This window comes from Oncorhynchus mykiss, chromosome 20 (genome assembly GCF_013265735.2).
Source record: "Oncorhynchus mykiss isolate Arlee chromosome 20, USDA_OmykA_1.1, whole genome shotgun sequence".
NCBI classification, from domain to species: domain Eukaryota; kingdom Metazoa; phylum Chordata; class Actinopteri; order Salmoniformes; family Salmonidae; genus Oncorhynchus; species Oncorhynchus mykiss.
The window spans coordinates 7,809,301-8,089,300 of NC_048584.1; the positions used below are offsets into that span (position 1 = coordinate 7,809,301).

Here is a 280,000-nt window from a genome sequence, read left to right on the forward strand (position 1 = left end):
AGAGAGAGAGAGGGGGAGAGAGACGGAGAGAGAGAGAGAGAGAGAGAGAGAGAGAGAGAGAGAGAGAGAGAGAGAGAGAGAGAGAGAGAGAGAGAGAGAGAGAGAGAGAGAGAGAGAGAGAGAGAATGGACAACAGAACAGAGACATCAGAAATGGTTGGCGTTGGTCGCCCAGTGAGGCAGCCACGGTGTTTGGTTACTGCTCGTGTGTTTACTGTATTTGTTAGTTAACTTGTAGAACGCAGCAAAACATTTCATAAATTTTGTATATGATGTATGTAAACTGTGTGTAAATTCCTCTGTTTCTACATGTCTATTGCAAGCAGCACCATATCAGTAAGTCCAATTATGTATGTGTAAATGTACTTGGTGATTCTGATCAACATTCTGCATCACTCGAATGTCTATTTTCTGATGAATTTTCTATTTTCTGACAAACACACACACACTGGAAAATTCCCATGACATTGTCTATTGGCGTACAGAGATAAGTCAGACACGAGTAAATAGGTGGTGGCCACACCACTGTAAATGTCACTGTAAATTCACGCAACACATCTTGAAAGGCTGTATCATATAATTTGACCACATCAGTGCATTTGTTATTCTAATAATCCATATAAAGTGCAGTAATTTGTTAAATTGGAGGCACGTGTGAAATACTATATAAGATACTGGGAAATCAAACGAGAGATGGCTGATCTTGCTCTGTTGAATGATTTGGCATAAGCTGCATGTTGCAGAGAACATGTTTTTAGAGACAGGTGGGACTGTTTTGCAGAAAGTAGATTGCCTCATCAGATATCGTTTTACAAAACCAATCTTGTAGGATTTAATACCTACTTTAGAAAGGCACACACATGCTATTCCGGTACACATCCAAGTGCTGTCCACCCTCTTGTTTTTGGCAACAGGTACTTTTCAGTGGGCATCTCACAGGCCTCGATGAGTCAATGTTTTAGATGTAATCATTAGCAATGTGACCAGTTACATACAATTTCCATCACACAAAAGGTTGAAGTCTGTAGAGGTTTCTTTGGCATCAGGGTTCAAAATACGAATGGAGCAACAGACGGCACACACATCGCCATAAAAGGACCATCCCAAAACTAGTTCAACTATGTGAACAGAAAACGCTTCCATTCACTTAAAGTGGCAAATATAAGAATTGCTCCACCATTTCCTGGTTGATCAAATTATAATACTTTGCCTAATTTCAGGTTATGTGACAAAACAGGGACTCAGAGTGTAGAGATTCGATTCTGATGATTCTGTGCTTCCAAATTTGTAGCAACAGTTTGGGGAAGGACCTTTCCTGTTTCAGCATGACAATGGTCCATACAGAAATGGTTTGTCAAGATTGGTGCAGAAAAAATTGACTGGCCTGCACAGAGCCCTGACCTCAACCCAATCAACCCCACCTTTGGGATGAATTGGAAGGCCGACTGCGAGTCAGGCCTAATCACCCAACATCGGTGCCCAAAATCACTAATGCTCTTGTGGGTGAATGGAAGCAAGTCTCCTCAGCTATGTTCTAACATCTAATGGAAAGCCTTCCCAGAGGAGTGGAGGCTGTTATAGCAGCAAAGCGGGGACCAACTCCATATTAATGCCCATGATTTTGGAATGAGATGTTCGACGAGCAGGTGTCGCGAGCACTGAGGCTAAGAACAATTGGTATTTATCCATGGTTTTCTACTACCGTGTGTGTTTGACGCTCATAAGATTGTTTGATATATCACACTTTTCTATGCGTGCAAACATTCAAAGTTCCGTTCGTAAGTATTGTTTTAGAATCGTTTCTACGGAATATTGATAAATTGTTGGCCTGCTGTCATCTGGTATAAACATACTCTTTCCCATGTGATAAGAACTCCACTAAATAGTTTAGTGGGAAATTACGGCGAATTAGAGCAATGGCATTTTTCTCAACCATTCTGATGACAACATGTATTTGGATAGGAAAACCTGCCAATGAAAACAGGGACAGCCTTGGACATTTACTATCTCATAACACTCAGTCTTACAGAATATTATACTGTTCAAATTAATAAGAGCGCAGGGACTGAACATCAGGCAATAACAACACTCCCATTTGCATCTAATATTATAGCTAATAAACATCAGACAGACAGACTTCCACCTAAATATTACAGGAACTGAGAAAAGACATGAGATGAACAAGGTACTGAAAAGTGTCCATCTCAAGTGCTCCTTAAAATTCATGGCATTATCCATATCCCCTCATCCATCTCACAGTCTTAGAAAAAAATGTGCTACCTACAACCTAAAAGGGTTAGTCGGCTGTCTCTATAGGAGAACTGTTTGAGGAACCTTTTCTGTTCTAGGTAGAACCCTTTTGGTTCCAGGTAGAACCATTTTCGTTCCATAGAGGGATCTACATGGAACCCAAAAAAGTTCTACCTGGAACCAAAAAGGGTTATCCTATGGGGACATCCGCAGAACCCTTTTTGAACAATTTTTTTCGAAACTCAGCAAAAAAAGAAACGTCCTCTCACTGTCAACTGCGTTTATTTTCAGCAAACTTAGCGTGTAAATATTTGTATGAACATAACAAGATTCAACAACTGGGACATAAACTGAACAAGTTCCACAGACATGTGACTAACAGAAATGGAATAATGTGTCCCTGAACAAAGGGGGGGTAAAAAGTAACTGTCAGTATCTGGTGTGGCCACCAGCTGCATTAAGTACTGCAGTGCATCTCCTCCTCATGGATTGCACCAGATTTGCCCATTCTTGCTGTGAGATGTTACCCCACTAATCCACCAAGGCACCTGCAAGTTCCCGGATATTTCTGGGGGGAATGGCCCTAGACCTCACCCTCTGATCCAAACGGTTCCAGACGTGCTCAATGGGATTGAGATCCGGGCTCTTCGCTGGCCATGGCAGAACACTGACATTCCTGTCTTGCAGGAAATCACGCACAGAATTAGTAGTATGGCTGGTGGAATTGTCATGCTTGAGGGTCATGTCAGGATGAGCCTGCAGGAAGGGTACCACATGAGGGAGGAGGCTGTCTTCCCTGTAACGCACAGCATTGAGATTACCTGCAATGACAACAAGCTCAGTCCGATGGCACACCGCCCCAGACCATGACGGACCCTCCAACTCCGGACCCGTTACATCGAGTACAGGCCTTCGACAATAAACTAGAATCCGACCCTCACCCCTGTTGAGACAAAACCGTGACTCGTCAGTGAAGAACACTTTTTGTTTGTGCCCATAGGCGACATTGATGCCGGTGATGTCTGGTGAGGCCTACAGGCCTACAAGCCCTCAGTCCAGCCTCTCTCAGCCTATTGCGGAAAGTCTGAGCACTGATGGAGGGATTGTGCATTCCTGGTGTAACTTGGGCAGTTGTTGTTGCCATCCTGTACCTGTCCCGCAGGTGTGATGTTCGGATGTACCAATCCTGTGCAGGTGTTGTTACACGTGTTCTGCCACTGCGAGGACGATCAGCTCTCCATCCTGTCTCCCTGTAGCACTGTCTTAGGTGTCACACAGTACGGACATTGCAATTTATTGCCCTGGCCACATCTGCAGTCCTCATGCCTCCTTGCAGCATGCCTAAGGCACGTTCACGCAGATGAGCAGGGACTCTGGGCATCTTTCATTTGGTGTTTTTCAGAGTCAGTAGAAAGGCCTCTTTAGTGTCCTAAATGTTCATAACTGTGACCTTAATTGCCTACCGTCTGTAAGCTGTTAATGTCTTAACGACCGTTCCACAGGCGCATGTTCATTAATTGTTTATGGTTCATTGAACAACCATGGGAAACAGTGTTTAAACCCTTTACAATGAAGATCTGTGAGGTTATTTGGATTTTTGCAAATGATCTTTGAAAGACAGGGTCCTGAAAAGGGGACGTTTCTTTTTTTGCTGAGTTTATGAGTGCAGTACCCATTCCTGACAGCTTTCCTTTGGTCTTTTACAGGCTGCTTGTTCTGATATTTGCAAGTGTGTTGACCAGCCAGGGTGAGGTATTGTTACCCACACAGGAGGACTGTCAGGGAACCCATAAGCTCCTCTATTAAACATGAGTACAGTAGGAACACTCTGTACCCAAACACACCAGACATGGGTTTCTAACACTAACTGGATCTATAGGTTGTTGTTCCTGAAACAGCTCTGATGGAACTTAGAACTCTGTGCCAAGACCAGAGCAAGCCTTCACTACCCCTTGACTTTAACTAACCTAACACACAGAAAACACTGCCACCAAAAATAGTCCTCTGCTAACATTAAAGCAATGACGACACGAAGTTGGTAGGCTTGATCACCGATGACGATGAGACAGCCTATAGGGAGGTCAGAGACCTGGCAGTGTAGTGCCAGGACAACAACCTCTCCCTCAACAAGACAAAGGAGCTAGACTACAGGAAACAGAGGGCCGAGCATGCCCCCATTCACATCAACGGGCTCAAGTTCAAATTCCTCGGCGTCCAAATCACTAGGCATCTATCATGGTCCAAACATACCAACACAGTCGTGAAAAGGGCACAACAATGCCTCATCCTTCTAAAGGCTGAAAAGATTTGGCATGGTCCTCAACAAGTACTACAGCTGCACCATTGAGAGCATCTTGACTGGCTGCATCACCGCTTGGTATGGCAACTGCTCAGCATCCGAATGCAAGGCGCTACAGAGGGTAGTGAGTAAGGCCCAGTAACAGGCGGTGTCAGAGTAAAGCCCTAAAAATTGTCAAAAGACTTCAGCCACCCGAGTCATAGACCATTCTTTCTGCTACCGTACGGCAAGTGGTAACAATACACCGAGTATGGAACCAACAGGAACCTCAAGCCATAAGACTGCTAAATAGTTAAGCAAATAGTTACCCGGACTATCTGCATTGACCGATTTTGCAGTAACTTTGACTCATCACATACGCTGCTGCTACTGTTAACTATCTGTCACTCTCTTCCTACGTATATGTACATATCTACCTGAATTACCTCATAGCCCTGCACATCGACAAGGTACTGGTACCCCATGTACAGTGGGGCAAAAAAAGTATTTAGTCAGCCACTAATTGTGCAAGTTCTCCCACTTAAAAAGATGAGAGAGGCCTGTAATTTTCATCATAGGTACACTTCAACTATGACAGACAAAATGAGGGAAAAAAATCACATTGTAGGATTTTTAATGAATTTATTTGCAAATTATGGTGGAAAATAAGTATTTGGTCAATAACAAAAGTTTATCTCAATACTTTGTTATATACCCTTTGTTGGCAATGACAGAGGTCAAACGTTTTCTGTAAGTCTTCACAAGGTTTTCACACACTGTTGCTGGTATTTTGGCCCATTCCTACATGCAGATCTCTTCTAGAGCAGTGATGTTTTGGGGCTGTTGCTGGGCAACACAGACTTTCAACTCCCTCCAAAGATTGTCTATGGGGTTGAGATCTGGAGACTGGCTAGGCCACTCCAGGACCTTGAAATGCTTCTTACGAAGCCACTCCTTCGTTGCCCGTGCGGTGTGTTTGGGATCATTGTCATGCTGAAAGACCCAGCCACGTTTCATCTTCAATGCCCTTGCTGATGGAAGGAGGTTTTCACTCAAAATCTCACGATACATGGCCCCATTCATTCTTTCCTTTACACGGATCAGTCGTCCTGGTCCCTTTGCAGAAAAACAGCCCCAAAGCATGATGTTTCCACCCCCATGCTTCACAGTAGGTATGGTGTTCTTTGGACGCAACTCAGCATTCTTTGTCCTCTGTCCTTTGTTTTTACCAAAAAAGTTATATTTTGGTTTCATCTGACCATATGACATTCTCCCAATCTTCTTCTGGATCATCCAAATGCTCTCTAGCAAACTTCAGACGGGCCTGGACATGTACTGGCTTAAGCAGGGGGACACGTCTGGCACTGCAGGATTTGAGTCCCTGGCGGTGTAGTGTGTTACTGATGGTAGGCTTTGTTACTTTGGTCCCAGCTCTCTGCAGGTCATTCACTAGGTTCCCCCGTGTGGTTCTGGGATTTTTGCTCACCGTTTTTGTGATAATTTTGACCCCACGGGGTGAGATCTTGCGTGGAGCCCCAGATCGAGGGAGATTATCAGTGGTCTTGTATGTCTTCTATTTCCTAATAATTGCTCCCACAGTTGATTTCTTCAAACAAAGCTGCTTACCTATTGCAGATTCAGTCTTCCCAGCCTGGTGCAGGTCTACAATTTTGTTTCTGGTGTCCTTTGACAGCTCTTTGGTCTTGGCCATAGTGGAGTTTGGAGTGTGACTGTTTGAGGTTGTGGACAGGTGTCTTTTATACTGATAACAAGTTCAAACAGGTGCCATTAATACAGGTAGTGGAGGACAGAGGAGCCTCTTAAAGTAGAAGTTACAGGTCTGTGAGAGCCAGAAATATTGCTTGTTTGTAGGTGACCAAATACTTATTTTCCACCATAATTTGCAAATGAATTCATTAATAATCCTACAATGTGATTTTCTGGATTTCTTTTTCTCATAGTTGAAGTGTATCTATGATGAAAATTACAGGCCTCTCTCATCTTTTTAAGTGGGAGAACTTGCACAATTGGTGGCTGACTAAATACTTTTTTGCTCCACTGTATATAGGCAAGTTACTTGTTTTTTAACTTTTCTGTTATTTCGCTTTTTTTTCTCTGCATTGTTGGGAAGGGCCCGTAAGTAAGCACTGTTACTCCCCACCTGTTGTTTACGAAGCATGTGACTAATAACGTTTGATTTGATCTCAGGGTAAACGGTGCGTCAAGCTGTAACACTTCACGGCTGCCAAGGAAATCCTTTCACCTACCACAAACAGGAATACTGTATGCAGAGTTCTACGCCCCTTACTGTAGAAATGTACAAGTAAACCCTGATCTGGTCAATTCAGTTTCTCTAACTTTTTCAAGAAAGGATTATGCACTTCCAACACTAAAAAGCTGTCATTTCATTATCTTCCATTATCATTTTATCCAAATGACAGGCTGAGGTTCTTCCTCTAACTTCCCCACCACTGCACGGTTAAACGACTGCTCAATTACCAGCCTGAGCCTCGGCTGGAAGCGGCCAGCCATGACGCCGGCCACAATGGAACCAGGTAGCATTCAGCAGGAAACATCAGCTCAGCCAATTAGCCATGAGCTCATTTGTTGCCAAAACAGCCATTAATCCGAGTGGTCAGTGTTGGGATGGGGTACTAAAGCCCTCTGGGCTCCTACAGGGGTGAGATGGCTCAGAGGGAGAGAGGGAGGATGGTGTGAGAGAGAGAGAGAGAGAGAGAGGACAATTAAATCGATCTTGGTTCAACAACATTTGTTTTTTGCCTGAATCCTTAAGTCGGTTTTGAGATCGCCTAAACTGATCCAAGACAAGGATGATTCAGGTGTGAATGAAGGTTGTCAAGAAGAATGTCTGAAATGACAGTTTGAACATATAAAATGTATTTTTTAAGAGCTGCTCCCCAAGACTTGGCATTGAAATCAGCTTCTCCATTTTTCGAGGGGATAAATGAAGGATTTTAGCATTTTTCACTCATAAAAATGACACAACCAGACAACCAACTTATTGTAGAGAACAACTATTGCTTTATAATATCTTTGTCATTATATTGTTTCCAAACAGTTGTTGTTCTGATTTGATAGGTACGCCGTGAGACTTGTCCTGTGGCAATATGACCCATTCCATCCCTCTCTCTGTCCTGAGCAGATGGAGCATGTTCACCTTTCCTGGCTGACAGGGGCCTGGACCATGTCGAACTCTCAATTTCCATATCCATTCCCACCCCCCCCCCCGCAACTCCCCAACTCCTCTCTCTCTGTTTCTCTTGAAACTTCCATCACTCTCTCATCTACTTTCTCTTCACTCTCTCTCTTTTTGACTCTCCTCACTCTTTGTCTAAATCAATTTATATGAGGTGTTGTCAAACCTGCAGATAACAGTATACAAGTGCATATCGATAATGTAAAACATTTACTGTAAAAATGTGCAGTAACTTACTGATAGCTATTGGCCAGAAAGTTATTCTAATTTATTGTACAGTACAGCTACTGTAATCCATTTTACAGTAATCCATTTTACGGAAGCAACATTTTTACTGTAATCAAATGTACAGAATATTAATAGAATTACACATGCAGCAACATATTACCCAGTGCTCTTTGCAAGTTTACATTTTTATATGACATTTAGCAGGCGCGTAAGTAAGCATCTTAGTCAGTGCATTCAACCAAGGTTGATGAAAGAAAACACATATCACAGTCATAGCAAGTAAAACTTTTTTTGTAACCGTTACTTCAAATGTTGTTGTAGTTCAGGTCTTCAAAATATTTGTAATTACAACAAGATATCTTATGATATACGTATGTCTGAAGGTTTCTGGATAGTGCCAATACAATACTAAGATATTCACGGTAAATCCATGCCAGAGCAATGAAACACAGTGCAATACAGTAAAAGTGACTATAAACTGTAAGAATATTATTTCTACAGTATTTTACTGTAATTACAAGGGATTAGAGCAAGCAGGTATCTGTAGGCATTTGAAAATTACAGCATATTAAAAAATAATAGGTGTTTTATATCACTTGCACTTCTAGAGGCCTAAACAAAGGCTTCCAATACCCCTCTGATCTGTTCCCTATATACAGTTGAAGTCGGAAGTTTACATACTCCTTAGCCAAATACATTTAAACTCAGTTTCACATTTCCTGACATTTATTCCTCATAAAACTTCCCTGTTTTAGGTCAGTTAGGATTACCACCTTATATTAAGAATGTGAAATGAAAGAATAGCAGAGAGAATTATTTATTTCAGCTTTGATTTCTTTCATCACATTCCCAGTGGGTCTGTTAGGGCTCTCGTTTGTGGAATGACCGGACCAAGGTGCAGCGTGGTAGGCGTACATCGTTCTTTTTATTGATGATACCAAAAGCAAAATAACAATGACAAAAACGAAAGCGCACAGTTCTGTAAGGCAAAATAAACTTTACAGAAAACAAGATCCCACAAGACCCAAAAGGAAAATGACAACTTTTATATGATCCCCAATCAGAGACAACGATAGACAGCTGCCTCTGATTGGGAACCATACTCAGCCAAAAACACAAAGAAATAGAAAACATAGATTTTCCCACCCGAGTCACACCCTGACCTAACCAAACATAGAGAATAATAAGGATCTCTAAGGTCAGGGCGTGACAGGGTCAGAAGTTTATATACACTCAATTAGTATTTGGTAGCATTGCCTTAAAATTGTTTAACTTGGGACAAACATTTTGGGTAGCCTTCCACAAGCTTCGCACAATCAGTTGGGTGAATTTTGGCCCATTCCTCCTGACAGAGCTGGTGTAACTGAGTCAGGTTTGAAGGCCTCCTTGTAAATGCTTTTTCAGTTCTGCCCACACTTTTTCTATGGGATTGAGGTCAGGGCTTTGTGATGGCCACTCCAATAACTTGACTTTGTTGTCCTTAAGCCATTTTGCCACAACTTTGGAAGTATGCTTGGGGTCATTGTCCATTTGGAAGACCCATTTGGAAGACCAAGCATTAACTTCCTGACTGATGTTGTTGCTTCAATATATCCACATAATGTTCCCTGCCTCATGATGCCATCTCTTTTGTGAAGTGCACCAGTCCCTCCTGCAGCAAAGCACCCCCACAACATGATGCTGCCACCCCCGTGCTTCACGGATGAGATGGAGTTCCCTGTCTTGCAAGCTTCCCCCTTTTTCCTCCAAACATAACGATGGTCATTATGGCCAAACAGTTCTATTTTTGTTTCATCAGACCAGAGGACATTTCTCCAAAAAGTACGATCTTTGTCCCCATGTGCAGTTGCAAACCGTAGTGAGGCTTTTTTTATGGCAGTTTTAGAGCAGTGGCTTCTTCCTTGCTGAGCGGCCTTTCATGTTATGTCGATATAGGACTCGTTTTACTGTGGATATAGATACTTTTGTACCGGTTTCCTCCAGCATCTTCACAAGGTCCTTTACTGTTGTTCTGGGAATGATATGCACTTTTCGCACCAAAGTACGTTCATCTCTAGGAGACAGAATGTATCTCCTTCCTGAGTGGTATGACGGCTGATTTCTTTTGATTTTCCCATGATGTCAAGCAAAGAGGCACTGAGTTTGAAGGTAGGTCTTGAAATACATCCACAGGTACACCTCAATTTACTCAAATTATGTCAATTAGCCTAAAGCCATGACATAATTTTCTGGAATTGTCCAAGCTGTTTAAAGGCACAGTCAACTTGGTGCATGTAAACTTCTGTCCCACTGAAATAATCTGTCTGTAAACAATTGTTGGAAAAATTACTTGTGTCATGCACAAAGTAGATGTCCTAACCGACTTGGCAAAAGTATTGTTTGTTAACAAGACATTTGTGGAGTGGCTGAAAAACGAGTTTTAATGACTCCAACCTAAGTGTATGTAAACTTCTGACTTCAACTGTACAGTATAAGTCAAAAGTATGGACACACTTACTCATTCAAGGGTTTTTCTTTCTTTTTACTATTTTCTACATTGTAGAATAATAGTGAAGACATCAAAACTATGAAATAAAACATATGTAATCCTGTAATAATCAAAAAAGTGTTAAACAAATTTAAGATTCTTCAAAGTAGCCACCCTTTGCCTTGATGACAGCTTTGCACACTCTTGGCATTCTCTCGACCAGCTTCATGAGGGTGCAATAAATATAGCCACTTAAAATATGTTAATGTGCCAGCGATTCTTTTTCCTCCCACAATTATTCACCAAAATGCGCCATAATTTACAATATGTTGCAGTAAATACAGTATATAACAAAACAGCAATACAGTACTTTACTGTTAAATGGTATTGAAAATAAAAATCTGCAATTGCTAATAGGGAATATTTAATAACATATTACATCATACCAAATTATATTTGATGTTTTTTCACTTTCACTTTAGACCTTAATAAAGGCGTCTAAACAGACAATGACTACAGGGCAAAACAGATCAAAGAACATGGCTAACCATTCAACCATTAAAGGTTTGAGACTTGCTGCCACTCTGATCTGTCCCCTATATAAATGTCATTGTTTGGGAATTACTACCACATATCACTTAAATTGGTACAGCACTCTAACTAACTGATGCAACAAATATAGCTTCTTACAAGATATGCCTCAAAATATGTTAATGAATGAGAAACAACAATACCATGTACCCAATAGTGTTCAAAAGGTTTTTGGCGCTCCAAAAATGTGGAACGATACTGTATTCTGAATTACAGTAAATTACTGGTAGCAATTGGCCAGTTTGTTACTGTAGAGCTGGGATCATCAACTAGATTCAGTCACAGGCCAATTTTGTCTTGAGCGGATGGTTGGGGGTCCGGAACATAATTAAACATAATTTGTAGATGTCAAATTGACCGCGAGATGCTCAAACAGATATAATATTTGACTAAAACATAATAATGCTTACATTTGTATACAATCACGTCTCTTAATTATGCGCGGGAATACTTGTTAACAGATTTCCAACATTAAAATCTTTTGGAGCCGGTTTTGTGGGCCAAATTCATTTGGGGAACCCTGTTGTAGAGTTTCAGCACAAGGTTTGTAGAATTCCTAAAATACAGTATATTACCGTACTCTGCGCGGGTATAGCAGTCTCACTAACAGGTGCAACAAATATAGCCTCTTATAAGGTGCACCTTAAAATAGGTTAATGAGACAGAGACTCTTTCCCCACCCACAACATTTTCCCATAATGCATCATAACATACTGTAAAACACATTTACAGTATTTTACTGTGCATTCTATGGCAATCTACTGTATTCAGTTTATACAGTATCATACTGTCGATTAATACAGCAAGTTACTGATGAAATTACAAAAACGGCTAACTGTATTATAAAAAAAAAAGACAACTGGGAGACCACAATCTATATGAGATCGTTCGATGTGAGACAGCTAAAGATATTGACATTTAAAGACGGAATCTGCACCAGGGGGCAACAGCAGCACTGTCCGCCCCACGGCCGTTGTTATTGTTGTTGTTTTGTTGACAAGCACAGGTGGGGTGCATCACGCATCCAGGTAAAAATAGTTTTGCTATGCTCCTGTTCTATCGCGCGTGCAATGAAGCCAGAGGGGGGAAAAACTGTGTTCGTTGTTTGCAGTAACTTCTTTGCTGTTGTAATAGCGCAAACGGACGCGGAAGTTTCACCATTAAGGATTCCAGCTTTAAGCTGCTGTAATCCATGTAAACCAGTGTTTTTAATTACATAACATGGGGAGCTTTGTTACGAGTTCTTGTAAGGGAGCAAAATTGACTTCTGAGCAGAAAAAAATGCTTGCCATAAAACTGCCAAGCATTTGTCAAGCAAGCCTTTATTGATCTCTGTCAAGTAATTACACACTAACGCTGAAGTAAATAGCCAAGACACTAGTATTTCCTCCATGTAAACTGTTAGGAGGTTCAACGCTGGAAGGAGTAAACATGGGAAGCCCCCCATTCTGACATTGGAAATTCGTTCACATTCACTAGGCCAGTTCTATTGTTTGTTTACATGGGGCTGGGGTGTCCAACAAACAGATGATCCCCTTTCACCACAACTCGTACAGACAGACCAGATAGACTGTTTGTTTACTTCTGTTGAGCGCAAGTCATTGGTGGGGAATGCAGGCTGTTTAGGGCGGGATGCCGTTGATGTTTTCTGTGTGTGGCTGGTACTTAGGCCCCATAGTACTTATGTTCTACACATGTTTGTACTTCCAGGGCCACTGTATGTAAACTCGGTACGAAAACCAATTTAGAAAACATGCAAGGTAAATAAGAAAATCGCAAAATGTTTATGCAAATGTGATCAGTAAACTAATGGTGCTTTGTGTCAACAAATATTGATTGAAAACATCTGTGTGATGTGTGAGCTCACTGCATTCTTACAGAGGGAGAATGTTGCATTACAACACTCGTCCAATCAGTCAGAATCCATAACCTTCTGCCAAAGCGGAGAAAAAATAAAACAAATTTATCAGTTAGATTACAACATATGCCAATTCTGTAGTAGTTCATTACAACAAGCATAATAATTTTTAAAAAATAGTTCTAAAATATCTATCAGAGAATGTTAGAGTAGGTTGTGCGGACAGTGTATGTCTTATCTTCACGTAAACTAACTATCATATTTACAAGTCCGCTATAAACATGGAGTAATGTTGTTTTTAGAGCATTCTTTGATTAAAATATTTACAGCATATCTGATAGCGGTGATGTTGTCCATTTAACTGGGACCAGATGTTTAGGTACATTCCTCGGCCAATGATTTTAGAACACCCGGGCAGAACACTCACAACTCACACCTACAACTATGAGTGCGTCAGACTGAAAAAAAAAACGACATTCAACGGACAGTGCACATTAATCAACATTTCAGGTTCAACCTCAATGTAAACGTGCCGGAGTTAGCAACAAGGCTCATTTTCATCTGTAGATATCACATCCCTCTACTCAATCTTACATTGTGACATATTTTTAGACAAGAGCTATTTAATCATAACGCCAAGTATGCTTTTAGTCACCAGTTCAAATTGTCTGTTTAATTCTAAGGCATTAGAAAAGGCAAACATTCATTTTTATAAAGGAAACACTGTTTGATCAAAGAGATAAAACCATTTCAAATATTAATTCTTAAGAGATGCCATAAACATTTAACAGCTTAATAGTACCTTGTTGCTAATGTCAGTTGTTCATAAGTGTAACACACAGGTAACTGGCAAAATAAAGGGAACACCAACATAAAGTGTGTTAGGGTGTTGAGCCACCACGAGCTGCCAGAGCGGCCAGAACCACTTCAATGCACCCTGGCATAGACTCTACAAGTGTCTGGAACTCTATTGGAGGGATGTGGCACCATTCTTCCAAGAGAAATTCCATCATTTGGTGTTTTGTTGATGTTGGTGTCACTCCAGAATCTCACATATACGTTCAAGTGAGTTGAGATCTGGTGTCTGACTGACAGACACACACACACATGCACACGCACGCACACCCTGTAAACCCCCAATGCTCCTTTGACACCCCTCTTTCAACGTCACTGGGATCTGTTCCTCTAGCCATGGTAGCCAAATAAATGGGCAACTGGACATTTTTATCATTTAGCGAAAACTCTTAAACATGACAATAAGCATGATGGGATGTTTTAATTGCTTAATTAACTCAGGAACGACACCTGTGTGGAAGCATCTGCTTTCAATATACTTTGTATCCCTCATTTACTCAAATCTTTCCTTTATTTTGGTAGTTACCTGTTGCATTTCCCTTAAACACTTCTCTTGTGATTTGAAAGAGATATCAAGCATGAGTTTACTGTCCAATAATTGTCTGCAAGAGTAAAGGACAACATTCACCCAAAAGAGGAACTACCAAAACCAATAGAGCTTGGCTGAATGCACTTTCACAATTAGGCCACAATAAGGATGAAATCAAACAAATATTAAGAATCTCAATCTTCATACAGTTGAAGTTAGACGTTTACATACACCTCAGCCAAATAGATTTAAACTCTGTTTTTCACAATTCCTAACATTTAATCCCAGTAAAAATTCCCTGTCTTAGGTCAGTTAGGATCACCACTTTATTTTAAGAATGTGAAATGTCAGAATAATAGTAGAGAGAATGATTTATTTCAGATTTAATTTCTTTCATCACATTCCCAGTGGGTCAGAAGTTTACATACACTCAATTAGTATTTGGTAGCATTGCCTTTAAATTATTTAACTTGGGTCAAACGTTTTGGGTAGCCTTCCACAAGCTTCCCACAATAAGTTGGGTGAATTTTGGCCCATTCCTCCTGACAGAGCTGGTGTAACTGAGTCAGGTTTGTAGGCCTCCTTGTTCGCACACGCTTTTTCAGTTCTGCCCACATATTTTCTATAGGACTGAGGTCAGGGCTTTGTGATGGCCACTCCAATACCTTGACTTTGTTGTCCTTAAGCCATTTTGCCACAACTTTGGAAGTATGCTTGGGGTCATTGTCCATTCGGAAGACCCATTTGCCACCAAGCTTTACCTTCCCGACTTATGTCTTGAGATGTTGCTTCAATATATCCACATAATTTTCCTGCCTCATGATGCCATCTCTTTTGTGAAGTCCACCAGTCCCTCCTGCAGCAAAGCACCCCCACAACATGATGCTGCCACCCCCTGTGCTTCACGGTTGGGATGGTGTTCCCCGGCTTGCAAGCCTCCCCCTTTTCCTCCAAACATAACGATGGTCATTATGGCAAAACAGTTCTATTTTTCTTTCATTAGACCAGAGGACATTTCTCCAAAGAGTACAATCTTTGTCCCCATGTGCAATTGCAAACTGTAGTCTGGCTGTTTAATGGATGTTTTGTGGCGTCTTCCTTGCTATTCGTTTTTTTATGTTATGTCGATATAGGACTCGTTTTACTGTGGATATAGATACTTTTGTATCGGTTTCCTCCAGCATCTTCACAAGGTCTTTTGCTGTTGTTCTGGGATTGATATGCACTTTTTGCACCAAAGTATGTTCATCTCTAGGAGACAGAACGCGTCTCCTTCCTGAGAGGCATGATGGCTTCATGGTCCCCTGGTGTTTATACTTGTGTACTATTGTCTGTGCAGATTAATGTGGTACCATCCGGCGTTGGAAATTGCTTCCAAGGATGAACCAGACTTGTGGAGGTCTACAATTTCTTTCTGAGATCTTGGCTGATTTCTTTTGATTTTCCCATGATGTCAAGCAAAGAGACACTGAGTTTGAAGGTAGGCCTTGAAATATATCCACAGGTACACCTCCAATTGACTCAGATTATGTCAATTAGCCTATCAGAAGCTTCTAAAGCCATGACATAATTTTCTGGAATTGTCCAAGCTGTTTAAAGGCAGTCAACTTAGTGCATGTAAACTTCTGACCCACTGGAATACCCACTGTGATACAATGAATTATAAGTGAAATAATCTGTCTGTCAACAATTGTTGGAAAAATTACTTGTGTCATGCACAAAGTAGATGTCCTAACGGACTTGCCAAAACTATAGTGTGTTAACAAGAAATTTGTGGAGGGGTTGAAAAACGAGTTTTAATGACTCCAACCTAAGTGTATGTACTGTACACTTCCGACATCAACTGTATGTGCTTTACAAAACCAGGTGCATGATCTACTGTAGATGGCCCCATATATCTGGCTTTACGGCCCCTCTCCCTTTCCTGTCTTTTTCTAGGTCTTGATGATCAGTGACTAGATCTCGATAAGGCCAATAAAGCTGTATTTATTGCCACAGTTTCTTTATCAGGTTTTACTCCAGAGACCTTATCAGTGTTTGCCACTTTGTAGTTTAGTGGACGATTTTTACTGATGCTGAACATGACCTTATCAACACTGGTGTCAAACAGCTTAGGTGAAACGTGATCACATTGACATGAATGGCAGAATAATTCTAAATCAAATCGGTAAGATGTTTATGTCGAGTTTAAATACCATAAGTATCGGGCATTAGAGTCACTAAAGACAACCTAAGAGAATATTTTACACAATATAACCACATGAATCCATCTAGGATTTCTGATTGATATCATTTACATAATAACAGGTATAGCTGTAAATAGGGAAGCTGGTAGCCTAGCGGTTAAGAGCGTTGGACCAGTAACCGAACGGTCGCTGGGACGTAGCCGAGAGCCGACTAGGTCAATGTGCCATTGAGCAAGGCACTTAACCCTAATTATTCCTGTAAGTCGCTCTGGATAACAGCGTCTACTAAATGACTATAATGTAATCATGTAAATACAGCTAAAGTCATTATGAAGCAAAATATCATGTCATCATGTCACGCCTGACATTAGATCATATGTGCCGTGACTGCTTGGGATTACTATAGTTCAGCCAGAGGTGGTTGATCTAAGAAAAAAGTACACACAGAAAAAGAGACTCACGGCACAAGTAGAAGCCTTTGATGTCTTCGAAAACCCAGTAGAAAATATTTTGTGCAGGTATCAATGTGTAGGTCAAGAAACCTGGAACTAACCAAGGGAAGGGTAAAATACTCTTAAGCATCTCAGTCCGAATGTGGATTACTTCCCATGAACTCAATCCCTTTAAGCCTTGTCACAAACCCGCCAAAGTCTTAACCAGATTCAGCTGCAACAATCCATAATGACAACTTAAACCATGTTGCGCACAGTAGCAGAATAAACGTATTAAAGTTTGTAAAGGTGTTGCTGAATTTGGCAGGAGCCTATATCTCCACTTCGGGGGCTTTTGAAGCTTATTTCCAATGTTTTATCCCCCCTATCAAAATACCACCTTTTCAATGAATGTCAATGTCCATATTAGGTACTAAACCTCTTCTGTAAATACTGTAATATTACAAATGTTGATATAAAAAGTGTTAATTACATACCAAATAACTTTGCTGAACTTGCCTAGAGAATTATGAAAGACAAATACAGACACTAGACAATCTTCTTTGGTGTGTATTATGACTGGAAATAAACAGATCATAACCCTAAAACATAATTAAGACATACCTGTAACGTTGCAGCAGCGTCTTGCTCTACCCGGGGTCTCCATTGGAGGACAGCAGGGGCAGGCTCACTGTGTATGGGTGTCTTACCGCCAGACCAGAGTCTGGCTTCAATAGTGTCTCTGACGCTTATTCCTCACTCTCTATCTCAGATGATTGCAGTCTGTTATTTGTAAAGATATTTGAAGTTGAATTGAGTTTGAAAGCCAAAGGGCTGGGTCAGGCTGTAGTCTTCTGGTCGCTCTCTCTGTTTTAGCAAAGACTCCTGGAGTGCAGGGGCTCCATTCATGGGGAAGTCTCCCTCTGCCTGAGGTGTCCAGTGAGGTTTGTTCTGGACCGGAGCAATGGCAGTCTCATTCACAACTCCTTAGTACAAGAGAGACTTGCACACTTCAGTTGACCTCAGAGGTGGTTGCTGCGAGAAGGAGAGTATAAATATTTGAAGCTCTTTGAAACAGACAGTGAATTGTTTCATTGTATCAGTTCCTGTCTTGATCTACACTCAGTAATACAATTTAGATGTTTTCTACAGCCACAGCACCGTCCTGCTACTGTGAATGTGCATAACATAGACTAAGTGAACAAGTATACTAAGCAATTTACTTATTATTCTGGATAAGGGGAATACTCCTATGAGAGTTTATATCATGCTAATAAAAACACAAATATTCAACTGCACCCAGTCAACCTGACTAAAGTACTCCTATTTCTTAGGTGACAATATACCTATGTTCCCTTTAAATTTGCTACATGTTCTAGAGAAAGAGCAGTTCTATCATGTTGTAAATGTGCTGTATGTACTGCAGGTCCAGTATGTGCACATGAGATAGTGAATCAAATTGACAGTACCTCACACGATACAGATTAAAACTAAGCACAGATCACCAGTCAAAAGCAGATGTTTTACATTTGGCCCTGCTTCTGCATAACTGAAATACACACTTCTGTGTTAATCATTGTATTTAACCAATGATTACACCGTGATTACACGTCATATGACAAACATGATCACGGGAAAATGTATAGCTTAATCAATCGCCTTAACTTTTAAATCATAATTGGATACATGTGTCAATTATGTCTAAGATCACATTACACAAAATTGCTAGATTTTGATGTACGCTATGTTGTGTTAAACAAGTTGTGAACTAAAATATTCAATATATAATATTTGTATAATTCTACTAATTGAAGAATTATTACTATTTTCATCTTGATGGGCAGACGTTATTTCTATGCTCCCCATGATGTAGCCTATTGCTAGCGAGTTAGCCACCCACAGTTGTGTGCATTGGATGGAGAGTCAAGAGGAGGAAACATCAACACTTGAGGGTATTAAATGAATGAGAGTGTCAAAGATCTAATCGACACGTACATTACACAAAATTACCCCAAAAAGAAAATACCCCAAAAAGTAAGAGATAAAAGTAACAAATAATTAAAAAGCAGCAGTAAAATAACAATAGCGAGGCTATATACAGGGGGTACCGGTACAGAGTCAATGTGCGGGGGCACCGGTGTCGAGGTAATATGTACATGTAGGTAGAGTTATTAAAGTGACTATGCATAGATAATAACAGAGAGTAGCAGCAGCGTAGAGGGGGGGGGGGGGGGGGGGGGGGGGGCAATGCAAAATAGTCTGGGTAGCCATTTGATTAGGTGTTCAGGAGTCTTCTGGCTTGGGGATAGAAGCTGTTTAGAAGCCTCTTGGACCTAGACTTGGCCCTCCGGTACCGCTTGCCATGCGGTAGCAGAGGGAACAGTTTATGACAAGGGTGGCTGGAGTCTTTGACATGTAATATTCTTTGTATCCCTCATTTACTCAAGTCTTTCCTTTATTTTGGCAGTTACCTGTAGCATTTCCTTAAAACACTTAAGAGATATCAAGCCTGAGTTTACTGTCCAATAATTGTCTGCAAGAGTAAAGGACAACAGTCACCCAAAAGAGGAACTACCAAAACCATTAGCGCTTGGCTGAACGCACTTTCAACAATGAGGCCTCTAAAGTGATCGTAATCACACAAATATTAAGAATCTCAATCTTCATATGTGCTTTATAAAACCAGCTGCATGATCTACTGTAGATGGCTCCATCTACATGTATCTGGCTTTACGGCCTCCCTTTTCTGTGTTTTTCTGACAATATACCTACGTTCCCTTTAAATTTGCTACATGTTCTAGAGAAAGAGCAGTTCTATCATGTTGTAAATGTGCTGTATGTACTGCAGGTCCAGTATGTGCGCGTGAGATAGTGAATCAAATTGACAGTACCTCACACGATACAGATTAAAACTAAGCACAGATCACCAGTCAAAAACAGATGTTTTACATTTGGCCCTGCTTCTGCATAACTGAAATACACACTTCTGGGTTAATCATAGTATTTAACCAACAATTACAACGTGATTACACGTCATATGACAAACATGATCTCTGAAAAAATGGTATTAAATGAATGAGAGTGTCTCTGACAGAAGCCAAAGACAGACAGTTATCAGAGGTTGATCAAAACGGGCCGGTGCTTCTTTCATTGGAGGCATGGTAACCAGAGGGAAAACAGGCTTCCTCAGGAAAATAGCAACTTTTTGACTGACCAATAGTAACAGCCAAAGCCCTGTCTAGTGACTATGGTCACTGAAATGGATAAATGTAACTGTTATCTACCAGGTAAGTTAGGCCTATTGACAAATGAGTACGTACATTGATGGGATGTAGAGTGAAAATGCAAGGTGTGTTACTACTCATAGCAGGTCACTGTGTGCATAACTTTGCCTGCCAGTCACATTGCTGTTAAAACACACTTCTGTGCATTGTTCAGATCTTAGCTCATCCTCCACTAACAGAGACCTCCTGCAAGTTTGAATAAAATAGACTGCTACTGTCAGAGTCATTCTGGCAGGGTGGTTCTTGTTTAATAGTTTCTACCCAATAGTCAGCTATGTCTCCAATATGATGATAAACTGTGTGTGACAAGAAAGAGCCCTATGAAACATTAGTGAAGCACTCAGCCTAAGCCCCAAAGACTGAAATGGCATTCACTCCATTTAAATGATCTGTCTGCTAATAAAACTTCTGTGATGTGACTTCTCCTCCGTCCAAAGCTGCTTTTATCTGGGCCAGAGATAGGGAACATTGAAGTTAACAAAGCCATCTCCCGCTCCCAAATATATCCAATATAAAAACGACTCCAGGCCCTAATGGCTTACAGTACCTCTCAGTGATATTCAGCCTAAATCAAGCCTCTCTATGGCCTCTGCTGGATTTCAGAGGGGGAAACGTGAAGCGCAACAATATTGTTACTTCAACTGAGAGGAATTTGTGGGCACTAAATCAAAAACACAAACCCCAGGAGGGGGATTGGGCCACTGGAGACTGTCGAAATCAGACAGAGCAACAAACAAACATGCACACACACACAAACACCAACCTCTCCACTACAGCTCGGTTGTTACCAGCTGTCATCCGTGAAAGACAGAACCACCACTCGCCAGAGACCCGCCTCAATCTTTACACCCTGCTTTCTGTTTACATACAGAAGCCATGGACCATGGCTTTATCTGAAACACAACACATTGTCATGTCCGCTCATTTCCTCAGTGTACCACAGGGCCTCTTCAGTTATCACCCTGGCCAATGCTCCTCCGGACCGTTTCCCCCTTTCCTCATCGTCAATGGCAACTCCTGTCAAGTTACAGTAATGTGCATGAGCTGCTGTTGAATGGGACTTAATGGACTGAATGTGTCCAAAAGCAAGTTACTCTGACAGTCTGTAAGTTATTTTGTGATCAGGGCCCATTGTTGTTATAGACTGAAACATGTTTTGATACATAACAGCCCCATATCAAGGAATCATTGTCCCAAGCTCCAACTAGTCAGCTTTTTAAGGCCTACTTCGACAGCCAAGCGTCTCTTCATTGACAACATGTAATCCCAAAACTGGATCTGTATTTGATTACAGAACAATACCCAGAAGGCAGTTTGAACCAGAGCACTTTGGAAGCAAAAACAAACAAAAACTGTGTCATTGTTCTAAATCGTGTTTTGCCCATAATAGTAAGTCAACTAATTCTTAAGCTATGAAAATATCTGAATGCGCAGCGTTAGCTCATATTGCATGGTGCAATCACTTTATTAATAGGCAAAAGCAGTTTGTTTGGATATCATATCCCCATGATAATTGAATCCAAATGTTTTGAAAGGAAAGTTTATCCAGGACATGACTGTTAGCTATATTACAGATTAATTGATTTGGTCTATTCAGAGTCAATAAACAGGGGATAAGGGGGGGGGGGGGGGGGGGGGTTGGAAATGCCTATAAACACTGACCTTGGTCTCTGTGAACCTAGAGAGGCAAGATATCCTATATATTTCTGACATCACAGTACTTTCGTGGATCATGAGTCAACAAAAGAAAGATGCATTATGTTCTCTATGGCTACAGAACTAGTAATTATTTCCCAAATAGGCATCTTCTCTGTGTGTGTGTGTGTGTGTGTGTGTGTGTTGGTTCTTCTATCCTTGTGGGGACCTAAAATCCCCAAAAGATCCCCACAAGGATAGTAGAACTAGGAAAATTCTCCCTCGTGGGGACATTTCCCACATCCCCATAAGGACAAAGGCTATTTTAAGCTTAAGGGTTTGTTTTAGGGTTAGGGTTACAATTAGTGTTCGGGTAAGGGATTAATGGTTAAGGTTAGGAGTTAGCTTTAGGGTTTGGGTTAGGGTTATAGGTTAACGTTTAGGGAAAATAGGATTTTGAATGGAAATGAATTAGGTCCGCATGAGGATAGTGTATGTGTCCGCGTGTGTGTACATTTGTAATTATCGTTAACATCTAACATATACAATTCACACACTGACAGACGAATAGATACACATACTAGGCCTACATAACAAAAATGCACAGTACGACACACAAACATGTATACAATTATACATAAACATACCTATACAATATCCAGACTATAAAGTAGGCTTGTGCAAACAAATATACAGACAAAACAAACATCTAGACCTCTCAGTGTCCACTAGCTTCTAGCTCTGTCCTGGTCTGCATGTGTGGAATCAAGCAGCTGCTTTCGATTATCAGTAACCGGATTCACTTGTTTTAATTTAACTCACTACTGTAGCCTTGTTCCATAACACACATCAGAAACATGATTATCCACCAGCTTTATGTCCAATTTCCTTTTCAGTAAGGGCCTAAAGGGGAGAGATGAAAGCCTTCACACCCATTTGCCTACTTTAATAACTCACTACTATAAACCATGCAAACCACACGCACTGCCATCTCATCTCTTTGCATACTGTATATGAAGAGACATGACTTCAGTCCTCTATTCGTATCAAACACATCAAACACATTTCCATGTGTTTGATGCCATTGCATTAGCTCCATTCCAGACATTATTATGAGCCATCCTCCCCTCAGCAGACTCCTGTTGTAACCTGACCTGGTTATTTCACCGTCAACTCAGCTAACAATCCAATGTACTCTCTCATATCATCTGTTCTCCATGGATACTTTCAAAGGCATTTTCTACCATAATATTATTACCTCACACTACAACAACACAGGTCAGGCCCTAGGGGAGAATTGAGCCAAAGGGTTAGTTGGGCCACTTCTTGTTTCTAGGAAACCATACACAAAATGAATCATGTGACCAAATAAAATAAGTCCTAATTTCATGGAGTCTGTGAAGGAAGAAACAACATGGAAAAAGCAAGTTAGGTGGCCAAAAATTATTTTCACAAAGTTTTTCTTTATTATTATTTATTATTTTCTTTATTATAAATATCGCCAACAAAACAAGAAACAACAAAAACGAACGTGATGCTTACTAGGGCTATACAGGCCACTAACAAAGACAACTACTCACAAAATACTGTACTCAGCTGTAGATCTCTGCAGTTCATCCAGAGTGATTATGGGCCTCTTGGCTGCATCTCTGATCAGTCTTCTCCTTGTATGAGCTGAAAGTTTAGAGGGGCGGCCAGGTCTTGGTAGATTTGCAGTGGTCTGATACTCCTTCCATTTCAATATTATCGCTTGCACAGTGCTCCTTGGGATGTTTAAAGCTTGGGAAATCTTTTTGTATCCAAATCCGGCTTTAAACTTCTTCACAACAGTATCTCGGACCTGCCTGGTGTGTTCCTTGTTCTTCATGATGCTCTCTGCGCTTTTAACGGACCTCTGAGACTATCACAGTGCAGGTGCATTTATACGGAGACTTGATTACACACAGGTGGATTGTATTTATCCTCATTAGTCATTTAGGTCAACATTGGATCATTCATAGATCCTCACTGAACTTCTGGAGAGAGTTTGCTGCACTGAAAGTAAAGGGGCTGAATAATTTTGCACGCCCAATTTTTCAGTTTTTGATTTGTTAAAAAAGTTTGAAATATCCAATAAATGTCGTTCCACTTCATGATTGTGTCCCACTTGTTGTTGATTCTTCACAAAAAAATACAGTTTTATATCTTTATGTTTGAAGCCTGAAATGTGGCAAAAGGTCGCAAAGTTCAAGGGGGCCGAATACTTTCGCAAGGCACTGTATGTCATGCATTTGAACTCAAGAGAGGGCTGGGCGATATGGTCAAAATATCAGTATTTTATGTTTTGAATAGTAAAAGTTGTACATCTGCTTTATGAGTAAGTCATGTGTGACCCTAGTGGCAACATACATTCTAAGTGGTTTCAATGGGTTTTTCTCCATTCTGATTGTTCTATACTGTTCAATTCAACATCAACCTAAAATCATTTCCTGCATTTCCATTAATGTCTGCATTTCCTGCATTTCCATCAATGTCTGCATTTCCTGCACTTCCATCAATGTCTGCATTTCCTGCATTTCCATCAATGTCTGCATTTCCTGCACTCATTTGAGATCATTTCCACACTGCCACAATATGGGCAAAAAAACTAGGACTCATTTTTAATCAAATGTTGCAATTGTGATTTGACTTGCGATTTAGATCAAAACACTTGGGTGAGATTGTTGGAATCATGGAAATAGAATGTTTATTCTAATTCTATAGTGGACACTTTGTTGTTTGTTCTTCTTTGTTGACAAGACAATGAATGTAAATGCCAGGGAGGAGTTATTGTGACAGGCTAGGAACGAAGTGTTTCCTAGGGGACCTATAATCTTTGGCTACATTAAATGTTTCTTCATGTAGCCAACATATTCATGCATCGCCTATTCCTCTTTGATTTAGAAGATACTGTTGCACTAACAACATGCTGATTTAGGCCTACACCAGCACTGGTATCAGGCTGTTTTAGCTAGCCATGCTTGCTCTGACTCAGGACATTTATTAGCTAGCTTGCTAGCCAGCTAACTAGTGATTAGCATTAGCGGCTAATGCGATGTAGCTAAAACTTGATAAGAAAACACAAACCAGCTGTTTGCAATGTAAGAAAATAACTAATTGTGCAGTTATACACCACTTGTGGACTTATATTAAGAAGCAAAGTGGAAACATCGTTGTCATCGACATTGTTGCATGTGCTGAATTGAGCATGCAGACTGAAAACATTGTCTAGTGGTCAAGCAACAACAAATGTGCTCCTTGAGTGAGAGGTGGCAGGGCTAGGTCTATGTGGGAAGCGGCGTGGAGCGAGAGAGAACGGAGAGGGATGGCTCAAGTACTGGTGTAAACTTTAAAAATGGACATTACACACAGAATATCACAACTAACAAACCAAACATTAAAATACTGTTATAGAAGGTAAAGTAATAACCCAAAAATGGTGCATCAATACCGGTATATAGTAAAATATGGTATACCGCCCAGCCCTAACTCAAGATAGTGCATTTTTATTGTTACAGGGCAGACATCATCATGCCCCATGTATACAAACAAAACAAGCAGAGGTCTAGACCCCTTTCAGCCAAGGAAGTGAGAGAAGGGAAGAAGTCCATTTGAGCAGAAGCAAGGGATGAACAAATTGACTGAATGACACCGAAGAGGTACATTAACAAAAAAGAAAATGAACATGTACCTGTGCGAAAGAGAGGCTATGATAGAGTAGCAGAGGCACGCAAGGTCTTATCTGATGACAAGGAGTCGGACCTTGATAAACATATCAGAAATCTAACGGAACAGTTTACAGAACATCTCACAGAACAGTAGCCTCAAATGCAGAGAACTTGTCTATGAATTGGCACATCGAAACAACATCCCTGTCCCAAACAACTGGTCAAGAAATGGAAGGGTAAGACACCACTCCAGAATTCTCCATTAAGTGTTTAATTAGGTTGAGATCTGGTGACTGACTCTCTCTCTCACACACACACACACACACACACACACACACACACACACACACACTTTGAACCCCCTACGCTCTTCTGAGTCCCCTCTTTCAAAGTCCCTAAGATCTCTTCTTCTAGCCATGGTAGCAAAAATAATGCACAACTGGGCATTTGTATACATGACCCTAAGCATGATGGGATGTTAAATGCCTAATTAACTCAGAAACCACACCTGTGTGGAAGCACCTGCTTTCTATATATGTTATTTCCCTCAATTACTCAAGTGTTTCCGTTATTTTGACAGTTACTTGTCCAGTATACCACACCCTCATTCCATGAATTAAACTTTGACCTACCAGCACCATCACAGAACACCGTCAACCACCCAAGGTGGCTCAATTTACACTGTCCCTTAACTCAAATTACCCTGTAAATGGTGCCAAGAGACCACTTTTTTTGGACAACGTTTTCAAAACTGTCATGTTTACATGACTTCTGATTATTTCCAGGGATACACACCATCCTGAAATATATGTAGATATCTTTGTTAGAAAGAATACAATATTTCCCTTAACCTAATGATGTTGAAAGTAAAACAAAAAAAGAGTAAGTGTCATCATACCCCACTCTCCCCTCTCTATGGGTCAGGCACACTAACATAAAAATCGAATAGTCCTGCGCTTATGATTTGATGTATTTCTAAATTTATGTGTGACGTCAGAATTACGCACGCTTTTACTGTCATATTTAATATCCTAAAAGTGAAATAAAACGTTACACTAATAACCGAAATCCTAAACTGAGATCCCATTTCACTGATAATTTACTCCCAAAACACTGCTCATCACGCGCACAGATAGACGTTTGTTTCATTACGCATTCCATTGAATATTTATTATATAGCAGTAACTTTTGTATAAAAACAAAGAAATACCTGTGGGAACCTGATGGTAAGGGGGTACCTCTTTGTTGCATTCTAGTGGAGCTGTCGGGAGTGAAGCGACTAAGCGAGACTGCCATTTGCACTTAATTCAAAAGTCCATGAAGATGTTTCGAAGCAGTTCAACGGAGTGCTATTCTGAATCCTTGGGACGTCCCTACCCTAGAACCTTAACCCTTACCCTAAACATAACCTTAACCCTTACCTAACCGTAACCATTACCTTAACCAGTGTAAATGTCAACTTCAATGGGGGGTATGGACGTCCCAAGGATCCCAGATAGCACGGTCAGTTCGACTAAGCCGCGCTCGACGCTCACGGAAACAGCCGTGCCAAATGTCGGAGTCACTCAATCTTCAGACAGCGTTGAAAATAGGTTTGTGGCGGTAGCCAGCAGGGCAATCGTGAGAAATAGAGACGTCATTACTCTGTTTGGTATGTAGGCTTGGGGAGTGACGTCTTCTCTTTTAACATTAGGATGACCAATATGTGATGGAATGCAAAGAAGAAAGTGATGTGATTTGAGAATTAAAAATACCAATGTGAAATCAAACCAATTACTTAAATAGATGTGGACTACAGGTGCTACATACAGTATGCATCACTTAAAGAATTTGGTCAAGACATTGCATGTGAGGTAGGCATAGGGTCTATAATGTATTTTTATTCCATTTGAAATATATTTTAATTAATACGTGACATATATTTCTAAATGTATTTGTAATACATAGATTTGTATGGAAATATATTATTTGGCCAGTTCTTTACATTTCACTTTTTCTTTGGTATGGGCCAAGTCAAAAATAAAGAATAAACGTCCATAATGACATGAAAAGGTATAGACCTATACATAGGCCTATTTAGTAAGGCTACATTACACATGATAAACATCACCAAATCAATATCTGGTTGAATCATTATTTAGGCATAAATAACACAAGGATAGGCTGAGACTACAACATGTCCTACCCCCTGAAATTAGCTAATTAGCTTTACCTACAACCCATTATAAACCTTGTGCTCCTCAATTTACCTATGTGTTTGCCTCTCAAACTCGGTCATGTCTAGACCAGATACAGATTTTGTCAAATTAACTTCAGAAGTAGAAAATGTTTGCAGTTTAGCTAAACCTAACCATTTTCCTAACCTAATTATCTTTACCTGCTACGTTAATTATCCTAATATGCTGCTGTAGGTTAAGTTCTCCTAACCTGCTATGAAATGTCAAATCTGGCAAAAGCTGTATTTTAATCTAGCCAAAACCCTCAAACTCTGACCAGGAGTTATCTACATTTCTTTAGCTTAACCTTGGCGTTTCTATTGTGGGCCTATAACATAATCGCATTTTACCCTAGACATTGACTCGGTACTGGTACCCAATGTATATAGCCTCGTTATTATTATTTATTACATTTTTTACTTTAGTTTATTTAGTAAATATTTTCACAACTCTATTTCTTGAACTGCGTTGTTGGTTAAGGGCTTGTAAGTAAGCAATCAACCAATCAAATGTATTTATAAAGCCCTTCTTACATCAGCTGATGTCACAAAGTCCTGTACAGAAACCCAGCCTAAAACCCCAAACAGCATGCAATGCGGGTGTAGAAGCACGGTGGCTAGGAAAAACTCCCTAGAAAGGCCAAAACGCATTGTTGTATTAGGCGCAAGTGACAAATACAATTTGATTTCATTTGATTTGTAACTTTTAATCCACAAAACAGAGTAGTGTCACACCCTGATCTGTTTCACCTGTCTTTGTTCTTGTCTCCACCCCCCTCTAGGTGTCGCCCATCTTCCCCATTATCCCACGTGTATTTATACCTGTGTTCTTTGTTTGTCTGTCGCCAGTTTGTCTTGTCAAGCCTACCAGCGTCGTTTTCCGTGTCTCTGTTTTCTAGCCTTCCTGGTTCCGACCTGTTCTGCCTGCCCTGACTCTGAGCCTGCCTGCCTGACCATTCAGCCTGCCCTGACCTCGAACCTGCCTGCCCCCCTGTACCTTTTGGACTGGTTAAAGAACTTCTGCCTGTCCTCAACCTGCGTATTGCCTGCCCCTTATATTTTAATAAATATCTGTGACTCGAACCATCTGCATCTGGGTCTTTCCCTGTGCCGTTATAGTACGAACTGGCCATGACTGACCCAGCAGACTCAAATCGGTTCCGCAACGCTGACTCCATGCAGGGAGCCACCATTGTAAAAAAAATGGGGAGCTACTTTAGAGCCTTATGGAAGGTCTCCATATGCTGCCGGGACGCCATAACCAGGGTTTCAAGACATTACTAGAGCAATTCTGTGGACTATCTATAAGGCAGCATGCCACAACGGAGACCTCCCGGACACTCAGTAATTCCCCTGTCAGTGCTGATTTTGTACAGTCTACCCCGGCTTCCCGAGAACCCGGGTTACCTCCTCCTGAGCGCTATGTTGGAGACCCTGGGACCTGCCACCCGTTTCTTTCCCAGTACTCCCTCATCTTTGAGCTGCAGCCCTCTTCGTTCCCTTCCGACTATTCGAGAATAACGTATCTTATAAAGCTTACGTCTGGTAGGGCGGTCTCCTGGGCTATGAGGGTTTGGGAGCAACAATCCACCGTTTGCCTTCGCTTGAAGGATGTCATGGCGGAGGTATTCGATTCTCCGGCGTCCGGGAGAGAGGCAGCCGGCAGCTACTTCGATTACGACAAGAACCCCGTAGTGTGGAAGACCATGCAGTAGACATTTGCACATTGGCTGGCGAGAGTTCCTGGAACCCGCAGTCTCTGTTTGATACCTTTCTTCATGGACTATCTGAGGAGATTAAAGATGAGCTTGCAGCTCGGGAGTTACCCGTGGACCTCGAATCCCTCATAGCCTTAACAATAAGGATCAATGGATGTCTATAGGAGCGAAAGTCACCCAAGTCCTCTTGGGAATCATTGGGAACGAGCGACTCGTTTTCTACTGTGCCTAAGCAACAGGGCAGAGCTAGGTTGTCGCCTCAGGAACGATTACAGAGGTTTAACTCCAACAGTTGCCTGTATTGTGGTGCTACAGGGCACAACAAATCCACCTGTCCGGTAAAAGACCAGACTCATCAGCTAGGTAAGAGTACTATGGTGGGCCATACTGTGAGTTTTCTAACTCCCATACCTTGTACTCTCTTCCATGTTATCCTGCTGTGGGGTGGCTGGTCTAAATCTCTCTGAGTGCTCATTGACTCTGGAGCTGGTGAGAGTTTTATGGACACTACTCTGGTATCGGAGCTGTTTATCTCCACACAACTCCTCTTCATTCCCATGGACACCAGAGCACTGGATGGACGCACCATAGGCAGGGTCACTAATAGTACAGTTCCCATTAAACTGCGTGTGTCGGGCAATCACAGTGAGTCCATACAGCTTCTTCTTGTTGAATCTCCCCATGTTCCTGTTTTGGGATTCTCATGGCTCCAGAGGAACAAGCCCATTATTGACTGGACCACTGCTTCTATCCTGAGTTGGAGCTTGTTCTGCCACTCACCTTGCCTTAAGGCGGTGCAGCCTGCCCCGGAACGTCCTACTACGAGCTCTGGTAAAGTCTCTGATTTATCTGCCATTCCTACAGTATACCAGGACCTCCTGGGGGTGCTCAGCAAGGCTCGCGCCACCTCCCTCTGCATCGTCCCTAAGATGGCTCCTGAAAAGGTGAGAGTGTTGGTGGATTGCCCCCAACTTACATCCAGAGTGCAGCTGCAACGTTTCCTGGGATTTTCTCATTTCTACCGCCGCTTCATTCGGGGCTACAGCACCCCGGGGGCTCTCCTCTCTGCACTCACTTCTCCCAAGGTGCTGTTCACATGGTCTCCAGCTGTTGACAGGATGATTTTGGACCTCAAGCATCTTTTTACTACAGCTCCCATCCCTATCCGTCCTGTCAGTTTGTGGTTGAGGTTGATGTTTCTTACATTGGAGTGGGGGCCGTCCTGTCCCAGCGGTCTGCCCAGAACCAAAAGCAGCATCCCTGTCCAATCATCTCAACCCCGCTGAGAGAAACTACAACATAGGGAATTGGGAACTTCTGGCAGTCAAGATTGCGTTGGAGGAGTGGGGGCACTGGCTGGAAGGGGCAGACTATCCATTTCTGGTGTGGACCAGTCATATGAATTTAGAATATCTCCGCACCGCCAAGCACCTTAATTCTAGGCAGGCCCGTTGGGTCCTGTTATTCACCAGGTTCAACTTCACCATCTCCTACTCCCAGGGTCCAAGAATGTGAAGCCGGATGCTCTCTCTCGCCTGTATAGTTCTGCTGCCACACTGTCTGACTCTGAGACCATCCTCCCTACCTCATGTCTGGCAGCTACAGTTGTCTGGGGTATCAAGAGCCTGGTTCGCAAGGCACAACGTTCCGAGCCCGGACCCTGCATTCTGCACCCTCATTGGGTTGTCGTCCAGCCTGTCCTCCAGGTTTCATGCCCAGTCCAACAGCCAGTTGGAGTGTGCCAATCAAGACCTGGAGACTGCGCTTAGGTGCCTCGTCTAGACCAACCCCACCACCTGGAGCCTGCAACTTGTGTGGGTGGAGTACACCCGGAACACTCTTCACTGCTCGGCCACTGGGCTCTCGCCCGTGAGTCCTCCATGGGTCATCAGACCCCGCTCTTCCCAGAGCAAGAAGAAGTCAACATACCCTCGACCCAGATGTTTGTCCGCCACTGTCAGCGTACCTGGAAGAGAGTTCGGTCTGCTCTTCCCAAGGCCACCTCCAGGTATTATCGACAAGCAGACCGCCTCCGTACCCCGGCTCCCCGCTATCTTCTCGGGCAGAGGGTATGGTTGTCTACATGGGACCTGCCCCTCTGGGTGGAGTCCCATAAACTTTCTCCCTGTTTTATTGGTTCTTTCCTCATCTCTAAAGTCCTTAGTCCCACTGCTGTTCATCTTCTGTTGCCCCATACCCTTCGTAAACATCCCACTTTCCATGTGCCCAGGATTAAGCTCTTGTCTCGTCCTTTGTCTCCTGTTTCCAGGCCCACCCCTCCTCCACGTCTGGCGTACACGGTGAGACACCTCCTGAGGGTTTGACCTTGGGGCAGGGGTTTCCAGTACCTGGTTGACTGGGAGGGTTATGGCCCAGAGGAGAGGTGCTGGATCCGCGCTAAGGACATCCTGGACCTGGCCCTCATGGGTATGCACCCAGGTAGGACGCCAAGTGGCGCCTCTATGGGGGGGGGGGGGGGGGGTGCTGATCTGTTTCACCTGTCTTTGTGCTTATTTCCACTCCCCTCCAAGTGTCGCCCATTATCCCCAATGTATTTATACCTGTGTTCTCTGTTTGTCTGTTGTCAAGCCTAGCAGCGTGTTTCCATGCTGATGTTTTTCCTAGTCTCTGTTTTCTAGCCCTCCTGGTTCCGACCTGTTCTGCCTGCCCTGACCTCGAGCCTGCCTGCCCCCCTGTACCTTTCGGAGTCTGACCTGGTTAATGAACTTCTGCCTGTCCTCGACCTGCCTATCGCCTGCCCCTTGTATTTAAATACCTATCAGACTCGAACCATCTGCCTCTTGTGTGTGCATCTGGGTCTCGCCATGTGCCGTAAGTAGGCATAGGCTAGGCCTAGTTAGACTAATTATTGTAGAATGTTCCTTTTCCATACTCCCACTGCCCGCAACCGCAAGGGTCTCCAGAGGGTGGTGCGGTCTGCCAAACACATTACCAGGGGCAAACTACATGCCCTCCAGGTCACCTACAGCACCCGATGTCACAGGAAGGCCAAAAAGATCATCAAGTACATCAACCACCCGAGCCACTGCCTGTTCACCCCGCTATCATCCAGAAGGCGAGGTCAGTACAGGTGCATCAAAGCTGGGACCGAGAGACTGAAATCAGCTTCTATCTCAAGGCCATGAAAACTGTTAAACAGCGATCACTAACACAGAGGCTGCTGGCTATAAGCATAGACTAGAAATCACTTGTCACTTTAAGGAATGGAACAATAGTCACTTTAATCATGTTTACATATCTGGCATTACTCATCTCATATGTATATACTCTATTCTATACTATTCTACTGTATCTTTGTCTGTTCTGCTCTGACATCGCTCATCCATATGTATATAGTCTTATTTCATTCCTACTTAGATGTGTGTACTGGGTATATAGTGTGTAATTTGTGAGATATTACTTGTTAGATATTACTGCACTGTCGGAGCTAGAAGCACAAGCAATTCGCTACACCCAAAATAACCTCTGCTTATCACGTGTATATGACCAATACAATTTCATTTGTATGACTGTTGCAGTTTGCTTTCTTAATAACTGACCAGAGAGCAGTTTTGTTGTGTTGGGGAGAGCAATTCCCAAATGTATCCATGTTGGCAGTTAGAAAGAGTAGGATCACAGCCATCTCACCTTACAGTGTGTTTTTCCATGAATGATTACCTGGTGAACTGGTAGTCATGTAAGCATGTCTATGTGTGTGAATGATCTGGGGGGAGAGAGTTTCTGAGCCTTGTGCCAGAAGTTAAAGCTTTGAAGCTCATAGTTTGCATGTGTGTTATTGGCTATCCTCAGTCTTGCATATCATCACCACTATTACCTTGGTCGGTCTTGCGTGGCATTAAAAGGTTTGGACACACCTACTCATTCAAGGGTTTTTCTTTATTTTTACTATATTCTACATTGTATAATAATAGTGAAGACATCAAAACTATGAAATATCACATATGGAATAATTTAGTAACAAAACAAGTCTGGGGCGACAGGTAGCCTAGTGGTTAGTGGCGCCAGTAACCGAAAAGTTGCTAGTTTGAATCCCTGATCTGACAAGGTTAAAATCAGTCGTTCTGCCCCTGAACAAGGCAGTTAACCCACTGTTCCTAGGCCGTCATTGTAAATAAGAATTTGTTCATAACTGACTTGCCTAGTTAAATAAAGGTTAAATAAAGGTTCAATTTAAAAAATAAACAAATCTAAATATATTTTATATTTTGAGATTCTTCAAATAGCCACCCTTTGCCTTGATGACAGCTTTTCAAAGTCTTGGCATTCTCTCAACCAGCTTAAGAGGTAGTTTCCTGGAATGCATTTCAATTAACAGGTGTGCCTTCAGTTAATTTTTGGAATTTCTTTCCTCCTTAATGCTTTTGAGCCAGTTGTGCTGTGACAAGGTAGGGCTGGTATACAGAAGATAGCCCTATTTGGTAAAAGACCAAGTCCATATTATGTCAAGAACAGCTCAAGTTAGCAAAGAGAAATGACAGTCCATCATTACTTTAAGACATGAAGGTCACTCAATCTGGAAAATTTCAAGAACTTTTAAAGTTTATTCAAGTGCAGTCACAAAAACCATCAAGCGCTATGAAGAAATTGGCTATCTTGAGGTCTGCCACAGGAAAGGGCCAGAGTTACCTCTGCTGCAGAGGAAAAGTCCATTACAGTTAACTGCACCTCAGATTGCAACTCAAATAAATGCTTCACAGAGTTCAAGTAACAGACACATCTCAAAATCAACTGTTCAGAGGAGACTGCGTGAATCAGGCCTTCATGGTCAAATTGCTGCAAAGAAACCACTACTAAAGGACACCAAAAAAAAGAAGAGACTTCCTTGGGGCAAGAAACACGAGCAATGGACATTAGACCTGCGGAAATCTGATGAGTCCAAATTTGAGATGTTCGGTTCCAAATGCTGTGTCTATGTGAGATGCGGAGTAGGTGAACGGATGATCTCCGCATGTGTGATTCCCACCGTGAAGCATGGAGGATATGGTGTGGGGGTGCGTTGCTGGTGACACTGTATGTGATTTATTTAGAATTGAAGGCACACTTAACCAGCATGGCTACCACAGTATTCTGCAGCGATACACCATCCCATCTGGTCTGCACTTAGTGGGACTATAATTTGTTTTTCAACTGGACAATGACCCAAAACACACCTCAAGGCTGTGTATGGGCTACTTTTACCAAGAAGGCGAGTGATGAAATGCTGCATCAGATGACCTGGCCTCCACAATCACCCGACCTCAACCCAAATGAGATGGTTTGGGATGAGTTGGACCGCAGAGTGAAGGAAAAGCAGCCAACAAGTTGTCACGCCCTGATCTGTTTCACCAGTTCTTGAGAAGCTCTCCACCTCCTCTAGGTGTCACTTATTTTCCCCAGTGTCGTTTATTTATCCCTGTGTTTCCTGTCTCTCTGTGCCAGTTCGTCTTGTATGTTTTCAAGTCAACCAGCGTGATTATCCCGTGCTCCGGTTTTCTATTCTCTTTTTCTAGTCTTCCCGGTTTTGACCCTTGCCTGTTTTTTGTGGACTCCGTTCCAGCCTGCCTGACCCTTCTGCCTGCCCTGACATCGAGCCAGTCTGCCACTCTGTACCTCTTGGACTCAGAATCTGATTTCGACCTTTTGCCTTGTGCCTTTCTCTTGCCTACTCCTTTTGGATATAAATAAACAACTAAGACTCTAATCATCTGCCTCCTGTGTCTGCATCTGGGTCTCGCCTTGTGCCATTATACAAGTGCTCAGCATATGGGGGAATTCCTTCAAGGACTGTTGGAAAAGCATTTCTCATGAAGCTGTTTGAGAGAATGCCAAGAGTGTGCAAAGCTGTCATCAAGGCAAAGGGTGGCTACTTTGAAGAATATAAAATATATTTGTTTAGCACGTTTTGGTTACTACATGATTCCATAAGTGTTATTTCATAGTGTTGATGGCTTCACTATTATTCTACAATGTAGAAAATAGTAAAAAATAAAGAAAAACCCTTGATCGAGTAGGTATGTCCAAACTTGACTGGTACTGTATACAAATGTTATGATCCGTTTGAGCATATACAACCAATGTTCTGACTGATGCTGGTCCATCAAAGCTTTCTAACTCTAATCTTGCCTGAATGGACAACAGAAAACAGGTGTTACCAAACTAAACTTATTAACTGTAATTCTCATATTAAGATAATCGCTGTAGAGAATTACCTGTGGGACCGATATAATATATCAAACCATCTGCTCAAACCAGAAACAGGTTGGTATGTAGTCTAAGTGATGGTAAGTGAGTTACCCTCTTGATTGAATCAGGTCAATGAATGAGCTAGTTGAATATCAATGCTTCACCGGTACTAGAGGGGAGTAGTATGGGCTGACCTGGCGTCACTGCATACTTCCAATGAGTCATAGGCTGGAGGGTTGAAGGCAGAAATAAGAGTTCAGAAAGATCTTATGATGTTATAATTTAACGTACGGCATGCCACTTTTTTTATAAATAACAGCAGAGCCAGACAGAAATAGTGGCTTCTATTTTAGTTCGCTGTGTTTCTGTTGGATGCTTTCGTCTGGGGTGTGCATGCGAGCAGGCGAGAGAGTGGAGAATGTGTTTTGTTTCTCATTCTTTTCCTTGAAAAAGGAAAGAAAGAAGAGAGGAGCGCGCAGCCGGAACCCTTCGAAATAATTTTCAATCTGTAGAAAACTACCCACAATTGTCGAAATGATTAAACGTTCAGCAAACGATTGGAAAGAAGCTCTCCTCCAACCAACAGTCCAGAGTAAAGAAATGCTCATTTTGGTGTGATTGGAAATTGGTTGTTTTTTGTAGGTCTTGGTTCCTTGCCCTTCTCTCTGTCATTCCAGATATGAGTATCTCTTAAATAACAGAGAGTAAATTGATTTAGTCTCATTTTCAAAGCTCCCCACAATCCCTCAGACTGTAACAGTGGGTTTGGAGTTACTTCTAAGCCCTACTCTCATAGTTTGTGTTACGTGATCGTGACAAAGGTCAGAAGTTATGTCGTTTTTCATAGTGAATCTTAATTATACACTCCAATAGCAGTTACAGTACAATGAATCACCATTATGTGAAGACATTATGATGTGAAGACATTAGTCATTCCTCTCAAAGTGGACTGGTTCCCTCCTCTTGTTCTTTCTTTCTTTCTTTCTTTCTTTCTTTCTTTCTTTCTTTCTTTCTTTCTTTCTTTCTTTCTTTCTTTCTTTCTTTCTTTCTTTCTCTCTCTCTCTCTCTCTCTCTCTCTCTCTCTCTCTCTCTCACTCTCGCTCTCTCGCTCTCTCTCGCTCTCTCTCGCTCTCTCTCGCTCTCTCTCTCTCTCTCTCTTTCTCTCTTTGTCTTTCTAAATCCCTCTCTCTGACTTTCTTTCTGTATTTCTCTCTCTCTCACACTCTTTCTCTGGTTGAAGCTATATGGTGTCCAATTACACACACACACACACACACACACACACACACACACACACACACACACACACACACACACACACACACACACACACACACACACACACACACACACACACACACACGCACACACACAAATCACCCCAGAACAGTGTCTCACAGTGATATGTGGTATGGGATCCCTCAGATCAACATATTTCCTTTTATTCAAATGTCTCTCTGGTTTTATGGAATACATAAGAGTCAAAATCTGTTCAGTAATAATAAATAATTATTTAATCTACATTATGAGAAACCTCATCACCTGGTTCAAATATAACAACCTTGTGCCCCGGCCAGCAGACGTTCAGAGAAGTCCTGATGCCAAGTCAATGAAGAGCTCTTCCATGAGATGATTTGATGACAGAATTAGAGATGGACTTGAACGGTTGAATATTTTATGTCTGGGTCCCAGTGCCAAGAAGTTCTATTGCCTAACGGATGCAATCACTGTGTCGCTGAGGCATGGTTAGAGGGATATACTGCCATGTTCAGGTCAACTTCGCCTGGAGTGTAAAGCTCTAATGGCGTGGCAGTTTCAGCTCGTGTTTGCTTAGGAAGAAAGATTGATCATAATAACAACATTAGTAAATGATAAGTGACTCAACCGGAGTTGAGAGTAGAAACCAATAGGCACCTACAGTACTGCCTGAACAGACTCCCATATGATGTAATGTTTCTCGGAGGCAATAGCGCAAGCACTAACACATGAAAGACGTTGGAAATTGGAAACAGATTTACAGATTTGACCTGACAAGTGTGTTTGTATGTATCCTGTTGGGTGTGTGTGTGTGTGTGTGTGTGTGTGTGTGTGTGTGTGTGTGTGTGTTTGTGTGTGTGTGTGTGTGTGTGTGTGTGTGTGTGTGTGTGTGTGTGTGTGTGTGTGTGTGTGTGTGTGTGTGTGTGTGTGTGTGTGTCTGTGTCTGTGTCTGTGTCTGTGTCTGTGTGTCTGTGACTGTGTGTGTGTGCATCCCTGTGTGTGCTCCAGCTAGTCAGGTGGCCCTCCTGAATTACAATTCTGTTTTTGCCATCCGTGAAACACACACTAACACAGACAGGGCCAGGAAAGTCTTAATGCACAGACATGAGCCCCGAGGTGCATTCTGCCTGCCTGCCTGCCTCTGTCAGCCAGCCGAGCCACCAGCCAAGCTCTATAAGACTCAGATCTCTCTCAATCTGCAGCCACTGAAGTGAATTCTGCCCAGTTGTTTCTAATTAGGGCCCAGCTTCTGGGATCAGCCCAGCAGATACCTTCGTTCTGAACAGACACTGTGGACCTCCTTCTATAAACAACCAAACGCTCTGCTTTCTGATCTGACTGGGCCTCACCAGACCCACACACACACACACACACACACTGTTCACCCAGCTCGCCCCAGCCAAAATGTCTACAACGGCTTCGCCACTCGCTACACTTTTGACTTATAATCTTATTTTGAATATTGGTTGACGTCACAGAGCAAGCATCCCTGAAGTTAACTGTGTGTGCCAGGATAGATCTAAACACAATGTCTCACAGCAAGATCCCTGAAACGCAACAATGTCAGAACTAGTGCTATCAAACCATCTTTCTGGAGCAGCTCTCAAGTGCTTCCATTTCGATATTTACTCAACATGCCTGTAGTCTGTCTCGCTCTCTCGCCTTCTCTCTTGCTCTCCTCTCCTTCTTTCTCACTCTCCTCTCCTGTGCACATTCTCTCTCCCTCTCCCTCTCTCTCTATCACTTACTCAGTTGCTCCCTGAGTAAGTAAAAAAAAAAAACATTCCACACCTACCTGCAATATTCAAAAACAGTTCCAAGCTATTTCCCGTCTCTCTTTTTCTAAATCTGATAATCCGAGAGGGAGAATAATGTGATTCACCTTTGCATTATCACCCTAGCTTCTATGACGGCTATTATCATCTTCTTAGGTTACCCATCCAAAGCCTACAGTTATGAATCTTAATAGATCTGTCTTTGAAGCCTGTATCACACAGCATACTTTAGTGAAATATCTTCATCCTCTGTTGTCACACTTTGATTACTAAAGTAGGAGTGAATCGAGAAACTGTTACAAGCCCTTAATATTGAGCAAGTCAAGTAAAGGACAGCTAGGTTACGAGTCTTTCATCAATGACAGACGGTATTATTTCATGATATTTATGTTATAAACTGGGTTATTTCTATGCCAGTACTAATAACCTTTAGAAGCTCTACCTGATTTGTGCAATAGATACATCCTTATCAACCAGGTGAAAAGAGGTTTAGCATTCTCTCCATACCAGGGCTGCCTGGAGTCAATCCCATCTCAATTCAGGAGAACTAAATGTACTGAAACTGTCATTCAAGAACTGAAAAAAAAATGGCATGTTGGATTGTTCAACTCAATCCGCCAATTTATTTCAACAATATAGTGAATTGAATTGTGTTTCATTTTCAATTCGTAAACGTCAATGTATTTAAATTCATGACTTGACAAATTGACCCACACCCTGCTCCCTAGAAGCAGGGCTAGAAGAAAAGACAGCACAATACTCACTCTGATCATTCAACAGAAGACCTGTTGCTGTAGAGAAGGGGAATCCGGATCCACCTTAGGGATGTCCTCACCCGACCTCCCCCAGGTTCAGATAGTACTGTAGTGACTGAGGTGTGAGTTCTCACTAAGTATTCTCCCCTCCCTGTCGCCTTGCTAGAGCCCAGATCTGGTACTAACTCTAAGTCTATTTCTAATCAGCACTGCGTTGTTTGCCGACCGTGTCCGGGTTGTTACCAGTCTAGGGTCTTATCACAGAGCTCTATTTGAGAGCGTGGTGAGATCATCGGACAAAGAGTGATTTCTAGAAAATCATCTGAGACGATGGGTAATTAAGAGGTTCGGTGGTCACCTTGGTAACGATACAAGGCAGATGCGATACAACACAAAGACAAACTATTCAGATGTTCTGGATTTCATTCATACACAGTTATTGCTTGATCATCTCTCTTTCTTTACCGGCATGTCTACTATTAAAATCTCTAAAAGTCTATTCCTTTGGAAGATGGTCATTTAGCTATTTGATTTAGAATTTTTTGGACCCCTGTAGGTATAACAATTTTTCTATAAAAAAATGATTTGACATAATATTGAATTTGCCCTTTACTACTACAGCCCATAGAAATGCATTGAATAACACGTTCTAGGAGATATAAGAAAGCTAAGCAAATACTGCTGTTTTTTTCGACACCTACAGTTGAAGTTGGAAGTTTACATACACCCTAGCCAAATACATTTAAACTCAGTTTTTCACAATTCCTGATATTTAATACTGGTAAAAATCCCTGTCTTAGGTCAGTTAGGATCACCAATATATTTTAAGAATGTGAAATGTCAGAATAATATTAGAGAGAATGACTTATTTCAGCTTTTATTTCTTTCATCACATTCCCCGTGGGTCAGAAGTTTACATACACTCGATTTTGGCACATTACTCCTGACAGAGCTGTAGGCCTCCTTGCTCGCACACACTTTTTCAGTTCTGCCCACACATTTTCTATGGGATTGAGGTCAGGACTTTGTGATGGCCACTCCAATACCTTGACTTTGTTGTCCTTAAGCAATTTTGCCACAACTTTGGAAGTATGCTTGGGGTCATTGTCCATTTGGAAGACCCATTTGCGACAAAGCTTTAATTTCCTGACTAATGTCTAGAGATGTTGCTTCAATATATCCACATAATTTTCCTGCCTCATGATGCCATCTATTTTGTGAAGTGCACCAGGCCCTCCTGCAGCAAAGCACCCCCAGAACATGATGCTGCCAACCCCGTGCTTCACGGATGGGATGGTGTTCTTCGGCTTGCAAGCTTCCCCCTTTTTCCTCCAAACATAACAATAGTCATTAGGCCAAACAGTTCTATTTTTGTTTCATCAGACCAGAGAACATTTCTCCAACTAGTACAATCTTTGTCCCCATGTGCAGTTGCAAACCGTAGTCTGGCTTTTTTTATGGCGGTTTGGAGCAGTGGCTTCTTCCTTGCTGAGCGGCCTTTCAGGTTATGTCAATATTGGGCTCGTTTTTACTGTGGATATAGATACTTGTGTACCTGTTTCCTCCAGCATCTTCACAAGGTCCTTTACTGTTGATCTGGGATTGATTTGCACTTTTCGCACCAAAGTCCGTTCATCTCTAGGAGACAGAACAGGTCTCCTTCCTGAGTGGTATGACGGCTGCGTGGCCCCATGGTGTTTATACTTGCGTACTATTGTTTGTACAGATGAACATGGTACCTTCAGGTGTTTGGAAATTGCTCCCAAGGATGAACTAGACTTGTGGAGGTCTACATTTTCTTTTTTGAGGTCTTGCCTGATTTCTTTTGATTTTCCCATGATGTCAAGCAAAGATGCACTGAGTTTGAATGTAGGCCTTGAAATACATCCACAGCTACACCTCCAATTGACTCAAATGATGTCAATTAGCCTTTCAGAAGCTTCTAAAGCATAACATAATTTTCTGGAATTTTCCAAGCTGTTTAAAGGCACAGTCAACTTTAGTGTATGTAAACTTTTGACCCACTGAAATTGGGATTCAGTGAATTATGAGTGAAATTATCTGTCTGTAAACAATTGTTGGGAAAATTACTTGTGTCGTGCACAAAGTAGATGTCCTATCCGACTTGCCGAAACTATAGTTTGTTAACAAGAAATGTGTGGAGTGGTTGAAAAACGAGTTTTAACTTCCGACTTCAACCGTATATACTGTAACCCCAAAACTACCTCCATACTTACATAAAATGTGTTGAAACTGGTACCATTTACCATGTACGGAGAATGCCGTTGTGTTCGTGAGAGTCTCATCTTTCTATAGAGTGATCATATTAGTTTGTAGTCCAAACCGTTTTTTTGGACGCTACAGATGTTTTCGCGAGAAGACTGATTTTTGGGACATCTCATGGTCTGACAAGCACCGCTGTAGCTCTGCCACGTTTCACCGCAGATGCGGAAGGGCGACATCGGCGGATGCAGTGGATTGCGACCCAGATGCAATGCAAAAAAACAGACATCTCTAGTTCCAAGTCTATGTAAATGCAGCTGATAGACCCAAGTGGACCCGAATGGACCCGAAAACTACTCTGCATAGACTATAGCATATTTATTTTAATCTAATAAGGTGAATATATTGACTAGCCAACGTATAAATACCTATTCGTTAACCAGAGCAACCTGGCTGATTTTTTTTAATCAGTTGAGATTTTCGTAGTAGATTGCAACAAAAAAAAGCACGCACAAGCACGCGCACACACACGCACGCGCACACACACACACACACACACACACACACACACACACACACACACACACACACACACACACACACACACACACACACACACACACACACACACACACACACACACACACACAGACTCACTGATTCACTGACTGACTAGGGTTATGGGTGTTTATTGGAGTGTCAATCGTGTAATTTGAAAGTCTTGATGTACTGCTTCAGGAATGTGGTTTGGTTTTTAGTAAGCTATTACTGAAGCATGACACTTGATATGCATAAAAAAAGAGAGCGAATATTGCTTTATTGGTTAAAGTTATTATACTATTTATGGAAAAACATATACCATCTTCATAATGTAATAATCAACAGATAATGTAATAATTATTGTGTTTGTGTTCGGCATATATATTACATTATTGGAAATGTATTTCATTATTAGCATTTATTACATTATAAATGCAAACATTATTACAATATTAGAAGATATTACATTATTGGCATTGTATTACATTATCAGTTGCTACAGGGTGGTTTATTTTTGACAGAGGCTGGTCTCTGGGAAAAGTGGAGCTGGTTAGAATGATGGCAAGTTGGCAGGCATTAGGAGCTCTGTGGGATACTCACAGGCTAGCTCATCTGATATGCTGTAGAGGAGAGGAGTAATATATTCAAATCCGTCTGGTATGCATAGGAAGCTAGAGCAGTTAGCTCAACACTAAAGCTTCAAAACAGTCTGAGGATCAGAGATGTAAAGTAACTAATTACAGCTACTATACTTACTGTAATTGAGTAGCTTTTACAACTATAACTATTTTTTGTATTTTTTTGTCACTCATTTTTCTTCTACTTAAGTAAAATGTCATTGAAGTAACAGTACTTCTACTTGAGTAGGATATTTCAGTACTCTTTCCACCCCTGTTGATTGAGCGAAAGAGGGAATTTGTGAGTGAGTGAGTGAGGGAAAGATGATGAATAGGTGAGTGAGTAAATGTCAGCCGAATGTCACCCCTCTGTAAGTAACAGAGGGGTGAATGAGGGATTTTTTGGGTTATAGACATGTTTATCTGTAGAGTCTGAAGTACAGTATATTGACGTCTGCCAACTTTATTATTATTATTATTTTTTAAATGTTAATAATATACATTTCCAAAAAATGTGCAACTCGTAAAATAAATGAATTTGGTTCTTACTGTACATTAATTTACTCTCTGCCTTTCAATTTAATGCAAGGAAAAGAGTAACAACATTCAGATAACCTTAGTATAATTTGCTAACTATCCAGGTCAGTGTTTTTATTTTAAAAGTAACAAAAACTTTTACTCACTTTTTAAATGAACTACTTTTTACTTTTACTTGAGTAGTTATTTGACACCAGTAAATGTAATAAAAAATAGTATTAAAGTAACAGTACTTTTACTTGAGTAGGATATTTCAGTACTCTTTCCACCCCTGCTGAGGATGAACTGAGCTGAAGATTGCAACGATTTAGGATCCACAACAAATTTATGCGACGTCTTGCTCCGACCAAGACGTTGTTGGTCGCATAATGTGAGCGGTTGAAAAACGTGTGATTATGGGTCTTGCGCTCAACCCAATTTACATTTTAGGCCTGAAATGGGAAACATATTTGGTTGTATCTTGTGTAGTGAGGGGGATGCTACGATTCGATTTTGCAGCTTGTCGGCTACAACACATTTCGAAATCGCTGGGCGGAGGGGGGGGGGGGGGGGGGGGGGGGGTCTAGACAGGTCACAATGTGAGCAAACTCGTGTAGTGTGAGCACATGGGTCGCAGACTTCAGGATGACAAGATCATGCAGACTATTCGCATAATGTGAGTGCTGCCCAGATTTTTGTCGTCTGATTTTTGCCTAGCTTAATTCGGATCATTTTGATCGTGCATTTCAGCTTGAATGTAGCCTGAGTGGCAGTGTCTGTTTCTGATCATTCAGTTCACCTACACTACCGGTCAAAAGTTTAAGAACCTACTCATTCAAGGGTTTTTCTTTATTTTTACTATTTTCTACGTTGTAGAATAATAGTGAAGACATCAAAACTATGAAATAACACAAAAAAGTGTTAAGCAAATCAAAACTATTTTATATTTGAGATTCTTCAAATAGCCACCCTTTGCCTTGATGACAGCTTTGCACACTCTTGGCATTCTCTCAACCAGCTTCACCTGGAATGCTTTTACAACAGTCTTGAAGGAGTTCCCACATGTGCTGAGCACTTGTTGGCTGCTTTTCCTTCATTCTGCGGTCCGACTCACCCCAAACCATCTCAATTTGGTTCAGGTCGGGGGATTGTGGGGGCCAGGTCAACACTCCCATCACTCTCCTTCTTGGTAAAATAACCCTTACACAGCCTGGAGGTATGTTGTGTCATTATCCTGTTGAAAACCAAATGATAGTCCCACTAAGCCCAAACCAGACGGGATGGCGTATCGATGAGATGACCTGTATGCCTGAATGTTCCTCCTGCGTTCGTAAATGATAGCTGGCAACACCGATGCCCTGAAGATCGAGGTGATGACAAAGGAGTTGTGTAAAGCCAAAGCAGGAACAGACTGGTATTCCAAGCTACCTCACGTCATTGCTCCACTCTAATGATTCAGCTGTTACGAAGACAAATGCGTGACTCAGTGGTTTTTCTACCTCAATTATAACCATGAACTATATTCTCATTTATGAAAAAAAGGTTCTAAAATGTAAAAATGCTCTCTTGAAATGTGTGGAGAAGTCGGCACCACCACTGATTGATGGAACTGTTACAGGGTCTACCTAACAATCTAACAATTGTCTAAATTTAGATCTGATTCCGTATTGCTGTTCTCCCCCCTGTCGGTCTATGTGGCCCAGGACCCAGTTATTACATCAGTTTTAGCTGTTTTGAGTGAGTGCGCTCAAGGACTGGGCTGAGAACACAATGTCATCCAACCGTAACAGAAACTGTTGGTATGTTGAACCTGACCCAGCATGGGGTGTAATGACAAAACACGATTATTCACTTCCAGATATATTATACTCTACCCAGTGCAAACTGAAAACATGCTCATATTAGTCTCTTCACACATGGTGGTATGGAAGGCCTGAGAGCCCAGAGATCTGGATTGCCTCAAAGCCCCATTTAAAGTCCTAAAATCTTTATTAACAAATGATTATATACATTCCTAACACTCTGGATGAAATTTTTTTTTTTTGTGTACAGGTGGTATAGGTTGATTTCAGTAAAAAGATGAAAGCGTAAAATAATGGCATCTACTGACAAACTCCTTTACAAAGTCTTTGGCTTGCTAAATGATCCATGGGGAATTGTCACGTTCTGACCTTAGTTCTTTTGTCATGTCTTTGATTTAGTATGGTCAGGGCGTGAGTTGGGTGGGTAGTATATGTTATTTTTTCTATGTTGTAGTTTTGTCTTTGGCCTGGTATGGTTCTCAATCAGAGGCAGGTGTCGTTCGTTGTCTCTGATTGAGAATCATACTTAGGTAGCCTTTTCCCACCTGTGTGGTGTGTTTTGCTTCACCATTCAGGACTGTTCATTTTGTCGTTTTATTGTTTTTGTTCAGTGTTCAGTATTCTTATTAAAACAATATGGACACTTACCACGCTGCGCATTGGTCCTCCTCTCCTTCTCACGACGAATATCACTACAGGATCAAATTGTCAAACGTTGGAAAGTACTGTACTTCAGAAAACATTTTCATCTAAACACATATTTACATTTATCTGTAATCTGATATACTTGATTAAATAAGGCTTTCAACAGCAACCAGCAATGGTGGCCAAATGTCTGTTTTCTCCAAGCCTGGATGCTTAGGTGAAAGCCCTTAGATGTGCATTGATCAGACATGTCTTGGTGGGCTACAAGTAGGTAAGCTGAACTATACACGATTTGAGGAAAGGGAAAAGACGTATTGCAAAGCATGCTATTCAATATATTATTAGAACCATTCAGAGGGACTCTGTGGGTTTGGAACCCTGTAAGTATCACTTTACTCCAACTGTGACTGGACCACACTGCCTCCCACAGACTACAGGCCCAGTAACTACATACAGATGCTAGGATGTTGCTTCAATGAGTGGTGATACCTATCAGAGGGCTAAGACTATTCTAGAAATATTGGCACAAACAGTTTAGAAGATGCCGGAGAAGTCCCGTTCATTCCATATCAGCATGATAGACATCAAAGAATTTGAAGGGGGCCAGGCTAAATGATCTGTCCTGTTGGGTGCAGTCTTTTTTTCTGTGTCTGTCTCCCATTGAAATGCAATTGAACTTGTTCCCCCCTTAAGGAACAAGGCAATGGATCCACAATGCTGCCATGATCGTCGTTACTGAAGCTATATTAGGCCTGTATTGGATTACCCCAGTTAGAAACCACCTGACTCCCCCACAATGTGCATGTTTATAATGTGATGAAGGCACATAACAACTATCTCATGTCAGGGAGTAATGCATTCAAACTGTTCAATAGCAAATGCCTTTCATGCACACTGGATTTATGACTTGGTCGCACAGGCGGTTTATTTAATATATCAAAAGCGTGTATCAATGGTTTGGAAAGTGTTCACACGCCGAGCCACGAAATTAGATTTATGAACTTCATAATCAACATCCTTTCAGCGTCTCTAGTTGTTTAACATGTAAGCCGTTTGTTCTGCTACACGTTACTGTTGTTTTTCCCCCCCACAGTTCGTCAGTGCGGTGATTACCAGATTTCACACTGCAAATCGCATGTAGGAATACAACGTTAACATTTTTGCTGACATCATATTTGTATTGAACATATTTTTGTTCTATAATGTGTGCATGTTAGCTTTAAGGTGCATTGGTTGGGGAGGCTGAAAACAGATGGTTTCAGAGCAAAAGGGAATCATTTGAGAAATGTTGAACGGTACATTTTTATAACAAACAGTTTTTCATAACTTTTAAACTTTTGCCGCAACTAACTTTGAAAGCCTTGATAGAGTGAGTCTAAGGCCATAACTTAACAGGCGTGTGTATACATGTATTTAAAGGCTTATGACAAACAGTGACAAATAAAATTGACATTTTTCTCTCTGCTTTCTCCCGGGTGTCTAAACATCATGTAGTCAGTGACTTTAATATGTCAAAGGAGTATGAAACATATCCTTTCCTAGCCAACATAAACACTCCACTGTTGTTTCTAAATCTACTGGGACATCTCCACACAGTCAAGCTAGGTTGCACAGCTTACAGAAGAATCAATTTATGATTTGTCTTCAGTCCGCTACAAAGGTCTTCACTTTAGTAGTTTCATAGCTGTTGGACCATGGAAACAATGTGGCGGGAATAATGGATGTCTCTCTAACAGGATCCAGGGTTATAGGAGTTGTAACATAGCTAAGGCTTTTGACATTTGACATTGTGCTTGTTGGTGGAGTACGCATATAGAAGTTTACATTTTTTAAATTCACATTTTTCATACTTCTTTGAATAACATGTCTATTTTCTCAGACTTTTATGATATAATTTTACGATTAAGAGGAACACAATGTATTAGTCATACTAACAATACATTAATATTAGAATAAAATGTATTCTCGGTCACTTAACATGTTTAAATGATATAACATAACTCTTATCGAGCTATTTCTTCTCCATTTTAGATCATACAGACTTTATGACTGACTAAATATGTTTGATTGAGTGACTATTTGAGTCGATAGCCATGATGCGCATATACAGTACCTGCTGTATTGGTACTTAAAGGCCCAGTGTGGTCAAAATTCAGTTGATCTGTATTTTGTGTCATATTTGTACAACAGCTTATAAAACTAACATTGTAAAAGTGTGAACAAATGTGATCAGTGTTCTTTCCTGATAGTTGCTGGTTGAAAATACAATCGACACAGGAACTTCTAATCAGCAGGTTTTGCATAGGTGGAGTTATGGCCTGCCTAGTGACATCACCAGGCGATATGTTAATAGACCAATACACATGAGCGTTCCAAACCTCTCTGCCAATAACCGCTAGTCTTCAGGTTACATATCCCTCCCATTAGGGCCCTCTAATTAAGTACCTCACTCTGGGTGCTCCCAGACAGTCCTACAATGGTTCCTCCTTTAAAAGTTGCGAGCTTGCACTGCGGGACTTAGAGGTACCAAGCGTCACGGCTTCATTGCTCCAGACCACCACAAGGGGGAGTTAGAGCACTCATTATGCATTTGGGTCCCAAGGTTTTTATATGACCAATCATATCAAGTGGTTCCAATGACGAATTTTAACGCGAGCCACCCTTGCCTTGTGGAGTTCTTCAACAAAGATGGCTGACAAAACATTACGGTGGAACCAGATGTAAATTGTTATAACGTCATAACGAGTCAAGCAAAAAATGTACAATTGAGAGGAATATGTTAGTTATTGTAGAGACAAAAGTTTGTGCATATTTTTTGGTCATAAAGTTAATTTACAAAAATCGCTATTTAGCAAGTTATCTGACTAGCTAACATTAGCCAGTTAGCTAGTGTCAGGAGAATGAATTTGTAATTTGTGTTGTTTAATGTTTTAGGGACTCCTGGGAAAACCAACAAATGAGGCTGTTGTCTTGGGAAACAGTGGATGTAAAGAATTTTCTTGAAAAGTTATGTCATACTGCGTCACACCCTGCGTGCTGCTGCAGCATTCTGTGGCACGTCATTTAATTCTCAACCATTTCTTCTGTTACTGCAAGTTATTGCTAGTTGGACCACCAGAGGGCATCTTTGAGAAGCATTTGATAGTATTTTGTATTGGCATTACCAGAGAATTTAAAACCTGTTTTGTAATAACATAGTATATGGGATTGATTTTAGAATTCTTTTTTGGGAAATTTTTGTTTCTTTTTGACAATTTTAATAGAATCCTTAAGATTCTATTGACGCCCCAATGAATCAATCTAAGCAACATAAAAATAAAAAAAATATCAAAAGCTAGAGATTTCTGTGAATCCACCGCATCCGCGTATGTCGGCCTTCAACGTCAGTGGTAGAAGGTGGCACGAGCTTCAACCATGTTTGTCAAAACACAAAGACGTCTGTAGCGTCCGAATGGTTTGGCCTACAAGCTATTATGACCACTCAATGGAAAGATGAGACTCTCACAAACATGATGGTGTTCTCTTCAGACGAGCCCCATGCAACTCATCTGAAGTTGGTGCCGCTGATGTGCCAACTTCTGCCTGTAGTGTCCTGAACAGTTTGGGCTACAAATCAAATCAAATTTTAACTGCCACATGTTTTGTAAACAACAGGTGTAGACTGACAGTTTCCTAACAATACAGAATACAATAAAAAAATGTAATAATAATAATATATATTTTTAAATTGTAACATGAGGAATAAATACATAATGAGCAATGATGGCTTGGCTATATACACATGGTATCAGTACCTAGTCGTTGTGCAAGGGTACAAGGAAATTGAGGTAGATATGTACGTATAGGGGTAAAGTGACGAGGCAACAGGATAGCTCATAGACAGTAGCAGCAGTCAATGCAGATTGAGAGTCAATGCAGATTGTCCGAGTAGCTATTTAGCAGTCTTATGACTTGGGGGTACAAGCTGTTCAGGAGCCTTTTGGTCCCAGACTTAGGGCTCCGATACCATTTGCCGTGCGGTAGCAGAGAGAACAGTCTATGACTTGGGTGGCTGGAGTCTTTGACCATTTTTAGAGCCTTCCTCTGACACCATGTGGTATGGAGGTCCTGGATGGCAAGGAGTTCAACCCCAGTGATGAACTGGGCTGTACGCACTACCCTCTGTAGCGCCTTGCGGATGCTGAGCAGTTGCCATACCAAGCGGTGATGCAGCCAGTCAAGATGCTCTCAATGGTGCAGCTGTAGAACTTTTTGAGGATCTGAGGGCCCATGCCAACTCTTTTCACCCTCCTCGGGGGGAAGAGGCATTGTTGTGCCCTCTTCACGACTGTGTTGGTGTGTTTGGACCACGATAGGTCCTTAGCGATGTGGATACTTGAAGCTCTCGACCCACTCAACTACAGCCCCGTCAATGTGAATGGTGGCCCTCCATTTCCTGTGGTCCATAAGCTCCTTTGTATTGCCCATGTTAAGGGAGAGGTTGTTGTCCTGGCCTTCTCCCTAAAGGCTGTCACATCATTGTTGGTGATCAGGCCCACCACCGTCATGTCATCGACAAACTTGATGATTGTGTTGGAGTAGTGGGCTGCCACAAGTCATGGGTGAACAGAGATTACAGGAGGGGACAAAGCACGCATCCCCAAGGACCCCCGTGTTGATGGTCAGCATAGCGGTTGTGATGTTGCCCACCCTCACCACCTGGGGGTAGCCCATCAGGAAGTCCAGGATTCAGTTGCTTAGGGAGGTGTTCAGTCCCAGCGACCTTAGCGTAGTGATGAGCTTGGAGGGCACTATGGTGTTGAATGCTGAGCTGCAGTCAATGAACAGCATTCTCAGGTACGTAGTGTGGAGTGCAATAAAGGTGGTGTCATCTGTGGATCTGTTTGGGTGGTATGCAAATTGGAGTGGGTCCAGGGTTTCTGCGATCATGGTGTTGATATGAGCCATGACCAGCCTTTTTGTAGAATTTCATTGCTAAAGAAGTGAGTGCTTCGGCATGGTAGTCATTTGGACAGGCTACCTTGGCATTCTTGAGCACAGGGACAATGGTGGTCTGCTTGAAACATGTAGGTATTACAGACTGGGTCAGTGAGAGTTTGTAAAGTGAAGCCACTTGCCAGCTGGTCACCGCATGCTCTGAGTACGCGTCCTGGTAATTCGTCTGGCCCTACATCCTTGTGAATGTTTAAAGGTCTTACATTATGAACGGAGAGCGTGATCACACAGTTGTCCGGAACAGCTGGTGCTCTCACACATGGTTCAGTGTTGCTTGCCTTGAAGCGAGTAAAAAAGGCATTTAGCATCATTGGGTAGCTCTCAGCTGGGTTTCCCTTTGTAATCCGTGATAGTTTGCAAGCCATGCCACATCCGTCGAATGTCAGAACCGGTGTAGTAGGATTCAATCTTAGTCCTGTATTGACACTTTGCCTGTTTGATGGTTTGTCGGAGGGCGTAAGGGGATTTCTTATAAGCATCCAGATTACTGTCCCGCTCCCTGAAAGCAGCAGCTCTAGCCTTTAGCTCAGTGCAGATGGCATCTGGTTGGGGTATGTATGCACTGTCAATGTGGGCACGTCGTCAGCAATGCACTTATTAATTAAGCCGGTGACTGATTTGGTAAACTCCATAATGCCATCGGATGAATCCCGAAACATATTCCAGTCTGTGCTACTGAAACAGTCCTGTATTTTAGCATCCACTTTATCAGAAGTGAAAATCACCTGCCACTAGGAGTGCTTCCTTTGGATGAGTATTCTCATGTTTGCTTATGGCCCTATACAGCTCGTTGAGTGTGGTCTTAGTATGGTCATCATTTTGTGGTGGTAAATCCAGTAGACAGCTATATAGATGAAAACTCTCATGGTAAATAATATAGACGCTGTTGTTCTGTCCTGCCAATGCACAGAAAACCCAGCTAACTGTATATTATCCATGTCCTTGTTTAGACATGACTCTGAAAACAATAGTATATTACAGTTGTTAATGTCCCGTTGAGAGGATCGTCTCGAACGGAGCTCGTCCAGTCTGTTCTCCAGCGATTGCACTTTCGTCAACAGAACAGAGGGTAGGGGCGGTTCCGAATGTCAGGGATTAGGGCCTGGTCCGAAGTGAGTAGTATGTCCTGTGGCAAAAACTCATTGAAGTCTTCTACGTCAATCGGCTGAATTGGGACTTTAAACATAACAGACATGTTTGAATCTGACATGTTTTCCATATTCCACACACACCCCACACACGTTCTCGGTGAGCAGTGCGAGAGAGAGAGAGAGAGAGAGAGAGATAAGGAGAGAGAGAGATATAGAGAGAGATATAGAGAGAGAGAGATGGAGATGGAGAGAGAGGAAGATGGAGATGGAGAGAGAGGGAGATGAGAGAGAGGGAGATGGAGAGAGAGGGAGAGGGAGATGGAGAGAGATAGAGATAGAGAGAGAAGGGGTGAAGGAAATGATCCATCACCCGAGATAAACTGTAAACAGCGTAATGACACGTGGCAATATAAAATGGAAAATTCAAATAAACACCAGTGGGCCTGTTTGGAGGCTGCCCTGGTACAATAGCCCAAACAATTGGGCATTTGAGTAATCATTACCAACCATAACTCAGAGCAGTGGCCATGTTAAATAAACAGTACACTTCTGGAAGGCATATACAACTAGGCCCACATTTACTTTAGGCGGATTACAGGAATCTGTGTGGTATGGGACACTGGACAGCCCTGGGGTCCTTGGCATCCCTGAAATGTCATATCAGTATCTTATAAGTTTTAACCAAAGGAAGACCCACTACCGTTACAAAATAGGCAAGAGAAACTTACGGCTAGTTGAAGACCGTCTACTGCATGCTAACCTGGTCCAGCTCCTTACGTGCTTTAGCCAACTCTGACTATCATTATAGTGTATGAATACACATACTGTATTGCATACACAATTTATACACACAAAAGTTGATACACACACCACGTTTGCATAGCACAGCACTCGCACTTCCCATACAAACACCGCTGTATAAGTATAAGTCTATTTCACCTTAAATCTGGACCTTGTTGTAGACTAACTTGTGAGATGGTAAAAAGAGAGAACGCACCTCTCCCTCCCCCTTTCTCTCTCCTTTCTCTCCCTCTACCCCTCCCTTGCCTTTGCCTCCGCCTTTCAAGTCTGAAAGACTTTGTTATAGATCCAGAATTGATTTATAAAAGCGTAAACTGGTGTGTGTCCAGGAACATTCTCCACGCTGACCTCATGGGTGAATTCCTGAGCTCTAATTGACTCCTAATTGGGGCCTGATTACATGGCCATTAGACCGAGTTCAGCAGAAACAACATGGCCGACCCCTCGGCGGGCTTAACTCTAGCTCTCACTGCTGCCAATTACCTTTATACAGCCCAGGTACGGTGTCATTGTGAGGCTAAAGCCCGCTGCTATCTCTAATGGTCAGTGGAGAGGAAGAATAACGGCACGTACCGTACTGGAGTATGGATGGAGAACATGTTGAAAGGTGCTGGTCTCTTTTAGAGGACTCCAATAATATCTCAGTTTGATGTTGGCCATGTGTTGCTGTTGGGCGAGTTTTGTGTAATGTAGTGTTTTTGTGACTGGCTGAAATTGAAAAATTGGAAAGTCATACATTGAATTTAAGACTTAATTCACTTTTTAGTCAACTCAGTACCTCAACTATGTGTTTCAGTCTTCAGTAGCCGAACAATATGACAGATTTTTGAAAGGTGTTCTGTAGTCCATGGCCCTGGTTGTCAAACGAACTCTAACCCTCCCTAACTGGTTCCTCTTTCATACTTCACAACATTTGAAATGAAAGCCATCACGGCCATCAGGGATTTTTCCCTAGGTTTGAGTTGTCAGCCACATGTCCATTCAAACAGCAGGTCAAAGCCAAGTCGTTGTCTGAAGATCATAGGCCTGTCTATTTAACAGCAGGGTCTAACACGCATAACAACTGGACTGGCCTCTATGACGTTTCTGTGTACAACGTGTGAAAAAAAGTTTCATATTGATGTTATTCTGCAGGTCCCCGGGCGGCCATTACTAACCCAATATTCTGTTGCAGAGTGAGAGAGCCTCCAGTCTGTTGCTCTTGGCCACTTACCAAAACATGAAAGCATGAAAATGATCCATCCAGTCATGGAGCCCCACAGCACCATCAGTGTTCCCTACTTACACAGACGTGTGTGTGTGTGTGTGTGTGTGTGTGTGTGTGTGTGTGTGTGTGTGTGTGTGTGTGTGTGTGTGTGTGTGTGGACATGGTTGAAACTAGCCCCCTCCCACACCCACCACCACCTCTACCATATTTCCCCAGAAAAGTGTAACAGGGCTATTTGCAGCTATTTGTAATGCCACATATTTGAATGACCACAAGGTCCAGCGTTTATAGCTGTGCGGAGAGCATAGATAAACAGTGTTGACTTCCTCTAGGCTTGTTATCAGCTTTCTCATACACTCACTGCCCTGCTCTGTAACCCTGCGGCTCTCAATGTGTCATATCCCACTGGAGCACTGGAGGATGGGGCCCAGAAATAGCCTGTGTGTGTGTGTGTGTGTGTGTGTGTGTGTGTGTGTGTGTGTGTGTGTGTGTGTGTGTGTGTGTGTGTGTGTGTGTGTGTGTGTGTGTGTGTGTGTGTGTGTGTGTGACAGCCATGGGAGAAGCCTTCGCACTGCTCTGATGACATGTTGACCTTAGCATTGTTGTCAATAAAACTACGTTGAAACCTTAACTTCCAAATGGTGTATCAAAGATGGCTGCCAATCCACCCACCAGGGAATTTAGGCTTGAATGGGAATGTGATGAGGAATTGAGATGGTATGTGAGGGGAATAAGGTTTGGGTTGAGGGCTGGGTTTAGGAGTGTAAGGGAACAAGGCTTGGATGAGAGTTGGGATGAAGAGTTGAAATCAAGCTTGAGTTGACCCTGCACTGTTGGGTCTGTGTGGTCTGTGGGTTTGTGTTGCATGTATGCTTCACAGAAACAGATGTTTGTGCTGATGGAGAGTGGCATGTCTTCAGCAACGCTAGACTTTGCGTCATGTTGCTCGATTACACAACTTTGCCAAGAATGGCTTGGAACTATACAAATGTGAATCACTGTTTCGCTCACATATGTGTGCACGTTTTAGGTGTGCCGTGTACACGTCTCAATGCCAGTGTAGCACAGCCAGTGAATTGAAGGAAAATTGATTCTAGCAGAAAATAAATCAAACGGAGAGAGAGAGAGAGTGAGAGAGAGAGCGAGAGAGAGCGAGAGCGAGAGCAAGAGAGAGCGAGAGAGAGCGAGAGAGAGCGAGAGAGAGAGTGAGAGAGAGCGAGAGAGAGAGAGAGCGAGAGAGAGAGCAAGAGAGAGAGCGAGAGAGAGCGAGAGAGAGAGTGAGAGAGAGCGAGAGAGAGAGCGAGAGAGAGCGAGAGAGAGCGAGAGAGAGCGAGAGAGAGAGAGAGAGAGAGATAGAGCTAAAGTTTTCAGTGAGTTATACTTTAACCCCCTCCTATGGTTACTCATAGTACTGATTGGGCAGGAAACTGTCTCTGTGTGTACCACTTCTGTGTACAGCCAACCATGGAAGAAGGAAAAAAAATCATGCCAGAAACCTGTTGTGATGAGTATGTATGTTTGGTGATGTTGCTAACATTAAACATGACAGGTTGTTAGACAAACATTAAAGATATAATTTACCTGTTGAGAAGCAGCAGTCTGGGATGATTTATGTGAACATGGTCTCTACTGATTGATCTATTTAGAAACAAAAAACCATTACACTATAAAAACACACTGTGGATTCTTCAAAATGGTACCTGAATAAGGGAGCATGTCATGAGAAGGCTTGCCAGGTCACATGATAAACAAACCTACATCCTTGGGGAAGGCCCTTTCCTGTTTCAGCATGACAATGCCCCCGTGCACAAAGCGAGCCAGGCCTAATCGCCCAACATCCGTGCCCTCACTAATACTCTTGTGGATGAATGGAAGCAAGTCCCTGCAGCAATGTTCCAACATCTAGTGGAAAGCCTTCCCAGAAGAGTGGAGGCTGTTATTGTCACGTTCTGACGATAGTTCTTTTGTGTTTTCTTTGTTTTAGTGTTGGTCAGGACGTGAGCTGAGTGGGCATTCTATGTTTTGGGTTTCTATGTTGGGTTTGTTGTTTGGCCTGATATGGTTCTCAATCAGAGGCAGGTGTTTGTCATTGTCTCTGATTGGGAACCATATTTAGGTAGCCTGTTTTGTGTTGTGTTTTGTGGGTGGTTGTCTTCTGTCTTTGTGTCTATGCACCAGATAGGACTGTTTCGGTTTTCACATTTTGTCGTTTTGTATTTTGTAGTGTTCTCATTTATTGTCAACATTAAACATGTTGAACACGGAAGAAAACTGTTACAGCAGCAAACGGGGGACCAACTTCATATTAATGGCCATGGCTTTGGAATGAGATGTTCAACGAACAGGTAGTGTACAGTACAACTGTTTCAGCGGGAAACCAGGGCTATCGCTCAATGCAAGCCATTTAGATCTATGGTGTTTATCTGGTGTTATTCCAGGCTGATTACATGTACACTATAAACAGGGTCCAGAGTTTTCCTGGTCAGGCCACGCGATCAGGAAAACCTCAAGGACCTTTCACCCAAAAGTCACTGTGAAGTCTCCAAGGACTGCACACCGGTGGTTGACAATGGTGTATTCATGAATATAACAATAAATACACTGGAGATTATACTACTGATGAAGAACAGTGATATGACACACACAAAGGTTACACAAATGATCGACAGCACAAGCACATACACATCCGACTGATTGTATTCAAACAGTGCATAAAAAAAAAACCAATGTGCTTGTAATTTGGTAATTTAGGTTCTGTCGGTTTAATGAAAGATTGGTGTTACAGGATACTGTTATTATTGTTTTCTACCTGTTGTCTGTACAGTGCTCAGTGATTAGCCCAATAACCTATATGGAATAAAAATATAAACGCAACATGTAAAGTGTTGGTCAAATGTTTCATAAACTGAAATAAAAGATCCTAGAAATGTTCCATATGGACAAAAAGCTTATTTCTCAAAAATGCTTGGCACAAATTTGCGAGCATTTCACCTTTGCCAAGATAATCCATCCACCTGACAGGTGTGGCATATCAAGATGCTGATTAAACAGCATGATCATTACACAGGTGAACCTTGTGCTGAGGACAATAAAAGCCCCCTCTAAAATGTGCAGTTTTGTCACACAACACAATGCCACAGATGTCTCAAGTTTTGAGGGAGCGTGCAAATGGCATGCTGACTGCAGGAAAGTCCACCAAAGCGGTTGCCAGAATGTAATGTTATTTTCTCTACCACAAGCCACCTCCAACGTCGTTTTAGAGAATTTGGCAGTGCGTCCAACCAGCCTCACAACCGCCTACCATGTGTATGGCATCATGTGGGTGAGTGGTTTGCTGATATCAATGTTTTGAACAGAGTGCCGCATGGTGGAGGTGCGGTTATGGAATGGGCAGGCAGAAGCTACGGACAACGAACACAATTGCATTTTATCGACGGCAATTTGAATGCCCAAAAACACTGTGACAAGATCCTGAGGCCCATAGTGAGGCCCGTTTATTTTTAAAGGTATCTGTGACCAACCAATGTATATCTGTATTCCCAGTTGTGAAATCCATAGATTAGGGTCTAATGATTTTTTTTAAATTGACAGATTTTCCCATATAAACTGTAACTCTTTGAAATTGTTGCATCTTGCGTTTTATATTTTTGTTCAGTATAGATTGTTGCACCTGCATGGGTGAGAACAATGAAGTGTGCATGAATGTTATACAATGTGTTAGAGCTGAAGACCTCCCCTTCAAATACACAGGTGAGTTCATTTTGAGTGGTATGAAATCCCCTGGGACATATGTTTTAGTGACTTTTTTTTAGTTTTTAATGTTGCCAGAGCCCTCCAAAGATGGAAGAAATTACAACCTCAACGGGGGCTGTGCCTCAGCCGACACATGCCGCTTGTCTGCGAAACTCCCCTTTGCTACTAACTACAGCCGTTGTAAAGGGAGTCTCTGTAACAAAGCCATGGGGATGAGTCTGAGTTCTCTCCCTCTTCTGCTGGGTCTCCTCCTCATCTCACTGGTCTAGTTAGTGGGAGGATTCATGGTAATCCCAACCGTTAAGAGTGACGTGTCCACAAGATCAGGAAATGTTGGAGGTTAATTTGTTAGTAGAAATTAGGAAGGATGATGATTTCTATAATGATTTTAAAATTAAAAGTAAAAAATAGGCCGTTTTAATATTTTATTTTTTAATGGTGCTCTTTATATCGGGATATGATTTTTTACAATATTTTATTCTATAAATGCTCCTGGAAGACGAACAAAAACAATTTAACTTTAAACAGACACTGTGGTTTATTAATATTAGGGAGTGTGTACTGTGAGGGCTTGACTCAACAGGAGTGTATGTCTGGAGTGTGGAAAAGACATTCTGGATACAGCTCAAATCTGAGTAACATTTTTGTTAGTTGACCCTTGTGAAAATAATTTGACTGTGAATTATTTTTCTTTAAACAAAGGGAAGAATAAAATTGATCAAATAAAAAAATACTCAGCAATCTAAACAAAATCCTAAAAACCTGAAGACAGGTTTTGAGAAATGTTTGCAAATATATTCAACTAGAAAACTGAAATACCTCATTTATAATTACATCCTGATTCCATTGATCATCCTTGTGATGTTTCTAGAACTTGTGGTAACCTGTGGTAAATGAAATTGATTGGACATGATTTGGAAAGGCACACACGTGTCTATATAAGGTCCCACAGAACCATGCCATGAGGTCTCCGTATAGCTCCGAGACAGGATTGTATCGAGACACAGATCTAGAGAAGGGTACCAAAACATTTCTGCAGCTTTGAAGGTCCCCAAGAACACAGTGGCCTCCATCATTCTTAAATGGAAGAAGTTTGGAACCACCAAGACTCTTCCTGGAGCTGAACCCCAGGCCAAAATGAGCAATCACGGGGAGAACGGTCTTGGTCACGGAGGTTGAATAAGAACCTGACGGTCACTCTGACAGAGGTCTATAGCTCCTCTGTGGTGATGGGAGAACCCTCCAGAAGGACAGGGAGTTATGCTGAGATCAAGATATTTTTTTTTTTACAGATGTGCCCTGTAATTACAAAACTATACACATCAAACGCAAAATGCCAAACAGAACATAAAAAATAGAGCTAGAAAACAAACATTCATTAATAAGGTCATCAATCAGCAGTCTGAACTGCCCTGAACTTCCCTACTTCCCAAGCAAAGTAAAAACAAAATGACTCCACCATCAGTGGTGTAAAGTACTTAATTAAGTAACAATACTTTAAAGTACTACTTCAGTCATTTTTGGGGGGTATCTGTACTTGTAACGAACCTCGTCCTCCTCTTCTGAGGCGGAGTAGAGAGAAGGATCGGAGGACCAATCTGCAGCGTGGTAAGTGTCCATAATGTTTATTTTAATACATAAACTGAACACTACGACATACAAAACAATAAACGTGAAATGAACGAAACAGTCCCGTGCGGTACGAACACTAACACGGAAGACAAACACCCACAACTCAAAAGTGAAACACAGGCTACCTAAGTATGATTCTCAATCAGGGACAACGATTGACAGCTGCCTCTGATTGAGAACCATACTAGGCCAAACTCAAAAACCAACATAAAAAACAAACAGACTGCCCACCCAACTCATGTCCTGACCATACTAAAACAAAATAATAAAGGTCAGAACGTGACAGTACCCCCCCCCCCCCCCCCCCCCCCCCCCCCCCCCCAAAACCTAAACCTATAGGGGAGGGTCTGGGTGGGTGTCTGTCCGCGGTGGCAGCTCTGGCGCGGGATGTGGACCCCACTCCACCATAGTCCTTCTCTGCCTCTCTATTCGCGTCCGTGGCCTCTTAAGAGCGGCGACCCTCGCCGCCGACCTCGGACTGGGGACCCTCGCCACGGGTCCCGAATGGTCGGGAGATTCCGGCAGCGCCGGACGGACGGGAGACTCCGGCAGCGCCGGACGGACGGGAGACTCCGGCAGCGCCGGACAGGCGGGAGACTCCGGCAGCTCCGGAGTGAAGGGCGATTCTGGCATCGCCGGAGTGAAGGGCGATTCTGGCATCGCCGGCGTGACAGGCAGCTCTGGCAGCTCCTAGCTGACTGACGGCTCTGGCAGCTCCATGCTGACTGACGGCTCTGGCAGCTCCTAGCTGACTGACGGCTCTGGCAGCTCCATGCTGACTGACGGCTCTGGCAGCTCCTGGCTGACTGACGGCTCTGGCAGCTCCTGGCTGACTGACGGCTCTGGCAGCTCCTGGCTGACTGACGGCTCTGGCAGCTCCTGGCTGACTGACGGCTCTGGCAGCTCCTGGCTGACTGACGGCTCTGGCAGCTCCTGGCTGACTGACGGCTCTGGCAGCTCCTGGCTGACTGACGGCTCTGGCAGCTCCTGGCTGACTGACGGCTCTGGCAGCTCCTGGCTGACTGACGGCTCAGGACAGACTGGCGGCTCGGGCGGCTCAGGACAGATGGGAGGCTCTGGCGGCTCAGGACAGACGGGAGACTCTGGCGGCTCAGGACAGACGGGAGACTCTGGCGGCTCAGGACAGACGGGAGACTCTGGCGGCTCAGGACAGACGGGAGACTCTGGCGGCTCAGGACAGACGGGAGACTCTGGCAGCGCTGGAGAGGAGGCAGGCTCTGACAGCACTGGACAGGCGGAAGCACCTGTAGGGAGAAGACGGAGAGACAGCCTGGTGCGGGGGGCTGCCACCGGAGGGCTGGTACGTGGAGGTGGCACCGGATAGACCGGACCGTGAAGGCGCACAGGAGGTCTCGAGCACCGAGCCTGCCCAACCTTACCTGGTTGAATGCTCCCCGTAGCCAGGCCAGTGCGGCGAGGTGGAATAGCCCGCACTGGGCTGTGCTGGCGAACCGGGGACACCATGCGTAAGGCTGGTGCCATGTACACCGGCCCGAGGAGACGCACTGGAGACCAGATGCGCTGAGCCGGCTTCATGGCACCTGGCTCGATGCCCACTCTAGCCCGGTCAATACTAGGAGCTGGGATGTACCGCACCGGGCTATGCACACGCACCGGGGACAACATGCGCCTCACGGCAAATCATGGTGCCTGCCCGGTTCCTCTCTCTCTCCGGTAAGCACGGGAAGTTGGCGCAGGTCGCCACACTCCCCGTGTACCTCCCCCCAATACATTTTTGGGGCTGCCTCTCGGGCTTCCAGCCGTGCTGCCTCGCTGCCTCCTCATACCACCGCCTCTCGGCTTTCGCTGCCTCCAGCCCAGCCTTGGGGCGCCGATATTCTCCAGCCTGTGCCTATGGTCCCTTGCCGTCCAGAATCTCCTCCCAAGTCCAGGAGTCCTGCAATTGCTGCTGCGCCCCTTACCACGTTGCTTGGTCCTTTGGTGGCTGTTTCGGTAACGAACCTCGTCCTCCTCGTCTGAGGAGGAGTAGCGAGAACGATCGGAGGACCAATCTGCAGCGTGGTAAGTGTCCATAATGTTTATTTTAATACATAAACTGAACACTACGACATACAAAACAATAAACGTGAAATGAACGAAACAGTCCCGTGTGGTAGGAACACTAACATGGAAGACAAACACCCACAACCCAAAAGTGAAACCCAGGCTACCTAAGTATGATTCTCAATCAGGGACAACAATTGACAGCTGCCTCTGGTTGAGAACCATACTAGGCCGAACTCAAAAAGCAACATAGAAAAACAAACAGACTGCCCACCCAACTCACGCCCAGACCATACTAAAACAAAGATAAAATAACAGAACTAAGGTCAGAACGTGACAGTACTTTACTATTCATATTTTGGACAACTTTTACTTTTACTCCACTACATTCCTAAATAAAATGATGTACTTTTTACTCCATACATTTTCCCTGACACCCAAAAGTACTTGTCATATTTTGAATGCTTAGCAGGACAGAAAAATGGTCAAATTCACGCACTTATCAAGTTAACATCCCTGGTCATCCCTACTGCCTCTGATCTGGCGGACTCACTAAACACAAATGCTTGGTTTGTAAATGATGTTTGACTGTGCCCCTGGCTATCCGTAAATTTTAAAAACTAGAAAATCATGCTGTCTGGTTTGTTTAATACAAGGAATTTGAAATGATTTTTACTTTTACTTTTGACACTTAAGTATATTTTAGCAATTACATTTCCTTTTGGTACTTAAGTAGATTTAAAACCAAATATTTTCAGACTTTTACTCAAGTAGTATTTTACTGGGTGACTTTCACTTGTACTTGAGTCATTTTATTATCTTTACTTTTATTCAAGTATGACAACTGGGTACTTTTTCCACCACTGGCCACAATAGATGATGTCACCATAGTCTAAGACCGGTAGGAACTTTGACAGAAGGATCTGCTTTCTACTATTAAGCAATAGTATTTCTACACAAGAAGCCCATTTTTATTATCAGCTTCTTAGGTAACTCATCGACTGAATGTGCTTTTCTTTAAAGACAACTTGTCGTGTATCCAAATTCTGAGATATTTATGAGCAGGGGCACGATCAATTTGGCCACCATCCAAGCTATAAGATGCCGAAACATTTGAGTTGAACACTGGATTATTTACATGTTTTACTTGAAACTCAGGAATGGGAGTGCATTGCATAGGAAGATAGATGTAGGAATTGTACTGTATGTTCTTTATTTTATGATACATGTATTTTGACTTTGTAACCTTTACTGTGTATGACCTTTGAGTGTTGTTTAAAAACTGTTAGGAGGAGGGTGCAGAGATCGAGCTGCAAGATTTCATGCCCAAGGAAGTCACATTTCCTTTCTCTTGCTTGTTCAACAATAAGTGGACCTTTATCTTGAGAGGCCTGGAGTTTACATCAGTGAGAACAGTTTCACAAGGGTAAGCCTATAGTATTATAATGATTTGTAGTAGTTGATAAAAATATTTTATTAACATGGACATAGGGCCTAAGGACTGTAAGATAGATGGTAGAAAGTGAGTACATTTTTGTTTGAATTTCATACAGTACTCTGCGTGTTTGTCACTCACTTCTACTCACATTTGAGTTCTTGAACAGAACCACTTCCATCTTCCAGTTATTTTTTTACTGCATAGCTATCCAAGATGAAGCTAATCCTGAGAATCTCCTTCACCTTTACATTGTTCTACACAGGTAACCTTTCAAATGGTGTTGTTTGGTTCCAATCTGTTATTGGAGCCAAAATGTCAATATGTTCACCTTATTTCCACATACGGTAGCAGTTGGTATGCAAGTTTAGTCTGTTAATTATTAGTTAGTGCGTTTGATCAATGTTTAGATGTTTTGTGACTTTATTCCTGTGATCTGGTGTGTTCTTCAGTAGCAGACGCACTACAGTGCTACACTTGCGAGTCTGATGAGTGCAGCGAAGCAACGTTGGAGATGTGTTCTGGGGGAGAGGTGTGTTCCACTAGGACAACTGTATTTGGTGATTTAGGTAAGTCTGGTTTGGAGTTGAGTCTGTTCTTGTAATGAATGGTTGCAATAAATTCCAGGCTGATTACATAAATATGGTCCCGATTTTTTTTTTTTTTTTTTTTCTTCCCCCCCCTGGACAGAAGAAACTCGGGGCCCTTTCACTTTAAAGTCACTGTGAAGTCATTTTTACTCCCCGTCAGGGACCAGGGTCTCTAAGGATTGCACAACGAGAGAGGAAACCTGTGTATTCATGGACGCAACAACAAGAACATCAATCAGTGGTGGATACACACACACTTCCAACGCCGCGTACTGCTGCAGCACGGACGGCTGCAACAAGAATACTCTCCCAGGTAAGCTCATACATCATAACGTTTCTCATTTCTTCAGTTCTCTCAGAATCACACTGGTGACCTGGTTTCAGTATTTCATAGAAACACTACGGGCAACATTTTCTTAGTTTAACATTGTGCATAGTGAAAAACGTACCATGAACCTCATTATAACCTGGCAGCGTGATTTAATTGGATAATTTTCTTCAACAATGTGCATTATAAAGAGTTCACTAAACTCACCTCCTTATAACACACATTGAAGAAAGAAAAGTTTTCAGCAAGATCACACTGTGAGTTTACAGTGTGGTTGAAGGCTCTTTTGCATTAGGAAAATGCAATGCATTGTCAATGTCCCTATGCATTGTCAGTGCCTGATGAGTGGAGACTACTACTGATATAGAGCTGCAGGTAACCTAGGAGTGTTGGCAGGAAGTGGGCTGGCAACCGGAGGGTTGCTGGTATCAAAACCAAGCTCCACCACTGTGGCAGCCCCCCGCACCTCTCCAAAACATGTACGTGTATTTTCAGTATGTCTTTCGGAGGGGTTTGTTTATAAGTGGACGGCACATGTCGGTTGGACCACTTGATTTGACCAATAAAGTCATCTTATTTTAATAAAGGACAGAACAGTGACATGACATCTGAAGCATGTATAAGGCCACACATCTGAGAGACAACACAAGCACAGCCATTATGTCAAACACTCCAACCGATTCTAATCAAATAATTGATCAATCAAGTTCTTGATATTTAGTTTAAAATATGTAGGTTTAATTAAGGACTTGCTTTACAGGATACTGTCATTTTTTCTTTTTCACCTGTGGTACAGTGCTCAGTGACAAGCCCAATAAACTACAATGTTACACCTGCAAGAGTAAAGGGGATCAAGTCTGCAACACAGTTGTACAATGTGTTGGAGTTGAAGACCACTGCTTCAAATATACAGGTAGTTCATTTTCAGTGGCATGAAATCCCTCGGAAAGTATTTAACGTTTGCTCTAATGATTTTTGTTGTGTTTTTCATGTTGCCAGTGCTCGCTGGTGATGGAGGTAATGATGGACGACACCTGGGCTGTGCCTCCGTTGATGTATGCCGCTGGCCCGAGACATCCCCCTCTGCGCCCAACTTCAACTGTTGTAAAGGGAGTCTCTGTAACAAAGCCACGGGGATTGGACTGAGCTCTCTCCCTCTTCTGCTGGGTCTCCTCCTCATCTCACTGGTCTAGTTAGTGGGAGGATTCATGGTAATCCCAACCGTTAAGAGTGATGTGTGTCCACAAGATCAGGAAACGTTGGAGGTTAATTTGTTCGTAGGAGTTAGGAAGTTTGATGATTTGTATAAGGCTTTTAAAATAAATAGTAAAAAGTAGGCCGTTTTAATATCTTTAATTTGGCACTCTACTCTGTAGTGGGATATGATTTTAACATCACAGATCTGTTCTATGTGTACTATTTCTATGCTTCCCGTTCTGAAGTTCCATTTTTGCATCATTTATGTTTGGTTTTGTACACCACTTTCAAACTGCTGAATATGCAATATCTTTGATTCTGGAAAATATATTTCACAGCGGTTTAGATGGTACAATGATTATCTACACAATGACTGCTTGTTATGTCACATTAACTGAAATTCCGAGAACTATTTGATTTTTTGCAAACCAGCAAATGGCGGAGTGATTTCTGCACAGGGTGTCTTTATGGTGTACCTTTAAGTTGAATTTTGTGGACAGACTAGAGTACATTGAGAGAATGGGTTCAGAAAATAGGAATCAATGAGGGAAAGCCATCTAAATAGGTGCATATTCATTACAATTTCAACACCAACTGGTAAATGTAAAAATACTCTGATCTTGTAGATTATGAATCATAACAAAACAGGTTTTGGAGAGCCTTTATGCACAAAAGACACTGAATGTATAAAACATTAGGAATACCTGCTCTTTCCATGACAGACTGACCAGATGAATCCAGGGGAAAGCTATGATCCCTTATTGATGTCACCTGTTAAATCAATCCACTTCAATCAGTGTAGATGAAGTTTATGAAGATGAAGTTTATTAAGCTTATGTAGGTGTTATAACCAGCCACAAAATAACACATATCACAACAGGTGTAAACATATGGGTCATGATAGTGTTATGACCATATTATGGCAGGTTATGACACGTTAAATCAGCTGTTATGACATATTATGACATGGTTATGACTGTGTCATAAGATGTTATGACTCTGGGTGTCAAGTATAGGGTTACATGTCTTTTTTTTCACATTATCAACTGTTACAAATGATCCTCAGCAACAACCACATGTCCGTGACGATGTTTCCAGAGGAAGCAAATGAAGGTAAATGAAACAATCCAATGAAATGAAATGATAATGTAGACTATACAAACTGAAGGGAACCAACAGTAAACTGCCAGTTGAATATATATGGTTATTAGGCCTACTGATGGTCGATACTGATAGTGGTATTTAACATGATAGAAATAGGGAACAGAGAAAGTCGGGGTAGCCTATAATTAAGACATTTAAGAGTGTCCATCCTTGCAAGTTAAAAGGCTGTACAATTTAAATTCTGCATAATGGGTCCGCATTTCATAAACTACTGTGGGATATGTTGATATGCTTCAGTTTGCTGCCATATGGCTGGTTTCAGCGATTTATGAGGTCAAATACATCGATATCTAAAACACGTGTCATTTATATTTACAATTCCCTTATCCAAACGGATTACTCATTGAACTATCGCTTATCAATAGCTCTTATCAAGTTGCAAATCACTGTGCATAGAGAAAGGTATTACTTCTTTCGGAGAAGAATGAAGTAGATGTTTTTTTCTCACTTGGAACCGGCAGGATCGCTACACCTTATTCATGGTTTCCTTGTGCATAAAAGTGGTGGAAATATTGGGAAATGAAGTCTATTCTCATGCTTAAGTTCAAGGTCAGAATACATACTGTATAGAGAGAAAAGTGTATACAAAGGGAATTAGAGTTCCATTTATGCGCTTAACTCAGGTCGGAACTGGAACCATAGTGATGGGGGTAATCCACGCTATGTGCATTTAATAACAACGTGGGTCTCCAAAATATGTGTTTATGTTTGTTCGACATTTTCTGTACGATTTCTACTTTTTAAAGTACTCTCGGGAAGACTAGCCATTGGTGGGCTAAGAGAGGTCCTAATAATAAATAAACTATAAAAAAAATGTTTAAAAAACGTGTTTTATTCGTACCAGAATGAGGGAGTGTGTCCTGAGAGGGCTTGACTCCACAGGTGTGTCTGTCTGGAGTCTGGAGCAGCGTCCTGGGCAAACTGTACACTGAGTCTACAAAACATTACAAACACCTTCACCCTTTTTCCGTGACATAGACTGACCAGGTGAATCCAGGGAAAGCTGTGCTCCTTTACTGATGTCACTTTAATGAAGAGGAGGAGACAGGTTTAAAGGGAGGATTTTTAAGCCTTGAGAAAATTGAGATATCGATTGTGTATGTGTGTCATTCAGCGGGTGAATGGGCAAGGCAAAATATTGAAGTGCTCTTGAACCGGGGTATGGTAGTAGTCACGTTCAACCGTTTTCCGTGTTTATCAAGAATGGTCCACCACCCAAAGGACATCCAGGCAACTTGACACAACTGTGGGAAGAATTGGAGTCAACATGGGCCGGCATCCCTGTAGAATGCTTTCGACACCTTGTAGAGTCCATATCCGATGAATTTAGGCTTTTCTGAGGGAAAAAAGGGGTGCAACTTAATATTAGGAAGGTGTTCCTAATGTTTTGTACACTTAGTACACTCAGTGTGGATCAAGTAATTGACCATTGTGAAAATACAGTCTATATGAATGATAAAAAAACATGATTTGTTCCAGTTTGACCTTACTGTGAGCATGATTTGTTCCAGTTTGACCTTACTGTGATCATGATTTGTTCCAGTTTGACCTTACTGTGAGCATGATTTGTTCCAGTTTGACCTTACTGTGATCATGATTTGTTCCAGTTTGACCTTACTGTGAGCATGATTTGTTCCAGTTTGACCTTACTGTGAGCATGATTTGTTCCAGTTTGACCTTACTGTGAGCATGATTTGTTCCAGTTTGACCTTACTGTGAGCATGATCTGTTCCAGTTTGACCTTACTGTGAGCATGATTTGTTCCAGTTTGACCTTACTGTGAGCATGATCTGTTCCAGTTTGACCTTACTGTGAGCATGATTTGTTCCAGTTTGACCTTACTGTGAGCATGATCTGTTCCAGTTTGACCTTACTGTGAGCATGATTTGTTCCAGTTTGACCTTACTGTGAGCATGATTTGTTCCAGTTTGACCTTACTGTGAGCACATAAAGAAATGCAACGGTGACATTCACACAAAAAGGACGCAGTGTCAGCAGCAAATGTGTTGAGCAAATGTTGTATATTTTGTTTGGCAGACCTTTGTGTCTGCTATGATAAACCAACCATTCTACAGCCCTTGGAAATATGGAGATAAATGTCACATTATAACAATACTGTACCTGATACATTTGGGGGATTTGGGAAATGAATGATTAACTTATGTGGATAAGAAACGGTTTGAATAGGCTGAACTCTCAGTAAATGATGTGAAACGGTTGAAAGACTCTTGAAAGACAGCTGTACTTGTAAGGAGCTCAGTTCATTTGTACCTCGTAGCGGTCTATCTATCCACGATGAAGCTCATCCTGACAATCTCCTGCGCCTTCACGCTGTTCTACACAGGTGACTTACTGAATCCACGTAGATTGGTTCTGACATACACCTTATTTTGACATACAGACGTTATGTTTGATTTGATGTATAGCGACACGATGACGATCGCAATTGATGAGTTTAGTTCATTGTTTGTTTAACGATCGGCCGCTATTGATATATACACGTTTCTTTTTTTTCCGTAATCTTGGATGCTTTGGTTTCTAGCTGACATGCTCGATTGCTACACCTGTGAGCCTGAGGATGAAAAATGTCGGACAACAGTATTAAAGAACTGTGTGAAGGCAGTATGTTCCACCTTAACACGCATAGAATATCCTTCAGGTAAGTATGGAGTTGAGTCTGTTCTTGTAATAATGGGTTGTAAAATACATTTCAGACTCATTGCACATTGAAGTATTTTTCCCCCAATATGTTTCTATTTTATATTTCAAATGTACAATTGCACCATTGTTACAGTTTGCATTGTGAATGATTTTGAACCTCTCCTCTCTTCATCAAATTCAGATTCCATCAGAGTATCTAAGGGTTGTACGTATGTAGCCGAAAACTGTTACTTCATGGATAAAGTAACAGAACTGTCAATGAACAACGGATACTCACAAGCCTCCCAATCCTCGTTTTGCTGCAACACGACAGGCTGCAACATAGACACCCTCCCTGGTAAGAACACCCATCTTGTCAAATGTACAAGCTCTCAGCTCTCCATTGATGGTCTAGTTTGAGAAAAGCAACGCTTGATATTTATTAGTTTGCGTAGGTTGTTATTTAATGACATGGTTGTTCATCTGTGATCTGGGCAGCCCTCAGTGACAAGCCCAATAAACTACAATGTCACACCTGGGTGAATGGTACTTATGAAGTTTTGCAATGCGTTGGAATTGAAGACCACTGCTTCAAATATAAACGTGAGTTCATTTTCACTGGCATGAAACCGCATGAGACGTGACACGTTTGAATTATTTCATTACTTAATTTCTAGAGTTCCAAAGAGACATTGACAACAGAGATGTTTTAGAGTCTTTTTTTTTGTTTTGCATGTTGCCAGAGCTCACTCCTGATGGGGGCAAAGTCACCATTTATGGAGGCTGTGCCTCCAGTGACTCATGCCTCTGGTCTGAGATGCCTAACCAGACGAACCTCAACTGCTGCAAGGGGAGTCTGTGTAACAAAGCCATGGGGATGAGTCTGAGTTCTCTCCCTCTTCTGCTGGGTCTCCTCCTCATCTCACTGGTCTAGTTAGTGGGAGGATTCATGGTAATCCCAACCGTTGGTGTGATATCCACAATAAATCAATGTGTCAATATATTGGTACATCTAAGAAATTTGAAACATAAGTAATATTATTGTGTTTGGATGTTAATTTATTCGCAAAAGAAATGGAAATTGTAGAATTGTTTTAAAGTCTGTAGTCACTCATGTCACTCTTTACTTGTACGTTAGGTTACTGTATATTATAAACTGGGTGGTACGAGTCCTGAATGCTGATTGGCTGACAGCTGTGGTATGTCAGACCGTATACCACGTGTGTGACAAAACATGTATTTTTACTGCTCTAATTACTTTGGTAACCCGATTATATTATGCCTTTATATTATTAAGCAATAAGGCCCAAGGGCTTTGTGGTATATGGCCAATATACCACGGATAAGGCCTGTATCCAGGCACTCTGTGTTGCATCGTGCTTAAGAACAGCCATTAGCCAATTTATATTGGCCATATACTACACCCCCTTGGGCCTTTTTGCTTAATTATATAATGGCATAATATCACCACAAAACTATGTTACATATGGTACAGTGCAAAGATCAAGGTTGCTCCCTCTCTCTCATCAATTTCAATTGTACTCTCTTCCTAAACAAAGGTCTTACACACATCTGAAAGCAGGAAAGGAAAAGGAAATAGAGAGAAGGACCACCAAACATCTGATGCTAAACCAAAGAATGTTAACGAGGCCATAAATATATTTTTATACCTTTCTACTATGTTTGATATGATGCCATTATCGGGTGAACGTAGCAGGGTAAAGTCAGGTCTGATGGGGCAGAGTAAACAGATTTAGGAGATGGGTTTATTCTCAGGTATAGGATCATACCCCTATATTTTCACTTCTTAGTTTTTTTCTGTACTGCTTTTTAGTTGAGGCTTGTAGCTAGCTGAGGGTTGTAACATGGCAGTGTGTACCCATTTATATCAACAGTTATTATCAATCAGTTATTATATGCTTAATGTGCTTTGGGACTAATAAAATAAAAGTAAATAATCCTATATGTGGATGCCTGTCATCTTTATTTGTTTATTTTGTGAAGATGAATAATCCCACAGTGGCTCAGACACAAAGGCATCTGTGGTAGTGTACATAACCATGCGAACAGATAGCCACCCGGCTAGCTGTTAACAACAGCCCTCTTGTATCAGTGACGAAGACCCTCTTTGATTGTGGAATGGAAAGCCGGACCCTGGGCTGGTCTGGTTGTTGCCTTTGGTCTGTCATGCTAATCTTCAAAGAGGGAGACGAACTGAGACTCCTTGCTCGATGGGTTCCGGGCACTCACATACACTGGGTTCCCGGCACACAAACACATACACACACTCGCTCAGACACACTCACCCACACTTACGCAGACACACACACACACAGACACTCTCTCTCCCTCCCCCTTTCTCTCCTATGGAGGTCTACGCTGTTTACTCAGAGTTCACTTATCCCTTTGAAAGTGGACAAAAGAGGACAAAGACAAATATTTGATATTATGCTGCTGATAATGCCTTTATTTCATCCCCACATCAGAACCCTGAATGATAATAAACACGTCCTGCTTTCCTTTGCCAGATTTGACATATGTATCATCATGATGTTAGGATTGCTGATATTTACTGTACGTGACAGAATAGATGGAAAAACACAAACTGTTCATTGGTGGTTGGATCTTTTTAATCAGGAACAGAGAAAGTACATCTCAGATACTGTATAATGAATGAAGTAGTAGTGCAATATTTAGTGTTTATGGCCAATGCTTTTATGTCCCGTTTGCTTTTAGATTTATCAGTCTTTCAAGCTTCAAAATGTTATGTTCATACTATTTTCACAAGGAGATAGGATTGCTTGATGTGCTTTATACGTCAAAAGTAAATAGAAACGTAAAACCTCAATAAAGTTCCCAAAAAAGGTCATGCTTTATTAGGGTCAGCTATTGGTTAGGACCGGGCCTTACCCTTAAATAGAGGTCACTGGAGTGGTTGGATGAGGTTGACTAGGGTAGCTGTTTGTACTGCACTGGCGCCACTTTGTGGCAGGTATTGGCAATTGCATGTTTCTGTATTTGGGATAAGATAAATGGTCCGTCTATGGCGTCTTGCTCAACATTATACGCAAAAATGTGGGATAGCCTAATACAAGGCCTACGATTTGTTACTGAAATTATTTTCCTTGAAATGGTGTGGTGGTAGGCTACCCTGCATGTTTCCTTTTGCGCACAACGTGTTGCCAAAGTGTATCACCTGTTGCAGTGCTTCTCATGTAGACTAAAGTTAATATTCTCCTCTGTCTTGAGAAGTCGGCACACAAACAGAAAGCGCGACTAGTTACCTAGTTAACCTATCTGGAAGAATGACATGGGTCAGAGCCAGGGGGTAGCTTTTGTTCCCCAAGCAACGGATGGTTCATTAATGCAAACACAGCGTTACTATGGAGGCCAGAACACAATCACTTTATACACAAACCCCCTCACGCCACCGGGTCACTGTGGCAGTGGGCTGAAAAGCCGAGGAGGATAGTAGAACAGGGCAAGAATGGAAGATTCTCCGGCAGAGGACAGGAGATTCGAATTCATAGAGAAATACGTGTTAAAAACTCTAAAACTGAAGCAAGACCGGTGGCAAAAATGTATTTCCACCGATGACAACAAGCAAGTTATTCAAGAGTTCTTGGACAAACCCGACCAAATGACACTGGTCGTGTCTCTGAATGCAGCTGGCCACTTGCTGCCCACTATCGGGTTTCCAGCGACCGTTAAAAACAAGGGTGTTTACTTCGTCAAAAGAAGCAAAACAGCTCTAACCCCTGACTCAATGAAAAGTAATTTGGTATATGGAGACTTGTCCTACGCGCCGCTTGACCAGTTTTCTGCACTAGTGGAGGAGGTAAGAATTAAAGCAATGCTCACTGCGCAGGACAGCTCACCTATAACAGGTGTGTGTGTGTATGTTACAAACAATTTAACTATAATCAACGACAATACTTTACATAGGCATCTCATATTATTTTTAGGTAATGAGTTGAGCAGTGGTGGAATAAGTACCCAATTGTCATACTTGAGTAAAGGTAAAGATAACTTCATAGAACATATCTCAAGTAAAAATGAAAGTCACCCAGAAAAATACTTACGTATGAAAAGTAAATGTAATTGCCAAAATATACTTATGTATCAAAAGTAAAAGTAAAAGTATAAATCATTTCAAATTGCTTATAATAATCAAATCGTACAGCACAATTAACTTGTTTTTTATTATTATTTACCAGTGGATAGCCAGGGCACACTACAACACTCAGACATCATTTACAAACGAAGCATTTGTGTTTAGTGAGTCCTCCAGGTCAGAGGCAGTAGGGATGACCAGGGATGTTCTCTGAGTGAACTGGACCATTTTCTTGTCCTACTAAGCATTCAGAATGTAACGAGTACTTGGGTAACGAGTACTTGGGTGTCAGGGAAAATGTATGGAGTAAAAAGTACATTATTTTCTTTAGGAATGTAGTGAAGTAAAAGTAAAAGTAGTCCAACATATAAATAAATAGTCAAGTAAAGTACAGATACCTAAAAAACGACTTAAGTAGTACTTTAAAGTATTTTTACTTAAGTACTTTACACAACTGGAAATAAGTGAATAATAGCTATTATTGTTATACATTATTTTGTAATACTCTTTACTGTGATAAAGTTGATGTTATACTTATTCTCCCCCTTATGCCTTTCAGGTTGTGGTCCCATTGCTGTCCAACGGCAGGAACCACAGTGAATGGCCTCAGGTGGTATCCCAGGACATTCAGCGCCATGTTCATTCCCTGAAGACCAATGTGTTTGTGGTGTCTGGCCAAGTGAAAGGCAAGACTCTGCTGCCTTTACCACCTGGGGCAGAGAGAGTAGAGCAGGCTGCCTTGGAGAGGGACAAGAGGTAACCTAAATGACCGGCAGTCTCATATTATAACAGGACATTACAACACAGTAGGGTTATGCATTATAACATGTAATAACATTAGTGTTCAAATACACTGCTCAAAAAAATAAAGGGAACACTTAAACAACACAATGTAACTCCAAGTCAATCACACTTCTGTGAAATCAAACTGTCCACTTAGGAAGCAACACTGATTGACAATACATTTCACATGCTGTTGTGCAAATGGAATAGACAACAGGTGGAAATTATAGGCAATTAGCAAGACACCCCCAATAAAGGAGTGGTTCTGCAGGTGGTAACCACAGACCACTTCTCAGTTCCTATGCTTCCTGGCTGATGTTTTGGTCACTTTTGAATGCTGGCGGTGCTTTCACTCTAGTGGTAGCATGAGACGGAGTCTACAACCCACACAAGTGGCTCAGGTAGTGCAGCTCATCCAGGATGGCACATCAATGCGAGCTGTAGCAAGAAGGTTTGCTGTGTCTGTCAGCGTAGTGTCCAGAGCATGGAGGCGCTACCAGGAGACAGGCCAGTACATCAGGAGACGTGGAGGAGGCCGTAGGAGGGCAACAACCCAGCAGCAGGACCGCTACCTCCACCTTTGTGCAAGGAGGAGCACTGCCAGAGCCCTGCAAAATGACCTCCAGCAGGCCAGAAATCAGGTTCACACTGAGCACATGTGACAGACGTGACAGTCTGGAAACGCCGTGGAGAATGTTCTGCTGCCTGCAACATCCTCCAGCATGACCGGTTTGGCGGTGGGTCAGTCATGGTGTGGGGTGGCATTTCTTTGGGGGGCCGCACAGCCCTCCATGTGCTCGCCAGAGGTAGCCTGACTGCTATTAGGTACCGAGATGAGATCCTCAGACCCCTTGTGAGACCATATGCTGGTGCGGTTGGCCCCGGGTTCCTCCTAATGCAAGACAATGCTAGACCTCATGTGGCTGGAGTGTGTCAGCAGTTCCTGCAAGAGGAAGGCATTGATGCTATGGACCGCCTGTTCCCCAGACCTGAATCCAATTGAGCACATCTGGGACATCATGTCTCGCTCCACAGACTGTCCAGGAGTTGGCGGATGCTTTAGTCCAGGTCTGGGAGGAGATCCCTCAGGAGACCATCTGTCACCTCATCAGGAGCATGCCCAGGCGTTATAGGGAGGTCATACAGGCACGTGGAGGCCACACACACTACTGAGCCTCATTTTGACTTGTTTTAAGGACATTACATCAAAGTTGGATCAGCCTGTAGTGTGGTTTTCAACTTTAATTTTGAGTGTGACTCCAAATACAGACCTCCATGGGTTGATACATTTGATTTCCATTGACAATTTTTGTGTGATTTTGTTGTCAGCACATTCAGCTATGTAAAGAAAAAAGTATTTAATAAGAATATTTCATTCATTCAGATCTAGGATGTGTTATTTTAGTGTTCCCTTTATTTTTTGAGCAGTGTATATAGGCGTGTATAACATATACACCTGTATTTCCCCAGACTTGATAGATATCAACATGTTTTATGATTCAGCTGGAGTCACCAGATCTTTAGGCTACCCTAACCCTAACCCAGACCTAACCCCTAACCCCAGTCTCAAACCCCTATCTAACCCATGTTATCGCCACCTACAGGGGAGATGTAGTGGACAAGAGCATCATCCATGCCATTGAGTCAGTGGTGATAGAATGGAGCCACCAGATTCGTGGGGTCCTGAAGAAGGACTCATCTGAGCCTCTGCTGGAGGGAAAGAGTCCCACACCACACACTGAGATCAACTTCTGGAGGAGCAGGTCAGTACTGTAGTGGGCCTACACTATATGCCAGGGCCCTGCGTTGTGCTCAGTAGGCAGGAAACAGTAGCATGTTTTTTTTAAACAGTGACCCACATATAAACAAATGTTTGTTTTTTCTCGATATGTATGCATATAAAAACGAATGTATATGTCACTACTCCAATTAACCTCTCTGTGTAGATATGCAGACCTGGAGTGCATCCACTCTCAGTTCAAGTCCTCCAAGGTGACCAAGATGGCAGAGCTGCTGGATGCCATGGAGAGCAGCTACTACCCTGCCTTTAAAGACATGCTACAGGACGTTCTAGCAGGTAAACTAAAGCCCCGTTTTAACAAATCGGCGATAAAGTAAAACCGCACTGTGGGTTCAACTAATGTTAATGCTGTATCGGAGGTGTTCATTAGGTGCTACTAAAACTAAGACACCATGCAAGCTTTCTACTATCTTTGTGTCTGAAGGGACTGGGGACCCCGGATTGTCCTATTGTATGAGAACGTAGTGAACTTGAACTTGTGTGTGTCTGATTCTGTATCTGCCTGTGTGTGTGTTTGTGTGTGTGCCCCAGCCCTAGAGGAAGCTAAGGACATTTGTACGTACCTTCGTCCACTGCAGCGTCTCTTTGAGGACCTGGAGAATGTGGAGTTCCCTGAGGTCAAGGGTCAGATCGGGCCTCTGATGCACATTGTGTGTCTGGTGTGGTCCAACTCACGCTACTACAACACCCCAGCACGCCTTATCGTCCTGCTACAGGAGACATGCAATCTACTCATACAACAGGTACATGAATATACAGTCAATCATGTAATACTGGTGGTAGTAATAACTCTATGAAGTACTTTTCCTCAATTTTGCAGTAATGCGACATATTCTCCAGTTGCATTGAAAAACAACGTTTATTTTTGTTTTTAAATGACGTTCATGTTTTGATGTGTGTGCTTTACTTACACAACTTACAGGACTGTGACCATGACCACATTCATACAGTCTCATGAATATACATGAATGTTGTGGATTTGACTGCTAACTGCTGTTTTGATTGTTGTATCTGTATATCTATGGATATGGGTCTTCATTTGACATCACAAACTCTGATTTGTCCTCCACCTCAGGCGCGGGTGTATCTGAGCCCAGAGGAGGTGCTAAAGGGAGATGTGTCTGAGAGCCTGCGGAAGGTCCAGACCTCACTGGACATCCTAAACACCTTCAGACTGACCTATGAGGAGAAGAGGGCCAGCCTGGGCCAGTACCAGAGGAAGGGCAGGGAAGTCCGACCGTGGGACTTCCACCCACTCATGGTCTTCTCTGGCCTCGACCGCTTCATCGACCGTGTCAAAACCATTGAGGTGAGGATCAATTCATTAAAAACAGGGCTTTCTTTTTTTTAAATATATTTTTTAATTTCCTTTAGAAACATTTATGGAATATTGAAACACATTAACTTATTGAACAGATCAAAAGTAGTGGAATTACACCCTACCGACGTCAATATTGTACAGATATCAGGATTCATATCTATTCAGTCCAAACACACACATTAGTAAGCCAAACATACTGTGTACTAGGGTTGGGCGGTATTAAGATTTTCATACCATCATACAGTTCCTGTACCATACCAGGATATACGGTATTACCGGCAGTGTACACAAGGGGCACTATTTCTTTCCAAACCCCCCAAAAATAGCAAAGAAAAGTATTGATCCAAGCTAGCCACTTAACTAGCAAGTTAGCAAACCAAATGCATAGCTGGAGCCCTGAGCTGGAGATAATTTATTAATCACATATTAGTCCCCCCCTCCCTGATTTTTTTGACGGTAATGAAAATCATACAGTCGTCATTTCAAAATACCCTGTTATACGGTATATACTGTATACCGCCCCAGCCTACTGTTTACCATAAACACCATAACCGCAGCCAATACACTACATTAAATGCTTGATGTTTAACAGGGTCTCCTCTGTGTTTGTCCCTCTCTGTCCCTGTCTGTAGGATGTCCTCCTGACAGCAGTAGACCTGTTGAAGCTGGAGAAGGTGGAGTTTGGAGGCATCCGAGGCAGAGCTCTAAGCCAGCAGGTCCTGTGGCTCCACCAGGAGTTCCTGGACACATATAAAGTCCTCACTGAGAAGCCCTATGACTGCCTCGACGTCAACAATACGGTACAGCAGGGTTCCCCAACTGGGAGCCCCCGGACTGAATTTGGCGCACGGGTGATTTTATTTGGCCCCCGAAGTTTTTTGAGCAAAAAAATAAAAAATAATAATATATATATATATAAATAAATATATATATATATATATAAAATATATATCATATCATATATATCTTTTTTTGTGAATTGTTAGACATAAAAGACCAGAAATAAATACCAGAAATACCAGAAATAAATCTGTTCCAATTGATTGTTCCAAAGTATTCCCACGCAGAGATATATGTGATTGTATACAAGTCTAAGCAAGGTTTGAAATGATTATGTTTTAGTCAAATATTATATCTGTTTGGGCTTCTTGCTGTCAATTTGCAAATGATTTGTTTTTATGTTCCGGCCCCCTGACCATCCACTGAGGAAGAAATCGGCCCGTAGCTGAATCTAGTTAATGATCCCTGCGTTACTCTATAATGAAGAAGAAATATGGGAACAAGGGGCAGTTGTATGGACCCAGATTAAGTTAAGAATAATCTACTGTAACAGCAGATATGGTTAATATTGGCCAAACACATTTGAAGTGAAGCAATTTATTTGTGGGCTGTCTAAAAGCGCTGTCAAAAAGGGCTTGAAAGGGCTGTCTAAGTATCTACCTGACTGTGTGTGTGTGTGTCTCCATGTAGGAGTTTGAGGCAGACGTGTGTGAGTTCAGATGTAAGGTGGAGGATACAGACCGTCGTCTGGGAGCAGTTTTCTGCCAGGCCTTCGATGATGCCTCTGGACTTGAGCACGCATTCAAGGTGAGGAGAGGCACACCACACACACACACACACACCACACACACACACACACACACACACACACACACACACTGATACCCTACTGTCCTCCCTGCAGGTGCTGGATATGTTTGGCAGCCTGTTAGACCGCCCCCTCGTGGCAGCGGATGCTCTGGACAGATATCCTCTCCTTATCAGCCTGTTTGACAGAGAGCTAGACTGCTGCAAACTGCTCTTCAACAAACACACACACACACAGGAGGAACTGGGTAAAACGCCTTGCTTTTAACTCACACCATTTTATATCATAATTTCGTACCAAAGTAATACATGTAAAGAAATCATCAACACTCTTGCTATGATGAACGTTTGACCGTTTACTAGTTTGCCTGCCACTGTTATCACTGCTGCCACATGATACTGTTTCTCCAGAACCTTTACCTCTCTAGTTCGTTCTTCAATCTGTGTGTTTCTATCACTCCAGGTTATACTCCTGTGAATAGGAACATGCCAGCTGTAGCAGGAGGTATGAGGTGGGCTCAGCAACTACAGGAGAGAATCCAGACCCCCTTCTCCATGTTCAGATACATCACCCACCCGTGAGTCTCCTCTCACCCCGCATCGCTACTTTACCCCTTAGATTCTGCTGCTAGTGGTTGTACCAGTATTAGCTGAGCATAAGTTCAGCCTTTGGGTTTGGTGGTTCCTTCTCAGGTGTCTGGAGTCTACAGCAGGAGAAAGAGCCGTACAGAAGTACGAGGAGATGATGCAGTTACTGGATAGGTATTTTAACTCCATTTTATCTCTGCTACCACTTTCTGAACAACTCTATTGAAATGCGTTTAAAAAGAAAATCCTGTAAGCTTTATAGAAATGCAGCATTTTTTTCTAGTGTAAATCAGTGTAGTGGATTACGTGTATGGAAGGCAGGGCCACAGCGGAATATAGCATGGAGACATGGAGCTCCAGTCGTGATTTATGTTTCCATTGTGGCAGTGTGGTTCACGGCGCTCTCATAATCTCATATGCTCTGTCATCATACTAATACCCTGTGTACAATGGCCCTACACAACACGTACAACATAGGAACCTGCATTCTATTGTGTTTCAATTATGTTCTCTCTCTCTCTGTGTGTGTGTGTGTGTGTGTGTGTGTGTGTGTGTGTGTGTGCGTGTGTGTGTGCGTGTGTGTGTGTGTGTGTGTGTGTGTGTGTGTGTGTGTGTGTGTGTGTGTGTGTGTGTGTGTGTGTGTGTGTGTGTGTGTGTGTGTACTTGTGTGTGCATATTATTGTTATTTTATTGTGTTGCTATTTTCTTGTTGTATCTATTTGTTCATTTCCTTACTTTTTAACGGCACTGTTGGAAAAGGGCTCGTAAGTACGCGTTTCACTGTAAAGTCAACACTTTTTGTATTCGCCGCATGTGACAAATACCATTTGATTTGATATACGCACGTACACACATAACCACTCACATTACCACTCACATTATCACTCACATTACCACTCATATTACCACTCATATTACCACTCACATTATCACTCACATTACCACTCATATTACCACTCACATTATCACTCACATTACCACTCATATTACCACTCACATTATCACTCACATTACCACTCATATTACCACACACATTACCACTCACATTACCACACACATTACCACTCACATTACCACACACATTACCACTCACATTACCACACACATAACCACTCACATAACCACTCACATTGCCACTCACATTACCACTCACATTACCACCCACATTACCACTCACATTACCACACACATTACCACTCACATTACCACACACATAACCACACACATAACCACTCACATTACCACTCACATAACCACTCACATTACCACTCACATAACCACTCACATAACCACTCACATTACCACTCACATTACCACTCACATTACCACTCACATTACCACTCACATAACCACTCACATTACCACTCACATAACCACTCACATATCCACTCACATTACCACTCACATAACCACTCACATAACCACTCACATTACCACTCACATTACCACACACATAACCACTCACATTACCACTCACATAACCACTCACATTACCACTCACATTACCACACACATAACCACTCACATAACCACTCACATTACCACTCACATAACCACTCACATAACCACTCACATTACAACTCACATAACCACTCACATTACCACACACATTACCACTCACATAACCACTCACATTACCACTCACATTCCGTTGCATCAAATGTACAATATCAAGCGTTCCATTGTTGTCCCTGCACCCAATCTAAAATACCACGATGAACAACATGTGTCCCCTGCACCCTGCTCACTCCAGTCAGACTTTAGGGACCTTGTTATACAGTTGTAATCAGCAGCGCTGCTTACTTATTCCAGTCAGCTATTAAAGGCATTCAAACACACACACACACACACACACACACACACACACACACACACACACAGGTCATTATGCTAACACTAAACACTGTGATTTATAGTTTTAGCCCAGGCGTTTGATTGCCTCAGCGTCTGCTGTGTCTAACTCGGGAGATGAACCATCAGCAGGAATCCAATAAGGACCTCAGTGCTCTGAAGCCCTCACCATAAACAGTCTCTTTACAGATTTTGTACAGCCGTCCAGGAGCCTGACATATTGTCTGTTCTCTGTAGTGAATGAATCCGTTTAGTCGTCCCCTACTGTATGTTCCTCCTCCTTTACTAGACTCCCTGTGTATGTGAGAGATTCAATAAATGAAATCAGCCTCCCGAACCTGTTCACCCCGCTATGATCTACAAGGCGGAGACAGTACAGGTGCATCAAAGCCGGGACCGACAGACTGAGATACAGCTTTTTCCTCCAGGCCATCAGACTGTTAAACAGTCACCTCTAGCCTCATTCACTGTTCTCTCTACCCTGCACCTTAGAGACTGCTGCCCGTTGTATATAGAGAACACTGGTCACTTTAATAGTGTTTACATACTTTTTTACTCACTTTATACTGTAGTCAAGTCATTGAACACTGGTCACTATAATACTGTTTACATACAAAACACACCATTATATGTCTAAATATATGCAGTACCAGTCAAAAGTTTGGACACACCTACTCATTCAGGGGTTTTTCTTTATTTTTTACTATTTTCTACATTGTAGAATAATAGTGAAGACATCAAAACTATGAAATAACACATATGGAATCATGTAGTAACCAAAAAAAGGCTTAAACAAATCAAAATATATTTTATATTTTAGATTCTTCAAAGTATCCACCCTTTGCCTTGATGACAGCTTTGCACACTCTTGGCATTCTCTCAACCAACTTTATGAGGTAGTCACCTGGAATGCATTTTAATTAACAGGTGTGCCTTGTGAAAAGGTCATTTGTGGAATGGGTGGCTACTTTGAAGAATCTCAAATATAAAATAAATGTTGATTTGTTTAACACTTTTTTGGTAACTACATGTGTTATTTCATAGTTTTGATTTCTTCACTACTATTCTACAATGTAAATGTAGTTAAAACAGAAAGAAAAACCCTTGAATGAGTAGGTGTGTCCAAACATTTGACTGGTACTCTATATTTAAGCAATAAGACCCGAGGAGGTGTGTTATATTGTCCATATACCACAAACCCCAGAGGTCCCTTATTGCTATTATAAACTGGGTACCAGCAGTAAAAATAAATGTTTTGTCATACCCATGGTATATGGTCTGATATACCACGGCTGTCAGCCAATCAGTATTCAGGGCTTGAACCACCCAGTTTATAAATATATATATTCCGGTCTCTGACAATGCTTGTTCTGATATTTCTTATTTTCTTTTTTTTTCTGGATAATGTGTGTATTGTTTATTTTACTTTTTTTTAAATAGTTAGGTATTACTGTGCTGTTGGAGCTAAAAACACAAGCATTTCGCTGCACCTGCGATAACATCTGCAAATTCATGTACGCGACCAATACATTTAGATTTGATATGTCTGTGTTGTTCTCAATCCTCATTTTGGTTTAGTCGCTTTCGCTGCATGTTTCTGTTTGTTACTGAAGAACATTCTTTTTTTTAATACAGTGTCTCATTAGAGAAACAAATGTCTGTTATTACAGTTTATTGAAATCTGCAGCAGTGTGTTTAGCATTAACAGTGTAATAGGAATGTGTTACTTGTTTTGTTAATTGATCAACTAACTTACTCTCTAAACTTAACTCCAGTCCTCGAGTACTCCCAACAGTACACATTTTTTATTGTGGACAAGCACACTTGATTCTACTTGCCAACTAATCATCAAGCCCTTGACAAGTTGAATCAGGTGTTTTTGTCCAGGGCTACAATAAAACGTATGCTGTTTGGGGTAGTCGAGGACCGGAGTTGGGAAACACTCTCAACCAACTAATTCTCTAAACCAGGGGTATTCAACTCTGACCCTACGAGGTCCGGAGCCTGCTGTTTTTCTGTTCTACTTGATAATTTGTTGCCTTCACCCGGTGTCCCAGGTCTAAATCAGTCCCTGATTAGATGAGGAACAATGGAAAAAAAGCAGTGGAACTGGTTTCGAGGTCCAGAGTTGAGTTAAACTAATTAGCTTTGATAACCAACTACCTCCCCCAGTTACTCCCGTCAGCTGTTTGATGTATGGACTGAGACGGTAGGAGAGAAGTCCCAGTACAATCTCAACCTCCCCCTCATCAGCCGAGACCCAGCTACCCGCCTCATCTCTGTCAATTTCAACCCACAGGTACTATAAACGTAACTCCGTCAGTTTCAACCCACAGGTACTGCTAGGGGGAAATTATCTTGTATTCAACATTACTGTAAATTACATTGTTGCTACAGTGAACTTGTTATTTTTCCTCCCCCTCTCTACCTCTCTCTTTCCCTTCCTACTATCTCCTCCCCCTGAAACCCCACCTCGCCCCTCTCCCTCCCCCCAGTTGGTCTCAGTCCTGAGAGAGGTGAAGTACCTGAAGGCCAGGCAGACAGAGTCCATCCCGGACACTGCAGAGCAGGTGTACACTAGCAGGGGTCAGCTGTGGCAGTACATAGCCAACCTGGAGCTCACTGTGAGGAGATACAACAAGGTGGTGAGCACGGTTCTGGAGGTGGAGCACCCACTGGTCCAGGGTCAGCTCAGAGACATCGACATGCATCTCAGAGAGGCAGAGGAGGACATCAACTGGAACAGCCAAGGTCAGAGGTCAAAACTACAGGGGGAAGTGGGGCATTACGGGTGCCCTAATGTTTCAACTTGAGCAAAAACCGTCCACAATTTCCTTCTCACTTGGGCTTGGCTACATTACTCTACTGTTCTACTGTAACCAGGCACTCTGCAAAAGTCATATATTCTCCTCACATGCCTATTTCATAATGTTCCCTCCATCCTTGTCAGTTCTGGGACAGGACTGACTGCGATGTCATGACATGAGACCCCAGGAGAGAAGATGTGTTTGGAACAGATGACTAAGCCACAGTGCTTCAATCATTGATTGATACAGTGTGATTCAAACAGTGTTGTTTGGGAGAGTTGTGGTGGTGCCTACTGTAGGACCCACAGCTTCCTGAAGGACAGGGTAGAGAAGCCTGTGTGGCTCAGTTGGTAGAGCATGGCACTTGCAACAGCAGGGAAGTTGGACGATTCCCACAGCAGACCAGTACAAAAAAGACAAACAAATATGTATCCACTCACTACTATAACTCGGTCTGGATAAGAGCTTCTGCTAAATGACTAAAATGTTTAAAAAAATATATATATATATACAGTACATACATTATGACTACAGTCTCAACGTCAACAGTGAAGAGGCGACTCAGGGATGCTGGTCTTCTAGGCAGAGTTGCAATAAAAGATTAAGATTGGCAAAAGAACACAGACACTGGAACTCTGCCTAGAAGGCCAGCATCCCAGAGTTGCCTCTTCACTGTTGACGTTGAGACTGGTGTTTTGCGGGTACTATTTAATAAAGCTGCCAGTTGAGGACTTGTGAGGCGTCTGTTTCTCAGACTATACACTCTAATGTGCTTGTCCTCATGCTCAGTTGTGCACCAGAGCCTCCCACTCCTCTTTCCATTCTGGTTAGAGCCAGTTTGCGCTGTTCTGTGAAGGGAGTAGTACCCAGCATTGTGCGAGATCTTCAGTTTCTTGGAAATTTCTCGCATGGAGTAGCCTTCATTTCTCAGAACAAGAATAGACTGACGCGTTTCAGAAGAAAGTTATTTGTTTCTGGCTAGGAGAGATCTAGGAGAGATCAAAAAAAGGACCTTATAGTTGAATACTTTTTTTTTGTCCCATTAAAGTACAGTGAAATGACTTCACACACACTTTGGAGAGGTGTGTGGCCAGATGGAGACAAAAACAATATGTTACTTCTGGTGCTGCTTACTGTGCTGGATGCACTTAGGATAGTTATGGAGAATAATTAAAGGGGACAAGGTGTTATATAGAGCCTGCTTTATGGGAGATGTAGGTGGAGCCAGTTCCCTATCATTTCACTTTGAGGTTTTAGTAGAAGATGGAGTTGGATAGCCTGGGTGCAAGTCTATTTAGCTAACTTTCCACTCCGTTTCATATGGTAAAGATTATTTAGCATGGCAGGAGTGGAATGACAACTAAACAGGCTGGTAACCAGACTAAGGGTTGGGTTGGCAGCACCGGATGCCTCAGTGCCCTGCTTAAGAATAGATCAGTGGAAACACTGTAACAACCTTGACCAGCTTTCCTTAGAGGGACATTACTCTTCAACGTTTGTCAGACGTTTTTTCAGGGATTGAGGCGAGTAGCTGGATCTACACAAGTTGTGGGACATGGTTTCATCTTCACTTTACTTTCAAGGTCTGAAAACTTCCTGACAAACATAGATTTGAAACTGTGATGGCCCTTTTAACCTGTGTCCATTTCCTTCCCCTGTTTGTGACCAGGTATCTGGGAGTACATCCAGGAAGTGCGTGAGTGTGTGTGTGACCTGGAGAAGAGGCTCCAGAGAACCAAGGACCACGTGGAGGAGATCCAGGGCTGTATGAGGGCCTTGGCAAGCCCCCTCTATGACCGAAGGGAGGGCAAGAGAGACACCCTTCTCAGCCTGGACGACCGGGCTGACAGGCTGGAGAGGTGTTACGCCCAAATACGCTCTTCCGGAGAGAAGATACACTTCCTGCTGAAGGTGACTATACCAAATAACATGAAGGTCATAAACTCTTCTGGCTTTGCAGGGAACTTTATTGACCATATTAGGAGTTATATGTTAGTCATCATTGCAAAAGTTGCGAATTTGGCAACTTTTGCAAATGTTTGGTTGTCTGAGTGAGGGAAATGCTGTGAATTAAGAGGACTCAATTTATGTTGAAAGACGAGACGTCGTGGATTATAATAAATACGGTAAATACATATTTGATGACAGACAAGCAATCCAAACCACCGCGAGTCCAAATGTGCACTTCACATTTCCATATCATAAAACATGTCATATGCAGTGTCAACTTTTATGGTCATTATGTTTGATGTACAGTTACAAGATGACATGGGGTCATACCCTGGGTTGTTCTGAACAGAGTGAGCCGACGTCTGCCTATTGTGAAGAAAAATCCCAGCGGAACACGGACGTGTGTGTGTTAGCACCTTTCTCTGCTCACCAAAATTACCATCTGTTTCTCTGAATTGCCTTGTGAAAGCAGAACACTGTAAGATCGTATTTTATAACTTAACCAGTCATATTGGCAATAGAACAGGCTTTCAAATGATGCCCACCTGACCCAGATAATGATATATAATGGCCCGTTTCTGCGTAAACAACAACAGGGATGCAGAGTTGTGTTCCAAACAAAAAAAACTACAAGTGTGCTTGCTGTAGTTCCTCATCGGCACAGCTAGGAGAGATCAAAAAAAGCACCTTATAGTTGAAGACTATTTTTTTGACCCATAGAAGTACATTGAAATTGCTTAGGAACTGTGCACAATTTGGAGAGGTGTGTGTCCACTTGGAGACACCAGTCAGTCATCTCACTCAAAATCGTTCTTATTTTTTTTGTCTTATGTTGCACCTACCCCACATCTTCCAGGAATATTCTCATCGTGTTACTGAATGTATCCAGAGTCTTTTCAGATGTTGTTATCTGTGAAAATACTGTGAAAAGTACAGTGAATGTAAAATGCATAGAAAATCAAGTGTAATGTTTGGATTTAGTCTTGAGTCTGGTGAAATGTTTTCTCAACTTTGATCTAATGATATGCCCATAAACTCCACTCGATTCCCTTTCAATTGGTACTATGATTATGCTTTACATATATGTCTTATGTCAGAAACATTTCAATGTAACCATATCCGTATAGGCCAATCCCCACGGATGTAAAGGGTTAAAAGGTGTGCATTATTCATTTCTTTATACAAATAAAAGGTGCATGTTCCGTGTACATGTTACTCTTTGATTTTGAGTGTGAGTGTCTCTTCGTTCTGTGACAGAGTAACCTGAAGCTGTTCAGAGCAGACCCAGGTTCTGAGGAGTGGAAAGCCTATGTGGAGTACATAGACGACATGGTCATAGACGGCTTCTTCAACGGCATCGAATGCTCCCTCAAGTTCTTCCTCGACAACACCGGTGAGCAAGGATCCGTTCCACTTGAATGATCAGTACATTTGTTTGTGTATCCACCTCAGGTTGGACTAACATGCTGGGAGAGCCCTCCTTGAGTGTAAGACGAGCACTTTGTACGAGACTCACACATTTTTGTGAAACAGCCCCCTTCTTCCCTCCCTCAGACCAGCGTGGTGGTGTGGCCCCTCTGTTTGAGGCCCAGCTGGACCTGAGGGTTCCTGACATGGTGTTTAACCCTTCGCTGGAGTACGGAGTTGCCGATGGCTTCTATGACCTGGTGGAGAGCCTGGTCAATGACATCTACAGGACCTCTTCTCTGGTGGCACGCCTGGCCGCGCACAGCAGCGTCCCACACTACCAGGTACTACAACACTACCATTGTTGCAGAATGCAGATAACTTTCCCCCAAATTCCCCGGTTTTCCAGAAATCCCTGTTGGAAGGTTCCCGGAATCAGGATGACAGAACCAGGATTTCTGGAAAACCTGGTAATTTGGGGGGGAAGTTGTTATATGTCAAGTTTGTCATATAATATATGTTAAGTTTGCCACCCTAAAAGGGATACTGTGAGATTCTGGCATTTTTTACCATGTTTATGTCTCTGCCTGCAGTATCAAGGAAGTTAGTGGTAGCTTCGCAAGCCAATGCTTACTAGCGTTAGCATAATTACTGTTAGTCTACAGGTATGCACACAGAGTCATAAAAATGGTATGCACGAGTTCATCTGACGCTTAATTGCCAGAATCTCCCAGAGTCCCTTTAACCCATCATCTAGAATGTGTATTGTATCTATAATCTGTCATCTATAAAATAATTATAATCTGCCGACTATCAGGCTGTTATGGAAGACATGGCTGATTTGGCAGACATGCGCCAGCTGCTGATGGAACGTGTGCAGGGCGTCATGGCGACGTGTTGTGAGTTCCGTAACTCTTTGGAGCGCTATGCATACCTGTACGTTGACGACAGGAAGGAGTTTATGCGCCAGTTCCTGCTGTACGGCCACTTGCTGACCAGTCAGGAGATAGAGGCTCATGCAGAGGATGGAGTCCCAGAGAACCCACCTACACTGGAGCAGTTTAGAGAGCAGGTGGATGGGTAAGGGAGATAAATAGAGTGTGTTTTTGAGTGTGTGTGTGCAAGTGTGTATGTAATGATGACTCTGTGTGTGTGTGTGTGTGTGTGTGTGTGTGTGTAACCCCAGATACGAGCGTATCCATGAAGAGGTGCAGGGTCTGGAGCCAGTGTGTGTGTTCCAGGGGTGGATGAGGGTCGACGGACGGGCCTTTAAGAGTGCCCTGCTCAACATCGTCAGGAAGTGGAGTCTCATGTTCAAACAACACCTCATAGACCACGTCACGAACAGGTCGGCAGACTCTAACTCTACCAATATCCCACACAGGTTGTTAGGCAGATACCAGAGGATTCCGGGGAGAAAAAGCACTCTGTCAAAGTACCCTTCTACTTCATGTTGTCTCTCTTGTTTTTAAACTGTTAAACATTCTCTCTCTCTCTCCCTCTCCCTCTCCCTCTCTAGCCTGTTAGACCTGGAGGAGTTTATCAGTCTAGCAGAGCAGGGGCTGGGTCACAGGGTGGAGCAGGGCGACTATGGTGGCCTGGTGGGGGTCATGGGTCACCTGCTGGCCGTGAAGGAGAGGCAGGGTGTGACGGACGCCATGTTTGAGCCGCTCCAACACACCATTACTCTGCTCAAGACATATGAACAGGAGCTGCCTGACGTGGTCTACAAACAGCTAGAGGTGACCCTTGTCCAAAGTCAATCGATCAATCTCCTACCTCTCTCCTTCCTCCTCCTCTCATTCCTCTGTCCCCTTCTGTGCTTCCTTTTGGCACTCATCCCTCTGTTTTGTCCCACTCCCTCTTTGCTCCTTCTGGTGGTACTCATCCTCCTCCCGATACTCATCCCTCTCTTCCTCCTTTCTCTCTGTCCAGGCGCTATCAGAAAAGTTACTAATGTCTCTGTCCCTCCTTCCTCCTTAACACACATTGTCCCCCTCTCCCTCCTTCCTCTGCCTTACACTCGTCTATTTCTCCCTCCCTCTAGGAGCTTCCAGAGAAGTGGACCAACGTGAAGAAGCAGGCGGTGGTGGTGAAACAGCAGGTGGCTCCTCTCCAGGCCAGCGAGGTGGCCGGACTACGCAGGAAGTGTGCCTCCTTCGACGTGGAGCAACATGCCTTCAGAGAGAGCTTCAGGAAGAATGGGCCCTTCAGGTGACGCGCGCTCCCACACACAGGCTGAATTACGTTGACGGAAAGTTGTCCTCTCCCTTGTGTCCTCACTCAATCCTCAGTCCTAAACAGTCCCTTAGCTCCTACCCCAGGACATGTGTCCTATTTGATCTAAAAGGGCTGGATACTGTAGGTGTAAGCAATGTGGTTATGGCTCCACATCCCCAACCAGAGGGCTAGGTAAAAACATGGGCCACCATTGTTGTTCCCTCCTGTCACACCTCTACATCGACCAGTCTATAATTGTGCAGTGAACAGTTAACGACACAACGCTTAAACATTAGGCAAGCATAATTGAATCTTTACATATGCTAATTACCCACACAGGTAGTGGTGCTCCATCATGCTGTCTAATTACTTTATTAATTATGCGCATAATCGTTCCTCTGTAGTGACATGATTTTCTCATTAATGTCATGGATGTCCGGGTTGATAATTGACTATGTGCCTATGGGCCTGGGTAGCCAACCCCCATTCAAACATGATTTGACAAAGTAGTCAGCTGAAACGGTGACAGACTGGTGCTCAGGCTGGTGTGATGTAGGTTTGTCAGTAAGACCCTCTACACAAAGGGCTTTCAAATCTATTTTCTCCCTGGTAGTTAATACATTTATAATGTCAGGTTAACTTAGTATCAATGTGAAACCATATCAGATGCTGAGAGAGTAACCTTGCTGTGTGGTTCCTCTGTGTGTTATTGTAGGTTTGACAGTGAGAACCCGTATGCCATGCTGAATGCATCCCACAAACAGATCCAGGAGAAGGAGGCTGTGATGGCTGGGCTGGTGGAGTCTGCCGGCCTGTTTGAGGTGACTGTCTCTGACTACAGACAACTACGACAGTGCAGGTGAGACAAGGCTTTCCCCACAAGGTTTCTTCCTTCGAGAGAGTTTGTCCTTCTACGGTTTTCCCTTAGAAGATCCAGGCCGGGTTAATGTAAAGCACTCGGTCTCAAATGTTTTTTTGTGAAAAGTATTATATTAACACAATTGTTTGATTGATGTACTGTCTGACTGACTGACTTATTGTTATATCCTGTGGTTCCCCAGGCGTGAGGTGGGGCTGCTGAAGGAGCTGTGGGACATGATAGCTGTAGTAGACAGTACTATGGTTGCCTGGAGGACCACACCATGGAGAGACATCAACGTTGAGGACATGGAACTGGAGTGTAAACGCTTCAATAAAGACATCCGAGCATTGGATAAAGAGGTGAGAGGGAGAGATGAGGAGGTGGAGGAGGTGCAGAGGGGAGAAGAGGTGAGAGGGAGAGAGAGTGAGATATTACATTGGCCACAATCAAAAAGGAAAAACCCATTGTAAAAGAACATGTACATTTCCAAATACATTTCTCACACCTTGCCTCTCCCTTTTTGGTGGTTAATGCTGAATTGTATCATAAAAACCCTTCTTCCCCCTAGGTGCGATCGTGGGAGGCGTTCTCAGGTCTGGACAGCAGGGTAAAGAACCTCCTGACCTCCCTCAGGGCCGTAGCAGAGCTCCAGAACCCTGCCATACGGGCCAGACACTGGCACCAGCTAATGGCTGCCACCGGGGTGCGCTTCACCATGGACCAGGAGACAACACTGGCGGACCTGCTGCAGCTCAACCTGCACAACTTTGAGGAGGAGGTGAGGGGCATCGTGGACAAGGCTGTCAAAGAGATGGGCATGGAGAAGGTGCTCTCTGAACTCAACTCTACATGGACCGGTACAGTACAGAATACCCTTAAACTGAACTCAATTAGGACTTTTATCAGATGTCTGTACTTTTCATATTTAATCTGTGATTGGTTTGGTTGACTGACTGACTGACTGATTGGTTTGGTTGATTGACTGATTGGTTTGGTTGATTGACTGACTGATTGGTTTGGTTGATTGGACTGACTGATTGGTTTGGTTGATTGATTGACTGACTGATTGGTTTGGTTGATTGACTGACTGATTGGTTTGGTTGATTGACTGACTGATTGGTTTGGTTGATTGACTGACTGATTGTTTGGGGTTGATTGACTGACTGATTGGTTCGGGTTGATTGACTGACTGATTGGTTTGGTTGATTGACTGACTGATTGGTTCGGTTGATTGACTGACTGATTGGTTTGGTTGATTGACTGACTGACTGATTGGTTCGGGTTGATTGACTGACTTATTGGTTTGGTTGATTGACTGACTGACTGATTGGTTCGGGTTGATTGACTGACTGATTGGTTTGGTTGATTGACTGACTGATTGGTTTGGTTGATTGACTGACTGATTGGTTTGGTTGATTGACTGACTGATTGTTTGGGGTTGATTGACTGACTGATTGGTTCGGGTTGATTGACTGACTGATTGGTTTGGTTAATTGACTGACTGATTGGTTCGGTTGATTGACTGACTGATTGGTTTGGTTGATTGACTGACTGACTGATTGGTTCGGGTTGATTGACTGACTGATTGGTTTGGTTGATTGACTGACTGACTGATTGGTTCGGGTTGATTGACTGACTGATTGGTTTGGTTGATTGACTGACTTATTGGTTTGGTTGATTGACTGACTCCAGGTATGCAGTTCCAGTACGAGCCTCACCACCGTACCCAGGTGCCCTTGCTGCGCTCGGACGAGGACCTGATTGAAACCCTGGAGGACAATCAGGTCCAGCTGCAGAACCTCATGTCCTCCAAGTACATCGCCCACTTCCTGGAGGAGGTGTCACTGTGGCAACGGAAGTTATCAGTGGCGGACGGAGTGATATCCATCTGGTTCGAGGTGCAGCGTACCTGGACCCATCTGGAGAGCATCTTCATAGGCTCTGAGGACATCCGCTCACAGCTGCCCGAGGTCAGACACACACACACACACACACACACACATGCACACATGCTCAAAGACACACACACACTCGCATGCACACATGCACTCCCATTTCACAAGTTTGTTTTTTATCCTTCATAAGGGCTCTGCCTGTACCACTTTCATGCATGTTAATTAATAAATCGTTAGTTGTCTAAACACCAGCCTACTTTTATAAATCAGAATTATACATTTCCTTAATTACCTTGATGACGATGCTGTTCCTCTGGTTCCAGTGGGAGTCTTAAAGCCAGATGTTTGTAGTTAATATCTCTCTGTGTGATTGTCCTCTGGGAACTCCTATCCCCTGGCCGGGCTCCCACAATGCAACTCTCCCCAGGACTCCAAACGCTTTGAAGGGATTGATGCCGATTTCAAAGAGCTGGCGAACGCAGCCCATAAAACGCCCAACGTGGTGGAGGCCACCAATAAAGCAGGCCTGTTCAGCAAACTGGAGGACATTCAGAGCAGGTGGGGGAAGGAGAGGGAGTCTGTGGTGGTGTGATGGGATTTTCTGTCTCACGGTGCACTGAAATTTGTGTTAGAGGAAAGAGAATGTTTGTGTTATCGATAGAAAAAGGCAACACATACAAATGTAAGAACTGACCCATGGATGTATTTATACACTTGCACATATTCACACAATTCACTGATAATGGGTGTGTGTAACCTTGTGTAGACTGTCTCTGTGTGAGAAGGCCTTGGCTGAGTATCTGGACACCAAGCGTCTGGCCTTCCCCAGATTCTACTTCATCTCCTCTGCTGACATGCTGGACATACTGTCCAATGGAACCAACCCACTCCAGGTAGGAACCTATACCCATTAGTTGTATCCACAAAGCCTCTCAGATTAGGCGTGTTTATTTAGGATCAGTTTAGCCTTTTAGATCATATTGAATACAATTATATTGACAGATTGAGACCTGATCCTAGATCAGTACTCTTACTCTGAGACAAGTTTTTTTGCTCATACCTGTAGGACTCTGAGTCTCCACAAGGGAGCAGTGTTGGTCATAGTTTGCCAGAGTCTTTACACCTCATCCTGGGAATAAAAAGTGCTAAATTATTCTCTTCAATATTGAAGGATAGTTGAACAACGACTTTTGTTGAAACCTGTCAATAACGCGTGGTCCTGACTTTTCCTGACATTAGTCCCTACTCTTCCCGCTCTGTCCCTAGGTCCAGAGACATCTATCCAAGCTGTTTGACAACACAGCTAAGATGCAGTTTGAGACTGACACGGAGGGGAACCCTACTAAGACAGGTCTGGGCATGTTCAGTAGGGAGGAGGAGTATGTCCCCTTTAATCAGCCCTGCGACTGCACCGGACAGGTAACACTATGATGGGGGACAGGGATTGAAAGATGTTATAGCATTTGTCAGATGTTCTCTGTCCAATCTGTGAAATCTCAAGGCCTGTAAGTCACATGTGTTAGTTCCCTATTAGACACCTTCGTTTGAATGAAAAGCCAGTTGTGTTTATTCATGTTGTCTGATGCCCCTCGGATCTAAAATGACAAACACATTCATAGTATGGCTGTGTAGTATGTCATCATTATGTGTGTGGTTGCACTGTGTAGTATGTCATCATTATCTGTGTGGTTGTCTTCAGGTGGAGATGTGGTTGAATCGGGTTCTGGAAACCATGCGGTCAACAGTGCGTCATGAGATGACAGAGGCAGTGATGGCCTATGAGGACAAACCCAGAGAGCAGTGGCTGTTTGACTACCCCGCTCAGGTACATTAGAATTAGAAGGTGTGTTAGAGCAGGGCTGTCACAAAAGCCTGCACACCAAATAGCTCTCCAGGAGGAGGGTTGACCGCTCCTGCCATGACCTGTGTCTTTTTATCGATCTGTGTAGTGCACTCAGCTCTGTAACTCGAACCTCTGTCTTCCTCTGACCTTTGACCTCTAACTTCTAATGTGTATATCGCCCTCCAGGTGGCCCTGACGTGTACTCAGATCTGGTGGACGTCAGACGTGGGCATGGCCTTCTCCCGTCTGGAGGAGGGATATGAGAACGCCATGAAGGAATATAACAGGAAGCAGGTCGCCCAGCTCAACACACTAATCTCCATGCTGATTGGACAGCTGTCGCCGGGCGACCGCCAGAAGGTCATGACCATCTGCACCATAGACGTCCATGCGAGGGACGTGGTCGCTAAGATCATCGCTCAGAAGGTATCAGTTTCAGTTTGTTTTCAACCTTTTCTCAATTATGAAATTAACATAATGATAAAGGATTTTTAAAAGTTTTGCAACTTTAACGAAGACAAAGTGTTTTGGATGTTTGTTTTTTTTACTCATCCCTGTTTTTTGTCTTCTTCCAATTCCCCCCCCCCCTTTCTCTCTCTCTCTCTCTCTCTCTCTCTCCATTCCCCCATCGCCAGGTGGAGAACTCTCAGGCGTTCCTATGGTTGTCTCAGCTACGTCATCGCTGGGATGAGAAGGAGAGACACTGCTTCGCCAACATCTGTGACGCCCAGTTCCTCTATTCATACGAGTACCTGGGCAACACACCACGACTTGTCATAACCCCTCTGACTGACAGGTACACTGACCAATAAAAACAATGTTGGCACAGGGTATCACATTCTGATTGGTTTTCATCTCACTCACAGGTAAGTACCACTATGGTTGTTTACTTTTTTGATAGACAAGTTAGGGCGAGCCTAATCTCTCGTGAACAGATTCTGAGCGAAAACCAAATAATCTGTCAGGGCGTGATGGAATTGGTAGGATAACGAGCAGCAGGAGTTCTGGTGTTTGGATTTTCGTCACTGATTTATTGGATGTATCAGGATTGGGCGAAGGCAGTGCTTAAACTTTGACTGCTTTGCACATGTGGTGAAATTAGCCCTCAACTCGGCACATGGAATGGGGCGGGGGCGGTTGTGGGTCAGGTTGGCTGTGGGCAGGGTGGCTACTTTGATGAATCTAAAATCTAAAATATGTTTTGATTTTGTTTAACACTTTTTTGGTTACTACATGATTCCATACGTGTTATTTCATAGTTTTGATGTCTTCACTATTATTCTACAATGTAGAAAATAGTCAAAATAAAAACTCTTGAATGAGTACAGTTGTGTCCAAACTTTTGACTGGTACTGTACATGTAAGAGATTAGCTAGCTAGCCACTCTAGCTAGCTAGTTAGCTGGCTAACATTATAGGTTTAGAGTCACGACTAACAATAAAAATCATTATTTTCTAATAGATTTTTGGGTTCATAATTTCTGTATATACTTTTTATGCATGCTTATTTTATCTTTATTTAACTAGGCAAGTCAGTTAAGAACAAGTTCTTATTTTCAATGACGGCCTAGGAAGAGTGGGGGGGCACTCACTGTCAGCTCAGGGATTTGAACTTGCAACCTTTTGCTAACTAGTCCACCGCTCTAACCACTAGGCTACCCTGCCTAGTGTAAAGAAGTATGCTCTCAGTGCAGTTATGCAGTCTAATACACCTACAGTGGGATGCCAAACTTGTTTAGCATTATCTAGTCCAAATATGGCACGATTCCACTGTTTTTATCCATTAGCATCACTTTCAATGAGAAACTTTTATTTTGAAGGTGAACTGCAAATTCACTATTGTGGCTAATTGTTTTTTTTAGGCAAGTCAGTTAAGAACAAATTCTTATTTACCATGATGGCCTACCAAAAGGCAAAAGGCCTCCTGCGGGGACGGGAGCCTGGGATTGTTATTGTGGTTAGCTTCTCATATGTAGGAACAAGCGGGTTGGCCAACATTCCGATAGAAATGTATTATGCAGAACGAACACGCCTCTCTGATTCTAAGGAATCATGTCAGTTCTATTCATGCCATTTCTATCTGCAACGTACTCTCTTGGATTAATAAAACGAATCATAAGGAACATGTTTTGTTGTTTAGCACCTTTCATACAAGCAATTGCAGCTTGAACCGGGTTCCTACATTATTGTGGGAAATTATCACAGATAAAGTCTGAATATAAAAAGTGGATTTATGACCTGTTTCTGTAGTCCTCTGGCAAACTGTGCTGTGGCTGTGGAACTGACCATTAGCCTATTCCCTTTGAAGCCAGAACAAAGCACCACAAAGACAATGGTGTTTGAAGGCTGGATCACTGATCAGCGGCCATGTGCTCGTAGAGGCAGCATATGGCCAGAGACTGTGCTCTATCTCGTTATCTCTGCCTGTCAAACTTTTGACCACTGACCCTCTGTCATTCAGCCATACTGTAGTCAGGGAAAGTTTGATATAAAGTTGTCATTCATTCACAGATGGCTACTGGCCAACTTAAACAGTTTGATTTCAGGTTTCAGATGTGTTTGGATTTCAATCACATCATTCTGGAAGCTGTGTTTTTAAGGATTGTGATGGCATCCCCCTGGTAGAAAAACAATGATGTAATCATACATACACAATACTTCTCAGTTAAAGTGTTTCAGCCCCTCCTGAGAACTGTGTTTAGGCATTCAGAACAAGCAGGTTTGTAGCCACCCAGACAGTTGATTGTGAGATATATGGCCATATTTCCAAAATGACTATTAAAAACGTTGGCAACAGTCTCTGGATGACACAAATTGGATCGTTTTTCTTCCGGTAGCTTTGCATATCTCTTTTAACACACACTCTCTCTCTCTCTCTCTCTCACAATATATTGTCTATTTACCCTCTGCTTGCTGAAACGATTACCACATTGATTTCAGAGGCCAAACAACGCATTTATATTGATGATCAATTTCAGATTTGATCGTCTCCATCAGTCCTCCTCAACACCTTAGTGTGCTATTGAAACATGCAGATTGTTGTTGCATTTCAATGCCTGCCTGTTATTTGACTTGAGTTAATCAGCCTATGAAGTGAAGTTGTTATTACTAAGAATGTGTGTGTGTTTCCCAGGTGCTACATCACTCTTACCCAGTCCCTCCACCTGACTATGAGTGGTGCTCCAGCAGGCCCAGCAGGCACTGGCAAGACAGAGACCACCAAGGATCTGGGCCGAGCCCTTGGCATCATGGTCTATGTATTCAACTGCTCCGAGCAGATGGACTACAAGGTGGGCTCCCACTCCTTCTGCAGACAGGCTATGAATCATCTAAGTCAGGGTTGGGCAACTTTTGAAGGGGGTGGGGGACACAACAAAACAACTCATCATGAGGGCCCGCAGTTGCTCACGAGTCTGCGTACCCACATCATACCTCCCACGTTGTGGGCAAAACATCTTAGTGGCCCCACTCTTGACAGCAGAGAACATTTAAAACACTTTTTTAGAATTCATTTCGTGCAATTCTACACATTTTGCCACGGAGTGTAGAGCAAATGTTGCCATTTAAAGTAAGTTTGCTGCAATTCTACACACATTTTCCCATGAGGCGGTGAGGAAAACTGGCTGTCTTACAGCTAGTTTCCTGCAATTCTACGCATCTTGCCATAGGGTGGAGAGAAATGTTTGCCGCTTTTAATACACTGCTCAAAAAAATAAAGGGAACACAAAAATAACACATCCTAGATCTGAATGAATGAAATATTCTTATTAAATACTTTTTTCTTTACATAGTTGAATGTGCTGACAACAAAATCACACAAAAATTATCAATGGAAATCAAATTTATCAACCCATGGAGGTCTGGATTTGGAGTCACACTCAAAATGAAAGTGGAAAACCACACTACAGGCTGATCCAACTTTGATGTAATGTCCTTAAAACAAGTCAAAATGAGGCTCAGTAGTGTGTGTGGCCTCCACGTGCCTGTATGACCTCCCTACAACGCCTGGGCATGCTCCTGATGAGGTGGCAGATGGTCTCCTGAGGGATCTCCTCCCAGACCTGGACTAAAGCATCCGCCAACTCCTGGACAGTCTGTGGTGCAACGTGGCATTGGTGGATGGAGCGAGACATGATGTCCCAGATGTGCTCAATTGGATTCAGGTCTGGGGAACGGGCGGGCCAGTCCATAGCATCAATGCCTTCCTCTTGCAGGAACGGCTGACACACTCCAGCCACATGAGGTCTAGCATTGTCTTGCATTAGGAGGAACCCAGGGCCAACCGCACCAGCATATGGTCTCACAAGGAGTCTGAGGATCTCATCTCAGTACCTAATAGCAGTCAGGCTACCTCTGGCGAGCACATGGAGGGCTGTGCGGCCCCCCAAAGAAATGCCACCCCGCACCATGACTGACCCACCGCCAAACCGGTCATGCTGGAGGATGTTGCAGGCAGCAGAATGTTCTCCACGGCGTCTCCAGACTCTGTCACGTGCTCAGTGTGAACCTGCTTTCATTTGTGAAGAGCACAGGGCGCCAGTGGCGAATTTGCCAATCTTGGTGTTCTCCGGCAAATGCCAAATGTCCTGTAAGCACAACCCCCACCTGTGGACGTCGGGCCCTCATACCACCCTCATGGAGTCTGTTTCTGACTGTTTGAGCAGACACATGCACATTTGTGGCCTGCTGGAGGTCATTTTGCAGGGCCCTGGGAGTGCTCCTCCTTGCACAAAGGCGGAGGTAGCGGTCCTGCTGCTGGGTTGTTGCCCTCCTACGGCCTCCTCCACATCTCCTGATGTACTGACCTGTCTTCTGGTAGTGCCTCCATGCTCTGGACACTACGCTGACAGACACAGCAAACCTTCTTGCTACAGCTCGCATTGATGTGCCATCCTGGATGAGCTGCACTACCTGAGCCACTTGTGTGGGTTGTAGACTACGTCTCATGCTACCACTAGAGTGAAAGCACCCACAGCATTCAAAAGTGACCAAAACATCAGCCAGGAAGCATAGGAACTGAGAAGTGGTCTGTGGTTACCACCTGCAGAACCACTCCTTTATTGGGGGTGTCTTGCTAATTGCCTATAATTTCAACCTGTTGTCTATTCCATTTGCACAACAGCATGTGAAATGTATTGTCAATCAGTGTTGCTTCCTAAGTGGACAGTTTGATTTCACAGAAGTGTGATTGACATGGAGTTACATTGTGTTGTTTAAGTGTTCCCTTTATTTTTTTGAGCAGTGTATATCTGAGTGAGACTGAATTACAAAATCAATGGGTGCCACCCGGATAATTCGACCATGATAACAAGTTTGGATAGCTGGCCACTGAACTAATTTAGCAATCTAAAAAAAGTCAACTGACACGGTCGAATTGACTGACTATCAGTGACTAACATAACAAGAGTAAAACATCTGATGCACAACCAAATTTCGAAATTGCACCTTGTGTAGTCTACTATTCTAACTCGCAACAGTAAGTTGAGACCCAGACTGAGTTTTTTTTTTTTTTTTTGGGGGGGGGGGGGGGGGGGGGGGGGTTCATCCGAGGGCCTTCAAAAGGGGGGGCGGGCCGCCAGTTACCCTGATCTAAGTCCTGCTTCTCCAACTCTACTCGGTGTGGATATCTGACACAGAGATGGAGGGGAGAGGAGGGTAAAGAGAGCTCCCTGTCGGTCTTCTCCTCTCTCTCGCTCTCTCCCCCTGTCCTTGAAGGAAGAACATAACAGTTCAACCTGATGGATGCATTTATTTTGCTGTTAAGTGGTGTCAGACGCCCTTCTCAGTGTTCCTGCTTCAACACACACACACACACAACTGCAATAAGAGTGGTCAATAGAGACGCAGGCACAATCTCTTCATACAGCTTGTTGCTGCCTGCCTAGACAGGAGAATTATTATTGCCCTTCCCGCTCTACACACACACAACACACTGTGTCAGAGAGAAGCGCTAATATGCACCAGGAGATGCAGCGATGGTGTAAAGTCATACAACCAAGCGGCACACACAGTCAGGCTTGGTTAGTATCAGGGCTCTGCCCTATAATAGAGAGGAGAGACTTGGATCCTACCTCTCTCCTGTCTAGTGAATCTCAGGAGGCTGTTTCTGTGTCTGTGGAGAAAGCTGATGGTGTGAGTTGGCATTTAACCTTTTTCATATTGGGGTAGACAGACGGCAACAAAATGTCACCCGTTTAGGCAAGAAAGTTTAGGCCCTTGCTTTTGTGGTAAATCTCAAACATCTGTTGTCATTCTTACTTTCAATTTTACTCTGTATAGAACACATCTCCCTCTCTCTTCTCTCTCTCTGACCCTTCCTGCAGTCGTGTGGCAACATCTATAAAGGCCTGGCCCAGACAGGAGCGTGGGGCTGCTTTGATGAATTTAACAGGATCTCTGTGGAGGTGCTGTCTGTGGTCGCTGTGCAGGTAAGCATGTCCCTGGGCTAATCATACAGTGCACTCCAAAGGTATTGGCACAGTGACCCTTTTTATTTAGTCTCTACTGTAAAGAAGAATATCATATGTTACTATTAAACACTTCTGTTGCAGATAGTCCTGAATGAATCGTGAATAAGGATGAGCGAGAAGGTTAGACGCAAAAATATCATACCCCCATCCAAAATGCTAACCTCCCCTTTTCTTGTAATTGTGAGAGGTTAGCATGTCTTGGGGGTATGATATTTGTGTGTCTGTAATTCCCACTCATTATTCACGATTCATTCAGGACTATCCATAATCATACACATGAATGTAGATGTGTTTAGAAACATTTTACTCTTCCTTAAAAGTGACTCCTAAATTACACAATACATTATTTACCATTCATTTCTATTGGGCACAATACTTTTGGAACTCACTGTATACAGTACTAATAAGCAATGATTGCATTGAGTTAGCACAGTACCCATTCGCATTTTGTCATCATTGTAATGTGTATTGTTGCAAAACTCATAACTAGCCTACGGATATTGTTGTACTCAATTTGTCTAGGTGTCCTAGGCCTAGTTACATGACCTGTAACCTAAATGAATGTATGCATTTATCTGACAAATCAGCATTTGAGGACCTGATGGATACATGCTTCCAGGGAGACAGCAATCTCACCTAGGTGGAAAAAAAAACTCTTAAAACCAACAAACCCCCAGTAGCATCACTGCAAACTGGGACACTAACCTTAATTGGTAGCACCTGATGTGCTTATCAACCAGACTCAGCATTTGGACAAGGTTGCTGCTGCCCCCTGGGGGATGGAGTATGAAAGTGTATCCCAGATAGTGTGTTTGTCTATGTCCTAACACTTACCTTAACCCATATCATAACATTATGTGCAGTAGATGATGCTGATAGGGTTTCATCATCAGACTGGTAGTATAGCACAGCACAGCCAGTTTCTCTGCCCTCCCCCCGGCAGCTAGCTATGAAAGGAAACATTCTCAATAAGTCAGTGAGAGAGAGAACTTTGAAATTGTAAAGTGGCAGAACGGAGCAATAGCTGGGCGTTAGCAGGCGTATTGAATAATAAATCAAGCTATGCTTGGAAAGGATGAAAGGAAGAAGACCTTGGATAAGACCGGGCAGAAAACAATCAAATGGTTCTGAAGGGCACTCTCCTACCCGCTCCAGTACCCTCTGTCACGCTTGTGAAAAAGGTCGGACCAAGGTTCCACATATTTTATTCGGGTGAAACTTCTACACCAAAAAAAAAAAAAACCCCAAGCAACGCCACATAAGTGGTGCAACTTGCACACACAAACAATATCCCACAAAGCAGGTGGGGGAAAAGGGCTTCCTAAATATGATCCCCAATTAGAGGCAACGATTACCAGCTGCCTCTAATTGGGAACCATACAAAACCAGCAACATAGAAATACACATTCTAGAACACCCCCCTAGTCATACCCTGACCTAAACCACTATAGAGAATCCAAGGGGTCTCTATGGTCAGGGCGTGACACTCTTCTCCTTCCTCTGCGCTTCACCCAGGTTGTGTTCATAACAGCACGCTACAGAAAACATTTTAAACTGTTTTTCAACGGAACAACAAAATTAGCGTTTCTCATTGGACAAGTCCTGGTAGTGCCTCCCACCCTTTTTCTCAGTCTGTTTTTCTTCTGTTCTTTGCCTAATGAATACGACCCACCCGTCTTCTCCATAAGCGAATGTCAGAGGAAGGTGTATGATAATCCATTCTGTTTAAGGGGAGAGCAGGCGCCATAACGTAGCTGCAGTTTGTGAGTGCGTTCGCAGGTGGCAGGATCAATTCTCCATTAGGTAAAGGGCAGGGAAACAGAAGGCAGCACAGACACAGCTGAATGGAGACAAATTAGCTAAATTCAGCCCCTCTCTTATCCTCAACACAACTGTCTGTTGGTGAAATTGTCTGCAAAATACCAGACTGGATGATGAATAATGACTAATGGGTGTATAATTATGAGAGTGCTGTTTCATATACACAGAGTAAACACATCATTTTCTAAACTAATCTATTTTACCACACCCTGTACAGTCGAGATCTTGGGTTCAGCCAAGGACACGGAAAAGTTAATCTCATTCTTACTGTACACATCCTAGACACACACACACATAGATGTAGGATATGTGAAATGATGAGGATGAACTAGTGTTGCCGTTTCATCATTTCAGTAAACAGCTTATAGCTTATAGCAAATATCATTGCCTTGGCTATTTTTTAGAGTGTGAATACCGTTCCATTTTGTGTTTGTTGGTGATTGAATGCGAGTGGTAGTATCTTACAAGATCTCCTACCTATGGGGACATCCGCAGAACCCTTTTGGAACCATTTTTTTCTAAACTCAGCAAAAAAAGAAACATCCTCTTACTGTCAACTGTGTTTATTTTCAGCAAATAAATACATATTTGTATGAACAACAACTGAAACATAAACTGAACAAGCTCCACAGACACGTGACTAACAGAAATGAAATAATGTGTCCCTGAACAAAGGGGGGGGGGAAGTCAAAATCAAAGTGGTGTGGCCACCAGCTGCATTAACCTTTCTGATCTCCCCATCCCGGATCCAGGATCGTGAATACAGACTCAAGCTCATTACCATAACGCAACGTTAACTATTCATGAAAATCGCAAATGAAATGAAATAAATATGCTAGCTCTCAAGCTTAGCCTTTTGTTAACAACACTGTCATCTCAGATTTTCAAAATATGCTTCTCAACCATTGCAAAACAAGCATTTGTGTAACAGTATTGATGGCTAACGTAGCATTTAGCATTAGCATTCAGCTGGCAACATTTACACAAAAAAACAGAAAAGCATTCAAATAAAATCATTTACCTTTGAAGAACTTCAGATGTTTTTAATGAGGAGACTCTCAGATAGCAAATGTTCAGTTTTTCCTGAAAGATTATTTGTTTAGGACAAATCGCTCCGTTTTCTGCGTCACGTTTAGCTATGAAAAAACCCCTGTATCCAGGATTGTGTAAATCTATCAGCAAGCTCATTAGCATAACACAACGTTAACTATTCATGAAAATCGCAAATGAAATGAAATAAATATGCCATCTCTCAAGCTTAGCCTTTTGTAAACAACACTGTCATCTCAGATTTTCAAAATATGCTTCTCAACCATAGGAAAACAATCATTTGTGTAAAAGTAGCTAGCTAGCGTTAGCATTTAGCGTTAGCATTTAGCGTTAGCATTAGCGTTAGCATCCAGCACGCAACATTTCAACAAAAACATAAAAGCCTTCAAATAAAATCATTTACCTTTGAAGAACTTCTGATGTTTTCAATGAGGATACTCTCAGTTATATAGCAGATGCTCAGTTTTTCCAAAAAGATTCTTTGTGTATTAGAAATAGCTCCGTTTTATACATCACATTTGGCTACCAAAAAAAATCCGAAAATTCAGTCCTCAAAACGCGAACTTTTTTCCAAATTAACTCCATAATATCGACTGAAAACATGGCAAACGTTGTTTAGAATCAATCATCAAGGTGTTTTTCACATATCTCTTCATTGATACATCGTTCTTGGACACATGGTTTCTCCCCTATATCAAATGGAAAAGTACGAGCAGCTGGCAATTGCGCACCGAATTCCACGCAGGACACCAGGCGGACACTTGGAAAATGTAGTCTCTTATGGTCAATCTTCCAATGATATGCCTACAAATACGTCACAATGCTGCTAAGACCTTGGGCGAACGACAGAAAGTGTAGGCTCATTCCTTGCGCAATCACAGCCATATAAGGAGACAATGGAAAACAGAGCTTCAGAAATTCTGCTAATTCCTGGTTGATGCATCATCTTGGTTTCGCCTGTAGAATGAGTTCTGGGGCACTTACAGACAAAATCTTTGCAGATTCTGAAACTTCAGAGTGTTTTCTTTCAAAAACTGTCAAGAATATGCATAGTCGAGCATCTTTTCGTGACAAAATATCGCGCTTAAAACGGGAACGTTTTTTATCCAAAAATGAAATAGCGCCCCTAGAGATCTAACAGGTTAAGAGCTGCAGTGCATCTCCTCATGTACTGCACCAGATTTGCCAGTTCTTGCTGTGAGATTTTACCCCACTCTTCCACCAAGGCACCTGCGAGTTCCCAGAGATTTCTGGGGGGAATGGCCCTAGCCCTCACCCTCCAATCCAATAGGTCCCAGACATGCTCAATGGGATTGAGATCCAGAGTCTTCGCTGCCCTTGGCAGAACACTGACATTCCTGTCTTGCAGGAAATCATACACAGAACGAGCAGTATGGCTGGTGGCATTGTCATGCTGCAGGATCATGTCAGGATGAGCCTGCAGGAAGGGTACCACATGTGGGAGAAGGATGTCTTCCCTGTAACGCACAGCATTGAGATTGCCTGCAATGACAACAAGCTCAGTCCGATGATGTTGTGACACACCTCCACCTCCGAATCGATCCCGCTCCAGAGGCCTCTTTAGTGTCCTAAGTTTTCATAACTCTGACCTTAATTGCCTACCGTCTGTAAGCTGTTAGTGTTTTAATGACCGTTCCACAGGTGCATGTTCATTAATTGTTTATGGTTCATTGAACAAGCATGGGAAACAGTGTTTAAACCCTCTACAATGTGAAGTTATTTGGATTTTTATGAATTATCTTTGAAAGACAGGGTCCTGAAAAAGGGCTGTTTCTTTTTTTGCTGAGTTTAGTTCCTGACTGTCTTATATCTCTATATATCTCTGTATATCTATATATCTGTCCTGTCCAGGTGAAGAGCATCCAGGACGCCATCCGAGACAAGAAGCAGAGGTTTAACTTCATGGGCGAGGAGGTGAATCTTTTCCCCTCTGTAGGTATCTTCATCACCATGAACCCAGGCTACGCTGGCAGGACCGAACTACCTGAGAATCTCAAGGCCCTGTTTAGGTAACACACGGAACACGCACGAAAGTGTTTCCTTGTTTTTTAAAATGCTATAATGTCATTTTTTTTAACAGTGAAATGATGAGACTGATTGGAAAAACAAAGATGAGTTACCTCTTTCAAGGCATTCACCGTGGGATGTTTATGATAATGTTGATGGACGAATAGCTGACCAATGACAATGAATATATTTCAGTCCCATAGTTACATGTAGTTCTCTTGGTGAACTAAATGTCCCCGACGAGATTTGTACCAGGATTGACTAGAAGCCACATGACTGTGTCAGCCCTCTGAACTAAATCTTACTCTCTATTTCTCCCTCCTTCCTTCTCTCTTTCCCTCTCTACCTCCCTCCCTCTCTGTAGGCCTTGTGCCATGGTAGTACCAGACTTTGAATTGATCTGTGAGATCATGTTGGTGGCTGAAGGTTTCCTCGATGCCAGAGTCCTGGCAAGGAAGTTCATCACCCTCTACACACTCTGCAAAGAGCTGCTTTCCAAACAAGTACAGTATGCTTCAGATGCCTGATCTTATGCAGTAGCTCCATTATAGCCTGGTCCCTTGTCTGTTTGTGCTGGCTTGCCAACTCACATGGTCATTGTGGCAAGACAATGACCATACAGTAGGATTTGGCAAGACAGCACAAACAGATCTGGGACTAGGCTAGGCTAGCTCCATTATGTCCATATTGGTTATTACACAAAAATGGCTCGATATAGAGAAGAACTGAGTCATGACCGCAGTAAAATTCAATGTGACTGCTGAGTCATGGTAATCTCCTGTTATGCACTCTGGACATGCATTAGTAGTACGATCATCAGGTAACTAATGGCCTGGTACTCAGGGCTCTATTTAAGCAATAAGGCATGGGGGGGTGTGGTATATGGCCAATATACCACGTCTAAAGGATGTTATTTTGCATGGCGCAACGGGGAGTGCCTGGATACAGCCCTTAGCTATGGCATATTAGTCATGGGGCGGCAGGGTAGCCTAGTGGTTGGAGCATTGGACTAGTAACCGAAAGGTTGCAAGTTCGAATCCCCGAGCTGACAAGGTACTGCCCCTGAACAGGCAGTTAACCCACTGTTCCTAGGCCGTCATTGAAAATAAGAATTTGTTCTTAACCGACTTGCCTAGTAAAATAAAGGAAAAATAAATATACCACAAACCCCCGAGGTCCCTTATTGCTATTTTAAACTGGTTATCAATGTAATTGGAGCAGCACAAATACATGTTTTGTCATACCCGTGGTATACGGCTGTCAGCCAATCAGCATTCAGGGCTCAAACCACCCAGTTTCTAATATGAAATAACTTGCTTTGTGCAAACTTGTGTGTAAAAAGATAAATGTATAGATTAACGTGTTAGAATATCTTGTTTGGGCCTCCCGAGAGGCCCAGTGGTCTAAGGCATCACTACAGACCCTGGTTCGTTCCCAGGCTGTGTCGCAACCGGCCGTGACTGGGAGACCCATGAGGTGATGCACAATTGGCCCAGTGTCGTTTCGGGTTAGGGGACAGTCTGGCCGGCCTGGACGTCCTTGTTCCATTGCACTCTAGCGACTCCTTGTGGCGGGCTGGGCACATGCACACTGTATGGTGTTTCCTCCGACACATTGGTGCAGCTGGCTTCTGGGTTAAGCGAGCAGTGTGTCAAGAAGCAGTGCGGCTTGGCAGGGTCGTGTTTCGGAGGATTCATGGCTCTCGACCGTCACCTCTCCTGAGTCCGTACGAGAGTTGCAGCAATGGGACAAGATTGTAACTACCAATTGGATATCACGAAAAAGGGCTAAAAAATATGTTTAAAATATGTGTGACCATTTGTCCTTGTCTTACTTTCAAAATATGTTCAGCTGAAACCAGAAAAAAGGACACAATCATGTTTGGCATTTCAAAACAACAAAGACTATGCTTTGTCTGTCTAGTAAACAAGCACTTTCGGAAACTTTTGGTACATCCATTTCTATCCCTTCCATTACATTTCTATCCCTTCCATTACACATCTTTGTCATTCTTGGAAAAGGAAAATGTGCCTTAAATATTAATGTTCCGTCTCTCCCTGGTCTCCAGGACCACTATGACTGGGGGTTGAGGGCCATCAAGTCTGTCCTGGTGGTGGCTGGCTCCCTGAAGCGGGGTGACCCAGATCGGCCTGAGGACCAGGTCCTCATGCGGGCTCTGAGAGACTTCAACATCCCTAAGATCGTGACAGATGACATGCCAGTGTTCATGGGGCTTATCGGAGACCTGTTCCCTGCTCTGGACGTCCCCAGGAAGAGAGACCTGGAGTTTGAGAAGCATGTCAAGCAGTCTGTGCTGGACCTCAAATTACAGGCTGAGGATAACTTTGTACTGAAGGTGAGTTGTAATTACCGGTTGACCAGGGTGGGCTGTTTCAGCCTTTAGAGAGTGTTGGTTAAAAGTTACAGTGCCTTGGTCCGAGATACTGTTGTGAAGAAGTTTAAAGCCGGATTTGGATACAAAAAGATTTCCCAAGCTTTAAACATCCCAAGGAGCACTGTGCAAGCGATAATATTGAAATGGAAGGAGTATCAGACCACTGCAAATCTACCAAGACCTGGCTGTCCCTCTAAACTTTCAGCTCATACAAGGAGAAGACTGATCAGAGATGCAGCCAAGAGGCCCATGATCACTCTGGATGAACTGCAGAGATCTACAGCTGAGGTGGGAGTCTCTGTCCATAGGACAACAATCAGTCGTATATTGCACAAATCTGGCCTTTATGGAAGAGTGGCAAGAAGAAAGCCATTTCTTAAAGATATCCATAAAAAGTGTTGTTTAAAGTTTGCCACAAGCCACCTGGGAGACACACCAAACATGTGGAAGAAGGTGCTCTGGTCAGATGAAACCAAAATTGAACTTTTTGGCAACAATGCAAAACGTTATGTTTGGCGTAAAAGCAACACAGCTCATCACCCTGAACACACCATCCCCACTGTCAAACATGGTGGTGGCAGCATCATGGTTTGGGCCTGCTTTTCTTCAGCAGGGACAGGGAAGATGGTTAAAATTGATGGGAAGATGGATGGAGCCAAATACAGGACCATTCTGGAAGAAAACCTGATGGAGTCTGCAAAAGACCTGAGACTGGGACGGAGATTTGTCTTCCAACAAGACAATGATCCAAAACATAAAGCAAAATCTACAATGGAATGGTTCAAAAATAAACATATCCAGGTGTTAGAATGGCCAAGTCAAAGTCCAGACCTGAATCCAATCGAGAATCTGTGGAAAGAAATGAAAACTGCTGTTCACAAATGCTCTCCATCCAACCTCACTGAGCTCGAGCTGTTTTGCAAGGAGGAATGGGAAAAAATGTCAGTCTCTCGATGTGCAAAACTGATAGAGACATACCCCAAGCGACTTACAGCTGTAATCGCAGCAAAAGGTGGCGCTACAAAGTATTAACTTAAGGGGGTTGAATAATTTTGCACGCCCAATTTTTCAGTTTTTGATTTGTTAAAAAAGTTTGAAATATCCAATAAATGTCGTTCCACTTCATGATTGTGTCCCACTTGTTGTTGATTCTCCACAAAAAAATACAGTTTTATATCTTTATATTTGAAGCCTGAAATGTGGCAAAAGGTCGCAAAGTTCAAGGGGGCCGAATACTTTCGCAAGGCACTATGTTTTCATGTTGATGAATGACTTAATGAATGAAACAATTCATATATAACAAGTGACCCAGGCCTAGAATCATCCAAAAATACATGAAAAGACACCGTTTTTTGACGGTAGATGATAACCCTGTAAGAGCACAGCCCATAATACTGTAATGTCCCTGACCTTCAATAACACTGCCAGGGAAAAGAAACCACACTTCAATCTTGGTAATTAACAATAAAACAACAAATTCAGCTTTTGCGTTCCTCTGCTACTAGTTCCCTTTTCTCCAAAAGCCATGTACCTGGTGTTGCACTGTACTATATCAGTGGTAAGTACACATTAGTGTCAGAGCAGTCTGGGTTGTTGATGAATCGGCCAAATATACCCAACCCAAACCCTCCGGTTATACTGTAATAACGTCCCAGGTGGAAAGGTCCACCGTCCTTATTCTAGCCATTATGCTGCGTACACACACACACACACACGCACACACATACAATGTCAGAGACAGAGGAAAGCGGGGCCAGGGGAAATGAGTGCAATCTGCAGCAGGTCAAAGCGGTATGGTAGCAACGTAATGACACTCCATCACGCCGCTGTACCGCAAGAGCAGCTCTTAACCCTGCCACTGTCACAGACACCACACATGGATATAAACAGGGAGGGAACAGGCTGATGAGACAACTGCAGGTCAATAATGATCCATTTGTATCGTCTGAACCTTACACTCTCCGTCTCTGTCGGACACCCTATTCCCTGAAGCCATGTTAAACTATATTATAGTGCACGACTTTTGGCCACATTCTGTTGGTCAGTAAGATTAGAGTGAAAGGAGGAAGTCCAGAGGGGAATGGCTTTATTTGACTTTAGTGTTAGCCTCTCATAATGTTAGCCTGTTGTAGTGTTAGCCTGTCATAATGTTAGCCTGTTGTAGTGTTAGCCTCTCATAATGTTAGCCTGTTGTAGTGTTAGCCTGTCATAATGTTAGCCTGTTGTAGTGTTAGCCTCTCATAATGTTAGCCTGTTGTAGTGTTAGCCTGTCATAATGTTAGCCTGTTGTAGTGTTAGCCTCTCATAATTTTTGCCTGTTGTAGTGTTAGCCTCTCATAATTTTTGCCTGTTGTAGTGTTAGCCTCTCATAATGTTAGCCTGTTGTAGTGTTAGCCTGTCATAATGTTAGCCTGTTGTAGTGTTAGCCTCTCATAATGTTAGCCTCTCATAATGTTAGCCTGTCATAATGTTAGCCTGTTGTAGTGTTAGCCTCTCATAATGTTAGCCTGTTGTGGTGTTAGCCTCTCATAATTTTAGTTTGTCGAAGTGTTAGCTTCTCACAATGTTAGCCTGTTGTAGTGTTAGCCTCTCATAATGTTAGCCTCTCATAATGTTAGCCTGTCATAATGTTAGCCTGTTGTAGTGTTAGCCTCTCATAATGTTAGCCTGTTGTGGTGTTAGCCTCTCATAATTTTAGTTTGTCGAAGTGTTAGCCTCTCACAATGTTAGCCTGTTGTACTGTTAGCCTCTCATAATGTTAGCCTGTTGTAGTGTTAGCCGCTTGTAGCGCTAGCATTAGCTCCTGTCAGCTGCCCACATCTCAAATCTAATATCAATGTGGGTCTTTCGGATGCTAACACTATGGTGAGGGTGAATAGCTTGAGTCAATTGCATTGATTGAGAATGCCATCAGTGAGTTTCACTGTGAAAGGAAATATGATTTTCTCTCGCACTCTCGCTCTCTCTCGTTTTCTTACCGTTACAGAGACTTTGATATTTGCCACAATGTACTTTAAATCTGTTATTTTCTCAAGTTCCTGTCACATCCACAATTCAAGTTGTTAATATTTTGTGTATCAAAGTGTTGCTGATATTAATGAGGTGAATTTGATACTTTACATAACACAGATGAGGCTGTTTTAGAGGTAGCATAATTTGTTCTTTCCACACTGTTTGCTGTTTGCTTTATGCAGTAAATACTGCTCTTTCACAGAGATGTAACGTGAGTGACACACTGTATGGTACTGATCTACTCTGCTGCATTGCAGTGTACCATACCATTCTGTATAGCAATACCATACTATTTGTCTCTCCCTTTCTCTCTCTGGCTCTCGCTCTCTCCTTCCTTCCCCCAGGTGGTACAGTTGGAAGAGTTGCTGGCGGTGCGCCACTCTGTGTTTGTGGTGGGTAATGCAGGCACAGGGAAGAGCCAGGTGATGAGGTCTCTCCAACGGACTTACCAGAACATGAAGCGGAGGCCCGTGTGGGCGGACCTCAACCCCAAAGCTGTGACCAATGATGAGCTGTTTGGCATCATCAACCCTGCAACCAGGGAGTGGAGGGATGGTGAGGGGAGGGCATGATGATGACGGTCGTGATGGTGATGGTGATGATGATTGTCATGATGATGATGATGATATGACCAACATATAGACCTTTGATACATGTCTGTTTTCCAGGTCTGTTCTCTAACATCATGCGTGAGCTGGCTAACCTCAGCCACACTGGGCCTAAATGGATCGTACTGGATGGAGACATAGACCCCATGTGGATTGAGTCTCTCAACACTGTCATGGACGACAACAAGGTGTGTGTCTGTCTCCCTGTCTGTGTTTCTCTGTCCGTCTGTGTAATAACTCTCCGTACCTTTCCCTGCATTAGGTGTTAACCCTGGCGAGTAATGAGCGTATCCCTCTCAACCCGACCATGAGGCTGGTGTTTGAGATCAGCCACCTCCGGACTGCTACTCCTGCTACTGTATCTAGAGCTGGTATGCTAGTCATTCGCCTCCTCCATTACCTCTCCTCCTCGTCTCCTTATCCTATCCCTGTCCCCCTGCTCTCCTCTTCTTTTGTTGTTATCCTAGACCACATATTTCACAGTTAGATCACATTTGACATGTATTTGTACGTACCTGTTTACATGTGACTACAGAGTAACAAGCTCTGCTTGTCCCTCCAGGCATTCTGTATATCAACCCAGCAGATCTGGGCTGGAACCCACCTGTATCCAGCTGGATTGACAGGAGGGAGGTCCAATCGGAGAAGGCCAACCTGACAATCCTGTTTGACAAGTACCTCCCCTCATGTCTAGACACCCTCAGGTCCAGGTAACACATCAGCTGTCAGTATGGAATGGTTCATAGTGATCTAGATGGTTCCTCTGGACTGAGGGGAGAGAGACTGTAGACATGGAAGAGGGTGAGAGGGAGTAAGAAAGGTTAGAGAGAGAGAAGACAGAGAGGGCGAGTGACAGAGAACAATAGGCCTAAATAGTGTAAGACATAAAACAAATATATATACTGTATATTTATTTCACTGATGGTCTTACCCCTATGTCTGTAATGTGTGTGGTCAGGTTTAAGAAGATCATCCCAGTCCCGGAGCAGAGTATGGTCCAGATGCTGTGCCATCTGTTGGAGTGTCTGTTAACCCCAGAACACACCCCTCCAGACTGCCCTAAGGAACTCTACGAACTCTACTTTGTCTTCGGTGCTGTCTGGGCCTTCGGAGGTGCCATGTTCCAGGACCAGGTAGGATGGTTGAATGATTCCTATGATTGTGGTTGGTCCTCTGTAGCTCAGTGGGGCTTGCAACACCAGTATAGTGGGTTAGATTCCTAGGACCACCCGTACTTAAAATGTAAGTTGCTTTGGATAAAAGTGTCTCCTAAATGGCATATATTATTATGAAGTATTTTTGTGAGACACATTCCTACGTAGTGGATAAGTGCTTTCCCTCAGAGTCAAAGAATAAAATAAGATTGCTTCGGAAAAAGTGGTATACTTTTATCACGGGTGCAAACGCTTTAGTAAATCGTCATCTAATTCGCTCTCCAACTCCCCTCAAAGGTTCAGATGATGAGAATTGCTTCACATATATTTCAGTAAAGTATGGTGGCTTTCAATGCGAGGACTCCGTACTGTATTGCAGCTTCATCTTCAAAACTAAGTGTATTCCACTCACAGTCCTAAACACTATAGCCGGCTGAATGTTGAACCAGAGGCGAACAAAGTGACGAGCGGTTGCTAAGCAACCCAGACAGCTCCGTACAGTAACCATGTCCATCTACGTTATGGGATAAAACAGTCTCTCCTAGCATACCAATGTGCTCCACTTTATTTCCTTATCTACACTGCATTTATATGCTAAGTGGGTTTATTGACTGTAGAGCAGGGCCTGAACACAGTAGACAGCCTGGAGAGAGGGAAAGGAGAGAGGAGAGAGAGGAAATAACAGCTCAGGGATTTTTATTTTTTACTGATGGGTACCCACTGGCCACAGACGTCATTTCAACATCAAGTTCAACATCAACTCAACATTAAGGTTGAGTTGTTAACTAACGTGAATTCAACGTGAAATCAACAAAAAATGTCCCCCAAGTCATTGGATTTAGGTTCAAATTTCCCTTACATTGATGACTTTTTTGAAAATCCAATTGCTTTTCCACGTTGAATCATCGTCATCACATTGACTTTTCTTGTTGAAATGACATGGAAACAATGTTAACCAGTTTCCACCAGTGGGTAGTTGTTCCACCAGTGGGTAGTTGTTCCACCAGTGGGTAGTTGTTCCACCAGTGGGTAGTTGGATAGGAGTGTCTTTGTTTCATTTGATTGTTTTTTAATGCAGACCGAAAGTATGATCGCAACGCAATAAACCATGGCTTCTTCTTCCAGAAGTATCTCAAGACTATTGAGATTGACCCAATGTTTGTCTCTCCCTGTGTGTGTGTGTGTGTGTGTAGTTGGTGGACTACCGTGTGGAGTTCAGTAAGTGGTGGGTGACAGAGTTTAAGACCATCAAGTTCCCCTCCCAGGGGACCGTGTTTGACTACTACATTGACCCCGACACCAAGAAGTTTGAACCCTGGTCCAAGATGGTGCCCAGGTTCGAGATGGATGCTGATATTCCTCTACAGGTACAGTAAAGTCTTGTGTTATTGGTGTCACTTCATGTCACTTCTATAGTGACATTATACCATGCATTAGCTGCTTCAAAGCTCTTCTATGTAGTCATCGACGGTCTACAGTAAAATATCTTCTCATTACATATTCTTTACAATTTATCAGATGCTCTTTTACCAGATGCTATTCTCCAGAGCAATTTACAATAAGTGAACATCAGTGCGTAAATATTGCACAACATCCGGCTTGAAGGACCACAATAAGTAATGGTTTAGGTTGTAATTGGAGTTGAGTAATCTGATCCTAAATCTGTGGGGAAACACCAACCTGTAGATTATCTACAGTCTATCTGAACTCTGTCCCCTACCTCCCCTCTCCCAAGGCATGTCTGGTCCACACCACAGAGACTATCCGCGTCCGTTACTTCATGGACCGCCTCTTGGAACGCCGCCGGCCCGTCATGCTGGTCGGGAATGCCGGTACTGGGAAGTCTGTTCTGGTCGGAGACAAACTGGGATCACTGGACCAGGAGAAATACATGATCAAAAACGTCCCCTTCAATTATTACACCACCTCTGCCATGCTACAGGGTAGGGAATAGTCTGCTACTACTAGTGTACAACTGCAAATAAATATACTGTAGCCTAGCTGGTTCTCTCCATTCCCGCTTTCTACACTCATCCTCCATCCATCTCTTTCTACACTCATCCTCCATCCATCTTTCTACACTCATCCTCCATCCATCTTTCTACACTCATCCTCTATCCATCTTTCTACACTCATCCTCCATCCATCTTTCTACACTCATCCTCCATCCATCTTTCTACACTCATCCTCCATCCATCTTTCTACACTCATCCTCCATTCATCTTTCTACACTCATCCTCCATTCATCTTTCTACACTCATCCTTCATTCATCTTTCTACACTCATCCTCCATCCATCTCTTTCTACACTCATCCTCCATCCATCTCTTTCTGCACTCATCCTCCATTCATCTCTTTTTACATTCCCATCCCTCTCTCTTTCCACTCTCATCCTCTCCATCTTCCCTCTCTCCTGCAGCGGTGTTGGAGAAGCCCCTGGAGAAGAAGGCAGGCCGTAACTATGGTCCTCCAGGCAGCAGGAGGCTGGTCTACTTCATAGACGATATGAACATGCCAGAGGTGGACGCCTACGGCACCGTGCAGCCACACACACTCATACGCCAACACCTGGACTACAACCACTGGTGAGAGGACGTGCACACACAGACCCTGCAGTCACACACACTCATACCCCAATGTAACAGTGCTCTTGCGTCTGTTCTTGCGTTGTGTACAACCATCGACACAGACTCCAACTTGTAGCACCAATCATGGAGATTTATTCTGATAGATACAGCACAAAATTGCACATAATGCAATTCACGGCTCACCATCCAACAATGCACTCACGCACTGTACAAAATATATGAAACCCCCCCACTAGACACAGTAAGTTGCTAGCTAGTATTGGCGGGAATTCTTTACAACAAAATGCACAACAAATATGCACCGAAAACGCTGCATCTTATGTGTGATGTTCTAATGATATTTACAAACAAATTGATATAAATTGTACTTTAAAATCATCACTTGGGAGTATAAAAATCACTTTTCAACCAACACATTACCGCTGGTTTGGTGCTTGTTCACTGGGACGATTCTAATTTAAACATCCGCCTTCGTAAGCAAGCCACGCAAACCAGCCAATAAGATGCCATATTGAGTAGGTGAAGACAAGACAAAACTAAAAACAAAAGCCCATTGGCTTAACAGTAAAGTGGCAATGTGAATCACCAATATAACCCTGTTACACCAAACACCTGGATTGTGAGGCACAGCTGAGTGAGCATAATAATTCGCTTTTTTAAAATTTTGCTGAACTGATGGCATCTGATGGTCAGTCTGAGGGGATGGAGAGTGCAGTGGTGAGGCTGCCTCTCACACGACTCACCATCCCTCTCTCCCTCCCTCCACTGAGAAAAGTGGACAGTCTTCAAGCTGATGGCGAAACTCAAGTCGCAGTGCATTGTTTCTGCCTCATGCACCAATTAATGTTGTTAATTCGATGTCCAGATGAAGTGAAATATTACTTGATATAAAAAAGAGTCAAGCCGCCAACAACGCAGGCTTACGAAAACACTTTGCTGTAGTCATTCATTACAGCTGCAGTGCTGGTTGTAGCGCGAGTGGAAGTAGGGAGAATGTGCATTTTATGGCATTGCTGAATAACTTAAACATGGATTTACTCATAAAAACAGCAGCGCTTTGCTGTATTCGTTGAATCTCTCACTAGTCATGCTTTTAAAAGTTTTGAAATCTCATTTTCATCTTTGCTGTGTGCTCAAGGCTTCTTTTTACAGTCTATGGCTCAAGGAGACTGCAGACGCTGTGATCTAAGCTATCTGATTTGCCAGCAGTAGGCCTATAGGTGCACTTGATTTGCTCTCTGGGTTCTACCTTCAGACACATGAAATGGTTTAAAATGGGAAACTTTGCCTTCCCGGCGCTAGGGCTTCTGAAACAAGTGCACCTACTGCCAACAGCATGAAACAAATAGCAAAAATAGGAACGCAAGGCTTTATCTTAGTTTTTTTTTACAGAAATGTTTGGTGATTGACTAGGAATGCTTTGGAGATCAACCAGTTGATCAACCGGTTGGTGACCACTGCAGTAGGTGTATACTTTTTGTCCTATGTATTGTTATCACAGATGGAACTTGACAGTGATATTTTATGGAAAAGAACGATGTTCCACTTCATAATTTAAGAACCCCATAAATGACAATTACAGTAAAGGCACATTTGTTCAGAGTTACTGTACCACAGCTCTTTTAAAGAGGGTACTGGCTGGCTAACCATGCTATAGCAAACCTACTGCAGTGAGTTAGTCCAATAATTGATCTGTTATTCAGCTTACTACAGCAGAGCATGTCTTCAGTTTACTATTAAAAGGGACACTCACTGCAGTTGCTGTTACTAAAATATGCTACAACTTAAATGATGTCCAATGTGAGAGCTTGGGCATGTGATTTTCCTTAAAGGGATTGTGTAGTTGGGGCATCAGGCATAGTAAGCGTATTGTAGACACAGCCACAGGGTGTGTGTGTGTGTGTGTGTGTGTGTGTGTGTGTGTGTGTGTGTGTGTGTGTGTGTGTGTGTGTGTGTGTGTGTGTGTGTGTGTGTGTGTGTGTGTGTGTGTGTTACACACGGTCAGCCAGTAGAGTTATGGAGAGTATCTCAGGTATGAAATTGAGAGGGAAAAGGGTGTTACTAAACTATGCTGGCTTAAGGCAGAATTGAGGCGTGCATATTGACAGGAGCACATGAAGAGTGTGTTTCTGTATTTCATTGCAATGTGTATGTGCCTGTGCTTTTGTGTGCCTGTGGACGTGTTTAACTATACTTATGGGGACCAGAAGTCCCCACAAGAATAGTAAACGAACGAAACATTGACATTTTGTTAGTCCCCATACGGTCAAATGTTATATTGAACAAAAATATAGACGCAACATGTAAAGTGTTTCTTGAGCTGAAATAAAAGATCGTAGAAATGTTTCATACACACAAAAAAACGTATTGTGCACAAATTTGTTTACATCGCTGTTAGTGAGCATTTCTCATTTGCCAAGATAATCCATCCACCTGACAGGTGTGGAATATCAAGAAGCTGATTAAACAGTATCACGTTCTTTAAGGATCGTAGACAGGTGCAGGAATGCGTAATAGGGGGTTTTATGACTCCACCCAAAATACATGAACATGACACGGGACGAAGCCCAAAACAAACAAGTATATAAAATACACACGGATGTAACCCAAACAAAAGAGTGAGGTTTAAACCTCTAAAGATTACACGGGGCGAGACCCGTAATAACACTACACAGGACGAGACCCGAAATAACAAGTGCACCAGCAGCGGGACGTAACCGGCTTCAGGGACGACCACAGGGGCACGGTGCACCAGCAGGGGGACGACACCGGCCTCGGGGACGACCACAGGGGCGCGGTGTGGGTCGGGCAGTGCGCCAACAGTGAAAATCACTGTTCCTTGTGCCGACGCACGGCCCGCCAGTTCCTTGTGCCGACGAGGCCCCCGCTGGTGACGAGTGTGCACAGCGTTCCAGGTCTCCTCAGCGCACCCAAACCACTCGTCCACCGCAGGGGCCTCGGTCTGGCTCGAATGCCAAGGTGCCAAGGCCGGCTGATACCCCAATACGCACTGGAAAGGAGTGAGGTTAGTGGAGGAGTTGCGGAGGGAATTCTGCTCATACTCAGCCCAAGGTAGAAAGTCCTTCCACTCCCCCGGCCGGTCCTGACAGTAACACCTTAGGAACCTGCCCACTTCCTGATTGACCCTCTCCACCTGCCCATTAGCTTGAGGATGATACCTTGAGGTGAGACTGACCGTGACCCCAAGGCATTCCATGAACGCTTTCCATACGCGTGAGGTGAACTAAGGACAATGATCTAACACAATGTCCTCTGGGATCCTGTAGTGCCGGAAGACGGGCGTAAAAAGAGCCTCCACGGTTTGCATGGCCGACGGGAGCCCACGCAGAGGAATGAGGCGACAAGCTTTGGAAAACCAGTCCACAACGACAAGATCGGTGGTGTTCCCCTGGGAGGGGGGAAGGTCGATGACAAAGTCCACCGAGAGGTGAGACCAGTGAACCGGCAGGGGAAGGAGCTTTCCATAAGGGAGGTGTCTGAGTGTCTTTGACTGAGCCCAGATGGAGCAGGAAGAGACGTCCTAGCCAAGGTGGGCCACCAGTACTTCTCAGACAGGCAGGCGATGGTACGGCTTCTCCCAGAATGACCCGATACAGGCGCCATGTGTGCCAGTTAAGGAGGCAGTCCTGTACACCTGTTGGCATGTAGGCGCGGTTCTCTGGGCACTGTGCAGGTGCGGGTTCCGTGCGCAGGGCCTGCCGTATGTCGGCATCCACGTCCCACACCACTGGCACGATGTTACGGAACGGAGGGATGATGGGGATCTCCTCTCCCTGCTTCTCCTCTTCATCATAGAGGCGAGACAGGGCGTCCACCTTCACGTTCTTCGAGCCTGGCCTATAGGAAAGCATGAATTGGATCCTGGCGAAGAGTAGAGCCCATCTGGCCTGTCTCGGGTTTAGCCTCTTCGCTGCCCTGATGTACTCCAGGTTGCGGTGGTCCGTCCACACCAGGAAAGGGTGTTTGGACCACTCCAGCCAGTGTCTCCATGCCTTCAGAGTCTTCTTGACCTTCTTGAGTCTTCCCGACTCCTACTTCAGAGGCTTCCAACTCATCGTGGAAGGGGAGTGATGGGTTGGGATGTGCCAGCACGGTAGCAATGGTGAAGCGTGCCTTCAGTGTCTCCGCCTCTGCCATCCAACGAAGCCGCTGGGAACCTACTCTCAGCAGGGAGGTAAGAGGCGCGACCACCGTGTAGAAGACCCGGAAGCCCCGGATGAACCTCTGGAAATAGTTGGCGAACCCCAGGAATCGCTGGACTGCTTTCACAGAGTTGGGGATGGGCCATGACCTGACGCGTTGCTCCTCCATTTCCACTCCCTCTGTGGACATGAGGTAGCACAAAAAGGACAACGACCGCTTCCCAGCACCTGACTAACGAGACATGCTGGGCGCGGTCAGCAGAATAGACCAAATTGTCGTCTATATAAACCACTACGCCCCAAAACACTTTGTTAATAAAGTCATGGAAGACTGAAGGAGTATTAGACAGACCAAAAGGCATTATGAGATACTTGTAATGGCCCGTGGTCATGGAAAGGGCCTTTGCCTGCACGAATGCGCACGAGATTGTAGGCGCTCATCAAGTCCAGTTTCGTGAAGTACTGCGCCCTGTGCATTTGTTAGATGATGGTTGGGACAAGGGGTAAAGAGTAGCTGAGTTTTACGGTGCCTTTATCCAGAGATAATCAATGCAGGGGCGCCGTCCCCCATCTTTCTTTTTAACAAAAAATAAGCTCGAGGAGGCTGGTGACGAGGGTGTGGATAAAACCCTGCTTGAGGCTCTCCTGCCCAGTCATGTGAAATCAATAGATTAGGGATTAATTTAATTGACTGATTTTCTTATATGAACTATAACTCATTGAAATTGTTGCATGTTGCGTTTATATTTTTGTTCAGTGTATTTCTTGGGGGTTTAGGGTTAAGGTAGAATTAGTGTTATGGTTAGATTTAGGTTTGGGGTTAGGAGTTAGGTTTAGGGTTTGGGGTTAGGTTTTCGGGTTAAGTTAGGGATTTTGAATGGTTATAAATTGTGTCCCCCCACAAGGTTAGTTAAACAAGACTGTGTGTGTGTGTGTGTGTGTGTGTGTGTGTGTGTGTGTGTGTGTGTGTGTGTGTGTGTGTGTGTGTGTGTGTGTGTCAAGGTATGACAGGAGTAAGCTGCTGCTGAAAGAGGTCCACAGTGTGCAATACGTGTCCTGCATGAACCCTACGGCAGGCAGCTTCACCATTAACCCACGTCTACAGGTACACACACAGGCACACACAAACAAGCACAGACAAACACGCATGCACTCACACACATGCATGCATATCTGATGATGTTCCGTTGTCTCTCTTGCAACGTTTCATTAGCATAATTATGAACCCCTATACATATACACATCATTTTTTAATTTTCTCCATTTCTCTTTGTAGCGTCACTTCTCAGTGTTTGCCTTGTCCTTCCCTGGAGCGGAGGCTCTTAGCACCATCTACAGTTCCATCCTCTCTCAGCACCTCAGGGGAGAGGGCTTCAGTGCTGCCCTGCAGAAGAGCTGTCCTACCCTGGTCCAGCTAGCTCTGGCCCTCCATCAGAGACTCACCTCCACCTTCCTGCCCACCGCTGTCAAGTTCCACTACATCTTTAACCTCCGAGACCTCTCCAACATATTCCAGGTGATGCAAATGAATGAATGGATTGACGGGTGCACACACACACACACACACACACACACACACATTTACAATTTACTATCCCTGGTGACATTTTTTACATTGATGCAAATGTTCAGTTACTGAAGCTGGTACTGTACACTCAAAACTAAGACCTAGGGCATTTTCTCCTTCATTCATGAATTGTTCCATTAAAACAGCACTAGTTAAATGATGTGGCATGTGCACTCAAAACCCATCTCTTTAACTTTTTTAATATACTGTATCAAAGTTTGGATTGGTAGAGTTTTATTGCACCCCAGGCGGTAAAAGTTAAAGTACTGTAACTAATTTCTCATCTAAATGATTATTGATTTAGTAAGGTGTGCCTAGTGTAGAGAAATAAGGCTGAAATTTGCAGAAAAAGAGAGAAGAATGGATTTGCTCTCAGGGGTGTTTGTAACGATTTAATGTATTTAAATGAATATTATATTATACTGTAACCTCTAAAGCTGTCATGAGAGAGAAGCTTATGCGCAATATTTTTCTGTCACGATCCTCAGCGATTCCAGGGGGGGCGAAGACTCTCATTTAATACAAGCACCAATACATAATTAATACTCTAAGCCATTCAAGCATAGTACTTTAGTTTTCATAATTCCTTCCCTGAGACCTCCAAGCCTTGGAACTGTTTCGAGTCACACCCTTATCCTCTTATAAAATGTGCATACAGAACGTCGGAATGTACAGTAAGTCATACTTCAAAAGAACAGGTTCTCAGTTATTCATCATTATTAGCCTTAAATCTAAGAGTTCAGGTTTAGCAATTATAATGAGTTGAGGTTGAGCTATTATAATTATTCTAACCTCACCTTTTAACGATGAGGGACCATAGATTCAACACTAGAGAGTTTATTATCTATAATTACAGACCATGGACTCCAGCCCTGCTGACCCCTTTATGTTACCTTTTACACCTTAAATCAACGTTGACGACAGTACAGCATTGATTTCAATAGCAGTGGCCTGATGGGGGTAGAGCTCATTAAACTTAGCTTTTGACCTTTGAAGAGTCTCAGTGCGGTGCGTTTTGGTGAAGCCTGCGTTCTAAAGGGTCTGTGTAGTGTCACTGGTGTCAAGTGGGTAGAGAGTGTGGGAGAAAGGTGGGAGAAAGAGAGAGAGAGAGCGCAGGATGAATCCTTGTTGTTTTTTCAGCTGGGGTAATAAGGAGAAAGTGAGATGGGGCTCAGACACAGCCCCATCTCAGACAGTTCTCTTTTGAACTTTACTCTCTATATGTCTTCACTGTTCAGCTGCTAACCAGCTCCAGGGCCTGAGGATAGCTAGCTACACAGGGTTGAAGAGACACAGCCTGCTCACACACTCTAGTCCACATTCCACCTTGTCTGCTTGTCCTCAGTGTTTTTAAGAATGAAAAGTTCTTTCATTTACAAATAAAGCTCCTGAAAAGTTTACAAATCATCTTAGTGTCTTCAGACATTGTCTGTGCCCCAAACTTGTTCTATGAAATAGCTAGTCAGACGAAGTGAGGACTAGTAAGTATTTTAGCGCAATAGCCACGCAGGTCCTATTGTGTTGGTGCTTACCATTACGTCATAGTATTCCTTCTACTGCAATTTTGCTGTCCTCTTGTGTTCATTAAAGTTAGCGAAATGTGGATTATTTCTGAAGAGCTTTACCTAAGGAACATTAGTTTGGTGACTTTTAATGAAGCAGCAGTTAGTTTCGTTTCTTTGTAAACACTGGAACACTGGTACAATCAGCCCAAGGCGACTACTGCCTCATTATCATCAGCTCTAATGAGGGAAACCAAGCTGAGGAACCTAACGGGGGAAAACACTTTGTTACAGCATTTCCAAGAGAACTGTTCAGACAACATTCAAGGTAGTGTCTAAGCCTTTCTTCTCTTCACCAGAAATCCTCATATTTTCCAATAGTTACACTCCTCAAGGTGGTTGTCACAAGGTTGTATTGATGTCACAAGAAGTGATCAGTTCTTTTCTCCGGTATTCCTCTCTCCTCTTTCTGTCACTCTTTGGTTTTTCCTCCGTCCCTTATTGATTGAAATACAACCACAAGGCTATCACTAAACACTTTTGTAGTGTTTGTCAAGTTTTCATAGTTACTTCACTGACAACAACTCAAAGCCAGATCCAGCTTAATATGATGACAGAAACACACCATCATCCTATGGGGACATGTTGATGTTTGATAGTTAACTAGATGCCAGTAGCCAAATCCCTGCTAATAGGACAAGAAAAACACTCTATGTTCCTATAGGGATGTGTTGTGAGAGAACTGCATTCCACAGCACCAGACCGTTAGGAACGCTGTCTATCGTTTGTTTTTCTGCCGTACACGGCCAGCGGGCATAACAGGGATCTGTCTGGCGAACATCACCCTAAATGAGCTCTGGTAGAACAGAAGGAGAGTGGGAATGAGGGAAAGTGAGAACAAGGGAGAAGAAGAGCGATGGGTAGGAGAGGGGGAGGAGGGAAGGAGAAAAGGAGGGAAGAGAGCAGGAGAGATGAGAGAAAGTTATGTCAGCATGGTTAGGAGAGAGAGAACTCCATCTACTGTATTGTACTTAGGGTTGCAAAGGGTCAGACACTTTCCAGGATATTTCCAGAATTTTTCCATGGGAGGTTAAGCCTGGCAATTTGGGGAATTTGGCTTAAATTCATCAAAAAAAGTTAGCTTATAACAGTGAACCGTTTTTGTGGGATACACATAAGGCAATTCTAGGTCTTGTGGCATATTTTGGTTAAACTATCCCCAATTCAATGGAATTGCAACCCTCTGAATACACAGTGCATTCTTCCATCATGTGCAGTGCACTCTTCCATCACATCATTCTCAAGAGCTGATTCTCAAGATCTTGCACACTACTGAGATACTATTGAGCCAACACTACTACAATGTCTGAGCCAAGGACTACATGCGTTCTGGTAAGTTTTGATTACAATACTGGGTGGGGTGAATAGATTTTATATGGCAGACATTATTTTTTGTTAACTAGTAAATGGTAACCTACAGCAAAGTGTGTTTAAATCATTTCTAACTTGTTAACTATTTCTGCTAGTTTTTTTTTGCTGCCATGTGGGTTTTTAGCTTGCTTGAGCCTCCTAACTGAGGAGTGTTAATTCACCTGTTTCCGTACGTTTCATTTTAAAACGTTTATCTTACAAAAGAGTTGTTTAATCTAACTTTTCTAACCTTTACAGGAAAACGCCACAAAAACATTTCACTGCAGCTAATGTAGAAGGAAAAGCTGTGTACATTTGCGAATACTATGCCAAATCATATGTGAAGAATGCAACAAAGATGCAGAATCATCTGGCCAAGTGCAAAAAGTTCCCTGAAGCTCACGACAAGCAACCTCTGACAAAAGACCCTCTACTTCTATTCGAGGTGAAAATGTTGAATCAGACACCGTATCGATGGCAACATCTCAATGGTCCTCCTGGAATCAGACACCTTATCGATAGCAACAGCTCATGGTCCTCCTGGAATCATACGTTTGACTCAATGGAGGAACGTAGTCAGATAAATGCTGATGAATGTCTTGCTTGAGCTGTGTATGCAACTGGTTCACCTCTGATGCTCACAGGCAATGTGTATTGGAAGAGATTTCTGAATGTTCTTCGCCCCTCCAACCAGACATGCTTTATCTACTCATTTGCTGGATGCAGAGTTCAACAGAGTTCAAGTGAAGGTCAAGCAAATCATAGAGAATGCCATCTCTGATGGGTGGGCGAATATTCGTGGGCAAGGAATAATTAACTACATAATCTCCACCCCTCAACCAGTATTCTGCAAGAGCACAGACACAAGGGACAACAGCCACACCGGTTTCTACATTGCAGATGAGCTGAAGGCAGTCATCAATGGCCTTGGACCACAGACGGTACTGTTGGAGATATGATGAGAAGTCCCTATTGAAGTCTTCCTGTTGGAAGGGACTTTGTGGATCTGAGGCTCTTTCCCCTGTCGCCTCCATCATCCTCTAAATCCTACCAACATGAGCCACCTCAGAGCGCAACTGGTCCTTGTTTGGGAACAGACGCACCAAAGCATGCAACAGGCTGACCAATACAAAGGTTGAGAAATTGGTGGCCATCCGGGCAAATTTGAGCCTTTTTGAGCCTGACAACCTCAACATCCTCAACAAGGTTGGAAAGTGACAGTGAAGATGAGGCCTCAGAGTCTGATGTTCAAGAGGTGGACATTGAGTAGGTCCAGGGAGTAGACATGGAAACCTGATAGGAAGACAGCCAAAGCTTTAGTTTCTAGACTATCATTTTACACATAATATGTTGAAAACGTTTTTGGGAGATGCGATGGATCATTGGGGATCATTCAATATTCCCTTTCTTTTGTTGTTCAGTGAAATCATTCCATGTGAAGAGTTAACTCATTTAAATAGTTTTTTAACATTTCTATTGTCAGGATTTAATCATTTGCAATTATGTCTACTTATGATAAGTTAAAAGGTTTATGTTTCTGTCTCCATATGATATGGTAAATATATCCAATTAAAAAAACATCTACATTTAAATGGTATGAATATAAATTGACATATATTTCCGTTAATTCCCATATATTCCCGTTAATTCCCACGGAAAGCTTCACCTCTGAATATTCCCCAATGTGCAACCCTAATTGTACTGTCTGTCTAACATAGAAAGCCCAGTCCGCTGAGCTGGGGATAGCTGTAGTAGTTAACCAGGGAGGAGGAGAGGTGTTGTTTGGAACCCAGAGCGACTGGCTTTGTAAACAACAGTTGTAGACTAGCAGTGAAATGCTTACTTACGGGCCCTTCCCAATAATGCAGAGAGAAAATTATATATATATATATATATATATATATATATATATATATATATATATATATATATATACTTTTTCTATTATATATATATATATATATATATATATATATATATATATATATATATATATAACACAAGGAATAAATACACAATGAGTAACGATAACTTGGCTATATACACGGGGTACCAGTACCAAGTCGATGTGTAGGGGTACAAGGTAATTGAGGTTGACTTGTACATATGTAGGTAGGAAAAAAGTGACTAGGCAACAGGATAGATAATAAACAGTAACATCAGCGCATTTGATGAATCAAAAGAGTGCAAGAAGGGTTAATGCAGATAGTCCAGTTACTGTAGCTATTGGTTAACTATTTAACTGACTGTTTAGCAGTCTTATGGCTTGGGGGTAGATGCTGGTCCTAGACTTGGTGCATCAGTATCAGAGAGAACAGTCTGAAGGCTCTGACTCATACCCATCCCTCTCTTCTGTGGACAATGATAGAGGGGGAAGAGGGGTGGGGTGGGGGGGCTGCCAAAGGATGACTGGAGTAAAAGGAGAGGAAGATATTACACAGACACCTCCAACGCACTCTGTTACGACAGTCATCATCAGATCGGATTCAGTTGGCTGTAACACGCGAGGTGATGATGACGACGTTGATTTGCATACGTTCTGCTGCCTGGAGCACACAGCATCTGTTAGTTTGTGTTTTTTCTCCCTCGATGACGGGCCGCAGAAAGGGACAAACAGTGCCGGGGCTTCACCGGGCCTATTCCTCATGCTAGGACAGCTGCTGGGAGAGGAGATGGGATTACACTGAGACATGGATGAGTTCTAGTCTTCCCCTGTGGGACAATGTTAGTGTTTAGCTCATCCGGAGCAAAGCATATCATCTTAGATTAGTTAGACATTCATCTGTTGGAAGGTTAGTTAGACATTCATCTGTTGGAAGGTATTATTTGATCTGAAGTTTGCCATTCAGTTCATTTGGGAGCGTGTTGGAGATGCCAGGGTTTAGCTTGTGAAGATAAAAGTATGATAAATGGTCTTGCTTTTATGAAATATGTGTCTCTTAAATAAACAGTGATTGCTCAGAATACTGTATATACATGAAATCAAACCAAGAAGTCCCATTGATTTATTTTCTTACTTACATAAACCCCTGGTCTTACTTTCTCTCACTCCTTTTCTACCTGCATTTAGACCCAACAGTGATCGACTTACCCACATTTATCTTTCAGAATCTGATCCTTTTTATGGTATAACTTGACTTTATCTGCCTCCTGTCCTGACCAGGGTATTCTGTTCTGTACCTGTGAGTGTCTGAGGGGTCCTGTGGATCTGGTGAAAATCTACCTCCATGAGTCCAACCGTGTCTACAGAGACAAGATGGTGGAGGACAGAGACACACAGGCCTTTGATAAGCTGCAGGCAGACACTGTGAAAAAGTTCTATGAGGTAAGGAGAGAGTTTTACCAAGTTACACCCAAAGAAATGGAGACGCACACGCAGGCGAGCACGTGGACGTACACCCCTACACACACGCACAGGCACACACACGCAGGCACACACACGCAGGCACACACCCACAGGCACACACACGCAGGCACACACACGCAGGCACACACCCACAGGCACACACACGCAGGCACACACACGCAGGCACACACCCACAGGCACACACACGCAGGCACACACACGCAGGCACACACCCACAGGCACACACCCACAGGCACACACCCACAGGCACACACCCACAGGCACACACACGCAGGCACACACACGCAGGCACACACCCACAGGCACACACCCACAGGCACACACCCACAGGCACACACACACAGGCACACACACGCAGGCACACACACGCAGGCACACACATGGACGTACACCCACAGACATCAGAACGGGCACACACATTTCACACACACACTTCACACACAGGCATGCAAACACACACACACACACACACACACACACACACACACACACACTGTTGAGGAGAGAGTTTTACCAAGTTCAGCAGAGGGAGACAGAGCAAGAGGTGGAGGGGGGAAAATCATTAGACAGCCTGCTCAGAGTTGGAGGCCGGACATCAGTGACCAGCGCAGCGAGGAGAGGGAAGAGGAGGGGAATGGAGAGAATAGTAATCAGGAGACTGACTGTCAGGGCCTGGGCCACCAGCCCAGCAAATTGGAAAACATTTTAATGGTTTTCTGACCGCTGTGCCCTGACTCCCTACCCTCCTGACTTTATCACAAACACACTGTTCATGCTTACAGCCAGGGAACTGACACCTACACACACAGGGGAATACACGCAGACACACACACACACCCTCAAGTTGATCACACACACACTTTTTTTTTGCAGCGAGGGAACACACACACACACACCACCAAAATATAAAGCTCCGGTTCCGGCATGTCAGCTCGTCGTTTTCAAGTGTTCTCTAATGAGAAAGAGACAGGAGAAAGGAGAACGTTATCACAGTTCCCCTCAGATGAGCTGCAGTCTTAGGGAATACACTGTAGGAATGTACATTTCCTCAAACAGAGGCCTGCGTTTAGAAACATCCCGCTATCATAAATATTTGAAGTGTTAAACATAACTAGTAAAAGTGAACACAGAGTAGCCTACTCCAGGAAATGTTTTGTTTGCTGAATGCTGAGTTCCTCCCTGTCCAGACTGATTCCATTTAACCATTCCACTGTAGCTAACTGAGGCTCTGTCCTAAATGACGCACTATTCCTGATATAGTGCACTGCTTTTGAACTAGAGCCCAGGCCCTGGTCAAAAGTAGTGCGCTAAATAGGGAATAAGGGGCCATTTGGGATGCATACAGAATGTGTCTCCCCTCAGGATATGGAGGAGACGCTGGAGCAGGCCAGGGAGATGAACATGTTCTGTCACTTCGCCTCGGGGGTGGGGGAGCCCCGGTACATGGCTGTCCAGTCCTGGAGCTCCCTCAACAAGACACTACTGGAGGTCCTGGACAGCTATAACGAAGTCAACGCTGTCCTCAACCTGGTTCTGTTTGAAGACGCTATGGCTCACATGTAGGAAGGAGAAACCTCTATATGGCTTTTTAATGTACTTATTATTGGTCCCTCTTTTGCTATGTCACTAATAAAAAAGAAATGAACTGAGAAACACTTTTAATGACGTATCATCAGTAAATAAGGGTGATTGCCTCTTAAAACCTCTGCTTTTGTCCCTCTCTCTCTTTCCCCTCTATCTCTTTATTCCCCTCCCTCTCTCTCTCCCCCCTCCTGTAGTTGCCGTATCAACCGTATCCTGGAGTCTCCACGTGGTAATGCTCTTTTGGTCGGCGTAGGCGGCAGCGGCAAGCAGAGCCTCACTCGATTGGCTGCCTTCATCTCCAACCTGGAAGTGTTCCAAATCACCCTCAGGAAAGGCTACGGCATCCCTGACCTCAAGGTACACGCACGCACACCCGCACCTGCATGCACTGACCGAGACCATTGCATATTGCATGACTTAAACTACAAATTTTCCCCATTCTGTTCTACTGGGAACTTATGTCTAGCAGCTGACCAGCTAAATGCTCCCTCTCTCCCTTCTCCACTCCCACCCTCCTTCCCTCCACACCTCTCTCTCTCTCTCTCTTCCCCCCCATCAGACTGACCTGGCGTCCCTCTACATCAAAGCTGGCGTGAAGAATGTTGGCACGGTGCTGCTAATGACTGATGCCCAGGTGGCAGATGAGAAGTTCCTCGTTCTGGTCAACGATCTTTTGGCATCGGGTACGAATGGGACGGGGACATTGGGGAAGGGGGTTGGCATTGGGGTTGGCTGGGACATTGGGGAGGGGGGTTGGCATTGGGGTTGACTGGGACATTGGGGAGGGGGGTTGGCATTGGGGTTGGCTGGGACATTGGGGAGGGAGGTTGGCATTGGGGTTGGCTGGGACATTGGGAAAGAAGGCTATGTGTCACTCTGTTGGCATTAGGTAAGGCAGGGGAAGCCAGAGCCATATATAAAGAGCTCCAATATACTGTATCTGGCCTTGCCAATAGCTGCCCATGTAGATGAATGAGAGGAGAGTTCTCTCTTTCACAAAGAAGAACAGCCAGTTACCATGGCTTTGTGTGAGTGTGCTGAAACACTGCTACTGCATCACTGTTAGAGGTGATGCCAAACGCAAATGTCCACCTCCGGGTAGACAAACAAGTGAGTTCTATACTACAATTCTATTCCATTATTCAGATGGATGGGGAGGAGACATGGAAGTAAAAACCTAAAGAAACAGGATTTCTTTCTCCTCTCTGTCTTCCTGTGAGTCTGAGTTGCAGTACTGTAATAGTAATGCTCAGAGCTTCACCGTAAATCAGTGATGTGAGTCATCCAGTCACTAGGACCCTTGCCTGTCACTACCTCCTGTTTACACCCCTTCAGTGTTAGAGGAAACAGTGCCACTGTTCGCCCCAGCACATTCTGTTATTGTTTTGTTGATAAAGCATCCAGCATGGTAAAAAGACATTTGCAGGACCTATTCTGCTCTTCTATCCTGCATGAAGTGATGTGAAATTATACAAGGGGAAAAAACAGTGTTTGTTGTTTGAAGTTCTTTGTTGTTGTAATATCGCAGGTTTATCCTCATCTGAATGTTCTATTGTAGATGAGCCCCCTATTGGTTTAGATCTGAATGTTCTATTGTAGATGAGCTCCCTATTGGTTTAGATCTGAATGTTCTATTGTAGATGAGCTCCCTATTGGTTTAGATCTGAATGTTCTATTGTAGATGAGCTCCCTATTGGTTTAGATCTGAATGTTCTATTGTAGATGAGCTCCCTATTGGTTTAGATCTGAATGTTCTATTGTAGATGAGCCCCCTATTGGTTTAGACCTGAATGTTATATTGTAGATGAGCCCCCTATTGGTTTAGATCTGAATGTTCTATTGTAGATGAGCTCCCTATTGGTTTAGACCTGAATGTTATATTGTAGATGAGCTCCCTATTGGTTTAGATCTGAATGTTCTATTGTAGATAAGCCCCCTATTGGTTTAGATCTGAATGTTCTATTGTAGATAAGCCCCCTATTGGTTTAGATCTGAATGTTCTATTGTAGATGAGCTCCCTATTGGTTTAGACCTGAATGTTATATTGTAGATGAGCTCCCTATTGGTTTAGATCTGAATGTTCTATTGTAGATGAGCTCCCTATTGGTTTAGACCTGAATGTTATATTGTAGATGAGCTCCCTATTGGTTTAGACCTGAATGTTATATTGTAGATGAGCTCCCTATTGGTTTAGACCTGAATGTTCTATTGTAGATGAGCTCCCTATTGGTTTAGACCTGAATGTTATATTGTAGATGAGCTCCCTATTGGTTTAGACCTGAATGTTCTATTGTAGATGAGCTCCCTATTGGTTTAGACCTGAATGTTATATTGTATATGAGCTCCCTATTGGTTTAGACCTGAATGTTATATTGTAGATGAGCTCCCTATTCGTTTAGACCTGAATGTTCTATTGTAGATGAGCTCCCTATTGGTTTAGACCTGAATGTTATATTGTAGATGAGCTCCCTATTGGTTTAGACCTGAATGTTATATTGTAGATGAGCTCCCTATTGGTTTAGACCTGAATGTTATATTGTATATGAGCTCCCTATTGGTTTAGACCTGAATGTTATATTGTAGATGAGCTCCCTATTGGTTTAGACCTGAATGTTATATTGTATATGAGCTCCCTATTGGTTTAGACCTGAATGTTATATTGTAGATGAGCTCCCTATTGGTTTAGACCTGAATGTTATATGATCGGTGAGATCCCCACTGGTTTAGATACTTCAACAACATGTTGGAGTGTTCCAGTATATGACCCTCTATGTGGGATGCACAGGTAGCATCTATGACACCCTCACTTAGAAATGTACATTTCTACATAGTTGAATTGTGACATGTTAGTAATGGTCTGGAACAGGAACCTGCATACACAGTAGCCCCCCCCCAGGACTGTATGTTACCCACCATGTCTCTGTGTGATGTGAATGTTCTATCCCAGGGGAGATTCCTGACCTGTTCCCAGATGACGAGGTTGAGAACATCATCGGGAGCGTCAGGAACGAGGTGCGAGGACTTGGAATGATGGACACCCGGGAAAACTGCTGGAAGTTCTTCATCGATCGAGTCCGCAAGCAGCTCAAGGTGACAAACTGTCTTGCTCAGGGACGTTTTCTTCTTTGAGCGTTTTCTTTGAATTTCATACCTCTCTCGGGTGTAAGAAGTTGAGAAACATGAATAATAATAATTCAAATGAAACTGGTCTAGATGTGGTTGTAAACAGGTTTATGTAACCAGCTTGGCCTTCTGAGTTGTTACCACTTCCTGTGTCAGACCATAGAGATTATACTATTCAGAAGTTCATGACATTTTTCAGATACATTTTTTCTTTAGTAAGGTCTAGTCTTATTATATTGCTGTGGGAGCTGTAGTTTGGGTATTGTAGGCCAGCATTTCTCTCTGTGTGACTACAGTCCTGATGAGATCGTGCCACCACTATACCCTGTTGTCTGAGGGAAAGCGTCAGGCCAGGGGTTAGCAGTATTATTATTATGATGAGGTTTGGAGCAGAATAAATTAGGGTAGTAGAGTCCCATGGGTCGGTGTTTAGAGAGGCTGGATCACACACATATACACAAACACACACACACACACAAATACAAAGGTGGACACACATACACGCACATAAACACATACAGCTGGATTCCTCATCCCTGTGCTAGGTAGGTGGCTGTGTGTTTCTCCCCTGGGGGCAGTGGGCTGACGTGTGTGTGTGTGTGTGTGTGTGTGTGTGTGTGTGTGTGTGTGTGTGTGTGTGTGTGTAGGTGGCCCTGTGCTTTTCTCCGGTGGGCAGTAAGTTGCGGGTGCGTAGCAGGAAGTTTCCAGCTGTGGTTAACTGTACAGCCATCGACTGGTTCCATGAGTGGCCACAGGAGGCGCTGGAGTCTGTCAGCCTCAAGTTCCTACAAGAGGTCGACAACATTGAGGTGAGATCTCTCCTTCTCTCTCTTTTTCTCTCACACTTTTCTTTCCCACTCTCTCTCTCATTCTCTCTCTCTCTGTTTCTCTCTTTCTCTCACACACTTTTCTTTCGCTCTCATTCTCTCTCCCTCTCTTTCGTAATCATCATCCACAATAAAACCTCTAACACTCTACCTCTGTTGTCCTCCCAGCCGGAGCTGAAGGAGTCAGTGAGTAAGTTCATGGCCTACGTCCACGTCAGTGTGAACCACACTTCCAAGGAGTACCTGTCCAATGAGAGGCGCTATAACTACACCACGCCCAAGTCCTTCCTGGAGCAGATCAAGCTGTACCAAAGCCTGCTGGCCAATAAGAGCAGAGATCTCACCATGAAGATGGAACGCCTGGAGAACGGCCTACAGAAACTCAACAGCACCTCCGCTCAGGTCAGACCTTACCTTACTTTATTCTAACTTAACCTACAGTACCAACCTCTTCCTCACCTTAACCACCAAGATGGAGAGGCTGGAGAATGGCCTGCAGAAACTCAACAGCTCCTCTGCTCGGGAGATTTTTAAGCCTTGAGACAATTGAGACATGGATTGTGCATATGTGCCATACAGAGGGTGAATGTGCAAGACAAAAGATTTAAGTGCCTTTGAACGGGGTATGGTAGTAGGTGCCAGGCACACCGGTTTGAGTGTGTCAAGAACTGCAATGCTGCTGGGTTTTTCAGCTCAACAGTTTCCCGTGTGTATCAAGAATAGCCCACCACCCAAAGGACATCCAGACAACTTGACACAACTGTGAGAGGTATTGGAGTCAGCATAGTCCAGCATCCCTGTGGAACGCTTTTGACACCTTGTAGAGTCATCAACAAATTGAGGCTTTCCTGAGGGCAAATGGGGGTGCAACTCAATATTAGGTTAGGTGTTCCTAATGTTTTGTACACTCAGTGTATGTTCCCTGATTCAACACTTGAAGGGACATGAACACATCAGCATAGTATATAGTGTTATATTGTGTGTTGTGTTGGTGACACACACACCCTCCAACGTTACTAGCATTAATGCATTACAATGTGTCACCAACCCCCTATAGGAATACCCAGCAGGTCACATACATACATTACAGCACATACTTACCCTGTAATTGTGTTGACTGTTCATTACAGTTACACCCCCTGACCCCTTTTACGACAGGCTTCATTAATGGTCGTTTTATATGTGTTCACGTCCCTATGACAAGCCTCTTGCAATAAATGTACTTGTTTTGTAACATCAACACTTAATTCAGAAAGTCAGAGGTTGGCTGTCTGGTAAACAACAATAAACAAGGTTGCAGGGGTTAAAACGGGGAGATGAGGCTGAAAATGACTCATCGGCTCCCCAGAGAACATATTAAAGGGATTCCTGTGGGCTGTATTCAGCTCCTCTGGTCTGGATTTTGGTCTGTTTTTGCGGCAGCCATCTTGGATGATGAGTGTTAATAGTGTTTTAATGAGAGGAGAGAGAGTGGGTTGGAGCTGAGATGCGCTGATACCACAGGATGTATCTGGGAGCGGATCAGGGGAGCTGAGTTCTTGCGCTGCACACACATGCACATACACGTGTGCGTGTGTGTGTGTGTGTGTGTGTGTGTGTGTGTGGCTCCTAGACCTGCCTCTATCAGTGTAGAGTTGCGTGGGAGAACAGTGCTCTTATACTCTTTATAATGAACCTACACACACACACACACACACACACATACACCTCCTCCTCTTCTTTTTTCCCTCTGACACTAATCGCTGTGGGAGGCTAATGTCTCATCTCCAGTCGTGTAAATGTGAGGGTTCTAACCTCCAATCTACCCTCATCCACAGATCCCTGACAGGGAGCCAGATAAAGGAAAAATAGTTATATATAAAAATGATTTAAAGGCCCAATGCAGCCGTTTTTATATATCAATATCAAATACTTTCTAGGTAACAATTAAGTTGTAGATTGTATTTTCAACCAGCAACTATCCAATTTTTTCACACAGTGTTACAGTGTTAGTGTCATTAGCTGTTGTAAAATATTATTGAAAACATAGGAAAAACTTAATTTCAACTGCACTGGGCCTTTAATGATTAAGGGAAACTAGTTCTGCTTCTTCAACCACATTTCTCTTTTTTCTGATAACATGATCTGATGAGTTCTAGAGTATCGGTCCCAGACTCCCAGACTGATGAACTGGTTGTGGTGCTGTAGGGGAAAATACCTGCTCTCCTGTAAATTAGATCTTGGAAATAACTTTAGGTTTGTTTAGATCCACCTGGACAGGCAGTTATACGGATTTTAATTGATAAAGACAATGCACCCTGTCTAGAAGCTAGGGTATTATGTGTGGGTGTTAGATAGCCCCATACACAGTGGTACGTGTTTACATGTATATAGAGAGCTGTCCAGATGTAGAGCGATTTCACTGTTTATCTCAGAGCCACGTCTCACAACAATTAGCTATCGCTCTCTCGCAATCCATCTCTCTCTCTCTCTCTCTCTCTCTCTCTCTCTCTCTCTCTCTCTCTCTCTCCCTCTCTCTATCTCTCTCCATCCCTCTGTCTCTCTATCTTTCTCTCCCTCTCATTCCCTCCATCTCCCCCTCCCACCCATCACTCTGATGGCTCACTCGGTGCTTTTCAGTTTCTGTCTGGGTTGATTTCATCAGGACCCAACAGAGACATCTTCTACACAACACCCTCAGCACTCTCACGTCATGTTTAGTTAATTATCTCAAAGAACAACAAATATCACTCTGTTTTATTTCCCCTGTGCAACATTTTGACGAAGTCAGATGGTAATGTAGAAACATGCATGCATTCTGTGGAAATTGTGTGTGTTTCAGGTTTTAATTTGTGTGTGGCATGAGTGGGTGTGTGTGGCATGAGTGTGTGTGTGTGTGGCATGAGTGTGTGTTTGTACCTGCATGCATGCATGCGTGTGTGTGTGTGTGTGTGTGTGTGTGTGTGTGTGTGTGTGTGTGTGTGTGTGTGTGTGTGTGTGTGTGTGTGTGTGTGTGTGTGTGTGTGTGTGTGTGTGTGTGTCTGTCTGTCTTTGTGTGTCTGATTACAGTTCTAGCGCCTAACGCTATTAAATTATCCAGTAGATACAGTTGAAGTCGGAAGTTTACATACACTTAGGTTGGAGTCATTAAATCTTGTTTTTCAACCACTCCACAAATTTCTTGTTAACAAACTATAGTTTTGCCAAGTCTGTTAGGACATCTACTTTGTGCCTGACACAAGTAATTTTTCCAACAATTGTTTACAGACAGATTAGTTCACTTATAGTTCACTGTATCACAATTCCAGTGGGTCAGAAGTTTACATACGCTAAGTTGACTGTGCCTTTAAACAGCTTGAAAAATTCCAGAAAATGATGGCATGGCTTTAGAAGCTTCTGATAGGCTAATTGACATCATTTGAGTCAATTGGAGGTGTACCTGTGGATATATTTCAAGGCCTACCTCGAACAGTGCCTCTTTTGCTTGACATCATGGGAAAATCAAAAGAAATCAGCCAAGACCTCAGAAAAAAAATCATAGACCTCCACAAGTCTGGTTCATCGTTGGGAGCAAGGTTTTTTTTATTTTTTTAAATTTTATTTCACCTTTATTTAACCAGGTAGGCTAGTTGAGAACAAGTTCTCATTTGCAACTGCGACCTGGCCAAGATAAAGCATAGCAGTCCGACACATACAACAACACAGAGTTACACATGGAATGAACAAAACAAAAAATTAACGAAACGTACAAAAATTAATAAATACCGCATTCATCTGTACAAACAGTATAAACACCATGGGACCACGCAGCCGTCATACCGCTCAGGAAGGAGACGCGTTCTGTCTCCTAGAGATGAACATACTTTGGTGCGAAAAGTGCAAATCAATCCCAGAACAACAGCAAAGGACCTTTTGAAGTTGCTGGAGGAAACCGGTACAAAAGTATCAATATCCACAGTAAAACGAGTCCTATATTGACATAACCTGAAAGGCCGTTCAACAAGAAAGAAGCCACTGCACCAAAATCGCCATAAAAAAGCCAGACTACGGTTTGCAACTGCACATGGGGACAAAGATCGTACTCTATGGAGAAATGTCCTCTGGTCTGATAAAACAAAAATATAACAGTTTGGCCATAATGACCATCGTTATGTTTGGAGGAAAAAGGGGAACGTTTGCAAGGCGAAGAACACCATCTCAACTGTGAAGCACGGGGGTGGCAGCATCATGTTGTGGGGGTGCTTTGCTGCAGGAGGGACAGGTGCACTTAAAAAAAATAGATGGCATCGTGAGGGAGGAAAATTATATGGATATACGGATGTACACCCAATTTTTCAGTTTTTGATTTGTAAAAAAAGTTTGAAATATCCAATAAATGTCGTTCCACTTCATGATTGTGTCCCACTTGTTGTTGATTCTTCACAAAAAAATACAGTTTTATATCTTTATGTTTGAAGCCTGAAATGTGGCAAAAGGTCGCAAAGTTCAAGGGGGCCGAATACTTTCGCAAGGCACTGTATTGAAGCAACATCTCAAGACATCAGTCAGGAAGTTAAAGCTTGGTCACAAATGGGTCTTCCAAATGGACAATGACGCCAAGCATACTTCCAAAGTTGTGGCAAAAAGGCTTAAGGACAACAAAGTCAAGGTATTGGAGTGGCCACCACAATGCCCTGACCTCAATCCCATAGAAAATGTGTGGGCAGAACTGAAAAAGCATGTGCGAGCAAAGAGGCCTTCAAACCTGACTCAGTTACACCAGCTCTGTCAGGAGGAATGGGCCACAATTCACCCAACTTATTGTGGGAAGCTTGTGGAAGGTGTCCGTTTGACCCAAGTTAAACAATTCAAAGGCAATGCTACCGAATACTAATTGAGTGTATGTAAACTTCTGACCCACTGGGAATGTGATGAAAGAAATAAAAGCTGAAATAAATAATTCTCTCTGCTATTATTCTGACATGTCGCATTCTTAAAATAAAGTGGTGATCCTAAGTGACCTAAAACAGGGAATTTTTACAAGGATTAAATGTCAGGAATTGTGAAAAACTGAGTTTAAATGTATTTGGCTAAAGTGTATATAAACTTCCGACTTCTGTATACACTACCATTCAAACGTTTGGGGTCACTTAGAAATGTTCTTGATTTTGAAAGCACATTTTTTGTCCATTAAAATAACATCAAATTGATCAAAAATACAGTGTAGACATTGTTAATGTTGTAAATGACTATTGTAGCTGGAAACGGCAGATTTTTAACTGAAAATCTACATAGGCATACAGAGGCCCATTATCAGCAACCACCACTCCTGTGTTCCAATGGCACGTTGTGTTAGCTAATCCAAGTTTATCATTTTAAAAGGCAAATTGATCATTAGAAAACCCTTTTGCAATTATGTTAGCACAGCTGAAACTGTTGTCCTGATTAAAGAAGCAAGAAAACTGGCCTTCTTTAGGCCAGCAGCACGGCCAGGTGTACTGGGGACATCAAGGAGTCATCAGGCCAGGTAGTCCTGAGGCATGGTCCTAGAGCTCAGGTCCTCCGAGAGAGTGAAAGAAAGAAAGAAAGAAAGAAAGAAAGAAAGAAAGAAAGAAAGAATTAGAGAGAGATATTTAGATACTAAAATTCACACAGGACACCGGATAAGACAGGAGAAATACTCCAGATTCAACAGACTGACCATAGCCCCCCAACACATAAACTACTGCAGCATAAATACTGAGGGCTGAGACAGGAGGGGTCGGGAGACACTATGGCCCAATCCGACGATAACCCCAGACAGGGACAACCAGGTAGGATATAACCCAACCTACTTTGCCAAAGCACAGCCCCCACACCACTAGAGGGATATCTTCAACCACTAACTTACCATCCTGAGACAAGGCCGAGTATAGCCCACAAAGATCTCTGCCACGGCACAACTCAAGGGGGGGTGACAACCCGGACAGGAAGATCAAGTCAGTGACTCAACCCACTCAAGTGACGTACCCCTCCTAGGGACGGCATGGAAGAGCACCAGTAACTCAGCCCCTGTAATAGGGTTAGAGGCAGAGAATCCCAGTGGAGAGAGGGGAACCGGCCAGGCAGAGACAGCAAGGGTGGTTCGTTGCTCTGGTGCCTTTCCGTTCACCTTCACACTCCTGGGCCAGACTACACTCAATCATATGACCTACTGAAGAGATGAGTCTTGAATAAAGATAAAGGTTGAGACTGAGTCTGTGTCTCTCACATGGGTAGGCAGGACATTCCATAAAAATTTAGCTCTATAGGAGAAAGCCCTGCCTCCAGTTGTTTGCTTAGAAATTCTAGGGACAATTAGGAGGCCTGCGTCTTGTGACCATAGCGTACGTGTAGGTATGTACGGCAGGACCAAATCAGAAAGACAGGTAGGAGCAGACCCATGTAATGCTTTGTAGGTTAGCAGTAAAACCTTCAAATCAGCTCTTGCCTTAACAGGAAGCCAGTGTAGAGAGGGTGATCAATTTGATGTTATTTTAATGGACACAAAATGTTATTTTCTTTCAAAAACAAAGCGACCCCAAACTTTTGAATGGTAGTGTACTTGTTATCTCTCCATTTGTGTCCCCTTTTTGTCCATTTCTCTGCTTTGAGAAAATCATAGATTTTTTTTAATGCAATAGATCAATATTATATGAATGATAGAATGATGTCTGTTCTGAGGGTTGGGTCTTAAAAATGTTTGGTCCTGTATAACCACACATCAGAGATTCTATTCGTCGATAACAGATTCATTTTGTGTGTGTAATATATCTGTTGATTTCTGCTTATAATACGTTATCATCGTGACAAAAATGATCAACAATACAGTCTTCCTGTCTTCACAGATCTCATATAAGACATGTGACACTCTGCTCTCTACCGGTCACTATTACAGATAGAAGAATCAACCAAACCTCAAACATGACCTGCCCTCTCCTATTCTCTTCTGCGATAGGTGGACGACCTGAAGGCCAAGCTGGCCGCCCAGGAGGTGGAGCTCAAGCAGAAGAACGAAGATGCTGATAGGCTGATCCAGGTAGTCGGTGTGGAAACAGAGAAGGTGGGTGGTACTGTAAAACATTGTTGGTGGTGGGTGGGTCGGGTTCCCCTCATCATTCCCTAAACAATGGATTGTAAAGTGCTTTCCACATTGTAAATGTGCAATCCACATTTTCTAAAGCATTATTGTGAATCACTTTGAGACTTTGTGAGAAGCATTGCTGCGTACGACAATAATTCCCACGTCCTTTTTCTTTGATCTATGACCAGGTGTCTAAGGAGAAGACTGTGGCGGATGAGGAGGAAGAGAAGGTGGCGGCCATAGCGGTGGTGGTCACAGGGAAACAGAGAGACTGTGAGAAGGATCTGGCCAAGGCTGAACCAGCCCTCATAGCAGCACAGGAGGCTCTTAACACTCTCAATAAGGTGCACACACAAACACACAAATACACTCACAGTTTGATACCTTATGGGTTTCATTTCCAGTATATCAGATTTGAAATGGAATTATGGTATTTTCCACAAAATAATGTGCTAAAATATTCACGGCTCAATGTCCAGCGGTTTCTTACTATCTAGTGCTATAGCCGTTCTCTGTTGGTTTTATGTGGAAGAGCTGTGGGATTCACTAAGCACCTGAGTGGTTTAAGGTGTTCTGTGTTCACCCAACCAGAACTGACATCTCTTTTCCGGCTAGGCTACCCTCTCTAAAGACTCCAATTAGTATTCCCTGTTGTTTTCTTCTTCTTCTTCTTCTTCTTCTTCTTCTTCTTCTTCTTCTTCTTCTTCTTCTTCTTCTTCTTCTTCTTCTTCTTCTTCTTCTTCTTCTTCTTCTTCTTCTTCTTCTTCTTCTTCTTCTTCTTCTTCTTCTTCTTCTTCTTCTTCTTCTTCTTCTTCTTCTTCTTCTTCTTCTTCTTCTTCTTCTCAAAGTCAGCAAACTGTTCCAATTTTATAAACCTACTTTTTTTCTAGAATGCCCTGACTGAACTGCTGATTAATTCCTACTTTATTGAAAAGTGTATTTACTGTGATACAGTATGTGGTTGTCGCCCCTATCTTAAGATGAATGCACTAACTGTAAGTCACTCTGGATAAGAGCATCTGCTAAATGACTAAAATATCATATAAATGTAACTGTAGACCTTTGAATGAAATCCAGTTTTTCATATTTTTTTATTCATCCTTCCCTTGCACTGAATAACCTGGCAGAGTGGAAGTCCTTCAAGTGCATTCCAGTTTTTAATCTCTGTCATTGTCTCTATCCCTCCTTCTCATTTTTCATAATAGCCTGGTCAAGCTGATGTCCTCCAAATGCACTTTCTATTTCAATCCATTCTTCCTTCCCTCCATCTCTCCCTCCAGAACAACCTGACTGAGCTGAAGTCGTTTGGTTCTCCTGTGGTGGCTGTGACCAACGTGACCGCTGCAGTCATGGTTCTGATGGCACCGGGTGGTCGGGTTCCTAAGGACCGTAGTTGGAAGGCTGCCAAGGTGATGATGGCCAAAGTAGATGCTTTCCTGGACTCCCTGGTCCATTTCAACAAGCAGAACATCCCAGAGCCCTGCCTCAAGGCCATACAGCCCTATCTACAGGTAGAGTACAGTCTTACCAATTGGTAGAGTACAGTCATACAGCCTTACGTGCTGGTAGAGTACAGTCATACAGCCTTACCTGCTGGTAAAGTACAGTCATACAGCCTTACCTACTGATAAAGTACAGTCATACAGCCTTACCTGCTGGTAGAGTACATTCATACAGCCTTACCTACTGGTAAAGTACAGTCATGCAGCGTTACTTACTGGTACGGTCATACAGCCTTAACTACTGTTACAGTCATATAGCCTTACATACTGGTAGAGTACAGCCATACAGCCTTTTCTACTGGTACATTCATACAGCCCTACCTACTGGTAGAGTACATTAATGCTGCCTTACCTACTGGTACAGTCATACAGCCTTACCTACCGGTACAGCCATACAGCCTTACCTACTGGTACAGTCATACAGCCTTCTAGTACAGTCATACAGCCTTACCCACTGGTAGAGTACAGTCATACAGCCTTACCTGCTGGTAGAGTACAGTCATACAGCCTTACCTACTGGTAGAGTACATTCATACTGCCTTACCTACTGGTAAAGGACAGCCATACAGCCTTGCATACTGGTAGATTACAACCATACCTACTGGTAGAGTACAGTCATACAGCCTTCTAGTACAGTCATACAGCCTTACCTGCTGGTAGAGTACAGTCATACAGCCTTACCTACTGATAAAGTACAGGCATACAGCCTTACCTGCTGGTAGAGTACATTCATACAGCCTTACCTGCTGGTAGAGTCATACAGCCTTTTAGTACAGTCATACAGCCTTACCTACTGATAAAGTACAGTCATACAGCCTTACCTACTGATAAAGTACAGTCATACAGCCTTACCTACTGGTAAAGTACAGTCATGCAGCGTTACTTACTGGTACGGTCATACAGCCTTAACTACTGTTACAGTCATATAGCCTTACATACTGGTAGAGTACAGCCATACAGCCTTTTCTACTGGTACATTCATACAGCCCTACCTACTGGTAGAGTACATTAATGCTGCCTTACCTACTGGTACAGTCATACAGCCTTACCTACCGGTACAGCCATACAGCCTTACCTACTGGTACAGTCATACAGCCTTCTAGTACAGTCATACAGCCTTACCCACTGGTAGAGTACAGTCATACAGCCTTACCTGCTGGTAGAGTACAGTCATACAGCCTTACCTACTGGTAGAGTACATTCATACTGCCTTACCTACTGGTAAAGGACAGCCATACAGCCTTGCATACTGGTAGATTACAACCATACCTACTGGTAGAGTACAGTCATACAGCCTTACCTACTGGTACAGTCACACAGCCTTACCTACTGGTACAGTCACACAGCCTTACCTACTGGTACAGTCATAAAGCCGTACCTACTGGTAGAGTACAGTCATACAGCCTTACCTACTGGTACAGTCACACAGCCTTACCTACTGGTAGAGTACAGTCACACAGCCTTAACTACTGGAACAGTCACACAGCCGTACCTACTGGTACAGTCACACAGCCTTACCAACTGGTACAGTCACACAGCCGTACCTACTGGTACAGTCATACAGCCATAACTGCTGTTAGAGTACAGTCACACAGCCCTAACTACTAGTCACTGGTAGAGTCCAGCCATACAGCCTTACCTACTAGTAGAGTCCAGTCATACAGCCTTACCTACTAGTAGAATACAGCCTTACCTACTGGTACATTCGCACACAGCCATACCTACTGGTACAGTGACACAGCCGTAGCTACAGTACTGGTACAGTCACACAGCCTTACCTACTGTTACAGTCACAGAGCCTTACCCACTGGTATAGTCATGCATGCCTTACCTACTGGTACAGTCACACTACCATACCTACTGGTACAGTCACACAGCCTTACCAACTGGCACAGTCACAGAGCCTTACCTACTGGTACAGTCACACAGCCTTAACTACTGGTACAGTCACACAGCCTTACCTACTGGTACAGTCACACTGCCATACCTACTGGTACAGTCACACAGCCATACCTACTGGTACAGTCACACAGCCTTACCTACTGGTACAGTCACACTGCCATACCTACTGGTACAGTCACAGAGCCATACCTACTGGTACAGTCACACAGCCTTACCTACTGGTACAGCCATACAGCCTTACCTACTTGTACAGTCATACAGCCTTACATACTGGTACAGTCACACAGCCTTACCTACTAGTAGAGTACAGTGATACAGCCCTACCTACTAGTAGAATACAGCTATACAGTCTTACCTACTGGTATAGTCACATTGCCGTACCTACTGGTACAGTCACACAGCCTTACCTACTGGTAGAGTACAGTCACACAGCCTTACCTACTGGTACAGTCGCACAGCCTTACATACTGGTACAGTCACACAGCCTTACCTACTGGTACAGTCACACAGCCGTACCTACAGTACCGGTACAGTCACACAGCCTTACCTACTGGTACAGTCACACAGCCTTACATAATGGTACAGTCACACAGCCTTACCTACTGTTTTATTTTAGGGAATTTGATTGAGAATAATTCAGTGATGATAGTGTCATATTATTGTGATACTTTATTAAACCGTCTTTTGAGGAAGGTGAGAGTGTTGAATCTGTTAGAGTACCCAAGAACTCAACATGCAAGACCAGTTGTACTTACCAGCTTGCATAACCTCGGACATGATGTCAAGCAGCACATTTTCATTGAACGTGTTAATCGTGTCCCTCCACCCCATGCCAACTCTGCAGGACCCAGAGTTCCAGCCTGAACTAGTGGCCTCTAAGTCCAACGCTGCGGCGGGCCTCTGCTCCTGGGTCCTAAACATCGTCAAGTTCTACCAGGTGTTCTGTGAGGTGGAGCCCAAGAGACAGGCTCTGAGCAAGGCCAACGCTGAGCTGGCTGCAGCCCAGGAAAAACTCACAGTCATCAAGACTAAGATCAACGTGAGTTAACCTAACACTGATCAGGTTGAATCCTATTTAGAAACAGTTCTTAGACTTTGGTTTTATAGTCCACTATATCATGGTATCAGAATTCACATTGTGAAAATGTAATTAATCTAATTACCTAATAATAAGTTGTATGTTTCTTTAAGGGAGTAGAAAATACATTCTATTCAGAGGCTGTTATATGCATCAAGAAATACATCTCAAGATGACAATCCCAATAGCTGTAAATAATAGCTGTGAGTCAACGGCCTATTGTGTATTTGACATTCAGACCCTCATCCTTAGCAGCCTCTATGCAGTCCCTCTTTATGAAGTCAGACCATGTAGCAGCCCTGCCGTAGCAGCCCTGCCGTAGCAGCCGCCTTGCTGTCTGCCAACGTCCAACCCTGAAGAGTTTCTAGTTTAGACTCTAATAAGTTCCAAATCCACTTTTTTCCGCCTGTCGTTTGTTCAGCTGTCAGCCAAAGCATTTGTGTAGAAAATGGCTCCTGAGCCAGGGGGAATTAGCAATCCTCAGTATCATATAATATGAACCTGTGTGTCTCCACCAATTAATTGGGTTTGTCCTTGTAATAACTGCCTCCGTATGCCTAATAAATCCTCTGTGGAGATTGATCACATTTCAGCAACTTTCAGAAAACTGTGAAAGTTTTGTTTCATCCGGAGTAGCTTGTCGTCGGGTAACAAGCGTTTAGATCATTTGAAGTTTTATCTGTCAATTTACCAAGCTCTGTCTCTCTCTCTGTCTCTCTCTCTGTCTCTCTCTCTGTCTCTCTCTGTCTCTCTCTCTGTCTCTCTCTGTCTCTCTCTCTGTCTCTCTCTCTGTCTCTCTCTCTGTCTCTCTCGCTCTCTGTCTCTCTCTCTGTCTCTCTCTGTCTCTCTCTCTGTCTCTCTCTCTGTCTCTCTCTCTGTCTCTCTCTTTCTCTCTCTCTCTCTCTGTCTCTCTCTCTGTCTCTCTCTCCTGTGTGTGTGTGTGTGTGTGTGTGTGTGTGTGTGTGTGTGTGTGTGTGTGTGTGTGTGTGTGTGTGTGTGTGTGTGTGTGTGTGTGTGTGTGTGTGTGTGTGTGTGTGTGTGCGACAGCACCTTAATGAGAACCTGGCCAAGCTGACAGCCAAGTTTGAGAAAGCCACGGCCGACAAGCTCAAATGCCAGCAGGAGGCTGAGTCCACCGCTCGCACCATCTCTCTTGCCAACCGCCTGGTGAGTTGGCCAGACACACACACACACTTACCTGGGGGCATACACATCGCCTGCTGATCAGTATTCAGTAAGGAGATGTGTTGTGTTGACAGTGTGAGGGTGGTAATCTCCACTTGATGAGAGACAGGCCAACAAAGGAATAGAAGGATCAGCATTTTCTAAAAGTGTCAAACAACATTGTAATCATTATTGCTAAGTTAAGCTTATTATTTCCAAACCAGCTGTGTTCTATAACTTTGTCACACTTCTATTCATTGATGTTATTGTAATTAAGACAGGCTACTTTTTTAATGAGTCTACAGCTAGCAGGGTGCAGTGTGGGTAATCAATGTCACTCAGGGCAGAATGCTAATTGTAGAGCCTTAACTTTGACTTTTGTGTTAATCATGCCTTGGTATCAATATGAGATTTGCATGAAAATTCTAGATTTTTTTAATAATATTTTTTTTACTTAACCAGGCAAGTCCGTAAAGAACAAATTCTTATTTACAATGACGGCCTACCCCTGCCAAACCCAGACGACACTGGGCCAATTTTGCACCGCCCTATGGAACTCCCAATTACGTCCGGATGTGATGTACATCCTGGATTCAAACCAGGGACTGTAGTGTTGCCTCTGGCACTGAGATGCAGTGCCTTAGACCGCTGCACCACTTGAATTGTGATCTGGCCTGTCTCACTCCATGGTTATGTGTGGTGTTGTGTCCTGCCGTGTCACATTGTGTTGTGGTCTGTAGGTAGGTGGTCTGGCATCGGAGAACGTGCGTTGGGCGGAGGCAGTGGAGAGTTTCAGACGTCAGGAGAGGACTCTGTGTGGGGACGTCCTCCTCATCACAGCGTTTGTCTCCTACCTGGGATACTTCACTAAGCGCTACCGACAGCAGCTCATGGACAACACCTGGAGACCATACCTCAGTCAGTTACAGGTGGGACAACACACACAGAGCCATATGCATACACACATAATAATCAACATTTCTGTTATCACATCATTGTAAAAGTGTTTGCCATTCATTTAATGAACGTCCTGATAAGCAGCTGATGAATAGAATCAGGGCTGGACCAAAAGCCCCCCCTCCATGAATCTCCAAGAGGAGGTTGTCCACCCCTGATCCATGCCATTTCGATGCCTGTGGCTTCTATGCTTGTTACTAACCACCGTCCCCCATCCCACCTCCCCTCTCTCCCAGGTGCCAATCCCAGTGACCCCTGACCTGGACCCTCTGACCATGCTGATGGACGATGCTGACATCGCGGCGTGGCAGAACGAGGGCCTGCCGGCCGATAGGATGTCCACGGAAAATGCCACCATCCTCACTTCCTGCCAGCGCTGGCCCCTCATGGTGGACCCCCAGCTACAGGGCGTCAAGTGGATCAAAAACAAATACGGAGAGGATCTACGCGTCATCCGCATCGGACAGAGAGGGTGAGTCACAAGATGGCAGCTGTTCTGGAGAGAGTTTTTGAAGAGGGTATATAATGGGCTCTCCTTGACATTCTTAATAGAGACCATAATTGCCTCTTTTATTGGGCAGAGTGGGTGAGAAAGACTTTACTTGGAATCACTTCCTGGTTTAATGAATTGCTATAACGATGTAGATTAAACATTTTCTTCAATGAAATTTCCACATCATTACCCATCACCGATAGTGCAGGAGACGGTTCAACAAGCATAGTACAAAAAGTCTTTAAAATATTGGGTAAAACTGATTAAGGCTTAAGCTCTTTCTAGTGACAGTAAAACTCCTATTCACGGGTCTGTGTTGACTTCTGGGCATGTGTCTCTCAGGTATCTGGACTCCATAGAGAGAGCTTTGTCTGCTGGTGACGTGGTTCTGATCGAGAACCTAGAGGATACTGTAGACCCTGTTCTAGGGCCACTACTGGGGAGAGAAACCATCAAGAAGGGCAGGTGCGTGACTCTCTAAGTGGTTTCCAAAGCATTTTCCATCAAATCTGAAACCTGCTTTAAAACAAACCTGTCAGCCAGTTCCAGTAGGCTGAATCCTACCGACCTTGCACGGTCACTGTCAGAAATTGAAGCGAGAAGTTCATTGACACGTTTGAAATGTGGATTTATCGTAGTACATGACTCCATGACTTCAATCATCACACCTCCAACTACTCTCCTCTCCTCTCTCCATCCACCTCTCCTCAGGTACATAAAGATAGGAGACAAGGAGTGTGAGTACAACCCCAGCTTTAGACTGATTCTCCACACTAAGCTGGCCAGCCCACACTACCAGCCCGAGCTCCAGGCCCAGTGTACCCTGATGAACTTTACCGTGACCAGGGATGGTCTGGAGGACCAGCTACTGGCTGCTGTGGTCAGCATGGAGAGGCCTGACCTGGAGGAACTCAAGGTGGGGCACAGTTAGCGTTTCGTCTATGATGATGGTCGTAAGCTATGTTTCCACCCCCACACCCAAAAATGTTTTCAAGGGAATTATCAAATATTTGCATAGCAAATATATACACATTTTAACAGCGGAAGAGTGTTTCCTTCAAACTGACTGGATGGTTTTGTCACAAAAACTGTTGCGATAAACAGCGAACTTGCCCCAAACTCGTCTTGGTGCATGCTGTCTAGACAACAGTTTGCTGATATCTTGGAGAGGGTAGGTTATATGATGTCATATGGATAAGAGCAAGATACATTTTATTTGATAATTGGCAGCCAATCACTGATCATGTCACCAGCATACAAATAATACCCTAGATATCTATTGGAAATGTGCATCAAGCTCATCACCGTCCATCACTTAACCACCATGTGAAGTTCATAACTTAATTCATTTGCCTATTAAACTCTTCATGCTTTTCCTCGTCGTGGTGGGAGGACAACACAACACATCATGGTGTGAATCCTTGTTTACTTCCATGTGATGGTTATTATATCAATATTGACAAGTAAAAGTGTTTCCACAGCAATTTTCCCGATCTATTTCACCACAAAAAATCGATACATCTAGTGTATTTTGTATTGTCGACATTAGGACATTATACCAACAAGTTTGCTGTTTCCATCAGGCCTGTCAGGAGTGTTTATATACTTCCGCATTACATGGTTGGATGGGAACATGGTTATTCTGTGGTGAATGTTCTGGCACTAAATGGCCACTGTGGCTAACATGGAGAGAATCAAAAGGGATCTGAGATAGGCATTCTAGTACCGCTTCTTTATGTGCTTGAAGCTTCAGGCTTCCCTCTCATTCAACTGTTAATGTACACCACCGTTCAAAAGTTTGGAGTCACTTAGAAATGTCCTTGTTTTTGAAAGAAAAGCACATTTGTTGTCCATTAAAATAACATCAAATTGATCAGAAATACAGTGTAGACATTGTTAATGTTGTAAATGACTATTTTAGCTGGAAACGGCTGATTTTTCATGGAATATCTACATAGGCGTACAGAGGCCCATTATCAGCAACTATCACTCCTGTGTTCCAATGGCACGTTGTGTTAGCTAATCCAAGTTTATAATTTTAAAATGCTAATTGATCATTAGAAAAAACTTTTGCAATTGTGTTAGCACCGCTGAAACTGTTGTCCTGATTAAAGAAGCAATACAACTGTCCTTCTTCAGACTAGTTGAGTACCTGGAGCATCAGCATTTGTGGGTTCGATTACAGGCTCAAAATGGCCAGAAACTCATCAGTCTATTCTTCTTCTGAGAAATTAAGGGATTGCCAAGAAACTGAAGATCTCGTCCAATGCTGTGTACTACTCCCTTCACAGAACAATGCAAACTGGCTCTAACCAGAATAGAAAGAGGAGTTGGAGACCCCGGTGCACAACTGAGCAAGAGGACAAGTACATTAGAGTGTCTAGTTTGAGAAACAGAAGCATCACAAGTCCTCAACTGGCAGCTTCATTAAATAGTACCCGCAAAACACCAGTCTCAACGTCAACAGTGAAGAGGCGACTCTGGGATGCTGGCCTTCTAGGCAGAGATGCATAGAAAAAGCCATATCTCAGACTGGCCAATAAAAAGAAAAAATTAAGATGGGTAAAAGAACATAGACACTGGACAGAGGAACTCTGCCTAGAAGTCCAGCATCCCGGAGTTGCCTCTTCACAATTGACGTTAAGACTGGTGTTTTGCGGGTACTATTTAATGAAGCTGCCAGTTGAGGACTTGTGAGGCATCTGTTTCTCAAACTAGACACTAATGTACTTGTCCTCTTGCTCAGTTGTTGCTTCTTTAATCAGGACAACAGTTTCAGCTGTGCTAACATAATTGCCAAAGGGTTTTCTAATGATCAATTAGCCTTTTAAAATGATAAACTTGGATTAGCTAACACAACGTGCCATTGGAACACAGGAGTGATGGTTGCTGATAATGGGCCTCTGTACACCTATGTAGATATTCCATTAAACATCAATAGTAATTTGCAACATTAACAATGTCTACATTGTACTTCTGATCAATTTTATGTTATTTTAATGGACAACAAATGTGCTTTTCTTTCAAAAACAATGACATTTTTAAGCGACCCCAAACTTTTGAACGTTGGTGTGTGTGGCGAGCATACATTACTGGAAGTGGGGAATCAACAGTGAGGATACTGTAGGAACATATGGTGTGACTCTCCCTCGGGTATCGAAACGAGCTCTAGACATTTACCAGTCAGACACTCAAACCAGTCAGGTTTCATTTAGTCTTTTCATCTTTCGTCTTCAGATACCATCTGAGAGTTAGACTGTCAAGAGTCGAGCAGGGTTTGATGTCTCTTCTCCTTAGGTGTAACTAACAACAGATTCATCAACACTGACTAGAGTCAGCGACTTTTTGCAGCCTCTCATCATTATCTCGCTCCTCTTCTTTTAACAAAGTTTTGACATCACAAGCGGCTGCGCTAGAGCCCGCGGCGGCGAGCTCTTTGATTCCAAAAACAATCGTCAGACTCTTTGATTAGCGAGACGTTAACTGGAAGGGGGATAATTATTGGGCCCTGGGTCCATCACGTAGAGAATATTGTGTGTGTGTGCGCGCGTGTGTGTGCACGCTCACATACGTCTGTCTGCCCTCGTCAATTAACTAGCCTCATCAACTGCATCTTGATGAGCAACTACTCAGCATGGTAATAATAATGTCGGTAAACTGGCCTGTCGCTTCAGTAACACCTCAGCATTACATCTCAAATGACACCCTATTCCCTACACAAGTAGTTCACTATTTCTGACCAGAGTCCATGGGATGTCACCTTGAACTGTGTACCAAAATACCACCCTATTTTGTAGACAGCGCATTACATTTAAACTTCCTCCTCTGGTTGAGAATACGGTGTCATTTGAGATGCTTGGCTTGGCTGGGTTGTTATGTAGGGAGAGAGAATGGCCGACATGTGCAGTATCTGAATGCAGGTTACTGGAAGAATGGTCTTGATCAAAGCCCAGGAACTTAATGATGCCACATGCTCACAGCATCGACGATAACCAGGATCGGCTTTGTGTCCACGGCTGTTGGATATGGATGTCCTGAAGCCTTTAGACAGGACAGTGACTGAAACACTGCTACTATCAGCATCCCTGTCCATCCCCCGCTCTCAGTAATACACACACACATGCGCGCATACACACTCAAGCACCCATGCGTGCACACACATGCACACACACTCTTGTCTTAATCTCCCTATCTCTATCCCCCCCCCCCCCCCCCCCACCACCACCGCATTAAACCAAATCAGAAAGCCCAACTTTACTCAGAAACACATTCGGCTGACGGCAGTGTTTTGGGAGAGATCAGGAACTCTGATAATTGTAAAACTCAGTCAGCGGGTCGGAGCAGAGCGGAGTGGAGATTTACTGTAGCAGTGATTCTATTTACATCCAGTGGATTTCATTCAGCTTGCTGCTTGTTGGCATTGGGCCTCTGTAGGGAGGGTTTAATCAGACCTGTAGGCTTTCATCTGAAGACAAATCATCATTTTTAATAACCTGAAAACACACATGCAGACATACACACACAGATGGGCACACACAGAGAGATGGGCACACACACACACACACACACACACAGATGGGCACACACACAGAGAGAGATGGGCACACACACACACACACACAGATGGGCACATACACACACACACAGATAGGCACACACACACACACAGATGGGCACACACACAGAGATGGGCACACACACACAGAGAGATGGGCACACACACACAGAGAGATGGGCTCATACACACACTCACAGATAGGCACACACACACACACAGACGGGCACACACACACAGGCGGGCACTTACAAACACACACAGAGATGGGCACACACACGGAGATGGGCACACACACAAACAGATAGGCACACACACACACACACACAAAGATGGGCACACACACAGACGGGCACTTACAAACACAAACACACACACAGATGGGCACACGCACACAGAGATGGGCACAGACACACACAGAGATGGGCACACACACACACACACACACAGAGATGGCACACACACACACACACAGACGGGCACACACACAGACGGGCATTTACAAACACAAACACACTCACAGATGGGCACACGCACACAGAGATAGCCACAGACACACACACACACACACACACAGATGGGCACACACACACAGATGGGCACACACACACACACACACAAACACAAACGCACACAAAACGGCAGTGTTATTTTAAGCCGCCTGTGTGTCCCCTCAGCAAAACGCAGCGGTGAAGTGAAATGTGATTTAATGAAGCTTGTTTAATTAGCATTTCATGGAGATGGGAGGAGAGGAAGAAGAAGATGAGGAAAAAGAGGGGAAGGAAAAGACGTGATGTGGAACTCTTATCTTTTTAATTAACGTTAAAAGTTAAGCGGGGTAAACGCGTGGCTAACTCCATGCACCTGCTATCCAAACAATTCCCAGTAGAATTTGTTTATTTGGTTATAACCTGTTCTGTGTTCCCCAGTAAACAACACGTTTCCTCTCTACTGACTGATAACAATCACAGTACTGATAGGAGCCTGTAAATAGAGCCTGCCTGTAGACCTGTTTATTGTCTCTGAATCAACTTCATGCCATTATTCCTCTAATGAGTTTAGAGTTTAGCTACTGAGCTGAATAGGATAGTTTGGATACTGGATGCTGATTGGTTGATAGGCATTAGTTATTCATGATAATCCACGGGTAATAATATAATATATGCCATTTAGCAGACGCTTTTATCCCCATAGCATTTTAGTCATGCAAGCATACATTTTACATTCGGGTGGTCATGGGAATTTGATCCCACTACCCTGGCTTTATAAGCGCCATGCTCTACCAACTAAACCACAAAGGACCGTAATTTGTGATAACAGTTACATTTGAAATATTCCCTGTCCCATAGTTCAGCCAGGCAATTCATAAACTTTATCTCCACTGGAATAAAGATGTTGCCAACATTAGATGTTTTATTCAGACAGCGGGGGTTTCTATAAACCTTCCTGCACAGTCTTCCCGCTTTGCATTCACATCGAGCCTAAGAACAGCCCTAAACTGTGTGTTACTCTCGATAATCCACGGGTTCTCTTGCCTTATTGCTTAATGAACTCATCCAAAGTCCAGTTAAGAAGTGTCAAATGTCAACACCCCATTTTCAGAGAGGGGGACACCCATAGAATCCCCCTATCAATTCTAATAACGGCCTCCCACTCGGGTGCAGTGTTTTTGTGTGTGTGTGTGTGTGTGTGTGTGTGTGCGTACATGAGTGTGTGTCTGATGCAGCCTAGGAGAGTGGGAGAGAGGGAGAGAAAGAGATGGAGAGAGATCCGTTTTCCATATTGCCTCACCAGGGCTGTTCACTAGCTCTCAGTAATCATCTGCCTGAAATGATAGATGTATTATCTCTTTTTAATCCCAATTAGGGATTTCTGCTATCTGGTTAATTGTTTGTTTTTCCCAGGCCGGGTAATTACATGAACAATATTCCGACTGAGAACTAAACATTAATAACTGACTTGTTATTAAAAATTGGGGGGTGTTTTGATGTGGCGAGCTTTGCCCTCGTACAGTGGAAAGAGAGGGGAGACAGAAGAGAGAAGGTCAAGGTCGTGACGTGATCTCACAGGGCAAATTGCTTCACTTGAACCCCTCCTCCAATTATACATATACTTGTTTCTCCAATTATGTACCTCCAATTAGATACAGTATGTCCTTGACACCATTCTTGTTACTGATTTGGAACACATTGGTATGTAATTGTTTTGGGACTAACTAGAATCAATCACCCAACCAGGTTACAGCTAAGAAGCAATCCGTAGAAGAGTAGGAAGACTGTGCAGGAACGTTTTTGGTGGGGATGAAACGGCAGGAGGCCAAGCAGAGCGAAGGACAACGAAACAAGGGTCCTGTCTATCTTTGAAAAGTGAAAGTTTTGTGGTACCCTGGCATTTTAAAACAAAGGGTGTTAAAACCAAAGCATTGAGGCTTTCTCAGAAGGCCAGGTTCACCTCTCCATATGGTGTGCGATGATTAATACCACTTAATCCAGGCCATGTGCAGGCATTCAGGAGTGTGTGTGTGTGTGTGTGTGTGTGTGTGTGTGTGTGTGTGTGTGTGTGTGTGTGTGTGTGTGTGTGTGTGTGTGTGTGTGTGTGATCCGTCCAGCGCCTGTCCGTGTGTTTGTGTTTGTTTGGTTTATCATCAAAGCCTGTGGATCCTGCAGCAGCATCGACTCTCTCATCAGACGGCAGCAGGGTGGTGGAAGTCTGTTGGCCGCTGCTTGATGTCCTCAGCCTTGAGAGGAAGACATTCTAATCCACCCCAGAGCCTCCTCTTCATCTATCCAGATAGCCCATGCAGAGACCATTGATTGCTTCTGCCTTTGAGGCATCCTTCAGTATGCCTGCGCTGAATTAAGCCCCCACCATCACCTTTAATGCGTGTTTATCTACCACCAGCAGTAATTAGTGTCCCGAATCAAGGATGGGCCACACGTAGTTCAACAGTGTTTCTAATCAAACATGACCATCGTCCAACCCTGAGCAACCCATCGCCCTTGGTGCCTTGTTTACCTCAAGGAACTTTCGAGGTTCGCCAAGGATAGAATAGAATAGACTAGAACTTTACTGTCCACCCTGAGAGTGACATTAGCATTTGGCTTCACCTCACGAGATAAAAGATAACCCCAGGTCAGCCGCTACGGAAGAGAGGATTTGTTTTAATGGCGGCCATTTTACGCCTCTCTCTGTTCTCTGTCATTTTGTGTTTCAGTTCTTTAGTTGTGTTTCTTTGAGTTTGTTAATCTTACCTTTTTGACACTTGTGTGTAGTGTCTGTGTATTTTACTGCAATGTTTTATTTCATCTGTTTTAGTCCAATCTTTATTTTCCATTTGTTTATTTCTGTCTGTATGTTACTGTAGTGGAACCTGACGAAGCAGCAGAATGGTTTTAAGATCACATTGAAGATCCTGGAGGACAACCTGCTGTCCCGTCTCTCCTCCGCCTCAGGGAACTTCCTGGGAGACACAGAGCTGGTGGAGAACTTGGAGATCACCAAACGCACTGCCGCAGAGATAGAGGAGAAGGTTCTCTCTCTTTTATTATCTCTATTTTTTATCTCTGTCTGTTTCTGAGTCTCTGTCTCTCTCGCTTTCTCTCTTTCTAGCTTTCTTTCTCTCTCTCTCATCTCTGTGAAATAGCAGGAGAGGAGAAGATGGTTTTGGAGTTTAGGATGGTTTGAGTTAATATTGGAGCGGGTCAGGGTTGAAATATTTACGAGTATATAAGCCTGAGGTAGACTGCCATTAGGGTTTAGCTTGTGCCTAAACTGATTTGACGGGAGAGGGGAACCTATGCTCTCTGACATATACAGTTGAAGTCAGAAGTTTACATACACCTTAGCCAAATACATTTAAACTCAGTTTTTCACCATTTCTGACATTCAATCCTAGTAAAACTTCCCTGTTTTAGGTCAGTTAGGATCACCACTTTATTTTAAGAATGTAAAATGTCAGAATAGTAGAGAGAATGATTTATTTCAGCTTTATTTATTTCATCACATTCCCAGTGGGTCAGAAGTTTACATACACTCAATTAGTATTTGGCAACATTGCCTTTAAATTGTTTCACTTGGGTCAAACGTTTCGGGTAGCCTTCCACAAGCTTGCCACAATAAGTTGGGTGAATTTTGGCCCTTTCCTCCTGACAGAGCTGGTGTAACTGAGTCAGGTTTGTAGGCCTCCTGGCTCCCACACGCTTTTTCAGTTCTGCCCACAAATTTTCAATAGGATTGAGGTCAGGGCTTTGTGATGGCCACTCCAATACCTTGACTTTGTTGTCCTTAAGCCATTTTGCCACAACTTTGGAAGTATGCTTGGGGTCATTGTCCATTTGGAAGACCCATTTGCGACCAAGCTTTAATTTCCTGACTGATGTCTTGAGATGTTGCTTCAATATATCCATATAATTTTCCCTCCTCATAATGATACCTATTTTGTGAAGTGCACCTGCCCCTCCTGCAGCAAAGCACCCCCACAACATGATGCTGCAACCCCCGTGCTTCATGGTTGGGATGGTGCTCTTCGGCTTGCAAGCCTTCCCCTTTTTCCTCCAAACATAACGATGGTCATCATGGCCAAACAGTTGTTTTGTTTCATCAGACCAGAGATAATTTCTCCAAAAAGTATGATCTTTGTCCCCGTGTGCAGTTGCAAACCGTAGTCTGGGTTTTTAATGCAGTTTTGGAGCAGTGGCTTCTTCCTTGCTGAGTGGCCTTCCAGTTTATGTTGATATAGGACTCGTTTTACTGTGGATATAGATACTTTTGTACCTGTTTCTTCCAGCATCTTTACAAGGTCCTTTGCTGTTGTTCTGCACTTTTCGCACCAAAGTACGTTCATCTCTAGGAGACAGAACACGTCTCATTCCTGAGCGGTATGACGGCTGCGTGGTCCCATGGTGTATATACTTGCATGCTATTGTTTGTACAGATGAACGTGGTACCTTCGGGTGTTTGGAAATTGCTCCCAAGGACGAACCAGACATATGCAGGTCTACACTTTTTTTCTGAGGTCTTGGCTGATTTCTTTTGATTTTCCCATGATGTCAAGCAAAGATGCACTGAGTCTGGAGATAGGCCTTGAAATACATCCACAGGTACACCTCCAATTGACTCAAATGATGTCAATTAGCCTATCAGAAGCTTCTAAAGCCATGCCATCATTTTCTGGATTTTTCCAAGCTGTTTAAAGGCACAGTCAACTTAGTGTATGTAAACTTCTGACCCATTGGAATTGTGTGGAGTAGTTGAAAAATGAGTTTTAATGACTCCAACCTAAGTGTATTTAAACTTCCGACTTCAACTGTAGTATGCAAAGGTACGACAAAGCTAGATGTCTGCTCTCAATGCTACTGTAAACCCTAAGCAAGCGGGGATGTCGTAGCTCTGCACCTTTTCGGAAAGCTATTAGCAATGGTACTTTATTGACCTTTTACCGCAGTGGGCTAAATCAGGGTCACAGAGAGTGTTTCTTGGTAGTCTTAAACAAATCTACTTTGAAACAAAAGTATACACCTCACACGTGGTTGTAGGCTTAAAAAAAGAAGAATCTGCACCATGTCAGATAAATAAAAAAAACATTGACTTCTGAAAAATATGAATAACATTCCATCCATGAGTCCACTAGAGCGTGATTCGGTCATTTGACTGCAGGAAAGGGTCATCTCCACGTCTAGCTCTCCACCTCTAAAGACTATCCTACAGATGTTTTTGAATACACAGTATATTGAGATGCTGATGCAGAGCCTCCTGCTCACTGCTGACTGTACTCGCTTACTGTAGATCGAAGCGTTGGCACAGTCACAAATTGGGAAACTTGGCAAGTGAGCAGTAGAAAAGCTCTTCATTAGGCTCAAGGACACTGCTTAGAGACTGAGATGTGAGAGTGGATTCCTTTACAAAGTGCCACTACTTTGTTAATACTGGCGCTTTATGTTCAGTGAATGTGTGGCAACATATTTTTTACCTTCTCTATAGGCATGTTGAATTGGATCATTAAATTGGAATGGCTGCTTTGTTCAGTGGGAGAGGATGTTATTGTACTCTCTGTTATAATTTGCTATAATTTCCCTGGCTGGTGAATGAATCCTATGTGTGTTTTACATGCCTTTGTGTGTGTATTTACGCATGTGTGTGTGTGTGTGTTTGCTGTGTGTGTGTTGCAGGTTAAAGAAGCCAAGGTGACCGAGGCCAAAATCAACGAGGCGCGGGAGCACTATCGGCCTGCGGCAGCCCGAGCATCCTTATTGTACTTCATAATGAACGACCTCAATAAGATCCACCCAATGTACCAGTTCTCTCTCAAGGTACACCCACCTCTCTATTGACCTGACCTGTTATTGACACTCCCTAGTGAGCACACACACAGTTCACTATTCTCTCTTTCTCTACGTACATTCTCTAATAACCCACCATGTTTCTCCCAGCCTCAGAGCTCCCCAGTGAGCTAAGTCTTTACCCACGCTGCTCTGTTTTCTGCCTTTTCCTCCATTAGTTTCCAGTGTTTTATGCTTTCTGCTCTTTGTGTTTGTCGCTTCCTAACGCTTTTATGCTTCACCTAATGTCCCTGCTATTGTCACCCTCCAAAGCACTGAGGAGTCACGGGGTGAGATATGGTTTGCAATCACACTGCTCTCTGCAGGTAGCTAGCCACCCTGGGCCAACTGTAGAGAGTTTAAAGGCCCAGTGCAGTCAAAAATGTGATGTTCCAATATTTGATATATATTTTCACACTATGAGTTTGGAATAATGCTGTGGCATTTTGTAAATGTTGATGATGCCCTTTTAGTGTATGAGCTGTTTGAAAAGACCGCCTGAAATGTCAGTCTGTTTTGGTGGGATGATGTTTTGGCCTGCCTGGTGACATCAAAATTTGTTTGCCAATAAAAAAAAAGAGTTACAAACCTCTCTTCCAATAACAGCAAATGTTCAGTTTTCCCCTCCCACTCAAACCACTCCCAGCAAAATTCTTGCTTGAGAAATTGCTCTTTGCTAAGAAGCTTTCTTTTACCCTGTTTTCTCCCCAATTTCGTGGTATCCAATTGGTATTTACAGTGTTGTCTCATCACTGCAACTCCCGTATGGACTCGGGAGAGGCGAAGGTCGAGAGTCCTCTGAAACACAACCCAACCAAGCCGCACTGCTTCTTGACACAATGCCCACTTAACCCGGAAGCCAGCCATGTCAGCATGCACTGCACCCGGCCCACCACAGGAGTCGCTAGTGCGCGATAGGACAAGGACATCCCTGCCGGCCAAACCCTCCCCTAACCCGGACGCTGGGCCAATTGTGCGCTGCCCCATGAGTCTCCCGGTCACGGCCTGGACTCTAACCCAGAATCTCTAGTAGCACAGTTAGCACTGCAATGCCTTAGACCAATGCACCACTCGGGAGCCCCTCTTTTTGACAATTTTAATTGAAAACAATCACAGTAAGGAACTTAATTGTTACCCAGAAATGATTTGATATTGAGATAAAAACGGCTGCATTGGACCTTTCACCAGATGAAATGTCTCTGCTGTAGATAAAACGCACAGGGCAGACCCATATATTTTAAATGCAGTCAGTTGAACAATTGCCAGCCAGCTCGTACTTTGGATATGTTTCAGGAAATAAATAATTTGGGTTCTAGAAGTGTGTCTGCTATCCATTGTGTTTTTATGCTCCAGATGTTCATTGTGGCGTTCCAGAATGTTCTACCCATAGTGTCTGTTATCCTAGGCAGTACTGAGTCTGTTCTATCTATTGTTTCTATGCTACAGGCGTTTAGTGTAGTGTTCCAGAAAGCGGTACTGAAGGCCCAGGCAGACGAGGTGTTGAAACAGAGAGTGTCTAACCTGATAGACAGCATCACTGTCCAAGTGTTCCAGTATACCACCAGAGGCCTATTCGAGTGTGATAAACTCACATACATCGCACAGCTCGTCTTCCAGGTACACAGAAAGTCAGAGTTCAAAGTTCAATAAAAGCTTTATTGTACATTTTTGGTCAAATATAAATGTTTTTGTCTTTAAAAAATAACAATATAGGAATTCATGTTATTTTGACAGTATATGTTTTTTGTCATTGTGAACCCAGATCCTGTTGATGAATAAGGAGATCAACCCTACAGAGTTAGATTTCCTGCTGAGGTATCCCGTCCAACCAGGAGTGACCTCTCCTGTCGACTTCCTGTCCAACCATTCCTGGGGCGGTATCAAGGTGAGGCAAACAGGAAGCGAAGATGTCAGACCTTCACAGTTGAGGTTGAAGACGCGTCTAACCACAGATCTAAGATCAGTTTACCCCACAAAAGCCAAACCTTCACCATCAGGGGACAACATGCTACTTTAAATCAGTGTCTAGGGATAAATTCATCCTACTACATACTTTAGAACAAACCATCCACTGACTATCCTTGTCATTTACGTATGACTGAACTCCCCTTTTCCCCTGTTGTTATTTTAGCACTTAGTCTGTTTCCACTCCATAACTCAGTACATCTGTGGAAGATAACAGAACATAATGGGTACAGTGAAGTCTACTTCCACTACAATAAAGCAACCTTGGTCCTCCAGTACCCCCAACAGTACACATTTGTATTGGTACCCTGGACAAGCACACTTGATTCAACTTGTTAACTAATCATCAAGCCCTCGATCGAATCCGGTGTGTTTGTCAATGGCTCCAACAAAAATTGGAATTGTTGGGGGTACTGGAGGACCGGAGTTGGGAAACTCCATTCTGGAGGACCGGAGTTGGGAAACTCCGCTCTTAGCGGTAAGAGCATTACCGCTACAACATGTATGAAATAATAAAGGCATGCCATTCTTTTTACAAAAATGTTCATTTGAGAAGTTGCTGCCTCAAGGGTTCACAACTCTCACATATCTATTAGGTGAAATACCACATTGTGCCACCACAGCGGCAAGATTTGTGACCTGTTGCCATAAGAAAAGGGCAACCAGTGGTGCACAAACACCATTGCAAGAGGGGGAGAGAGAGAGAGATCTTTCCGGAAAGGTGGGGGGCTATGACGTCCCCACTTGCTCAGGGTTTACAGTAGCGTTGAGAGCAGATGTCTGGCTACTGTACTCCAGAGAGCATAGTTCCCCCTCCCATCAAATCAGTTGATGTACAAGCTAAACCCTAATGGCAGTGTACCTCAGGCTTTCGTACTCATAAATATTTCAACCTGGACCCTCTTCACTATTAATGATCCTAAACTCCAAAACCATCTTCTCCTCTCCTGCTATTCCACAGAGATGTCGGTCTAGGTACCATTAATTTAATTCAGTCACTCTGGTTCTTATCGCGGTTAGGAACATAATCAGTTGGAGAGGATGAGATCCTGTGATAGTGCCTGGTGGCCGTGGCCCTCTTAGATGATATTAGAAGGATGGGATGGAGAGGAAGCCACAGGGGGCTGTAGTATTCTCACCTGACCTGAGAATCTGCCAACCCAGATACTGGTAATTAACTAAGTGGAGGAGTTGGAGTGACTTCATCTTAGCTCATTAAGGGCCGTGGTGGGTATTTCCGGGGAAGGAGTTGGGATGTTCTTCGATAGGACCTTGACTTGATTGACAGAGACTGAGAGGACAGGTGTTTGTGTGTGCCCGTGTGTGTGTGTGTGTGTGTGTGTGTGTGTGTGTGTGTGTGTGTGTGTGTGTGTGTGTGTGTGTGTGTGACATTCAGAGCACTCTGTGAGGCCACTGTTTTTCAGTGATCCAAAGCTGAGATAAGAACAAATGCTGTCAGATAAAAGTCTAGAGTATGTGCCAGGTTTGTGCTGCCGAAGCATATTCCCCTTTTCTACCCGCTGTTATAAACAGCCTAATGTCTACTCAGCACTATGGTTTGAATAAATACAATTCATATTGGCGTAAGAGAAGATAAGCACTCTGTCTTATTATGAGACTTTTCCAACCCAAACTTTTCTCCTTTGTGGCACTTATATGAGGTAAACAATAAGAGCAAATAACAATTTGTTCATCCTTAGAAAGGTTTCAGAGACGGTGGGAAAATACTGTGTATATGAATTAACCCCTGCCTATATGTACATACAGTATCTACCTAAATTACCACATGAACCCCTGCCTATATGTACATACAGTATCTACCTCAATTACCACATTAACCCCTGCCTATATGTACATACAGTATCTACCTCAATTACCACATTAACCCCCTGCCTATATGTACATACAGTATCTACCTCAATTACCACATTAACCCCTGCCTATATGTACATACAGTATCTACCTCAATTACCACATTAACCCCTGCCTATATGTACATACAGTATCTACCTCAATTACCACATTAACCCCTGCCTATATGTACATACAGTATCTACCTCAATTACCACATTAACCCCTGCCTATATGTACATACAGTATCTACCTCAATTACCACATTAACCCCTGCCTATATGTACATACAGTATCTACCTCAATTACCACATTAACCCCCTGCCTATATGTACATACAGTATCTACCTCAATTACCACATTAACCCCTGCCTATATGTACATACAGTATCTACCTCAATTACCACGTATCCCTGCACATTGATATTGTTATGGTACTCCTTGAATATAGCTTTATTCCTGTGTGTTTTATTTCTCATGTGTTTTTATAATTTCTTTATTAGTTAACTCTGTATCATTGGGGAAGAGCTTGTAAGTAAACATTTCACTGTAATATCTACCTGTTGTGTTGGGGGCATGTGACAATTACAATCTTATTTTATGAGAACAAGAAATTGCATTCCAGTTTTGAATACATGGTTACTTTGGATGAGGGACTGTATATCTAAGAATTAATCTATATTCACCAGAGTTGTAGTTTCTGGCAAATGTTTAATGCATATTTTTTTGCGGCCGCTTTCCTCTTCGCTTTCCTCTACATTCATCCCTCCATCCCAGTCTCTGTGTTCCATGGACGAGTTCCGTAACCTGGACCGGGACATGGAGGGTTCGGCCAAGCGTTGGAAGAAGTTTGTGGAGTCGGAGTGTCCTGAGAAGGAGAAGTTTCCCCAGGAGTGGAAGAATAAGAGTTCCCTACAGAGACTGTGTATGATGAGGGCCATGAGGCCTGACCGCATGACCTACGCTGTGAGGTGAAAGGTCAAATACCTTACCCTCTGACCTACTGTTAGAGGATATACAGTACAACTGTGGTTCTGTTTTTTTTGTGAGGATATCTTTTGAATTTCCCTGTCCCACCAATGAACAAACATAATATAATGTAAACAGCTAACATTCAACCCAGTGAGCTAACATTTAACCCAGTGGCCATTGACCACAGCTACAGTATGTAATAGTTATTTAATAGAAAAGTAATAAATACTATGTTTGTATGAGTGCATTTTCAGCTTTTAAACTAACCACCATAAGCCATGAGCAGTGCTCTGCATTCCGAATGTGTATTTTGTACAGATAACTACCAAAATAAAGGAAACATTTGCTCAAGTGTTTCCTTTATTTGGGCAGTTACGTGTACGGTACCAGTTAACCGTTTGGACACACCTACTCATTCAAGGGTTTTTCCTTATTTTTACTATTTACTACATTGTAGAATAATAGTGAAGACATCAAAACTATGAAATAACACATATGGACACATACAGTATCCAAAAAAGTGTTAAAGAAATCAAAATTATACCCTTTTTTGGTTACTACATGATTCCATATGTGTTATTTCATAGTTTTGATGTCTTCACTATTATTCTACAATGTAGAAAATAGTTTTTTTTTTTAAATAAAGAAAAGCCCTTGAATGAGTAGGTGTGTCCAAACCTTTGACTGGTACTGTTTGTATTGAACATATATCATCATGTCTCCCCACAGAGATTTTGTGGAGGAGAAGCTGGGGAGTCAGTATGTGGTTGGCAGGTCGCTTGACTTTGCTGTGTCCTTTGAAGAGTCTGGTCCCGCCACACCCATGTTCTTCATCCTCTCTCCTGGAGTAGACCCACTGAAGGACGTGGAAAAACATGGTAATGGGGTCCCCTACACTGTTAACACCAATGTGCTGTCATTACTCAAAAATGTTGAGGAAACTCATTGCACTTAATATCAAATCAAAATTGTATTCGTCACATGCGCCGAATACAACAGGTTCCATACACCTTACAGTGAAACGCTTACTTACGGGCCCCTAACCGACAGTGAAGTTTCATAAATATATCCAAGTACAATTATTTAAAATGTTTTTGTAGTCATTACTCTGCTGTGACTTTGGGCTAATTCATATTTAAGATCATTTACTGATTAATTACTGGAATAATTCAGTGATTTGATTGATTTAATTTGGTTATTCTCTCCAAATGAATCATTAACCGTTATAGTGTTAATACTATCAACAATATCATTTTACTATCGTCGAGCTCTGGAACCTCAAGAACCCGATCACTCGCGAAATAACTTTATGCCACAAATAGTTCATTCAATGTTTTATTTACTAGACCAAATAAGTTGGAACATGAGGTAGCTAAGAAAATACAATTTCAAGGCAGGGTATAATGGGATTCAATTCAGTTATTGAGGTGAGAGTCACAGGTCCGTCCGTATAAATGAATTTCCGTATTCAACTCAGGCAAGTACAATAGTACATTCACAAGACTTTTGAGGATGATATGGTCTTATTAATTGAAAGAGAAAAAGTGATTGGGCTACATCGTTGACATAGGCTTTCACAACTGTGAAATTATAGAGAGCGTCTATAATGGGCTAGGCTACCAGTTAGCCTTCGATATGGACAATGCCAGGACAGCATTGAACATGGGCTTGTAAATTAGACCTGCCGTCTTGCAATTACTCAGTGACTTCCATTAAGTTTCACACACAACGCCACTTTATATAGATAATGTAACAGGGGAAATTACTTTTATGTCGTTGTTGCCTCTCAGTTGGGATTCTGTTATGATGGGATGAAAATGGGATTTGATGGTTGGCCAAGTCTCTCGCAACAGTAGTCGATGAGGCCAGTGCACTGAAAATAGCTCACAGCCAATGGAGCGAGATCTCTCTCTCAGTTCTCAGTCCAGGAAAGTACATTATATTAGAGAACTTCCATACAGTGAATTCTTCCTTTGGTCCAGCCGGGATGGATTGCAAACACAGTCAGTTAGTCTCCAAGGCAAACAGTGCGTTTGCAGGATCCACTCTGGGATGATTGCTTCCGTCTAAGTATGATGGGAGAAGTTGATCGGAGTTTGGTTTCCAAGGAGATGGGATCACTCATGGTGTGGCCGCCCCTTAAAGAAACTTGATCTCCTCATCTGTTTGCAAATCCTGTAATTTATAGGGATACTCATAGGGCTCTGATGACCTGACATGGCATCACGAGACCACCCCGTTGATTCTAGATATTCAGCATCTCTGTTCTTATGGACAAACCTGAGATTTCTTCAAAAGTGTCCACAGCATGTTTCTACTGCACAAAACAGTTTAACAATCTCTAGGATGAAGTAAGTAGCCTGTAGGTACCAAACAGGATATTGGTCAAATGCATCCGTTCTTTGGTTCAGAAGAATACCTGTTATACCCATTTTAATGACATAGAAGAATCAGAAGAAAATTCTCACATTATGCTTCAAGTTATATCAACATGTATGAGTTTCTCAGTTTAATACATTGTTAAGGAAACGTATTTAAATGTCCTTGCGCCATTTTCCCTTTGTCACAAAGAGTGAAAGTTAATCTCCTCCCTTGCAATACACATCTCTTGGCGCTCTAAAGCCTGGATGGTCGTTTACCCAGTAACACATGCAGATCACAAGGTGGACTGCTGACTTGCTGAAGGCGACTGTTTTCTGCCTTCTGACCCCCCTCAGGGACACTCACATTGTAAAAGGAGAAGAGGGAGAGGAGTTTATTTGTCTTGTGATAGCTTGTAAGAGGGCGGCGCCGCCACGAACAGAACTGTAAATCCTGCCCTGGAATGTGGGACTCTCATTACAACGACTCAAACATGTAGGGGGTCCAGATTTAAGTTGTATCAGCTTGAAATTTACTAAGCCACGCCTCCAATATAATTTCCCACTGTACCTTGTCTTTTCGAGTGAGTTGTAGAGTTACCACCCATGACTGTATTTGTTAGTAAAAGAGACATGGTTGTGGAATTCGTTCATTTTCAGTCCTGTATCTTTCACCAAGTGAGTTCCTAGGTGAATATTAACATTATAATTTAACTCTTTATGACATTACATTTCTCATTAAGGCCATATTATGGGGCTTAGCTTAACCCTAATACAGTGGCCAGAAACTCATGGTTTACAGGCCACATCAGGCCTGCAAGTAACTTTCCCAAAATATATATCCTGGTTGAATGATTTCCAGGAATCGTCCAAACGGGATATCTGGAAAACATTGGGAAATTTACCGAAATTTTGCAACCCTACCTGCAAGTCACATTATGCTGGCTTGCAAAGTGATGTGTAATTCCTATTGGAATCTAGCCAGAGTTAAGATATCCAACAGTTGGAATTTTTCACAATGACTGCCAGGGTTAGGAACAGTGTTGGGAGACTGCTAAGTGTCTTGCCATGTCTGAATCCTGGCTTAGGAAGGCCACCAAAAATTCTGAGATTTCCATACCCAACTATAACATTTTCCATCAAGATAGAACTGCCAAGGGGGAGGAGTTGCAGTCTACTGCAGAGATAGCCTGCAAAGTAATGTCATACTTTCCAGGTCCATACCCAAACAGTTCGAACTTCTAATTTTAAAAATTACTCTCTCCAGAAATAAGTCTCTCACTGTTGCTGCCTGCTACCGACCCCCCTCAGCTCCCAGCTATGCCCTAGACACCATTTGTGAATTGATCACCCCCCATTCTAGCTTCAGAGTTTTTCTGTTAGGTGACCTAAACTGGGATATGCTTAACACCCCGGCAGTCCTAAAATCTAAGCTAGATGCCCTCAATCTCACACAAATCATCAAGGAACCCACCAGGTATAACCCTAAATCTGTAAACAAGGGCACCCTCATAGACGTTATCCTGACCAACTCGCCCTCCAAATACACCTCCGCTGTCTTCAACCAGGATCTCAGCGATCACTGCCTCATTGCCTGTATCCGCTACGGGTCCCAGTCAAACGACCACCCCTCATCACTGTCAAACGCTCCCTAAAACACTTCTGCGAGCAGACCTTTCTAATCGACCTGGCCCGGGTATCCTGGAAGGATATTGACCTCATCCCGTCAGTTGAGGATGCCTGGTCATTCTTTAAAAGTAACTTCCTCACCATCTTAGATCAGCATGCTCCGTTCAAAAATGCAGGACTAAGAACAGATATAGCCCTTGGTTCACTACAGACCTGACTGCCCTCGACCAGCACAAAAACATCCTGTGGCGGACTGCAATAGCATCGAATAGTCCCCGCGATATGCAACTGTTCAGGGAAGTCAGGAACCAATACACGCAGTCAGTCAGGAAAGCAAAGGCCAGATTTTTCAAGCAGAAATTTGCTTCCTGTAGCTTTAACCCCCAAAAGTTCTGGGACACTGTAAAGTCCATGGAGAACAAGAGCACCTCCTCCCAGCTGCCCACTGCACTGAGGCTAGGTAACACGGTCACCACCGATAAATCCATGATTATCAAACTTCAAGACTCCTAGAGATGGCCTCCAAACCAAGACTCCTAGAGATGGCCTCCAGGCCAAACTGAGCAAATGCGAAGGAAGAGCCTTGGTCAGGGAGGTGACCAAAAACCTGATGGTCACTCTGAAAGAGCTCCAGAGATCCTCTGTGGAGATGGGAGAACCTTCCAGAAGGACAACCATCTCTGTAACACTCCACCAATCAGGCCTTTATGGCCGGACGGAAGCCACTACTCAGTCATTTTGGATTTTAGATTTTGCCAAGAGGCACCTAGAGGACTTTCAGACCATGAGAAACAAGATTATTAACTCTTTGGCCTGAATACCAAGCGTCACGTCTAGAGGAAACCTGGCACCATCCCTACGGTGAAGCATGGTGGTGGCAGCATCATGCTGTGGGGATGTTTTTCAGAGGCAGGGCCTGGGAGACTACTCAGGATCGAAGGAAAGATGAACAGAGCAAAGTGCAGAGAGATCCTTGATCATTTTTTTTAAAATTCCAAAACTGTTAAAAAAAACGGTTTTTGATTTGTCATTGTGGGATATTCGTGAGGGGGGAAAAACTATTTAAGCCATTTTAGAATAAGTCTGTAACATAACGGGGCCATAACGGGGCCTAAGGCACTGCCTCACAAACCTATAGGCGTCAATACAGATCCGGGTTCGATCCCGGGCCGCGACCGGGAGACCCATGAGGCGGAGCGCAATTGTGTTGTCTGTGTTAACGGAGGGTTTGGCTGGCCAGGATTTCCTTGTTCCACCACGTTCTAGTGACTTCTGTGGTGGGACGGGCGCGTGCACACTGACACTAGCACTGACAATAGACTAGCAATATTGGATCCCACCGGGACGTGTGAAATGTGAAGCTTTGGTTTTTACTGACCTGGTATAGGAGATATCACAGGTTCTTCAGCAACCCAACCAAGCCGCACTGCTTCTTAACACAGCGCGCATCCAACCCAGAAGCCAGCCGCACCAATGTGTTGGAGGAAACACCGTGCACCTGGCAACCTTGGTTAGCGCGCACTGCGCCCGGCCCACCACAGGAGTCACTGGTGCGCGATGAGACAAGTATATCGCTATCGGCCAAACCCTCCCTAACCCGGACGACTCTAGGCCAATTGTGCCGGTTCCGACAGAGCCTGGGCGCGAACCCAGAGTCACTGCGCCACCCAGGAGGCAGTGTTTGATGATGAATATTTCAATACTTCACTATTTGGTCTTATGAAAGATTCAAATGTGATTCAAATGGAAATGCGACTGACAGGGTTATATTGAACAACGTGTGAATAATATTATTGGGCTGCTGAGGCTGGATTGTAGATAACATGTTTTGTAAATTTGTTTCTCCGTACCTTGGAAACACAGTAACCTAGTTTGATGTTTGAGTGAATAGTCTCCAAGTCTTTTTTATGGTCTGGCGTGAAATCAGCTATCCTCTCATCATGTGACATGAGATCATTCTCCCACTGAAGCTCAGATAATTGGTCAGACACACTCGTTCAAATGCACACACACACACACACACGTGTATAATTGATGTCCACACCCTTCTGTGCGCACGCGTGTGTGTGTTTGCACACGTGTTTGCATGCGTGTGTATGACTAATTATCCAAGCCCTCCCTGTATGCGTGACCAATCACATCAAAGCTAAAGCAGCTAACCAATCAGAGAGGCCTGATGTAGAGTGTGAAGAGAGGGCCAAAGGCAACACAGATCACACAGAATGAAGAACCCTGAATCTATACACTTTACTTTAGAAAAATAATGTGGGTCTTCGCTAAATTTCAGATGGCCAATTTTTCTTAGGCGATAGTGAATCTACACTGAGTTTACAAAATATTAAGAACACCTTCCTAATATTGAATATTTGCCCTCAGAACAGACTCAATTTGTCGGGGCATGGACAGTACAATGTGTCAAAAGCGTTACACAGGGATTCTGGCCCATGTTGACTCAAATGCTTCCAACAGTTTTCAAGTTTGCTGGATGTACTTTGAGTGGTGGACCATTCATGAAAAACCCAGCAGCGTTGCAGTTCTTGACACACTCGAACCGGTGCGCCTGGCACCTACTACCATACCCTATTCAAATGCACTTAAATATTTTGCCTTGCCCATTCACCCTCTGAATGGCACACATACACAATCCATGTCTCAATTTTGTCAAGGTTTAAAAATCCTTCTTTAACCTGTCTCCTCCCCTTCATCTGCACTGATTTGAAGTGGATTTAACAAGTGACACCAATGGGGATAAAATCTATCACCTGGATTCACCTGGTCAGAGCAGGTGTTCCTAACGTTCTGTGCACTCAGTGTATAAATGAAGCGCACTTTATAAAAAAGAGATTACTACTTTATTATTAAACTGTTGATCATTTCAATTTTCCCTAAACTGCTATGGATTACATGAATCATTACTGTGTGATCTTTCTTTCAGGCAGGAAGCTGGGCTATACGTTTGACAGCGGTAACTTCCACAATGTGTCTCTGGGCCAGGGACAGGAGGTGGTGGCTGAACAGGCTCTGGATCTGGCAGCTAATGAGGGACACTGGGTTATACTGCAGGTATTCAGATACACACATTTACTTGCAGACACACACACATAGCCGACTGCCTAAACCAGCCGTTGCTAAGACAACACTGAGCTAATATACAGCTGGGATTCCAGAACAGGCCATGTCATGAAATGTCATTTTACTTTTGTGTAATTAAAAAAATCTATTCTCTCCCGTGTTTAAGGTCATATTGTTTCTCTAATCCATTGTGCTTTGCACATAGTGTTGGCTTTTTGCTCTCCTTTGTGGTTCAACTGCATATGAAATAGTATAATTTCCTGGAGAGAGAGAGAGGTATTATTCAGTACAGTATCTGGTTCCTCAGTGTGTGTTCTCATATCTGGAGGGCAAGGCCAGTCAGCGTTTGCATTTTAAGCCAGCTCGTTTGTTGAATCCTAATGGGGAGTATCGACAGATATGAACGCCGGCACAGGGCACAGAGACAACTCTTGGAGAGAGAGAGAGAGAGAGAGAGAGAGAGAGTGTGTGTGTGTGTGTGGGGGGGGGGTCTCCTTTATTCACAGAGAATGTCTTGCTATCCCTTTCTTTCTCCTCTCTTTCTTCAGCTCTCTCTCACCCAGTCATCACAGACACAAGCAGCATCTCTTTTTCAATCCATCTCTCCTTCTGTCTCTGTCTGTGTCTCTCTCTCTCCCAGCCACACACACAGCCATCATCACAGAGACAAGCAGCGATTGAATTACCTTTGCATAAGACTCCTGATCGATACAACTTAAAAAAGCCTTGTCCCCGTGGCAACCAACCTCACCGCCCACTCACTCTATCATCGTCTGTCTGTCTGTCTGTCTGTCTGTCTGTCTGTCTGTCTGTCTGTCTGTCTGTCTGTCTGTCTGTCTGTCTGTCTGCCTGTCTGTCTGTCTGTCTGTACCACCCTCATAGAAGGAGGGAGAAAGAATGGAGGGAGGTCTGTACCACCCTCATAGAAGGAGGGAGAAAGAATGGAGGGAGGTCTGTACCACCCTCATAGAAGGAGGGAGAAAGAATGGAGGGAGGTCTGTACCACCCTCATAGAAGGAGGGAGAAAGAATGGAGGGAGGTCTGTCTCTTTTCTATTTCAATCCCTCTTCTCATCCTCTGCCACTGTCTCCCGCTCTTTTCACACCCTGCCTCACATTTTCCAAAATGTCTCCTCTTCTGCCTCACATTCCTCCCATCTTTCTAACCTCAGTCATCCCATCCCACTCTCGTATCCAGGCCTTGATCCCACAACAAACACACACACACACACACACACACACACCTTTTACCTCCCTCTCATCTCCCACTGGTCCCGACATCCCAGCATCAGATCAGTAGCAGGCTGCAAAGCTGGGTTAATGGCAGGTTCTCCTTCACTGCAGGTAAATTACTCTGGCCCCTGTTCTCCTCTCTCTCCTATGTTTCTGACGGGAGCATTATCCCTATACCACTGCACACCGGGCCCTGTCCTATCCTTACTCTTCACAGCCCAACCAGGACCACCCAAAGACACTTTGAGAGATGCAGAAACCCACCTAGAGAGAGAGGGAGAAAAGAGAAAAGGCAATCAATCTGGCAGATTGGAGCTGAATAGGCTATATCCCCCAGACCTAGGAATATATTTGAGCTGAAGAGCCCATATCCCCAGCAGTGGGATTCTATTGAGTGGACCTAAAATACCCAGGTCCTCCAGGCACTTACTCCTAAAGGCACAGGGACGCTCACAGTCTAGCAAAATAGATGGAAAGGAAATAGGGCGAGACGCTTTAGAGAAAAAGTTTGTTTCTCTCCCTCTTTTTCATCTTTCTTCACTTCACTCTGTAAGGAGCATGATAGCTTGGGTATTTGGGTAGTGTTGTAAAGTTTAATGCAGACCACTTTTTCTTCTTGTGAGTTTTCAGTGAGAGAATGATATGAACGAGAGTTGAATTAATCAGAGTCGTCACTGTAAGGATCCTATTGCCATAGGCTACATGCCATTTTAAATCCTCATTTCATTCAGCCATACTTCTTCTTAGTCTTTCATTATTGTTATATCATATTTGCCTTGGTGCCCTAAGCAGAAAGCTCCTGTAAATTATGAAATATTTTTGTAATTAATAGATTTTTCTTTATCTACAAATCTTTTTAAGAAGTAAAAAATAATATAGCTAATTAAAATAATTAATGATATCCTCTACAAAGTCAAGACTGAAGTTGGCAAGTCATTTGTTTGTTTGGTAAACTAGCTAACGTTAGCTTGCTAGCTGTTTTGATTTGAATGCCAGCCAGTGTCCGGAGGTTGAGGATGGAGACTAGCCAAAAGCAAGAGGTGGGCAGCGATGAGGATCGTAGTGAGGACAAAGTTACAAGGCTGGTCTTTAATTATTATTGAAATGTGGTGTGCTTACTGGCGCCACATGACTGCCGTAGCAACATCCAAGTGGATGCTCAATTTTGTTAGTAGTGAAGGACTAGCTAGCTAGCAATCTACTACGGAGTACTTGTCTTTTTTGTGTGTGCTTTGAAGCGCTTTGAGATTCTTTGAAAAGCGCTATATAAATTAACATAATAATAATAATGTTTTTTTCATCTACAAAACTATTCCGGTGCTGAATATAGTGTGGATGTTTCTTCTGCAGAATAGCTATATTCTCAAACTCTACAGTCTGTTTGGTTATCCTTAATGCCTATTCTGTCATTCTGCCCAAGTCTCTGCTACAGAGACATTGTTATAAAGACATAGTCAGAGGCCAGCTGTGGAGATGCCCTTAGGGCAGAGGGCCTTGATGACTGAGTGTGTGAGCAGAGGAAGACGTGGAGAGAGTGAGGACTGAGTGTGTGAGCAGAGGAAGACGTGGAGAGAGTGAGGACTGAGTGTGTGAGCAGAGGAAGATGTGGAGAGAGTGAGGACTGAGTGTGTGAGCAGAGGAAGACGTGGAGAGACAGCCGGGTGGGCCTTGGTGTTGCCACAGGCCATGTTCACTATTGACATCATGTCATAGCAAAAAACAAAATTAGCCAGCGACGGTGACAACATCATTATAAGAACTGGAGGATGGAGGTACTTAACAGAGAACAAAGAAAATATCTCGAAGGTATTTTTCTTTCTCCTCTCTCTCTCTCTCTCTCTCTCTCTCTGAGCCTGGGTGGTTTCATTAAGGTGACAGGCTCTAAGGGAGGCCTCAGTCTGTCTGTCTGTCTGTTTAGGCTCTGTATTACACACTCGTTAGTTAGACGCCAACAGGAGAGCTTGTTCTTCAAGGCAATGAAAAAGCACTTCAATTTAAAGTTTTAATTTGTGTCTTGTTCAATATGCTGTAAGTTTATAGGCTCCTAACTTGGATCTATCTCAATATTACCCCCTCAGCTTCGGGCTATGTATTCTTCTCACTAAACACACAAGGAAACGTCTTATCGTTCTCTTTTATTTATTTATTTTGTCATCTAAAATTTGAGGTGATGTTGCTCCAGAGGATCTCCTGTCATTTGGAAAGAGGGTTAACTTGAACAATCAGAGGGATGATTAAATTTAGAGTGCCGTAGGAGATGAGGAGAAGGCAAAGCGGCTTATGAATTAATGACTGCAGTTATTAGTGGTGTAATTAGATTTGGGTAACACGCGGGCGGGCAGCGCTCTGGGCGGTGATGTGATGTGAGGGGCTTGGCTAACTCCTCATCACCATGAGGACTTCCTCTCTCAGGGTTAGGAGTTAGGACACACGGACTGGAAAATTGATCTCAGACAAGTTTATGTAGTGCTATCGCAATGTTATCCCTATACAGGGTGGAAATGTACATTCTGAGGGGAATAGAAAAAGCTAAAAATGCACAGTCGCACCTGCAACAAAACGTGTTGTGTAGGTAAATGTGGACTAGCTTGAGGCATGCTGCTTGTATTTATTGATATTACTGTAATATTTCTCCCTATAGAACATTCACCTGGTGGCGAGGTGGCTGGGTTCTCTAGAGAAGCATCTGGAGCAGCATGGAGAGAACAGTCACCAGGACTTCAGAGTCTTCATCAGCGCTGAGCCTTCAGGGACCCCAGAGGGCCACATCATACCACAGGGCATCCTGGAGAACTCCATCAAAATCACCAATGAACCACCCACTGGCATAAACGCCAACCTGCACAAGGCCCTGGACAACTTCAACCAGGTAACACACAAATAGGCATACAATGTCCGATTTCTCTTTCTCTCTCTCCCTCTCTTCATTTTCATTTGCCCGTAAAAGAAGCAGTCCAGACGTCCCATGTTTACGTGCCAGTTTCTCTGTGGTGTTGTCATCAAGTTGCCTATTTGGTGTGCAGTAACAGCTAACAGATTGAGAGGGTTACCACTGTCAGTGACCTTAGAGTCGACTCTGACCTGTGGAGGACAAAGTCATCCACTGCAGTAGAAACATGGCTCTCTATGGGGAAGAGGCAGATTTGGATGGGATGTTCGGATGTTAATCAACAAGCCATCTTTCTGTGATCGAAATACAGCATGACATAATTATGTGTGTGTATGCCTTCATGCATATGCATTTGTGCTCGTTAGAATTCCACCTCTACCTCATCAGTGCACTTCTATCTACAGTAAAACAGCTGTTAGCCAGAAATGTAGCTTCTTATCAACAAGTTATCAATGCTTCTCCATCTGTAACCTACCATAACCTGCTAGGGTTCTGCCTCCATACCAATAATGCAATGCTTAGCTTCCACCCAACATGCCATTTTAAAGTGCTGATGCCTATCTCTCCGATAGTACATGTTTGTGTGGTAGCTAATACACACACACACACACACACACGGAGGTCCCCTAAGGTACTGTAGAGAGCAGAGAGGGACAATATTCCAATCATGTACTGTACAGGGTGAAAGCTAATCAATGGTTTGTCTCTATACAGCCAGAATCCTTAGTAACCCACAGTAAGCCAGAGAGATGACAGTGTCTTTCCTCCTTCCTGACCTTTTCAACCAGCAGATACAAAAAGCTTTAGTGTCCATTCTCATTCCCTGGCTGTGTGTGTGACGGCCAGCAGAGGACAGGAGACATTAAAGAAACAGGCCTCTGGAATGACAAGGTTATGATTTTTTTGATGTAGTTACACAGTTGTCAAAGGGCTGGAAGACATGTCATTATAGATGTATTATCAGGTCTTGGTTTATGCTTCTTCTTTGCTGGTAGAGAATGTAATCAAGTGTGTGTGTCCTCTAACAGTGTATGGATATGGAGGCAATGCTTCACTCTCAGCTGAGCAGCCAGAGAGGCACTGTGTGCAGAATATTAACTAACTCTCCGTGTGTGTGTTTGTGGCGTGTGTGTGCTCGTTTGTGTGTGCGTGTGCGCGCGTGTGCATACGTTCTAGGAGTCAGCTCCCTTGGGCTCGACAGGGGAAAAGCCAGAGGGCCTTCACCACAGTACTCAACCTGACACAGGCAGGAATATAAAAAGAGCATTTAAACCCACTGTTTTCATAGAGGTTATTGGCATACTTATTTCACCGTCCCTCCCCTAAAGGCCTCGTGCCATCTTACGTTCATTCCCCTTATCTGGGTATAATGAGCCAACGGGATGAGATCGCCTGACAAGTAGTAACAATTAAAAAATAATCTCATCCTGACGTTTATTTCCATTCATTGTCTTCTTTCTGTACCGCGGAGCCCCTTCGTTGCTGGGGACTTCGGCACAGAGACACCTCACAGAGAATCAGCCACAGCTTCTTACTTTCAACACAACGCTTTTGTATTGGAAAATCTTCAAAAATGCTACCCGTACTTTTCTGAGGCAGACAGTGAAACGGTGAACTTGGTTGACATTCGTCAGGAAGAGTTTTGAATGTTTGTTTAGTTGTCTGGGCCTTTGTTTTCTTCTAGGACACTTTGGAGATGTGTGCCAGGGAGAATGAGTTTAAGAGCATCCTGTTTGCACTGTGCTACTTCCACGCGGTGGTGGCTGAAAGGAGGAAGTTTGGACCTCAGGGCTGGAACAGATCTTACCCCTTCAACACAGGAGACCTCACCATCTCCATCAATGTACTCTACAACTACCTGGAGGCTAACTCGAAAGTAACCAGTCCACACACATGCTGTATCTTATGTGCCACAGTAGTAATAAAGACAACCATGTTCCATGACAGTAACACCCTTTTCACACTATTGTGCCGACCCTAAACCAAATAGTGGATATTTTATTTGGCAACTATGATGGATGTGTAAACCAGGCCAACTTAGTAGAACTTGGTTTTGCTAACCTCGATTCGGTTCTGTAGTGTGAAAAGCATTTAAGATTCTAAGGTGCATTATAACTCATTTTCTCTCTGCGTCCCAGGTGCCATATGATGACCTGCGATACCTGTTTGGAGAGATCATGTATGGAGGTCACATCACTGATGACTGGGACAGACGACTCTGTAGGACCTACCTGGAGGAGTTCATCAAACCTGAGATGATGGAGGGAGAGCTGTACCTGGCTCCCAGCTTCCCCTTGCCTGGGAACATGGACTACAACACCTACCACCAGGTCAGTAAAGAACCACATCTACCATCAGACCCCCGGATTCTCCCTGCCTGGGAACATGGACCACAACAGCTCTCAGTAAAGTAAAGGACTACAAATACAATCAGGTTACCTAATGATCTTACCTCACATGGCTTAAAGCTGCAATATGTCACTCGTTGTATTTTTTCAATGTTCAACAGCTCCAATAAGTGGGTAGTGGTCATCCAATGTGATGCAACAGTAAGGATATTGCGCGTCTAGCCTGCCTGAGAACCGCTGTATTCATTGGTTTTCATTTCCCCGGGTCAGGTCAGATTTTCCCTCAAGATTTTGTGGTGCGCACAAGTGACATGTTTTCCATCAGTGAGGAGGACAGCTCAGGGATATTCTAACGGGTAGCGTTATGATAGCTAGCTAGTTGAGCCCATGGCCAGTGCTTGGCTAGCGGAGCTAACTAGCTTACAGACATGGCAGACGCATAAGTAAGTCCTGTCAATTATTAAATAGCAACCTTGAGAATGTGGGGGGGAAAAGTTGGTTACTTATCTGTAACTTATCTATAACTATATTGTATACTTGGTTGTTGTGTCAATTGCGGAAGTAAAAAAAATATCATCCATCATTTATTAGATAGCAACCTTGACAGTCTAAGGTCTAAGTCTGTTGTGTCAATTCAAATCTACTTGTTTTCCCCATTTTCGGCGTGCTGATATTTCTCTCCAACTCTGGAATCTGTTCTGTTTGCTTCTCTGTTATGACAGCAGGAACTTTGCTTCACCACAGCCCTCTTTTAAAGAAAAAAAATGACAACTGCCAAGATTTATATCAGTAACACTCTCTTGCTAAAATGTCTGCCAGCCCTCGCAGCCTGTCCACATTCCTCCCACCAGCTCCCCAGGGAGAGGTTGTATTTAATTATCCCCAGCCCGGGTGTTGTTCGCTGGGCACGTCTAGGCTGACAGAGACACCTGGCATGGAGGTCTGGAGCGTTTTACACTTGGCCAGCAAACAGATAGAGAGGGAGCTGAGTGGCTGAGACTTAGCTGGAGCGCCTGGAACTGGAAAGGCCTGGTGGTCCCTGGGGGTCTGTTAGGCCATGTCCACTCCCTCATCCATCTGTACTACCCATTGTACAGGAGAGAGATGGGGATGGAGGAGGGGAAAGGGAAGGAGGGCAGGCTATGGGATTATTTGAGATACTTCTCAAAGAGGTTTTGAGATGTTTTCAGAACATTTGGGGACCAGGACAGAGAAGAGCTTTGACTGGGATAAGCCGGTTGAGTGGGGGGGTTGGAGGAGAGAGGGAGAGAAAACCAATACGAAGTAGTGATGAGAGACATGGATGGGTAGCAGGGGGATTCGTAGACAAACAGCATCTGGTGAAGATAAGGTCAAGCACATTGACTGCCTTGTGAGTGGTAGGGGACTGGGAAAGTGTGAAGTCAAAGAGGAAAATAGTGGAAAGAAAGAGGTGGAAAGAAATTAATTGAAGGAAGGCGTTGGGAGGTTGAAATCTCAGCGTACGATTAGCGGTGACCATCGTCAGGAAGTGAACTTATCACGGCATCGATCTTATTAAGGAACTCTCCAAGGGCACCTGGTGGGCCATAGATGGCAATAATGTTAAGCTTGAGTGGACAAGTGACAGTGACAGCATGGAATTCAAATGAGGATATGGATCGGTGTGAAAGGGGAAACCTTTGAAAATCTCCAGGAGAAATGAGTCGCCCTTTGCCACTACTATGGCCAGATGTTCTAGAACTATAACATGTCTCATTCTTTCCTTTGCTTTAACAGAGCTTGGCAAAGTATATACTATATCTGGCATCCACCATATTTTCTTCACCAGTTTTTTTTCTTCAGATCAGTGCAGATGAAGGACGGGAATTCACTGTAGAATATTGAAATGCAAACTCCCACTAATTTGGTGTTCTAACGTGTAATTCCCTCTTCCTCCAGTACATAGATGACACACTTCCTGCAGAGTCTCCCTACCTGTACGGCCTCCACCCCAACGCTGAGATCGGCTTCCTAACGCAGACGTCTGAGAAGTTGTTTCGGACTGTGCTGGAGATGCAGCCCAGAGACGGAGGGGCCGGGGAGGGCAGTGGGACCACCAGAGATGAGAAGGTAGGGATGGACTAACTGTATGGAGGAGGAGCAATGCGACAGTCATATATGGTAAAACCACAGGCTAACAGCCTACACCCATTGAGGTTCTCCATTGAGCATGGTTTTGGAGTCCAGGCTTCATCTGTGGCCCAGAAACCGGCCCATAGAGTGTAGAGGAAGTTGGGCCAATGTTAGAGCGATTGCTGCCTCTGAGATTCTAAGTTCTGTGAACTGATTCATATTTTGAAAGTGTCAAACCTGAACCATACTGATTGTAAGGTAAAGAACAAGGTAGTCTTTGGTCCAAGGCTCCATCAGGTCATAGCTCTATAACACCCATCTGGCACTGACAGGAGTGACATATTACATAATACGTCACCTCTACCCCCTGACAACCTATATGGGTTACCTTAACTACACTCTCCCAATGTCTGGACAATCTTATTCCCTTGTTCCCAATCCCCATATGCCTTACCTTAAATACACTCCCATGTGTTACCTCAGAAAAACTAGTCCAATGTCTGAAACAAATATGATCATAGTGAATGAGCTCAATCCCCCCCCCCCCCCCCTACAATCTAAAGCACTCAGAAAACTGTTATACTTAAGCAATAAGGCCAGAGGGGGTGTGGTATATGGCCAATATACCACGGCTATGGACTGTTCTTACACACGACGCAAAGCAGAGTGCCTGGACACAGCCCTTAGCCGTGGTATGTTGGCCATATACCACAAACCCTGAGCTGCCTTATTGCTATTATAAACTGGTTACCAACGTAATTAGAGCAGTAAAAATACATATTTTGTCATACCCGTGGTTAACGGTCTGATATACCACGGCTGTCAGCCAATCAGTATTCAGGGCTCGAACCACCCAGTTTATAAATTCCAATACATTATGACCTCACTTTTCTAATATGCAAGCTAGCTTCCTGTTTAATGGGCGTGATACATGTAGAGCAGTGACTTCTCCTTGTGTCCCTACACTATCTCACGCTTTAGTGCTGTCTGACTTTTCATGATATAGAAGTGTGTGTGTGCACATACATGTGGGTGCGTGTTTGTACGTGTGTGTGTGTGTGTGTGTGCTTTATGACGGCTGACCTACAACTGAGAAACAGAGATAGTTATGTCTTAACAGATGACAACCAACGCTAGCGAACGATGTCCGTTTGAGCGCTTCCTGTTTGATATGCAGGCTGCCGCGGAGCTGAAGAAGACAGATTCAATATTTGAGCGGAGAATCCATAGTTATGATGACCTCCAATCCTTTGTTCAATGTTTAATCCGTGGATTGATCTCTAGTGCTGGGAAATGTGGACACAGACATAAGCTTTCATCACTTACCCAACGGAAATATGAGACGAGGATTGATTCTCTGGGGATTTGACTTTTATTAAAGACAAACGGCTGCTGTTGTTGCAAATAATTCTCATGAATATTTATACATTTTTTTTCTTCCATAATTTTCTTCTCAAGGAGTCATTAGTGCTTGGAATTCTCATCATGTTTACTCGACAGATGTCATCTTTTTTTGATTCCCTACTTTTCAGTAACAAACTGTGACACCGGCACTGAGAAATTCTTGACAATGAACACAATCTATCGTTCCGTCATTAATACCGTCTTCACAATACATCCCCAAATTCAAGGTTAATATTTTGTGACTGTCTCTTCACACACACCACACACACACCTTTACCCCAGGTACGGTCTGTGTTGGAGGAGATAATGGAGAAGTTACCAGAAGAGTTTAACATGGTAGAGCTGCTGGGGAAAGCTGAGGAGAGGACACCCTACCAGGTGGTGGCGCTGCAGGAGTGTGAAAGGATGAACACACTCACCCAGGAGATAAGGCGATCCCTACGCGAACTCAACCTTGGACTCAAGGTGAGTCAATCAATCAATCATTCTATCAAGGTCAGCCAATCACAAACAGTCTTCTTTGTCTACTTCTTCTACTCACTCCCCCACAGTTACTTTGAGTTAACTTTGCTTTGAAGCTCAGATAATGACTTGTTTTGGGGTAAACAATGCCAGTGTCCACCGGTGGTGGGTGGCTGGGCACTGCCAACCGATAGACCACTTCTAAGAAAAAGAAACAATGGCATTGGAGTCAACTTCCCTTTTTAGGGTTGAAAAATATATATTTTTATCATTGGGGTAATGAGTCACGCTCTGTTGGTTAAGCCTGTATACAGTAGCTGAAGCAGTCTGGTCTGCTCTGTTATTATTCCTGCATAACTTTGTGTCACTAGTATTCCTCTGAAACGCAGGCTGTCTTCTTAAGTAGTGGTGAGTCAGCCCTCTGGCCCCTAGTGTGTGTGCGTGTGCACGTGTGCGTGTGCGTGTGTGTGTGTGCATGCGTTTCGTCTTAAGTGTTAGTCATAGTGAGGATTTGAGAAACAATATGACCTTAAACACGGGAGAGAATATATTTTTTTAATTACACAAAAGTAAAATGACATTTCATGACATGGCCTGTTCTGGAATCCCAGCTGTATATTAGCTCAGTGTTGTCTTAGCAACGGCTGGTTTAGGGTTAAGGCAGGTGGCTATGTGCGTGTGTGTGAGTGCCTTTTCTAAGGAGTTATGAGCTTCGATGCCTCAACATATTGCCTCTGGTAAATCGCCTCAGTGTGTTAAAAGCTATGTACTTTATTTTACCAGTCAAATGTACTCATATTTCGACTTTACTGTGCAAATAAATTGGAACTATCAGAATCTAGACCTTGGCTGGAAGCATTTGGGGGGTGGGAGGGGGTGTCCTGACTTGTTGAGGGATCTGAGTGATTTGGGGGAGAGTTAAAAGGGTGACTGGTTCAGGGTTAACGCTCTGCAGTAGATGAGATACGTCTGGGAACTCTTTATCGCCTCAGTAAAGAAGGGTTATGACGACGAGACATGAATACATTCGTCAGCTAGCTACGGTATCATTCAGTGGAGGACACACTGTGTGTCATAGCCATTGAACTTGTTAGCCTCCATCCATATAATTATTCTGTTTTCTCTTTGGATAGAAATTGAAGAAAGTGAGTGACTGCTTTTGTTTATGCATACTTCATCAGCTATGGGTTGCTGTTGCTAGTGGTTACAGGGTGGTATTGCTCAATGACACACAGGATTTCAATTTTAGTGTGAAAAAGACAACTCCAATAACTGTGAGATTTCTCCTCAGTGTTCTTGCAGAAATCCACAGGAAAAATTACATTGTTAATTAAAAAGTTGTTTGAATAAAAAATGTGCCTTACTAATAAAACATTTGACACAAACTTATTCCATAATTGACTGCCAATAAAGGTTCTCTGAATCTCATTCCCATCGCTTTTTCTGATTGGTTCCTCCCTCTCAGGGAGAGCTGACTATGACCAGTGACATGGAGAGTCTCCAGACGGCCATCTTCCTAGACCTGGTCCCAGAGTCGTGGACCAGACGGGCCTACCCGTCTATGTGTGGCCTGGTCCTGTGGTTCACTGACCTGCTGGGGAGGATCAAGGAGCTGGAGGCCTGGGCCACTGACTTCATCTTGCCCTCAGCCGTCTGGCTGGCCGGCTTCTTCAACCCTCAGTCCTTTCTGACAGCCATCATGCAGGCTATGGCTCGCAGGTAGGTTGGCATGGTAATCGATATTACAGAAATAAAGCCTGAAAAAGTGGATTCAATGATAATTGTGCTAACCCAGGCTCGGCACGATCACACATATTATCAGATAATGGAAACAAAACTATTATTCGCTTTAAAATAATGTGAGAAGTACAGTTTTTCTAATTTCAAAACAGTTTTTTCTGTGAGAATAGAATTCACCTTGTACCTAGAATTCCCACTGTCAATTATCACGATAAAAGCTGTTCTCACGATACTACTTTTTTTAATATATTTTTTTTATTTCACCTTTATTTAACCAGGTAGGCAAGTTGAGAACAAGTTCTCATTTACAATTGCGACCTGGCCAAGATAAAGCAAAGCAGTTCGACACATACAACGACACAGAGTTACACATGGAGTAAAACAAACATACAGTCAATAATACAGTAGAAACAAGTATATATACGATGTGAGCAAATGAGGTGAGATAAGGGAGGTAAAGGCAGGTGATTGTGATACAACATTCCATGATGTTCCCATGATTCCTCCTGTCAGGAATGAGTGGCCTCTGGACAGGATGTGTCTGCAGTGTGACGTCACCAAGAAGAACAGAGAGGACTTCAGCACTCCTCCCAGGGAGGGGGCCTACGTACACGGACTGTACATGGAGGGAGCTCGCTGGGACACTCAGGTACAGAGAGGGGTTATATAGGGGACATATAGATGACACAAAGGTGACATAGCTAGTGAGACTTGGGTATTTATGTCAGATGGGGCCTACGTACATGGACTGTACGTGGAAGGAGCTTGCTGGGACACACAGGTGGGGATGTCACCTCATTGAGGAGTCGTGTGGCTGACGTATCAGTGACTTAAGAGTGACATAGTCGTGTTGTGTGTGTGTGTACATAGGTTTCCCACCTACACTGCATGTGTGAAGAGGCTTACAGTCCATACATGGTTAGAGAGGGTAAAGTAGTTATTTAATTAAAGTTTATCTCAAGGTTACTTCAGTTACTACTGTAGTATGGAATAGTGTGTGCGGTGAGTGTGCCAGTCAGGCTTTCTTTTTATTATATGTATGCATCCAGCTCTCCTGCAGGGTCCCAGTGGACCTGTTAATTAGTGAATGTGTCGAGTATGCACTGGCACACTTTAATCACCCTTATGAGTGGCACTGCTGTGTTCTCTCTTTATTAAAAGCTGGAGACAGACAGACAGGGAGGGGTATAGGCAGACAGTCAGACTGAGAGACGAGCAGCGAGGGAGACAGGCGGGCAGTCCGGGAGGGAGGAAGGCAGGCAACGATGGAGACAGTCAGTGTCCTCTCCCGTCCTCTCCCCCTCTCCTCTCCGCTCCCCTCCTCTCTCCTCCTAACTTCTGTCTTGCACTCATATTGGCTCCTCTCATCTCCACTCCTCCTCTCAGCCCTGGGCCAGCACTGTGCCCGTGTAGTGTCAGGGTGTAACGGAGTGTGAACGGGAGTGTGAGCAGCATCCCTCCATCTGGAGCCCGGCTCTGGCTCTGGCGCTGCAGCTGTACAAGTCAAAGATTTATGATAAACCAGCTCATCTGTATGAATGAGCCAAGCTACTTATTCAGGGGATGCGGACATCAAAGACGGAGGAATACACAGTAGCACTCTATGTGTATATAATAAAGATCTAGAGATGATAGTGGGGGGATGGGAAGGGTGTGTGTTTGGTACTGTAGCTTATTTGCTTTGTCATTTTTTTGTTGTGGGGGTTGCAGGTACAATATTCAATTTACACAGTTTATACCACACGTACCTGTAGGCTGCCACTCAAAAGAAAAGAAAAAAGAAATACATACAGAGAAATGATCAGATTGATCACACATGATTTAGTATTAATACAATTGGTATGTAAAGAAATGAGAAACAAAAAGAGGTGGGCCTACACCCCCTCCCCCCCCCCCACTTTCCGCTCTTTCCCACCCCGCCTGGCAACACAGGTTGGTTGTCTGTCTCCACCACTTATCCCCTAAGCCCCAACCCGCCCCCCCGCCACTTATCCCCTAAGCCCCCACCTGCCCCCCACCACTTATCCCCTAAGCCCCCACCCGCCCCCCACCACTTATCCCCTAAGCCCCCACCCGCCCCCAGCCACTTATCCCCTAAGCCCCCACCCGCCCCCCGCCACTTATCCCCTAAGCTCCCACGTGCCCCCCACCACTTATCCCCTAAGCCCCCACCCTCACCCCGCCACTTATCCCCTAAACCCCAACCCTCACCCTGCCACTTATCCCCTAAGCCCCAACCCTCACCCCGCCACTTATCCGCTAAGCCCCAACCCGCCACTTATCCCCTAAGCCCCAACCCGCCACTTATCCCCTAAGCCCCAACCCGCCACTTATCCCCTAAGCCCCAACCCGCACCCCACCACTTATCCCCTAAGCCCCAACCCGCACCCCACCACTTATCCCCTAAGCCCCAACCCGCACCCCACCACTTATCCCCTAAGCCCCAACCCGCACCCCACCACTTATCCCCTAAGCCCCAACCCGCACCCCACCACTTATTCCCTAAACCCCCATCTGCACCCCACCACTTATCCCCTAATTCCCCATCTGCTCCCCACCACTTATCCCCTAAACCCCCACCCGCCCCCCGCCACTTATCCCCTAAGCCCCAACCCTCACCCTGCCACTTATCCCCTAAGCCCCAACCCTCACCCCGCCACTTATCCGCTAAGCCCCAACCCGCCACTTATCCCCTAAGCCCCAACCCGCCACTTATCCCCTAAGCCCCAACCCGCACCCCACCACTTATCCCCTAAGCCCCAACCCGCACCCCACCACTTATCCCCTAAGCCCCAACCCGCACCCCACCACTTATCCCCTAAGCCCCAACCCGCACCCCACCACTTATCCCCTAAACCCCCATCTGCACCCCACCACTTATCCACTAATTCCCCATCTGCTCCCCACTACTTATCCCCTAAACCCCCCCCGCCCCCCGCCACTTATCCCCTAAGCCCCCACCCGCCCCCACCACTTATCCCCTATGCCCCCACCACCCCCACCACTTATCCCCTAAGCCCCCACGTGCCCCCCACCACTTATCCCCTAAGCCCCCACCCTCACCCCGCCACTTATCCCCTAAGCCCCAACCCTCACCCTGCCACTTATCCCCTAAGCCCCAACCCTCACCCCGCCACTTATCCCCTAAGCCCCCACCCGCCCCCACCACTTATCCCCTATGCCCCCACCACCCCCACCACTTATCCCCTAAGCCCCAACCCTCACCCCGCCACTTATCCCCTAGGCCCCAACCTGCCACTTATCCCCTAAGCCCCAACCCGCCACTTATCCCCTAAGCCCCAACCCGCACCCTACCACTTATCCCCTAATTCCCCATCTGCCCCCCACCACTTATCCCCTAAACCCCAACCCGCACCCCGCCACTTATCCCCTAATCCCCCCACCCACCCCTCACTACTTATCCCATAAGCCCACACCCCACCACTCATACCCTACCCTAATCAGTTTTCATTGGAAAGGGTTAACACTGAAGAGAAAAAAATATACAATCAGGATTTCTCTTTGCTGGTCTCTGGGTAGATAAATCTAGCTAGCTAAGTCAGCCATTGGTTAGGCTATCAGTAGCTAGATAAAGGCATCTGCCATTCAACTGTATACGGGCAACATTTTGGAGTGACAGTGGAATCAATCAATCACATTTTGACTTAATAGGTGGGACCGTTTTTACAAAAACGTATGGAAACTTCTGCCTTCTTGAAGGCTAACAGGTCACTCACTGCACAATAGCGAGCAATAGTTTTCCCACGGTCTAGCTAGCTAGCTTTGTTGTTGGTTAGTTTGCAGCGGCTGCAGCAGGTCTCAGCCATCTCTTTGAAAATAAGTTACGTGCGGAAATTTGTTGCATTTAAAGTGGAACTGACAGCATTTCAGCAACATGAAATCTTGTTCAAATCTGTTCATATACATCCCCAGGGGGGTTGTCAAGTGACTACTGAGAAATGGTCATTTTCACATTTTCATAAATTATTAGAATGTTTGGGAATTACATATACTAAGGCATTTGATAGCAAAATAGAGTGGGAAAGCAGCCTTGTGTTTGGACAATAATAGACACTGCAGTAAATAAAAACAGCTGTCTTGTCCAGGACCGGTCGACACAGACCCATGCGCTATAGCCAATCAGATCTGCAGTAGGCCTTTATGCAAACAAGCCATTTGCCACACGGCCCTGCCATCATTCACTTTGAACTGGACTGTGTGTTTACAGGCAACAGCATGACTTTAGATCTTTAGAACTCATTCGACAAAAGCCACAAAATGCACAGGAATAGATTTCTGCAAATATGTAAACACCTTGGGGGTCCTCTTACATTTGGTCAAACAACCATGAAAAGGTAGTCTCTCTCTCCCTCAGTTATGCACATCATGAACAACAAGATCAACAACTAATTCTAGCCAGAGCAAGATGAGCTCAAATCTAATGAAGGAACATTAGATAAACCCTCTCAAACTTTTTCATCTATTTGACAGTCAAAATTGCAATAATAAACCATGGGGAATTGTAGCCTCCTCGTCCTTCTGCAGCTTGCCTGCCAATGCATGCTCGTCCCAACCAAGGACCCAAGCTCACTGGCTAAAGTTGGCTAGCTTGCTAGCTTGCTACTTCCAGACACAAATGAGAGAACCCTCACTCTGACCATTTTACTCACCATAGCAGAGCTGGTTAGGCTGTTTACATGTTATCTAGAGCGTTTTTTACTATAACTTTTTTTTTGTCTACATTTACTGACACCAGTTATATTCAGCAGGTGTTGCGTGTTCCTAAATTCATCAGTTGTTCTGCACTCTGGCACACTCATATGAGAGTGCTCTGAAATCGGAGTGAATTTGCGAACTCAAGAAATATGCTAACTGGATAACTGTCGATAAAGTTATTGGTAGCTGTGTATAGCCACCGAAAACGATACGAAAGGAAACATTTTGTTACTCACCCACTCCTTCAATGGCATGACATGACATCCTCCTAGCAATCTAGCTAATGTTAGGCTCTGTGTTTTTAGCTTGCTACATACATAGGTACGCTAGCCAATTAGCCATGTTATGACTGACTTGTGATCATTGCCCTTGCTTGTTTCATTGTATTGACATTTCCAGCCTTAGTTACATTCATCAATTTTTGTCCAGAATATTGAGTCGTTGAAACTGAAACAGTGAATCCCAAATGGAGGCAGCAAACAATATACCAGGCCAGCTGGGATTTACAACCTGATAGCAAATATGTTTTGGACTACCAAGAAATGTATTGGGGAATTATATTAATTATATTAATGCATTGAACTGCATCCATCTATTCTGCCAACAATGCCTTAGTGTACGTCGTGGTCCAATATAACCTATTTTTAAAACCTCTTATGGAGTTGATTTTGTAGCATAAACAGTGAATTAGATATTTTTGACTGATATTATGATTGTCTGTTTGTTTCATATCTGGAAAGGAGTTAAAACTCTGTCAGTTCCACTTTAAACATTAGGTGACTGGATACTTTGTGTGTCAAAAGTGAAAGTTTTTTTTTTTTTGCAATGGGAAGTAATCGTTGTACATTTTGATTGGGAAATGATTAATGGTTGTGTTTTCCTATTCTTATGATTGGGACCTACTGGCTTATTATGTCCAGGTGAATGGACTGCTTATTATTCAACATCATGCTGTGTGTGAATGCTGTCTTTCCATTGGCCCTATGCAGTGGTATAGTGGTTCCTGGAGAAGGGGGTATACTCAAATGTTGCCAAAAAGTTCCCAAATGGCCCGCCAGGCGAAGGAAAGGCACCCTGGGTGAAAAGTCCCATGTTTTCCTGTTTTTTTAATGAATTTCCCTATAGATTTTTCAGATATTCACTCTCAATCACTTTTTTTTTTATAGACCATCGTATTTAAGTCCACAACAATGCTTAAACCACATCATTCTGACAGGCCCACCAGTGGGTGGGCCTCTGTCCTCCCAGGCCCATCCATGTCTACGCCCCTGATGCAAACAGGGCATGATGACAATTGCACATCACAAATAGCCTACTAAACAACACTTCAGACGAAACTTTTTCAGTACCTGGTTTGCATACCCATTGTTGTCTTAGTTAGCATTTACTGGTAGATATCATAAGTTGAAATGTCTTTCCTACCCTACCGGCTACCGATGTCATTCTTCTGTGAGCTGCTCCATGCCAAAACCAGCCGAGAGCTGCACACTCTTGCTGCCTGCGGATGATGTTCCTCTGAAACGAGGCTATGTGTGCGGCGCGCATGTGAATATATTTCACGTGCTTTGCGTTTGTGTAAGCCGCTGATTGTGTAGGTATGATTTCTCTATTGTAGTACGTAATTGGTAAGTAGTATACCTCCACTACACTACTTTGATACGCATCACTAGGGATTAAGAAGTGTGTATACGCAATGCCCACTGAATAAAAGTGTGTATACAGTTTATACCTACAAATAGCCTCCACTACACCACTGGCCCTTGTTTTTTTGTACAAAAAGTGCACTCCTACATGAGTATACTAGTATTACGGTTGCTGTCCTTTCAGAATCATGAACCTGGTACACACTGAAGGCCTATAGTTTCACCACTGTACTAACCTGTCACACACTGAAGGTCTGTCTATAGGTTCACCACTGTACTAACCTGTCACACACTGAAGGTCCTATAGGTTCACACACTGAAGGTCCTATAGGTTCACACACTGAAGGTCCTATAGGTTCACACACTGAAGGCCTATAGGTTCACACACTGAAGGTCCTATAGGTTCACCACTGTACTAACCTGTCACACACTGAAGGTCCTATAGGTTCACACACTGAAGGCCTATAGGTTCACCACTGTACTAACCTGTCACACACTGAAGGTCCTATAGGTTCACACACTGAAGGTCCTATAGGTTCACACACTGAAGGTCCTATAGGTTCACACACTGAAGGTCCTATAGGTTCACCACTGTACTAACCTGTCACACACTGAAGGCCTATAGGTTCACCACTGTACTAACCTATCACACACTGAAGGTCCTATAGGTTCACCACTGTACTAACCTGTCACACACTGAAGGTCCTATAGGTTCACCAATGTACTAACCTGTCACACACTGAAGACCTATAGGTTCACACACTGAAGGTCCTATAGGTTCACCACTGTACTAACCTGTCACACACTGAAGGTCCTATAGGTTCACCACTGTACTAACCTGTCACACACTGAAGACCTATAGGTTCACACACTGAAGGCCTATAGGTTCACCACTGTACTAACCTGTCACACACTGAAGGTCCTATAGGTTCACACACTGAAGGTCCTATAGGTTCACACACTGAAGGTCCTATAGGTTCACACACTGAAGGTCCTATAGGTTCACACACTGAAGGTCCTATAGGTTCACACACTGAAGGCCTATAGGTTCACCACTGCACAAACATGACTATAATAGATATAAAGGCTGTATTCATGTTTCAAGAAAGGAGTGTATATATTTGGCTTGGCGAAGCGGTTTTAGGGCTGACTAAATGGAAGCTGATAATGAGTTTTTTACTTCGCTGGTCTCGGCTGGTCTCGGGAAGAAATTCCTCACTGTCCGAGATCGAGTCAAGACCTAGTACAAATGTATTCGAGACAAGACTGAGACACTCAATATGTGGTCTCGAGACCGTATTACTACAACACTGGAAAATAGGTTTATATATTTTGTTTGTGTGTACAGCACATGACCAAAAGTATGTGGACACCCTTTCAAATTAGGGTATTCAGCTATTTCAGCCACACCCGTTGCTGACCAGTGTATAGCACACAGCCATGCAATCTCCATAGACAAACATTGGCAGTAGAATGGCCCGTAGTGAAGAGCTCAGTCACTTTTAACGTGGCACCGTCATAGGACGCCACCTTTCCAACAAGTCAGTTTGTAAAATTTCTGCCCTGATAAAGCTGCCCCAGGTTAACTGTAAGTGTTCTTATTGTGAAGTGGAAACGTCTAGGAGCAACAGCGGCTCAGCCGCTAAGTAGTAGGCCACACAAGCTCACAGAACGGAACCGCCGAGTGCTGAAGCACAAAGCGCATAAAAATTGTCTGTCCTCGGGTGCAACACCCACTACCGAGTCCCAAACTGCCTCTGGAAGCAATGTCAGCACAAGAACTGCTCGCCCGGAGCTTCATGAAATGGGTTTCCATGGCCGAGCAGCCACACACAAGCCTAAGATCCCCATGCGCAATGCCAAGCGTCGACTGGAGTGGTATAAAGCTCTTCGCCATTGGACCCTGGAGCAGTGGAAACACGTTCTCTGGATTAATGAATCAGGAGGAATAATGGTCTGGGCTGTTTTTCATGGTTCGGGCTAGGCCCCTTAGTTCCAGTGAAGGGAAATCTTAACCATACAGCATATAATGACATTCTAAACGATTCTGTGCTTCCAACTTTGTGGCAACAGTTTGGGGAAGGCCCTTTCCTGTTTCAGCAGGACAATGCTCTGTGTACAAAGCGAGTTCCATACATACATTTTTTGGGGGGATTGGTGAGGAAGAACTTGACTGCCCTGCACACAGCCCTGACCTCAACAACATCAAACACCTTTGGGATGAATTGGAACGCCGACTGCGAGCCAGCCCTAATCGGCTAACATCAGTGCCCGACCTCACTAATGCTCTAGTGGCTGAATGGAAGCAAGTCCCCGCAGCAATTTTCCAACATCTAGTGGAAAACCTTCCCAGAAAAGTTGAGGCTGTTACAGCAGCAAAGGGGGGACCAACTCCATATTAATTCCCCATGATTTTGGAAGGAGGTGTACGACGAGCAGGTGTCCACATACTTTTGGCCATGTAGTTTAAGTGTTGGGCCTTATAGATTGTTTATATGTATGTGTTGGGCTTTACAGTCATGCACCTGAGCTCAATTTCGAGTCTGAATACTTACGTAAATAAGGTATTTCTGTTTTTTTTATTTTTAATACATTTGCAAACATTTTTAAAAACCTGTTTTTGCTTTGTCATTTGTCATTGTGTGTAGATTGCTAAAAATGCCAAGGTCATATTTGTCCATGTTCTGTTCCAGTTAAAGGGTTGTTCAGATTCACTTAGATCTGTGGAAGTACAGTAGCTTATTAATAAGATACACTATAGCCAGTTTTGTCTTTGCAACAAATAAATATCTATTCTCTCCTAATGGTGACGGTTGCTGTTATCTTTTTATATTTCTATCAACCCCATACACCTTCAAGAAGATGATTGTCATGAATTTCAATGAGATGGGGCGGCGTCTTTTACGACCCTCATTATTCCTATTTACCTAAATACACATAAAGCTATCAATGTTTAAAAGAATGCAAAAAAAAATGTACCGACTGCTGATGCAATTAGGGCTGTAATTCAGACGGACGTCATAAAGTGGCTTCGTCTCTTCGTCCTCCAAGCTTCTCCTCCAAAGTCATTAGGATTTACATTTGTTTCCTGGAGTCAGCTAGCTTCGTGGTGGAACTTCTGTCTCCTGGACACTAAGTGGAGAGAGGATTAATTAGTGAGATGGACCGCTCTGTTTCCTGTTTGAGCGTGTTTGGAAAGTCTGCTCTGAAAGGCAGGAGAAGACAGGATAACTTCAGACTTATAGTGACTTTCACACACTGTTCAAGGGTACCCCAAATATTGAGCCCCTAAATTGTCCTTCTGCCAACTCAGTTAGATTAATTTAATTACATTTGCTGTATTGTTTAAGAATGATTTAATTCAGTTTGACCAAATAGAACCTTCAGGAAATAAAATTGCTTTAGTTATATGGTAATACTTAATTTTCACATTATTCCTGTTGTTTGTCTTAAGGGCACCTACACTGAAGAAAAGTGTATAGTTGAGATACTTTTTTTCTCAAAGACCATGTCATTGTCCTCTCTCCCTCTCCCACCAGGCTGGTATGATGGTGGATGCCCGTCTGAAGGAACTGACCCCCACCATGCCCGTCATCTTCATCAGAGCCATCCCTGTGGACAAGCAGGAGGTGCGTAACGTCTACCAGTGTCCTGTCTACAAGACCAGACAGAGAGGACCCACCTACGTATGGACCTTCAACCTCAAGACCAAAGAGAACCCTTCCAAGTGGACCCTAGCTGGGGTGGCCCTGCTACTGCAGATCTAAATGCACGTTTTATCTTGTTTTTGTAGATCCAAAGTTCTAAACATACTGTGACGTTTCGGTCAGAGACCTTCATCAGACATAGTCTTGCCAGCCAACTTCAGAATGGGGTCGATTTGACTGACCTTTTTCTTTGCACATAAACATGAACCTAGCTAACTGTACAGCACACTTATCAGACCGTCTTTGAATAGTTGTTACTAGTTGAGTTCTAGATTGATCTCACTTGTCGAAAGGAGGAAATGTTCCTGTCAAAATGAGGAACGAAGTGAGAAGGTTCAAAAGAAAGATTTATTCTGTCTTAAAGAGAAGAGAAACCCAACACCAAATAGATAGGTTTGTCCTGTAGTACTTAAATCAGTATAATCCAAAAATAATCTACTCTGGAGATCTCAAATAGTAGTTTCTTCTTTTTTTAAACACCAATTTTGTAGAATAAAGACTTTTATACTGAACCATCCAAGAGTGCAGTCAGGTGATTTGTGTTCACTGCGTTGCTCCTGTTTCCCCTCCATTTTCTCTCATCTACAGTCATTCTCTCTAACTTTTTCAAAGCAGTCTTCTCCACCAACCACCTCCTTCCTAAATAACCTTCCCAACTCTAAAGCTCATTCTGCAGTCTCACATATACTGTATACCCATCCATTGCACCCAGACATGTGCAGACTGCACACATACACACGCACTCACAAGGACACCATAAAAGGATCACGAGGAGGGATTCATTTTATCGTGGTGGTGTATAAGTTATGATGCCTCAGCTATCTCTATTTCGCTCTCTTTCTCTCTCATCAGCTCCGTCTCCCTGGTGTCTCCTTTATCCAGTTATTGGAGGGCCTTAACAAAGCACCACGAGACAGAGAGGCATGAGGAGGAGGGATGGAAAGAGGGAGGAAAATGAAGAAAGCAATAATGCAATGGGAGGCAATCTATGTAGAACTTGCAAATTACACCTTCAGGTAGTGTTATGAAAATAGATTGTGCCTTTGCCTATGTGGCGCATACCGGTATACACAGTACAGATGATGCATGGGACTCAGGAGAAATTATTACCCTCTTATAAGCTTAGAAGAAATAATTCAAAGTGCTTTTGAAGTGCTGCGTTTTTGTTGACTCTTTCTATTCTATGAGCTCTTTGGACCAAAGAGAAAGTTAGCACTTATCTGCCTTCAAACAATACTGTTATGTCTCGTGGGTTTCATAACCACACCTTTATAAAAATGCAATAATGATGAGACGGGAGACAGGAATCAGTTCAACCATTTATCTGGAACGTGCTAGGTCTAGAACACATACAACACCATCATGCTTTGCGGCACACCCCCAATACACCACACCTTCTCCCCTTCGACTTAAATTGTAACCATTGTGAACAACAGTCCTGAAAAGTTGACCTTTAGCCCCCAGGTGAAAACAGAGTGTAACAGTTCTGGACGACTCACGACTGGTGTTTCTGTCAATGTAGCTTTACTCAACAGTAACTGATCTACGTGCCTTTTCCAGATGACATCCTCTGCAGTCTCGACAGTGCAGGACCAGTCTGAGCAATGACTGTAGCAGGAACCCACTTTGTTCCGCTGAGGTAGTTCCTAGCTAAAAGTTTCTCCAGGATTGAAAGATTGGTCCTTTGCTTGCAGTTCATGATGTTTGACTTGGCTCTCCTGTTGACATTCCATTGTCTCCTTTGCTTTCGGAGGTTTGTGTAGGTTGACGCTTGTGCGTTGCTCTCTCTCTTCATGAGTAGCTATACAGACGAACCCTTGGTTGTTGCGTGAGGTGTGTTCCTGTAGGATAGCAGGAAGCTGTTCGAGCGTTGGTGCAGTGTTCCTTCCTAAGACGCTTTTAAGGCCTGTTTCATGGTCTTTACGAATTAACCTCTCCGCCAGCCCGTTGGTTGATGGATGTGACGGGTGGATCTGATGTGCTATACGCCTTTCACCTGTAGGAACATGGACAATGCTTGGGACAGCTGCGGTCCGTTGTTGCTAACAAGTTGGAGTGGCAATCCAAACCTACTAAACACTTCTCCAAGCTTCTCGATGGTCTTCTCAGCAGTAGTAGACCTCATGATGGCAACCTCTGGCCACTACCTATCAGTATCCACAACCACAAGAAACATTCTGTCTTCGAATGGACCTGCGAAGTCTACATTTATGCATTGCCACACCTCTAGCCAATCCCACGGATGAAGAGGTAGAAGTTGAGGTACATTGCGAACCTTCTGACATGAGGAATATGCTTTCTCCTCAATGCTTCCACCCAATCCAGACCACCAGAAGTAGCTTTGTGCGATTTCCTTGATGTGAACCATTGCACAATGACCTGAGTGTAACTGTTTGCTCTGGTTTCCTCTGTGAAGGCGGAAGGATAACGCTCCTTCCCCACAGCAGGCAACCGGACTGTACTGACATCTGCATTGCAGTGTAGTTCTGACTTGCGGAACCTGATGTCGTAGTTGTTGTGGTGGACATACTATGCTGTTTTTAGATAGAGAATTGTCAATTTTTAATGCAAGTGTTTTTTTGCTGATGCAGGCTGGTCTTGTGTGACTTAGTCGTAAGTCTGGGCGTACTGCAGTCGGGTGCGACAACGTTTGTACTATCTGCAGGAACTCATCTGTGTGGAAACTTGCAGGAAGGAACACACAATGGTGGCAACGTCAGCTATCGTAATCTGCACAGACAAGCTAAATGCCTTTAATACACTATTTTCCCCACCCCTGTTTGCATACATCTGCTAACTGCCAAAGAGGTTGGACTTTTCTATAAAAGCTGAGAGACAACTCTGTTCGTTGGGCTTTTAACGCTGCACCATTGAGTGATTGTTAACCGCTCCATTTTTGCAAATCTCGTAAAGTTATTTGAAGAATCTCTCTTCTGGTTAGTGTGTGCTGACAACAACAAAGCCTACCTTTGCATTCTGCTTGCAGCAAGTGACGGAATCCCAGTATGCGGTGCAAATAGCTGTTCTATCATTCAGCCTACAGTATCAGCCAATGTGTGATGTTCAATGTAGGCCTACATTCCATGAGACTTTTGAAAAAAACATGCAAGGCTTTATATTAACCTGTTTATCCACTTGTCCTTCAGACAAGGAGGTGACTGAAAATGTGTTGTTTGATGCAACAAAAAAAAACTGTTTACAAAATAACATTTATTATTCCCATACCATTATTACAGAGAATCAGACAAATTATGCTACTCTCTGCCTATTGGCTACTTGGCTTATTCAAGACCATCTCAAAATACAACACTGCCCCTTTAATTAAGACATGAAAAAACCTCTTAACCTGATTCTCTTTTCAAAGATGGTTAGAAATGCACACATCTTGTAGAAAACTACCACCTTGATTACTCTCCCTTTATTTAGCCCTCAGTAGCCTCAGTCATTATTTGTTTCGGTACGTTACATTGAAAGTGGCTAATATTGCATTGATTTGATCACAATTCCAACAGTAGAGCGAAAAATTGATAGTTTTAACTAATCTTGTGCTTCTCTGCCGGGCTGATATTTCTTGTACGCAGCAGTCCGAGGGGAGCTGTGTGCCCGAGCACGCGCTCAGCTTAGAGGAAACATTGGGTCCATGTATAACCCTCTGACATGGGACACAACTGCTCCTACACCATATGGATTAGAATCACAAGCTAGTTGGCTGGGCAATGCAGCTTTGAATTGTGTCAGTGCCGCAGATTTCAGTAGTGTTTCCTTGGTTTTCACAAATGATTCTTAGCATTGTTCTGTCCATTTCCATGTTTTGTCCTGACAAAGAAACTGATGCAGTGGCTTCAGCTTCATTGCTGAGCTTGGGATAAAGCATCGGTAGCAATTCAGTAACCCCAGGAGGATATATGCTGACGTTGTCTTGGACATTCTAACGTTCTGAGAAGCTGGGATGTCCAAGATAGACTTGTCATTGGACGGAGCCTTGTGGAGGCCCGTAGCTGCGATGACGGGTATGACCAATGATTGGAAGAATGCACATTTGGCCTGACAAACTCGCAGCCTGTAGTCCTTCAATCTCTGTAAGGTCACATTCAAGTTCTGTAGATGGTCCTCTTCGTCCTTTCCAGTAACGCGGATGTCATCCAGGTAGCATTATGCTCCTGGCAATCCACTCAAGATCGGGTCCATTGTCCTCTGGAACAGAGGTGGCGCACTTGTGATTCCAAATGGTAGGCGACAGTACTTGAAGAGCCCCGTGTGTGTCACGATGGTCAGCAGCGCCTTTAACTTTTCATCTACTCGATTTTGAGGAACTTTTGACCCCCAGCTATACCCTTGAAAAGGTTGTCAATGTGTGGTAGCGGATACTGCTCAGCGGACAACACGGGGTTAACTGTGACTTTAAAGTCTTCACATATCCTGATTCCCTCCTTAAGGACTGATACAATGGGTGTTGCACATTCACTCATATTGACTGGCTCCAGTACTTTGTTCTTGACTAACGCGCCCTCGACTTTTGGTCTGATAGCTATGGGTTGTGCTTTCAGAAACTTTGGGATCTTGTCTGGCTTAATGCTGAGCTTCACTGTAATGTCTTTCATGCAACCCAGCTCTCCATTAAAGACTCCTTCCTCCATGTTTTTTTTAAAGATGGCGGGTAAGATATGTCTCCATGTATTATTGTAGACACTAATGGCCAGTCCAGTGTGATTGTCTCCACCCACGAATGTCCCGGTAGGGATGGATAGTCTCCTTTCACGAAGTAGAATGACAGCTTTTCAGTTTGTCAGTTTAATTGACCGGTGACCTCAGTGATGCCTCTCACGGCAATAGATTCACTTGCGTAAGTCTGGTTGAAGTGGAAGGTGTTTGAGTTGAGTTGATTTTATTTTTACAGGGACAGTGCACATTAATCGACATTTCAGTAAAAGTGACGGTTTTAGCCAGCCGGCAAATTTTCAACCGCAGTCCCTGGGCAGGTTATTAAAAACAATTACAATATAGACAATAGCAACATAGGACAAGCAAGACATAGCATACAGACAGAGCAACATAGAAGAAAAAGCAGCAAGACAAGCAAGTTTCAGTGTCTTTTTGTAGACTGGGTCTGACACGAGATACAGCTGCCCCCGTGTCAATCTCCAATCACACTGGTTGCCACTCTAGCAACTGAGAGACATGGTAGCCGTGCGGTCCCCCAGCAACAGTCAGTACATTCAGTGACTTCCTCGTCTGATGAGTAACTCACCTCGGTGTTCTCTTGCTCAACAGCGTGAACATGTCCCTTTTTCCTTCGTTGGAATGTCTCTTTCTTGTTTTCAGTCTTTAATGTTTTCTGTGAGCTCCTTTTGTTTCTGCAGGCTCGCTTGATGTGGCCTGTTTTACCACAGGCCCAGCAATCCATGTCCTTATACCAGCATGTAGATGCCTAATGTCCCGCCGTGCCACAGCGGAAGCGTGTGCCTTGATTTCCCTGCCTCAGATTTTCAGTTGCAACTCTGTGCCCTCGTCCTGGTGAACTCGACTGCCGAGCTTCGTGAAGCAGCTACTTGACATCATGAAGTGCAGCATAATAACGTTCAGTACCTCATGCATTATAGCTTCTGAAATGGTACAGGAGGGATGGGTTTTCGGCAATAGCGAGTTACAACCCATGAGTCTTTAAAGGCCAAAAACAGCATGGCCATTCATATTTCATTATTTAGGGAGAGCTTCTGGCATGGAAGTGTGGGGCGAGAATGTTAGAATGTTGGGGTTGGTTGGGAAAGATTCTTATCAAAAGGGGCTCCTGCTCAGAATGGCAAAGAAGGTAGCTTTAATCATCTTCTGAGCCACACGTCAGCCGGTTGCTAGGTTACAGGTCAGTTCTGAGAAACTGCTAATGTGAAAAGCTTGCAATGGTTTGCTGTGTGTAACATGAAAGCAAGTGACATACTAATTTGAAGGAAATGGCTGCAGTTCTTCAGTTGCCTTCGGTAATGACAGGGATCATGCAATGTATTTTTCCCTTGCCCCAGGCCTCTTTGCAATCATTCAGACATTATCTTCAGACATGCAAAACGAAATCAGGAGTCAAACGTTATCACCTCCAGCACTGCATAGTCACATTCAGATACTGTAGTAGCAGGTCATGAAAGAATGGAAGCTTAATATTTTACCCCAATAATACCCATAGAGTTTAACCTCCTTTTTCAGTTTTCATAATATGTTTTTCTTCTTTTTAAAGCTAGACATTGATGTTCATTATAAAATGTCACTTGTTCTCTGAAATACTTTCTGTGAAAACAGCAGGGAAGGTGGCAGCCATGACGGCAAGCTTCTTCAATAACGAGCAAGTGCTACCTGGGGGGTTTCTGATTTGTTTTGTTTTTACCAAGCAAAAATGATTGGATGCCAACTTCAGTATTATACTTACTTGTATTAATATAACTTAAATAACCATTGATCAATAGTATTATCAGTTATTAACACCAGCAAAATGTTCCATCAGACTTTTATTTAGCTCTTTATCCTGAAGTAACAGGTTTGGTTATGTTTCCACTTGCCACTGCAGAAATATGTGTTCAATGTTTCTGTATTTCTATTGGTTGGTTCAAGTCAATAAGTTGTTATGTCATTGGCTACGCTTGAAGACAGGGGGAGATTGCGAATGTCAATTCTTCCCAGTCTGATATTTACATGCAAGTGGTAAGTCAAGTTCTGAAATGCATTCTATTTACGTATTTACAATGTGTATGAGTTCACTATGTACTTTTCCTGATATATATATCTATATATACACACACACACACACACACGCGTGCGCGCACAGTACCAGTCAAAAGTTTGGACACACGTACACATTCAAGGGTTTTCCTTTATTTTTACTATTTTCGATATTGTAGAATAATAGTGAAGACATCAAAACTACGAAATAACACATAAGGAATCATGTACTAATCAAAAAAGGGTTTAGCAAATATAAATATATTTGAGATTCTTCAAAGTATCCAACTTCTGCCTTGATGACAGCTTTGCACGCTCTTGGCGTTCTCTCAACCAACTTCATGAGGTAGCATTTCAATTAACAGGTGTGCTTTGTAAAAAGTTAATTTGTGGAATTTCTTTAGTTCTCAATGCGTTTGAGACAGTTGTGTTGTAACAAGGTAGGGATGGTACACAGAAGATAGCTCTATTTGGTAAAATACCAAGTCCATATTATGGCAAGAACAGCTCAGCAAAGAGAACTGACAGTCCATCATTCTTTTAAGACATGAATGTCAGTCAATCCGGAAAATGTCAAGAACTTTGACCGTTTCTTCAAGTGCAGTCGCAAAAACCATCGAGTGCTATGGTGAAACTGGCTCTCATGAGGACCAACACAAGAGAGGAAGACCCAGAGTTACCTCTGTTGCAGAGGATAAGTTCATTGGAGTTACCAGACTCAGAAATAGCCCAAAATAGACCAAATAAATGCTTCAGAGTTCAAGTCACAGACACATATCAACATCAACTGTTCAGAGTAGACTGCGTGAATCAGGCCTTCATGATCGAATTGCTGCAAAGAAACCACTACTAAAGGACACCAATAATAAGAAGAGACTTGCTTGGGCCAAGAAACACGAGCAATGGACATTAGACCGGTGGAAATCTGTCCTTTGGTCTGATGTGTCCAAATGTGCGATTTTTGGTTCAAACTGTCGTGTCTTTGTGAGACGCAGAGTAGGTAAACGGATGATCTCTGCATGTGTGGTTCCCACCATGAATCATGGAGGAGGAGGTGTGATGGTGTGGGGGTGCTTTGCTGGTGACACTGTCTGTGATTTATTTAGAATTCAAGGCGCACTTAACCAGCATGGCTACCACAGCATTCCGCAGCGATACGCCATCCCATCTGGATTGTGCTTAGTGGGATTAACATTTGTTTTTCAACAGGACAATGACCCAACACACCTCCTGGCTTCCACAATCACCTGACCTCAATCCAATTGAGATGGTTTGGGATGAGTTGGACTGCAGAGTGAAGGAAAAGCAGCCAACAAATGCTCAGCATATGTGGGAACTCCTTCAAGACTGTTGGAAAAGCTTTCCAGGTGATGCTGGTTGAGAGCATGCCAAGAGTGTGCAAAGCTGTCATCAAGGCAAAGGGTGGCTACTTTGAAGAGTCTCAAATATAAAATATAATTTGATTTGTTTGACACTTTTTTGTATACTTCGTGATTCCATATGTGTTATTTCATAGTTTTGAAGTCTTCACTATTATTCTACAATGTAGAAAATAGTAAACAAAGAAAAACCCTTGAATGAGTCAGTGTGTCAAACTTTTGAATGGTACTGTATATACAGAACAAAAATATAAATGCAATGTGCAACAATTTCAAAGATTGGAAATCAGTCAATTGAAATAAATCAATTAGGCCCTAATGTATGGATTTCACATGACTGGGAATACAGATATACGTCTGTTGGTCACAGACACCATATAGAAAAGGTAGGGACATGGATCAGAAAACCAGCCAGTATCTGGTGTGACCGCCATTTGTCTCGTGCATCGCGACATGTCTCCTTCAAAGAGAGTTGATCAGGCAGTTGAATGTGGCCTGTGGAATGTTGTCCCAGTCCTCTTTAATGGTTGTGCGAAGTTGCTGGATATTGGCGTGAACTGGAACACGCTGTCGTACACGTCGATCCAGAGCATCCCAAACATCCTCAATAGGTGACATGTCTGGTGAGTATGCAGGCCATTTTCAGCTTCCAGGAATTGTGTACAGATTCTTGCGACATTTGTCCTCGATCTTGTCACGGTATCTCTTTGCATTCCAATTGCCATTGATAAAATACAATTGTGATTGTTGTCCTTAGCATATGGCTGCCCATACCATAAACCCAAAGCCCCCATGGGGCACTCTGTTCACAACGTTGACATCAGCAAACCGCTCGCCCACACAACGTCATACATGTGGTCTGCGATTGTGAGGCCAATTTGGCTACCTCATCTCTGTACCCCACACATACAATGATCTGTAAGGTCCCTCAGTAGAGCAGTGGATTTCAAACACAGATTCAAACCAGGGAGGTTTCCCAATGCCAATATCCCTTTATCCCTTTAATATCCCTTTATGCCAATATCCCTTTGAGCATGGTGAAGTTATTAACAACAGTTTGGATGGTGTATTAATACACCCATTTACTACAAAGATACTGTGCATTTGGAAAGTATTCAGACCCCTTGACTTTTTGCACATTTTGTTACATTACAGCCTTATTCTAAAATGAATGAAATATATTTTTTCTCAGCAATCTACACACAGTACCCCATAATGACAACGGAAAAACAGGTTTTTATACATTTGAGCAAATTTATAAAGAAAACCCCCTGATATATCAGATTTACTTTCGTATTCAGACCCTTTACTCAGTACTTTGTTAAAGCACCTTTGCCAGTGATTACAGCCTCGAGTCTTCTTGGGTACGACGCTACAAGCTTGGCACACCTGTATTTGGGGAGTTTCTCCCATTCGTCTCTGCAGATTCTCTGCAGATTTTCATCAAGGATCTCTCTGTACTTTCTTCTTTCCCTCGATCCTGACTAGTCTCCCAGTATCCCACATTCCATCAGCACTATGCTGCCACCACCATGCTTCACTGAAGGGATTATTTCAGGTTTCCTCCAGACATAATGCTTGACATTCAATCTTGGTTTCATCAGACTAGAGAATCTTGTTTTTCATGGTCGGAGAGTCTTTAGGTGCCTTTTGGCAAACTCCAAGCAGGCAGTCATGTGCCTTTTACTGAGGAGTGGCTTCCATCTGGCCACTCTACCATAAAGGCCTGATTGGTGGAGTGCTATGGTTTTCCTTCTGGAAGGTTCTCCCATGTCCACAGACGAACTCTGAAGCTTTGTCAGAGTGACCATAAGGTTCTTGGTCACCTCCCTGAGGCCCTTCTCCACCAATTGCTCAGTTTGGCCGGGCAGCCAGCTCTAGGAAGAGTCTTGGTGGTTTGAAAATTCTTCCATTTAAGAATAATGGAGGCCACTGTGTTCTTGGCGACCTTCAATGACTTCAATATCTGACCAAATTATGAAAGATGAGAATTGTACTTTTGAATTTTGTAAAGTCAGTGTGGAGGAGGTGTAAAAATGATTGTTGTCTAGCAACAATGACAAGCCACCGGGGTCTGACAACTTTGATGGAAAATTACTGAGGATAATAGAGGACAATATTGCCACCCCTATTTGCCACATCTTCAATCTAAGCCTACTAGAAAGTGTGTTCCCTCAGGCCTGGAGGGAAGATAAAGTCATTCCTCCTCCCAAGAATAGTAAAACCTCCCTTACCGGCTCAAATACCCGACTAATCAGCCTGTTACCAACCCTTAGTAAACTTCTGGAAAAAAATATGTTTGTCCAGATACAATGCTATTTCACAATAAACAAATTGACAACATACTTTCAGCACACATATAGGAAAGGACACTGAACATGCACGGCACTTACACAAATGACTGATGATATGCTGAGAGAAATTGATGATCAAATTATTGTGGGGGCTGTGTTGTTAGACTTCAATGCAGCTTTTGACATTATCGATCATAGACTGGAAAAACGTAGGTTGTTCTTTAGTGGAGGCCTCTCAAACATAATCCAGGTAGAAGCAGGAATTCCCCAGGGTAACTGCCAGTTTTCAATCTTTACTAATGACATGCCACTGGCTTTGAGTAAGGCTAGTGTGTCTATGTATGCGGATTACTCAACGCTATACACGTCAGCTACTACAGCGACTGAAACGACTGCAACACTTAAGAGCTGCAGTTAATTTCGGAGTGGGTAGCAAGGAATAAGTTAATCCTAACTATTTCCAAAACTAAAAGCATTGTATTTGGGACAAATCATTCACTAAACCCTAAACCTCAGCTACATCTCGTAATGAATAATGTGAGGTGTCTAAACTGCTTGGAGTTACCCTGGATTGTAAACTGTCATGGTCAAAACATATTGATACAACAGTAGCTAACATGGGGAGAAGTCTGTCCACAATAAAGCGCTGCTCTGCCTTCTTAACAGCACTATCAACAAGGAAGGTCCTACAGGCCCTAGTTTTGTTGCACCTGGACTACTGTTCAGTCGTGTGTTCAGGTGCCACAAAGAGGGAATTGCAGTTGACTCAGAACAGGGCAGCACGGCTGGCCCTTAAAAGTACACGGAGAGCTAACATTAATGGCATTTATGTCAATCTCTCATGGCTCAAAGTGGAAGAGAGAATGACTTCCTCATTACCTGATTTTGTAAGAGGTGTTGACAAGCTGAAGATATCAAGCTGTCTGTTCAAAATACTAGCCCACAACTCGGACACCCATGCATACCCCACAAGATATGCCACCAGAGGTCTCTTCACAGTCCCCAAGTCCAGAACAGACTATGTGTGGCGCACTGTACTAGATAGAGCCATGACTACATGGAACTCTATTCCACATCAGGTAACTGATGCAAGCAGTAGAATCATATTTAAAAAGCAGGTAAAAAATACACCTAATTGAACAGCGGGGACTATGAAATGACACGAACATAGGCACAAACACATGATAACATACGCACCATACACACACAAACAGTACACATAGATTTTGTGGAGTATGGGCCTGAGGGCACACACTTAGTGTGTTGTGAATTCTGTAATGAGTGTATTGTAATGTTTTTAAAATGATATAACTGCCTTAATTTTGCCGGACCCCAGGAAGAGTAGCTGCTGCCTTGGCAATGGGGATCCATAATAAATACAAGTACAAAAAAATGCTGCAGTCAATCTTGTGGTAGCCTTCCCAGATCTGTGCCTCAACACAATCCTGTTTGAGCTCTACAGACAGTTCCTTTAGACCTCATGGCTTGGTTTTTGCTCAGACAACTATGGGACATTATATAGACAGGTGTGTGCCTTACCAAATCATGAACAACCAATTTAATTTTACCACAGGGGGACTCCAATCAAGTTGTAGAAACTCCTCAAGGATGATCAATGGAAACAGGATGCACCTGAGATACATTTTGAGTCTCAAATCAGAGTCTGAATACTTACAGTTGAAGTCGGAAGTTTACATATACTTAGGTTGGAGTCATTAAAACTCGCTTTTCAACAACTCCACACATTTCTTGTTAACATCTATAGTTTTGGCAAGTCGGTTAGGACATCTACTTTCTGCATGACACAAGTTATTTTTCCAACAATTGTTTATTTCACTTATAATTCACTATCACAATTCCAGTGGGTCAGAAGTTTACATACACTAAGTTGACTGTGCCTTTAAGCAGCTTGGAAAATTCCAGAAAAGTGGTCATGGCTTTAGAAGCTTCTGATAGGCTAATTGACATAATTTTTGTCAATTGGAAGTGTACCTGTGGATGTATTTCAAGACCTACCTTCAAACTCAGTGCCTCTTTGCTTGACATCATGGGAAAATCAAAAGAAATCAGCCAAGACCTCAGAAAACAATTGTAGACCTCCATATGTCTGGTTCATCCTTGGGAGCAATTTCCAAACATCTGAAGGTACCACATTCATCTGTACAAACAATAGTACGCAAGTATAAACACCATGGGACCGCGCAGCCGTCATACTGCTCAGGAAGGAGAAGTGTTCTGTCTCCTAGAGATGAACGTACTTTGGTGCAAAAAGTGCAAATCAGGGCCTCCCGGGTGGCGCAGTGGTCTAAGGCACTGCATTGCAGTGCTAGCTGTGCCACCATATCAGCGCCCAGGCTCTGTCGCAGCCGGCCGCGACCGGGAGGTCCATGGGGCAACGCACAATTGGCCTAGCGCTGACCAGGTCTCTAGGGGCACGGTGTTTCCTCCGACACATTGGTGCGGCTGGCTTCCGGGTTGGATGCGCGCTGTGTTAAGAAGCAGTGAGCTTGGTTGGGTTGTGTTTTGGAGGACACATGACTCTCGACCTTCGTTTCTCCCGAGCCCGTTCGGGAGTTTGTAGGGATGAGACAAGATAGTAACTACTAAAAACAATTGGATACTACGGAATTGGTGCGAAAAAAGGGGGTCAAATTTAAAATAAATACTAGAACAACAGAAAGGACATTGTGAAGATGCTGGAGGAAACAGGTATAAAAGTATCTATATCCACAGTAAAACGAGTCACCCAACTTATTGTGGGAAGCTTGTGGAAGGCTACCCAAAACTTTTGACCCAAGTTAAACAATTGAAAGGCAATGCTACCAAATACTAATTGAGTGTATGTAAACTTCTGCTCCACTGGGAATGTGATGAAAGAAATAAATGCTGAAATCAATCATTCTCTCTACTATTATTGTGATATTTCACATTCTTAAAATAAAGTGGGGATCCTAACTGACCTAAGACAGGGAATTTTCACTCTGATTAAATGTCAGGAATTGGGAAATTTGAGTTAAAATGTATTTGGCTAAGGTGTATGTAAACTTCCGACTTCAACTGTCAATAAGGTATTTCTGTTTTCGAATTGTCATTATGGGTTATAGCGTTGTAGATTGATGAGTGAAAAAAACGCAACTGTAATGTAACATAATGTGGACAAAGGGAAGGGGTCTGAACACTCTCTGAATGCACTTCGTATGGAGCATTGTGTGTAGGCCAGTGACAAAAAATGTCTCATTTTAGCTCATTTAAAATTCAGGCTGTAACACAACAATTTGTGTGAAATGTCAAGGTGGTGTGAATACTTTCTGTCTGCAGTGACAGAATGCCTGGATTAGTGATCTGAATTCCTAAACAGTGTCTAGTTTTCCTGGGTTTTAACTCTGTGAATCCTCTGCCTCTCTGGGTCCCAGTCAGTCCTTGTTGTGAGGACCAACCATCTGTGAGCAGTGTTAGCATGGTGCTAGCTGGGTTCTGGCTGGGCTCAGGCCTCTGTGAGCAGCTTTAACGTGGCACTAGCTGAGTTCTGGCTGGGCTCAGGCCTTGGGTAATTAACTCTGACAGAGTTGATGAGCTGCTAATTAAATGTTTATCTGGATTTGGCATCTGTCGCTAAACAAAACGTCTGTTAGCTGTCTCTCCAATCTGAGGATTATCAAGAGTGAGAGCTATTGGGCCTGGATCCCTGTGCTAGGAGGAGATAAGGTTGGAATTATGGATTTGGCAACAACATTTTCAACATAGAAATTGTTTTTTTACTCAGGTTTCTTTCAGTTGATTGTTTCCTGAATGAAGATGGACTTGTTCATTTGGACTGTTCACTGCCACATGAACACTTCAAGACAGTTTATTGTAAAGAGTAGTTTCTTGTAGAGAAGTTTTAAATGTTGCTATTATCATCTTATTGCTGTGTATTAAGTTTTAAGATCCCCACTAAAATGTCATATTATTTCAGATTAAAGCCAAAATATCATCTTAATGTCTCTGAGTTCCAGCACCAGTCCTAATTGCAAGATTAACTAACCAACATCCCTCTCAGGGTGTGGAGTTCCGCCAGCTCAACTCTTATTGACTTGTTTGCAGGTGGATTAGAGGCACAAACAGAAGAAAAGATCCTTCTGAACACACTATTACACAGATATCCATAACATAGATTAGCATAGGCCTGTGGGTCTTCAGAGGAGTGTGAAGGACAAATTATTTATTTACTTGGGAAAGGTGAAATATGGAGTTCTATATGTTTCTCACTCCTATCGTTCATTGGAAATGTGGCACATTGTCCTCTAGGTGCTCCATGTGCTGTGTGTATGGGTTGAGAAGAGGAAAGTCACAGTCTGTTGTAGGACATTTGAAGGTTTCCATGGATTGCGACGCGAACTGGCCAATGTTTCCTTCCTTCCCAATCAAAGATGACAATTCTCTCTGAGGGCAGAATAGGAATGACAAAGGCACAGGGACAAATGGAACAGCAACGATAGCTAAAACCAAATATTTCCAGAACAAAAAAAGTCCTCAGTCCGCCCTCAACTTTGTCAGCATTAAAACTCGAGGAGTGACAGAATGAAGTCTTGTATTGCGGAACGAGACAGTGTTTTTAAAATGTGGAGACAGTTTGAAAGCTCCTGATTATGTTATGGAAAGCCCTGTTCTTGGCCTGATTCCCTTTTCTCACAGTGGATATGGCTGTAACTTCCGTCTCCATAACCGCCCGCCTGGGCATCTTAGGCCTACCTTTTACGCTCCAGCTGATTTCCCCCATCCATAGATTTCTTTTGATTGGAGTGTCATATTTTCATCTAAATGCTGATCGGTTAGAGGATTGGGTGCAAATTGGAAACCGAAACTTATTCCGGCTTAGTTCCCTACTCTTTTGTATTTGTGGACCAATGTGATTGCGGGGGCCTCTTTTGTGTTCTGTGAGAATTCACGTTCGAAACCCACAGGAGTTCAATGAATTTTAAGAAGGTCTGAAATTGCAGTGTCTACCATACTAATTCAGATATCAGAAGTAAAGTACTGCGGTAGCCTGCATCTGTGGCATATTTCTAACTATGGCAAGGCTGTCAAGTAAAACTGTCTGTCAACGTGACAGACTATATGAAGATGGTGCCGATAGACATGGCAGCTTTGCTTCTAGCTCCTAAGCATCTTCGCACTATTTTGTTTTTGGATAATTAGCCCAGAACGTTTTTGGGTTATTACATACAGCCGGAAATAACTTTTGAATATCAGAGCGGAGGTAACTCGCCTGCATTCCGACCAGGAATATGACTTTTCCGAATTGGATCCTTTGGCAATTGAACTTATCCCAGAGGCTGCCCCAAGACACCACCGGTGGAGAAGAGGTATTCGGAGTGGACTTCTAGTCCAACTAAGGACTAAGAACACTGCTTCCGAGTATATTACTCACTGATGTTTAGTCCCTGGACAATAAAGTAGACAAGCTCAGGGTGAGGATCTCCTTCGAGAGAGATATCAGGGACTGCAACATACTCTGTTTCACGGAAACATGTCTCTCTCTGAATATACTGTCGTTCATACAGCCAGCTGGGTTCTCAGTACATCACGCAGACAGGAATAAAGAATTCTCAGGGAAGAAGAAAGCCGGAGGTGTATGTTTCATGATTAACTACTCATGGTGTGATTGGGATAATGTACAGGAACTCAAGTCCTTTTGTTCACCCGACCTAGAATAGCTCACAATCAAATGTTGACCGTATTACCTCCCAAGATAGTTATCTTTGTTTATAGACACCGCCGTATATTTTCACCCTCAAGCCGATTCCACATCGGCCCCCAAGGAAGTACACTGGACTTTGCGGCCACCAACGTGGGCTGCTCACGAGGACTATGGGCTCTCCTTATCCATGGCCGGTGTGAGTAAGACATTTTAGCATGTTTACCCTCGCAAGGCTGCCGGCCCAGAAGGCATTCCTAGCTGCGTCCTGAGAGCATGCGCAGACCAGCTGGCTGGAGTGTTTATGGACATATTCAATCTCTCCCTATCCCAGTCTGCTGTTCCCACTTGCTTCAAGATGTCCACCATTGAAAGTAAAGGTACTGTAACCGAACTAAAAGACTATCGCCCCCATAGCACTCACTTCTGTCCCCACCATTGAAAGTAAAGGTACTGTAACCGAACTAAAAGACTATCGCCCCCATAGCACTCACTTCTGTCATCATAACATGTTTGGAAAGGCTAGTTAAGGATCATATCACCTACACCTTACCTGACACCCTGGACTCACTTCAATTTGCATACCGTCCCAATAGATCCACAGACCTACTGCACCTATTTATTCAAAGGTTTTTCTTTATTTTGACTATTTTTTAAATTGTAGAATAATAGTGAAGACATCAAAACTATGAAATAACACATATGGAATCCTGTAGTAACCAAAAAAGTGTTAAACAAATCAAAATATATTTTATATTTGAGATTCTTCAAAGTAGCCACCCTTTGACTTGATGACAGCTTTGCACACTCTTGGCATTCTCTAAACCAGCTTCCTGAGGTAGTCACCTGGATTGCATTTCAGTGTGTGCCTTGTTAAAAGTTCATTTGTGGAATTTCTTTCCTTCGTAATGCGTTTGAGCCAATCAGTTGTGTTGTGACATGGTAGGGTGGTATACAGAAGATAGTCCTATTTGGTAAAATAAAAAGTCCATATTATGGCAAGAGCAGCTCAAATAAGCAAAGAGAAATTACAGTCCATCATTACTTTAAGACATGAAGTTCAGTCAATGCGGAAAATGTTAAGAACTTTGAAAGTTTCTGCATATGCAGTCGCGAAAACCATCAAGCGCAATGATTAAACTGGCTCTCATGAGGACCGCCACAGGAAAGGAAGACCCAGAGTTACCTCTGCTGCAGAGGATACGTTCATTAGAGTTATCAGCCTCAGAAATTGCAGCCCAAATAGATGTTTCACAGAGTTCAAGTAACAGACCCATCTCAACATTAACTGTTCAGAGGAGACTGCGTGAATCAGGCCTTCATGATCGAATTGCTGCTAAGAAACCACTACTAAAGGACACCAATAAGAATAAGAGACTTGCTTTCGCCAAGAAACACGAGCAATGGACATTAGACCGGTGGAAATCTGTCCTTTGGTCCAATGAGTCCAAATTTCATATTTTTGGTTCCAACCTCCGTTTCTTTGTGAGATACAGAGTAGGTGAACGGATGATCTCTGCATGTGTGGCTCCCAACGTGAAGCGTGGAGGAGGAGGTGTGATTGTGTGGGGGTGCTTTGCTGGTGACACTGTCGGTGATTCATTTAGAATTCAAGGCACACTTAACCAGCATATCGACCACAGCATTCTGCAGCAATACGCCATCCCATCTGGTTTGCGCTTAGTGGGACTATCATTTGTTTTTCAACAGTACAATGACCCAAAACACCTCCAGGCTATGTAAGGGCTATTTGACCAAGAAGGAGAGTGATGGAGTGCTGCATCAGATGACCTGGCCTCCACAATCACCTGACATCTACCCAATTGAGATGGTTTTGGATGAGTTGGACTGCAGAGTGAAGGAAAAGCAGCCAACAAGTGCTCAGCATATGTGGGATCTCCTTCAAGACTGTTGGAAAAGCTTTCCAGGTGAAGCTAGTTGAGAGAATGCCACGGGTAAAAAGTTAAAATAAAGAAATAAACCTTGAATGAGTAGGTGTGTCCAAACTTTTGACTGGTTCTGTATATTTATACTCCGGACTCCGACGTTGATCATCCTAATATTTATATATTTCTTAATTAAACATTTTAAATTTGTGTGTTGAGCTAAGAACACAAGCATTTCGCGACACCCGCAATATCTGCTAAATAGGTGTTTGCGACCAATAACATTGGATTTGATTATGATAGGGATAGGTGTGACCACCCCTGAGAAAAACAAGATCACTGTGTCATGGGAAAAAATGAATCCCACCTCTAATTTGTGTTCTCTTTAACTAATGAGATGATGTATTTTCATGTATTTTCACATTTTGGTTATTCTATGAGATTATCAATTGCTTGAATATGTACAGGCAAGGAAAGGCTACCGTTTTCTAAACGTTCTCATGTGTAAGTGTACGAAAACCCCACCTTCAGCTCTCACTCAGCCCTCTCAAACCCCTGCAGGTATTGATTGGTCATGCTGGTCAGCTGTACCAACGTAAAATGATATGATTGACATATGCTCTTTTTCATACACATCAACCAACAGAGCACAAATATAGTCATTTCAGAAGAGTATTGTCTGTTTAAAAAAATATGGATGGTTTATTTGACCCTACTGCAACAAGCATATAATCCATCACCATGTTTTTCAACTTCTCATATTAGTCAATAGAACACAGTTTACATCCAAATATGAACAGTGGTATATTTTTTATCAACACATTCATTCACTTCTCAATCTACAAACATAGTTGAAAAGACACACATTATAGTATTCATTTATCCTGTCAAATACTTGGTTAAGTGGGTTTTCTAGTCTGAACTGATCACGAAACGGTGGTGGTTTATAACTTGTTCAGAATCTACTGAAAACATTAGACAGTCTAATACAAAAGCCAACCAGTATGGACTGGTCCATAATACTGCCTCTAGAATTATAGCTTATTTACAATCATCTATGAGCTAGCCATCACCGAACTAATTTATGAAAGAAAGAACAGAAACAGAGTATCTCATTAATTGATTGTGCTTTTTAAACCCACTAAAACCAATTCTCCATTTTGTAAAAATGGAACACTTGTCTCAGACTGAGGCACCAATAAAAGTGCTAGTAACGTTAGTTTTGATTTATTTCAAGATCTCTCTACAGCTATGCGTAAGACTGGCGTTACAAACAGTAGTTTATATTTATATATTTATAAAGTTGTTACAGGGCCGTCCCGGTTTCATCACCCGTGGTTGTCTTGTCATGTCTTTCAACAACACTTGTCTTGGAGACATCGATTGGATCAGTCCTTGTGTTTTACCATGCAAAGCCCTTTAGAGTAGCGGTAGAAGTTCAAAGAAGAAGAGATTTGTGTTGGACGGTTGGACAGAAAGGCTGCCTGAGCCTCGGTATTCTCATATAATCAATGTCCCCTCATATGAATCACACCCCAATTGTGTAGGGCAAGGGGAGCTGGTGCTTAGGGCATAACAGGAATAACAGTAGAGTAGTTTGCCAATTTCACAGCACACTACCACAGCTGAGCCATGTTTATCTGGAGTCAGTCTTTATGGAGTTTGTGTCTACAGAAGAACTCCAGTCTATTACAATACAGTACTTGGTTCTGGTGAAGTCCGGAAAGGCAAAGAGATGAGGGTATTATCTTTTGATTGACTTAGCAGGAAACTAAGCTACAGAGTGTCATGTCCCACCTTACAAACAGTCAGTCTCTTCCCATCCCTTTCCCCACACAAACATAATCCTTCCCATACTAGCGATTAGCTGTTAGCGAGTTAGCATTACCCATTGCGTCACTCCCAAGCTAGCCGTTAGCGTGCTAGCCAGCGTTAAACAGTCACTTCGGTCTTGCTGCCTGTGCGATAGTGCTGCTGCTGCTGCTGCTGCTGTTGCTGTTGGTGGTGGTGTTGGGGTATGTAGTGGAGCTGCTCCACAGTGTGGGTCCTTCTAGAGGCAAACTGCTGCCTCTTATTAGTCGTGTGGTTCATGGCTAGCGTGTTGGAGTGTGCCCCTTGTCCTGGTCCTGGTCCTGCTCCGCCTGCCGCTCCTGCGTTGTTCGAGGCACTGGGATGGGAGTGCATTTTTGTCATCTTGTAGCGGTCCATGAGTGGCGTCGTGGGCATGAACACGTCCGGGTGCGAGATGGCGTGCGACATCGACTTGTCGTTGTTTCCCCGGAAACCGCCGGACACGCTGCCAACTACACCACGCTTTAGCGACATCATCATTTTGTCCGGCGAGATCAGAGGATCCTGAGATAGCAGGCGGTCTTGGGAGTACAAGCGGTCTTGCGAGTAGAGGCGGTCTTGGGAGAAGTGGCGGTCTTTAGGGTACATGTGGTCTTGCGATTGTAACAGCCTGTCTTTGGAGTACATGCGGTCCTTGGAGTACAGCCGTTCCTGGGACATCATGCGGTCCTGAGGAAGCAGGCGTTCCTGGGACCTCAGCCTCTCAGCAGACAGTAGCTGCTCATCAGACAGGATTCGTCCTCCATGCTCGGTCATCCCCATCCCGTAGGAGATGCTATAGTCTTGCTGGGGGCCTCGGTGTGGGGACAGAACCCGGTCCTGAGACATGGCCCTTTGGACTCGGGGAGGCCTTTGTCTCCTGGGGGCCTGCTGGGCCTGGGGCTGCTGGGGTGGGGCCTGGGTCACCTGGGGCTGGGGGGGCTGGCTCTGGAGCTGCTGCTGGAGGAATGGATGAAGATACAGTCAACTCTTGATATATTCAATGGCTTGGGACTTTTGTAAATGCATGCCCTGAACAGGCACCACTGCATAACAAAATGCAGATTTATACAAATATGTAGATGCAGTACTTGTTCCTGGTTCATTTTGATGACGTGTAAGGGCATTGTGCTTCTGGCTGCCAGGTCAGGGAGGTGACGCTTGCGGGTGTAGTAGTCGTCGACGTCTTTATCCGCTGTGGAGAGACAGAGGGAGACAGAAGAGGTGGATTAGGAGAGAGAAAGAGGGAGGGAGAAGGTAGAGAGAGAGAGAGTAGGAGGGAAAGAGAGAAAAGGGAAGTAAAGGAGATTGAATAGCGGGTCTGAAGGTTGCTCCGAAAATACGACAATCCTGGCCCCATCTGTGATTTTACCGGCGTTTCTGGCTGTGGGCTTTCCAAAGGTTGCGTACAAGTCTGTTAACAAACAGTGTCATACTGCATACACCACACAAAAACGTCATACACAAAGGCTATTTGAAAAGACTCAGGATCACGTAACATGGATGAAAATTCATCTGCACGTTCATGTATTAACAAATCGAACATGGATATGGGTTGTGTCCAAGAACAGGTCTAGAGATATGTGCATGTCTCCAGATTGTCTTGGCAGGATGTGTGATATCACACCCTCACACCTTGTATGTGTTATAAAGGAGACTCACTGGGAACCATGCATCAACCATTAGTCATACGTACGGATTTGACATATTCAGACACACACAATCACGTGCGCCACACACACACACACACACACACACACACACACACACACACACACACACACACACACACACACACACACACACACACACACACACACACACAGATGTACAGTACACACATGCTCACGTACAAACATCCTGTCAAACTAAGATGTAAAGAACATATGTTTCATGGTCACATATACCGGATAGGTGCAGTGAAATGTGTTGTTTTACAGGGTCAGCCGTAGTAGTGCGTCACCCCTGGTGCAAATTAGAGTTAAATAACTTGTTCAAAAACACATCGACAGATTCTTGACCTTGTCGGCTCCAGTATCCGAAAACAGAGACTTTACGGTTCCTATCCCAACGTTCTAAAAGCTAGACTACCTGCCGCCCATGACTAAGTAATACTGCGGCAGAGATGATATATATTTTTTATATACGTAAATATATAAAAAATGGAAACCTTTGAAGTTCACCCCCAAAAAGACAGCTGTCTTCCTCTGAGTCTGTTCTTTTTCACTTCGGCTTTGAACGTTTTACTGCTAAAGTGAGATGGAGATGAACTTTCATAACATGAATCCGTTAATAATATTCATTATTCATAAATTGAAAAATAAAATACCTCTCCAGAATCCAGAGAACAATAATAGACCATTGTAGAATAGATCCAGCTGTATAAATGATGGACACAAGGCTTCTAATACACCTCAGGCTGATCAGTCCTTTCACACAAACGTCATTTATGACAGGGCGCTAAAAGGGGATTGGCTAAAGCAAATTACCAGATGAATAACAAAAATATACATATATATATATATATATATATATATATATATATATATATACAGTGGAGCAAAAAAATATTTAGTCAGCCACCAATTGTGCAAGTTCTCCCACGTAAAAAGATGAGAGAGGCCTGTAATTTTCATCATAGGTACACTTCTACTATGACAGGCAAAATTAAAATTTAAAAAATCCAGAAAATCACATTGTAGGATTTTTAACTAATTTATTTGCAAATTATGGTGTAAAATAAGTATTTGGTCAATAACAAAAGTTTATCTCAATACTTTGTTAGATACCCTTTGTTGGCAATGTCAGAGGTCAAATGTTTTCTGTAAGTCTTCACAAGGTTTTCACACACTGTTACTGGTATTTTGGCCCATTCCTCCATGCAGATCTCCTCTAGAGCAGTGATGTTTTGGGGCTGTTGCTGGGCAACACGGACTTTCAACTCCCTCCAAAGATTTTCTATGGGGTTGAGATCTGGAGACTGGCTAGGACACTCCAGGACCTTGAAATGCTTCTTACGAAGCCACTCATTCGTTGCCCGGGCGGTGAGTTTGGGATCATTGTCATGCTGAAAGACCCAGCCATGTGTCATCTTCAATGCCCTTGCTGATGGAAGGAGGTTTTCACTCAAAATCTCACGATACATGGCCCCATTCATTCTTTCCTTTACACGGATCAGTCGTCTTGGTCCCTTTGCAGAAAAACAGCCCCAAAGCATGATGTGTCCACCCCCATGCTTCACAGTAGGTATTTTTTAAATATATTTTTTTACCTTTATTTAACTAGGCAAGTCAGTTAAGAACAAATTCTTATTTTCAATGACGGCCTAGGAACAGTGGGTTAACTGCCTGTTCAGGGGCAGAACGACAGACTTGCCAGCTCGGGAGTTTTGAACTTGCAACCTTCCGGTCCAAACACAACGAGTTGAGTTTTTACCAAAAAGTTATATTTTGGTTTCATCTGACCATATGACATTCTCCCAATCTTCTTCTGGATCATCCAAATGCTCTCTAGCAAACTTCAGACGGACCTGGACATGTACTGGCTTAAGCAGGGGGACACGTCTGGCACTGCAGGATTTGAGTCCCTGGCGGCGTAGTGTGTTACTGATGGTAGGCTTTGTTACTTTGGTCCCAGCTCTCTGCAGGTCATTCACTAGGTCCCCCCGTGTGGTTCTGGGATTTTTGCTCACTGTTCTTGTGATCATTTTGACCCCACGGGGTGAGATCTTGCGTAAGCCCCAGATCGAGGGAGATAATCAGTGGTCTTGTATGTCTTCCATTTCCTAATAATTGCTCCCACAGTTGATTTCTTCAAACCAAGCTGCTTACCTATTGCAGATTCAGTCTTCCCAGCCTGGTGCAGGTCTACAATGTTGTTTCTGTTGTCCTTTGACAGCTCTTTGGTCTTGGCCATAGTGGAGTTTGGAGTGTGACTGTTTGAGGTTGTGGACAGGTGTATTTTATACTAATAACAAGTTCAAACAGGTGCCATTAATACAGGTAACGAGTGGAGGACAGAGGAGCCTCTTAAAGAAGAAGTTACAGGTCTGTGAGAGCCAGACTAAATACTTGTTTGCCCCACTGTATAGGCTTTTAATTGGCATGAAAATGATGTGTGTTATTAAATAAATTAGCCTAAATCAGTGAAATATACATCTCCTTAATGAATAAAAGAGCAAATGAAAGTAAGATGTCATCATTAATTCTCTAAAGCAGTTTTTTATTTTAATTTTTTTTTTTTTTTTAGAGATTGGAGAAACATGTACTATGCATTTTAATTCCCTATGGGGAAGAATGCAAGGCCAGTTCAGGCTGAACAAAAATCATCTGAAAAAGGAATGAATGTGTGTGCAGAGACACACTGTACCCTTTACTTTCAATTTATACATCAATTTACATGTATTAGTTGATGCTGAGATTTGCCATTTCATTATTCCAATAAAGGAAATGCGTCTCGATCTCGCCTCTGGCTCTATCCTACGTGATCTATCAGTAGAAAGATGCCTTTTGGCTATTTTCTGCTGCAAATGATTTGCTTTGGAAGCAGATAAAGACAGTCAGGCTGGGCTGGCACTGCCTGAGGACAGTTTTAGGTTTTTAACATGGCAACAACATTCACCATGCATTTTGTAACATTACTTATTAAGACAATTTCCCAAGCACTGACATTTCCCATGCAATGACATAGCATCTTCCAATCAATATGCAGTCCAATATCTATTAGACAATAACAAGCACAAGAGACACCTGAGACAGGCACATGTATAACGATTTTGACCCACTCTAGAGATAGCGAGCACTGATGGGATCAGATCCTTCACCCCGGAATACATTTTATGGATTTCAAGTCTCCCCATTAGACCCTGTAAACTCAATAGGTGCTTTTTTTGGTTGAATAGATCTCGTATTTGATTCTGTGTGTGTGTGTGTGTGTGTGTGTGTGTGTGTGTGTGTGTGTGTGTGTGTGTGTGTGTGTGTGTGTGTGTGTGTGTGTGTGTGTGTGTGTGTGTGTGGCGCACGTGATTGTGACAGCACCGACTTTAGACACACGACTTTGAATTGTAGACTACAATAGTTTCAGTTCTCTCCCTTTAGTCCCATGTGGCTCAGTTGGTAGAGCATGGTGCTTGCAATATTAAGGTTGTGGGTTCAATTCCCATGGAGGACTAGTATTCAAATGTATGCACTCCCTACTGTAGGTCCCTCCAGACAAGAGCATCTGCTAAATTACTCAAATGTAAGTAGGACAGCCATGATGCAATTACACAAGCCTTAAGGAACATTTGTGTTCTGCTCAATATGACGAGATGAACCCCAGCGTAGTACACTGAATCAATACAGAGCTGCAACTAGAGCACAGCACAGAGCTTAATGTGGTTAAATGCTCACACTGAGAAATAGTGGCTGCTGCTTTTCTAAAGAGACATCTTTAAAGAGAGAGTGACTGTGTGGTGTATTGGTATGGAATACCAGTGAGGTGTGGTTTTGATGAAGTTATGGAGGGGCATGTTTGATGTGTGTATTTGTGATTGTCTGTCCCCTCTCATCCAGACACTCTGTTTATGCCTTCAAGAGTCAGCACTTTCTGGAAAGGTTGTGAATGCTGATACACTGAATATTAGGACCCTTTCAGAAAAAGAGAATGTAGCCTTTCATTTTGACGTATCCCAGCACTACATTTTAAGGGGCGTGTGGTATAATCCTTCATAAACGTATGCCAGTTAAGTAACGAGTCGAGTGACGAATACAGACTTTTTAACATGCCAGAGTAGGCATTAACTTATGCATTAGAGTTTTTAACATGCAGGTCATTCAGCGAGGCAGTGGGAGCTCTTTCAGCGCTTCTGCTAACGGTGGACTATGCTGTGGCGAGGACCTACTCAGTCTCTTGAGGGAGGAGTATCTGTTGAGGTCGGCCTTGACGGCGGCCTCGTAGGTGGGCGGCAGGTGGGACAGGCTCTGGAAGGAGCGCGAGGAGGACAGGTCGTATGGCTCCGTCTGCGAGGTCAGGATGCCACTCATCCTAGTGTTCTCTGGGGAGACACAGCAAAACAAACAAGATGGGAAATGGGCAGGCTTCCTAAAACATACCCGGAGTCAGAACAAAGGCAACGCTGGTAGAGCACAGCTGCTGAGGAAGGGAGGGAGGGGAGTGAAGGGAGGTGTTCATCTGACAGGAACTTGTTCAGAGAGCGTTTGGTGGAGTCTGGGAGGTGGGGGGTGGGCTGAAAGGAGAGGGGGGTTAGGGGACGTGGGTTGAAGGTGGCGGTCACTAGGCACTGTGGGATTGTTTGGCACGGAGGAGATGACAACGGACCAATAACAACACCACATCAAACAACGGATGTCTGCTTCAGTGACCCTGATTGTGACAGTTTGTGTACTGTGATCTGAGGAGGATGGGGAGTGGGGTCGGGTGGGGAGAGGGATGGGGAGTGGGGTGGGGTGGGGAGAGGGTTAGGACAGGGCAGCAACCCGCTCATCAGCCTGATGCGATGTGATGCCAGAGCGAGAGAGGGGCATACTGGGACTCTGGCCCCTCTCTCCCTCTCTTTCTCTCTCTCTTTGCCCTTTTCGTCTCAAACTCCTCTCGCTCTATCTTGCTCCTCTCTCTCCTACTATCTCCTAGCTCCCGCTCTCTCTCTCTCTCCCTCTGACTACTCTCTTTTCCCTCCCTCTCTGCATCCCTCTCCCCATCTCTCTCTCCCCTTCTGGCTGTGAGTCTGTCACGCAGAGCAGTGGGCAGCAGGGTGCGGCTCAAGTCCTGGCTCCAGCGGCCAGATAAAAATAGAGGGATGGGTGACTGCTTCAGGAGAGAGTTGAAGAGGGGGGAGAGTTGAAGAGGGGGGAGAGTTGAAGAGAAAGAAAGAGAAGTTTGAAAAGGACAGATGACAGCAGGGGTCCGGAGAGAACTGTGGGGGGTGAGATTTGGGAGGAGAGAGACCCAGCTGTGAAAGAAGTGTCTGCAATACACTCTCCACACAAGGAAAATAGACTCACACTGTGGCATGCTGTTAGCTACCTCCATAACCAGAAACACACGTCACTGCTAAATCACCACGCACAGTACAGCCACACCACGGACTATGTGGACAGGGGAAGGTACAAAGGCTAAGGGTTGGTGAGTGTGTGGAAGGGTGTGGGGGTGAATGGAAGGGTGTGTGTGTTAGTTAATTCATGTGGGTTTATGTGTGTGTGCGTGTGTGTGTGTGTGACTTACCCCGCCTCAATGATCGGTGAGCTACCCCACCCAAGTGGAAAACAAACAGTTCAGAAACATGTTGATGGTGTGAAACCCAACCAACACACACCTCATTCAATGCCATCAGTCCAGCAATTACCTCTGGAATAAACCAATGACGTATATCATTTTTATGTATTCGGAACAGACCAAAATCTAATGTGCCTTTAGATATAGTAATAACGCACCTTATATGTACAAAGAGCAATGTTGTATACCCTCTTTAATTGACAGAAGGTCAGCAGTTGCTTCACACACAGAGGATAGCAGAGGTTGCACTAGCTACATAGACCAGCCTTATCAGAGCAACACAGAACACTGGCACACCAAGCCCTGTTTATATGGCTTGTGATCAAAGCGTGTTCGTTCGATGTGTTGTCAGAATGGATTTCTCATGTTTCCCATAGAATTCAGGGTTATTTCATTCATGGCACACTCATCTGGTTTAGCAGTGTGTAATGGAACACACATTGAGTTGACACACAGGAGCAGATGCGGTACGACTACAGAATCTCCTTAAAACGCAGCGGAAGCATCGGAGGGGAAGGCTTCTACACAGGGTTGAGCAGACACTGAACATCAGCCAGAGAGGCCAATCCAATGTTAAACAAACACAAAGAAATGGTATTTTCTCTCCTTTTCATTCTTCTTTATCCTCGCCTCACCCTTTGTCCTTATGCAACCAGCACTCTTCCTCATATCTATTCATCAGCCTCTATCCCCCCTAAACCCAGCTCTTGTGAATGAATAGAGAACATTGGCAGAAGAAAATCTGTAAATGTAATGAAGCTGGGGGTGATTTCCTCACAGAGAGCAGGGGCTACAGTAATAGTACTCCATCTTCTAATGACAGAGGAGGAACGTGCACGATGGTCGAAAGCTATAGCCGGGACACTGTGACCTTAAAAGGAGGTTCACTTGATGCCCAGCCAATCGCATTTCCTTTTAGTAAGGTGATAGACATTCATTTGTTTTTTTATTCGCTCCGTTCAAAAGAATACATGGTCATGATGATGAAATGTGACACTTCTGTGATTCTATCGTTAATAAAAAAATATATATTTTCAATAAGAGAATGCTAATTTTCAAAAAGAGAAATTGAAGAGTAGGTTGGCATCAGTGGTAGCATATATTTGTGTCAAAAGAGTGTTTCAAAGTTAATTTGAAAAATCTGGGCTACATTACTTCGAGAGAATGGCCTGGTTTGGTAAAAAAAAAGGGATTTAGTGACATTTGTCTTTCTACAAATAACTGTGTGGCTCTGATTCAACATCCACACTAAGTAATGTACTGGGCATGAATTCTAAGTAGTAGCCTATGCTAGAGTGGGTATTGAAACATAACCCTGTATCTGGATGCTAGTGCTGTTAGCTGTCCTTACCATTTTGGGTGCGTGTCGGGCTACCTAGAACCACATGGTTGTAGTTTTGCTGATGGGTACCTGTGAAAACAGCAATGGAGAGGATCATTCAATGTGCATGAGACAAGCATATCAGATATCGTATCTGATCAAAAGTAATGACATGGTTAATACAAGCAGAGAGCTAGAATTGGCATCATTAAAGGGATGGTTCATCACGAAATAAAAGCTTGACAGATGTTTTCACACTTCAAAAATGGTGTTTAAATCAATCTTAATAAAATATTTTTTTAAAACATCTGACAAACGTAGATTCAGACATAGAGAATCCCTTTAACATCTTCCAGCCAATGACATGGATATCATGGTGAAGAAAGATGGAGAGGAAGCAATATGGAGAGAAAACAGTAAGGAGAGGAAGGCCAGGTAAAATAGGGGCGCAAGGGGAAAAACCGGGATGGAGAGGTGGAGACTCTGGAATCATTGAGGAGAATGTGCAGAAGAAGAGCAGCATGTACACTGAGCATGTGTTATTCACATACACACTGACATGGGACATGAGTGCCCTTGTTCTTTCAAAAAAATGGCAGTACTGAAAATGAAAAAGACACCATAATAAAATAGTAATATATCTGAACATCTCATTTGAGTTGGGTCATTCTTTGTGATATTATGATCCTTCCATTCAGACGTTTTGGGATGACAGTGAAGGTGAGAGCGCTTGGATGAACATGTTGTAGCATTGCACCCCTCGGCACAAGCCCCTGTCACTTAACCAACTGTCCATCCAGACCATGTGGACTGTTTTGGGCTGAAATGAGATGGCAGAGATGTCAGAGACACGGTCCCTTTAAAGATCCCATTGTATTGAGTCAAGTGATGAATGGCAGCTATTGTGTGTTTGTGTGTGTGTGTGCGTGCAGTGGTGGAAAAAGTACTACTTTCAGTAAAAGGAAAGATACCTTAATAGGAAATGAGTACATGAGTAAAAGTCTAAAAGTATTTGGTTTAAAAAAATACTTAAGTATCAAAAATAAATGTAAAAGTATAAACAATTTCAAAAGCCAGGGCCAAAACTCAAGACATCAAACAATGCATGGTTGTTTAGTGAGTCCGCCAGATCAGAGGCAGTAGGGATGACCAGGGATGAGTGCGTGAATTGGACAATTTTCCTGTCCTGCCAAGCAGGGAAAATGTATGGAGTAAAAACTAACTGATTTTCTTTAAGAATGTAGTGAAGTAGAAGTAAAGGTTGTACAAAATATAAATAGTAAAGTACAGATACCCCAAAAAACAACTTAAGTAATAATTTAAAGTATTTCTACTTAAGTACTTTATACCTGTGTGTGTGTGTGTGTGTGTGTGTGTGTGTGTGTGTGTGTGAGTGTGTGTGTGTGCGTGCGTGCGCACGTGTGTGTGTGTGCAAGAGTGATCCAGGTGAAAAAGCAACGATACTGTAGATAGATGGAAGACACACTGCCGACCGAGTGCCGCCACTGTTGAGACACATTCATTTGGCTGTGTGCTGTTGTGCCTGTTTAGTCATGCATTAGCAGTCACAGTGCTGAGAGGGGATAGATGACCCTCGTTCTCACATCATGGGTTTTAATATTTGTTATAGGAAGATGGAATGTGTCATCAGAGTAGGTGGGCGTGTATGTGCGTATTTTATTTCTATTAAAAAAGAGCTTGACCGTTGACGTCAGAGTTTGGTTTGTGGAGAGAGAGACTGTTTGCAGACAAAGTGAAGTCACAGACGTGAGGGCAGGGTTTGGTTTGTGGAGAGAGAGACTGTTTGCAGACAAAGTGAAGTCACAGACGTGAGGGCAGGGTTTGGTTTGTGGAGAGAGAGACTGTTTGCAGACAAAGTGAAGTCACAGACGTGAGGGCAGGGTTTGGTTTGTGGAGAGAGAGACTGTTTGCAGACAAAGTGAAGTCACAGACGTGAGGGCAGGGTTTGGTTTGTGGAGAGAGAGACTGTTTGCAGACAAAGTGAAGTCACAGACGTGAGGGCAGGGTTTGGTTTGTGGAGAGAGAGACTGTTTGCAGACAAAGTGAAGTCACAGACGTGAGGGCAGGGTTTGGTTTGTGGAGAGAGAGACTGTTTGCAGACAAAGTGAAGTCACAGACGTGAGGGCAGGGTTTGGTTTCTGGAGAGAGAGACTGTTTGCAGACAAAGTGAAGTCACAGACATGAGGGCAGGGTTTGGTTTGTGGAGAGAGAGACTGTTTGCAGACAAAGTGAAGTCACAGACGTGGGGGCAGGGTTTGGTTTGTGGAGAGAGAGACTGTTTGCAGACAAAGTGAAGTCACAGACGTGAGGGCAGGGTTTGGTTTCTGGAGAGAGAGACTGTTTGCAGACAAAGTGAAGTCACAGACGTGAGGGCAGGGTTTGGTTTGTGGAGAGAGAGACTGTTTGCAGACAAAGTGAAGTCACAGACGTGGGGGCAGGGTTTGGTTTGTGGAGAGAGAGACTGTTTGCAGACAAAGTGAAGTCACAGACGTGAGGGCAGGGTTTGGTTTCTGGAGAGAGAGACTGTTTGCAGACAAAGTGAAGTCACAGACGTGAGGGCAGGGTTTGGTTTGTGGAGAGAGAGACTGTTTGCAGACAAAGTGAAGTCACAGACGTGAGGGCAGGGTTTGGTTTGTGGAGAGAGAGACTGTTTGCAGACAAAGTGAAGTCACAGACGTGAGGGCAGGGTTTGGTTTGTGGAGAGAGAGACTGTTTGCAGACAAAGTGAAGTCACAGACGTGAGGGCAGGGTTTGGTTTGTGGAGAGAGAGACTGTTTGCAGACAAAGTGAAGTCACAGACGTGAGGGCAGGGTTTGGTTTGTGGAGAGAGAGACTGTTTGCAGACAAAGTGAAGTCACAGACGTGAGGGCAGGGTTTGGTTTGTGGAGAGAGAGACTGTTTGCAGACAAAGTGAAGTCACAGACGTGAGGGCAGGGTTTGGTTTGTGGAGAGAGAGACTGTTTGCAGACAAAGTGAAGTCACAGACGTGAGGGCAGGGTTTGGTTTGTGGAGAGAGAGACTGTTTGCAGACAAAGTGAAGTCACAGACGTGAGGGCAGGGTTTGGTTTGTGGAGAGAGAGACTGTTTGCAGACAAAGTGAAGTCACAGACGTGAGGGCAGGGTTTGCTGAATATATGAATGTATTTAATGTTCTTGAAAAGCATCAGACATAAAGAACACACACACGCACACACATGCACTGTGATCTCCATTTTAATTACATTGTGCCATAGCTGTAAAACCAAAACACTTTCCATTCACTTTTGTAGTTAATCCACACACAGTGCTGACACCCCAATCACACCTTTGAACTTCAGGCTTGGCCCCACACTGTCAGTGCCCAGATAGAGAAAGCACTGAGACCTCCATAGAGAAATAGGGAGAGCCAGTACTGCAGAACTCCCCATAGAGAAAGTGTAGACAGAGAGAAGTTCTGCTGAGTTAAGAGCCCCTGCACTGCAATCGGCCCTAATTAAGAAGGAAGAAGGACCAGTTCAATGATCCCGCTGTAATTGGGGGACCAATTAGTTGTGTTAGAGAGAGGCAACACACACACACACACACACACACACACACCACAGCAAGCACATTGGTTCCTTGAAAGTTGTGGAAACTTATTTTTTGAGGTTTCACATTGGTTGTGGGAACAAAGTCATACCAGTAAAATGTATTTTTTTTTTTTTTTACATTCTGAGGACAGAAGTGAACATTTTGCCTGTTCTGGGAACACTTATTTTTAGGTGGCAGGGAGGTTCAGAGAACATGTTTGTCTGGTTCCTTGAAAGTTTTCCTAGGAGGTTTTATAAAGGCTCTGAGAATGGGAATTATGTTCTTTTGAATAACTTCCTTCACTGAATGTTTCAATACGACTTAATACCACTGCTGGCTTATTCCAAGCACAGATAGGAACCATGAAAATTAATTTCCTCAGGCATTAATCATGCAAACACATTTATGTTTTATCGTGACAAGGCATCTTTGGGATTCAAACCTATAATCTTCTGTTCTCTATCCATGGAATTAGTCCACTGCGCCACCAGGATGGAGCCAGTGTGCCATGTTTTTTTTACACATAAAAAGCTGTTCATTTGAGTATATTCAAACAGACCCCATTTCAAAGGAAACAAGCACTCATTAAGATCAGGTGGGGCCCATTAGTGGGCGCGGCCAACACACTTGAACACACTTAGGATAGAGAGGGTTTTGTTGATGCTGAGAACGGAATGTATATGTTTTTAAATAACATTATTGCTAAAGTTTTCTTGTGGTTTTTATGGAAAGTGTTCTCATCATTCTAAGAAAGGAATGTTTGTTTTTAATAACATTATTAGAATGTTCTCTGAATGTTACTTACCCACGAACTGGACCAAGTCTGGAATGCAGAGGAGTGTCTGCGCCTCGATCTAGGTTGGGCAAAACTTAACATGGTGGTGTTTGCCTTAGCAATCTCACTGGAATAAAGACCTCCTCCATTCCTTTCATTATTGAAAGAGATTGTGATGTCTCACATCTCAAAATAGGGCTACTTAATGTTAGATCCCTCACTTCCAAGGCAGTTGTACTCAATGAACTAATCACTGATAACAATCTTGATGTGATTGGGCTGACTGAAACATGGCTTAAGCCATGATTTTACTGTGCTAAATGAGGCCTCTCCTCCTGGTTACACTAGTGACCATATCCCCGCGCATCCCGCGGAGGTGTTGCTAACATTTACGATAGCATATTTTAATTTACAAAAAAAAAAAGATTGCATTTTGCCTTTTGAGCTTCTAGTCATGAAATCTATGTAGCCTACTCAATCACTTTTTATAGCAACTGTTTACAGGCCTCCTGGGTCGTATACAGCGTTTCTCACTGAGTTCCCTGAATTCCTATCAGACCAGATAATATTCAAATCTTTGGTGACTTTAATATTCACATGGAAAAGTTCACAGACCCACTCCAAAAGGCTTTCGGAGCCATCATCAACTCAGTTGGTTTTGTCCAACATGTTTTCGGACCTACTCACTGCTACAGTCATACTCTGGACCTAGTTTTGTCCAGTGGAATAAATATTGTGGATCTTAATCTTTTTCCTCATAAACCTGGACTATCGGACCACCATTTTATTATGTCTGCAATCGCAACAAATAATCTGCTCAGACCCCAACCAAGGATCATCAAAAGCTGCGCTATAAATTCTCGGACAACCCAAAGATTCCTAGATGCCCTTCCAGACTCCCTCCACCTACCCAAGGACGTCAGAGAGCAAAAATTGGTTAACCACCTAACTGAGGAATTAAATTTAACCTTGCGTAATACCCTAGATGCAGTCGCACCCCTAAAAACGAAAAACATTTGACATAAGAGACTAGCTCCCTGGTATACAGAAAATACCCGAGCCCTGAAGCAAGCTTCCAGAAAATTGGAACTGTATTGGCGCCACACCAAACTGGAAGTCTTTCGACTGGCTTGCAGTATCGAAGAACCCTCACTGCTGCTCGATCACGCTATTTTTCCAACTTAATTGAGGAGAAAAAGAACAATCCAACATTTATTTTCGATACTGTCGCAAAGCTAACTAAAAAGCAGCATTCCCCAAGAGAGGATGGCTTTCACTTCAGCAGTGATAACGTCATGAACCTCTTTGACGAGAAGGTAATGATAATTAGAATTACGTACTCCTCTTTAAATCTGCGTATTTCTCCAAAGCTCAGTGGGTCAGCCTGTTTTAGTGGGAGTTTGGTCTTCCTGTTGACATTAATAGACCAGTAAGAAAGAGAGTTCCAAACCTCTCTGTCAGTATCAGCCAGTTTCCAGTTTTCCTCTATCCACTCCCAGACAGTCCTAGCAAAACCCTTGCTTGAGAAATTGCTCTTGCTAAGAAGCTTCAATTTTACAAATTGAAAACAATCACAGTAAGGTACTTCATTGTTACCCAGAAATGTTTTGATATTGAGATAAAAATGGCTGCATTGGCCCCTTTAAAGGAGGGACGGGCAAAATATTGTTGGATTTGAGTCATTTTAAAGACGCCTGCCTATTAGCTGTATCAGTTATTGGTTCTGCCAGCTGAATGTGATAAGGAGAGAAGGAGATAAGCACAGGGACTGAGTATATAATTACACTGTATATTGATTATTCCTGATTGAGAGGTTAACCAGGTCTCCAATCTAAATGGATAAAATGGGTATTTTGTCTGTCTGCAACTTGATGACGCAGCTGTGCACTTTGTCTGTCATGACTGGCAGTCACGTTTTCAGCATTCCAAACAAAATGAGATGATGAACCCAGATTTATGCGGGCTTGTGTGGTTCCGTGAGGTATTTGACATCATCTCTCTTCCTGTAGGCACATATTGCATCATATTAATATTAATCAGTATTTTCACACCTGATACAACACATGTGAGCCTGCATATTAACACCCAGATGGCTCAACACTGACTCACTATCCTGACATAACTTATCCTATCACACAAATCATGACATCCAGGAATGTGGTGGTGATAAAACGGTGGGTAACGTCAGTGGAGATAAGTCGTAAGTTAACACCTTAACACTAATGCTAACTGCACTAATATGGCACAATTGGTGCATAAACACCTAGTAATGTATAGCCCACCAATAAATACCTTAGCATGACTCTCCTTCAAACTGGATGCGGCAATCTGAGCACATTGTTAAAGCTCAGGGCTTAAGAATCCTTCTAAACTTCCCCTTAATTTTAATGACATCCTGTGAGAACACTCCAACCCTCAGTAATGAGGACACGCCAACCTTCAGTAATGAGGACACGCCAACCGTCAGTAATGAGGACACTCCAACCCTCAGTAATGAGGACACGCCAACACTCAGTAATGAGGACACGCCAACCCTCAGTAATGAGGACACGCCAACCTTCAGTAATGAGGACACACCAACCTTCAGTAATGAGGACACGCCAACCCTCAGTAATGAGGACACGCCAACCCTCAGTAATGAGAACACTCCAACCCTCAGTAATGAGAACACTCCAACCCTCAGTAATGAGAACACGCCAACCTTCAGTAATGAGAACACGCCAACCCTCAGTAATGAGAACACGCCAACCCTCAGTAATGAGAACACGCCAACCCTCAGTAATGAGAACACGCCAACCTTCAGTAATGAGAACACGCCAACCCTCAGTAATGAGAACACGCCAACCCTCAGTAATGAGGACCAACCTTCAGTAATGAGGACACGCCAACCCTCAGTAATGAGGACACGTCAACCCTCAGTAATGAGAACACTCCAACCCTCAGTAATGAGAACACTCCAACCCTCAGTAATGAGGACACGCCAACCCTCTAATGAGAACACTCCAACCCTCAGTAATGAGAACACTCCAACCCTCAGTAATGAGAACACTCCAACCCGCAGTAATGAGAACACGCCAACCCTCAGTAATGAGAACACTCCAACCCTCAGTAATGAGAACACTCCAACCCTCAGTAATGAGAACACACCAACCTTCAGTAATGAGAACACTCCAACCCTCAGTAATGAGAACCCTCCAACCCTCAGTAATGAGAACCCTCCAACCCTCAGTACTGAGAACACGCCAACCTTCAGTAATGAGAACACTCCAACCCTCAGTAATGAGAACACTCCAACCCTCAGTAATGAGGACACGCCAACCCTCAGTAATGAGAACACTCCAACCCTCAGTAATGAGAACACTCCAACCCTCAGTAATGAGAACACGCCAACCTTCAGTAATGAGAACACTCCAACCCTCAGTAATGAGAACACTCCAACCCTCAGTAATGAGAACACGCCAACCTTCAGTAATGAGAACACTCCAACCCTCAGTAATGAGAACACTCCAACATCAGTAATGAGAACACTCCAACCCTCAGTCATCAGTGTTCCCTTTGAAAAGAGAAAAACAGAAAACAAACAAGGTCATCAGTGAGCAGAGGGTGAGCAGCTGTGTATCTATCCCCTATCCCCTCTCTCTCCTCCACCCAACCCAGAGATGGGTCCCTAACATCCCCTCCAGAGCCCCTCGGGGTGCAGCAGAGTTGGTGTACGCAAACTCTTCTCCTTTCCTCCCCATACAAAAGACCGTTCGGAAACACAGTCATGCAACAACTTCCACATTCTCAGGCAATTTGAACCCTTTCACGTATAAATTTTAGTTTTGGGATGATTTGGTTATCATAAGGGTATCATAATTGCCTGACTGTCTGACTATACAATTTCACTTAATATGAGTGAAAATTATAGGATGACATTTGGTGTAATTGCTCAACCCCTGCCTGATCTTTTCGTTCTAAATAATGTGCAATGACATTTTCACAGATGCATCTTCCATTTATTTTTCAGTATTTGAATAAACACGTGTGTATGTACATGCGCCTGTGCGAGAGGGTGTCAGACAAGGGGTCTCTCTATCCTATTGGCTTTGTTGACATCGAAACACTGCCAACACATCTACCCTGCCCTTCTCATCCCCTCTCCTCCCTCTCTTTTCCACCTCGCCGCGCCATGGGGCTGAGAGCCACTGTGGACTTGGCATTTAACAACTGACAAAGAGTGTTAACATTTAATCGCTAAATGTTAACTGCCAGCTTGACTCAGTACGGCGGGCGGGGAGACTTTATTTTACCAATGGATGGAACTTCTGTCTCGTTCTGCCTTCCGCTCATCCCAACAGTGGAAACAGCTTATTTCTGACCCAATTGTGGCACCAGCGATACTGGTTAGGAAGTTATATCTAATGCTGCTGCCTCCAAATGTAGACCTATAGAACTCATTTTAGACTCAGTGTGCCTAAGTCTCTGGGTGTTAGACTTAAGTACAGCCAGACTTTTATAGACTATAGGCTAATCATTTAGAACCTGACCTAGATTAACTGGTAGAAGACTATGCAAGCTGATGGGATAATTAAAGTCAGTGGGGCAAACATATTTTGTTTATAAGAGGTAATAATATACAGTAGCCTACAGGATATAGAAGGGCCAGTAATATTAGCCTGTTCTAGAATGCCATGTAAAAATCCTCCCAGCGTGAAATAGTTCCCAATCATTCTGATTGTGTTGTGATTGTGACGTCATGTTGTAAAACCTCTCCCAGCGAGAAAATGTTTCCAGTTCAATAATTGCACGTGCGTCTCTTTATGTGGATGGCTGAGCTTGTGGGGATGTTTCTCTCACACCCTCCCATAGTGCCAAAGTCTTTGTAATCGCAAAAGATCTCTCTTCACATCAACCCTTGGGACATTGACGCACGAGTCTGGGTGTTTATATGCTGACCTCACGCCTCAACAAGCTTCAATACTCCTGGCCACCATTGATTGGCAGATGTGTGAAACAAATGTGCGTGCCCACAGACCAGTTTTTCAAGGTCGAGGAAGGGTGTGAGAGAAACATCCGGGCTGCGTTTCAAACTTATTAAAGATACACCCTCGTCCACATACCCTCATTCCCTTGGGGGAATCTCCGCGGCCATATTTGTCGTCGGTGCAAATGATTAGCCAAGCAAGGGAAGTTTGCAACGTAAGCCCCTCAGCCCTCGTTTTTAATGGAGTTTGCGAGTGTATAATTATGTTCACTTCGGGGCTTGAAACACCGCATAATTCAATTCGTGATGATTGTACATCCGCTAAGAAAAGTCTGCCAAAACTTAAAACCTCAACGTCAAGATGGAGTCAGCATACAAGTGTAAGTAAAAAACAAATGTAAATCAGTTAGAAATGGTGCTACTAATGCACAAACACGTCTCGTAAAGTAATAATGCTTTTGTTTGGTTAGCTTCGGAAATTGTAGAAATAAAACATTTTCCTTCTTCAGAAGTTCCAGCTAGGCCGGCTAATGTTATTTAGCTAATTAATTTGCTAGCTATCATACAGTAGGTGTATATTTAAGCAATAAGGCCCGAGGGGGTGTGGTATATAGCCAGTATACCACAGCTAAGGACTGTTCTTATGCATGACGCAATGCGGAGGACCTGGATATAGCCCTTAGCTGTGGTATATTGGCCATATACCACAATCCCCTAAGGTACCTTATTGCTTTTATAAACTGGTTACAAAGGTAATTAAAGCAGTAAAAATAAATGTTTTGTCATACCCATGGAATACCGTCTGATATCCCACGGCTGTCAGCCAATCAACATTCAGGGCTCGAACCACCCAGTTTATAACAATATATTATATATTTAATGTAAGTAGACATGCAATCATATTTGACTGTAGCACATATAAAGCACCCACAAGCTACCGGTGGCTGAAAACACAATCATCGCAGGATGAACGAGTGACGAATTTACGGGCAAGGTTGGTCCATTTAAAAAATCATTCCTTCCTCCCTCGCCTCTTTCCCAGCAAGTGTATACTCATCATACATCATGATACGTCATCAGAAGCATCCACTTAATTTAAGGGCTGAGGGAAGAGGGTGTGTCTACAACATTGAAGGTCCCCAAGAACAGTGGCCTCCATCATTCTTAAATGAAAGAAGTTTGGATCCACCAAGACTCTTCCTAGAGCTTCCCAAACTGAGCAATCAGCGGAGAAGGGCCTTGGTCAGGGAGGTGGAGAAATTTTACATCATGACGTTACAGTCAGGTAAAAAATATGCAAGGTACTGAACCTTAATTGCTCCTGTAAGTCGCTCTGGTTTAGAGCATCTGCTAATTAACTGAAATGTAAGTGCCAGTTTTAGAATGGTAGGGAGCATTCCATTGTCAGTGTCTCATCTCTCTCAATAACCCAAAGGCATTTAAGGCTTACTTGCTGCTATAAATGCCAATCTTTGGTGACAAATGTGTGTTCATTTAGCAATATGATGGACGCTGAACAATCATCTACCAGAGTGACCCTGTGTTGTCACATTATAAGACTTTTAAAAAAAAAATCTTGCATTCTAGACCTCCGGGGCCAGAGTTTCGCTGACATTTACAGAGACCTTGAGAGACCTCACAGTCTCTCTAGACAACGCAGAAGATAATGATGTTCACCACTATGCCTTGGCTTCCTCAAATCACATGGGACCAAGAAGAATAGACAATATGTCAGGATTCAGTAAATGGAAAAAAATACCTCATCCTCATATTTTCACACCCCAACTGTTCCGTTAGAACTATACTGATCAGAAAATATAAACGCAACATGCGTACGAAGTTACTGAGTTGCAGTTCATATCATTGAATGTATTAGACCCTAATCAATGGATTTCACATGACTGGGCAGGGGCGCAGCATAGGCTGCCACTCACTTGGGAGCCAGGCCCAGCTAATCAGAATGGGTTTATCCCCACAAAAAGGGCTTTTGACAGAAATAGCCCTCGGTTTCATCAGCTGTCTGGGTGGCTGTTCTGGTGGACATTCCTGCAGTCAGAATGCCAATTGCAAGCTCCCTCAAAACTTGAGACATCTGTGGCATTGTGTTGTGTGACAAAATTGCACATTTTAGAGTAGCCTTTTATTGTCTCCAGCACAAGGTCCACCTGTGTAATAATCATGCTGTTTAATCAGCTTCTTGACATGCCACACCTGTCAGGTGGATGGATTATCTTGGCAGAGGAGAAATGCGCACAAACAGGGATATAAACAAATTTGTGCACAAAATTTGAGAGAAATAAACTTTTTGTGCGTATGGAACATTTCTGGGATCTTTTATTTCAGCTCATGAAACAAGGACCAACACTTTACATGTTGCATTCATATTTTTGTTCAGTATAATAAAGTAATATCTCTCTCTGTGTAAATTCTTTTTTACATACCAGCTCCCTCGTAGTCCTTCAGACTGTTGGTTGTGAGGACAGGAGAAGGGTTGTAGTGTCGCTAGCAAGGATAAGCACAGATTTATCTGATGTCTTCTTTAAGTAATAAGAAGTAACATCATTCAAAGCTGCCTTTATCCGTACCTCTAGAGAACTCCTCTTGGTATGTTGAGGACTGAAAGAGTCCAGGAGCATAGCACATACAAACAAACAAACAAACAAACAAACATACATACATACATACATACATGTACAGTAGCTAGGACCTGGGTATAAATAGTATTTTTATCCCTTCAAAGACTTAAGCTGCACTTGGTTTAGTGGAACCAATTAGATAGTCCCGAAAGTGCCAACAATACCAATCCAGTGTGCTGGGTGAGCTAAACCAAGCACACTTAATGTATTTGAGAGAAAACACTGTTTTGACACAGGCCTGATGGTACAGTAGGTTAGGAAAAGACGGACAGTATGGGACAGCTTGGGCTTATTAAGGCACAACACGATGGAATAGAAAACCACTTTACTTGTCAGGTCAACTGCAATGAAAATCATCAAGAGATTTTCTCATTTCCATTTCCACTAAGATCGCCTTATAGCCTACTAATAGTCCTTTAAAAAATATATTTTTTACACAATAGCTCATCTTTTGATTGCCACTTTGTGGTCAGGGGTCACTGAAAGTGCCACTATGGGTTAGTTGTGCTTGAGATTTTCTCTTTGGTTGATAGACCTTGCAAATCCACTGTGGGTGAATTTAATTAAGGAATTCGCTTTTTCAAAAGTTTCACAATATGTTTGAGATATTTCAATAAGACAAGATAAACTCCTCATCTTTGCAATTGACTCGACACTGATCTAGATGGTCTGCAGCGAATGTACACAAACAGATGTCACACAAGATCCACCACACACAGTGACAGGAGCTAGAGGTCAAAGGTTAAAGGTCAGATAGAGGTCAAGGAGAGACACAGAACACTCAAGGTAAAAGTCACCGCTCACCACAGATATAGGATCAGATTACCTTAGCCCCAATCCTAGCCTAACTATTAGGAAGTTGATATAAGCTCTGACCGTGTATCAGTGGTTAGGAGCAACCTTTACCTATTCCACACACAACGGCCATTCCTACCATGGTGGCTTTGGGAGCGGACGGGCCAATGCTTTTCACCTAGAATACAGAAGGAACCAGGCACAGTAAGTAGTGGAGAGGACAGAGAGTTTACAACATATCAAACCAAGAGAGGAGAGCCAGATAGAGCAACAGAATACAGCTGAAACATCACAACATATTATATATTTTCTTTCAAATGTCACATTTGCCAATCAAATAAAGACATGGTATTGTACAGATCACTTCATATGATCACATAAGTAGAAATTAATGCGGGACATTTGATCGGCCCTTACTAAAGGTTATGCCACACACTCCAAGTAAAATACAGCTAACACCGGACTGAACACTACGCTATTAGATTAGATTAGGTAAAAGGAGGTAAAGATTGAAGGCTATATGAGTATAAACGAGATGAAATGTGAGGCAGAATGAAGGTTGGAGGAATTACGAGAGAAGAAGGGCTGCAGGTTAAAAGGATGGCAAAGAAGGTACAGATCCAATTCTAGACGAGTAGAAAGGGGGGAGATGAAAGAGACGAGGAGATGTAGAAGTCAGCTGTGTTCTGTACACCATGTTACCACCGAGGCGTGTGCACACACGCACGCACACCCACCCACCCACGCATGCAGGCACACGCCCATGCATGCACACACATTGTTGGGTGTGAGGGTCCAGCCATGCGAAACTTTGATCCATCATTATAGATGATGGATCAGCTCCTCATACAGGCTGCCTCCCACACAGCAACAGATACTGATATTTAAAAGAATTGGTTACAACCTTAATCTAAAATGTAATAAATAGTTGTTTTTCCTCATCAATCTACACAAAAAAACATAATGACAAAGCAAAAACTGGTTTTTAGAAATGTTTACTAATTTATAAAAAATGATCAACTGAAATATCTCATTTACAAGTATTCAGACTCTTTACTCAGTCCTTTGTTGAAACACCTTTGCAGGCAATTACAGCCTCGAATCATCTGGGGTATGACGGTACAAGCATGGCACACCTGTATTTTGGTAGTTTCTCCCATTCTTCTCTGCAGATCCTCTCAAGCTGTGTCAGGTTGGATGGGGAGCGTTGCTGCACAGCTATTTTCAGGTCTCTTCAGAGATGTTCGATTGGGTTCAAGTCCGGGCTCTGGCTGGGCCACTCAAGGATATTCAGAGACTTGTCCCGAAGCCACTCCTGCGATGTCTTGGCTGTGTGCTTAGGGTCGTTGTCCTGTTAGAAGGTGAACCTTGCCCCAGTCTGAGGTCCTGAGCGCTCTGGAGCAGGTTTTCATCAAGGATGTCTCTATACTTTGTTTCGTTCATCTTTGCCTCGAACCTGCCGGTCCCTGCCACTGAAAAACACCCCTGCAGCATGATGCTGCAACCACCATGCTTCACTGTAGGGATAGTGCCAGGTTTTCTCCAGATGTGACACTTGGCATTCAGGCCAAAGAGTTAAATCTTGGTTTCATCAGACCAGTTTTGGCAAACTCCAAGCGGGCTGTCATGTGCCTTTTACTGAGGAGTGGCTTCCGTCTGACCATTCTATCAAGGCCTGATTGGTGGAATTCTGCAGAGATAGTTGTCATTTTGGAAGGTTCTCCCATCTCCACAGAGGAACTCTGGAGCTCTGTCAGAGTGACCATCGGGTTCTTGGTCACCTCCCTGACCAAAGCCCTTCTCCCCCGATTGCTCAGTTTGGGAAGCTCTAGGAAGAGTCTTGGTGGATCCAAACTTCTTTCATTTAAGAATGATGGAGGCCACTGTTCTTGGGGACCTTCAATGTTGCAGACATTTTTTGGTAACATTCCCCAGATCTGTGCCTCGAAACAATTCTGTCTCGGAGCTCTACGGACAATTCCTTTGACTTCATGGCTTGATTTTTGCTCTGACATGCACTATCAATTGTGGGACCTTATATAGACAGGTGTGTACCTTTCCAAATCATGTCCAATCAATTGAATTTACCACAGGTGGGCTCCAATCAAGTTGTAGAAACATCTCAAGGTTGATCAAATGGAAACAGAATGCACCTGAGCTCAATTTCGAGTCGCATAGCAAAGGGTCTGAATACTTATGTAAATAAGGTATTTCTGTTTTTTTGTTTTTATACATTTGCAAAAATGTGTGATTATGGGCTATTGTGTGTAGATCAATTGTAGAATAAGGCTGTAACGTAGGAAAATGTGGCAAATGTCAAGGGGTCTGAATACTTTCCGAATGCTCTGTGGGCCTACGTTCCCCACCTCTAAATGCCTAGCAACACACACACAAACCCTACGTACAAACGCTTTAAGTGACTTGAAGCCTTGACCTAAAGAGCTAATGGAATGCTATGGCCCGATGTCTAACACACTGAAATCAGTTTGAGATGTGGAAAGCCAAAGAGAGATACAGATATCCAGCATGGTACCCTATTTCCTATTGTGCACTACTTTTCACCAGAACCTTATTGGTATGGATCTACAGTACATGTAAGACATTGTCTGTGTCCCAAATAGCACTTTATTCTCTATGTAGTGACCTGGTTAAAAGTAGTGCACTACATACAGTAGGTAATACATTTGGGTTGCAGATTTGGACTTATATGTACTTCCATATTTATATTTACTACATTAGAGACATTCTGTTCAATACTAAATGGATTGTATTGATTATGCCATGTCTATTCGTGGCTAACTTCTGTTCATTGACAGTTTAAAAGAATGATGCCCCTTTGGGTCACATTGTTTAACGATCTGTATCCTTTGTTTCACCTATATCTACTGCTGACAGGTAGGGAGAGATGATGTCATTCACAAGTCAATGGTCAATGGGTTCATTCCGATTGGCAGCTTTGGCTGACTCTTTAGTCTTGGGTTTTTGGCCGTGTGTACACTTCAGTACAGGGAGTCTATAGCTGCACCACAACGAACCAAACAAACCCACTGGGGGGGAAAAAAACTGATTGCAGAGGCGTCATTCACCCCAGAGATCTGAGGGGACAAAAAGTATGTGAGGATGGCTGTGGGGTGGTCCGAAGGGAAGCTAGGCCTCCCCGACCGTAAGTTGGACAATTTTGCATTTTTCAAACACGTGAAACAGCATTTTCCTTCAATCTAGAGTCATAAGCATTATGCTTAATACTATGAACTCTTGAGCTGTATCCTGGTGGTTGTTGATTTAAAGTAACTGGATATGCTTCTCTGCTTCTGCTTCTCTGCTTCTCTGCTTCTCTGCTTCTGCTTCTGCTTCTGCTTCTGCTTCTGCTTCTGCTTCTTTGCTTCTGCTTCTGCTTCTCTGCTTCTCTGCTTCTGCTTCTCTGCTTCTCTGCTTCTCTGTTTCTGCTTCTGCTTCTGCTTCTCTGCTTCTCTGCTTCTGCTTCTGCTTCTCTGCTTCTGCTTCTGCTTCTCTGCTTCTCTGCTTCTGCTTCTCTGCTTCTGCTTCTTTGCTTCTGCTTCTGCTTCTGCTTCTCTGCTTCTGCTTCTGCTTCTCTGCTTCTCTGCTTCTGCTTCTCTGCTTCTGCTTCTTTGCTTCTGCTTCTGCTTCTCTGCTTCTCTGCTTCTGCTTCTCTGCTTCTCTGCTTCTCTGCTTCTGCTTCTGCTTCTCTGCTTCTACTTCTGCTTCTCTGCTTCTCTGCTTCTCTGCTTCTCTGCTTCTGCTTCTGCTTCTGCTTCTGCTTCTTTGCTTCTGCTTCTCTGCTTCTCTGCTTCTCTGCTTCTGCTTCTCTGCTTCTCTGCTTCTCTGCTTCTGCTTCTGCTTCTGCTTCTGCTTCTGCTTCTCTGCTTCTGCTTCTTTGCTTCTGCTTCTCTGCTTCTCTGCTTCTCTGCTTCTGCTTCTCTGCTTCTCTGCTTCTCTGCTTCTGCTTCTGCTTCTGCTTCTGCTTCTCTGCTTCTGCTTTTTTGCTTCTCTGCTTCTCTGCTTCTCTGCTTCTCTGCTTCTGCTAAAATCTTGGTGAAAGATTGAAAGGAATGTGAGACTTATGTACTTGCTTATGTACTTGCTTTTCTAAAGTCTACCAAACTTGCCAGCAGACATGCCAGCTAAGATAGTTAGACTAGCTAGATACTCTAAATTCATTGATACCCTGAAATGGCAGCTTGGTAGCTAGTTATAAGAGTGGGACATTGGGAACAACAACAACAACAACTATTTTAAACAGGACAAATCTGAGGAGGCACATAGTCCTGTTCCTCCTTAGGGCATGAGGCCTCTGACTGGTTGAATCAACGCGGTTTCAACATCATTTCAATAAAGCAATTCAATGTGATGACATTGAATCAACATGGAAAACTGATTGGATTTGCAAATAGTCATCAAGTCAGGGAGACATTTCAAAATGATTTTTTTTCTTTTTAATTCACACTAGTTGACAACTCAACCAAATGTAAATCAACGCTAGACGCTGAAATGACACCTGTGCCAATGGGACTGCAGTGAATGCTATCGTGACTAAAGCAACAGAGATGTCACCGCCCTGAGGGAGACCCTCAAATGGCCAGCCTAGCTTGTCTACCGTCAGTGAGAGCCAATGTTTGCGAAGATTTTCATTTAGATTTGTGCTCATGGTAAATACTTCTACAATGGCCCTGGTGTGTTACTCCAGTCTGCTACTCCGGTCTCCGCAGCAACATCCCAATAAGTCTGATTAAATCAATGAGCTGGAGTTAGCCTGCCTGGAGGTCATTTCAAGAACAAATGTGTGGCTTTTTGCAAAACACACACAGATAAAGGACGATTGGAGAGCTAGAATAACATTAAAAATGCTTCTCTCCCTCCACATCGCTTCTCCCTTTCCCTTCTACCTTTCCTCCTCCCTTCCCAACCTTGCTATTTTCATTCCTCTCATCTCTCTCCTTTCTTCCTTTCTCGCCTCTGCCTCTCTCTCCTCCCCTCTCTCTTTCATTTATCACTCTTCAAAGTTCAGTCAGTTTGTTCTGTGTGAGCAACACTCGAGAGTCATTCAGCATATAGCATAATCAATTGGCACGGTGTTTCTTCTCTCCATCTCTCTCTGTCTCTCCCGCTCTCTCTCTGGTATAACAGAAAACAGGCTGGGACTGGGTGTGATGTCATGTACTGCATGTGTGAGTGAGTGTTTGTGTTCCTGCTTCCCTGCTGAGTGCGTTGGGCTGTTATCGCTCCCTCTGATATCTCATTACATTACATAACAAATCTGCCTGATAGCTAGCATTATCATCCTCCTACAGCACCAGAAGCCATGCGAGATGATTACATTCTTAATAGCGTCATATGTCTTTGATTTTTTTTAAACACCACCTATGCAGGTGTGTTGGTAGGACTCATATCACACCTGGGATTTGAGTCTCCTGTGGCACAGGTGAAAGAACGCATTGAACCAATACAGAAGAACAGCAGTAGAAAGGATGTATTGGATGTATTTGGATGGGCTTGAAGGATGGGATGGGCTTGAAGGTTTCAGTAAAAGATTTAGCTGCTTCGGAGCTCCCATAAAGAACAAATACCAGCCACTGATCCCTACTGTGTAGCTTATGCAAATCATACAAAGATACAGTCGATTTACAGAGGTTTGGAAGTGTGGTGCTAAATATGCATGTTAAACTGATACAGTGGTTTGGGATCAGTCAGGCATCAAAGCGGATTGTGTTGGTGATAATTAACAGCAGCACAGAGCAAATGTGTTGTCAGAGTTTACCAGTCTGCTCTGAAACAAGCTTTCTTCATTAACTCTCCATCTAGCAGCAATCCCCCAAGCACAAATAGAAGACAGAGAGAGAGAGAGAGAGAGAGAGACAGAGAGAGAGACAGAGAGAGAGAGAGAGAGAGAGAGAGAGAGAGAGAGAGACAGAGAGAGAGACAGAGAGAGAGAGAGAGAGAGAGAGAGAGAGAGAGAGAGAGAGAGAGAGAGAGAGAGAGAGAGAGACAGAGAGAGAGACAGAGAGAGAGAGAGAGAGAGAGAGAGAGAGAGAGAGAGACAGAGAGAGAGACAGAGAGAGAGAGAGAGAGAGAGAGAGAGAGAGAGAGAGAGAGAGAGAGAGACAGAGAGAGAGACAGAGAGAGAGAGAGAGAGAGAGAGAGAGAGAGAGAGAGAGAGAGAGAGAGAGACAGAGAGAGAGACAGAGAGAGAGAGAGAGAGAGAGAGAGAGAGAGAGAGAGAAAGAGAGAGAGAGAGAGAGAGAGGGGTGGGGATAGAGAGAGAGAAAAAATATATTAAGGTAAGTAGAGAGGGAGAGCGAGATTCGCTAAAAATGTAGGGTGATCAAAGTGAGAAATGCTGTTTTAATTCCTGGAATCATATCGTCCTGTCGACAAGCTCATTACAGAGAAACACTGCTGCAGGAGAGAGATGGGGAGGGAGAGCGAGAAATAGAGACAAGTAGAGCGCAAGAGAAAAACAAGCAACTGAAACCCACAGATGAGGCCGACAATACAGATGCTGTAAAATGGCAGGACAATAATGCTCTCTCAAATGGAAGGACTATAATGCTCTCTCAAGCATCAATCTGTGGGAAGACTCTCTTTGGCCAGTCGAGGAAGTTTCATTTGAGGGGCTTTGACCTCTGATCTGTTCAGATATGCAGTACAAACATCTCTGTACCGTTTACAGTACATACAGTTTTAACGTACCCAGCCGTGCTGCTAAGACCTGAATGATACAACATTTGAGATGATGATGATACACATCTCTCTCTCTCTCTCTCTCTCTTTCATTCTCTCATTCTCTCTCTGTGTGTGATCTCTGATGTGATCTCTGATGTGTTATGGACAAATAACTTCTCACACCATGGCAGAGAGCCAGCCACCTCTGGGAATATTCCCATTTCACGTCATGCTTGACATGCTTTACATTTCAATGTAATTGGAGATCACATCCGGATTCAAACCACAGTAGTTTCCTTAAATGACCCCCCTACTCACTGCAATCACAACAGTGTTGTCAGGCAAACTAATAGGCCACTGTTTTGACATGTTATGTAATGCTTTCGCTTTCGCATTGGCTAAACAAGTCACACAAACACACTGGTTGGTTTCTTTTGTTTCCCATTCTCTCCTTCCACTGTACAATCAAACCCAGCAGGAGTCTCAGTATCCAGTCTCCTGCCAACACACAGAGCTAATTCCAAATGCATTAATGATCAGACTAGGACAATACTGTTAACAAAGGCAAACGGTGTGGGTGTGCTGTCTGTGTCAGGGAGAAAAACACGCGCTTTTCACAGTTGACTGTCAGTCGTTTGCTAAGATAAAGGCTTCTTTAAGCCTGACAGGGTATGGAAGACCCTGGTTGCAATTGAATTATGATTTTGTCAAGAGTGGTACAAAAGAGACATAAGAATTCAGTGTCATGCCTTGTGGGAGGATTGGTGAGTTAATAAAACAAACAAAAAACAAAACAAATCGTTTCCACAAAAGAATTAGAATCTGGATGTATTCATCAAGAGTTGTCCTCTGGCCGATGGGTGAGTGAGGGAGGAAAAACAACAGAGCTTGTTGAATATTTCTCCAGAGGCTTCTTTGTGTTGTTCGTACCACTGATCTGGGTATTGGGGAGAAAAGCCTCTAACCTTCCACGACCTCCAGATGTCCCTCTGGCGTTGCTATTTTCATTCACTTTTGTTTTGCTTCTTGACAAATTTGGGATTTTCATAAGTTCAAAAGGGTGACCTGACTATGAAATTACAAATAACACTCAAAGTCACATTACTTTTGATGAGCAGCATGTCCCCTTAAGAGCCTTGCCCTCTTGGCTCTACGCATCACCGAACATTCAAAAGCTATAACCGTACCCGACAATTTGCCATGGGTACTTTGGGTGTTGGGCGAGACAAATTTGAATAATGATTAAGGGCATTTAATCTACCTCGGCCCCAATTGATATGCCAATCACACTGGTGAATCTAGTAAACCATGTCAGTCAGTCAGCCTCCAGCGGGAGGGGGGGGAGGGGAGAGGAGGGGAGGGGAGGGGAGAGGAGGCCCAAGGACAGAGCTCCTTTCAGTATCCCTTTAATTACTGCTGGCAGCGGCAGCCATAATGACCCAGAGTCATTGAGAATCAGTGAGCAGCCCAGGGCTACGGACCAGAACAGTAGCATTTCAAACCGTTACAACTTTATCAACATTTCAGAAGAGTGCCACAAGCTAAAGCGCCAGCCTTGATCAGAGCATAGTAGATTAGCGTCAGGTGTCAATGGTTCATGAGATGAACTTTATGAGGAGCACATCATGAGCAGATCCTAATGTTGCGCTGTGAGTCACCATCTGTTTACTCATAGGGGAGAACACATGCAGACACACACACCACAGGGGAACTGTAGTGGTAATGCTAATCCTGATGTTATATTGCCATCAGTGGAGGGATGAAAATTAATTAAAGCATCTTAATCAATGCCATGTTTGCCTCCTTCAGTCTGTGATGATGATCCACTCTAAACCACCTCCCGGTGCTGACAGACTGAATTAACCTTCTGAACCTTAAAAAACATCCTGTAAGTACCAAAACGCATGACTCACTTTGTCAAAAATATAGTTCGGAGAGGGTAACGTTTTGAAGTTCTGGCTAGATAATTGGTTCTAACCTCTACCTGCAATCAATATATAGTGTGTAGTGAGAGGCTGAGGGGCTGAGGTGAGGGGTGTCACCATGGGGGGCCAGGGAAATGCCTGCCAGATTCTCACTACCATCCAATTTACTGTAGTAATATCCCTGTAGAATTAATTTCCCGAAAAATAGAGCCAATTTGTTCTGAAATGAGTAATCTACACGGCGAATGCAAGGAATCCTAAATCGTGCGTTAAATTTGTTTTAGCATAAGACCTCCAGTTCCATGATTTTATAGAACTCTAGTTTTGTCTTTCTTGTGTTACTTGTATCTAGAAGTGTCGTACAAAATGGATGTGCCTAGGCCTATGTCTTCGTGTCTTTTGTGTGTTCTTACAACTCTCATTCTGAATGCACTCTTCCAAATAGACTAGACGTTGATTTTTCTCCTACTAATGGGAAATACACATACTACTGCCCTTGAAATATCAACAATGGAACGATACCCGTTGAAACTATTCAAAATCACTCAGTTAGCCAAGACGAGTGATTGTCAAACGTGAAGAAATCGTTCAAGAAGAAGGAATATATCAATCGGAAACCAGCCATCGTTCTCTGTCTTTTTCTTTATCCTCTCTCTTTTTCTTTATCCTCTCTCTCGCTCTCTCTCTCTTGCCAAGAGGAAGAAAAATAACCCTGTGGCTTAAAGAAAATGAAGTACATATTCTCTTCACACCGAAATCCCACGGAGATAACACAAACATTTACTCAGCCAGAGCCATGACATAAACAACTTCACATATTCAATATTTGTAAACAATGAGACAATCTTATTCCGGCTCCCCTCGGTGGTGATAATGATACTCTTCAAGACAATGGTTAGTCAAGGACGCCTGTTACAGTAGTGTTTATTTCAACCAAACATTTTTTACTGAAAATGTATTCTGACAGTTTTCTTTGAAGAGTTAGATTTTCTGTTGATGCAAGTGAAATATTTGTTATTGCTTCATGGAATACACTGTCTGCAAGTAAATATTGTAACTTAACTTTGATCTGTGTATCTGATTTAACAAGAAGAGTCCTTTCCCAGTGAGAACCAGAAATGTCCACATACTGTAGGTTTCCCTTAAGACAAACACAAATCCTTCCAACAAACCCCAGTCAGATCTGTCAAAAACACGAGCTACAATGGGCCTCTGTGAGTATATATAATTATTATGTTCAGTAGAAACTCTTTCTTTCTTTCTTTCTTTCTCTCTCCCTCTCTCCCTCTCTCTCTCTCTCTCTCTCTCTCCCTCTCTCTCTCTCTCTCTCTCCCTCCCTCACACTCTCTCTCTCTCTCTCTTCTCTCTCTCTCTCTCTCTCTCTCTCTCTCTCTCTCTCTCTCCCTCTCTCTCTCTCTCTCTCTCTCTCTCTCTCTCTCCCTCTCTCTCTCTCTCTCTCTCTCCCTCTCTCTCTCTCTCTCTCTCTCTCTCTCTTTCCCTCTCCCTCTCTCTCTCTCTCTCTCTCTCTCTCTCTCTCTCTCTCTCTCTCTCTCTCTCTCTCTCCCTCCCTCCCCCGGGGCGTCATATTTCACATTGGCATGCATTCAGTCAAATGAAGGGAAGGCAGTTTGATATATGGAGGGGCTCCAGAGATGAAGCATGTCCCCCGTGATTGCTCCCACAGCCATTACTCACATAGCCCGGTGATTACAGAGACTACATCCCAAATGGCACCCTATTCCCTATATAGTGCACGACTCTTGACCAGGGCATAGAGCTCTGGTCAAAAGTCGTGCACTATGTAGGGAATAGGGTGACATTTTGGATGCACCTGAGTCTGTGGCTTGACTGCAGGCTGACTGCAGGAGTTGACGGCCATGCCCAGCCTCATGAGGGAGCAGTCTCCACGGAGAGAGACCCAACAACAGCGGTTCACTGGTGATCTTTGACTGCCAGTCTCAATCAATGGGGAGTTATAATGGATAATGTACAAAGCTATCAATCACCTTGTAGAGGGGAAGGCAATGGGAGGGATCTATGCAGAGCAGCATTGAGAGGTGTTCCTCCAAGACAATATACTGTAGCAGTAAACAAATGGGATGTTTAAAGTGCAGAGGAAATGTATTTGTATGAACCAGTATACTGATGAGACTCGCAGCCTTCCCTTACATACAGCAATAGAACGACCTGTTGGGGGAGGGAAGTGGTTTTGTGTATTACTTTTCATAAGCACTTTGACATGTCAAGTGATCTTTTGGTATTTGACATTGCAGCTACAGCAGCACAACAACAACGTTACTGGCATCATGACATGTCAGCCTATTTCTCTTTGAAAAGGTTAAGTTGTACCCCACACATTCCTACCGCTAGTTAAACAGTCCATTAAGCAAGCATTAGCGACACAGCATTTTGTTACTGGTCAAAAAACCAGAGTACATTACACAATAATATATGCAGCAGTCTGCTTTCAAGTACCCATTTGGTAGAATCTCTATTGCACAATTTACAAATGAGACTACATATCTGTACAAGTTCGTTTTGTGCCTGCAAATAATATTCAGCAAACGGACAGTAAATTCCTTGTAACCATGGGCAGGAAGAGCTGCAGTAATCATTTGGTAAATTAATTACTACACTGATTTACCTGTCTGAGAACACAACTCCTGCATATAGAATGATAATAGTACTCATAAAAAAGCAGACTAGGTTTCACCCCGTCTACATGGTAGGATTAGGTACATACAGTATTGGTTTAAGAAAAGAGGTACTTTGTGACGGCTTACATGCTGACCAGACCGGACACGTCGCGTGCGCGAGTGTCGCAAAATAAATGTAGAAATCCATGTTATTCAATTATTGCACCCACACTGCTCGCGCGCGCCAACGAGCGTCCGCGACACCAAGGGCTAAAATAGGAGTCGTTCCTATTTCTGATGCTGATCGCGTTGAAAGTCCTCTCCTCATTGGTTTATAGAAGCAGGTACCCACGTGCCATCTCCTCATTGGTTATACCCACGTGGGTGATTGAAAGATGAACTTTGTTGCCGGTTGTCGTGGTAATACAATGAAAGTTGAGATGCCGATCACCATAGAAGTACAAAGATGAAAAAGCCTGGAAGGAGGAGAGATGACTAGAAACGATTCGGTTGGCCGTTTTATGTGTGGATTAATTGTCGGAGTAGAGGTCCTTGTGCATTTCAGGTAAAATAACAACTCAATGTTTATATCCCAGGACAAATTAGCTAGCAACAGCAAGCTAGCTAAATAGGACAAATTAACGTTAGCTAGCAAGTGCAAGCTAGCTAGCTAAATTGCAATACATGTTTAATGCTTTTCGACCTGTCCACAAATTAATGTCATTGGTTCAGAGTTTGTTTTGATATTTTAACCTGTGTGTCGTGATCGCGTTTGGTGTGGGGGGGGCAAAATAAATGTATGCACGATAGCGCACGGTGGCGCACTCGCGCAGCCGGTTTGGGTTTCGTGTTATGCTGCAGCCTCCTAGCAGGACAGTCTCTATTCAGTGAGGAATGGGTTGCTACACTACTACTGTACTGTATGGCCTCATCAGTCCCAGTCAAACTGCACGGTCAAATTCAATTAGAGCAAATTAGACAACATTAGTTATGCCCTATTAAATTATTAGGGGAAAGTCATATCAAAGAATGGTTACATAATCTTTTTTTTTTCTCATATTCTTTCCCTTTTTTCTTTACAATGACATCTTTAACCACATCTGGCCAACCTTAAATGTGGGTGAACACTCCATCCTATATATGTCAGGAAATGCCCATAATTGGATTAAATGTTCAAAATGCAGAATCATAGATGGCCACCTCAGGTGATTAAAACTTCCGATGTTCCCTAATGAGTGGAGATAACTAAAGCTGGTTGAGCACTTTCAGAAATAGGTCATGACCTTGGTTAGTCCCCCACTGAATGCCCAAACGAAAACAACTCTTATTGGAGGGATTATGCATTATGTAAGCTCTTTGAGAGGATACTAATTGTCTGTTAATAACAGTTCACTACCACAATATGTCAGAATGATGCGCGTCATGGACTTTGAGATCATCTTTTCAGGGGCAGTAATTTATACAGTAGCTAGATAGCGTAGCATCTCCGATGCTCCGCGGCGAGCCCACTGTGAGCCTCTGGAAACAGCTCCAGCTAGCGGGCTCATGAACGAGCTAACAGGCCGGCAGTTAATGAGCCCCAAGCAATCCAAACATCATCACTCCAGACATCATCCCCCAGAAACACTTTACATTTTTGTGACTACATTTCCCAGGGGGCAGCTGCATGACTGATTCTTCCCAGTTTAATTTAATGCTCTCTTGCTTCCCTAGATTGCTTTATCTGCCAGACAAAACCAGCGAGGCTATGGAGACACTCAAACTCAATCCTCAGATGAAGCCTGTTTTATTTTCTCTCTCCCATGAGCTGACTAAGAAACGATGCTCCACGAGACAGCGGGACAAGATTTTCACATCCAGCTGTTAATAATAAAACATTTTTAAAAAGTCTGGAGAGAAAAACATTTTTCAAAACTTTGAAGCAGTATTGCAGCATCAACTTTTCTCTGTTAAAGCTAAACTTTAACCAGCACTTAGAAATAGCTGCATTTCAGACACTAAAAAAAGATAGAATACTAATTAACTATGGTGTATTACTAATTTATGCCACCTGTGCATACCAATTGAACTAAATGTGAGGCCCTGAATAATGCAAAACCTGCTTTTGCAGGCATAGAGAGAGTTGCCAACTTTACACTATTCCCGCCCTCGACGTCCCTGTCTTTGTCTCTTAGCTAAGGCTAAAGCACAGAACCACACTTCTTAAAACGATCCCATAATGCAAAGACTTTGGAGAAATTATAATTATAGGCTACAGGGAAAGTTCACAGAGTCTGTGACTCACCTATGGAATGAAGGTCAGACTATACGTGTTTTCGTCGAATCACAGATCTAGGGTCAGATTACCTTAGCCCCAAACCTAACCTTAACCATTAGTTGGATAGAAAAAATACCTCTCTCTGAATCCGTTAGAGGCAATTTCTTCTACCAGCTCCCTGTTTCCCATTACATTACATCTCTGTAAGTGAGACACGTAACAGGCCAGGGCTGAGAATGAGTCTGATGTGATATTGATAGTGTTGCTCCAGTCAGCTTGGCCGGTCGATGCTTTCAGGAGACAGATCAATGGCTGTGTCCGTGAGATGAAAAATATAGGAGAGGAATAATGTAGCAAGTCCTCCAGCCGGCCGACACAGGAAATTTCACCTTCCACTGTTCTGTGTTGTGTACCATGTGTGGAGCTAGGCTTGGCTGATACAGTATATGTCCATTAGCAGCCCTTCTCCTTTGCTTCTCCTCTCCCCCTCCTTTCCTCCTCCTTCTCCTCTCCTCTCCGGGCTGAAACATGCATTGTCAGGACTTCCTCCTACAACTACAACTACAACAACAACAGCCTACACTGATGCTGACCAGAGGTGATGTTGTACTACACATCCAGTCCCGCGTCAGGTTGTTTATGTGGACAAGTGTGTCGTGTAAACATCACAACATCTAACATCACATACATGCTTCTGCTGGCTCCCAAGCATGTTAATGGTGCGTTGGAGGCAACCGGAGGTTGTAAGACCGACAAAAAGAGAAAAGCCAAGAAGAGAAAAGCGTTGACAGAGTAGACTTTTGTGTTGACGTTACTGGAATAGGAGAGCGCAGGCCTACAGTTTCACTGGTGTGATGCTAGCCTTTGAGGGTTTTCCCTCTGGATTTCTGACTGAGCTCTCCACTGAGGGCTTCACTGCCAGAGTCATTCTTTTAGACATCCAACCAGCACACAGAGAATCTGGAAAAGCGCCTGGAACCATTGGAGTTGGTGGAAAGATATGTCAATCCCATCACTGCCTTTTCTCAGAATGTAAAACACACACAGTGACTGAGCAAACAAATGTATCTCCATCTGCGGAGTCAGTCAGCCAGTACACTATACAAAGTTGCCATTTTAGTCCCAGTATATAAAGTGCTGAAGGATCACCACCCCGTCAGCATTCCCCAAGGGCAGGGCTTTGGACCGTGACCCTCGACAGACCTCTGATAGACATTACAGCCAATCACAAGAAAGAGAAAGACGGGGAGAGAGAGAGAGAGAGAGTGAGAGAGGGGGAGAGAGGGAGAGAGGGGGGGAGCAAGCAAAAAGGTAGAAAAAGACATAAGGCTGAGGAAAAGAGGAATATGTCAAACTAAGCCTCTGAACCGTCTCTCTGTACAGCCCCAGGACATGGAGCCTCCCACAACGTCCTGACTGCCTTCAGGGGCTTCTCCCTTGAGCGATCCCCCCCTCTTTCTCATCCTCTTCCTCTTCTTCTCCTCTGGGAGTTGTTCCCTTGTTCCTGTCATCCTGAGCATGTTTGCTGAGTGCCTTGTTCTGCTCTGTCCTCCCATACGTAGCTGCCGTCAGTCTCGTTTCTGTCCCACACGCCCACCAGTGCACGCGCCCAACATGCACGCGCCCACCAGTGGAGGCTGCTGAGGGGAGGACGGCTCATAATAATGGCTTCAACAGAGTGAATGGAATGGCATTAACCATGTATTTGATACCATTCCACTCATTCAGCTCCAGCCATTACTACGAGCCCTTCCGACCTCCTGTGGTGTGCGGACACACACACACGCACACACCATCTCTGTGCTGTCCCTGTGTCCCACAGGCTCAGGACTACAGTACACTACTGCGATCACGCCAACTGTAGTACAATTAAGATAAGGAACTCAAACTCCCTTACAACAACACAGAACACACAGTTGGGAAGTGGATTAAAATACCAATATGCTGAGGTGACAGTCAGGTGGTAAGATAAGTAGTGGGGTACGTGGTACCAGTAAAACATGAGCCTATCATAAGAATTCAAATAAAATGTCAAGAAAACTTTAAGTTGCTACATCACTATTTATCATTAGGCTACTGCATGTCAAAGGCATAGAAAAACGATTGAATATGGGTGGTGTATCTTATGCTCCAAAATGCAATATGGTTCGACTAGAACACTGAAATTTAGCCAAGGCAGAGATGAATGACAGATGCCGGTGCACTTCACAAAATAGATGCATCACGAGGGAGGAAACTTACGTGGATATATCGAAGCAACAGCTCAAGACGTCAGTTCAGTCAGAAAGTTAAAGCTTTGGTCGCAAATGGGTCTTCCAAATGGACAATGACCCCAAGCATACTTCCAAAGTTCTGGAAAAATGGCTTAAGGACAACAAAGTCAAGGTATTGGAGTGGCCATAACAAAGCCCTGACCTCAATCCTATAGAACATTTGTGGGCAGAACTGAAAAAGTGTGTGTGAGCCTACATACCTGATTCAGTTACACCAGCTCTGTCAGGAGGAATGGGCCAAAATTCACCCAATTTATTGTGGGAAGCTTGTGGAAGGCGACTTGAGACGCTTGACCCAAGTTAAACAATTTAAAGGCAGTGCTACCCAATACTAATTGAGTGTATGTAAACTTCTGACCCACTGGGAATGTGATGAAAGAAATAAAAGCTGAAAGAAATCATTCTCTCTACTATTATTCTGACATTTCTCATTCTTAAAATAAAGTGGTCATCCTAACTGACCTAAGACAGGGCATTTTTACGAGGATTAAAAGTCAGGAATTGTGAAAAAACTGAGTTAAAATGTATTTGGCTAAGGTGTATGTAAAGTTCCGACTTCAACTGTACATGACCAATCTTTACGACTAGGCCCACAGAGATCCGATTGAGTTAATAGGGATTCTGTATGTAATTCTATAAATAATCGCATGCACTCATAAAGGTCCAGTACCAAGGAAGAAATGAAATCTACTTTCACCCTTTGCCCATACACTGTATGTCACACCTTGTTTTCTTTCTACACACTTGACGTTCTTCAATATGTATTTGATTTCAATTCACTTTACAGTGTGTGCGTGCTATGCAAGCCATGTGACACCAATACGATGATACAGGAAAGTCTACAGAACATAAAAGAGAATTTCTTCATAGTAAATGCCCTTTCGTGTATCACTCAGCCTATCAGCATTGCTTAACACCTTGTTCCAGTCTGTTCATAATAGACCAGCGTGTCTGTAACCCCTCCTCTCTCTCCCTCCCCAGTATCATGTTCTTTTCATTCCCTTCATCCCTCCACTCAGTGAAATGTTAACAGAGCCGGTTATATATGTAGGATCTCCCTCTTCCTCCTTCCTTTCTCCACTTCCTCCCCCTCCTCCCTCTGCTCCACCACTAATAGCCCCTAGGGAAACTTCATTATTTATCGCTATTGAAGTGGGGCTTTTGATTATAATACCTAACCCTCCCCCCTGTCTATTACCCCAAAGGTCTGGGGCTGGGGAGGGAGAGAGGAGGGGGATTGATTACCTGTAGCCTCTACCAGACATGATTCAAGTGGGCTGTGAGTGAAGGAAGTTCACTGGATCAACGACAATGACGGTAACGTTTAGGCCAGTTCGAATCAAATCCAATCTAATTTTATTTGTCACATGCTTCGCAAACGACAGGTGTGGACTAACAGTGAAATGATGACTTATGGGCCCTTCCCAACAATGCAGAGAGAAAGAAAATAAAGAAATAAGAGAAAAGTAATAATAAATACACAATGAGTAACGATAACTTGGCTATATTACAAGGTACCGGTGCTGAGCCAATGTGCAGGGGTACGAGGTAATTGAGGTAGTTAAGAACATATACTGTAGGTAGGGATAAAGTGACTAGGCAACGGATAGATAATAAACAGTAGCAGCAGCATACAGTATGTGATGAGTCAAAAGAGTTCATGCAAAAAGGGTTAATGCAGATAGTTTGGGATTTCTTATTGGTTAACTATTTAACAAACTATTTAGCAGTCGTATGGCTTGGCGATAGAAGCTGTTCAGGGTCCTGTTGGTTCCAGACTTGATGCATCGGTACCGCATGCCATGCGGTCACAGAGCGAACAGGCTATGACTTGGTTGGCTGGAGTCTTTGTACATTTTTAGGGCCTTCCTCTGACACCGCCTGGTCCTGGATGGCAGGGAGCTCGGCCCCAGTGATGTACTGGGCCATACACACTACCCTCTGTAGCACCTTTTGGTCAGATGCAGAGCAGTTGCCATACCAAGCGGTGATGCAACCAGTCAAGATGCTCTCAATAGTGCAGCTGTAAGACTTTTTTGGGATCTGAGGGCCAATGCCAAATATTTTCAGCCTCCTGAGGGGGAAAGGCGTTGTCGTGCCCTCTTCACAACTGTGTTGGTGTGTGTGGACCATGATAGATCCTTAGTAATGTGGAGACCGAGGAACTTGAAGCTCTCCACCAGCTCCACTACAGCCCCGTCGATGTGAATGGGGGCGTGCTCGGCCCTCCGTTTCCTGCAGTCCACAATAAGCTCCTTCGTCTTGCTGACGTTTTAGGGAGAGGTCTCTGACCTCCTCCTTATAGACTGCCTCATCGTCATTGGTGATCAGGCCTACCAACATCGTGTCGTCAGCAAATTTAAGGATGGTGCTGGAGTTGTGGGTGAACAGGGAATACATCCCTGGTTAGGATGGAGGTAGACCGGCATGCCGTATTATTCATGTAGTACAGTGAATAGGATTTAATGATGTCTGAGAGATAGAAAACGAGAAAGAGGAGGGTTTACTCTGTAACCCTGGACAGGGATGAGTGTCTTTGCAAAATGGTGCACAGTGTTCCTCTCAAGATGTTCCCATCACACATTGATTTCAAAATGGCATCCGGTGTCAGATCTAATGAGGTGATTATGGTGTCTTCAACCTGGCTCCTGCTGCAGGAAGAAGGGCAGTGTCAAAGAGACAGGAGAACACACTACCTGTCTTTAAGAGAAGCGTTGTCACAATGAAGCGAAATGGGGGAAGTTTAAAAGAACACAACTACATAGTAAACCATGTTTAAAAGAAGGGACAACCTTTACACGATGTGATAAACACACTACAGGTAGGATCTTCATTTGATCATTCCTGGGGTTGCAACTCAATATTAGGAAGGTGTTCTTAATGGTTTGTGCACTCAGTGTAGTTCATCATGCTATTGATCAGAGTATTATTCAAGCTGTGTGTTTGTGTGTACAATATTTACTGCAGAGAGATACATTAGCTGACATAACAAAGACTTGATACCACACCATCCGAGACCAGCACCTCAGGCTCAAGATCAATACTCTAATAAACTCAACTCAAAACCCAACATCTCTCCAAAATGAACAAGAACATAAATAATAGACGATAAAACAAACACTTCCCTTTCCCCCCTTGTCATCATTGCCCTTTTAATGTTTTCATCTTCAGGAAATAGACTTGGAGATGGATCACAACTGAAGCTGATGAAGTTTAATTTAATCTCTGCTCATGTATCATTATTTTAACAATACCATCAGCGTTTCAGAGAGAGCTTGTGCGCTCGGAATGGCAAGTCCGGTTTCCAATTCCGCAAAAGGCAATCATTCCATTTGTGTTCGCACATAATGGAAGCAAGGAAAATAGAAATGAAGGAGGAATGGAGGGAAGAGGGGGAGAGAGGGAGAGGGAGAGAGAGAGAGAGATTTTTCTAAAGTTATCCTGTCTTCCCCTGTCTTCGTCGCTCTGGCTCCTCTCTCTGAATAATAGATTAGAGATGAGAAGTGTAGTTTTCCTTGCAGGGGGGACAGCCAAGCAGCATACTGATGTAGCTATGAGGTCAGCTCAGTACCGTCAAGATCAGCCTGCATGTTTAAAGGCACTTCAACAAGCATCCTCAAATGATTTATTTTTGAAATTATTAGTATAAATATTTTCATTGGCGTTATATTAGTAGCTGAACCGTTGCTGAAGGTCACCGGCTGCTCAGTCAGTATTCAATAACTTACTCTACAGTATGATAAACAGCTAGCTATATATAGTGCAGTCAAGTGTATTTTTATTAGGTATCTTTGTACCCCAGCAGTTTTTTGTGCACTGAACCCTTCCAACCCAACTGTCAATGTCCAGTCACATCCGGAAGAAAATGTCATAAGGTTAACAAGGTGGGTTGAATAGTGCTACCCAACTCACCTGATCAAATCCAATACACACATTTAGCAGATGTTATTGCGGGTATAGAGAAATGCTTGTGTCCCTAGCTACAACAGTGCAGTAGTATCTAACAAGTCACAACAATACACACACATCTAAAAGTAAAATAATGCAATTAAGAAATATATAAATATTAGGACGAGCAATGTTGGAGTGGCATTGACTAAAATACAGTAGAATAGAATACAGTATATACATATGAGATGAGTAAAGCAGTATGTGAAAATTATTAAAGTGACTAGTGTTCTATATTATTAAAGTGGGCAGTAATTCCATGTCTATGTACAGTACCAGTCAAATTTTTGGACAGACCCACTCATTCAAGGGTTTTCCTTCATTTCTACTATTTTCTACATTGCAGAATAATAGTGAAGACATCAAAACTATAGAATTACACATATGGAATCATGTAGTAACCAAAAAAGTGTTAAACAAATCCAAATGTATTTTATATTTGAGATTTTTCAAATCGATGATGACAGCTTTGCACACTCTTGGCATTCTCTCAACCATCTTCAACCAGCTAAATATAAAGAAAACCCCCTGACTGAGTAGGTGTGTCCAAACATTTGACCGGTACTGTATATAGGGCAGCAAATGAGGAATAATGATAGGCTACATTTTCCACCTAAAACGGGGTTGGTGGTGTGGATGTGGGGGAAAAAAAGCTCAGACTGGCTCAAAGAGGAGACGTTGTCCTTTTTGCTGGGGATTCCAAGTTGTCAGATCACCAAATGCCTCTAGTGAGAAAGACTGTTCGCTGCTCACGTTCCGTCATAAAAAAATCAATTAAGACTAAACATGGTATTCTACTCCCTCCACTCGTGCTCTGAGCCCCTGGTGTTTAAAAACAAAAATATTGGACCCAATCCGTATGTTTGACGCCTCTGTTCTAATGCATTCACATGGGAGCTAGCTCTCAGTAAGCTAGAAGAGGCCTATTCCGGGATCATTATTTTTATTTCACAGACGGGTTGTGGCATTTGGAGAAAGCTTATCAGGTCAAGAGGAGGTCAAGAGGAGCCATGAACATGTGTCTTGAAATGTTCCCCATCAAGGCCTCCCGAGGAGCGCAAGGGTCTAAGGCACTGCATTGCAGTGCTAGAGGCGTCACTACAGACCCGGGTTCGATCCCGGGCTGCATCACAACCGCCCGTGATCAGGAGTCCCATAGGGCGGTTGATGAGAGAGATGAGTTACACCATGCCAATCCTTAATTCTGCTAACTGTCTCTTATGGGAAGGCTTGTCACATAACTATAGGAGGATGCTTCAGTATTAGATTGTGTTCTATTTCCAACATAAGTGGATAAGAAAAATTCCAGAGGCTGCTAAAGTGTCAGCAGCACTATTTCAGCACTGAAAACAACATAGATCAGCTGTGTATTGCTTCTTCTCCTGTGCATTTTGCTCAAAGAAGTTGAATAACAAATCTAAAGGAGGGAAATTAGCATGAAAAACTCCTCTCATTTCAATCGATGCATAAAATATCTGCACTTACTTTAATGAGCAGCAATAAAAGTTGCCACGCAGCGCGGCAGAGGGAAGAAGAGATGAGAAGAGAGCATCCTGATTGATGTTGCACATTAGAGAGTGGTAGCCTCCTTAACCGAGCAAACATCACAGCCTCCTCATTGTCCTCTCTTCCCTTCCTTCCTGTCCTCTCTTTTTTTTTCTCTCGGTCCTTTCCTCCGGCTCTCAATTTTTTTCTCTCTGTCTGTCTGACTCTCTCTCTCCCTCTCTCTCAGAACTCCCTGGCGAAGTTCTCTCAGAACTCCCTCTCCCTTCTCCTCTCCTCTAATCTCCTCTCCTCTAATCTCCTCTCCATCCCTGAAGAGCTTTCGCTCTCTGAGAATATCTCTCCTCTCCTGACCTGGAGTGGGTGATAAAGCTCTGAAGTAAACCCTGACATATGTTAACTTATGATAAATAAAAAAATAACACGCCCGCTCAAACACAGGTACCAGTTAGCTAGCTCTGCAGCTCTACAATTAACATTCCCCATTTCTCACCATCACACGTTTTTCCCTAAATTCCAACACCATATCTCCTCCGCTCCATATTCAGCAGAGAATGCACCACCTGAGAGCAACAAAAATGGAGATGTCTAACATTCTCTTCTCTGCAATTGTGTGAGAGGAATCTTGCCCTAATTAAGTCCTAGCTGCTAATGAATGCTCTGGCCCCATCACTCTCTGAAGGACCATATTAGCAGGCCACTCATTGGATATTCTGCACAGCACTCATCTGGCAGGTCAGTGACACCACCACCCAGCACCTGACCTCTAATGTGTGAGTGGGGTGCACAGATGAGCCAGCTTTCAATCAAATGCCTGTTTCAGGTAGTAGTGCTTGTGTAATGAGTCACCTTTCCCGAGATCTTAAAGTGGAACTGACAGCGTTTTGACTACTTTGCAGATATGAAACAAACAGAAAATCAGAATATCAGTTAAAATGATCCAAATGCCAGTTTATGCTAGAGGTTTTAAAAATAGGTTCCATTTGACAATACTATGACGTACAGTAAGACATTGTTGGCAGAATATATGGATGCAGTTCAATATAATTCACCAATATGTCTTGGTAGTCCCAAAAATATTGCTATCAGGTTATAAATCACAGCTGGCCATTGTTTGCTGTCTCCACCCATTCGGATGCACTGTGGACAAAAACGGGTGAACGTAACTAAGGCTGGGAATGTCAATACAATCAGACTATCTATTTATGTAGCTCTTAATTTAGCAAGCTAAAAACACAGAGCTCTCACATTAGCTAGCTAACTGCTGGGAGGATTTCATGTCATTGGAGGAGAATGAGTGACCAACTTTTTCCCCTCATATTGTTTTTTTCAGGGGCTACAGATGGATGCAGGTGTCATTTGGTTAGCTAGCAATAAATATGAATCGCTTTGCTAGCTAACTTAAACGACTGTTATCCAGTTAGCATATTGCTTGCGTGTATGAATTCACTCTGGCTATCTACTCCAATTTCAAAGCACAGAATAACTGATGAATTTAAGAACGGGCAACACCCGCTGAATATGACCAGTGTCAGTCGCTAAACGTATGCAAAAGAGCGTAACAGCAAGCTACGAACGCTCTAGATAACATGTAAACAACCTAACCAGCTCTGCTAGGGCGAGTAAAATGGTCAGAGCTTACTTGTTCTCTCATTTGTGTCTGGAAGTAGCTAGCTAGCAAACTCGCCAACATTAACAAGTTAGCTTGTGTACTTGACTACCGTTGTGAGGAATGCTCTGATCAACCCTACTCCTTAGCCAGTGCATCCAGTGTCAATCGGGCAGTGTACGCTCAGAGAGCGAAAAGCTCTAAATTTACAAATGAGCACACTCTGACACTGGAGGCAATTTATAAACGCACCCTTAGCTAGTTGTCAATCAGATGTACTTGGCAATTATCAAATCGGCGTGCAGGCAAGTTCCCATTCAGTTGTCAAAACGTGGGTTGGGACAAGCATGCGTTGGCAGGCAAGATACAGCAGCAGGCTACTATTCCCCATCATTTATCAGTGCAATTTTGACAGCCAACTAGCTGAACTAGTTTGAGAGGGTTTATCCCTCGTTAGAGTTTAGCTCATCTCTCTCTGGCTAGCTTTAGTTGTTGATCTTGTTGTTGTTGATGTGCATAACTGAGGGAGAGAGAGAATACCTTTTCACGGTTGTTCACGGTTGTTTGATATAGGACTGTAAAGTTCCCAAATGCAAAAATCCATTCAGGTGTATTTTGTGGCTTTTGGCAAATGTTCTCTAATGATCTAAAGTCCCACTGTTGCTACTAACTATATACACAGTCCAGTTCAAAGTGAATGATGGCAGGCCAGTGTGGCAAATGGCATATTCGCATAAAGGCCTACTGTACTTCTGATTGACTGTGGCGCACCGGTATTATGTATTAGGTTTTATTTACTGCAATGTCCATTAATTGCCCAAACGCACGGCCGCTTTCCCACTCTACATTGCTGAGGAATTTTCACAAATGCCTAACTATACGTCATTCCCAAACATTCTAATAATTTATGAAAATGACCATATCTAAGTGCAAGCTTGTCAGAAAATATAAAACAAATGTGTAATTCTTCCTGGGGGTGTATATGAACAGATTTGAGTCAGATTTCATGTTGCTAAAAGGCTGTCAGTTCCACCTTTAAGACTTGTGTTATAGCTGCCAGAGCTATATGTCTCAGCTCAGTGGGCTAACACAAACAGGTCACATGCACAAACAGATTATGTCCTTTATTAGCATCATTGGAGGCTCTATACTATGTATTGAGGCAGAGGAGGATGAGGAAGGTGACTGATTGGGTTGACGTTTGTGTGTCATAGAAATGAATAAAGAAAGATAGGATCTGTGTGGTTTGTTGTGTGTGTGTGTGTTGACATCGTAGGAGGCTCTTCCTGTTTGTTGTTTATGTCTTTGTCTCCGTGACGACGCTAACAAAGCTTCTAAGATTCTTGGGGGAGGATGTTTTGGTCAGGCGTCATGCAGCCCCAATTTTTTATCATGCGGTCTGATGGTACAGTATGTTGTTGTTCTATCAAATTTGATTCATTCCAAGTCTGATTCATCTGCATCTTGGAGATGAGTGTTTTAACAGCAGTGGGAGTTTTTGGGCAGTGAGGGACTCATCATAATTCTCAGAATAAAAAGTAAGAGCTATTTAGAAGAAAACATCTGGCAGTATGACAACACAACTACATGAAAGTAGAAAATGTCCTTTGGCAGTAAACCTCTCACTCCCACCTCTACCCCTCTGATCGCTCTGAAAACGTATTTTCCCACCTTTTAAATAACTTCTCTGTTGTAACTCATGATATTCGAAACTCCACAGCTAGTCTGGGTAAAAGGAGTATAGGAAATGTACACATATAAGTTGTAGATCATATGTGCTGAGAATGAACAGTAAACACAACAATATCATTTAAAACCGTCTGCTACTATACTGATTGATATCATTATAGCAATCATTATATCAGCCATACCAGACGCACATCATATTTACAAAAACAATCCTCCAATGCCATGAAAACAAATTTGAGGTCAACACCAACTGGAATTAACTCGGGGCTTGGTGAGGTAATGAGGATAGAAATAAAAGATTTGGGATTTTGTCTTTGTCTAAAGCAATTACTTCTATTCAGGACTGTTCCGGCCGTGGCTGAATGTCGAATCATCCTCACTGACTGACATACGGATGCGGGAAATTAAAATGACTGTCTTCAACCAATCAAAGCCTCTGAGTTGAATTGGAATGCTTTATGGAATTTGCATGCATAGCTGGCTGTCAATCTATCTGCTCTCTGGGCTGTAGCGGAACATTCCAATCAATCAAGGTGGAATTATAGTATCTCCTCATAAGTGACAGGGATTTTCAATCCGGCTATACAGAGTGCTGAGCTGTATTATTCTCTATGGACTTCCTAGCTTGGCTAAATATGTGTGACACATCTCAAAGACTCTGGTATAATGTGACAGGGATGTGCTGTACGGACTTCTCTTCGGGACACTAGCTGAAGAAGAAAAAGGCCAATAAATACAGTAGTTGTGACAGGTCTTGTATTATTTTCTACTTTAGATCACAGAATACAGTTTATTTTTATTTTTATGGGAGGCTTGTAAGTGTATGACGTCACCAACAGGCTCTTGAACAGCTTCTATCCCCAAGCAATACGATAAATAGGTAACAAAATAGCTACAACGGAACGACTTTTCCTTGTATCTTTACTGACCGTTTATGTCAGTAGTTGCAGTATTCCCTATGCACACTCACTGTGCCCTACACACGCTGTCACTCCAAAACACACCCAAACACTCACTCCGTCTTTTTGCTCACTCACACATGATATGCACATACATTTACACTGACGCTACACACCCGCACAACCACTCACATGCAAGCTGCTGCTACTCTGTTTATCTTACATCCTCTTGCCCTATACATATCTACCTCCATCTCTCCAGTATCCCTGCACATGTAAATGTGGTATTGGATCTGATTTTTAAATATTTCCTGTATATAGTATAGTATGCTTAATTACTTATTTATTGTGTATTTCATATTTCTTTTTCTTGTTTCTCATGTTTTTTTTTTCTAGTAATACTTTTTTTATTTATGATTGCATTGTTGGGTAGTGAATTTGCAAGAAAGGACTTTCGCTGTACTCGTGCATGAGACATTAACACGTGAAACGGAAACCTGAAACTGTAGGGAGCAGAAAGACAAGAGCAGCTCTGATGTGCTCTGATTTCTGGAGAAAACTCTATTCGGATTACAGCGTTTACACATACGCCATTTAGAAGACGCTCTCATCCAGAGTGTCAGCGTACGTTTTCATCCGTTTTTTATACTGATCCCCTGTGGGAATCCAACCCACAACTGTGGAGCTGCAAGCGCCGTGCTCTACCGACTGAGTTACACAGGACCACTAAAGATGGAGACTGAAGATCAGTGACAAACTGCATTTTTGATGTATACCTACTTTGATGTATTGCATATCATAGTAGCTACATCAACAGAAAATATCTACTGCCATAGCATGGCTGAATGTCACCATTACCATTCACAGAACACAAACAGACTTTTACAATTCTATTTGATAAAAAAAAAGGCTGACTATACAGGGAATAAGGTGCCCTTTCGGAGACAGTCTAGGACAAAACAACAAGAGCAAAGGAATTGAAAGAGGCATCTTGGTCGTCCAGACAGATGGCAGAGGAGACAGGAGTGTCTGTCTCTCAGAACGATGAAGTCCAGATAGAGAGAGAGAAGCCCAGTAGGAGTCAGAGCCAGCACAGATAACACTGACTACTGAACAGATGGCTACTCACCCCTCCGAATACACCTGTCCTGTCCTGTCCTCCTCACACAGATACAGGAAGTGGAAGGCTTTTAAGGTGTCACGCAACGCAAGGCATAAAAATGGATGGGCACCAACATAAATGTCTGTCGACCGGCTGGCAGGTTGCCAGGGACACTGCAGGTTGGACAAGGTCCTTGAAGGTTAAATACTGACTGGATGTGAATGGGTGTGACTTGGTGTTCTACAGGAGTAAATTAAAGATTGGTATAGCGGCAAAGTATGTAAATCCAATCCATTAGTATGTGTGTGAATGTTGTTGCTATTGAGTGACTCGGTGGACCCATGAAATAGAAATGAGTGGGAGTTGACACATGAAGCCAATAGTTGAAGGCAACTCAGGATACGACGCAATGAGAAAAGACGTGTGTGTGTGTGTGTGTGCGCACGTGTATGTGATGCCTCAAATCAGTATTTAAAAAAGAGCATCAGTATCTCTGAGAAAAGCTGTCATACAGCTCTCTCTCACTCACTCACTCACTCACTCACTCACTCACTCACTCACTCACTCACTCACTCACTCACACACACACACACACACACACACACACACACACACACACACACACACACACACACACACACACACACACACACACTTTGTACAAGGATAAGACAGAGTTAGCCTATATATAATTTAGTCTTTGTGCTCTGGGTAAAGGCTGTGCTTGAACTCCTTTGAGGTGGACCCAGTGTTGTGGTAAACCCTAACAGACAGATGTGAAGCTTCCAGCCCCTTTGACCTCTGCTATATAGTCCCCAGGGAAACAACAACACACAAACCCACACACTGCCTGTAATTAACGACTAAACACACACTGTAATTAACTAGCTGAACAGACGCCTGCTTATTCAACATCAGCCCTGAAAACTAAATCAGGACTCAAAAATAACCTTTTTCCTCCGATTTTGGTCCAAAGCTTTTACCCACGACGAGAAGAAATCAACTGAGAGGGCAGGGCCCGTTCCTTACTGTACATTAGCAGGTGATATCGAATGAGAACATTCTCCAAACCGAAGTCAAATACAAGCAGGGGATTGATCTTGATATTCTACCTTGCTGCTATGTGAATATCATGTGCCTCGCTGCAAATGGATAAGCTCCATAGAAATTAGCTATGTGTTAACAGCAGAGGGAGAGAGAGAGAGAGACACAGTGTAATAAAGACAGACAGAGGGGGAGAGAGAGAGGGGGGGGGGGGGAGAGAGAGAGAGACACAGTGTAATAAAGACAGACAGAGGGGGAGAGAGAGAGGGGGGGGGGGGGGAGAGAGAGAATGAGCAAGACAGAGGAGGAGAGGGACTGCATGACAAAAAAAGAGCTAAACTGAGACAGAAACACAACTACACCATAGAACTACTGTAGCTGTAACAAGACCTAGTTTGCTTGTGTATATTTTTTCGCAAGCTAGCCCAGGAGATCTGTTATATTCTAAGTGCTAAGGTTCCAATCTGGAAATGTGTATGTTCGCCGAAAAAAAATATGACTACCGATTGTTACAAAACTCTGGGTTTTGCTAAACCATACCCCATGATGCCTCACAAATATACAGCTAGGGATGGAAGCAGAGGAAGCATCATCTGTGATGTTGGTAGAGAGAGAGAGAGAGAGAGAGAGAGAGAGAGAGAGAGAGAGAGAGAGAAAGAGAAAAAAAAGAGAGAGAAAAAAAAGAAAGCCATTCTGGATGAATACCATTGTATATAGTCCAACCCCCGGGGACCATAACACACTGAGACACAAAAAAGGAGCAAAGACAGAAACTGCGAATTTTATGTAAACAATAAATCATCATTCTCTCATTAAAACAACAGAGGCAAAGCAGAGAATATTCATAGATGGGACAGAATAGGTTGAAAAATATATTTTAATCCCGCTCTCCATTCCTCGTGAGGACGAGAGATGTTGATTTATTGGAGTATCACCCAATGCAGTTCTGGTCCAGCTCCAACCCTCCCTTCAGCCCCACAGAGTACAGGGTTTATAGGCAGGCAACAGACCAGATGTCAGCCAAACCCAGGGACAAATGTGTCCTGTGTAAATCTGCAGAGCCGCAATTACATGTTCCTCATCGGATATGATGAACATGGATTCAAGAAGTATTGACTCTGTGGAAACAGATGATATACATCTCCTAATGTACAATCATTTATATAGCTTTTCCCATCCACTCTTCTACTGTACTGCTACCGCCCAAAGGGGACGAGAAATCATGACGACGGAACAAGACGTGGCTGTGGCTGTTGGCTGACTTCATGCAGTAAAAGCTTCTAATATAACAGATGCAACGTATGTGAACAAACTAAGAAAAGAGGGTTCCTCAAGGGTTCTTTGGGAAGGGTAATGGTTCTAAGTGGAACCGTAATGATTTTGAGGCCTTCAATGGTTCTTTGCAGTTCAGGCAAAGTGTTCTTTCCTCATTAGTGATAACTAAAATGTAGGTGACAGAGGCTCATTTGAATATTTTTGTATTTTTTTTGTGCTACCGTGAGTTCCAGTGTCATTCCAGTTGATGTAATATGTTGTGTCATTATGGCCAGTGACGGTGTCTTGTGAAAGACTTGTGTTTCATTTAGAACCATGGCAGAGGTACAGTGTGCGCAGTATGGGTGAGGCTGGGTAGTTCCAATAGAATGCATAGCCTTTTGGGTTAGAGAGAGGAGGTCTGTCTGAACTTTTGACTGGTCTGTAAGTAAATTTGATATTTCCATTATAATGGGAAAAAAATATGTATATATATATATATATGAGAGAGAGAGATTTGGTTTGTTAGAAATCATTTACATAAGTATTCAGATCCTTTACTCAGTACTTTGTTGAAGCACCTTTGGCAGCAATTACAGCATCACCTCATCTCAAGCTCTGTCAGATTGGATGGGGAAAGTTGCTGCCCAGCTATTTTCAGGACTCTCCAGAGATGTTCGATCGGGTTCAAGTTTGAGCTCTGGCTGGGCTCCAGGACATTCAGAGACTTGTCCCGAAGCCACTCCTGCGTTGTCTTGGCTGTGTGCTTAGGGTTGTTGTCCTGTTGGAAGTTGAACCTTCGCCCCAGTCAGAGGTCCTGAACTCTCTGGAGCAGGTTTTCATCAAGGATCTCTCTGTACTTTGCTCCTTTCATCTTTGCCTCGATCCTGACTAGTCTCCTGGTCCCTGCCGCTAAACAAATTCTTGATCTTGATGCTGCCACCACCATGCTTCCCCATAGGGTTGTTGCCAGGTTTCCTCCAGACGTGACGCTTGGCATTCAGGCCAAAGAGTTCAATCTTGGTTTCATCAGACCACAGTATCTTGTTACTCATGATCTGAGATTCTTTATGTGGCTTTTGGCAAACTCCAAGCGAGCTGTCATGTGTCTTTTACTGAGGAGTGTTGCAGAGATAGTTGTCCTTCTGGAAGGTTCTCCCATCTCCACAGAGGAACTCTGGAGCTCTGTCAGAGTGACCATTGGGTTCTTGGTCACCTCCCCAGATTGCTCAGTTTGGCCGTGCTTCCAAACTTCTTCCATTTAAGTATGGAGGCCACTGTGTTCTTGGGGATCTTCAATGCTGCAGACAGTTTTTGGTACACTTCCCCAGATCTGTGCCTCGACACAATCCTGTCTCGGAGCTCTACAGACAATTCTGAATAATTATGTAAATAAGGTATTTCTGTTTTTTGGGTTGGGGTTGGGTTTTGCAAAAATTTCTTACATCTTGTTTTCACTTTGTCAATTTCACTTTGTCAATATTTGTATTGTTTTTTTTTTAATTTTACCCCTTGTTCTCCCCAATTTCGTGGTATCCAATTGTTGTAGTAGCTACTATCTTGTCTCATCGCTACAACTCACGTACGGGCTCGGGAGAGACGAAGGTTGAAAGTCATGCGTCCTCCGATACACAACCCAACCAAGCCGCACTGCTTCTTAACACAGCGCACATCCAACCCGGAAGCCAGCCGCACCAATGCGCCGGAGGAAACACCGTGCACCTGGCCACCTTGGTTAGCGTACACTGCGCCCAGCCCGCCACAGGAGTCGCTGGTGCGCGATGAGACAAGGACACCCCTACCGACCAAGCCCTCCCTAACCCGGGCGACGCTAGGCCAATTGTGCGTCGCCCCACGGACCTCCCGGTCGCGGCCGGTTACGACAGAGCCTGGGCGCGAACCCAAGGACTCTGATGGCACAGCTGGCGCTGCAGTACAGCGCCCTTAACCACTGCGCCATCCGGGAGGCCTCAATATGGGGTATTGTGTGTAGATTGCTGAGCTTTTTTATCTTTTTTAAAATTTTCGAATAAGGTTGTAACTAAACAAAATGTGGAAAAAGTCAAGGGGTCTGAATCCATTCCGAAGGCACTGTATATAGAAATATGTGTGTATCAGCTACAGTATACATTTAGCAAGACAAAAGGGTGGGAGGAGATGGACACACACACACTAGTGTATATATATATATATATAAACTCTTATTTTGTATTTTTATATTTTATTTAATGTCATATCTGATGTTGTTGTTGCCTATTCATGTTTTATATGTGGACCCCAGGAAGAGTAGCTGCTGCATGTGCAGTAGCTAATGGGGATCCTAATAAACTAAACTAAACTAAACACTCAGCCGCGCGCACATACCCACTCTCTCTCACATACACACACACACACATTGCAACTTCTAGAAGTGACATATCCCTAGTGTGTGTTAAATGGAAGGTAAATGGAGGAGAATGAATCACAACAGGACAGTCTACAGGGATGCATACTAATCAGTATTTAACCCACGGGGAAACACAGGGCCTAGCTAATGACATCCATCTTGAGGAGGTGTGTGTGTGTGTGTGTGTGTGTGTGTGTGTGTGTGTGTGTGTGTGTGTGTGTGTGTGTGTGTGTGTGTGTGTGTGTGTGTGTGTGTGAGTGTCCTCCGTGGGTGTATGTAGATGGCTGGGTCATGATTTCCACCCCACGCTCTAAGCCAGGTAGACGGCAACATCGCTGTTTTTCTGTACACTTTCTATTTCCTTTACCCCAATGTCTTGACACCAAACAAAGATGTACACCGATAATAATGTGTATAACTTGGCAGAGGTACAGTGTGCGCAGTATGGGGGAGGCTGGGTAGTTCCAATAGAACGCAAGGCCTTTTGGGTTAGAGAGAGAAACTGTCCGGGGTGAAGAGGGAGAAAAAGAGAGTCAAATCAAAATCAAATCAGCGTTTATTGGTCACGTACACAGTTTAGCGGATGTAATAGCGAGTGCAGCAAAATGCTTGTGTTACTGTGTGTGTGTGAGTACATGTGTGCGTGCGTGTGTGTGTGTGAGAGAGAGAGGAGAGAGGGACCTTACTTGCGTTCTAAACCGTAAGCATTTTGGGTACGCGAAAATAGAAAGCTTTATCGCATGTGGAATTTCAAAAATGGTGCATACTTCCAATGCCATTAGTACACAGCATGTAGTACTAGGAAGGGCAGATATCGGCCACAGGGAGAAAAAGAGGTAAAGAGGGAATGAGAGAGGAAAGCAGAGAAGATGTATGTATCATTGTTGACTCAGCAGAAGGAGTCTGGTCAGTGTATGGAGGGATGGTGATTGGTGGATAAGGGGTTGGATAGAGGTATATAGATAAGCTTTATATGGGGCAGAGGTTAGATAGAGTTGGATCGATAAGATTAAGGGTTATATAGATATAGAAAGTGTATAGAGTGTTGTACTGTACCTTTGGGCTGGCCGCGACCCAACGTGACGAACCCAGAAGAGATGAAAGTATGAAGGTCGTGACCCCCACTGCTGCGGATGCTCTCCTTCCCGTATTGGAGACCTGCAAGAGCCAATCACAGAGTCAGAAACCTGGTGTAAACCTATAGGGACATCGAGGAGGAGTCTTCCAAAGACTGCTTACTTGCAAAGTTTCTCTTTTTGATCACCTAAGAACAGCAGACACTTCTGATTACTTTGATTCTCACTATCACTGCTGCTATCAGAACCCCTTGATCATTCTCTCTTTAAACTAGAAAATGGAAGAAAACTAGTCTAAATAAATAAATAAACATGCTAATAAAAATCCATAGGAAAGACCACTGTGAACCCAATCATGCTTCACTTACCAGAGGTTGCCATAGCTGCAGATATCATGTCTTAGGCTTACTGTACGTCTCGCCTGTATTATCCTCCCATTCTATTACCATGGTAATTGTGTTGTGAGCAGTCTCACACACACACACACACACACACACACACACAATATCATACCCGATCCTTCCTGTCTAACCTTTATCATGGTTAGGCCATGTTTCTGACCCTAGATGACAACCTGTGAATCCAAAGGACCTGTTCAAACCCAATCCCAATCCCCTTCTCCTGATTCTTTTCCCAACGTATTAAGGTGAGATAGCGTGAAGCACCGCCACGGAAAAGGCTATGCATTACGAATTGATTGTCCTTGATAAAAGGATACGTGACTTTCACCTCCAATGAGCACCTATGCACCTATGCACCTATGCACCTATGCACCTATGCACCTATGTATGTGTCAGATGTAGGAGATAGAGAGGTACCTTTGACACGTGATAACTTTTGTTGTACCTTCTCGAGTTCCCGGCTCTATATTGCAGAAGAATGTTAATAATCAGATAATTTCATTATGGAATGAGAGGGAGAGATGTGGTGTTGTGTAGCTCGGAGAGACTGGCAAGGTTATTCAACTCCAAGGGCGATTAAGCTTTACCACAGTGAGACAGGCGGGGGTAATTGACATGGTGTAGTGGTTTTACAGCGTTGTCAGCTCCGTATCTACTGTGTAGGGGACATGGTGGCATGCACGTCATCTGTATCGTGTACTGTATGTACTGCTCTCTCTCTCTCTCTCTCTCTCTCTCTCTCTCTCTCTCTCTCAACCTCCCATGCACGGTAAGCGCTCAGCCTTTGTAACAACCAATCTACCAATGCTATACTGTGCAATACTTATTCTTCATGTCAGAATTGTTGATCGCACACGAAACCAACGGGTTAAATACTGTGTTACCTAGAACACAGTAGTGAATGCTTGATGTCATTATGCAAAATAGCTTCTAATTAACAAGAAGTAACTGTACGATGCTACACTTAAAGGTCTTCATAAAAGGAATTACACCCTCGCACCTGCCCCGCCACACACATACCTCTCACATACACACACGACCACGCACGCACGCACGACCACACGCACACACACACACACATGTGCATGAGCACATGCAAGCTCTGACACACAACACGGGTGCACACAGGAGGTGGTTTATACAAACCATGTTGACACAGTCAGCATAGAAATACCCCTCTTTAAATGGAGGAGATGATTACCAAGCCCACAGGGAGGGAGAGCGGGAGGGAGGTCAGTGAGGAGATGTAATAGCCGTGCAGTTTTAGGATTAATTGTTGGAAGATTAGAAAAACTGAAAATGTCGAGACAAAAAAAGTGCAGACTGAATCTGATTATGAAAAGTGCCAATCGGCGAACTATATCTTAATTAAATTAATGAAATCATAGTTTAGTAATCCAGGCAAAACTCATGCATGCTGTGCTGCCAATCTCTCCGAGGCAATAGACACACACAAACACACACATACGCAGAGAGTGAGACTAACACCCATACTCATGCAGAAATACACACAGACTCACAAATACCCAAACACATACATACACACACACACACACACACACACAGCACTAAAGGGCTGTGGGAAATGTCCAAAAGTCATATCAAAACAAGGTTACGTCAAAAGCGAGAAGATGAAATGGTTGTCATTTGTATATAGTCACCATTAGCTGTTTGTGCAACAGAGTCATCATTGGACTTTGAAAGTCAGAGAAACTGTGGTTGTTGTTGAGTCAAAAATAGGACCTCTGACCCTAAGATGTTAGGATCTGGATCCTGGAGTATAAACAGATATACTGCACATTACAATAAACATAACTTCCTCTATTCATTATGGACTTAATTCACTTTTTTTTTTATAGCAACAACCAACATACAGTTACAAAACCTGTGTTTGCAGTGTAATGTAAATGTTTTTCCCCGTGAGAGCTATGTGGGTCCAAAAAGAATGATTCATTCATTTTCTCTCGCTTAGTTTCTTTACTTCAAACCCAGAAGTACGTTTAACGTCAAATCCACTCAAGCCCTCTAAACTGAACAACTGTCAAGGACTTTTCCTTGTTGTGGCTGCAGGGTGTGTGACGTTAACTCTCAGACCTAAAAGCAGGTTTCCAAGCTTACAACTCAAGCAGAGTGGATGACAATGTAAATAGCATGGTATCGTATTCTGCTGTCTGCACAGTTTGCTCCGGGATCTGTTTTTAAAAATGCCCCGGACGGCGGGACAGGTTTTCTAGCAATTTACCAAGGATACCTGTGACATACCCGGCCTGCATTTTTAGGAATGCATCTAAAGCTATGCCACGAAAATCATCTGTTTTTTTGTTTGTTGGCAAAGTGGGTTTTCTTGTTGTGATGTGGAAAACCACGGCATTCCATTTTAGGATCAGAGGAGGATGTCATTTCATCTCTTGGCTCAGTTGGAGAGGGTCCTCTTAGGCTTCTCTAGACCTTTGGCTTTAGCTATACCTGGTTACCGAGGACTCTGGGACATTCTGATTTAAGAGACCTGAGGGGCTCGTCTTGGAAGGCTGCGGCGTGTGGTGTGTGCAGGATTTCTTTCATTTATTCATTTATTTGTGTCTTTCTTTCAATCGCTTTCTTTCTTTCTCTCCGTTCTCCATGTTCTGTCTACTGTGTCATCCCCAGCGGGGACATCTCTCATAGAAAGAAATCCTCTAGTCAGGAGCACAACAGTACGGTATTATACTGGAGTCGCATTTTGCCACACATGAATATGCAATTTCACTGCGAGTGAGTGGTTTCTATCTCTCTCTCTCCCTGTGCTGCTGTACCACCGATCCTGATCCCGTTAGAATGGCAACTCCCAATTTATACCCACACATTACCCATGTAGTCTCTTCTGCCTGTCACTGCCTTTCATGTCCAAGACCACAGGACTTCCTGGTCCACAGTGTAGGGCGAGCTGGGCTGGGAAGGGATAAGCTAGCCTACATGATGAGCTATGTTCACTTGCTAACACTAACAACGATTGTGTGCAGGAAGGCAGGCAGACAGAGACACAACCCGACAGGCAGACAGAAAGGCACAGAGAGAGCGAGATGCTTGACCTCCGCTGAGTATGACTTCCCACAAGGTCATCCAGTTGGGTGGGTGCTTTCCCCCTGTGCCTTGCACGGCTCGGTGGGCATTAGGACCAGATTGATACAGTGAGTCAGACAGACAGACAGGGCCGCTGCCTGGGAGCAGACTGGGGTCGACAGACCGGCGGGGTCGACAGACCGGGGACGACATGGCCCGCCATGCTTTGCAACCTAAATGAGCTGGTTCGAAACCTGACACACTTGTATGTCTAGCCTGCACATCTGTTTGTCTGTCCTGCTGTGTGTCTCTGCGTGTCTTTTGTCCATGCGAGTGGATTTTTAGGTCTTTGTCTGTCTGTCTGTCTGTCTGTCTGTCTGTCTGTCCTCCCTTTCTCTTGTTGTGTTGAGGTACATAAGTATGGGTTTTCGGATACGGCCACAGTCTCTTCCTCTCTGCACTCGTTTTCTGTCTTACTGTGTATCTCTCAAACACCTTTCTCTTTTAGTCTTTCTCTCCCTCTCGCTCAACTCAGACCTGCCTCACACTCACAGTAAACATGAGACAGGTTTGTGGTTGCAGGACTGTATGTCTTCAGAGATCCCAGAACCGAGATGTACACCCCCTGTCAGTGTTGTTCGGTTCCCACTTCCCAGCCGTGTGGTTGAATCCCATTCCCATGCGTGCCGACGCGGTCACGGTCTCGCTGCGGTCTGTGTTTCAGGGTGTCATCCTTGGCTGACTCACCCGCTGAACCACTCAGCATCCACCGTTTCCACCCTGCCACAGACGGCCCGGCCCTGTTCCCTCACCAGCCACAATGATCTACACTAACAGGGCCTCTGTCTGTCTTTCTTCCTTTCTCTACTGTCTCTATCCCTCTCTTCCTCTGTCTACTGTCTCTATCCCTCTCTTTCTCCCTCTACTCTCTCTATCCCTCTATTTCTCCCTCTACTGTCTCTATCCCTCTCTTTCTCCCTCTACTGTCTCTATCCCTCTCTTTCTCCCTCTACTGTCTCTATCCCTCTCTTTCTCCCTCTACTGTCTCTATCCCTCTCTTCCTCTCTCTACTGTCTCTATCCCTCTCTTCCTCTCTCTACTGTCTCTATCCCTCTCTTTCTTTCTCTCTCTCCCTCTTGTTCCCACTCTTGCACAAATCGGATGATTATGGGATGTTAACACAGGAGATTACACCATTGACAGGGAGCGCAGCATGCCGTAGACACACAATGTGTGCACTCGTACACAAAGAATGAGAGACCACTGACACATATAAATTCAGTAACAGTCTCATGCAGGTGATTAAGCAGGTCAAAGTCATGAAGGATAATGATGATGCACCAACACATTCACACACTTCACACAGTATTCTCATACCACTTCACCAAATGTGTCTTTGATGATATGTACTCAAAACAGTAGAATATATGTACCATACTATAAAGGTAACGTACCGTGGTTGGACTTGGACTGGTGGACAGGGGTGTAGTGGTTCTTGGAGGAGGTTTGTTGAGGAGTGTTGTCTTTGGGAGAGCCGTTCATCGCTGCAAAGTTCTCACAGTCGTACTGAGATATGGGAATGGGCCCCTGCTGCCTCAGGATGTCTGCAAGGGCCCTGGGGACACACAGAGAGAGAGCTTTCAATATTTTGGGCACCAACTGTTACTGTTACTACTATTTAGCTAACTTCTCCAAGCAGCTACATTAAACTCCAAGGTGAGTGAGTGTTCTTGGCACTGGAAGGTTACAGAGAACCATTAATAAAAGAGAAGAAACAGACACAGAGTTGTGTTTATGAGAAGCCGTTCTAATTAGGTTGAATGGTAGTGTTTTTCAGGCCGACGCCAGGTGCGTATGGAGGTATGGTACCCTCGGGGACGAGGAGGAGAGGGAAGAGAGGGAATAGAAAAACTCAACAGCCTCATGAAAGAAAATAACAACAATATTCCATTTTTTTCCTGCCAGCACTTGGGAAGAGGAGGAAATCAAATGATGTTTGCATTGCTGCGGTTGCTCCAAGCCTTGTGCATGACAAATATCTCTACAGCATAACCTTTGCTGCTCTATAAATATTGTTCCTGTTTTTTAGTTATTTCACACCTGTGTTTTTCAGTTAGGTACTTTAACATTGGATGTGCTGTTGTGCAGATGTGTTAAGCAATTATTGTTATTATTATTTTGAAATTAAACCTTTACTTAACTTGGCAAGTCAGTTAAGAAAAAATGATTAGTTACAATGACGGCCGACGCTGGGCCGATTGTCTGCCACCCGATGGGACTCCCAATCACAGCCGGATGTGATGCAGCCTGGATTCATACCAGGGACTGCAGAGACGCCTCTTGCACTGAGATGCAGTGCCTCAGACCGCTGCGCCACTCGGGAGCCCATTATAATGATAACTTTGACCTTAACGTGATACATTATTCACTGTCTCAAGCTTAGTCCTGGGTTGAGTCATGCATGTATGAAAGGACCATGCGTCATAGAGGGAGAGTACAATGTTTGTCAGCGGTCGCTCATCGATGTCTTCTCTCCAACATGTGTTGTCCACTCGTCTGTGGTAACTGTAATGTGGCAAAGCCCAAAGGGAGCCGGGAAACAGCCGAGAAGACACACGGAAGCTTACACACATAACTACAAACAGCAACTTGGTGGAAATCTCCAACATAATGCTGATTAACCCTTGTCAGTTCACCACTGCAGGCTGAGAATCCACACACCACCACCACCACCGAGAAAGTCTTGGTATGATAGGTGGTATGGAAGTGGGGGGGGGGGGGGGGCTTGAATAGAAGGTATATTTAAAATGTTGTTGTCTATAACAGTCAACTGATAACAAACTGGTTTGACTTGACAAAGGCCTTGACCTTTTTATTTATTTATTACATTTTACCCCTTTTTCTCCCCAATTTCATGGTATCCTATTGTTTTAGTAGCTACTATCTTGTCTCATTGCTACAACTCCTGTACAGGCTCGGGAGAGACAAAGTTTGAAAGTTATGCGTCCTCCAATTCACAACCCAACCAAGCCGCACTGCTTCTTAACACAGCGCGCATCCAACCCGGAAGCCAGCCGCACCAATGTATCAGAGGAAACACCGTGCACCTGGCAACCTTGGTTAGCATGCACTGCGCCCAGCCCGCCACAGGAGTCGCTGGTGTGCGATGAGACAAGGATATCCCTACCGGCCAAACCCTCCCTGACCAGGACGACGCTAGGCCAATTGTGCGTCGCCCCACGGACCTCCCGGTCGCGGCTTGTTGCAACAGAGGCTGGGCGCGAACCCAGGGTCTCTGGTGGCACAGCTGGCGCTGCAGTACAGCGCCCTTAACCACTGCGCCACCCGGGAGGCCCGGCCTTGACATTTTACGAGTATTTTTACCAGGGAAATGTGCATAGACACATTTCTGTCTGGATTTATCCGTTTCCATTTTAAGGGATCAGTGCTCTCTGTATTATTACATTGGGTTTATGATGCAGAAACCAGATTCATCACAACACCTGCAATGAAACGTGCTCAAAAGATACATCAAATATGCATCAGTAGGATCAGTAGGATCATTCCCTCACCCACACACCTGATTTGCCAGCCAACAAGTCTGCCTATCCAAATCATTTAGATGTTTCGCTTTGAACACCTCTGCTATTTCATGTGTACACTACTGTATTAATGGCATTCTGGCATTTAACCTCAATTCTGTATAATCCAATAGAATATAATTTGGAAAAAAAGATGCACCATTTGAACTATGAGTGGGTGATAGGGTCATTTTTATAAGCAGTGTCAGACTGTATTGGCAGGACATATCTCATTCCAAAATGCAATATATCAATTTTCAGAAATGTTGGTAAATTGACATGAATTAAAAACACATCTTGTGAAAGAGATAGAGCTACTCTTTTTTCATCTTACCAAATCCACCCCTAACATCCAAACTCCAATAGAAAAGTACCCCTATTGGGTTTAATAAAAAGCTACATATAATGAAATATATAAATAGATAACTTTCAACCACATTGTGCCAATATCACATAGCAGATTTATTGTATCCAGAAGGTTAACAGTGTATGCAATGTGTGTTTTCTTTCGGTAATTTAAGCAACTTTTGCAACAATCGCAAATCATTTGTTGTTCAATTATGGATTGGTTGAATGCTTATTGCCTGAGTGACAGAGCTTACTGTTTGCAGCCTCCGTAGGTTTGCAGTGTTTCCCATGGCTGGGGTTCGGATCAAAGAACCCTACAAAGGAGTTCTTTATAGAACGTTTAGGGGTGCCACATATGGAGCAAGCAGAACCAGAGCCATATATAGTGGGGTCTGAAATGATTGACTCTATTGACTCTACAAACATGAGCAATGACTGTTTAAAACAAATATTCAAATACTGAGCTATATTGTGTGCTCAAAATAATTGGGACATTTTAATATTTTATACTAATACAATCCCCCAGAGAAACAGATTTATTTTTGGTCATTTAGATTTAGTATGGGTCAAAATAAAGAAAGTAGTCCAAAATGTAGTATTTGGTCCCATATTCCTAGTATGCAATGACTACATCAAGCTTGTGACTCTACAAAATGTGTTTCCTGTTCGTTTGGGTTGTGTTTCAAACTCTTTAGTGCCCAATAGAAATGAATGGCAATTATTATAAAGGAATGGTAATTAAGTATTATCCGTTATCATAGTAGCATCCACATGAATGTAGAAGTGTTTATAAACATATTATATTCTTATTTACAATAAAAGTGACTCCAAAATGACACAATACATAATTTACAATTAATTTCTATTGGGCACAAATCTAATCTTAAGCACATCTAAATCACATCTAAAGTTAACGTTTGAAAAGTATGAGAACAGCCACAATTCATACACATAGAATGGGACCCATTCATGTCAGATATAACAACTGACACGTGACACCTCACAGTAGGCTGAACTATGACCTCTGACCCTTAATTGCCATGGAGTAATATAGTCAGTCTACTGTACAACTGTTCCAGGTGCGGCTAGTGTTCTTAGTTCAAGGGTTAGACCTCTTGGTATACTGGCTTAGACAACTGGGGGTTGTGGATACGCCCCATATTAGCTCGGCCATGTTATACGGAAAATTGAAGATTTCAATTGACAGATTGACAATCCATAATATATTTTATACTGCATGCGAACATGATTTCATTACACAATAATATGTTTAACGACATTGACATTTTTGTCTCAAGACATTATAGACCAGATCACGTTGCGGCACACATACGAGCGGGCTTTGCACCCAAGCAGGCGTTCATTAATTCAGTCATTCTGACTTACCTATGGATATTCATTTCCTGAGGTGGCTCTGTGGCTTTGTCGTAGGCAACTTTAGCCGAAACTCCCACCACTAAAATAAATGCTATGATCCCACAGGTGATGTACACCGCAGTGTTCGTCTGGTCCATGCTCGGGTCAAAAGGCTGTCCCGTCGAGGCTGGCGACGGGGGGGGCGTTTTCACCCAGTCCGGCGTGTTATAGTTTTTACAACTTGACTGATCCACTCGTTTTTCTTTTTCCTGGCAGCAGAACCGCAGGAAGCAGGACCCGCAGCAGTAGCGGTGAACCGTGTTGTTACAAGCAAACTCTCTATCAAATTGTCCGCTCACGTCGTAGTAACCCGTGCACATATCGTAGTCCTTGGTCGTGTTCTTCTGCGGCGCAGCGGTGGGGACCGCCGCGGTGATGTTGGCTTCTTTTGCCTTGGGAGTCCTCTTGGTCTCCGTCTTCACTTTCTTGCCTCCCGTGGCGGCGCAGAAAACGCTCAGGGGATCCAAGTATATGAGGAGCAGCAAAAGGTGCCGTATCCCCATGGTGTGTCTAACCTGTCAATTCACTTCTGACGCGACGCTTGTGTTCTTTTCTGACTTGGTACTTATAGTGAATGTGATAGGGCTCTTAGTCTGTCAAGGCTGTCGCAACCCTGGCATCCGCCACTCGCGTTGGTCCCCTCAGTATCGATACTGTTACCATTCTGGGTAGAAGAGTGAGTTAAGTGTATCATTAATAGCAGAGCTTCTGCAACCCATTGCGCTCTGATAGGAAAGTCGAGAACCGGTGACTCTGTGCTTTCCGCCGGGTTGGAGGTTCTGAAATCGGCCGGGTGTCGCTGTCCAATGTCCTGATTTCTATGGCGCGCCTTAGGTCGAGCTGTCTTTAAACAGTAGGGTTTGTGCGCACATCTTGCTGTGGTGAAAGTTGCGCTGTAGAGGAAACAAGCAAAACGCTTAATTAGCCATTATCCGCACGTCAAGGGTGGCGCATTAAGTCTATCAACTATTCAGCCACGCGATGGAAAACACTAATTTATTCCGATAAACGTTTTTTTTTGTCACAACCTTTCGTGAAGTATTTGACATTCCGGGCTTCTGGGCTTATCATATTGGCTGCATGCAGTCAATACGTGCTTGTTTAAATCCCTTTCAATGCACATACGTTGCAACTGGAATTATCCAAATGCCAAATTTCCATAACCAATATGTACAAAACTGTTTTAATTGCAGCCAAATATTTGTTTTTACTCAGTAAAATATCGCCAACGAATAGCCTATTTCAATATATTAGACTGCTTAAAAGTAAGGTATTTCATTTTACCTTACAGGGAAAAGCACAGCACAACGCAATGTAATCTAGATATCTGCATATGAAGCTGAGGCACAAGCAATAGGTCAAAGTGAAAGTTTTGGTGATAAAACCTACCTCTTTCAAGATTGCCGTTGACTTGCTTGCTCTCTGTCTGGCGCGGAGAGAGTGAATAGAATATCAGAGCTCAGCAAGAGACCACTTTCCACTTCTCCCCTCCCTCCTCGTCTCTCTTTTTTTCTCCTCCCTCCCTTCCTTCGTCTCCCTCTCAAGGCGTCCACATCCATAGGTTCGGTTTGCTTCTAGCAGAACTCAGCTAGGCGAAGCAACCATCTGTGCTCTCATACTCCCTAAAGACCTTTGCTTGAAAAACGAGAAATAAGCGGCAATATTACTGTGACTAGCTACCATAGTCACAACATAGCCAGAAACACGGGATAAATATTTTAATTGAGATGTCAGCGTTATTTTATTCTAATTAATTTTGGAGTAGAATTTCCTTTTAATAAGTCACCAGAACTGACCTTCTCACAGTCATTCATAATAGATTCTGTGAGTTTTGCCTATTAGTGACACACTGAGAAACACACACACACTGTCTTACGTGTTGTGTGTGTGTGTGTGTGTCAGAGAGAGAGAGAGAGATCCTCACATGCCTGCAACAGTTGACTGATCACAAAGCCAGCAAGCAGTTGCTTAGTAACCACTTTTTACTATTGCCATCCATCCTTGTTGTGATGAAAAATGTAAACCTCCCGATAGTAAAGAGCTCCTCTGGACTAGAGGGATGGATGTGCTCTGAGACATATGCACGGTCTCAGATGCAAACTGCACTGTACTGTATATCTATTTTATACATATAGTAAACAGCACAGACTGCTGCTAGAGCACAATGAGGTAATTGAATAGGCAAGCTGCTTTAACACCCCTCTGAAAGCACATGTTTCATGAATGGGCTATGTTTTCTCATTTCTTATTAATTAGCTTTTATTTTACCAGGTAAGTTGACTAAGACAGAGCACATTCTCATTTACAACAAAGATCTTGGGGAAGATTTGTAGGGAACTGGAGAGGTTTGTCGAATGAGCCACTTGGAAACTGGTGAGAATGAAAAGCACAACTAAACCACATGTAAAGATAAGAAGTTAAATCAAATCTGAATTGGCTTCAGTGCTCATGTAGTTTGAGGGGTGAATATGGCACATAGGGATGTGTGAAACTTACTTCTGACCTGCCATTTACACTATAAAAGTGGCACTCGTTTAGCCACGCTTGCCTTGCCCTCATGTGGGTGCTAACAAGCTAGCAAGCAAGCTTCTAAAGTGAAGGGCTTCCGATGTTTCAATGTCGCTTCCTAGTGTAAATGGCCTGTCAGCCTGAAGTATCGTGCACCAGCAAAAAGCTAGTAAGATGCTTCAGGAGGGTGGTCAAGTGTGCTAGCAAGGCAGAGGTCCTGAGTTCGAGCCTTGGTGTGAACCGAATCAGGAGAAAGTGGTACTTGCTAAGCAAGCACTGTCATGTTCTTTACACTCACATCTGTGTGCTGCTGTAAAGATCTGTTTTCTAAAGATTACAGTGAAATACACCTCTCCCAGCTAGCACATTTGGTTCCTTGGAAGTTGTGGGAATGTACGTTTTTGGTTTCCATTTTGTTCTGGGAACGAAGCCATAAGTTTCCAAACCCCCAAAAATGTTTTTTTTTTTTTTAAACATTCTGAAAATGGAAATGAACATTCACCTGTTCTGGGAATGTACATTTTTAGGTTGCAGGGAGGTTCTGAGAACGTTTTACTATGGTTCCCTGACATGTTATTTTCAATCATACAAAGCTGTTAATTTTAGTCTATTTAAACAGACCACATTTCAATGGAAACAAGCACTCATTAAGATCAGTTGTTGCCAATTAGTGGGCGTGACCAACACACCTGAACATACTTAACAAGAGAGAGCGAATTTTGTTGATGCTGCAAAAAAAAATTCTATAACATTCTTAGAAAAATCTTTCAACTTTACAAATGTTTTCTTGTGTTTTTATGGAAAGTTTTCCTGAGAACATTGCTTTAAATAGAACCATGAGGAAACCTGTAGGAAATCTTATGCTGAACTACTGAAATTTCTCCGTAAGAAACATACGGCCCTCAGAACGTTATGGGCTAGCTGGTTATCCTGCACAATTCCCAGAATGTTGTGGGGAGGTTGTTTGCAAAATACCGATAGGACAACCGACACACTCAACCAGCTCTAAGAAACATAAGGTTCTCAGAACCTTATATGCTAGCTGGGCTTTCAGTTGTATCTTACCAGTTCCTGCAATAAACTTGATTGAGGGACCCAGTTTCAGCTGGGTTGGCTTAAATGTAACAGCAACTTTCCATGTGGGTGGTAAGAGATAGGGATTGATAGCGGTGGGTTTTGGGTAAAGTTTTAGTCATTTGTCATCCTCTTTTGTGTCAGTTTATTCCCTGAGCAGAACATTCAGGGATCACCTCTTCTATTCTATTCTCACAATCATCCTCTCAATGCTCTCACTTTCAGAGGACTGTACAATCCAACCCAATCCATTTCCAAACGGCTTTTAAATATATCCCAGAAACATAATCCTTATCTCTCCCCACTCTGAGGCAATGGAGAATACATTACTAGTAAATACAGACATATCTGTGATTGAGGCTTCATCTTCTGCTCAGATATGTTTTCCCTGTACAAGTCTGCAGTTACAGTGCTGACAAAGCAATGAAGCGCAGCCCCATCTGAGATCCAGAGAACCCCCTCTTCCATTCCTACTGTTCCATGTCGAGCAATCCTTTATGCCTGCCATCACTCTCCTGCCATTACTACAACCCATTTTCTTTTGAAAACGCTGGTTCCCAAATTACGGTAAGAGCCCAGGCTGGTACAACTGAGGGCTTTTAAGAGGAACTGTCTGCTTGAATGTGGCTGTGTGTGTAACCGCCGCGTCCTGCTGGAGAAAGTGCTTTGTCAAGGGCTTCAGATAATGCTCCAGTTGTGCCCTCTGGGCGCTAGGCAGAGAAAGGAACTGTTGGGGCTATGGGGTCGGAGAGTGGTTGCTTGGACAGAGTATTAAAACACACACAAAGTGGTATATCTATGCAGGACTCCTTCTTTATTCTCACATAAAGCAGGAGACCTGCGTTTCTACAGCGATTGTGATTTTATTGTATCGGCAGGTTAATGACGTTGGCAAACGTACAATTAAACTGCTTGTCAAGCCGTTAGCTTTGATTTTCAGTACAATAGAATGTGATGATATAATACCCAGCTAGCACATAATGTTCTGAGAACCAAATGATAGCTTGGTGAGAGAATGGTTGTCCTACAGTTACTTTGCATACAACCTTCCCACAACATTCTAGGAATGGTTCAGGATACCCAGCTAGCGCATAACGTTCTGACAACCATATGTTTCTTAGGTGGTGAATTCAGTACTTGGTTCACGGTTCTATTTAAAGTGATGTTGTCAGAACATTTGAGAAAACTTTCCATAAAAACCACAAGAAAACATTAGTAACGTTCAAAGAATGTTCTAACAATGTAATTTAAAAACATATACATTCTGTTCTCATCGTCAACAAAACTCTCTCTATCCTCTATCTTGTTAAGTGTGTTCAGGTGATTTGGCCGTGCCCACTAATTGGCCACACCTGATCTTAATGAGTGCTTGTTTCTTTAGAAATGGGGTCTGGTTGAAAAGACTAAAATAAACAGCTTAAAAAAACTTTAAGCTCAATCCTGGTGGGGCAGTGAAATATTATAGGTCCCAATCTCACTGATACCGTGCAACAATAAAATGTGTTTGCATGATTAATGCCTAGGGAAATGAATTGCCATGTGACCTATCTGTGCTTGGTGTTCAAAACAGTTAACCCAAACTAAGCTAACAGTGTTATTAAACGTCTTCTTGAAACGTTTTCTTAGAACGTTATTTACCTAAAAAATAACCTGTCATTGCCGTTCTCGGAACGCTAATAAAACCTCCCAGTAAAACTTTCTCAGAACCTTTCTCTGGAACCTAAAAATGTACATTCCCAGAACAGGCTAAATTTTCACTTCCGTTCTCAGAACATTTAAAAAAAATCATCTGTTTTCCCAGTCAGGAAACATATGGCTTCGTTCCCACAACTTCCAAGGAACCAAACGTGTTAGCTGGGTATTGACAGTAAATCAATAATGGATCGCATTTGGAGTACATGGCACTTTTTCAATTGCTATAAGCACTTTTCGTGTAAGGTTGAGAGTGAGTGTGTGGGTGTGTGTGTGAGACTATTCCAAGGGGGAACGCATGCCCGCTGTCTGTCCTTTCCCAGGTGTTATCTGGCTAACTGGCTACAGCTGTAACCACTTACATTTCATTTACACCCTCTGTGCACCTGATAAATATTTGGATATACAGTACCAGTCAAAAGTTTGGAAACATCAACTCATTCTAGAGGTTTTCTAAACATTTGTGCATTGAAGAATAATAGTCAAGACATCAAAACTATGAAATGACACACATGGAATCATATAGTAACCAGAAAAATGTTAAACAAATCAAAATATATGTTATATTTTACATTCTTCAAAGTATCACACTCTTGGCATTCTCTCAACCAGCTTCATGAGGAATGCTTTTCCAACCGTCTTGAAGGAGTTCCCACATATCCTGAGCACTTGCTGGTTGCTTTTCCTTCACTCTGCGGTCCAACTCATCCCAAACCATCTCAAATGGGTTGAGGTTGGGGGATTGTGGAGGCCAGGTAATCTGATGAAGCACTCCATCACTCTCCTTTTTGGTCAAATTGCCCTTACACAGCCTGGAGGTGTGTTGGGTCATTGTCCTGTTGAAAAAAAAATGATGGTCCCACTAAGCGCAAACCACATGGGATGGCTGAATGGTGTGGTAGCCATGCTGGTTAAGTGTGTCTTGAATTCTAAATAAATCCCTGACATTGTCAGCAGCAAAGCACCCCCACCATCACACCTCCTCCTCCATGCTTCACGATGGGAACCAACAAATGCGGAGATCATCCATTCATCTGCTCTGCATCTCACAAAGACACAGCGGGTAGAAGCAAAAATCTTGAATTTGGACTTGTCAGACCAAAGGACAGATTTCCACCGGTCTAATGTCCATTGCTCGTGTTTCTT

General features: G+C 43.4%; 5 protein-coding genes across 21 annotated transcripts in view; 3 read left to right on the forward strand and 2 right to left on the reverse strand.

The window, feature by feature from the left end:
- The window catches only part of myocd (myocardin), a 136,997-nt gene extending 110,016 nt beyond the window's left edge, over positions 1–26,981 (reverse strand). For all 4 annotated transcript variants that reach the window (XM_036955695.1, XM_036955694.1, XM_036955692.1 and 1 more), the window contains exons 1-2: positions 26,705–26,981; positions 17,514–17,924 (exon numbers count right to left, since the gene is read on the reverse strand). The gene's annotated coding sequence lies outside the window, so the exon portion shown is untranslated. The remainder of the gene's footprint in view (positions 1–17,513; positions 17,925–26,704) is intronic.
- Positions 26,982–62,500: 35,519 nt separating this feature from the next.
- On the forward strand, positions 62,501–64,933 carry LOC110498894 (urokinase plasminogen activator surface receptor). Of its 9 annotated transcripts, none has more exons than XM_036955697.1 (6): positions 62,501–62,670; positions 62,838–62,944; positions 63,135–63,248; positions 63,430–63,582; positions 64,394–64,510; positions 64,597–64,933. In XM_036955697.1, exons 2-6 carry the CDS (start codon positions 62,896–62,898, stop codon positions 64,788–64,790), a joined length of 627 nt encoding a protein of 208 aa, XP_036811592.1. In that variant the 5' UTR covers positions 62,501–62,670; positions 62,838–62,895; the 3' UTR covers positions 64,791–64,933. The 9 variants fall into 9 exon arrangements, with proteins under 9 accessions (XP_036811592.1, XP_021431255.1, XP_021431256.1 ...); XM_021575580.2 differs by having other exon boundaries at positions 62,868–62,944; XM_021575581.2 differs by having other exon boundaries at positions 62,887–62,944.
- A 3,185-nt stretch (positions 64,934–68,118) lies between these two features.
- LOC110498895 (urokinase plasminogen activator surface receptor) lies at positions 68,119–70,561 on the forward strand. Its single transcript, XM_021575583.2, has 5 exons — positions 68,119–68,302; positions 68,501–68,617; positions 68,801–68,956; positions 69,097–69,201; positions 69,342–70,561. The coding sequence occupies exons 1-5, from the start codon at positions 68,254–68,256 to the stop codon at positions 69,530–69,532; spliced, it is 618 nt and encodes a 205-aa protein (XP_021431258.1). The 5' UTR covers positions 68,119–68,253; the 3' UTR covers positions 69,533–70,561.
- A 1,468-nt stretch (positions 70,562–72,029) lies between these two features.
- dnah9 (dynein, axonemal, heavy chain 9) lies at positions 72,030–191,924 on the forward strand. Its single transcript, XM_036955698.1, has 76 exons — positions 72,030–72,436; positions 73,272–73,468; positions 75,100–75,258; positions 75,442–75,572; positions 75,828–76,039; positions 76,372–76,605; positions 77,250–77,417; positions 78,088–78,204; positions 78,302–78,452; positions 78,668–78,782; positions 78,898–78,966; positions 82,816–82,942; positions 83,139–83,394; positions 85,120–85,361; positions 86,658–86,793; positions 86,955–87,151; positions 87,625–87,887; positions 87,994–88,155; positions 88,327–88,549; positions 88,855–89,021; positions 89,743–89,886; positions 90,089–90,248; positions 90,458–90,746; positions 91,582–91,859; positions 92,212–92,342; positions 92,551–92,677; positions 93,051–93,203; positions 93,484–93,609; positions 93,814–94,053; positions 94,263–94,423; positions 96,760–96,916; positions 99,950–100,054; positions 104,840–104,997; positions 105,360–105,498; positions 107,064–107,351; positions 110,747–110,957; positions 111,071–111,198; positions 111,273–111,381; positions 111,573–111,720; positions 111,969–112,143; positions 113,358–113,531; positions 113,900–114,107; positions 114,583–114,748; positions 119,917–120,019; positions 120,191–120,430; positions 126,557–126,718; positions 128,123–128,319; positions 128,539–128,701; positions 128,904–129,027; positions 131,292–131,434; positions 132,115–132,276; positions 132,463–132,696; positions 139,229–139,333; positions 139,543–139,698; positions 140,635–140,865; positions 143,603–143,797; positions 144,884–145,003; positions 145,741–145,929; positions 146,194–146,429; positions 146,793–146,915; positions 147,162–147,366; positions 154,370–154,534; positions 157,173–157,313; positions 158,769–158,939; positions 159,085–159,207; positions 161,916–162,109; positions 162,840–162,988; positions 169,035–169,162; positions 173,045–173,272; positions 174,978–175,169; positions 175,432–175,623; positions 177,562–177,732; positions 179,422–179,604; positions 181,067–181,320; positions 181,855–181,990; positions 191,240–191,924. Exons 1-76 carry the CDS (start codon positions 72,086–72,088, stop codon positions 191,465–191,467), a joined length of 13,395 nt encoding a protein of 4,464 aa, XP_036811593.1. The 5' UTR covers positions 72,030–72,085; the 3' UTR covers positions 191,468–191,924.
- Positions 191,925–210,026: 18,102 nt separating this feature from the next.
- On the reverse strand, positions 210,027–275,066 carry LOC110498897 (protein shisa-6). 6 transcript variants are annotated; one of them, XM_021575586.2, is made up of 10 exons: positions 274,970–275,066; positions 273,551–274,473; positions 269,690–269,850; positions 264,776–264,877; positions 232,653–232,691; positions 219,802–219,861; positions 218,400–218,420; positions 217,060–217,212; positions 212,270–212,373; positions 210,027–212,135 (listed from the first exon to the last, which is right to left on the reverse strand). In XM_021575586.2, the coding sequence occupies exons 2-10, from the start codon at positions 274,081–274,083 to the stop codon at positions 211,281–211,283; spliced, it is 2,028 nt and encodes a 675-aa protein (XP_021431261.1). In that variant the 5' UTR covers positions 274,084–274,473; positions 274,970–275,066; the 3' UTR covers positions 210,027–211,280. The 6 variants fall into 6 exon arrangements, with proteins under 6 accessions (XP_021431261.1, XP_021431260.1, XP_021431263.1 ...); XM_021575585.2 differs by having other exon boundaries at positions 210,027–212,138; XM_021575588.2 differs by lacking the exon at positions 232,653–232,691 and having other exon boundaries at positions 210,027–212,138.
- Between the last annotated feature and the right edge of the window lie 4,934 nt (positions 275,067–280,000).

Bases quoted from the DNA above. Each gene is read 5' to 3' on its own strand.
- dnah9 (XM_036955698.1), top strand. From the start codon at position 72,086: ATGGAAGATTCTCCGGCAGAGGACAGGAGATTCGAATTCATAGAGAAA. The intron at 113,532-113,899 runs GTACAGTAAAGT...CCCTCTCCCAAG, and splicing joins ATGCTGATATTCCTCTACAG to GCATGTCTGGTCCACACCAC. The intron at 146,916-147,161 runs GTGCGTGACTCT...ACCTCTCCTCAG, and splicing joins GAAACCATCAAGAAGGGCAG to GTACATAAAGATAGGAGACA.
- LOC110498895 (XM_021575583.2), top strand. From the start codon at position 68,254: ATGAAGCTCATCCTGACAATCTCCTGCGCCTTCACGCTGTTCTACACA. The intron at 68,618-68,800 runs GTAAGTATGGAG...CATCAAATTCAG, and splicing joins ACGCATAGAATATCCTTCAG to ATTCCATCAGAGTATCTAAG. The intron at 68,957-69,096 runs GTAAGAACACCC...TGATCTGGGCAG, and splicing joins CAACATAGACACCCTCCCTG to CCCTCAGTGACAAGCCCAAT.
- LOC110498894 (XM_021575575.2), top strand. From the start codon at position 62,896: ATGAAGCTAATCCTGAGAATCTCCTTCACCTTTACATTGTTCTACACA. The intron at 62,945-63,131 runs GTAACCTTTCAA...TGTGTTCTTCAG, and splicing joins CTTTACATTGTTCTACACAG to TAGCAGACGCACTACAGTGC. The intron at 63,583-64,393 runs GTAAGCTCATAC...CCTGTGGTACAG, and splicing joins CAACAAGAATACTCTCCCAG to TGCTCAGTGACAAGCCCAAT.
- LOC110498897 (XM_021575585.2), bottom strand. From the start codon at position 274,083: ATGGGGATACGGCACCTTTTGCTGCTCCTCATATACTTGGATCCCCTG. The intron at 219,862-232,652 runs GTAGGAATGGCC...CTGTTTTCACAG, and splicing joins CCGCTCCCAAAGCCACCATG to GTACCCATCAGCAAAACTAC. The intron at 218,421-219,801 runs GTAAGGACAGCT...TGGGTGGGGTAG, and splicing joins CCCGACACGCACCCAAAATG to CTCACCGATCATTGAGGCGG.